The sequence below is a fragment of the Chionomys nivalis genome, chromosome 18 (assembly GCF_950005125.1).
Source record: "Chionomys nivalis chromosome 18, mChiNiv1.1, whole genome shotgun sequence".
NCBI classification, from domain to species: Eukaryota; Metazoa; Chordata; class Mammalia; order Rodentia; family Cricetidae; genus Chionomys; species Chionomys nivalis.
Window position 1 is genome coordinate 17,277,009 of NC_080103.1, and position 256,202 is coordinate 17,533,210.

Consider the following 256,202-nt stretch of genomic DNA (forward strand, 5'->3'; position numbering starts at 1 on the left):
GAGAGAGAGAGAGAGAGAGTTCAAGTGGCTGCATGGAGGTCAAAGAAAAATTCCTGGGTGTGGTTCTCTCCTACCACAAGATTCAAACTCACTTGTCTTATTTTTTTTTTATCATTTATTGATTTATAGGGGTTTTGGGACAGAGGACAACTTAGGAGTGTATCCTGGCGATAGAACTCAGGCAAGCACCTTTAAGTTAAGCTCTCTTGCTGGCTCCAAAACGTTTCATAAAAGAATAAAGTAAGCAAATAAACTTATCCAATGCAATTTTCCAATTTTTTTTTTGTTTTTTTTTTTTTTTGTTTTTCAAGACAGGGTTTCTCTGTGGTTTTGGAGCCTGTCCTGGAACTAGCTCTTGTACACCAGGCTGAACTTGAACTCACAGAGATTTGCCTGCCTCTGCCTCCCGAGTGCTGGGATTAAAGGAAAGCGCCACCAACGCCCAGCGAATTTTCCAATTTATTAAAAGTTAAAGTTGAATTTGTTCTTTTCATGGAAATTCTTGTTTATATTGGGTTTTGTTTGTTTTGTTGTTGTAGTTTTAAATTGTTGTTTTTCTTTTGAGATAAGGTTTCTCTGTGTAGCTTTGGCTATCCTGGAACTCTCTCAGTAAACCAGGCTGACCTCGAACTCACAGAGATCTGACTGCTTCTGCCTCCCGAGTGCTGGGATTAAATGTGTGCACCATCATCCCCCACCTGTCTGTTTATATTGTATACTGAATTAAAAATTTAGCGTATCTCTCTGACTTTGTCCCCACTTACTCCCACAAGTCCCCTGCCTTCTGCACTCATATTTATGGCCATCCCAAGACAAGAAAAACTAATAAAAGATGATCTGGAGTCCATATTGTTTTTTTCTTCTATCCACTAGAGAGTGTGTTCTTAGGTGTGTTCTACTAGATAAGGGAACTGCCACCTCAGCTGTGTGTCATTATATCCCTAGGTCTCACATTCCTGAGTCCAATGCCACCTGGGAAGTGTACTCTTCAGGAGTTTTGCATACAGTCTCAGAACTCTACAATAATAAATCTAATCTAATCCTACGGCACTTACAACATCCCAAAACATAGTGTGTGTGTGTGTATGTGTGTGCACGCGCCAAATCCTTGAAACAAGGCAAAGAGTTCAACAGGTACAACCAAATAGAAATATAGTGCCAAATACATAAGAAACAAATCAACTAGCCTATCCCCAAGTTTGATATTATCATACATTGCAGGTGGCATCAAGGAAAGACTCTTAGTCCTCACCTTCAGACCTATACTGTTGGCAAACTGAAAACCTGTCCCCAGATTTTAATCCCACAGATTTCTGTGCGTTCAAGGCCAGTCTGGTCTTCAGAGTGAGTTCCAGACAGGTTCTAAAGCTACAGAGAAACCCGGTCTCGAAAAGCCAAAAACCAAAACAACAACAACAAAAAAACACCTGAACCCATATCAGCCCTTTCAAATATCCTAAGCTATGCTTTTATGCCTTCATTAAGGTTTTTTAGGCTACTTGCATGACCCCAACTTCTCCAGAACCGAGGAGATCTTTATCCCTTAATATCCAGCTCACATGATCTAAGCCCTCATTCCATATGACTCTAAGGGAGCTGTCCACTCCTCAAATATTTCTAAGAACCCTGGGAAATGTTCCCTACAAAATATATACAAATATATCCTATTCTTTGTTGCAAACTTATTCGAGACTATCTTTAATCCCAGCGCTTGGGAGGCAGAGGCAGGCGGATCTCTGTGAGTTCGAGACCAGCCTGGTCTACAAGAGCTAGTTCCAGGACAGGCTCCAAAACCACAGAGAAACCCTGCCTCGAAAAACCAAAAGTCTTGCTTCTTAAAAGTTCTCTTCCTTCTGTATGAAAATTATTCATGAACTCATTTTCCCAGAGGCAACCTCTTCACACATTTTTATAAGTGTAAAAATTTTGCAATAGGCACCCTCCCAAATCTCAAAGTATAGCTAACATCACGTTTGCAAATTTCACTGCTGAATTCGAGATAACACTGGGGGGGTGGGCGGAGACAAAACATTACTATTCTATTTTCCTAGAATTTCGCTGAACTTTATCCAAGAATTCTCCACCAGCCACGGTGCTGCAGAAGGGCAGATTCTTTCCTCAAGCCAAGAGACTTCTCCGCACTGCATTAAACAACGCTTCCCATTTGTGTGCGCGTGTGAGAAACTGTGCCTATTAGAATACACGGTGCAGTTGTGTATGTGGAGGTCAGAGGACAACCTCGGGGCCCGTCCTCAGTCACTGTTCACCTTTTAACGGAAGGGGAAGCGGGGGAGGGAAGACGAGAGCAAAGCGGGGGAGGAGAGTAAGAAGGGAAAGGGCGATGGGAAGAGAAAGGACACAGAGGAAGGGAGGGAGGCGGAAGTGAGAGCTTCAGTGTATTTTATCACTTTGTTGGAGGTGTTCGTTTCAGCAACTTGTTGAAATCCCACGGCCAAACAACAAACCACATCAATCAAAACCAGAAGAAAAGGAGAACTGAGACCGGAACAACTGTAACATCGTGAAGAACCAGGATGTGGCACCGAACCGACCTCTGCTACTCCACCCAAGAGAGGCTGTCGCGAATCCACGACTGCGCAGGCGCCGACCGTGCTGCCGAGGCGCCTTTAAAGTGTGCCCGGAAGTGACGCGAGTCGTGCTGGTCGCAAGCTAGGGAAGGGTTGAGCGAATCGCTGAGGCTAGCGGGCCCGGCGGGCGTCCTCGGCCACTATGAGCTGCACGATCGAGAAGATCATGACAGACGCCAAGACGCTGCTGGAGCGTCTGCGCGAACACGATGCGGCGGCCGAGTCCCTGGTGGACCAGTCGGCCGCTTTGCACCGGCGGGTGGCGGCGATGCGGGAGGCGGGCGCCGTGCTACCCGAGCAGGTCGGGCCGGGCCGGGCCGGGCCGCGCCCTGGGGTGGGCGCGTCGAGGAGCGGGAGGGTGGGGTCGCCGTCTGATTTATCCTGGTCCGGAGGGCAGGGCGGGCGTGAGAGCTTCCTGTGCGATGGGTGGGACTGCTGCCGCCTTAGCAGCACCTGCCTGTGTTCGCAAAGGCTTAATCTGTCTGTCTGTCCAGTATCAAGAGGATGCACCCGACGTGAAGGACATGTCTAAATACAAACCTCACATTCTGCTGTCCCAAGAGAATACCCAGATTAGAGACTTACAACAGGAAAACAGAGGTTAGTCGGGCCTCTGTGTGTGCATTTGTGTAGGACTTTTTTTTCCCGTGTCTGGTAATACTTTGGACGTTCTTATACAAGGGCCTGAACAGTTCACAAGCGTGCCTATCTCATGTCTATCTAGGGTCCGCGCTAAAGAGGGTCATCTGGTAACAGTAAAATTTATTCGATTATTCTTTTTTAAGTCTTCTGATGACTTTGAAAGAGTTGTTTAGTACAGTTGAATTGTTAGATATCTGGGGGCGGGGTACATTCCAGATAAAGGCTCATATAACTAAAGTTCAGAGTCTTAAAATGTAAGATTTCAATATTAATTAGAGTGAACACTAAAGTTAAGATTGGGGTTTTGGGGGGATTGGTGTTTTGTTTTATGTTCCTGTGCTAGACAGAAGGCTAGAACTTTGTCTCCAAAATATCCATATCTTGGGATATCCAAAGTACCTTAGGCTTGGTAGTTGACAACAGTATGGCAGTTGTCTTACGGAGACCTTTTTACATCTTCCATCGCACTATATTCCCCTGGCATCATTTTGAAGTCGACAACCCGAGAGTATTTACACAACGCAGTTAAGAAACAGGTTCACAGGTGCCAGCAAGTCATGGTCCCAGCAGGTCATGGCCCCAGCCAGGAGGCCTGAAAAGCCAGGCGTGAGGATCCATGTGGTGTAAGGAGAGAATCGGCTCCTGGAGGTTGTTCTCTAACTTCACATCTACACTGTGGTGTTGGCACTCAAATCAACAAAGTGTAATCATTTTTATAATAGGCTTGTTTTGCTTCTGAATCTTAAGCAAGTAAATTAAAAAACTGAATTCAAATCCGTGTTTTGTGATTACATATCCCATGTTACTGCTACAAAACTCTACCACCCAGAGCGTTTTTCAGGTGACGTCACCACTTCTGGGGGCTTGCATACCGACCCCCAACTTTGGAGTCACAGGATCCCGCGGAGTCTCAGCAAGCCCCAGCTATTAAGAGGTTTGCCTTGAGATCTGCTACACACGTCATTGCCCAGATGTTTGCTTTTTTGTTAGAGCTATGGGTTTCCTTGGAGGAACACCAGGATGCTTTGGAACTCATCATGAGCAAGTACCGGAAACAGATGTTGCAGTTAATGGTGGCTAAAAAAGCAGTGGATACCGAACCGGTTCTGAGAGCTCACCAGTCTCACTCCGCAGTAAGAACACGCTGATAAATAAATTCCGAATAAAACAAACCGAAACCTCGAGGTTGTTGTTGTTTTGTTTGCAGAAAAGCATGTTCCTCTTTCGTGGGTTCCATAGTCACTCTGTCTGCCGGAGGCTTTGTGAAGATAGGAATGAAAGGGGATCAGGGGCCTCACATCCTTTTGAGCGCATCACCTCCCGCACCACGATCTTTTTCAGCCTGAGACAGAAAAGGTTAGAGCTCTAGGCCAGCCTAGGCTAGATAGCAAGCATGATGACAGCTAGCGTTGAAGGCATTCAGTGAATAGTTGGCTGGTTATTACCTGTATATTCTACTAAGCCCTAAGTTTATAGTTATGGGGACATGAGTTCAGTTTCATCCATATCTTCCACATAGCCAGCGCTCACTAACTTCATTAAATTACTCACGATACTTACTAGGAGTGTGGAGGATCTAGTTTGTTTTATGGCTGTTCCTATATTTTAATCACTTATTATTTAATTTGGAAACACAGTAGCTATTTTTCAGTTTGTAGGGTGCTTCCTTGTTACATATTTGCATTCTAATCTACAGTTCTGACATCGGAAGCTGCTGTTTACTACAGTGGAAGAGGCCGTGTGTCTCACCTTCCATTTAACATTTTTACTGACTTACAAGTCTTAGGAAACTGGGATGTTTTAAATAGTTGAATGTTTTTAATCTCTAAATATTTGGGTTATTGTCTGGTTTTTTGTTTTGTTTTTGTTTTTCTTGAGGCTAGGGCCCATTTAGTACAGGCTGGCATTTTAACTCCTAATCCTCCCTCCTCAGCCTCCCAAGGACTAGGATTACAGATGTGTGGATAGCAACTGCTCTTTGAAAGATGGAAATTATTTGAAATACCACAGACTAATATTATTATGACTCAAAGTATAGTGTAATTGAGGTGTAACTTCTGTAACGACTACTAAATGAACTCCTCCCAGTTTATTTCTGCAAGGTTTTTAATAGACCTAAAATTCATAGTGCACATGCTTTTTGTGGTCTTCATAACTAAAACCTATTTTTCTTTTCATCTTGTTTGCACAGGAAATTGAAAGTCAGATTGATCGAATCTGTGAAATGGGGGAAGTGATGAGGAAAGCAGCTCAGGTGGATGATAACCAGTTCTGTAAGATTCGGGAGAAACTAGCGCAACTGGAGGTAAGGTGGTTGCTGTGTTAAGTTCACCCTTCTTTTCCTCATTTATTTTGTTGATTTACAATTTTTTTTACACAGTTCTTATAGGTCTCACATATGTCATCACTATACTATCACTACAGTGTATTAATATTTTCCTATTTACAAGAATGTCTCAAACTAGGCAATGGTGGCTCACGCCTTTAATCCCAGCACTCAGGAGGCAGAGGCAGGCGGATCTTTGTGAGTTTGAGGCCAGCCTGATCTACAAGAGCTAGTTCCAGGACAGGCTCCAAAGCTAAACAGAGAAACCCTGTCTCAAAAAAACAAAACAAAACAAAAAGACTGTCTCAAAAAAGAGGAAGGGAGTTGTCTCAGAATGTGGCCTGGACTGGTCTAAAATGCAAAATTTTCCTTATCAATCTCCTGTGTTGCCTCAGTAGTATTATGCTGGCCATAATACTAACAGTCTTGATGTTCTCTGTGTCCTAATGATTTAAAATTACAATTTCTGCTTTATACCCTTTTCTGGAAAATAATAAAGTGGAGTCAACAGCAATCAATGGAAATGTCAGTTGTGGGGTTTGAGACAGAGGTTAGTCGGTAAAACCCTCAGGTTTGACTGCTTATTTCAAGTGCTGTTGTGGGACCTTTAAGAAATTTTTTTTTTTGGTTTTTCGAGACAGGGTTTCTCTGTGGTTTTGGAGCCTGTCCTGGAACTAGCTCTGTAGACCAGGCTGGTCTTGAACTCACAGAGATCCGCCTGCCTCTGCCTCCCAAGTGCTGAGATTAAAGGCGTGCGCCACCACCGCCCGGCACCTTTAAGAAATTTTAAACGGAAAAAGAGAAGGTCCCTGTCCAAACCTAGTGAAGGAAGGGCAGTAGGAATGGTATGTAAATGTTACAGGAAAGATTCAGAAGACCGAGGCTGAAGAGATAGCTCAGTAATCAAGAGCACTTACTGCTCTTGCAGAGGACCCAGTTCTCAGCAGCCATTGGTGGTTCACAACCATCCAAAGCTCCAGGTCCAGGGATCTGATGCCCTCTTCTGACACTCAGATGGCGCACATACATAGGTGCAAGCAAAACACACACACACACGTGAGTAACCTGACTCCGGAGTCCGGAGAGAAGCAGCTTATGTGATGGAGGCTTTGTTGATCATGCTCTTCAACCTTTTGGTGAAACTAGAAATGTTGTAGTTTATCAGTTTGTCCTGCAAAGAGCTGGACATGATGGCACACACTGTAATTCTAGCACTTAGGAGATAGAAACAGAAGGATCATCCAGGTCAGCCTCCATGACATCAGACCCTACCTCAAAATAGAAGAGAATTGTCTACAGAGGTGGTAAAGATGGAGTGTAAGGCGGCCTATCTAGATAGAAATTAAAGGAAGTGATAGGTGTCAAGTACCAAAAGTACTAGCTGAATTATGGAGCACTTGTTGCTCTTACAGAGGCCCTGGGTTCAATTCCGAGCACCCACGTGGTGACTCATAACTTATGTAACCCTAGACCCAGGGTATCCAGTGTCCTCTTCTGACTTTCTAGGGTATTCACATGGTACACAGACATACATGCAGGCAAACACACACACACACGTATGTATGTATGTATATGTATATATATATTTAAAAAGAAAAAAATGTTTTTGGTCTTTCAAGACAGGGTTTCTCAGTGAAGCCTTGGCTGTCCTGAAGCTCACTCTGTAGACCAGACTGGCCTCAAACTCCCAGAGATCCCCCTCCCGAGTACTGGGATTAAAGGCATGCACCACCACTGCAGGGTGGGGGTGGGGGGAGTTGTAATTGTTTAAAATCTAGGTGTGGTGTTGCATGCCTCTAATCTCAGTACTCAGAAGGCAGAGAGAAGCAGTTATCTGTGAGTTTAAGGCCAGCCCAATCTACATATCAAATTCTAGGCCAGCAAAGTCCATTTAGTAAGAATCTGTCTCAAAAATATTTTTTTAATCATTTAAAACTTTAAAAATATTTTTCTTCCTTTTGGCCCTAAATACAGTTTAGCATTTAAAATACAGAAACTATCCTTTTTTCCCAGCTTGAAAATAAGGAACTTCGAGAATTATTGTCCATCAGCAGTGAGTCTCTTCAGGTCGGAAAGGAAAGTTTTGTGGATCCTGCTTCTCAGCCCATCAAATAACTGAACTTCTGAACGCAGGCTGCAGATGGTCCGTCCAGGAGAGAAGTGACGACCTCTCCATACGCCGTGTCCCTTCAAGAGTCCTGCCACAGACTTGACTTAGTGTTGATTAGAGGTTTGAGGTGGCAGTCCAGAATTGCCACTTGCTATTCATTGTCCACAGAACAGTTTGGGGTGTATTAGTGAACACAGAGGCGTCTCCCATTCCTTTGTCAGAGACTACATTTAGTTTCTGCATTTATATAAACTGTTGTTTTCAGTTCATGTTTGTTTTCACATCTCTGAAATCTGAACGCTTTATTATAAGCCAGTGATTTTATTTTATATAGGATTATAAAATTGACTTCTAAGAATTTTTAAGAGATCGAACTTTTTAAAAGTACATGTTTGGCATAAACCTGATTTTATTTCCTTTTTCCACTTGCAAAAGTGACATGATTCCCAGAAGTGGACTGGCAGCCCCTCTGAGTTGAGCCACTCATCTGTGGAGTTTGGATTCTCTCTGGTGCTAGGAGCTGGCACCTCGTGGTCGGGTGTCTTTACTCTTAATTTGAGAGAATCTATTCCTTATCCCTGGGAAATATACTTGAAATCAAGTCATCTGGGTTTGGGTTGTTTCTCCTCCTCCCCCAGGATCACACAGTCATTCAGAGAGTGCTGAGGAACTTGGACCTGCCCCGTCTGGTGCGGTCCCACGTGAGCACTTGATTTAAATGCCAAAAGTAGATTTATTTATTTGATCAAGTAGTCAGTTTCCCATCTTGTTTGACTAAGGAATCTTCGGCTTAGGTAGTTTGCCGGCTATGAAGAACACATAGTTTGCAGGCACTGTGCCCACTGTTGAATTGATACGGCTATGCGGGAAGATCGGCTCTGCTTGGCTGGCTCACGCTGGCGGGAGTGGTCTGCTGTCTTAGATGTGTTTGGTTTTTACATGGAAGCACTTTTATCACCAACAGAAAGTTTCTACATTCCCCGTGCCACACAGGCAGTTGAGAACAGCACTAAGATCCGGCTGCATGGAGGCTCTGCTAGTTCCCCTGTCGGCCTTCCCCTGTCCTGGTTTGCTCTGCTTTATACATAATCTCTTCTATGCTATTTGTTTGCCCAGAGTGGCTGAAAAATCTTAACCCTGTCAGTATTTGTCACAACTCAGCCCCATACCACATGAGAAAGGTGGTATTAAAAAAGATCTAGTGTTGTATATGTCATAAAGCTTCTTTTGTATCCAGAATGTGTTGAGTCCATCGGATCCCATTAGCACCTACTGACATAGAGCTGTGGACAGCTCCAGCTGTTGGCCTTGCAGTGTCCCCTAAGTGCCCAAAGTGTACTCCACAAGCCCATCAGGAGCAGGTATCCTCTACACAGGACAGCTGTCAATCGGGTTCCATAGAAAAGGGTAGTGTTGGGGGCTGGAGAGATGGCTCAGAGGTTAAGAGCACTGCCTGTTCTTCCAAAGGTCCTGAGTTCAATTCCCAGCAACCACATGATGGCTCATAACCATCTGTAATGAGGTCTGGTGCCCTCTTCTGGCCTTCGGGCATACACGCAGACAGAATATTGTATACACAATAAATAAATAAATATAAAAAAAAAAAAAAGAAAGAAAAGGGTAGTGTTAGCAGAGCCTGCTTCAGCAGTGTATCTGCCTTATGTTTCCTCTGTGCACCTTAGCCACCAGAAGAATCTCTTCCTTTTTGCCCTGGGAATACACTGAGCTTTCAGGGCCCTACGTCATACACACGCTGCCTGGTGTTAATGCTGTGAAGGTAATATAGAGCTAGTGTACTGAATGGAGAAGGAACGCTCTTCACTGTGTGTGAAGATGTTAATGTCCCTTGCAGTGGATGGAAGAATTTAGTGTATGAAATTATCTTTGCTAATAAACAAGTCTTTTGGGAAGATTTGCTAATTTTACTGAGTAATGAGTCTTAAGAAGTGTAGAGGGCCAGGCAGTGATGGCACACGCCTTTAATCCCAGCACTTGGGAAGCAGAGGCAGGTGGATTTCTGTGAGTTCAACGCCAGCCTGGTTTACAAGGTCCAGGCTCCAGAGTCACAGAGAAACCCTGTCTTGAAAAACCAAAACAAAATCCCAGCACCCGGGAGGCAGGTGGATCTCTGAGTTTGAGGCCAGCCTGGTCTACAAGAGTTAGTTCCAAGACAGCCAGGGCTGTTACACAGAAAAAGCCTATCTTGGGGGAAAAAAAAAGAAAAAAGAAAAGACAAAACAAACAAAAAAGAAGTGTAGAGGGACAGGGCAGTTGTGTACACCTGTAACCCCAACACCTAGGAGGCAGAGCAGGAGGATCTCTGAGTTCAAGGCCAGCCAGATCTCTATACAGAGAAACACTGTCTTAAGGGGGAAAAAGTGGGGGCTGGAGAGATGGCTCAGAGGTTAAGAGCATTGCCTGCTCTTCCAAAGGTCCTGAGTTCAATTCCCAGCAACCACATGGTGGCTCACAACCATCTGTAATGAGGTCTGGTGCCCTCTTCTGGCCTTCAGGCATACATGCAGACAGAATATTGTATACATAATAAATAAATAAATATTTGAAAAAAAAAAGAAAAGGGGGGAAAAGTGTAGAGGGGTCTTTTTCACATATATAACAACCTTGTCATAGATTTCGTAAGCAATTTGCAGTTAGCACAATATATTCTCAGTATAACCCTGCAAATAACGTATTGGTAAGGTATTCACTGCGGAAGTACCATATGCGTAATTTATCACTGAAATCTAGTTCCATGTTCCTTAAAATGTTGTTCACTCACCTACTGAAACAGAAATTTATGGATAGTCTGGAATTTACATTTTAATAATCATCCCAGAAGATGACAGTACCAGTTGAAGGCTACGGCTGCTAGAGCCAGCGAGATGACTCAGCAGGGAAGGGCGCCTGACACGAGGCCTGATGGCCTGAGATCAATCCCCAGAACCCATTTGGTGGAAGGGGAAAACTGAGAGTTGGAGATGTCACAGGCTGGTGTGCCTGCCTGCCGTTCACAGAGCACTGGTCTTGACACTCAGCACCAGGGAAACTAGGCACATGCTTCCAATCCCAGAACTAGAGGCAAAGGCAGGAAAATCAGGAATCCACAGTCATTCTTTGCTACATAGCAAGTTCAAAACCAGCCTGGGCTACGAGAGACTCTCTCAAAATACAGAACAAAATGTTGTGCATATAGCTATGATAGATCTGATATAAGTATGTGTAGGACACAGGAAGGACTGTTTAAACTTGAGAATCGCAGCAGTTGACAGAGGGGTGGCTGGGAGGAGACCTAGAAAACAGCTGCAGAAGGGAAGTCTAGACAGTGCTGCAATGGTTATAACTGCTGAGAGCTTTCCTGCATCAGATCCTCACAGAATCTCCATTTCAACTCTACAGTTCCTCACACACTAGAAGGTTCTTATTTGTCCAAAGTAGAGCCAAGATTCACACCCAGGCACTCTGCCGTGCATTTCTTAAACGCCAAGTTAAGTTGCCTTTAAATGCCAAATATTTTGTGGAGCTCACGGGTTTTGATCTGTTCTTATTAAACAAGGGCAAGAGAAACACCATAGCCTGTGTACTGGGAAATACCATGAATTCAATTTAGTTGAATCAACAAATAGGAATGCCCGGGCGGTGGTGGCGCACACCTTTAATCCCAGCCCTCGGGAGGCAGAGGCAGGCGGATCTCTGTGAATTTGAGGCCAGCCTAGACTACAAGAGCTAGTTCCGGGATGGGCACCAAAGCGACAGAGAAACCCCGTCTCAAAAAACAAAAAACAAAACAAAACAAAAAAAGATACAAATTTAAGGTTATTATTGTTATACTGTATATATATATATATATATATACAAATTTGAGGTTATTTTTGTTATTCTACATATGTGTTTCTATTCTTGTTTAAGGTGTTGTACCTATGCAGTTCATTTAACAATGTAATGTAAATTTTTAGTACTTGGAAGTTATTATTACAAACTATTTAGGATGATAAAGTAATGCAGGTTACTAGTTAGTCTTCTATAACAATCAGACTTGTAGTCACATTAGGTGTGTCTTCAAGATCAAACAGATACATTTTAGATAAACAGGTAAGTCTTCAAACACTTCAGAGATCCACAGAATACAGTATTTAAAATGTTTTAATAGCCAGGCGGTGGTGGCGCACGCCTTTAATCCCAGCCCTCGGGAGGCAGAGGCAGGCGGATCTCTGTGAATTCGAGGCCAGCCTGGACTACAAGAGCTAGTTCTGGGATGGGCACCAAAGCTACAGAGAAACCCTGTCTCGAAAAACCAAAAAAGAAAAAAAAGGATGATGGGCATTGAAGAACCTCCACATGGAGTTTGCTTTCTTTATTACAAAAGCTAGCCATTTGGGCAAGAAACTGCCCTTGCCTCAACTGCTGACAGTATGCCGTCCAAACTGGACCAGCAGGACACACAAAAAAGTGACTGCTGGACTTTGCCAAGACAGGATGGTCCTTTAAAAATGTTTACTTCCCAGCTAAATCTGTCAGATATTCTAGGCCTATAGACCAAAGACGGATGCCCCAACTTTGCGAGGAAACTTGGCCAACTGTCCATGCAGCCCTCTGTTTCTGTTGTTTCTTTTAGTTTTGGAAGTTGCTTGTTCTCCACTTCTTTTTTACTAAGGTAATGTTACATCCTTCTGGGGTCTTTAATTGAGTTGAAAACTAGATAGTCATAGTTTTCATTAGTTATAATAGAAGATAAATTAGGTACAGAGCTTTGGAGTCATCCAGATAGAATACATAATGAGGTATTTTCACACCAAATACAAATGACAAATACAAATTACAAATGACTGTAAATGTAATTCTTACCTGATAATTATTCTTATTGTTTATTGTTTTACTATGTTAGAGTTAAAACCTTATCTTCTTATTTAGACAAAAAGGAAATGTGGAATAATCATTTTGTACTCTGTGAAGATGTGTCACTTTGGTTGGTTTAATAAAAAGCTGAATGGCCAATAGCTAGGAATGATTTTCAGGGCAGAAAGAATGCTGGGAAGAAGGTGGAGTTGCCAGCTACACAGAGGAGCAAAACATCCAGGAGAACAGATAAATGTCATGAGTCACATTGTAATACATAGATGAATAGAATTGGGTTAATTTAAATTATAAGAGCTAGTGGGACAAGCATAAGCTATTGGCCAAGCTTTCATAATTGATAAGAAGTCTCCATGTGGTTATTTGATTTTTTTTTTTTTTTTTTTTGTTTTTTGAGCAGGGTTTCTCTGTGGTTTTGGAGCCTGTCCTGGAACTAGCTCTTGTAGACCAGGCTGGTCTCGAACTCACAGAGATCCACCTGCCTCTGCCTCCCCAGTGCTGGGATTAAAGGCGTGCGCCACCACCTCCCGGCCCATGTGGTTATTTGAGAGCTGGCTGTTGGGACAGAAAAATCCAGCTACAGGGTATGGTGGCTGCATAGTGAGATCCTGTCTTAAAAAAAAAAATTCTTTTGAGTGTATGTGTACATGTGTGGAAGGGCTGGAGGCACTATGTGCCATGATGCACATGTGGAGGTCAGAGGACAGCCTCAGGTGCTTGTCTTCCACCTTGTTAGCTGCAGCGTCTCTTGTTTCCTTCTGTGTACACCAGGATAGCTGACTCCAAGGTTTCTCCTGTCTCCTCCTCCCAGCTCACCACAGAAGAGCTGGGGTTAGAGATGTGTCGGTACCTCTCTGTCTTTTTTATGTGGGTTCTGGGGCTTCGACATCAGGTCCTTGGACTTGTGTTGTAAGCACTTTACCCACTGCGTGCTCATCTCTAAGTGGCTTTCTGGGACTGGTGTGTGTGAGAGACCAGTTTGGAGGGACTCTCAGAAGCTGGGGCTTTTGCCAGAACTCTGATAACAACTTATTGTAGCTTCTCAATACAGTTGAGAGACAGGAAAAACAAGTATGAAGCTGCTGTTCATGCAACAGGGCATACTAGCTTACAGTAAGCTTTGTATAAATGTGAGTATGCTAGCGTTCAAAAGCACAGATTACTACATGACTGGTAACAGGCATTTCTTTTCTTTATCAGTTATGCACTTTTACATAATTGCATTGCTGTGCTCTTACAGGACCAGCACTGCAGGTTTGTCTACACCAGCATCACCATAAAGACAGGACTAATGCACCTCCCTACAACTTCACTACCTTGTGACATCACTAGGCAATGGGAATTGTTCAGCTCCTTTGTAACACAGTCACTTTCCCATGTGTGGCCTAACAGACCAACGGTCATGTGGGATAGAACTATCATATAGAAGGCTGGGCGGTGGTGGCGCACGCCTTTAATCCCAGCACTCAGGAGGCAGAGGCAGGCGGATCTCTGGGAGTTCGAGGTCTACAAGAGCTAGTTCCGGGACGGGCACCAAAGCTACAGAGAAACCCTGTCTCGAAAAAAAAAAAAAAGAAAAAAAGAACTATCATATAGAATCTCTGTCTCATCAAGAGGAACTATCAGACAAACCAAAATTGGGAGACATTGACAAAATAGATGACTGACATCTTCCAAAGAACTAGAGACAGAGGCCTAGAAAGATCACTCAGCTGTTAAGAGCACATGTTGCTTTTGAAAAGGACTCAAGTTTGATTCCCAACACACATATTAGGCAACTCACAATTAACTGTAATTCCAGCTCCAAGGGATCTGACACCTCTGGCTTCCATGAGCAGCCACACTCACATGCAGTGTGCATGTAAAGACCCACTCATACACAAACATATTTAGAAACAAAATACATCTAAAAAATAAAGACAAAGATAAGAATGGAAGAAACGGAGGAACTGCCATCACTGAGGGCTGTGAATGAAGGCAACGGATAGTCCTACACTGGATCCTGAGAAAGAAAGTGGGCATTAAAGAAAGACTGGTGAAACCAGGCTGGTTTCATTGTTGACTTATATTGTTATGTCAAGGTTAATTGCCCAACTTTGAAAAAAAACGTTCTTTTGTTATGTAAAGGGACATAGGAGTAGCTGGTTGAAGTGTTCCTGGGAGCTTCCTGTTCCCAAAACTGAGTCCTCTGCAAGTCTAAATCTACCTCAAAACAAATGCATTCCTGATTTCTGATTTGCATAGTTTCCTGTGTTTGCTTGCCTAAATTGTTTGCTTTTTAAAATAGACATTCAAGTATTTCCTCTATTTTTCCTTTGTTTGGCTTTTTCTTAGTGCATATTAACTGTTATATATTCATGTTTCTAATACATTGTTTTTTATATGTAGTTACTTTCCTAATCTGTTGGTCTTGAAAAAATAGACTTTTTTGGCTTAAATTTTTTTTCATTTCAGTTTATGTGCGTGTTTGCATACATATATGTCTGTTCACCATAAGTGACCAATACTCAGAGTGGTCAGAAGAGGGTGTCAGGTACCTTGGAATTGGAGTTACAGACAGTTGTGAGCCTCCATGTGGGTGCTAGGGATCAAACCACTAGGCCAGGACGGGAAAGAGGCAATGGGTGACAGAAAGTTTTGGTAGCCCATGAACATGAATGGAGACACCCTCTAGGAGACAGATTTCAGTGAATCTGCTCAGTTTGATTCTAGAGTATAAGAAATATATAGGATTGGGGAGCCTGGAGACAAAGCCTCATTTGCATTAAGTGGCATGCTCCTATCAGAAGGCTTAGTATGTGGCAGCAGGGTCCCATAGCAGAGTCCCCAGCAACAAGATCTTTACCAAGGGTCAAGCTAGAGATAAAACAGACTTCTGGTTTAGAAACAGTTTTCAGATAAGGGACATTCTCTGATCCAGATGAGGGCAGGAAGCTTTGTTGGAGGGAGGGAGTTCCATGCTGTGAAGATAAGCTGCTAGGCCTGGGGAGGCTGCAACCTCCAACCAGCCAGCAACATCTTCTAACATCTCCCCCATCATATTTCTTAATGGAGAGGTGTCAGTGTAAACCTTGAGGAACCCATCACCTGTGTCAGAAGGGTCCAGGGTAACTGTAGTGTTGGTGGTCTGTCACCAGAAGAAATGAATAAAGCAGGGGCAAGTATCAAAATAAAACATAGCATAATCTGATAAAGGGTAGGAGCCAAGAGAACAGGAGGTTATGGAACCAGCTAATTTGCTCCATGGGTTTCTCTGCCTGTTTTAGAACTCACTCTGGAGACTAGGCTGGCCTCGGAACTAACAGAGATCCACCTGCCTCTGCCTCCTGAGTGCTGGGATTAAGGGCATGCGCCATTACCACCACTACCAGGTGAAAACTGGCAACATACTTATTGATCGCCCATAAATAGTGTCACACCGTCGATACAACCTTAGATTCAGTACAACATGTTATCCATCCTGCTAACATTTACTATATATGAAAGTCACTGAGGAAAATGATCTATAAGGATATAGTGATGAATCACACAGAAAGCTGAGCTTTGTGCTATAGTTCATGAAGATGGACAATAAACAAGGTCTCAGATATATTCATTTTGGATAGTGGTATTCACTGAAGGCAATAACTACAGCTGCGCAGAGTGGAGGCTGTAAATAGCGAACAGGTGGCAAAACTGTGCTGCGTCCTGAATGATGAGAACAGGACAGGTGATGATGCAAGGAAGCTTCCCAGGCCGGGCAACAGCAAAGTCAAGGTTTCTGAAGCAGAAATGCACTTGCAGTGTTGGGAAGGTCAAACTGGTAGTAGAACCAAATCACAGTGAGCAAGGGGCCTCGAGACTTAGATGGGGTGTAGATCATGTAGAGCCTGTAGACAGTTTATCATAAGTACAGCTGGGTTTTGTCAGGATCTAAGATGAGCTTAGTTAAAAATACGTTAGAGTTGGCTGTGGGAGCGCACACCTTTAATCCCAGTTCTCTGGAGGCAGAAGCAGGAGGATCTCTGTGAATTCCAGGACAGCCTGGTCTATAGAGTGAGTTCCAGACATCTAGGACTATTCGAAGAGAGCCTATCTAAAAAACAACCCCAAAACTATATGTGTGTGTGTGTGTGTGTATATATATATATACACATATATGTATGTATATAAATGTATGTGTATATACACACTCATATATATGTGTGTGCACACACAAACATATTAATATACACATATATGCACGATAAATTATTATATTAATATATGATAATATATTTATAATAAATGTACTATATGGTAAAATAATATATAATAAATAAAATCTATAATATGTAGAAAAATGTTATATTAATATATGATACACTGATACTTTATATATGTGTGTGTGTATGTATATATAAAGGGCAGCTAGATGGCTCCACAGTTAAGAGCACCCCCTGCTCTCCCAGAGGACCCAGGTTCAGCACTCTGCACTTTTCAGTACCTGCACCTACTTTAGGTGACGCACAAATGCTCTAACGGTAGCTCTAGGATTTCAACATGAGTCTGGGTCCCCCAGCAGGAGCTTAGGTGCACACACAGACACTAAACAGATAAATGGAAACAAGGTTTTACCCCACCCTCCTTCAGGTTAATCGGCTCTCTGAGCTATAATCTCACAGGGACTAAAGGTGTTAATGGTTTGTGCATTCACATAAGCCTTCCTTTAAGTACAATGCTGAGGTTTTGTGTTCTTTCTCCCTCACTGTTACTTACATTATTACTTTTGTTCTTTTAGACAAAGCCTTGTTTTGTACCCTTGGGTAGCTTTGTCACTTAGGCTGACCTTGAATGCCAGATCTTCCCTCCGTAGCTCCCCAAGTGTTAGCATTACAGGTATACTGTCCCACATTTGGTTAATATTTTCATATTAGCGTCATTCTTTGTTCTTTTTGTTTTTCCAGAGTTTCTGTGTACCCATGGCTGTCCTGGAACTAACTTTGTAGACCAGGCTGGCCTCACACTCAGAGATCCGCCTGCCTCTGCTTCCTGAGCGCTGGAATTAAAGGCGTGCGCCACCACCGCCCGGCTCCTTTTTTTTAAATTTATAAACGAATTCGTCTATACATGTAAGCAATTGTGTTGTTGTTGTGTTTGGCTCTAATAAAGCAAATTCCTTTTGATTTTCAGATCCCAGAGCTAAGGTGCTTACTGATAACTGCAGGGACAAAGAGCAAGGGCCATAGCCAGTTTCCTTGTCTAAGTTTCTGAGAACATAAAAATAAGTCTGATAAATGAGCAAAAGCAATTAATTCATTTTTTTCTTGAGCATTGTTCCTTCCTTAGACAAAATATCTCCCCTAAATTCATGATTACTCCATTATACAAATGATTTTCCAAGTTTCATCTTCAATGTATATTGTTTAAGAAATAATAAAAAATTGTTATTTTTTTTCAGTTGACTTCAAAATTCACCTTTTAAAAAATCATTATCTCGCTGGGCGGTGGTGGCACACGCCTTTAATCCCAACACTTGGGAGGCAGAGGCAGGCGAATCTCTGTGAGTTCGAGACCAACCTGGTCTACAAGAGCTAGTTCCAGGACAGGCTCCAAAACCATTATCTCAAAATATAGTGATCTTCTGGCTAGGAAAGATACTTCCACTTATGTGTTATAACTGTAGAAAGAATAAATCATTAAAAATTTCAAATCATATTACTCTTTTTTCTTTTGTTTCTTTTTAATTTTTGCAATGTTTTTGCTTTTGAGACAGTCTTAGTCTGTAGCAGACCAGATTACCCTGAATTTAAATATATCTCAGGCTGTCCTTAGGCCTGCCTGAGCCTCTCTTGAAGAAAAAGTACCATGATCTTATGGCAAAGATACCCCACTATCATCCCTCTGAGAAAAGGTATTTTTCTGTAACTCACAATCCTTCTGCCTCAGAAGCTAAAACTTATAACCCTAGGTTTAGTACACCTTATACTTTGTGTTAAATACAAATTGATAAAGAAATTGGGGCATGGTCAGAGTAAGGTGAAGTGACCGTTTAAGGCATAAAGCCTCCTGTAACTCTAGAAATCACATAATTATCTTATTTTATCCACGTGAATTACACCGACAGAATACAGCGCCACTATTATGTTTAACGTTTCCCTTTGCTGTGATGTTTCTGAGTGTGTGCTTCCAGACCTAATTATTTTAGTCCAGTTTCACATGACCTTACTTCTAGCACAAGAGCACAAGTTGTTTCTTTTGTAAAGTTAGATGAGATTTCTAAACTGTGTAGCCAAGGAAAGGATAAAATATATGTATTTAAGAAATAGGCAATAAAACAAAACAGTTATTTTGAAATGCTTGCATTCTATACTTCTCTAGGAGGGCATTGGGTTTGATTTGTTTAGTGTGTGTGTGTGTGTGTGTGTGTGTGTGTGTGAAAGAGAAAGAGAGAGAGACAGACAGACAGACAGACAGACAGAGACAGAGAGAGAGTCTCACATACTCTTTGGCATGCTTGAAATTTGTTATGTAGCCTTGAACTCTGATCCTCCAGATCTGGAGTGCTGGGATTAGAAGCATGCACCACTGTACCCAGCTCCCAATTTCTTTTTTCTTTTTTGTTTTGTTTTTCGAGACAGGGTTTCTCTGTAACTTTGGAGCCTCTCCTGGAACTTGCTCTGTATACCAAACTGGCCTCGAACTCACAGAGATTTGCCTGTCTCTGTCTCCCAAGTGCTGGGGTTAAAGACCTGAACCACCACCACCTGGCCTTGAATCTTGGTTGAATAGAAGATAAACTATTTCTTTTTTTTCTCTTTTCTTTCTTTCTTTTTTTTTTTTTATGGTTTTTCGAGACAGGGTTTCTCTGTAGCTTTTGGAGCCTGTCCTGGAATTAGCTCTTGTAGATCACACTGGCCTTGAACCTCAAACTCACAGAGATCTGCCTGCCTCTGCCTCCAAGTGCTGGGATTAAAGGAATGCGCCACCACTGCCCAGCTCAGCTCCCAATTTCTAACACCTTCCCTGTTATCCAATGGACAGCTTCCCAGTACTATTCCTTTAAGCCTTTCAAAGATGTCTAGGTCAGGCACAGTCAGCAACCAGGGATGTAAAAGGACTGGCAGCAGTCCTGTCCTGAAGTACCTATCACTATGTGGTACGAACCAATAATTATAATAGGGTGAGTATCTGTGCTTAGAAAAGTAGAAAAGTACAGCACGACATCAAAGAGGGCACTGAGGTGGTGTTAATCCCGTAAGTCTCCAGAATAAGACTACCATAATTTAAAGCCAAATTTGAAGGAAGCTTTAATTAAATACTGGCCAGGTAGATGGACTCTGGCTAGGTCCATCTTTGGTTCCCCAGAAAAATGGCCCCAGTCAGGTTGTAGCTGCTTAGGTATTTCCCATCAGGTCCAATTAGGGACAAGCGTACCTTCTGACATACATTTCCTGCCTATGAACCTCTCACCCACATGTGACCAAGTGCATCCAGTGGAGATGGGTATTGGCAAAATTTTTTAGGGGAGTGAAAAACAGGTGGCTTGTTATCCCCCATAAACAACAGCCTCTAGCATTTCAGGAACTGTCTGCCCTTGGCCAAGAGGCTTGCAGATCAGAGGCATTTTTGTTTTATGGATCTCTTGGGCTTAGTAATTAAAACCTTTGTTTGTTTGTTTGTTTTTGAGACAGGGTTTCTCTGTAGCTTTTGAGCCTGTCCTGGAACTAGCTTTTGCAGACCAGGTTGGCCTCGAACTCACAGAGATCCACCTGCTTCTGCCTCCCGAGTGCTGGGATTAAAGGTGTGTGCTACCACTGCCCAGTTTAAATTATTTTTTATTTTATGTGCGTTGGTGTTTTGCTAGGCTATATGTCTGTGTAAAAGGGTTTGGATCCCCTGGAACTGAAGTTACAGACAGTTGTGAGCTTCCATGTAGATGCTGGGAATTGAATCTAGGTCCCCTGGAAGAGCAGCCAGTACTCTTAACCACTAAGCCATCTCTGGAGCTCAGTAATTTAAACTTTAAATGTAACTTTGGCTCTCACAGTGGAATGGGTGGAACTGCACCAACAGTAACAGAGATGAAGAAATTTTCCAACAGAAAAAGAATACTGCCTCCTCTTATATCTCCAGATGATTTGCTCATAACTGGAGGTTGTTTGAATACTGTGCATCTTTCCTTTACCACACTTACATTATCTAACCAAATTAAGCCGGAAGTTCTTTGTGAACAGGACCATAACCATTTTTCTTTTTCCTTTTTGTGTGAACTTAGAACCATTAAGGTACATCAACTTATTTCTTCTCTTGTTTTTATTTTTATAGAAAAATCGGAGTCAGTTTATTAAGAACAGATATGCTGATACGAGCAGAGAGGAGTTAGTAACTCAGTCTCTTATTCATTTTTAGGAATACATTGCCCTGGCTGTTCTTTTTTTCTTTTCTTTTTTGGTTTTTCGAGACAGGGTTTCTCTGTGTAGCCCTAACTGTCCTGGAACTCACTTTGTAGGCCTCTAATTTAGAGATCCGCCTGCCTCTGTTTGCCAAGTGCTGGGATTAAAGGAGGAGACATGTGCCACCACCGCCAGGCTGCTCTGGCTGTTCTGAAACTCACTATGTAGGTTCTTACTGAACTCACAGAGATCCACCTGCCTTTACCTAATGAGTGTTGGTATTAAAGGTGTGCACTGACTCTTATCCATCTCTCTCTCTCTCTCTCTCTCTCTCTCTCTCTCTCTATCTATCTATCTATCTATCTATCTATCTATCTTGAGGCAAGTTCTCACTACATTGTCCACCCTGGTCTCCCATTTTTCTCTTTCTTTCTTTTTTGTTTTTTGCTTTTTCTAGACAGGGTTTCTCTGTAGCTATGGATCCTTTCCTGGCACTTGCTCTGTAGACCAGGCTGGCCTTGAACTCACAGAGATCCTCCTGCCTCTGCCTCCCGAGTGCTGGGATTAAAGGCGTGTGCCAGTCACCACGGCCCAGCCTTGTCTCCCATTTTTCATACTGCTATTTCAGTCTCCTAGGTAGCTAGGATTACAAACACGTACCATAGAACCTAGCATTCCATTTTCCTTATTGCTGTATACATTCCAACAATCAAACAGACAAGATGTTGAATAAAACTGAAGGTTTGATAATTTTGCTCGAATAATAATTAATGGTAGATAAATAGAAAAATAGAAAAGCTACATTTACTATATGCATAGAATATGGTAGTCACATACAAAAAGATAGTTGTGCAGGGAAGTAATCTGAGCACTTGGAGGCAGAGGCAGGCAGATCTCTTTGAGTTCTAGGCCAGCATGGTTTACATAGTGAGTTCCAGGACGGCCAAGTCTATGTAGAGATTGTGTCTAAAAAAAAAAAAAAAAAAAGGCTGGGTGGGTGGTGTTGTACACCTTTAATCCAGGGAGACAGGCAGGTCATCTCTGACTTCCAAATAGGCCTGGTCTACAGATCAAATTCCAGGACAAGAGAAACCGTTTGTCAAAAAAACAAAAAACCACCAACCAATAAGCAAAAACCAATAGGATAGCCACTGGACCTGTATAAAGTATTTCTTTTACTAGAGGATTCTTTATTATCTGAAGCCTACTGATGTTTGCAGTGGTCAGATTTAACCATCACACTCCTCTACTTCAATCAAATGAACAATCCCTTTTACCAATTTCAGCCGGTTAAATATTTATTCAGACTGGCATACTACAAATATCTTCTAGTAATTGAAAAGGACAGTTACAGTAGCTTGGAGAGTTTTTTGAGTTTTTTTGGTTTTGTTTAGCTCTGGCTGTCCTGGAACTAGCTCTGTAACCCAGGCTGGACTTGAACTCAGAGATCTGCCTGCTTTGCTTCTTGAGGGTTGGAACTGAAAGCGTGCGCCACCACTGCCTGGCTAGCCTTGCTCATTTTTGTCTGTTGCAAGCAATGTAGTTTCTGTAAGACAAAAGGTCTCAGTTAAAATTTATAAATTACTTTGTTAAAAACTTGCCTCTAAACGAATGAAATCCATTCTAATGTAGGAGTTAGGAGACAGAATGTCCGGTTACTAAAGAGAAGCTGTGATTTGAGGACTCCCGGATTTTTGTTGAGGAAAATTGAAATCCTTTTTTCATGACATTTCCGGACATGCCCTCAGAACTGTTGCTGTTCAAGGTTTACTTGAGCCTTCCTGCCTAAAACATTCGGGCTCCCGAAGCCCAGAGACGCCTAAAGTCACTTGCCACTCCGCCCACAGCGTCCCAGCGGAGTCAGTAAACGCCGAGATTGCTCCTGGCAGTAGTCAGGAGTGAGACTATAAAAGAACAGTTACCATCTTGCTCGTGGATAAATGCTGGTCACTCGCTAGCGTCACTCAGCCCTTGCGCGCAAGCGTACTGAGAGCACGCCCCCTACCTTCCCGTGCACGCGCTCGGAGCCTGCAACTCTCGCGAGAGAAGCGAGATTTATTCCTACGTACCGGGCCGTGCTGCTTATGGCGGCGCTGGAGAGGGGGCGCTGAGCTGTTGGGGTGAGTACGACCTCAGTGTCCAACGGGGGTTAGCAAGAAGCCAGATTAAGGACAGGTGAGGAGACCCTGACTAAGGAGTGAGACTTCTGAGTCAAGGTGGGCACTCTTGGAATTCCGGGTATTGGAGCGCTCCGTGTGAGTTCCTATTCAGGCTTCCTCATTCGTCCCCGGTTCAACCGTCCGGGCCTCATGGCAGGCCCCGGAGGCTTGGTGAGGAGTTGAGGCCCGGAGACGCGCGTGGTTGTGGTGGTGGTAGTGGTTGTGACTGAAGGGGGGGGGAGCGAAAATGGAGGCTCCGGCCGCAGCCAAGATGGAGGCAGAGGGTGCGGGGCTTGAGCGCGGGGACTGCCGGGAGCTGTAGTCTGTCTTCTTCCCCCTCTGCGGCTTGGCTGGGAGAAAGGGAACTACAAGTCCCGGCGGGAGGGGCAAGGGGGTGGTGGCGCGGTCCTTTGTGTGCATTTGGAAGAGGCCGGGGAGAAGGGCCTACTTTCTTCAGGGTCTTGTCTTTCTTGGCCGTCACTTGCTTTGGGGATATGACTACGACTACCAGAGCGCAGTGCGGCAGTGGCGCCTTCTTTGTGTGTGGGTCGAGACCCCGTTCCTTCTAGGGAAAGTGCTTAGGGACACCGCTTTTTCCCCAGCCGTATCTGACCCTAGTGCTACGGAACTGACATCTTTACTCATAGTCACTCACTGCTGTGTCTCCACTCCTAACTTTGCCCCTTGACATTTGAAAGGGGAGCGGGGTCCCAGTTAGGCACGTGTCTCCTGCCGTTCTGTCTGGGGGCAAATGGCATGCGTTATGAGAGTTCCGTGATGCTCTCCCTACATGGTGCAAGCGCTGGCCCACGTTGTGCAATGAACGGCTTGGCTTTGTCGTGTTTGCAGTTTTAGAACCCTAGTCGGAGATAAAATGGGAGGGTTTTTATCATTGTTTGGGAGTACGAAATCTTAGTGCTACGGCTCCTTTGCTTTGAAAGAGTTTCTCTTAGAAACACCTGTGTGGCTGGTCGCTAACTGGACTCACAGGTGAGTGGAGAGTACTCCCTAAAACACACTCCCCACTCCAAAAAACAATTTGAACATTATTAGGACACTTACTTTGCAACTAAAATGTGCAAAAAGATAGCGCTAATTAAGCAGTTGAGGGGCAGGCAGAAAGGGACTAACGGTGGTAGTTGAATTTGGACAATTACATTCTGTTAGGCTACTGTGAACTTGAACTTGTAGTTCAGAGCTGCCAAGTTTGTTTTTCTTTCGTTTATTGAGACAGGTTATGCAGTTCAAACTGGCCTTGAACTATATAGAGTGCGTTGGCCTTGAACTGACTGTCCATCCTCCGTCTCTGGACTGCTTGCTCTAACCTACTTTTTTAAAAAGTTCCAAATTATAAGGCATTATTTCAAGCTACCAAAATACTCGGTATGCCCTCCCCCCTCCCTCCCTCCCTCCCTCCCTCCCTCCCTCCCTCCCTCCCTCTCTCTCCCTCCCCCCTCTGTCTGTCTTTTTTGAGATAGAGTCTCACTGTGTAGCCTTGGCTGGCCCTTATAATTCACTTTGTAGACCAGGCAGGCCTTGAAGTCAAAGATCTGCCTGTCTCTGCCTCCCAAGTGCTAGGATTAATGGCATGCACCACCATGCCTGGTGCTCATTTTTATTTTGAGGTACTAGAATGCAAACTCAGTACTAAATTGAGTGGCAGTATAGTTATTAATGTGGATAATATTAATGAGGATTAAGTATATAAACAGCCAAACACCCCTGTGTGTACGAGTCGTTAAGATTTAGGTGATGACACCTTTGATCCCAGCACTTGGGAGGCAGAGACAGGCAGATCTCTTAAATTCAAGGCCAGCCTGGTCTACAAAGCTATAGACAGCTGTTTCAAGACAGACAAGGCTACACAGACTGTGTCTAGAAAAAAACTGAAGAAACAAAAACAAAAAAATTTAGATATATTTATCTTTGTTTCTCTTTAGTTTTACAGCTGAAATAAAAAAAAGTGGTAGGTTGATTGGTGCAGCTGCTCTGGATGTTTACCATCAAGATGAGTATTTATAGCAGCTGAGTTGAAAAGCAAAGTATTTGAAGTACAGAAGATAGGTTTTCTTGTTTTATAAGTAAGTTTTGACTTAAGTGTAACCTTTAAAGGTGTGGTTGAGAATTGTGGTAAATTTCCAGCAAATGAAAATTGTGAAAACTGACTTTCTTTTACCCATTTTCTCTCCCCCGCCCCCACCTTCAAGTAGCCCCTCAGTCATCCCTTTTTTATCTAACATAAACCTTAGTTTTGACCTTTTTTGAAGTATAGTTCAGTGGCACTAAGTATATTCATATTGCTATGAGGGCTATACTTTTTACAATAAAGTAGATGGAAATTCCTTTTGGGTGAATTTGAGTAGTAAAATAATTAGGACTGTGTTGCAAAATCAAGTAGAAATGTTGATATTTTGTAAGACACAAAGAATTGCTGAGCCTTTGAAGATTTCTAAAAACATAAAGGAGAACCATTTTAAGATCTTTTGCTCAAACTTTGTTCCTGCACTTGGGAAGCTTAGAGAGGAGGATCTTGAGCCGGAAACCATCACAGGCTACATAGGGAGAGCTGTTCTCACAAAACAATAAATTCAGAACTTTCACAGTGGTTACAACTACAAGAACTTAGTTAATGGGAGTGATTTACATGGTGAAACTGCTGTGTTGGGAGTGACTTGTGTTTCTCTTGGTTTGTGTTTATTTATTTATTAGGTTTTTCCAGACAGGGTTTCTCTGTAGCTTTGGAGCCTGTTCTGCAACTAGTTCTTGTAGTCCAGGCTGGCCTCAAACTCACAGAAATTCGCCTGCCTCTGCTTCCCTAGTGCTGAGATTAAAGGTGTGTTTTTCTTCTTGAATCTTATCATTCTGAGACAGGGTCTCATTGTAAACAAGTCTGGCCTCAATTCAGAGAGATCCGCCTGCTTCTGTGAGTATTAACATCTTGAATATAATTAAGTTATATAAACCAAGATTTTTGTTTTTTTAAACTTTACTTTGAGAAAATTATAAATTAAAAATGTATCAGATACTGGAGATATAGTTTAGTGTTTGACTGGTATGCTCAAAGTCCTGGGTTCAGTCCCCAGCACAGAGTAAAACTGAGTGTAGAGGCATAAGCCTGTAATGCCAGCACTTGGGAAGGAAGGCAGGAAAGAGTATTATAAGTTCAAGGTAATCTTGGGCTATATGAGACACTGTCTCAAACATAAGATGTAGCTTTAAGTAAGTTTTTGTTGGATAATAATTTCTTCAGCTTCCCACCCTGACTGTTGAATTTAATAGCAGCTATATGCTAGAAAAATAATTTTAAGTGTCCTAGTATCCAGGTCATTAACAACTCAGCACAGTTGTTACTACTAAATATATACTAAAGGATAGTTGAATCAATATCAGGGTTTTTTTTTTTTTTTAGTTCCCCCTAATAGATGATGAGTTTTCAGTTTTGGGGGGGGGGGTTGTTTTTGGTTTAACCCTGTCTGTCCTGGAACTCTGTAGACCAGGTTGACCTCAAAGTCACAGAGATCATGCCGGGCGGTGGTGGCGCACGCCTTTAATCCCAGCACTCGGGAGGCAGAGGCAGGCGGATCTCTGTGAGTTCGAGACCAGCCTGGTCTACAAGAGCTAGTTCCAGGACAGGCTCCAAAACCACAGAGAAACCCTGTCTCGAAAAACCAAAAAAAAAAAAAAAAAAAAAAGTCACAGAGATCTGCTTGCCTCTGCTTCCTGAATACTGGGAATAAAGGCTTGCTCCACCATAAGACAGTTGGGCTTTTCAAGACAGGGTTTCTGTCTTGGAACCCACTCTGTAGACCAGGCTGGCCTTGATCTCAGATCCCTCTGCCTCTGTCCAAAAAGAGTCAGGTTCAAAGGCATGCAAAACCATGCCCAACGATTTAGATTATGTTGTTTGATCTAAGGTTTATCATTAATCTTAGTTCCAAAATTTAAGGGAGTAGAGGTATAACTCAAGAGCAGAGCTTTTGCTTAGCACGAGTAAGATTGCCAGTTCAGTTCTCAACACCACAAAACACATAGGAGGAAGAAAACAGGGTGAAAACAAATTAGAGCTTGTGTGCTTTATTTGTGTTATATGCGATGTATTTGAAGTTAAAAGCAGCTAATGCATCACAACTTTGAACTGTGAAGGCAAGGATTTTATTCATAATCACACCTAAGAAAAATGTTCTAAGTATGGTATTCAATGAAATGTCTGGCCTTGGAGATTGTAACCAATTTGGATCTTTGTTTTTTCCTCTTAAGAGGTGCTTCCTTCAGGAAGTGGGTTAGCAGATGCTCTACACACTGGTTTAGTCTTTTATTTTCATTTTCCCCAAGTATATACTGCCATATACTCATAGTAATTTGTCAAAATTATAAACTGAGTGGGCGCAGTGGCACAGGCTTTTAATCCCATCACTTGCGAGGCAGAGGGAGGCAGATCTCTGAGTTCTAGCTTCCTTTACCTAGTGAATTCCAGGCCAGCAAAGACTACATACTATTCTTGTCACCAAAAAAAAAGTCTTTTGATATGTTTATTTTAGATGGATTTATTACCATATAGGTAAATTCCTTCAGCCTAGCCGGGCAGTGGTGGTGCAGGCCTTTAATCCCAGCACTCAGGAGGCAGAGGTAGGCGGATCTCTGTGAATTTGAGGCCAGCCTGGTCTACAAGAGCAGAGAAACCCTGTCTTACAAAAAAAAAAAATCCTTCAGCCTATATTAATTTCTGCTAAACCTTTGAGATAATACAGCTGCGGGAAATAATAGGACAGGTGTTGATTATTCTAAGGCAGGTACCATTCAGAATAATTTAGTTCAAGTAAAAGAATTAGTTTTAGCCAAGCAGTGGTGGCACACGCCTTTAATCCCAGTACTTAGGAGGCAGAGGCAGGCGGATCTCTCTGAGTTCGAGGCCAGCCTGGTCTACAAGAGCTAGTTCTACTACAGTGAAACCCTGTCTCGAAAAACCAAAAAAAAAAAAAATTTAACTCCTAAAATAACATTGTATAATATCGATAAATAGTGCTACTGTTTTCCTGTGGAACAATGGGGGAAAGAGTTGAATATTTATCAACAAATAGACTCTTCATTTGAGTCCTGCTCTTAAGTGTCTAGCTTTGGAGGGATAAAGGGAGATGAATTTGTTTTCAGAGAGTTAATGGCGTCAACACCACTGATGAATGATATTATTTGTAGTAGCTAGCTAATTTTATATACATGCTTGACCAATAAACTATGAGTTCTTCAGACTTAATTCATTTACCTATAAATATTATAAACAAGAAGATAACTATTTTATCTACTCAATTCTTGTTGTAAGTTTGTGCTTAATATATACTACCTGGTCTTATTCAAGATGAGCTCTGCAGTGCCTCTGGGGTGTAGATTGTAGGAGTCTTTCATTATTAGTTATTGACATGATTTATCATCCTAGATTGAGTTAATTTAGTTCAAATTTAAAGACATTGTTTTTGAGACAGGGTTTCTCTGTATATCTGGCTGCCCTAGAACTCGATCTATAGACAAGGTTCTCTTTAAACTCAAGAGATTTCATCTGCCTCCCAGGTGCTGAGATTAAAGGTGTGTGCCACTACCTTTAATTTTCTTTTTTTCCAGTAAAACAAGTGATTTTGTTGAAGTTTGTTCGTTTTTGCTTTGGAGTTTTAGTTGCTGACAATCATAACTAGGTATCCCCAACCCCTGCTGTAGTTTTTTTGTTGTTGTTTTTTTGTTTTTTTTTTTGGTTTTTCGAGACAGGGTTTCTCTGTGGTTTTGGAGCCTGTCCTGGAACTAGCTCTTGTAGACCAGGCTGGTCTCGAACTCACAGAGATCCACCTGTCTCTGCCTCCCGAGTGCTGGGATTAAAGGCGTGCACCACCATCGCCCGGCCCTGCTGTAGTTTTTAAATTTGAAAAATTGTTTTATGAGGGTAGGCAGTGGTGACGCCTTTTTAATTCCAGCACCTGGGAGGCAGAGCCAGGTGGATCTCTGTGAATTTGAGGCCAGCCTGGTCTACAGAGTGAGTTCCAGGACACCCTGTCTCAAAAAAACCAGTGTGTGTGTGGGTGTATGGATGCTTTGTTTGAATGTATGTCTCTATACCATATGTGTGCCTCTTGCTCATAGAGTCTAGGAGAGAGTGTAATTCCCTGGAACTGAAGTTATAAGTTATAGGTCATTGTGAGTCACTGTGTGTATGCTGGGAATAAATAGAACATGGATCCTCTGCCCGGAAGAGCAGCCAGTGCTCCTAACAACTGCTGGTACCTGTCTCATTGCCTTCCTCAAAAGTATTCCTAATTTTCAGTTTTGGGGTTCTATAATATATAAATAATCTTTTTGGTTTTTCAAGACAGGGTTTCTCTATGTAGCTTTGGAGTCTGTCCTGGAACTCACTCTGTAGACCAAGCTGGCCTTGAACCCACAGAGATCTGTCTTCCTCTGCCTCCCGAGTGCTGGGATTAAAGGTGTGCGCCACAACCATCTGGCTCTATAAATAATTATAAGGTGTTAAGATAAATCTGTATGCCAAATTTGCTTTTCTTTTGAAGATGAGATAATTTTTGATTGCATAATTAAGGCCTAATATTGTTAGAACTATTTTTACTTGAATTTTGAGGTCATTTTGTCTGTTGTGGGTTAGCTATCTTTTTGCTATTTTAATTGTTGCTGTAGTTAAGCAGCAGTGGGTTAAGTGCCTCTCAGAAGTTTGAAATATAATTAGAACAGGATGCATAAACATTGACATAAGCTTCAGAAATGATTTGGTACCGAAAAGATTGAAGGTGGCCCTTGATTCCTCTGTCTGTTTTAGGGGAGATTAAGGCTAAGAGGCAATGAATGGAGCTGAGACATAGCTCAGTGGTAGAATGACTAATGTGCCTAAAGGGCTAGATTCAGTCAATCCCCAGTACCACTGGGAGAAAAAAGAGGAATGAAAGGCATAGATAGGTGTTGGCAGATGATGTGGGATGTCCTTCTGTATATGTGTTGCTTTTGTGGTTGATGAGTGAAGCTGTTTTGGCCAGTGGCTTGGCAGGGTACAGCCAGGCAGGAGATCCAAACAGTTGGAGAGAGAGAGAGTGGGCTGAGTCAGGGAAACATCATGTAGCTGTTTCCTAGGAGACAAAACACCGGAACCTTAGGCCACAGCCTCATGGTCATGCACAGATTAATAGAAATGGGTTAATTTAAGATATGAGAGTTAGTTAATAAGAAGCCTGAGCTAATAGGCCAAGTAGTATTTGAATTAATGTATTTTCTGTGATTATTCAGGTCTGGGCAGCTAGAAAACGAAACACAGTCTATGACTATATGTGGGGGTGAAAGCAGGAAAATAATGGCCATCTAGTGCTACATAGTGGGCTTCAGGCCAGACTTCATCCTTTCTCAGAGCAAAAGGTGAAACTCAGGAGATCATGTTTTGGGGGTTAAGGGGCACCTGCTGCTAAACATAACCTGAGTTTGATCATATAACTCACATGTTGGGAGGAGAGCTGGCTTCTGGTTGTCTGACCTATACTGCACGTACACACACACGCACACACACACCCCACACACAATGACAACCCCCTCCAGCAAATAAATGTAGTAATAATTTTTGTTTGTTTGTATGAGACAGGGTCTCTGTATAGTCCTGGCTGTCCTGGAATTGTGGGCATGTCCTACCATATCCAGGTCACCTTATAGTCATTCTTTTCTTAATTAGTGTATGTTGATTATGACTGTGCCAAGGTATAGGTATGGAGATCAGAAGACAACTTTGGGGTTTTTTTGTTCCATCACTTTTCTTTTTTGGAGGGGAGGTGTCGAACTAGTGTTTCTCTGTTGCTCTGACTGTCCTGGAACTTGCTCTGTAGACCAGGCTGACCTGGAACTCAGATATTCGCCTGCCTCTGCCTTCCAAGTTCTGGGATTAAAAGCATGTATCACCACTGCCTGGCTCCATTCTCCTTCGTTGGGGCCCAGGGATTGGACTCAGGTTATCAAACTTGAGCACCAAATAAACTCTTAGCACCATCCTGGCACCATTCTTTCTTGTGGTAGTTTTCAAATGAAAGTATTATTTTAAGCCAGACGGTGGTGGCACACGCCGTTAATCCTAGCACTCAGGAGGCAGAGATAGGTGGATCTCTGTGAGTTCTCAGCCAGCCTGGTCTACAGATTGGGTTCCAGAGAAATCTGTCTCGAAAAATCAAAAATAAATAAATAAATATAAAAATAAAAGATCTCATGATGACCAACCAGATGGTGTATTGGATAAAGGTACTGAGTTAAACGAAAACCTAAGGTGGAAGAATTGACTACCCCCAAAAAACATCTGATATCTACACCTGCATGATTGCCACTCATACACCTTACACACACAATAATAAGGTTCTCTCTCTCTCTCTCTCTTTTTTTTGGAAGACAAAGTTTCTCTGTAGTTTTGGAGCCTGTCCTGGAACTAGCTCTTGTAGACCAGGCTGGTCTCTAACTCACAGAGATCCACCTGCCTCTGCCTTCCGAGTGCTGAGATTAAAGGCAGGCGCCACCACTGCCCGGCTAATAAGGTTCTTGAAGAGAAGTCTTATAATACCGCAATGTTCCTGATTTCCAAGAACTTAGAATTTCGTGGCTATTTAGACTTTTCTTAGATCATATTTATGTATAGGATACTTAGTTGTTTATTTTAGCTTTCCAGATTCTGTTCAGATCCCCTATCTTAGTCTGTGCTCAGCATGCTGCTTTGCTGTTCCTCCAGTGGTGAAAGGAGTGTGTGATTTCTAGGATAGTATGTGGCATGCAGCACCCAGCTTAGCAGCTAAATTTTGTGTCCTGTGCTCTAGTTATCTCCAGTGTAAACTCCAATGGTGAGTTATGGTATCTTTTCCTAAAACCTAACATACTGCTGGGTTTCTGTAAGATGCTTGTCCTAACTGAATACTATGTTGTGTAATTTGCAGGTGGTCAGGGGTGGGAGTTAGCAGGACTTTGGAATAATTTGGAGTCTTGGCAGAGGATGTAGGCAGTCCTCACTTGAATTCTCCAAATTACCTGCATCATGAGATAGTGATTCTAAGCCGCCAACCGTCTTCCCCCGGTTCTCTACTAGCTGTACTTTGTCTTTGTTTCTGTCTCCAGTATGAAGTGTAACAGAACAGACTTTACCACCTGAAACTGCTGCTTCAAGTTCAGATCAGGCAAAGAACAGACCCGGAACAACCAGCAACACCAAAGAAGAGTACACAAGTTGAAGACACAACACTTGATCTGAAACAAGAAGTTTGTGCCTACTCAACAGCTTTGAAAGAGCACTTCCCAACGCTGCTAGTAGTCTTTGTTTTCTTCAGTGCTGTACTGTGAGATTGCCCGGTGCAGCAGCAGTTGTATTCTTTATTAGCTTGATAGATCATTTCCTCTCGCTCTTTTTTTTTTTTTTTTTTTTTTTGAAAAAAAATCTAGCAACTTTCAACCTTTGGAACTTGTGCTGCAAAAGAAAAGTCAGCAAATACTACTGAAAGTGCAATATTTGATTATCACTGCGAGGTAGGTTTGTATTTTCATTGGTTAAGAATATAAAAGCTCGACATGGTGGTTTATGGATGGTTTACATACTTAATGTATTGTTATGAATTGCTCATGCTGGAGTATGGTAGTGAATAAAGTGTTCATGGACTTGAATTAAAGCATTTTGTTGCAAAATATCACTGTTGAATGTAGACTAAAAGAAAAGGTACTAAGTGCTGAGACTATAAGGGGCAGTTCTCAGGGGGGGGTGTGGACAAAGCAGCACTTTGTCAAGAGAAAGGATTCTTCTGCTAGAGTACAGAAGTAACAGTTCTCAGATTGTGAGCACAAGACTGTGTTGAGCAGTCCAGTTACATACAGACTAGAGAGTACAGTTTTGTGGGGTGTCATAGAGTAACTGGACAGAGAAGCTTTTTGGATCCAGGTTGTGAAAGGTACAGTATAGTATATTGACTCTGATCTATATGAATGGGAGCTATTGGATGACTATTAACCGCTTTAATGAATTGCTTTTCAAAGGTAAGATAGCTTGATTCCTTTAGATTCGTTTGAGAGATAACTTGAAGATGAGAACATCTGCTGAGAGCAAATAGATATTTAAGACAGAGGCTGGTGTATAGATGGAGAAACAGGCAGACAGTAGGGTTCTAATGGTCAGTGAGTCTTGTAACAGGTTCAGTGTGAAGATAAATCTAGGGAGAACAGAGTTCTTGGTTTCTAGAGTTTCTAAATGCAAAGTCTTGGAATTGAGAAGGGACCATTAGTTTATAAGTGGTAAAGGAGAAATACTGTGAAGAAATCATTAAAGAAAAGCAGCACAGCCACATAGGAAGGAGCACAGAGGAAGATGATTTCAAAAAGTTGACAACCATATTTTAAAATGTTGCAAATGAAGTTGAATGGAAATAATTTGTCTTATTTCAAGAAGCACACAGGCCTATTGTTGAGCAGTTTCTTTTTATTGTGTGTATGTGTCTGTCTGTTGGTGTCTGAGTGTATGTTTATGCACTATGTACTTACAAGATTCTTCAGAGGCCAGAAGAGACATTGGATTCCCTGGAACTTGAGTTCCTACGTCCTTAGCAAGAGCAGCAAGTAAGTGCTCTTAGCTACCACCACCACCACAGATAGGTTTCTTTTCTTTATTTTTCTTTCCCCCAAGACAGGGTTTCTCAGTGTAGTTCTGGCTGCCCTAGAACTTGCTCTGTAGACCAGACTGGCCTCGAACTCAGAGCTCCATCTACTTCTGCCTCCTGAGTGCTGGGATTTAAGGCGTGACACACCACCCTGACTCCTGTATTACCTTTTCTTTTTGTTGTTGTTGTTTGTTTGTTTGTTTTTGGAGAAAGGGTTTCTCTGTAGCTTTGGAGCCTGTCCTGGAACTAGCTCTTGTAGACCAGGCTGGCCTCAAAGTCATATAGATCACCTGCTTCTGCCTCCCAAGTGCTGGGATTAAAGGTGTGCGCCACCATCGGCCAAGCTCTGTATTACTTAATTGATGACTGCTCTTAGTGATAAATTTATCTTCATGACCAGCTTTAAAGTATTTGTTGTAGCATGTCTTCTGTCTTTCTTCCTCGTCTGATTAATTTAAAGAGTAAGTTTAGGCTATTGTTTGTTCTGTTGGGCTACCACAAACTGAAGCTTCTTATAAGCTAAAGGAAGAGTCTGAGTAGGTTCAGTTTCTTGGCAGGCTAAGGAAGAACTGATCCCCAAAATTGAAGGCAACATGGGTAGCAGCAAGACTGTATCTTAAGGATGCAGGGTAATTTATGAAAGACTTTTTTTTTTCTTATTTTCCCATTTTATTTCACTGATCTGAATTACAGAGACGGAGGTAGATGTAGATTAAAATTTTCATTTCCTACAGCTTGATCTAATCTTTGTATTCTAAATATTGCTACATGAACATTTTCAGTACATAGATGGCTCACAACCATCTATAATGAGATCTGGTACCCTCTTCTAGCATGCATATATATATATCAGATGCTAGCAGAACATGTATACCATAATAAAAAAATTTTTTAAAGAATATGAGTAAGCCGGGCGGTGGTGGCGCACGTCTTTAATCCCAGCACTTGGGAGGCAGAGGCAGGCGGATCTCTGTGAGTTCGAGGCCAGCCTGGTCTACAAAGGGAGTTCCAGGACAGGCTCCAAAACTACAGAGAAACCCTGTCTCAAAAAAAAAAAAAAAAATAATATGAGTAAACATAGATAGCAAGAAACAAAAGGCTTGGGAAGAGATTTTGGGGGCAAGTGAAAATACACATGAATTAATTTGAATCATTTGATTAAAACAGTCTAAAGATGACAAAAGAAAAACAAATATAGAAAATCCTGTTTTGTTTGTTTTTTAAGATAATTTTCATATTCAAGATAATAGCAGTGCTGGGCTGTAGTGGCGCACGCTTTTAATTCCAACACTTGGGAGGCAGATGCAGATGGATCTCAGTGAATTCGAGGCCAGCCTGGTCTACAAAGTGAGTTCCAGAACAGCCAGGATTGTTATGTAGAGAAACCCTGTCTCAAAAAACAAAACAAAAAACCAAGACAATAGCCGTAATATCAAGAGAAAATTGAAGCTTTTAATGGCTGAGATGGTGACAGGATGACTTGTTAACTGCTAGGGGCATGACAATAAAATAAGTGGAGACTGTGACCTGAAACTAAAGGCACAGATTTCAAAGTCAGCACAACACGTGGCTTATTCTTCATTACTAGTGAAAACAAAGAACCAGTGGATAAAAATAAGGCATCAGCAAGGACATTTGAAAACTGATATCATATTAGTTATATGGGAAATGGAGTTCTGATAACAACTTCCATGGAATTTAACAGTCTGATTTTTAGGAAGGTAATCAGGTATGTGTCTCAGATTCTATTATGCCCTGTTTTTCTTAAAGACGCCTAATAATGAGCAATTATGCTAGCAAAATACTTAATCTAAACTTTTTATGTGAAGCAGCCCTTTGAACTGTCCCAACATCCTGAGATGGTCATGAATTTAGAACAATAAAAGAGTACAAACTTTAAATTTAAGCTTGACCTCTGTAAATTGAACAGGCTCATCAGCAAAGGGCACTGGAGGGTGATGAAATGATGCTTAGAGGTTAAGACTGTTTATAGCTGCTTCAGAGGACACTTTCCTCCCTAGCATCCACTTTAGGTGGTCGACTCATGGTGACCTAGTGCAAACATGTATGGCATATCCATACAGACACAAATAGATTTTTAAAAAATAATTTTTAAAAAGGTATTAATGTTTTATTTGGTTGGTTTTGTTGTTTTAAGACAGTCTCAAGTAGCCTAGGCTGGTCTCCAACTAGTGAGGATGACCTTAAGCTGATTGCCTCTCCTTCCCAAGTTCTTGATTACAGGCATATAGTGGTTACAGGGTTTTTGCTTGGTGTGTTGCTGTTGTTGTGGTTGGTTGGTTGATTTTGGTATAAATGCATTCTAGAGGAACTAAAAGGAAAAAACGGATTTCCCTGATGTGGTTTGTTGAGAAAGTGTATACATTGGTGTTTTGCCTGCATATATATGTCTGTGTGTGGATGTTAGATCCCCTGGAACTGGAGTTAACAGATAATTGTGAGCTGTAGTATGGATGCTAGGAATTGAACTCCAGTTTTAGAAAATCCTAAAACTCCTTGGGGCTCCCTCGGATACTAGCCACTCAAATGGTACACATATACATGCAGTAAGACACTCGTGCAAAAATAAAAATGTTTAAAAAGTATGAGCCATGGAGTCAGATTTGGATTTTGTTTTCATTTTTGCTAGTTTTTAGGCTCTTTTCATCTGTAGTGTCTTTATTTCATGTGCAAGAGGCTTGCCTGCATATATATGTGTGTCTGTGTACCACGTGTGCCTGGTGTCTGAGAAAGTCAGACGAGGATTTCAGATTCCCTGGAACTAGAGTTATAGATGGTTGCAAGCTGATATGTGGGTGCTATAAATTGAACCTGAGTCCTCAACAAAAGCAACAGCACTCTTAACCACTGGAACAACTTTCCAGTCCCAGTATAATTTTTTTTAACAGCATAAAATTTTTGTGCAATGTCTCATATAGCTCAGACTAATCACAAACTGAATATGTAGCTGAGGATGGCCTTAAATACCTGCATCCATCTCCCAAGTGCTAAGATTGCAGTCATGTATCATCACACCTAGCTCTGTGTATCCATCCATCCTCTCTCCCTCCCTTCTTCCTGCCTCCCTCCCTTTCTTCCTACTACAGGTGTTCCTGACTGACCTGGAACTTTGCTGTGTAGACCCAGCTGATCTCCAACTCATAAATCATCTACCTTTGCTTCTTAGTGCTGAGATTAAAGGTCTGTGCCACTACACCTGATTTACATATCTTTTCTGATACCTGCATGACCATTATTGAACTTGTGTCAGAGCTAAGTGTAGATCCTGTGTATGATAGTATGATAAGACTGTAACCCAACCCTATCTCCCTATTTTGATAAATGCTACCAAAGTGGGTATCAAAAAGCGTACACCAGTTTACTACCATGAAAGTATATGAGGGTTTTATTTATTTTTTTGAGGCAGAGTTTCTCTGTGTAACCCTGCTGTCCTGGAACTTGTGGACCAGGCTGGTCTCAAACTCAGCTGTCTGACTGCCTCTGCTTCCCAGGTGCTGGGATTAATGTCATGAGTCACCATAGTCTGACTGTCAGAGGGTTTTTTTTTTAATTGATATTTATTGAGCTCTACATTTTTCTCTGCTCCCCTCCCTCTCTCCCCTCCCCCCTTCAATGCTCCCAATTTACTCAGGAGATCTTGTCTTTTTCTACTTCCTACTTCCCATGTAGATTAGATCTATGTAAGTCTCTCTTAGTGTCCGCAAGTTCTCTGGGATTGTGGTTTGTAGGCTGGCTTCTTTGCTTTATGTTTTAAAACCACCTATGAGTGAGTACATGTGATAAAATTGTCTTTCTGTGTCTGGGTTACCTCACTCAAAATAATGTTTTCTAGCTCCATCCATTTTCCTGCAAAATTCAAGCTGTCATTATTTTTTTCTGCTGTGTAGTACTCCATTGTGTAAATGTACCACATTTTCCTTATCCATTCTTCGGTCGAGGGGCATTTAAGTTGTTTCCAGGTTCTGGCTATGACAAACAGAGCTGCTATGAACATAGTTGAGCACATGTCCTTGTGACACGATTGAACATCCTTTGGATATATACCAAAAGTGGTATTACTGGGTCTTGAGGAAGGCTGTTTCCTAATTTTCTGAGAAATCGCCACACTGACATCCAAAGGGGTTGTACCAGCTTGCATTCCCACCAGCAATGCAGGAGTGTTCCCTTTTCCCCACAACCTCTCCAGCATAAGTTGTCATCAGTGTTTTTGATCTTGGCCATTCTTACAGGTGTAAGATGGAATCTCAGAGTTGTTTTGATTTGCATTTCTCTGATGACTAAGGATGTCGAACATTTCCTTAAGTGTCTCTGTCAGAAGTATTTTAATCATTGACAAAGCTCAAATTTCAAAGTCTTCAAAATTCATTGATTTGTTCATTTGTTGTAGAACCTTTTAATAGTTCAAACAAGTGAGTATCTACACTTTGGGCATCTACTGTTTAGACCCCAGGGATTTAGTTGAACAAAAAGTCATAGTTCTCAAAGTCATGTTCTGGTAATTTAGTTCTACAGATTTACTTAAATTCTTTAATATCTCTATGAAATTAACTGCATATTTCCCTCAGATGAGTATAAAACTTTGCAAATACAAAAATTTTTAAAAATTGATTTCAAATTTAGAAATTGAGATGTCACCCCCCTTTTAGTTCTTTTTCATTCTTTCTGAGCACTTTGCATTACATAAGTATTGGCTTTTGTGGGTTTTTATATTGAATATTACATTCTGTTTACTTCATCCCCCTTCCCTCTCCAAGCTAGCTATGTGGACCAGATTGTCTTTGAACGCACAGATCCTCCTGTCTCCTTCCAAGTGCTGGAATAGGTTTTTGGCAATGTTGGTGAAGAAATAAGAGTAATTACATAAAAGTATATAATTTACTCAAATTATTAGGAGTTCTTTGAAAAAGATTAAAACATTTCCAAAATTGTATTTTCAGCACTCAAAAGATTAAGGCAGAAAGACTGCTATTTCAAGTCTAGCCTATGCTACATAATACAAGGCCTACTAGAACTATATTACGAGACTGGTTTAAAACATCAAAAACTAAATAAAATTGAGTATATGTTTTCTTACGAGGGATTAAACAGTCTCTAAAGTGGTTAAAGGCTACAGAAAAGAGCACAGGTCAGTGGAGATTTAGAGAGAAGATCAAAGAGCAGTATAGCCTGGATCCCAATATCTTGCTACTAAGTCTTTTTAAGGACCACGTGGTAAGATTAAGATCTAAATATAAAGAAATAGGACTTTGTAGTTCATGTTCTAAGTCGGTAGCCTGGAATAATGGTCCTCAAATTAATTTGATTGTATGTCAGTAAGAAGCCTATGAAAGTGTATTTGGGTTTTTTTTTTTGTTTTTTTTTTTTTTTTTGGTTTTTCGAGACAGGGTTTCTCTGTGGTTTTGGAGCCTGTCCTAGAAGAAAGTGTATTTATGGATTGTGTTATTATACTGTGATTGTCTTGGAAGAGTACATATAATAAACATGAGAAATGTTATGAAAATAGGTTACTGTTTATGCATATTCCTGTTATATTCACAGATAAATATGGTTTGTATACTCATTTGTTTTGTGGGCAGTGTTTTTTGTTTGTTTGTTTTTCAAGACAGGGTTTCTCTGTGGCTTTGGAGCCTGTCCTGGAACTAGCTCTGTAGTCCAGGCTGGTCTCGAACTTCCGGAGATCCGCCTGCCTCTGCCTCCCGAGTGCTGGGATTAAAGGCGTGTGCCACCATCGCCCAGCTGGGCAGTATTTCTTTTTTTTTTTTTTTTTTTTTTTTTTTGGTTTTTTGAGACAGGGTTTCTCTGTGGTTTTGGAGCCTGTCCTGGAACTAGCTCTTGTAGACCAGGCTGGTCTCGAACTCACAGAGATCCGCCTGTCTCTGCCTCCCGAGTGCTGGGATTAAAGGCGTGCGCCACCACCGCCCGGCTTTGGGCAGTATTTCTTTATTCTTTTTTGTTTCTAAATTTTTTGGTAACAAGTGTTTACTTACTATGTGCTGGGATTGGAATCATGTATTACCGTGCTTGGTTTAAGTATTTGCTTTGTTTGGGAACACTGGTTCTCTTCTGCAATCCTTTAATACAGTTCCTCGTGTTGTGGTGACCACAACCATAAAATTATTTTCTTTTTTTTTTTTTTTGAGACAGGGTTTCTCTGTGGTTTTGGAGCCTGTCCTGGAACTAGCTCTTGTAGACCAGGCTGGTCTCGAACTCACAGAGATCCGCCTGCCTCTGCCTCCCGAGTGCTGGGATTAAAGGCGTGCGCCACCATCGCCCGGCCATAAAATTATTTTCATTGCTATTTCATAACTGTTATGGTTTTAGGTGACACCCTCTCCCAAGGGTTGTGACCCACAGGTTGAAAACCACTGTTTTGGAGGATTGTTTTTGTTTGTGCTATTTTATCTTCTTTTGTCAAACAGGATTTCACTGTAGTTCGTGCAGGCCTTCAACTCAGTCTTCCTGCTTTATGCTGTCAAATGTTATGATTATACACATGAACCACCATGCTTGGCTTTTTTGTTTTGTTTTAAACAAAATTTGAATTGTTTTAAACAAAAGTTGAATTGATATCACAGGGATATTATATATGTAGTATCTTTTATTGCAGCTAATATAAGCCTGACATACTCATTAGATCTCATTAAGTAGTCATTTCTTTCATAATGAGGTTGAATAGCTAGTACTGGGAATAGAAATGTCAACTTCCATGTGCTTGTACTTACCTTCCACATAAGTTTCTGCAGAAAGTGCCTCTGCTGTGGAATTGGCTGGATAACAAAGTGTAGGATCATTCAGTTGGTATATTTAAACTGTAGTATGCTGAGAGCAAATGAATAAAGAAATAAGGACTTCACTGTCAGCCTAGTGAGTTGTAGTTTAATTTTCAGAACATTTGAGTTATCTGTGAAATTTAACTGATACATCAGCTTAATGGGGGCTGATCTGTTAATACAGAGAACTTACAGGAACTAATTTTTATCTCAGGCAGAAATGTAATTGCAGCATTTTTATTCTATTTCCCATTGAATTTTTTTTCAACGCAGGGTTTTTTGGTGTATCTCTAGCTGTCTTGGACCTCCCTCTGTAGGCCAGGTTGACTTTGATCTCGCAGATCCACCTTTTTTTTTTTTTGGTTTTTCGAGACAGGGTTTCTCTGTGGCTTTGGAGCCTGTCCTGGAACTAGCTCTGTAGACCAGGCTGGTCTCGAACTCACAGAGATCCGCCTGCCTCTGCCTCCCGAGTACTGGGATTAAAGGCGTGCGCCACCATCGCCCGGCAACCTTTTTTCTGATTAAAGAAGAAGCACTAGGATTAAAGGCATGGACCTCCACTGCCTGGCTACCACTAGAGTCTTATGACATTTTCAAAACTATGTAGAACATAGGATGATAATTGTTTAATGTATCTGAGAATACTTTTCAGTTTGACCTTTTTGTACAGATCATACTTGTTAACATTATGCTATGTTGCCACAGCTGTTTGTTATGGAGAACGTATTTACCTTGTCATCAGATCCTCAACCTACTCCTGCAACCCCTCCTTCACTTTCTTTACCCTTGTCTTCTACCTCATCTGGGACAAAAAAACAAAAGCGGAACCCCACTTACCAGAGATCTGTAAGTCAGGAAAGGAGTGATGCAGTTTGTCGTGCATCATGTTAAGCATGGCTTATAAGGGCTGCGTGGTCTTGTTGACATGCCTACAGACTCACTATAACTTTCTAATCATTTTGTTCACTTTGAATTTCAAAGTAACTTTAGTAGTTTAGGCTGCTGCTCAGAGAAAGTCTAGAGTCTGAAACATTCATATTGCTTGCTTAGAACTTGTTGGAAGTGGAGGATTTCAGAACCTATCTGCACTTAATCTGATTCTTGTGCTTTAATTGAATTGCCAAGTGGCTTTTGGAGAGAACTTAATCATCTACCAGAGGTTTTTTTTTTTTTAAAGATTTATTTATTATGTATACAACATTCTGTCTCGATGTGTGCCCGCACGCCAGAAGAGGGCGCCAGATCTCAGTACATATGGCTATGAGCCACCATGTGGTTGCTGGGAATTGAACTCAGGACCTCTGGAAGAGCAGCCAGTGCTCTTAACCTCTGAGCCACCTCTCCAGCCCCCTACCAGAGGATTTTTGGCAAGTGATTCTGTTTCCTCCTTGGTAAAATGGGCATAGTATATTACTTTTATGGACTTTTGTGAAAATTGAGTTGATACACTTCAGAACAATGGCTTGTGTAAATAGAACTTAATTACTAACAGGTGCGCTTTGATTTGCGTATTTTGAGTACCACATATTATTTTAACTGTTTGTCGTGTGTGTGTTTGAGTTTGAAACAGAATTTCTGTGTAGCCCTACCTGTCCTAGAACTCCGTAGACCAGGGTGGCCTGGAACTTAGATCACTTGTGTCTGCCTCCTGAGTGTTGGGATTAAAGGCATGTGCCAGCAAGACCCAGTTTAACTGTTTATCTTGCAAGAATTTTGGTCTTTGGTGGTGGAGTGACGGCTCAGTGGTTAAGAGTGCTGGCTGTTCTGAGTACCCAGGTTTGATTCCTAGTACCTCCATTGTCTGTTTCCAGGGGACCAGTGCTCGTCATGAACAGTAGGCAGTGTGTGGTTCATAGATATACTGCAGGCAAAATGCTCATCATGCACATAAAATAAAGAATTTTGCTCATTTGAAGATAAAGCCTTTTAATAATTGTTCAATGTTTTCATGTAAGTGAAAATGCTTGTGTCATAATTTCAGTGAAAGGGACTTTCTAAAACCGAATGTAGACTTGGAGATAGTGCTTCTGTGCTAAATTACTCAGCTAACCTTTACTAGATGCTTTTTTCCATTTTTATGCTTCTTTTAAATTTATAATTTACTTTTATGATTTATGAAATACCCAAGGTATTTGACCTAAACAGATTTCATTGTATTTTAGTTGCTCAGTTTTTCACTGAAGAATGTTTCTTTTGCTTTGTCAGATCGTAGAACTGATTATAGAAACAGATGACATTATTTAGAAATGTTGTTAGGATCTGGGTACTGCTTGGTTTCTTAGTAGGGAAAAGGTCTTGAGTGCTTAGGAATTAACATTGTTAGACAACTCTTGGCTGGGGATTTTTTTTATTAGAGTTTTTGACTCAGTTTTTTCAATTATATTTTTTCAAGGACTTGAGCATGCATTGTGCCCCCCCCCTTTTTTAGTTTGAATTAAGCATAGAATAGAAAGTTTATTTTATTGTGTTAATCTCTACTAACTATGAATTCAACCTGCATGGCTTACTAGTGTGAACATACCTACTTTAATATAAACATAGGTGTTAATAAATTTTAGTTTTTTTTATGTTGATTACTTTTGTTCTATAATTGTTTCAGAAATTGAAAGTTAATATTAAAGTTAATATCGTTGCTTTACCTTAGTATTAAGCTTCAGGAAATGTTTGATTTTTTTTTTTAATAAGTGAGAATTCTTTCATAAGTGACAGCAATTACTTAAAAGTTTCTTCTGAAATGTTAACTAAGTATTTCGGTAGTAAAAGTCTATAAGCTAACTTTTTTTAAAAAAAAATTTTAACTTCATTTTTTTTTTTTTTTACCTTTCCATAACAAAGAAAAATCTTTTAATCAGATTTAGAATGCTATGGATATTATGGACAGATCTGTATATATTGAGTGGTTTGTTTGTTTGTTTTTTTCGTTTTTGTTTTCTTTTTAAAACAGATGAGCTTTGATCCAAACCTTCTCCACAACAATGGACACAATGGGTACCCCAATGGTACTTCTGCAGCACTGCGCGAAACCGGGGTTGTTGAGAAACTGTTGACCTCTTACGGATTTATTCAGTGTTCAGAACGGCAAGCCAGACTTTTCTTCCACTGCTCACAATATAATGGCAACCTCCAGGATTTAAAAGTAGGAGGTAACCTGTTAGTTCATCTTTTAACGCACTGTTGCATGTATGCTAGTTCCTGAGGCAGCTTTCCAGTGTGTAATAAGTCATAGAAGATGGAACATTTTAGTTGTGCTTACTGAAATGTATACCCTAATTTTTATTGTGGTGGTGTCTTTTTGAGATCTGAAAGACTTTACTAGTAAAAAGATAATTGAGTATTTTTTTACTGTAGATACTTGGAAGATTTAAAGGGATGAAGTTACATGGTTTCTGTTTCAAAAAAAAAGTCAGGCTGGAAAGGCCACAGCAGTTACGACTACTTTCTGCTCTTACATAGGACCTGCATTTAGTTTCTAGCACCCACACCTCAGCTCATATTCCAGTTCCAGGAGATCTGATGCTTTCTTCTGGCCTCTGTGGGCACCAGACACAAAATTCAGTAGTCTACATGTGTACATGCAGGCAGAACTCTCATACACATTAAAAAAAATCTTTGTGAAAACTCTTTAAACAATGACTAGCATAAAGATTTGGTGTACTGGGTACTGGAGATTTGTGCTATATTGCATTATTTTCTTTAATTCTCTAATCGGTCTTGTGTGTTAGAAATTATTATTTTATAGATAAGGAAGCCAAGTATAGAGAAGTTAAAATAAGTTTCCAAATACTGTAATCTTGTATTATCTCATTTGTAATGTGTCCAAATGCCATGGAAACTAGGACTGATTCTCTCGGTCTAAGGCAGTGACCCTGAAATGCTCGGGTGTATGAGTCACTTGGAAGGAAGGTTGGCTAAAATACATATTGCTGTACTTGATCCCCAGAGTTTGTCTTTGCCTAGGTCTGAAGTGAGGCTCAAGAATTTGCATGTCTCCTAAGCGCCCAGGTAATGTTGATGCTTCTGGCCTAGGAACCACCCTTTGAGAACCAATGGTCTAAGGCAGCTCAAATACTTTAAAGTAGAATTCAGCAGCAGAATGCCATTTTTCAAGCATTAGTCCAACAAACATAACACATTCTTTATTTTAGATGATGTTGAATTTGAAGTATCATCTGACCGGCGGACTGGAAAACCTATTGCTATTAAATTGGTGAAGATAAAACCAGAAATACATCCTGAAGAACGAATGAATGGACAAGTTAGTGACTTTGATATTTTGTGTTTCCTTCGGGCCCCATATTTGCATATTTTTCACATTAGAAAGGAAGATTGTCCCCTGTCTCCTCAGTTTGCACGAAGAGAGCTAGTATATAAAGATAATTTAAAATTAGATCAGAAGCACAGGCGTTTCTTGACCTGAAATAAAAACATGGTCAAGACTCATTTGGGTTTTATACATAACCCTACGTCTTTACTTACAGTCGATTTGTATACTGTAAGTTTGAAACTTGGCAGCATGACATCCTCTTGTGGATCATATTAAAATGCATCCCTGTGTATAGTATAGAGGATATTAGAACTCATTTTATATTGCAGTGCTGCTCCTGAAATGATTAGCAATGGAAATTTTTTTTTTTTTGACTGGTAGGTTGTGTGCGCTGTTCCTCACAACTTAGAGAGTAAATCTCCAGCTGCCCCGGGTCAGAGTCCAACAGGGAGTGTATGCTACGAACGTAATGGGGTAAACTTGTGTATTTTTCTTAAACCTTTGCCTGATCCATCATGTGATCTATAAGCGTACTTTAAAATTCAAAGTAGAAAACGTAAGCTAGTTGCTAAAATCATTTTTAAAGTTGGTTTTAAGAGGCTTCAAGTGCAGCATAATAAAATTATTTTTAAAGAAAAAAATCCATAGGACTTCCAAGTGTGTTAGCTTGCCCAAGTGTGACCTTAGTTAGAACATTAAGGTAAAATGCTCCTTTAAATCACTTTTTGGTGGGTTGTGGGGCGTGGGGGTTTATACTGGTTCCTTTTAAGCACTAACTCCAGTTTTTTTATTTGGAATGCCTTATGTAAAAATTGTTTTTTTTTTTTGAAATGTAACTACAGTCTCTGGGCAAATGCTTCCACGTGTGTAAGCTTTTTGAACTTGGATTGCTGCTTAGCTGTGGACTCAGAAGTCATCAGCACCATGGAGGGGGAAGTGTGTTTATGAATAAGACAACTTGTCATACTGCATATAATTTTAAGAACTTTGGCTTTAAAATGCCAGTGTAAGAAGTATTTAAGTAAATCACATTGTGCAGTGAACATGCATCCTGCTGGGATAATAATAATAGCTTGTTGATTCACAGGAAGTGTTTTATCTGACTTACACCTCTGAAGACGTGGAAGGGAATGTTCAGCTGGAAACTGGAGATAAAATTAACTTTGTAATTGATAACAATAAACAGTAAGTTCTCTTTAATGTTTTCCTAACCTAAATGACTTTTTTACATTAAATTTGAAGTGAGAGCCAGGTGTGATGGTGTGCCCTCCTGATAGTCCTAACACTTGGGAGGTAGAGGCAGGCAGGATCAGGGGTTCTAGACCAGGCTGAACAATGTTAGATTCTATTTTAAATACCTAAATTTGGGGAGATAGGGGAAATCTAAAATGATTTAAGTGTCTAACTGCCAAACCTGGGTACTTTGAAGATTTTTATTTAGCAGCTGAAGCCTTAAAGGTCTTTATTCTGTAACCAAGCATTAGAATATAAAGGTAATTGAAACATTCTTTTTTTATTTACAGTTATGATTTATTCCTCAAATTGCCTTGTTTTCCTCCATCCTCAGATAACAATATTTTTACAAGTTGAATACTCCCAACTTTATGCGGTTTTTTTTGAGGCGGGTTTTCTCTGTAGCTTTGGAGCCTGTCCTGGAACTCACTCTATAGACCAGGCTGGCCTTGAACTTACAGAAATCTGTCTGTTTCTGCCTCCTGAGCACTGGGATTAAAAGCTACCTTCTGGCTCAAAACACTGTCATTTTCAGGGAACTACCTACTCAGTGAAGATTTTTGAAGACAGGCCAATACTTAAGATTAGTTTTGAAAGAACAATGAAAAGTCAGATAAGAAATGAGGAAAACTGTGATCAGAGGTATATCATGACATTTTGCTTGGCTAGAAGTTTAACTTAGCTTTGTTGGTTGGATTATAGGAGTATGAGATAAGCTTCAAGATCCTTGAACTGGAGGAAATAAGATTATTAGGGTTGTGTAAGTGCTAGAGATAGTAGGCTCTTGGATGCTCTAGACTAGTAGTGACTTTAATTAGAGAATGGAAGACAAAGATCAGCCAGGGATTTGGATATGAATGTCAAATTACATGGGGTCAGAATCTAGATACTATTTCTTTCTGATCTGGTTTAAGAGGCAGATGGTAGACTAAGGAGTAATTGAACACTATATGGATCATAGTTGTTAGAATGCTAAAAATGGAAACTGGGTTGTGGGTTTCTATTATTAATTTTAGACCAAGCATCTTAATTAAATAAGAAGTACAACACCGGAGAATGGATATGGCATGGGAGAGTTTCAGAAGAGCCACTGAAAATTTTATTTTATCTTAATAATTTATCTCTGTCAAAGACTTGTACTAAATAATTTTTTTGCCTAGTACTTTCTTATTTGAGAATGGGTCCTTTGTCTCTTGTGGAACTCACTATGTAGACTAGACTGGCCTCAAACTCACATCTTCCTGCCTCTGCTTCCTGAGTGCTAGGATTAAAGATGTCTGATATTTATTTAATGTGTATGTGTGTGTATTGCATGCATACAGTACCTCAGGAAGCCAGAAGAGGGCAACTCCTGGAACTGGAGTTTACAGGTGGTTGTGAGCCACATCCATGCCCTCTAAAAGAAGCAGCAAGCACTTTTAACTTCTGAGCAGTTTCTCCAGCCCCTTCATTTAATCCTCAAAAGAACATTACTTCAGTTACTTGTCTCAATTTGCTCTTCTATTACGACATTGACCCCCAGCGATACCATTGTGTCCTAAACAATTTATACTATCTTTGAAATTAACTTGAGTGTATATTGCTATTGTTTTGTTCAGAGATTTGGGCAGTGTAGCAACATATGGGGTATTTTAAATGTTTTCAGTTCTTTTTGGTTTTTCCGCGACAGGGTTTCTCTGTAGCTTTGAAGGACAGCCTGGAACTAGCTCTTGTAGGCCAGATTGGCCTCGTACTCACAGAGATCCGCCTGCCTCTGCCTCCCGAGTGCTGGGATTAAAGGCGTGCACCACCACTGGCTGGCGTGTTTTCAGTTCTCTAATAGGGTGAATATCGTTTTCAAAATATGGCAAAATCGTGTGTCTCTTGGAGGGCAGGAATAAGATGGTGGTACGTGCCTTTAATCCCAGCACTCAGGAGACAGAGAAAGGATGATCTCTTTGAGGCCAGCCTGGTCTACATAGTCAGTTCCAGGACAGCCAGGGAGGGCTACATGGAGAAACCCTGTCTCAAAAACAAAAAAGATAAAGGAATAGTTACTAAATTTATCACTTACTGATAATAGACCTTTTATTCTTACAACCAATACCTTACCGTGTAACTTGTCATGCTTACCTGACTATAAAACTAGAGTTTTTCACCTTTGATGGTATTCAAGTTTGTCTTTGTTTCATTTCTTCTGTTAGGATTGCCAAGTAGAGTAGCACATCACATACCCAAGTAAAAGTTGTATTTCTAAGTTTAAAAAATACTTCACAAATTCATGAAAAGAAATCCATGAATTTTGAGTTAGATAAGATGGAGAGTTTGAGCAGTTTTTTTCCATATAGAAGCGTCAGATATCACAAACCTTAAGTATGTTTTTAATAATAACAGAAATATATATATATATATATATATATATATATATATATATATATATATATATATATTTTTTAGACTACTAGTTTGTAACCAACTAAAATAATACAACCTTTTTGATTTCTCTCTTTTTCTTCTCCAGCACTGGTGCTGTAAGTGCTCGTAACATTATGCTTTTGAAAAAGAAACAAGCTCGCTGTCAAGGAGTAGTTTGTGCCATGAAGGTAAATGTTAATACAGTTGAAAGTTTTAGATTTGCTGTTTTGTTTTTGAACTGCTTTTAAGCTTTGTACTACAAACTCGAACCCACTTGGTATTCCTGTCTTCTGGTTTAAGATTTATTCCTCATTAACTTAAACTGAATTTCATAAACTCCTTGATTGCTAGTTCTCTAAGACCTAGTAAAGGTAGACTTTACAAGTTAATACTGTTTGGACTATACTATAATCTTATGATAAAGTTTACTGTTTTTTTTTTAAGTTGTTATCATGCATTTGTATATTGATTGGTAATTAATGTTCTTGTGTTTGGGGGCTGCTTTTTGCTTTAGGAGGCGTTTGGCTTTATTGAAAGAGGTGATGTGGTAAAAGAGATATTCTTTCACTATAGTGAATTTAAAGGTGACCTAGAAACCTTACAGCCTGGAGATGATGTGGAATTCACAATCAAGGACAGAAATGTAAGATGGTTCATTCACTAACTTGATCATGGGCCTTTTACTATTAATTAGGAAGCACTTAAAATTATGTGACCCCTTGCCCATTCCACCCTCTTAATTTAGGGTAAAGAAGTTGCAACAGATGTCAGACTATTGCCTCAAGGAACAGTCATTTTCGAAGATATTAGTATTGAACATTTTGAAGGAACTGTAACCAAAGTTATCCCAAAAGTACCCAGTAAAAACCAGGTGAGTTGTCTTTATTGGACTAGTCAGTAGTATAGTATTTACTATATATTTATAGTAATTTAGTATTACCCTAAAATTGTGATCTGCCTGGTAAATTTTGTGTAGGGAAGTATAAAAAAGTAAAAACCTGCCGGGCGGTGGTGGCGCACGCCTTTAATCCCAGCACTCTGGAGGCAGAGGCAGGTGGATCTCTGGGAATTCGAGGCCAGCCTGGTCTACAAGAGCTAGTTCCGGGATGGGCACCAAAGCTACAGAGAAACCCTGTCTCGAAAAACCAAAAAAAAAAAAAAAAAAAAGTAAAAACATAAATAGATTCTAAGGCTATCGCTCAATGGCAGAGGGCTGTCTTATCATGCACAGAGTCCCCAAGTGCAACAGAAAGAAAAGACAAACATACTGATGGGTGTGGTTTTTTTGAGTGATTAAGAAAGGTCCTTACTATACTGGACTGCATTTGCTTCTCCATTTCCCCCTCTTACCATTTGTTAATTTGTTGGGAGGTAGAGTGAGAGGTGTTACTGCTGGGCAAATGTGGGCTATAAAAGGCTAAGAAAATGTTTTACCCAAACATTCCATGGTAACGTAGTACAGTCTTAACTGCAGTGTTTAATTTTATGGTTGTTATGGGACCTTAGACCATGAAGCTTTCTTATTGGGCTTTATATTGTCAGCACATTTTTTTTTCCTTCAGGGTACTATATTACAAGCTATTTACCATGTGTTCTTCTTGTTTGACTTAGAGCTAAAAAGGATGAGAAATCTCCAGCTAAAATCGTTTTTCCTTCTCATCAGAATGACCCATTGCCAGGACGAATCAAAGTTGACTTTGTGATTCCTAAAGAACTTCCCTTTGGAGACAAAGACACAAAATCCAAAGTGACCCTGCTGGAAGGTGACCATGTTAGGTTTAATATTTCAACAGACCGACGTGACAAATTAGAACGAGCAACCAACATAGAGGTTCTATCAAATACATTTCAGTTCACTAATGAAGCCAGAGAAATGGTAAGTGTTTAGTGTTATTGGGTTGTGGTCTAACATTTAGGGTTTAGTGATGGATTTTGATTGACACTATTAGCTTGGGAACTTGCTGATGATATAGTGAATAAAGGTGCTTGCTTCCATGCGTGACAGCCTGCGTTCAAGCCCCAGTACGCATATGATTAAAGGAGAGAACCAGTTCCTATAAGTCGTTAGAGGAACAAGTGTGAGCTAATAACTACTTTATTGAGTAGCTAAGAACTGTACATGAATTAGTGTGGGCATTTTTCTTACTCTTTGTTATCTTAGAAATGCTTATAAATTAAGTTTCGATTGGAAATGTGAATGATTGCTTATATAATATGAATAAGACATCAAGAAGTATATTTTCTTAAGATTTCCTCTGTGATGTTTAGTAAGCACTAGGTTAAACAATACTAAATAGAGCTTGTTTCTCTTATGATAATGTTTTGCATATTCTTTTTAATGAGTATATGTCTAGGAATGGTGTGTACCTGACATGTTATCCAAGTATATCTTTAAAACATTCTGTGGACAGACTTTTCTCAGATACAGTTTGTAATTAGTATTGTTTGGGATCATAACATCAGTAGCATGTCTCAGTGTTGTCAGTAAAAACATAGTTTTTGTAAGTTCCTTGTTTGTTAAGACAGGATTTCTCTAGAGTCCTGAAGACCAGGTAGGCCTTGAACTTACATAGATCTACCTGCCTCTGCCTCCCTAGTACTGGGATTAAATATGTATGTCTCCACAGTTCTGGCCCTTGCCTTTTTTTTTTAAACTTGTTTAATGTGTATGGGAGTTTTACTTGTATGTATGTATGCACTGTGTGTGCCTGGTACATATAGAGGACAGAAGAGGGCATCAGATTTCCTGGATTAGAGTTACAGGTAGTTGTAAACTGCTGTTTAAATTCCTGGGATCAAACCTGAGTCCTACACATGAACATTAAGCCCTCTTTCCAAAATCAAGTTGCTCAGATGGAGTCTCTTTTATGCTTTATGCTATAAAGTATATATCCTGGTTACCATTAGGAGTTTGAAAAGGATTAAGCCGGGCGGTGGTGGTGCACGCCTTTAATCCCAGCACTTGGGAGGCAGAGGCAGACGGATCTCTGTGAGTTCGAGACCAGCTTGGTCTACAAGAGCTAGTTCCAGGACAGGCTCCAAAACCACAGAGAAACCCTGTCTCGAAAAAAAAACCAAAAAAAAAAAAGGAAGAAAGGAAGAAAGAAAGAAAAGGATTAAATATCAAAACTTTCATATCATATTCAAAACTAGTAGTTATCTGTTTCTGCATAAATAATCAATGTGCAATTAATTGACAGCTATTTTATTTTAGTAAGCATGAGTGCCTTGCATGTTCCAAGTTCTGTGGATACAGTGGTCCACAAAGCCTTTGTTTTCATATAGGATAAAAGAAAACATGAGGAAGAAACAAAATAATACATTTTGTTCTTTACATCTTAAGTTCTTTCTGTGTATAAATTTATACAAGATTTTAAAATAGTAAAGGATTGCTTTTGTCATTCATGAGGTATATCAGTAAATATTTGAAATTTTTACTTTACATTGTCATTTGGCTTTTTATGAAATGTATGTATGGTTATTTCATAATCTTATAATGTACATTTGCCACAGAGTGGCACCTGGAAATTCTTAAAATTATTAGGGTCAAAAAATTTCTTGAAGGTTGGTCAGGCTCCAGTGTGTAGATGGGTAACCCAAATTTGATGTGGGGTTTATAAAAAAAAAAATATTTTTAAGAAAAAAATACTATGCTGAAATTAGTTTATATATAAATGAAAAAATCCCAAACTGCTATAATACTCATAATGGTTTTTTGAAGGAATAAATTAAACTTGATGGTGATTCTGAACTTTTGTTTTTGGCAAACTGCATAACCAGTAAAATTGTTATTTGGGTTTCAGGGTGTGATTGCTGCCATGAGAGATGGTTTTGGTTTCATCAAGTGTGTGGATCGTGATGCTCGTATGTTCTTCCACTTCAGTGAGATTCTAGATGGGAATCAGCTCCACATTGCAGATGAAGTAGAATTTACTGTGGTTCCTGTGAGTAGTTGTTGGAGAAGGTGTTTAGGGTTGGTTTTCTGCTGTCTTTTTTGTAATTTTAAAGTTAGTTTTTCTTTTATTTGTAGGATATGCTCTCTGCCCAAAGAAATCATGCTATTAGGATCAAAAAACTTCCCAAGGGCACGGTTTCGTTTCATTCCCATTCAGATCATCGTTTTCTGGGCACTGTAGAAAAAGAAGCCACTTTCTCCAATCCTAAAACCACAAGCCCAAATAAATGCAAAGATAAGGTAAGTGTTATGTGATCCAGTTGGTTTATATGTCTTCTATCTTTGCTTACAAACAAATTCAATGCAGTCCACTTAATAATACATTGTCCCCTTTTTGGAGAGGGGGAAGAGGGGCATTCGAGACAGGGTTTCTCTGTGCCTTTGCTGGAACTAGCTCTTGTAGCTGAGGCTGGCCTCGATCTCATAGAGTCTGCCTCCCGAGTTCTGGTATTAAAGGTGTGTCCACTACCATCCGGTTTAGATTGTCTTCTTTTTAAAATTCTCTATACACAAGCCATGATGGTACTGGCCTAGGATTCTAAATTTGTCAGGTAGAGACTAGAATATCAGGAGTTCATTTTCAGCTATTTAGAGCATTCAGACAAGCTTGGTGTTTTTTTTTTTTTTTTTTTTTTTTTTTTTTTTTTTTTTTTTTTTTTTCGAGACAGGGTTTCTCTGTAGCTTTGGTGCCCGTCCCGGAACTAGCTCTTGTAGACCAGGCTGGCCTCGAACTCACAGAGATCCGCCTGCCTCTGCCTCCCGAGTGCTGGGATTAAAGGCGTGCGCCACCACCGCCCGGCAAGCTTGGTTTTTAAAATATCTGTAATACTAACGTTTCTTAGCTTCAGCATCAACATTTTGCAGGTGGGATGTTTTAGTAGTGTCCTAGTTTCTTCCCAGTGTACCAGATAAAATGTTTCCATGAATTGCTAAATGAACTGTGGGAGGCAAAACTGCATCATTTAAGAACCACTCATCAAAAGCCTTTACCTCTGCATTGATCAAAGTTTTCCAAACTGTGTATATCATATTCATGTGTTTGTATTCCCATTTTCATTTATTAATAAGTGTCTTGATTACGCAGAAGTCTAAATTCTGCTTTCACAAATATGTTGAGAGTTGTCCAGAATGATTCTTATGGAGTGTAAAAGTTTTCTATAGTCCCAACAGCCTCCCTCCTCCCATAAATACAAAAGCAAGTTCTTAAGAGAACTCTGAAAAAGTAAATAACTTAGAAGGTCTGGAATGGTTTTATTAAGATATTTGCATTTAATATGTGGAGATAGAATAAAGTGCATTTCTGGCAGAAAAAGGTGTAGATAAGAAAAAGGGGGTAGGGAGGTTTTCTTTAGAAAGCAGCAGATAACTCATTTGAAGAAGGTAGATTGTGTGTGGATTTGGTTGAGAGAGAGTTACCAGAAAACAAATCATTTTAAAATAATTACCAAGGGGGCATTGTGCTGGTTTGGTACTGCGATTTATTTTTAACCTTAAGACTTCCTGGTACCTGGAGATAGTTTCGATAATACAAATTGCTTACCTGGTAAATAGCTCATGTTTAAGAAATTAATGTATAAATAATTATAAAGAATGCGAATTGCAGAAGAACATAAGTGAACTGGTTTTGGTTATGGAATAGCAGTGAGGTGTGAAATTTAGGGTGTCCAGGCAGTCAGCGGTTTCTGTCATTTCTCACATTTTTTTGGAAGTTGCTTGCACTTCTGATTACTCAGTTAATATTTCTTTTTTGGGTCTCTGGTGTAATTGAAGTCTAAGATAGTTAAGAGTTTTCCTTCTTTATGAGAGCCAAAAATGAAATTCATTAAAGAAGTGTATAGTGTTTAATGTTGAAAGATACCAAAAGAATAGTTTTGGATGGTAATACAAGTTATGATAGAAAGTAAATTAGGTACAAGACTTTGGACTAACCAAGATAGGATAGATATGGAGTATTTTCTCTGAATTTGTCAAATGCAAATGAATTAGACATTGCTGATGTGCTTATTGCCTGTATATATTGCATAGAGTTATTATATTTATTATATATAGTTTTCTTATATTACTTACTGTCTTTTTTTTTATTGTAGACTAAAAGGGGAAATATGGTGATGTTTTATTTGTGTTTTAACAAATAAAGATCAGAGTGCACAGTTAGCCATACCAGGCAGCCATACAGTCCAGGCAATGGTGGCATACACCCAACAGCACACTAGTTAGCCATAGAGGCTGAGCGGTGGTGGTGCAAGCCTTTAATCCCAGCCCTAGAGAGGAATATAAGCAGAAACAGCTCAGGGTCTCAGTCTGCAGTCTGAGGTTTGGTGGAGAGCTTTGCAATTTACAGTCAGTCAAAGGACAGGGTCACCCCTTTGTTTGAGCCTTGATAGAAACTCCCTAGTGATTTGTCTGCTTTTTTTTTCTTTTCTTCAGCTTGCACCCAAACATCTGTCTCTGGGTTTTTATTAATTGTGCTACTGTAGGGAAGAAGACAAATTAATAATGTTGGCATTATTCTTATAGAAATAGTGTTAAACCACAAAAACGATAGTTTGTTTACAGGTTATATATAAAAATATATGTGTATAAAAATTGTTAGTGTTGAAATACTAATTTGTGCTAGTTTGTTGTGTTTGGTTTGGTTTTTCGAGACAGGGTTCCTCTGTAGCTTTGGAGCCTGTCCTGGAACTAGCTCTTGTAGACCAGACTGGCCTCAAACTCAGAGAAATCCACCTGCCTCTGCCTCCTAAGTGCTGGGATTAAAGGTGTGCGCCGCCACCACCCAGCTTCTGCTATTTCAGCTGCTACTTATGAATATTAAAGAGTCTTCTTTATGAGAAGCCTAAGTTTTATGCTGCAAAATTTTTCTCTTGGCTGGAAATGACCTATTCGACTTAATTTCTCATAAGAGTAAAAAGGCTCTGTGATATAAGTAGATTAAGGCAGCTGTAAGTAAAGGTGTTTTATTTTGAGAGTCCTGGAATAAGTTTCTATCACTCTGCCAATTCTTTGTGTTAAGGATTTCTAAGTTCTGTAGTTAGTTAGTTCTTCCTTTTTTGTTGTTGTTGTTGTTATAATTTGTTAGTGTTCTTAAGGATATTTATTTGTATTTTATATTTTTTAGGAGGCGGAAGATGGCATTATTGCTTATGATGACTGTGGGGTGAAACTGACTATTGCTTTTCAAGCCAAGGATGTGGAAGGATCTACTTCTCCTCAGATAGGAGATAAGGCAAGATAATTGATGTATAGTTCTTATTTGAGGAAAAGTTCATGGTTGATCATAAACCCTGATGGATGCTTTACATGTCGTTAAGTTTGCCTAAACATTTTTGTACTTGAAAGGTTAAATGTATAATTAAAACAGAGTCTTGTGAGCTTAAAACATACTGAATACTAGGTTTTTAAATGAGATATTTTTAGAGACAGGTGTGGTGCATACACCTGTAATTCTAGCACTCAGTAGACACGGTGGCAGCTGTTAGATACAGTTTAAATATGTCCACAAGAGAACAAAGTACTTACTGAGATAGACCCAGTTTAAATCATGCCAGAGATGGATGCTGCTTGCCTTTTCAGACAGCCTTCTTTTGGAGACATTAAGAGTATACATTGAGGAACAAAACTTAATGCTTTATGAAAAATGACTTGACAGCAAGTGTTTTTCTGGAAATTACTATATTAAAGTAATTATAAAAGAAATCTGGGGTAAAAAGCATGGTTGGGGGTTTAGATTTTGTTTTTAGAATTACAGAACTTGACGTGGACATGACAGTGATACTAATGACTCTCTCTCTCTTTTTTTTTAATGTAGGTTGAATTTAGTATTAGTGACAAACAGAGGCCTGGACAGCAAATTGCAACTTGTGTGAGACTTTTAGGTCGTAATTCTAACTCCAAAAGGCTCTTAGGTTATGTGGCAACTCTGAAAGATAATTTTGGATTTATTGAAACAGCTAATCATGATAAGGAAATATTTTTCCATTATAGGTAAGGAATGCCTTTTGGGCAGCATACTATTATATTCTTTTGCATTAGAGTTTCTAAAATTTAATCAATTGATACTTTTTTGTAATTGTAGTTTTTGAGACCCAGTTTTTCTGTTTGTAATTATGGCAAGATGTATACAGAAATACTTACCTGCCTTTTTTATAATTTCTTCAATAAAAGAATACTGTTTTGTTATTATTGGTATGAGAATGATGTGATTTGTTATACACAGTTATAGTATATAGTGTAAAATATAGTTGAACCAGAACTAGATAGTTTAGTTTCTATTCAGGTTCTACCACTTAAATATATGTTACTTCCATCAAATGAATTAACTTCTTTGTTTCTTTTCATTATCTTAAGCTAGAGATATAAGGTACCTCATTTAATAGATTGTTTTTGGTTTTGTCTGTTTAAGGATTTAACGAATCAATATCTTAAAACTGTGTCCAGTATAAGCAGAGTTATCATGGCTATTAGAGTAAAGGCTGTTGGGTTGTGGTGGTGTTTTTAATCCCAGCACACGGGAGACAGAGGCAGGTGAATCTCTGTGAGTTCGGGGCCAGCCTGGTCTACAGAGTGAGTCCCAGGACAGTCAAGGCTACACTGAGAAACCCTGTCTCAAAATAAAAAGAGTAAAGCTGTTTGCTGCTGTTGTTTTTAGTATTAATGGCTTCCTTTAATGTCACTTTATTTTCCTTTCTGTTTAGTGAATTCTCTGGTGATGTTGATAGCCTGGAACTGGGAGATATGGTTGAATACAGCTTGTCCAAAGGCAAAGGCAATAAAGTCAGTGCTGAGAAAGTAAACAAGACTCACTCAGGTAATGAATTGATTCCTATTCATCCTGTGCTTTCACTGAAAGATAGTAAATAGGGTGAGAAAGTAGAATAAGGCCTACAACTTTCGCTCTCAGGTGCTCAGTCCATCTCCTTGGCTGTTTGTCAGAGATCCATGTTCTTCTCCCTACCTTGGGTTTCTGAATGCTAGACATGACAGTTTATTTTCGCAAGTTTTTGTGATTTGGGTAACATTTAAGAGATGGCACTTTGAATTTGAAGGTTGCTGTAGCAGTTTAAAACAGGGTCTTTCACTCTGTAACCTTGGCTGACCTAGAACTGGCTGTGTTGATCAGACTGGCATCAGACTCAGAGAACTGCTGGCTTTACCTCATTAGTGCGTATGCTACCTACCTGGCTCAAATCTGATTTTGGAGTGGGATGGGGAATTATGCATTTCTGATAATTTTTAGGAATTTATTGGATATCTTTATTTTTTTTAAAGCACCCTCCTATTTTGTTTTTAAATCCCAGAAATATATATTCTCTATATCGATACATCTTTGCTGTTCGGAAAATAGGCATTCTCCTGATAGACTGCTTTGGAGCATCATAGGTTTAAATGTGTAAATGAAGACCATCTGAACTGTTTAGAGTCTTTGGTTTGGGAGAGTGACTTCTGTGTTAGGGATGAAACCCAGGGTGTAGCATTTGAGAAGGACAGCTCTGGCATCTCCTATTTTTACACAGCCTACAACTCCATTTTGACTTTATCTAAATTCCCCAAATAATACTTTACCTTGAAACCTAGAGATAAGACAGCTAAGACCATCCATTTTGATTCCACAGATACCTAAGTATGCAGTGTGTTTGATGCACTAGAGATATTGTTGTGAGGCAAAGCAGACAGGTCCTGGTCGTTTATGCTTATTTTTTTTGTGGGTAGAAAATAGAAGTGACAAGAACAAGAATATCTATCGGGTGGTTGGTTGATTTTTACAAGGCAGGGTTTCTCTGTGTAATTCTGACTGTCCTGGAACTTGAGATCCAGCTGCTTTTGCCTTCTCAGTGCTGGGTTTAAAGGTGTGTATCACTATGCCAGGCTCAGAAGACGTGTATAAATATGAGTATTTGCGATATCTGACAAATTGAGCTATTTGCCAAGCTTAGGCATTGTTAATGACATTTTAGAAGCATTTATGGTTAAGTCATTATTCAAGAAATAGAGCTGGCTTCAGATTCCCTGTTTCAGTTTAAGAATTTAGTCAGCTGGGGGCTGGAGAGATGGCTCAGAGGTTAAGAGCATTGCCTGGTCTTCCAAAGGTCCTGAGTTTAATTCCCAGCAACCACATGGTGGCTCACAACCATCTGTAATGGGGTCTGGTGCCCTTTTCTGGCCTGTGGGCATACACACAGACAGAATATACAATATATACAGAATACATAATAAATAAATATATATAAAAAATAATTTAGTCAGCTAACTAGTTGATGGTAATTCGCACCTATAATCTCAACTGGGTAAGATCTTGAGTTCTAAGTCAGCCTGAACTACATAATGAGATCATTGTGGAGGAGGGGAAAATGGGATAGAGAGATGATTCACTTGTTGGAAGCTTGCATGCATGCTAATGTATGTTCTTTCAAAGAACCTATATTCCCAGCTCCTATCCCGTGTAGCCCTCAGTTCTCTATAAACCAGCTTCAGGAGATCTGTTGCCCTCTGTTGCCCTTTTAGAGCATCAGGTACTACAGTCATTGCAGAGATACATAATATATAATCAGAAAAAAAATTAAAATCTTTGAAAATCTAAATAAAAACATTCACCTTGTATGCATATTGGGCTTGTGTTTTTTCCACTTTTCTTCCATCAGATAGAGTTTAAAATGGCTGAGTGAAAATTATGTGTGCATTTGTTTTGTAGTGAATGGCATTACTGAGGAAGCTAATCCCACCATCTACTCTGGTAAAGTCATTCGTCCTCTGAGAGGTGTTGATCCAACACAGATTGAGTACCAAGGAATGATTGAGATTGTGGAGGAAGGTAAGCACATCCATGATGACACAGTGAAATATCTTCCATGCCTTCTGATGAACACTTAAACAACCTTTTAATATTGGATAGGGTTCATTGCATTTGTTTTCTTTCTTTTTTTCTTTTCTTTTCGGAAGCTCAATTTAGAAAGGACTCCCTTTCCATGCTTAATTTTATTCTTATACTCCTTGAAAATGTGGTCAGCCTGGATTAAACTAGTCATTTAGCTTGGTACCCATTCATTTTTATGAATACTTCACTTCCTGAAGTGCTGTTTCTTAGCACCCAGGTATCCACCAGGTGTTGACTCTCTCCACTTTTTACTTCTGTAATATTCTTCCCCTCTTTAAGCAGTCAAAATTTTGGTCTTTATTTTTTCCTAATTGCCACCACACAGAAAGGCCAATTTTATTTGAAAAGTGTGCATCAACTAAGTCTAATAGAAGTAGTAGGGAATGGTGCATAATTAGGATAACAGGATCAAATAATGATGGAGTAGTTGAACATTTCACTCAAATGATGACTTTTCTCATAAAGAGAAGAAATCCTTGTATCATCTGTAAGTCAGAAAGAATGTAAAATAAAGGAGAACAGTTCATTTATAGAAAGAAAAGAACCTTGATAGCTGGTGCTTTATCACATGAGGTTCTTAGAAAGTCTGTTTTACATGAAACCGCCCTGTTGCATTTTCCCTCCCCCATCATAACCCTCCACATAGGAATTGACTTCGTGACCCCAATAATGTTCTGCCTGACAAAGGATATGTGGGCTACTAACTTTTAACATGCACCCTCTATTAGCTGTCTTTTTGTGGTGGGAGTTTGAGAAAGGATATCTCTGTGGGACAGTCCTAGCTTTCCTGGAACTCAGTTTGTAGACCAAGCTGGCCTGCCTCAGACTCACAGAGGTCTCCCCGCCTCTGCCTTTCAGGTGCTTGGATTAAGGCATGCACCATGACTGCCCAGCTTTTTTTTTTTTTTTTTTTTTTTTTTTTAAGCATGGTACTTTAACTTTTAGTTCAGTTTCTTCATCTTTAAAAAGGCAATGGTATCTTTAGCCTTAGGGGAGAGTATAAAAATTATGACCCATAGAAATGTTAATAAATGATTGTACTTCTTCACCAATTAGTCTGCTGGAATTATTTCAAATATTTGGGTCCTGTGTATTTTAGGTACTAAAAAAATTTTTTAAAGAAATCTTACTTTATAATTATCAATAGGTTTACTAGGCATTTCCAGCTCTGAAGTTTGCAAATTTCTGATGCTAACTCATTGACTTTGTTTAAATGCTGAGTTAATGAGTTAATCTCTTGCCTTGGTCTTTAGGTTACTTTTTATTGTTATTGTGCAGAACAGGGGTAGGGGGCTTGGAGCAGATGAGGAAAGAGCCTTTTTTTATAACCTCTAAGAGAAAGCCTGGATCATAACAAAGAATTCTGGATGTCAGATTTGTGCATTGCTTTACCTATGCCTTGCTAGTTTGCCACCTGGTCAGTATTTTTGGCTGGTTGGTTCATAATGCATTTTAGAAGTTAACCACTTGAGCTTTTAAGGTTTTTTTTGTTTTGTTTTGTTTTGTCATCTGCTTCCATGTTAATCTTTAACATTTAAGATTCCTGTTAAGTTTTAAGGCAAAATTTTCACGTTTAAAAAATTACAAGGTTCCAAAATGCATTTTTAGTGTGTATGTTTAGACTTTATGCCACTTTGCTTACAGGGGATATGAAAGGTGAAGTGTATCCATTTGGCATAGTTGGGATGGCCAACAAAGGAGATTGCCTACAGAAAGGGGAGAGTGTCAAGTTCCAGTTATGTGTCCTTGGCCAAAATGCACAAACTATGGCCTACAACATCACACCCCTTCGTAGGGCCACTGTGGAGTGTGTGAAAGATCAGGTAATTAAGTGCTATCTATGCCTCTGGATCTGCATCTATCCTTTGATACCCCTCCTTCCCTCATCTCATGGCACTCTTAAGTGCTGGAATGAAACTGTTGTGCCCGACTCATGTAGTTTTTATTTGGACTTTATTGTTTTGGGAGGAAGACAAGGAGAAAAAGTGACAGCATTAGCAAGGAGAAAATAAGGGTGATTGTTAATTGCTGTCACTCAGTGAGGACTATCTTAATAAGACGAATGACAATCATTTCAAAGTTGTAACTCTACTCATGAATTCTACAATACACCCAGCTGAATTTGGCTCATCAATATTAATGCCATGTTTTATAAGTCCTTTCTAATTAGAGTTAGCGTTACCTTTGAAAATGAAGTGTGTTTCCTTTCTCTAATATGTCTTCTCCATTGTAAATTTTGTGTCTCTGTGTTTTCTTTTTCTAGTTTGGCTTTATTAACTATGAAGTAGGAGATAGCAAGAAGCTCTTTTTTCACGTGAAAGAAGTTCAGGATGGCATTGAGCTACAGGCAGGAGATGAGGTGGAATTCTCAGTGATTCTAAATCAGCGTACTGGGAAATGCAGTGCCTGTAATGTTTGGCGAGTCTGGTGAGTTTATTTACTGTGGTTGGATTAGTAACTGCCCTGAGTTCATTCCCCTAATTTGTTTAGTAGTATGTGCTTTGCCAGATTTCTTACCTTTTCCAATCTGTCTGTTTGGGTTTATTAGGTATATTCCACTTTTACCTCTATCTAGTATTGTCTTTTTTTTTTTTTTTTTTTTTTTTTTGGTTTTTTTTTTTTTTTTTTGGTTTTTCGAGACAGGGTTTCTCTGTAGCTTTGGAGCCTGTCCTGGAACTAGCTCTTGTAGACCAGGCTGGCCTCGAACTCACAGAGATCCGCCTGCCTCTGCCTCCCGAGTGCTGGGATTAAAGGCGTGCGCCACCACCGCCCGGCTAGTATTGTCTTTTTTTTACCTCTAGTCATTAGCTTGAGACAGGTCTCAACTTTATATATTCATGACTAACTTTGAGCTTGCTTACACATGCCATCTGTCATGTCCATTTTTCTACCTTTAGTATTCATTGTATGACCTTGAGGTTTTTTTCCTTTTTTCTTTCTTTTTTTTTTTAAATGACCTTGAGTCTTATATACCTGACCTGAGAACACATTTGGGTACTGTGATATGTTAGCACTGAATGTGCTGGCCTTCAATATTAGAAGGTTACATAATTCTTGTTTTTAAGAAATTCAGCTTATTAACTCTTTTCTAGGCCTTGTGCTACTTAAATGTCTAATTTTTATACCTTAGTCATCATGATTCATGCTGTTAGGATTTTTAGTCTCGACATTGTTCCCTTTAACGGTAGGAATCTAGAACTGTTAATGTTAGACTTTTAAAGGTTTTCCATGTTACCTTGATTTATGTTATCTGTGGAATTAGTCTTTCTGCAGACAAATCTAGGGTCTCACTGAAACAATTCTTCACAGCATCTGTCTGGTTGCAGCTGAGCTGGGAAAAATATATAAAACCAAACTTGTCTGTCTTGTCTTGCTAGCTGTCTAAGTTGAGTCAAGAGTCCCCCTCATTAAAAGTGAGTCATTTGGGTAGGACACATACCAGATGATTGCCTTCTTCCCAGCAATTGTTGGTTTTTCTCACTTTCACACTTACAGTGAAGGCCCCAAAGCTGTTGCAGCTCCTCGACCTGATCGATTGGTCAATCGCTTGAAGAATATCACCCTGGATGATGCTAGTGCTCCTCGTCTAATGGTTCTTCGTCAGCCAAGGGGACCAGATAACTCAATGGTATGATTACTTTGGGGATTTGAGGGAGATCAACTTACTTCAGCTTAAAGAACTTAGTGAAGCAAGGATTAATTCATCCCTAATAGATACTTTGTGTAAGAACTTTTTTTTCCTTTCGTTTTTGAGACGGGCATATGCAGATAAGTGGCCTTAAACTCCCCACTCTACCTTTGCTTTACCCGTGGTAGGATTACAGGTGTATGGTATCACACCAGGAAGCACATTTCTTGCTTTCAGGCCTACTCAATAAGTTTCTTACTCTTAGGAGAGAATTTGTAGTAGATATAAAATTTTAAAGTAGTATTTTCATATTTTGTTAGGATTATGTCTTGTGATTGTTATACACTCAAATCATTAGCTGTTTTATTTCTTCACAGGGATTTGGTGCAGAAAGAAAGATCCGCCAAGCTGGTGTCATTGACTAACCACACCCACAAAGCACATCATTAATCCACTATGGTCAACTTGGGGGGATTCTGGTGAAGGGTTCTGAATATCTTTCTCTTCATCCCTCCTAAAATCTGGAATACTTATTCTATTGAGCTATTACACCAGTTTTAACACCTTCCTCGTGTTATGTTTAAAAAAATAAATAAATTTAAGAAACCATTTTAAAATTATGCACAGTTGCAGCCTGGGAAACTTAAGGTGGCGCCTTATAGTATCAATTTAGGAGCTTTATTTGGTGCATTTAACGCAACTGGTAATTGCAAATTCCACTTCGCCTGTGTAAATGAACAATACAGACTGTTACCTTGTTGGCCCTATGAAATTCTGCACTCTAGTCAGTATATACTCTACCTTCATTACTTAGCTCAGCCGCATTCTTTTCCTTTTCTTTCCTGTTCATTATGCTTTAATTCTGAGGACCATATGAAGGTAGACTATATTACCTTTAAAAATTGCAAAAATTTATATAGCAAACGATTTTCTTAAGTTGATGGCCAAATGTTAAAATGTTATTTTCATATCATTTATAATCTTGTCACAATCCACTTAACGAGTTTGATTACATTTCAGTGAAAATTATCTTCCAGAATAGTTTTTTTTCCTGGGATGGGGTGGGGGGTAAATAACTTTACTACAATTAGTATGTATGGTGCAGAATTTCATGCAAATGAAGTGTGCCAGCAGTGTGATAATTTAAACGTATTTAAACAAAAAGACGAATGCACAAAATTGCTGCTGCTTAGATCACTGCAGCTTCTAGGACCCAGTTTCTTTTACTGATTTCAAAACAAAAAAAAAAAAATAAAAAAGTTGTGCCTGAAATGAATCTTGTTTTTTTTATAAGTAGCCCCCTGGATCCAATGTCCTGTTGAATACAGGCACTTGATCCTTGGTGCAGCTTCTGTTCAACTTTGTATCACGGGAATGGATTGGCCTGATTTCTCGGCCCTCGTCTTGAATTGACCCCAAACAGGGTCTCTGGCTAGTGGAGTGAAGGCTTTTTGTCTAAAGGTGGCAAGAGTCAGCTCAGGGGTTGTGGGGAGGGCACTTTTCATCTTCCCCGTTGTCATTTGAGTATTTGATCTCTGGGTAAAGAGGCCATTTATCTTTGTAAACACAAAACATTTTTGCTTTCTCCGTTTTTCTGTTAATGGCGAAAGAATGGAAGCGAATAAAGTTTTACTGATTTTTGAGACACTAGCACCCAGTGCTTTCATTATTGAAACCGGGGTGGGAGGGACGGGACTGGGTGCGGCCAGCCACAAGACTCCTAGGTCGCAGGCCCACGTGGCCAGGGCGGGGACTTGGGCGCTCTGGGCGCTTACTGATTACGTAGCGGGTGGGGCCGGAAGTGCCGCTCCCGGGTGGGGGCTGTTCATGGCGGTTTCGGGGTCTCCAGCAGTTTTGCAGGTTGAGGTCCGAGAACCTCCTGAAGCGGGGTCAGCGGAGCTTGAGGTAAGGCTCCGGTCTGAGTAGCATCGGGCTCCGCAGCGTGCAGTTGGCTGGCGTGTGCAGGAAGAGCGGAGACTCTGCGAGCTGGAGACAAAGGCCTGGGTGGGGGACCCTGGCAGGCTGCTGCTGTCCGTGGGATGATCTTCGAAGCCGGAAAGGGGAGTTTCGGGAAGTGGTTGTGCCAGGCGGACCCCAGAGCTTAGATTTGCAAGAGAATAGGTAGGGGGTTTCCTTTCCTGTAGGTTGAGGGCGGGGCCGAGTACGATTGAAAAGTAGACACGGGTCTTAAAATCCTAGAAACTGGCGGCACTCACCTGCAAGTGTTTTTGTGTTTGGATCACTTTGAGAACTTAAGTGGAAGGCCATGCGTATTGAACGGATGCCTTTGAAACTGACTTTAGTAACTCATAGAAACCCTTTAAGTGCTGTAGGTTTGGCTTGCTAGTTTAATCGTAATTACTGCTTTCCTACAGGTTCTTGCTGGTGTGAAATGACTGAGTACAAACTGGTGGTGGTTGGAGCAGGTGGTGTTGGGAAAAGTGCTTTGACAATCCAGTTAATCCAGAACCATTTTGTGGATGAATATGATCCCACCATAGAGGTGAGGCCCAATCCACTGTCTGGCCCTGGCTCCCACTTTTGGCTTTCTCTTACACACACACACACACACACACACACACACACACACACACACACACACATCTATATATATCCTCTCTAATTCTTTGAAAGTAAAGTGGAGAGAAAGCAAGAAGGTGTTTGAGATACTGTATTCCAAAAATAAATATTAAAGAGTTTGTAGAAACGAGTTAATACTTACCAAAGGCTTACCTTTTTTAAGGTATACAGTTTTTTTTAGCAGTTTGTAAACTGGAAAAATCAGTATGGAGTTAATTCCATTTCTTCATGTATTTGCAACTGTTAAATAGGTCACAAGGGAAAAGATGTAGGATATCACACAGCAGAAATAGAGAACTCAGAGTTCTGGAGAGTCCAGTTTTCATTCTTGAGCTAGTCCAAACTGAGTTGGGGTAAAAAGTTGAGATTTTGAGTCATTGTGCCTAGGAATTATATCTCTGCAATTTAGTTATGGAATATTGAGAAAAATCACCTAAATCTCCATGAGTCTCATTTTTCTTCATGATGTTAAATTTCCATAACTCTACTGGACTCTGGTGTAGATGTCTGCAAAGCTTAGCTTTCAGAAGATTGAGGGAGGAGGTTCCAAGTTCAAGACTTGCCTGAACTGCAGTTGAGACCCTGTGTACAAAATACCAAAGAATTTTTTCATGTGTAAATTCTACCATACAGGGGGGTATCTACAGAGGCTACATTTTAATATATTCATGAGACCATATATAAGCATGGAACAATATATAAGCACACTTCCAGCACCACAGATAAGGCCTTTCAAATAATGGGAATATTATATAATAATATAAGTAAGATTATTACCATAAAACCATATCAGAAGTTTCTGGAGCTAGTTGTTTTTATTAATGATTTGTTTCTTTTTGTTCTTAACCTCATAGGCTAGCCAGGCTGGCTTTGGGTTTTGTTTTGTTTTTGAGACAGGTCTCACTGTGCTACCCTGGCTGGCCTGAGCTTACAGATACTCATTCACCTGCCTCTGTCTCCCCAGTGCACACACACTGTGGGGGGGGGGGGGGCGGTATGCTACCTGTTAGCACTTTGAGGGTAAGTCACATAGTCAGGCTTGTTTATCTTTGGTAATTGCATTCCTCTGGTTTTAATAAACATTGAGCTTCTCCATGCCCCACCTCCACACCCTTTCACATTCCCAGGATTCTTACCGAAAACAAGTGGTGATTGATGGTGAGACTTGCCTGTTGGACATACTGGACACAGCTGGACAAGAGGAGTACAGTGCCATGAGAGACCAGTACATGAGGACAGGCGAAGGATTCCTCTGCGTTTTTGCCATCAACAATAGCAAATCATTTGCAGATATTAACCTTTACAGGTACTGGGAATATTACTTTCTAAAAGTAAAATTTTATATGTGTTCTGAGTGAGGGAACACAACTTTTAAAATGTGTGGATATTTATGGAGGTGGGGACATTGTGCCATGGGGTCAGAGAACAGGTAATGAAAAGTTCTCTCCTTGGGTCCTGGGATTTTGGCTTAGCAGTAGGCACCTTTGCCCACTGACTGAGCTAGTTCACTGACACGTCGATACATACCTTTTTCTTACAGGGAAAATTACTGTTGGGTTGTGTGATAGTGAGGATTTGGGGCTAAGAAATGGAGCTAGAGCTCAGTGGTAAAGTGCTTGCTTCGCATGTGTGGGACCCCAGTTTCAATCCCCAGTATTAAAAGGAAAGAAAGAATCTGATTATCACCGACAGTAAAAGTTATGTGTATAACATACTGTTAGTATACTAGTCATATGTAAGAGAAGCATGCTCCTGAGGAGCAGAGGAGAGAGACATCTTTATTTATTCATTTTATATTTGTGAGACAGGATGTTACTATTTATCCCAAGCTTGCCTTGAATTTACAATCCTGCCTCAGCCTCTCGAGTGCTAGCATTCCAGGTAATAGATATGCCATCATGCTTAGCCAAGATTCTTACTTTACAGAGTCAGAGTTCAGAAGTACTTTGTTGGATTTTTGGAATTGTGGTTTTCTTTTGCTTTCGTAGCAGATCTAGACCCCCAAAAAACACCAAGCCTCTCTTAGATCAGTATTCTATCTTCAGGCCTTAACAAGGTTGAAACTTGATTCTGTTATTAATTGGATAAGTTTTATATAAAGATTCAAATAAAGATCTAACTTTAGAACAAATATCTTATTAAACTTTATTTTAAAGTCTTTAAAATAAAGATTTAACTTTAGGATGAAACACTAAATCTGCCGGGCGGTAGTGATGCACGCCTTTAATTCCAGCACTCGAGAGGCAGGCGGATCTCTGTGAGTTCGAGACCAGCCTGGTCTACAAAGGGAGTTCCAGGACAGGCTCCAAAGCTACAGAGAAACCCTGTCTCCAAAAAAAAAAGAAAAGAAAGAAATACTAAATCTGTTTCTCAGTTTCTAAATTTATTATGAGATAAGAATACTTCTTTCGGGGTTAGAGAAATAGCTCAAGAGAACCCAGGTTCATTTACCAGCACCCACATGGGACGCCCAAAAAGCGTCTGTTACTCTAGTTACAGGGCATCTGGTGTCCTGGCCTGGTCTGTCTGAGCACTAGGCACACATATGGTGCATTGACATACATGCTGCAGAAACTTACACACAAAACAAACTAAACCTTGAAAAAAATAATACCTCCTATAGAAAGTTGCCAAGAGTAAACAACACTCAGAAGAGTGCTTGGCCCATAGTACCCACTTTATAAGTCTGCCTACTCTCTTAAATCCAGACTTATTTCCTTGTTTCCTCAGTGTTTGATGTTCTTCGTGGAGGTAACAAAATCTTGAAACTAATTATCTTTGGTTCCCGAGGGATGACTTTATTGCTGACTGAGCACTTATTTGGAGTTAGGTAGATGGCCCAGTTGATAAGGGAACTTGCCACCAAGCCTGAATACTGAGTTCAGTCCCAGGACCCACATGGCCAAAGGAAAGACCCATCCTCTGACCTCCACATTTGCACTGTGGCATGTGTGTAGTATAGCAAAATAATGTTATTTTTGAAGTAGGCTTAAAAATAAATGAAGAGGAAATTCAGCGAGCTTATTCTGTAATAGCATGATACTCCAGTGATGTTCATCAGACACTGCAGACATGATAGCTGTCTAGTCAGTTTGTGTATGCTGAAAATAAGTCACTTGCTTAGAAGTCGTACACTGACATTGAGAAAAAATTGTGTCTGATCCTCACAGAAGGTTAAATAATATAGGGACAGCAGTGACCAATAGGGACATGCTCCTAGTGTTTAAGCTGATTTGCAATATCCTTAACCTAGCCAACTAACACCGGGCATGGTGGTACTTGGGAAGTCAAGGCAAGGGGATTGAGAGTTGAAGGTTACCCTGTTCTACGTGGTAAGTTTACTGCCAACCTGAGCTACAAAATTAAGATCCTGGTTTGTTGGTTTTTTCTTGGAGGGAGGGGGTGGTCTTTGTTTAAGGGTTTGTTTTTTTGTTTGTTTTGTTTTGGGTTTTTGTTTGTTGTTTTAAGATAAGGTTTCTCTGTCTAACAACCCTAGCTGGGACTTGGCTTGTTGTTCAGGTTGGCCTTGAACTCAGAGATCTGCCTGCTTCTGCCTCTTGCAGGCATGCTGGGATTAAAGGCGTGCACTTCCAGTGCCCATCTTAATTTCGGTTGAGTTTAGTTTGGGGATTGGGGCTGTGGGGTGGCAAAGGATTCTGACATTACACCAAATCAGTTCTGGCGATGACCAGTAGGATGAAGTTGGGGTATATGACTGGAATCCAAGGGTAGAGTCTAGAGTAGTACTGTGCAGTGTGGAGAGCCGTGACCAGCTGTGGTTATTTAACATTTACACAAAACTGGAGAATTACTTCTTGGCCACAGAAGCAACTGAGTAGTGGCTATCATGTTGGGTACCAGTTCCTATTACCACAAAAAGTTCTTTGTCAAGAGAATCTCAAACAATAACTTCTAGAATGCACCAGGTGCTATGTTGTATGTGACACCGAAAGGAAGGCTGTCTTTGCCAGGTGTGGTGGCACACAACTTTAACCCAGCGCTCAGGAGGCAGAGGTAGGCGGACCCCTGAGTTCAAGGCCAACCTGGTCTACACAGAAAAACCCTATCTTGAGAGGGGGAGCTATCTTTGATAGTTCCAGCTCTGTGCACATGCTTGCATGCAATACATTTATTAAGAGCAAATCTGGATTTCTTGGTGTTACATATCTTGGGCTTCCAGCTATAATTTTGTTTGAGGAAAGTAATTAGGGCACCAGCCGTCTTAAAGAATGACTTGGTTATCTTCCGTTAAATAGTGTAAAGGGAGCTTCAAAAGTTATTTAGGGGCCGGCAAGATGGCTCAGTGGGCAAAGGTACCTGCTGCCAAGCCTGACAACCTGAGTTTGATTCCCCAGGACCCATATGGTAAGAGGAGAAAACCAACTTCCCAGGGTTGTCCTGACCTCCCGTCCATGCCGTGACACATGCACACACATGAATTAAGGTATAAGTTAAAGATTTTAAGTCATTTAGAATCTATAAACTCTACTTTTTATACTTCTAAACTTAGATTGTTTGTGGTTTCCAATGTGATCCAGAGCCAAGCTCTTTGGAAGATGTAGGAGTCTATTCAGGACATGTGTCGGGATATAAGAGCCAGCCATTTCTAGGAAGTGAATTGGTAGACACAGTCTCGTTACAGATTCTACACCAAATCTAAACTGACATTCTTAGCTTATAGGTCTGTAGCTGCATCATAAGTGTTCAGAATTTGTAAGCTGAGTAATAAAAGCTAAAAGGACTTGCCACCTTTTCTTGCCCTACCAGGTTATTCCTCCCAGAAAGCTTTTTTTTTTTTTTTTTTTTGGTTTGGTTTTTGGTTTTTCGAGACAGGATTTCTCTGTGGTTTTGGAGCCTGTCCTGGAACTAGCTCTTGTAGACCAGGCTGGTCTCGAACTCACAGAGATCCGCCTGCCTCTGCCTCCCAAGTGCTGGGATTAAAGGCGTGCGCCACCACCACCCGGCTTTTTTTTTTTTTTTTTTTTTTTATGATCTACTACTATATTCTCTGTTCTAGGGAGCAGATTAAGCGAGTGAAAGACTCTGATGATGTTCCTATGGTGCTGGTAGGGAACAAGTGTGACTTGCCAACAAGGACAGTTGACACAAAGCAAGCCCATGAGCTGGCCAAGAGCTATGGAATTCCATTCATTGAAACCTCAGCCAAGACCCGACAGGTATGCTAGAGATTTGAGCTGTATGAGTGCTTGTTTAAGCAGAGAAGTTTGGTTGGTCAAGTGTGGTAGAGGTATATAGTCCATGTTCTTTCTAAGGGTTTTCTGTTGGGTTTTGCTTGATTGGTTTTGGGTTTTTGTTAATTTTCTGTGTCCGTCTGCCACCCCCCTTGTCCATTAACTATTCTGTAGCATTTTTATTCTGTGTTAATAGGCTCAACTCTTTCTAGTGAAGAATTTCAATTAAACATACTTTTAAGCATTTTCTATCAGCATTCCCCACTATTGAGGGTGAACCTTACTAAAGGGAATCCTCATATTTATTTGGTAATTATAGTCTATTCTTTTTTTTTTTTTTTTGGGGATTTTCGAGACAGGGTTTCTCTGTGGTTTTGGAGCCTGTCCTGGAACTAGCTCTTGTAGACCAGGCTGGCCTCGAACTCACAGAGATCCGCCTGCCTCTGCCTCCTGAGTGCTGGGCGCCACCACCTCCCGGCAATTATAGTCTATTCTGTGCCCCTGTATTGCCCTTTTCACTTGGCTGCACCATCTTTGTATTGTTTGTTTGCTTTGCAAACTTGCCATTTTTTTTTTTTATCAGCCTATCAGTGTGATCCCCTAGGAATGCTGGACTTAAGTGTCGTCTTGCTAGTTGTCTGATTTAGGGTTTCTGTTACTGTGAAGAGACACCATGACACAGCAACCCATAGAAAGGACAGCATTTAATATTGGGACTGATTTATAGTTCAGAAATTCAATCCATTATCATGACAGGACATGGAGACCAGGCAGGTTCCTAGAGAAGGATCTGCAGGCAGCAGAAGGAGACTGTGTGCATGTAAGATCTCAGAGCCCGCCTCCACAGTGACACAATTCCTCCAAGGCTACAGCTACTCCAGCAAGGCCACATCTCCTAATAGTGCCACTCCCTGTGGGCCCAGCATTCAAACACGAGTCTATGGGGGCCATTCCTATTCAGGTGACACCAAGTCACCCTAATTTATCGACTATTGATTTAGTATTTGAATCCACACAAAAAAATATGAGAGCTTACAGTTTGGACCGTGGCAGTTTTTTCTTTGTTTTCTTTTTTCTTTCAATAGGGTGTAGAAGATGCCTTTTACACACTAGTAAGGGAGATACGCCAGTACCGAATGAAAAAGCTCAATAGCAATGATGATGGCACTCAAGGTTGTATGGGGTTGCCCTGTGTGGTAATGTAGTAAGGTGAGTTTATGTTCTCTCCTCATAACTCTTTCTCATATTTAACAGTAGACTCTTCCAAACAGTGTGAGCACTACTGTCTTTGGCAAATTAAATGAGAATTTCCATGTATTTGTAGCTAGAAAATAACTTTCCTGGGAACTGGAGACATGGTTCAGTGGCTAGGAATACCTACTGCTTTTCCAGAGGCCCCAGTTCCTTTCCCAGCATCTATGTAAGGTAGCCGACAGCCTCCTGTGACTCTGGAATCCAGTTCCCTTTCTCTGGCCCATACAGGCACCAACATACATCACACACAAATATTTAAAAAATAATTTCCCTTTCAAAGAGTTCTAGGGTCTGATTTATTCTTTCAACATTTATTCTACAGACAGTTTCCTATTTATTAGGAATTTGAGACCTGTATATACCATGTTTGTGGAATGGAATTTGAAGATTCACAATGTAGAAAATAAATGTCACTGTGTTCTTTTCTAGACCCTTTGAAATTTCTGACATCAGAAAAGAGCCACGTTCAAGGTAAGACAAGTTTAAAATATTTTGATTCACAATTAGTTTCTTGCCCTTCTTGTTTCTCATACATCCCATCTCTTTCAGCTGCACTGATGCCCTGGTTCTGACATCCCTGGAGGAGACGTGTTTCTTCTGCTCTCTGCATCTCATTGAAGCTCTGCTTCTGCTCCCCTTACTCAGTAGATGAGCACAGCCATCTAACCTGAGACCTCCTCAGAGTAACTACCTCCTCACTCGGCTGTCCAACCAGAGAAATTTACCTGTTACTCCCCAGTAGTGTTCTGACCTGGCTTTTTCCTCCTTAGAAACACACACACCTCTGTCAACCGGGTTTGTCCTCTGAAAAGCAATTTACACTTCGATAAAGAGAACTAAACTATAGATATGCAATTCTGTTGACAAGAGTTTCTTAAGCTCTATGGTAGCAACTGCTGGTGATTTTTTTTTTCTTTTCCCCTAACTGTTGAACTTGGCCATGTTAGTTTGTGGGGGAAATGTCATAAATTACTGTTTCCCCGTGAATATAACTAATGTTGCTGATTGGATTTGTACTGTGATCAGCTATATTCTAAAATCTGGCATCTGCTCTGAGTTCCTAAATGCAAACATGTATACTGACGAGTCCATCCTCGTCTTCTCAGCTGCATGAAATTGAACCCAACCTTCACAACAAAGTGCCTTTTCCTAAAAGTGGTCTGTAGGCTTCCTTTGCCATTTGTAAGTGGAATGAATATTTCAAGAACCATTGTATAGGAAAGTGACTGAGCCATCTACCGTTGAGGGAAAGGTGTGTCCACCTGATGGCAGATGCCATGTCTGTGTCCATAAAGATAGTTTCCCTGTTTGGGATTCTCCCAAGATAAAGATGATACTGAAACAATTATGAATAATTTCACTTAATTTTTATCTAATATTTTTTGGTAGGTTACTACTTATAAATATTTGTAATTTCTTCTTGTTTACTGATATCCTAGCATTCAATGAACTTCCATTATAACCAAATTTGGGTCATACCAGGAAATGCTCCATCTGTAGTTAGTCAAATACTATAAAAACTGGTATGTTATTACTTTATAGCAATGATCAATGATTCTTCCAACCTCAAATATAGTTTATTAGCAGACAGATTATATCTTTGCTGCATCATTTCTTCTTGGCATATATAGATAGATAGTTAGATAGAGCTGCCCTTAGTCCCCTTCTCACTGCCCCCCTTCCCTCATCCTATAGCAGTTCAAGCATCCCACAAGATCTTGAATAATTCTTTCAGTTGAATAAATCATGGTGCTAATGGACCAGGGTCATGGTTTCAAAACTTGAACAAGCCAGTTAGCATCACAGAGAAAAAAATTCACCTATATTTGCTCCCTGCCCATTACTTCTGCTTATAGATTTTTGCCTGATGCCTGCTGTTAACGCTACAAGGATAAAAGTGTGGTCCTGTACAAGGACTGGAAATACTTAGTGTGCAGTGGAGTAAGCTTAGAAGTCTTTACATTTTCAGATCCTTATTTTTAGCCACATGGAAACTAAAGCCAGAGTTCATACCTCCATCCCTCTCTGCTGTCATATAACTGTTCTTTATATAGCTTTTTAAAAGTATTTATTTAAAACATGTCGATAAGTTAGTTTGCCAAATAACAAAAGCTGATGCGTTCATTGAAATCAAGAGATATCCTTTGCTGTTTGAGAAAAGAATGTAAAATACCATAAATGGTTGGTGTACAGGGGCTTGGTATTCCCATTTGCAGGTGATGCCCTGGTACTTCATTGGTGAGTTTTGTTTTTCATGGTAATACTTAAAACTCAGCCCAGTTATTCTAATGAAAAGTAAAATTGGATATCTTGATTGAAAAAAAATGAAATTAATTCCAAAGTGGCCATTTTCTTTTCTGTTCTTGTAATACCTTAAAACCTACTGAGAACCTTGGGGCTCTTTTGTTTGTGACAGGACCTTGCTGTATAGTTATGGCTGGCCTCAAACTCACAGCAGTCCAAGTGCTGGGATTACAGGCATGTTTCACCACACCTTCCTGATCCTTTACTTTCTAATATGAATTTTCATTGTTAAGCAAATTCCCCATCACCTTGGAACAAGAAACATACCCTGTCTCCTCAGTGCTAATGCTGGGACCAGTCACATGGGGTTTGTGCTCCTAAACGCTGCCTTTAAGAGCATTGCTCAGTCATCCTCCTGCAGCTGCTGAGCCCATTCACCTCCGCTTGTTTTGTTTTAATGTGTCTGCGTGACTGGTGATGTCTATCCAAAAGTCTGTTAAACTTAAGTGTCCGGTTAGGGAGAAAGTTACTCCTCTTTGCTTCTTTTGACCATATCCTTCATATGTATATGTCTATAGTTGGTCTCCAGTATGTCCTGAGCACAGAAGTATACAAATGGAGCCAATTAAGGCTTCAGATGCTCTTGGTAGCTTATGTTCCACGGGGTATGAATTTTGGCACAACAATGGCAAACTTAAAAGCTAAGTAAGTTGAGTTGGTGTGGTATCAAAAAGTGGATTTAGGATGTGTGATTTCTAAAGATAGTTCCGGTGTACCTCAACTGTAAAGCCCCTCCCTGGATTTAAGTGCCTGGCCAGCTGTCACAAATGAACATATTCCTTTAAGGCAGTTATTTTAAGCTTTGTTCACACATTGGAGAGTATGAAAATGAAGTGTTCTCAGAGCTCTGATACCTAATCTTGTAAACCTGTTAGATGCTCTCTGCTCCAGCATGGAAAGTATGTGAGTTGGTAACGCAGTACTGTGTTTACTGGTCTTCCCGTAAGAGTGCTGTGTATGGAGTGGTTGTGGGTTGGTTTTATTTAGCCAGCCACCTGTAGAATCAGCCTTTTAACTGCTGTGAACTTTTTCATGACTTGAATATGAAGATAGACACAAACTTTATAAAGAGAAATGTCTGTTTTCCCCATTTTAGAATGTGTGAGCCTAGTCTTGTCTTCCTTTGCGTTCAGTGGTAAACCTCAGCGGCAGCTCCCACCAAGGATCGGAGCTGTGCATCCCTCCTCATACCCCATCTCCGCTGGGCATGAGAAGCAGAGCTAACGATGGAAAACATTTGCCTGGGTGGTTTCTGAAATAGAGAGAGAGATAGATGATAATTCTTAAACAGTTTTTATTTTTGCTATTTCTTTAAGCTGTCTGATGTGCCACGAATTTATTTTAAGGTGGGTTTTTTTTTTTATAAGAATTGTTTTAAGAGTGTTCTCATGAGATTAGTTGTAGATATTTTTAAAAATACAGCTGGGTTTTAAAAGTCTAAGTACTGCTCTAATCAAGTATTTGAACTCTGGAGAGAAGGGGGTTGGTGGAAGTTGTATGACTTTTGTATTTCCGTGCTATCAAATAAAGGTCAGAACATCAACTGTGCACACCTGCTGTTCCAATGAGAACTGTTGGCCCCGTGGCCTAAGTGAAGGGGCTGATATTTTAAGTTGACTGTTCTATTGTAAATTAATCCATTCTAATTTTTAAAATCTTGATTGACTGTTTTCCTTGTTAAATAATTAAAAAATAAATAAAAAACTGGAAGTTCTTTGCTTACCTGTATTTTCCTCAAAGGGTCCTTAATAATAGAAAATGTATTTTAAGATATTCATGTGCCATTTGAACAGTGTTGGGGAGACTCAAGCTCATTTGATCTCAATACAATAAGTGATCTCCTCGGTTCTTCACTGAGACTTCTCTTCCTGTGGTTTTGTTACTCCAGGGCCCCATTGTGTTAAAGTAGCATGATGAAGTTTGACAGGGTCTTGCTCTGCCCTGCTAGAGATGAGTCTTCCTTTCACGCCATACAGCCACACTGTTCAGTATCTGTTCTGGGTCCTTGTCTCATTGTATGGATCAGTCACACAGTTTATCTAAAGGTTCAACGTGAGAGCAGTGTAGCAACACATTACTAGTTTATTGTGTGAGCTGGCAAGTTCTTAATGTGTCCACTCTATAAACTAAACGTACTTATGTATATCTGTCCAGGAAGAAACAGTATACACACAGGTGAAAGTTTGTGTGTTGCTCCCTGCAATTAATTGTATGCATCCGTGGGGAGACTTGGGTTGTAAACCACATATACAACCATATATTTGGTTGTATATAAGTCAAGGTTTGCTTTGCCTCAGGGGATTATTCAAAACTATTTGTCATACTCTCGTTCATGAATAAGAGGCACACATTAATAATGCTAGCACTGGGGCGGGAAAGGCAAGAGGAGAAAAGTTTAAGTGACAAAATACGGCTTAGGATCACTCAGGGTAAGGATGTTTTAGACTGACAGTGAAGGCCCACCTAAGGAAGCTAAGATTCAGCTCTGCAGCTCTGTCGTGTGGGTTTCACCTCATAACAGGCAGTACTCAAGGTCATCAAAAGGCCAGTGTAGCTGTGTGTGTTACTTGATACCCATAAATATATGAAAAGAGGCCCTGTGTGACCATTTTTGCAACTGCCTAAGAAGGCTTTGTAATGCTTTTAAAAGAACCAAGCAATAACACGTGGTCCTTTGCCTTACTAAATGAAAAACCAAAATGAATGTACCAAAATAGATAACAAGTGTGCTTTTCAGTGTCAAAATGAGCTGAAATGGCTGGGTCAGTGAGCTGGCCTACAGTACTGATGATTCTTACTTGGAGACTTACATCACACAGATTACTTCATACCTCATCATCATTTTAACCCATTTGGTAGTGGGAACTGGTTACTTAACCCAAACGGCAGAATCTAGTCTTTGCTTAGCAAGGATAAGTTCAGCTGCCACAGCTGTGTAAGAACCTTTGTGGGTGAAAGTGTTCTTAACGGTTCTAAAGATAGAGGCAGCTATGCCTGACGGGGGCAGATGTGGTTGGAAGCTAGCAGCTGTCAGAGCTTTTAAAGACAGGAGCCTGAGGTCTTGCCCAGTCTAGGAAAAGCATTCTTCCAGAATGGTTGCTGTGGATGTGACAAAATTGGTGGTATTAGCGTTTTCTGTAGGCCCTTGAGACATGTGGATTATGTATGGTAGTTTGAAAAAAAAAGCTTTACATGTTATTTTAAACAGTTTGGTATGCGTAAAATCAGTTCTTCACCTTTACAGCTCAGGCCAAGTGTGCCTGATCTACATGTTTTTTAAGTCCATGGGAGACAGAATTTAAAGACATCTTGAAAGATAGGTCAAGAGATCTTGAAAATGTATGCATGTTTTTGCTTGTAAAATTTGAGGAGTTTGACATTTAACATTAAAGTTCAAAAATGAAACCCTAGCATGGCATATGAACCAAGTTAGCAAAGCCTGTGTTCCTCCCTGACCGCAGCATTTGGGCCGTGCTGGGAAGCACAGGCAGAGTCCTAACCATGTGTTCCCGTTTCAGGAGAGCATGCTGCAGCTTTCTTTCTGTCATCGCCTGTCTTATGCCTAGGCTCTGCGCTGCTCTGGACACACTGCAGCGGGGGCCCCTATAGTCCACTGGGAACAGATACCCAAAACAAGTTTCTTCATTGTAATTTGTAAACTACTTCCAAAGGGCCCAACTTCCTTAGCCTCTGGTTGGAGGTCCTGTCTTCATGTAGTACCCTTAGCCTCCTCTGAGTTTTCTGAGGATACTGGGAACTGTCCACGATGCCCCAAATGCGCTCTAACCTCACTGCCATTGTTTTCCTTTTTTGACTTTTTGGAACGGCTGCTCTTCACGGCACACCCTTTAGTCCCCACAGTGATGAATGGCTCAGACCAGACATATTGGGCACTACCGTGAGGCCTAAAAAATGGTATGGTTTATAGCCCCAAGGCTTGGTTCCCAAGGTAACTGGTGTTGGGATGGTGGCCTCTCTTAAGAGGTAAAACCTAATAGGAGCTAACTGGGTTATAGGGCACCACCTCCAGCAGCAATTAATGCCCTTCTCAAGGGTGTGAGTGGGGTGTTGAGAAATTGGACTTGCTACTGACAGAACAGGTTGTTGGAAAGTAAGGTAGCTCCACCAGTTTGGCCTCTTTCTCATGCAATCCTGCAATGTTACGTTGCAGCAAAAGGCCCTTACCAAACTGTCTGATCATGAACTTCTCAGACTCCCAAACTGTATGCTCACACCTGCAGTGTCATCTGCTTCCAGAGCCTCACCTCACAAACAAGCACCTCTAAGTGAAAGACTGTTGAACAGTACGGTATTTTGTTGTATGTGTTTGTAGGAGGGCGTGTGACTGTGTGTGAGGGTCAGAAGACAAGTCACAGGAGGCTGCTGCTACCATGTCGGAGCCAGTGTTGACATCTAACAGCTGGGCCATCCATTTGTGTGGGATGTGGTGGCAATCACCTGTAATCCCAGCATGTCAGAGGTGAGGCAGGAGTATCCAAAGTTCAAGGAGATAAAAGGGGTGGGGAAAAAATACAGAAAAGGGAAGAAAAAAATGTGATTTTATTATTTGGACTTCAGTACGATGTTCTAAACAATCTGTAGTCCATGATATAGCTGAGGTATTTCACACCAACATTTTCTGTGTCTGTAGTATGTGTAGAACGTGTTTCTATGTGTTTGGGGCTGTAGTGTATGGACATGTTTATAGATGTGTGTGGCTTGCCATAAGTGTTTTTACTCACCAAACCATCTTGTCAGCGGCACCTCAAAAACCGGAAAATAATAATGTTATTCTAGAAACTAGTTAGAGACAGAAGGAAATAAAGACTACTTTACCTTTACACACTTCAGAACAGCAGGTTAAATAGAGCATATGGATGAGCAGACAAAGGCACCCTTTCACTAAGACGTTCTGGGAAAGTTCCTACAACTGGCAGATCGTATACTGCATATACATCTTTGTTAGGATTTTCCCTAATATAATGCCTTGACTATTTTCCATGTTAATACATAGTCATCCACACCAGTGCTTTAATGGCTCCTGATATTTGTTTTATAGTGTATAAGCAGATTCCTGAAATATGCCTTTGGATCCTTTTGTGTAAAAAGGAAAAGTATCTAAGCTGTTACAGAGTGAGACTCAGTCTTAAAAAATAAAAATAAACTGGGCAGTGGTGGTGCACGCCTTTAATCCCAGCACTTGGGAGGCAGAGGCAGGTGAATCTCTGTGAGTTCGAAGGCAGCTTGGTCTACAAGAGCTAGTTCCGGGACAGCCAGGATTGTTATACAGAGAAACCCTGCCTTGAAAAGAACAAGACAAAAAAAAATTTTTTAAAGTAAATAATAATAATAAAAAAACTTACAAAAGTGATAACAGTTTTAGAAACTCTTTATGGCATTGTTGGTCATAGATTATTTTTTGAGATAGTTTTTCTATACAACTCTGGGTATCTTGGAGCTCACAGTGTAGGCTAGGCTGACTTTAAACTTACAGAAATCCTCCTGCCCTTGTCTCCCAAATGCTGGGATTAAAGAGTCACAGATTTCTAACATAGCTGGATGCGTGCAATGACATACACCTGTAAATCCCATCATTTGGTAGGTGGAGGCAAGAGGATTGGGAGTTATTTGGCTACATATGGTGAGTTCAAGACCAACCTCTGGGTTACATGGTTTTTGTTTTTTTGAGACAGGGTTTCTCTGTGTAACAGCACTGGATGTCCTAGAACCCACTTTGTAGACCAGGCTGGCTTCGAACTCAGAGATCCGCCTGCCTCTGCCTTTTGAGTGCTGGGATCAAAGGCGTTCGCCACCACCATTGCCCAACTGTTTTGTCATCGTCGTCTTTTAAGCCAAGCATGGAAGGCAGATCTGTGAGTTTGAGGCCAACCTAGTTTACAGACCAAGTTCCAGGCCAGGCAGAGTAATAACAAGGAAGACAGCTCAGTAATTGAGAGCACTTGTTGCTTTGCAGAGGACCCAGGTTTAAGTCCCAGCACCCACATGGCAGCGCACACCCTCCTGTAACTCTGCTTCCGGGGGATCTGACAATGACGCCTTTTTCTGGCCTCCAAAGGCACCATACACCACCCATGGTGCACATATGTATATGCAGATAAAACACTCAATACTTCTCTTTTTTAAAAAAGATGTATTCTAACCTGCATCAGGTTGGTTTGCAAAAGGAGACATTCTCTTGAAATGCACCCATCTGTAGTTTGCTTTGATTTTACATTTTCTTACTCATTTTTAAGATTGATTTTATGTGTGTGTTTTGCCTGTTTGTATGTCTGCACACCATATGCATGCCTGATGCCAGAAGAGGCAGTCGGATCATCTGGGACAGGAGTTATAAACCATTGTGAGCCATCATGTGGTACTAGGAATTGAACCTGGGTCTTCTGAGAAAGCAGCCAGTGGTGGTTGTTTGTTTGTTTACTTTTGTCTTATTTTCCTGTTTAGAAACACTTGGATATACTGGGTGACTGGTCCTTTAGATAATCCATTTCCGTGCTCATTTCTCTTTTTTTTTTATGTCTAAAAGCCACTTATGAGTGAGTACATATTATATTTGTCTTTCTGGATCTGGATTACCTCACTCAATATGTTTTTTTCTAGATCTATCCTTTTGCCAGCAAATTTCAAGATGTCATTTTTTACTGCTGAGTAGTACTCCATTGTGTAAATGTACCACATTTTCTTTATCCATTCTTTAGTTGAGGAGCGTCCAGATTGTTTCCAGTTTCTGGCAGCCAGTGTTTTTTAACCACTGAGCTGTCTCTCCAGCCCCCAAGATGGTTATTTTGTGTGTGTGTGTTTGTGTTTGTGTGTGTGTGTATGAATATCACATGTGTTTGCCCACAAAAGCCAGCAAAAGGTAATAGATTCCTTGGAGTTGTTACTACAGGTGTTATGAGCCACCCGGTATAGGTGCTGGGAACCAAACTGATCCTCTGAAAGAGCAGCAAGTGCTCCTAAAGTACTTAGCCATCTCCTAAGCTGGTTTGGAGGAGCATAGCTGGCTGGCAGATTCTGGTTGCTTCATCTTTTCATCGACAGCTCTGAGACTATGTCTATCTCTGCCCTCTGTACCCCACAATCATTGCTCAACAGAATGTGTGCCAGCAGTAGGCCAAGTCCGCTTTCTGTAGGAGTTCTGTAATGGGAAAACTTTTTCTGGGGAGTTCCTCATGTGACCTGGTTGGAGTCAGGGGCTCTTCCTACCTACTCAGCCCTTCCGTCATTCTCTCCTGTGTCAGACCTGTACTGGGTGGCGATCTGAGGGGCCTCCCATCTTCTCTGACTCTTTCCCTTTTTATCTGTCACAGGCACTGCCCCCCAAAATCTCTTGGGAGTCTGATCTATCTGAGCATTTCACTAAGTTACCCAGACTTCCTTAGGACTAGTTCTGTGGTGCAGGCAGGCCTTGAGTTTATAATCTTCCTGCCTCGGTTCTTAAGTAGATTGAATTACAGACTCGAACACTAGAACACACTTCGTTTGTTCATTCCTTTTTATTTGTTTCTTCCTTTGAGATAGGATCTTACCATGTAGCCCTGACTGGTCTGATGCTCATCATAGCCCCAGTTAGCCTTAAATTTGTGGCTGTCTTCCTGGTTTAGCCTCTCAAGTGCTGGGATAACAAGCGTACCGACAAGCCTGACCTCCAAACACCCTGTCTTAAGAACTGTCTTCAGTCTGTTGGAGCAGAAGCTGTAAATATGGTGAGCAAGCTATTGCTCTTGTCATTCTGTTCTGAAAAACAGTGGAACCCAAACTGGTGGCACATAGCTCTGGAGGCTGAGGAAGGAGGAGAAAGAGTTGGAGGCTGTCCTGGACTTCATAGTGAGAACAAATCGAAATCAGTGCTGGGGCTCGGGTATAGTTGAGTGGTAGAACGCTTGCCGGCACTGAGACTCTGGGTACACACGAGTGTGTGCACCAAGGAGGCCATAGGAGGGTGTCAGGGATGGAGCTAGAGTTGCAGGAAGTTGTGAGCCATCTACTGTGGTGCTGGGGGTCAAACGTAGGTCCTCTGTGTGCACTGTCTAAACTCCGCAATAGTAACCGGTGAGAGGGCTCAACAAGCCGCCAACCTGAGTCCCATTCTTGGAACTCACACCACAGGAGAGAACTGTGTAGTGGCATTTGACTTGCATTTTCATAAATAAAACTTGCCTGAGGATCAGAAAAGTGCTCTGAACCTCAAAGCCAAATCTAGCCCCCATTTTTCTCTCAGCACCAAGGCGTGAGCTGCTTCTGCCCTTAGTCACAGAGTGAGCCATTTCACCATTAGAAATCCACGTTTTGTTTCCTTCATAGCACTCGCTAGACCCTGATGCTACTTAGAAACTTTGTTCTTGAGATGGTGTTTAGGTAAGGATGACCATGAACTTCGGATCCTCCTGCCTCTCCTTCCTGAGTGCACATGTATCCCCTCATGCCCAGTTCTAAATAGTGTCTTAGAATTTCAGTAGGAGGGGCTGCAGAGATGGCTCAGAGGTTAAGAGCATTGTCTGTTCTTCCAAAGGTCCTGAGTTCAATTCCCAGCAACCACATGATGGCTCACAACCATCTGTAATGGGGTCTGGTGCCCTCTTCTGTCCTGCAGGCATACACACAGACAGAATATTGTATACTAAATAAATAAATAAATATTTTAAAAAAGAATTTCAAGCCGGGCGGTGGTGGCGCACGCCTTTAATCCCAGCACTCGGGAGGCAGAGGCAGGCGGATCTCTGTGAGTTCGAGACCAGCCTGGTCTACAAGAGCTAGTTCCAGGACAGGCTCCAAAATCACAGAGAAACCCTGTCTCGAAAAACCAAAAAAAAAAAAAAAAAAAAAAAAAAAAAGAATTTCAATAGGAGCTTTCTTTATCTCTCTTGCTCGCTATTTGCTACTGTGCAGGTCAGTCCCAGGGAGCCTTTCAAATAATGAGTCCACATAGCTAGCAAAGGTGTGGGTGTGAGAGAGAGTGATGTGTGAGTTTGTGTGTGTGTGAGAGAGTGTGCTGAGGACTTGATGAACATACCAGGACATTCACCAAATGCAAAAAGCTCTCCTGATGTTATACACCTCTTTTCAGAAGCCCAGCAGGCTGATGTAAGTGGGGTCAAAAATAGATGCAGGGTCACATTGTGTACGAAAGCCCTAATGATGAGCCAGCATGTTGTCTGGTGGGTGTTGAGATTTGATTTGTAGCCACTGCAGCTACCTTTTCTAAAATCCCGAGATAAAGAACCGGAGGCTTCACCTGTTTGTCGCTGTCATGGCCTAAGGCTATAAATAGGTCTGAAGCTCATCTCTCCTTTTAGCAGGGAAGGGTCAGATTACAGGGGGCAAAACAAAATAATAAAATGAGTGTCTCAGTATTTCAAAGTGCCCGTCAGCTACCCCCACAGTCCCTCTCTCCTTCCTCTGCTGTGCTCGCCTAGAATCAAGGATCCCATCCACAATGCCTCTGTTCAAACTCACAGGTAGGTGTGCAGAAAGTATTTGGAGAGCTCGGGGATTTCTCCCCCGTGTGCAACCACTCCTTTAACCGCCGTGTCAGCTTCTTTATTTAGGGTCCATAATGCTTTAGGTGTACACATTACGGAGAGGCAAAGCATTTCCCAGTTCGCTTTCTTTCTGGTTGTGGGAGGAGGGTTATTTTCTCGAACTTTGAATCTCTTAGAAAGCGGAGCCATCGACTCGATTACTCTGAGCAAAAGCTGTGCTTTCACAGACCCTAGAAGGGTTGTCTAGAGCGTACGAAAGATCCTGAGCGCGGCAGAAACCTTAACCCAGAGTGTTCCAGTGCGCTGCAGTCCACCCACACTCAGAAGGATTTCTTTAAAAAGAACTCAGTTGTATGTTTCACTCTAAAAAGCCAGGCATGTGAAATAAAGAGAGTAATTACACCAAAAGTCAAAGTAATAAACACTCACTTAGGAAAATTAGAAAACAGTAGCTTTAAAAGTCACATAGTCTTATCAATGGTTCCACGATCCACTCAACATTTTGGGATTCAGCCTCTCAATCTGTCCTATGTAAAAGTAAAGATGCCTTTAAGAAAACAGACACATTTGTGTTATGCCAGTAAGTGTAGATAGCCTTTGGGCAGGAGAACGCTTTAGCCTACTGTTAAAATGTGACTTATTATATATTTATTCCAAACACTTTCTAAAAAGCTTTTGAAATTGCTGTGTGATATTCCAGCTTTCTTAACCTTGATTTGTTTAACTATATTTTATATGCATAAGTATCTTCTTGACCTTATGCATCTAAAACCTTCTGTGTGTAAAGAATATTTCCATGAAACTGGGTCTGAGAAATGGTAGTTCAGTGGGTGCTACCAGCCGGCTTACCGATGAGCTGGTTTCGTTGACCTACTTCCAGCACTGATGGAGCGCTCCTAACCCTCTTCATCAGGTTCCTTTATTTTGTTTTCTATTAAATTTCCACCTTACAACAAAATACCTTTAGGGGCTAGGAGTGTGGGTTAGTAGTGGAGTGTGAGTTTGACATCAGCATGCACAAGGCCCCAGGTTCAAACCCCAGCCCCACAGTCCCCCCAAAGAAGGACTTTTTTTTTTTTTTTTTTTTTTTTTTTTTTTGGTTTTTCAAGACAGGGTTTCTCTGTGGTTTTGGAGCCTGTCCTGGAACTAGCTCTTGTAGACCAGGCTGGTCTCGAACTCACAGAGATCCGCCTGCCTCTGCCTCCCGAGTGCTGGGATTAAAGGCGTGCGCCACCACCGCCCGGCCCAAAGAAGGACTTTTTAAGAGTGTTAATGTGTGCTTAAAGCCCTATGTCAGTAAGGAAGGGGATGAAAGTATAAAGCGACCTTTATGTATCCCCATGATACCCTTGGGCAGCACACAGTGAGAGACCAGAGGATGAGCTAGAAGAGTGCTTTGTCCCACCCCTCTCTGCAGCAGCCTACATGCTGTCTCCCAAAGCCTGGGTTCACCACCATACTGAGTGCTCAGAGATGTTCATGTGCTACGTCTTGTTTTGCTTTACTTCTCACAGGTCAAGGAAAACGTGAGTATCTTGGACTATTTTTCCTGCCATGTGCAAGTATCCATAGAAGAAATGACAGTGTTTCCTTAACTCACACTGGGGCTTATTTCTCAGCAGTGTTTGTAGATGGAGCCACCAAAGGCCAGTAGCGATTCATAATAGCTGTAGTTAGCAAGCAACCTTCATGGATTTCCAAAACACAAAGCCCACTATTTCCCCCCAAAGGAAACGAGCCTGACATGAAGATGGTGAACACCTGTAACCGCAGCACTAGGGAGGCTGAGGGTGGAAAGTTCAAGGCCATCCTGGCCTACATAGGGAGACCTTGTCTTAAAATACAACAAGACACAAACAAATAAAGACTACCCCCCAGTTGCTTGTTTGCTACCTCAAAATAAAGCATACAGAGGAGTCAACAGAGTCCACTAAACCTTGCCTTAGATGATTCTCAACTCTACTGCAAAAACAAAAAAAATTGTTGTGAATTTTTTGGCCAGATAAAACCTGATTTTAGATAAAACTAGCTTTTGTCGTGTGTCCCACCCTCTCTCAGATTCTGCTGTTCTTTTGCTGAAGGATGTAGTTCTGCCTCCAAGTTCCTCCGTAAGATGAGACGGGGGAGGCAGGAAACCTGCAAGCTGGCCTCCCCACACATGAATAAACTCTGCTGGAAAATAAGCCTGGGTTTCTGGATCTGTCGGGTGTAGAAGCAAGCATGGTGATCTTTTTGTCGAGCCGTGTACTTCCTGCATTAGTAATCCCAAATGTTGGGGAGAGCACCCTGCAGATTTTAAACATGTCATGTATGTCTGATCTTCAGAGCAGCGTTCTGGGGTTGACTTGTTATTAACTTGGTATCTCCCTTTCTGATGATGAACCATGAGGCTCCTGGGGACTATGTGGCTTGCCCAAAGCCACCCAGATGTCATGGACCCTTTCTCACCTTAATCCAGTGCCTTCCTTTGCCACTTTACCTATCTTCTTCCTATTTGTGCTATATAGATGTCCTGTCCCCCGGGTACCGCCCCTCAGGGGTCCCATGATCTCACACATGCTCAGAAGGAGTCAGCGATTATCTATAGACACCTGAGGAGACGTTTTCTCCTTCCTGATTTGGGTTGCCATCATATTTTACCTACTCACTTTTAAAATATTCCATTTTTTTTTCCTTCTCATGTAGTCACCACCATGCCCCAATGTAGTTGGAAAGGCAGAGCTCTTGAATTAGAGATCAAATTTCAGCTGTGCTTGCTTGGAGTCAAAACAGCTGTTCAATTCTGCGGAACCAAATATCAACCATATCATTTTTGGTCATCATGTACTTGAGATTATAATGTTTACTCTCAACTGTCGTAGTGGTTTAGAGAGATACAACCTTAGTAAAAGCTATACTCTAATAATATATATATATGTATGTATGTATATATATGAGACAAATGGATACGAACAGTTCCAGATAACAAACGCTGTTCTAGAAGAGCCAGGGCGTCACCAGATGGGATTTGATTTCTGTCATCAATTCCACACTGTCCTTCTTGAGGTCTTCAGAAGCACTGCCACAGACCCAGCATGACAAGCCATGGCGTCCTCACCCTCATCCTCATCATCGTAACCGACTGGTCTATTTCCATTGCTCTTCTGGTGCATGAAGCCTTTCTAACCTCTGCCTGCCACTCAGCTTTGAGTGATTATCTGGGAGGAATGGCGCTGTTTGTAGGGATCGGCTAGTGGTGGGCTGGGGCAGCATTCTCTGTCACCACATGTCTACTTGCTGTTTCGTTTGTCTCACCGGGCTGCTGTGCTTGCCAGAGGACCACTAATAGCATCCAAACATTCTCGGTTTCTGGACGTGTTTGTGTTTACCAAGGCAATCAGGCGCTCGAGGTTCAAGCCACACAGTCTGCCCTGTTAACTCTGCCTTGGCCAGCCAGGATTTGAAACTAGCTTACCTGACAGCGTTGGGGAAGTTATGAGTCACTCACTATCGTTGCTAATGCATGCTTCATCTCATACAGTCATAACTACATATCATCCTCAGTGGCCCAAAGCTGGCCGTGTGCTTGCCCGCCGCTGCCAAATTACCTCATTCAGTTTAATGTGCTGCTCTGTTTTCCGGGAAGGGTTTCCACACACATTATCTCACTAGTATGTCACAGCCGCCTTGCAAGTGAGGCTGGGTTGGTAGTGGTGCCCCCACTTAACACACGAGGAAACTGAAACGGGGGCAGGTGTGTGAAGGAGTTGATAAGCACAGGGCAGAAGCTTGGACTCATTATACCATGAAATCAGACTGAAAATAGTCACCTCTTTGGAAGCCTGCAGAGACACTGGCAACAGAGGGTCGTTCTCTCTGTGCAGTTTGCTCTGCCATCTCCATAGCAGGTTTCTGCGCCGGGACTGCTCCAGTGGCTAGCTGCTGGTCCTCTCGTCACTGCTCGTCAGAAGCCCCAAGGAGCTCTTACAGGTGTGCAGGTGCTGATGAGGTGTGAGCTGGGCATGTGGAGCAGACAGTGGGACTCAGCAAAAACAGAGCTTGACGGCCATCCCTGCCCCAATGATGAGACTGGGTGAAGGTCATCCTTGCTTCTTCACTTTAAGAATGGGAAAACTTTAGCTGGGCGGAGATGACACACGCCTTTAATCCCAGCACTTGGGAGGCAGAGGCAGGTAGCTCTCCATAAGTTTGAGGCCAGACTGGTCTACAGAGTGAGTGCCAGGACAGACTCCAAAGCTACAAAGAGAAACCCTGTCTCAGAAAATGAAAAAACAAAAAATAGGAAAACTTACACTGAGTTCAATTCCTGGAACATGGTGGAAGGAGAAAATTGACACCCAAAGCTCGTTCTCGCGCTCTCTCTCTCTCTCTCTCTCTCTCTCTCACACACACACACACACACACACACACACACACACACACACGGGGCACAGAGAATAGAATGGGGAAAGTTAGTGTGTAACAGTGGGTTGGCTTTCTAAGTCACCCGTTGTCAAAGGTCCTACCCACAAGAATGGACCCCACCACATAGGCCTAAGTTTGGCAGTTCCCTTTCTCCACATGACATATATCACAGTTGTCAGTCTTTTGAAAAATAGAGGTGGTTGTGTGAGACACTTCCCTCTGAAGAGCCCTAGAGGCCACATTCTTTTCCTATATCTGCTGATTTCTCAGCCATAAGCTCCGTGGGGATTGGCAGTCTTTAGAACGACCAGGAAGACCCGGACAACCCAATGGGAAGGACTGTGTTGTGGGATGGCTTTGAAATCAAACCTAGCTCTGCCAGGAACAAGTAATCTCATATTAAGAGTTTGTCCCATAAGAGGCTAGCTGCATCTTTAGGGCCCTCCAGGAGTGTGCTCCATACACAGATCTCCACTAAAGTGGGAGCAGGCCTGAGCTCTGGCTGGAGATCAGCAAAGGCCCACACAATTTATCCTTATCCTTGTGCCTGATATCCAGCAACTCCTGGATGGTTTTTGGATAAGAACGTCAACTAATATGTGAAAAAAAATATACCTCTTCTAGAAATTGATGATGCAATGCGTAGCTTTGCTGAAAAAGTCTTTGCCTCTGAAGTCAAAGACGAGGGAGGCCGGCATGAGATCTCCCCCTTCGACGTCGATGAGATCTGCCCGATTTCACTCCATGAGATGCAAGCCCACATCTTCCACATGGAGAACCTGACCCTGTCCACGGATGGCAGGAGGTAAGAGCTTAAAGCAATGGGGCAGCAGCTGGGAGAAACAGCAGGTCCTGAACGCAGGTCCGTCTGAACACAGGTCACAGAAAGAAAGGCCTCTGCTAGGCTTCCAAGTCCTTCCTCCTTCTCACTGCCTCGGTTAGGGCGAGATACCAAGGACACATGAAGAAAGCAGTGGGGTCCCCCACCCTCATCTACATCTCCTCAAGCTAAATAAAGCCTTTCTGTACCCCAGGAAGAGGGCAAAAGCCTCCCAAGTGGGCTGACAGCTGCGGCAAAGCCTCTCGACATAGATGTAGCTAGCAGGTGAACCGGAAGGCAAATGCCTTCATCTTCAGACGTGGCCCCTAGTCACTAGCAGTGTTCTCTGGTGTGACCCCCTCTCCAGCCAGTCTGAGGGCACCGTGCCCTTGGAGGGACACGTCATCCCTGCCCATGCTACACCTGTCATGCATGCTTCCCTTCCCCCAGGAGTTTCCAGAGAGCGTTCATGAAAAAGAATTATTTCCCTTTCTTTCTAGCACTCCCGAGAGCTAATTCCTTTTGTTTGTTCATTGCAAACCCAGAAAAAGGCGCTTCCAGGGGCGGAAGACGGTCAATTTGTCCATCCCACAAAGCGAAACATCTTCTACCAAACTGTCCCACATCGAAGAGTTTATTTCTTCGTCCCCGACCTACGAGAGTGTACCTGACTTCCAGAGGGTGCAGATCACTGGGGACTACGCCTCTGGGGTGAGTCGTGCTTGCGATGCCGAGGTCTGCAGAGCTGCTGCGTGCCATCCTCCTCCCTGTTAGGGCAGATGCAGCGTACCACCTTTGCACCTTCCCCTGCAGTCAGCACTAGTGCTGGATGTCATTGCCATGCTTCTGTGCCGCTCTATACAACGCTGTAGGTGACCCAGGCTGCAGTGGACAGGCTGGGCAAAAGGACCAAAGAGAGCAGCGACGTGCAACAGTTTGTTCCTGCAGACTGCATCATGAAGTAGGACAGAGACGAGGGGATGAGGGACAAGGGCACTGCAAGATAGCTGAGAGGTAAAGAAAGGTACTTGCCACCAGGGCTGAAAACCAGAGTTCAAACCTCAGGCCCCATATGGTGGAAGGAGACACCCGACTCCCGCAATTGTCCTCTGACTTCCACATGCACACTGTGGCGCATGCCCAAAACAAACAAATGAAGGAAAATCCAATGAAGGGGGTGCTGAAGAAATGGCTCTGCAGCTGAGAGCTCTTGTTACTCTGACCGAGGATCTGGGTTCAGTTTCCAGCACCCCCATGGTGGCTCATACCTGTCTGCTCAACCTTCCTTTCACCTCCATGGACACAATTGTGGCGCACACACATATGCATGCAAAACATTCACGCATAATAAAAATGTTAAAAAGAAAGGGAAATTCCAATGAGCTCATTGTCTTTAGGCCAAAGTCTCTGGGTTCATTCCAGTTGCCTACCCAGCAGATGGTGCTTGGAATGGATTCTGGTATGTCACAGGGCTACTGAACTCCAGTTACCAACACTCGGCCCCGCGGGTCGATTAATAAATCTCTGCCACACAGACTTGCAGTATCAGCATCCTATTGGTGAAGCTGCTATCAGGTCCTCAGTCTCTGCTCCAAATATAAATACTGGGCCCCCTTCTCATGTAACTGACCCAGGCAGGGTAAGGCCTAAGATGCTCACAAGGCTCAGGGTGCTGAAATGCAAGCTATTCTTGTCTATCTCCTTCGGTATGGTAACCAGGGTGTTGGGTAAATGGCAGGGGCAGGTGCAGACATTAAAGAACCAACGTGAAATGTTTAATTAAATGGTGCATACATGAGAATCACAATTTGGAAAACTCCAGACTTCCAAGGGCTTAAAAATCAGGGGACAAACTCGGCGCTTCTGCATTTGGTAGACATGAGAACAGACAGAAGGGAGAAGATGCAAGGAAGGAAGGCAAAAGAGACCCCATGTGGGAAACCTGGGCCACCAGTCTTGTTGCTTCACTTAGCGGCTGGATATAGCTGAGCTGCTGAGCAGTGTTCCACGGGTGCTCCGTAGCCAACGGGGCATCCTTGAAATGCAAACAGAGATGGGGAAGGTTGTCTCAGGGCTAAAGTCTCCAGCCTTTAGAATCAGATGAGCAATTGACTCGATTTAATTGGCCCTTATTGAGGCCAACTGCTAAGGCCTTGAATGCTGAAGTGCTGAGGGTTGGGGTCATGAGGGTGAGTGAGAGCCTTTGCCTGCCAGGAGCAGATAGGGCGCTGGTCTGTCACAGTGCTACATGGCTGTGGACAAGTGCCACTGAAAGCTGACCTCAGACTGAGCACTTACTTCAGGCACTCTGGCTAAAGTTAGCATCTACCCGTCCCCGCCCCTTTCATTTTCATTTTCAACTGAACTCACAGATTTGATTTGATTTGACTTTTTTTTTTTTAAAGATTTATTTATTATGTATACAACATTTTGCCTCGATGTATGCCCACACGCCAGAGGAGGGCGCCAGATCTCAGTACAGATGGTTGTGAGCCACCATGTGGTTGCTGGGAATTGAACTCAGGACCTCTAGAAGAGCAGCCCGAGCTCTTAACCTCTGAGCCATCTCTCCAGCCCTTGATTTGACTTTTAAAATAATCTTTTTTTATTTTACATACCAATCCCAGTTCTCTCTCCTTCCTCTCCTCCCACTCCCTTCCACCTTCCCCCTACCCCACTTTCCATCTATTCCTCAGAGAGGGTGAGACCTCCCACAGGGAGTCAACAAAGTCTGTCATATCACTTGAAGCAGGACCAAGGCCCTCCCCCCTGTATCTAGGCTAAGTAAGGTATCCCTCCATAGGGAATGGGCTCCAAAAAGCCAGTTCATACGTCAGGGATAAATACTGGCTCCATGGCCAATGACCCCAGAAACTGCTCAAGCCACACAGCTGTCACCACATTCAGAGACCCTTGGCTAAGAATCTAAGTAGCAAGCTGGGCGGTGGTGGTGCACACCTTTAATTCCAGCACTTGGGAGGCAGAGACGGGCAAATCTCTGTGAGTTTGAGGCCAGCCTGGTCTACACAGTGAGTGCCAGGACAGGCTCCAAAGCTACACGGAGAAACCCGGTCTCAAAAAACCAAGCCAAACCAAAAGAAAGAAACAAAAAAATCTAAGCAATAGTGGAGAGGGTTCCTTAGCTGCCTTTCCCCTGTAAGCAGATTGATGACCACCTTAATTGTCATCACAGAACCTTCAACCAGCAACTGATGGAAGCAGATGCAGAGATCCACAGCTAAGCACTGGGCTGAGCTCCTGGAGTCCAGTCATAGAGAGGGAGGAGCGATAATATTAGCAAAGGGGTCAAGACCATGATGGGGACACCCACAGAAACAGCTGACTCGAGCTAGTGGGAGCTCACTGATTCTGCATCTGTCTTTCAAAGCAGACTAACTGGCCGTGGGCTGTCTGGCTGTGACTTCTTCCACCCTGCCGATTGCCAGGGTTCATTGGCCAATCTGGCTGACTGGGTGGGTGCCTCCTTCCTCACCGGCTCCATATGTGTGTGTCATTCCCTAAGGTGCACATTCAGTGTAAGAGGACCTGCCATAGAGGAGGGCCCCTCTTCCGTCAAGGGTATACAGCAGCTGCACTCACCCGTAGAATTCCAAATGAGTTCTCAAATAGACTCACTGCTCAGAACCTGTCATCAGTACCTCCAGCCTTTGAGGTCATGCTTGTGCCATCTCAAAGAGAAGGTCTTCGGGGTCTGGTAATACAGTAAACTGCAGGTGGGTGAGGCAGGGAATTTCCAGCTGCTCAAGCCAAGTTTTATTCTAGAAGCTCTCTTTCTAGACAGATACAATTTTCTAAGACCATCTAAAGGAAGCTGGACATAAGGACACATGCCTATAATCCTAGGACTCGGAAAGATGAGACAGGAATTTGAGGCCAGCCTGGGCTACATAGAGAGACACCGTCTCAAAATATTTTTTAAAAAGATAGCCTTGTTGGCTAGGCAGTGGTGGCACATGCCATTAATCCCAGTACTAGGAGGCAGAGACAGGTGGACTTTTGTGAGTTCGAGGCCAGCCTGGTCTATAGATCAGGTTTCAGGACAGGCTCCAAAGCTACAGAGAAATCCCCACCCCCCAAAAAAAAGATAGGCATGTTGTCTCAGACCTATCATCACCCTAGCACTTGGGTGGTAGAGGTAGGGGGATAAGGAGAGTGGGGCTATCCTTAGCTACATAATAAGTCAGAGGCCTGCGGGGCGGTGGTGGCGCACGCCTTTAATCCCAGCACTTGGGAGGCAGAGGCAGGCGGATCTCTGTGAGTTCGAGACCAGCCTGGTCTACAAGAACTAGTTCCAGGACAGGCTCCAAAACCACAGAGAAACCCTGTCTCAAAAAAAAAAAAAAAAAGTCAGAGGCCTGCCTGGCTACAGGAGACCTTATCACTAAGGTAGGAAGATAAGGAGTTGGAGGTCAAGCCTCAGCTATCAAGTGAGACCCTGACTCAACAACTGCTAACCCTCATCAATATAGTTTGACAGTTTGAGATACGACACTCAGAAGTTTACATTAGATTTTATTTATTTATTTATTTATTTATTTATTTATTTTTTGAGACAGGGTTTTTCTGTAGCTTTGTAGCCTTTTCTGGAACTAGCTCTTGTAGACCAGGCTGGCCTCAAACTCACAAAGATCTGCCAGCCTCTGCCTCCCAAGTGCTGGGATTAAAGGTGTGCGCCACCACCACCTGGCTTTTTATTTTGTTTTGAGACAAGACCTTGGTATATAGTTCTGACTGTCCTGGAATGCCTATGTAGATCAGGCTGGCCTTGAAATTACAGTGACCCTCCAGCCTCAGTCTCTTAAATGCTGGAACTATAGGCTTGTGCCATCATTCCCAATTTCAGAGGTTTGCACTTCGAACGCACAAATATCACGTGAAAGGAAGAACACATATACAACGTTAGAATGGGTTCTCTTTAACAATGAAATCACAGGGTTTTGGGTATGACTCAGTAAGTCCACTTACAGTGAAAGAAGGAAGGAACTGAGTTCAAATCCCCGGCACTCATGGCCACACTTGCCTGTGACCCCAGTACTGGGGGAGCAGAGACAGTCTCTGGGTCCTACTGGCTGCCAGACCAGCTCCAGGTTCAGTGAGAGGCCCTCTCTCAAGGGAATAAGGCAGAGAGTGATGGAGCAGGATACCCTGTGTCCTCCTTGGACATGCACACCTGCAGCATACACACGCACACGCACATATACACACATACACACACACACAATCAACTGTAAAATCAGGACAGTTTTAGAATAGATGCAATTAGAAATCATTATGTTACATGCGATAAACCAGACCCAGAAAGACAGACATATCACATTTTCCTACATGCAGAACCTAGATTTAAAATTGTGTCTATGACAAAGCCAGAAATTGGAAAAGGGACCGTGAAATGGAGGAAAAGATCTTAAGAAAGGGGGAAACAGAGGACATGCAATAGGAAAGCGGGGGGTAGGGGGGGACAGGGGACTTGCTGGATGATAAAGGGGAACAACTGCAGGAAGAAGGGACATGGGAGAGGGCAGCAGGCAAAGAAATGGATAAGAATGAAGCATATTGACACATAGGAAGACGCCATGATGAACCCACGACTTTGTGTGGTAAGTTAAAAACAGACAAACAAAAACAGTGATAAAAAGCAATCAGTTCTTTTAATCACTTTTTAAAAAAAATTTTGATAATCACCACTATGTAGCAAAAAACAAAACAGGATGTCTGGAGACTCTGTGATAGGATATTTGGCCTTGGACTTGAGTCCTAGAACCAAAAACCTCAGAGACAAATGCAAAATTCAGAGGAAAGATTCCTATCACAGGTAAGGTATGGTAGAGAGAGAAAAGAGATAGAAAAGCTCCAGGAGTCGGTCCTGGAGAGAATCCTGAGGTCCCAGTTCAGAAAGAAAGCAGCCAGGCAGGCAGGAGAGGTTCAGTGCCCAGGAAAGCCAGAACTACGAGAGATCAGCCTGAGCACCTCCAGTTTCTCCCAGGCATAGCTCTGACACTTTCTTGGCAGGTAACAGTTGAAGACTTCGAGGTGGTTTGTAAAGGTCTCTACCGGGCGTTGTGTATACGGGAGAAATACATGCAGAAATCATTCCAGAGGTTCCCCAAGACCCCCTCCAAGTACCTGAGGAACATCGACGGTGAAGCCTTGGTAGCAAATGAGAGCTTCTATCCAGGTAACTTGTTCTCTCATGAATGTAAGGAATAGAGCGTTTGGCTTACCTACTAAATGTGAGTTTCAACAAATGTTTAGATTATCAGAGACCCAGCCTTAAGGTGTCATCGTTGCCATTGGCCCCGACCTGTGATTCATATGTCAATCACTGATTCTGTCCTTACAATACCTCTCAACCTGCTCTCTCTAGTGGGTTCCAATCCCACTTAGGCTTGCGTGTTTCCTTGTTTCAGTGTTTATAAAAGTGTCCTAATTACTGGCTACGGTCAGTCTCACCATCTCTTGCTTCGCCCTCACATCTATCCTGGTTATTAAAACACAGATCCAAGCATGTTATTTTCCTGATTAAAAAAAAACGAAAAAACAAAAAAACTTTCACTTCCCCCATTCCCCTACAGAGCCAGTCAGGATCACCTGCCTCCACCAAAGGGCATCTCAGCTCTTCAGGCTCCTACCTGCTCACAACCAAGTTTTCCTTAGTCTTTGTTATGGATGGGAGTGTTTGTTTGTGACAGGACCTCAGGTTTTCCCAGGTCGGCCTCAAACCACGCTCCACAGGGAGGACATCCTTGACTCTAATCCTGCTGTCCTCCCCTCTCAAGTTCAGGCTCTCTGGGTAGCACAGCACCTCCCTGAGTTGCTAGGCTGCTCTGCATCCCTGGCTGGCCTCTCTCCTTGCTCGCTCACTCTGAATCCACGTCTGGAGGCGGCCAAAGCTTTCAGGGTGCAGCCCACATTCCACCGTTTCTTACCTGCCTCTGCCTCTCTAAAAGGCGTCTACAGGGCTGGTGAGATGATCTGGAGGGTAAAGGAGGCCTTCTGCTGAGCCTAAAGGCCTGAGTGTGAGCCCCAGACCCACCAGGCGGGAAGAGAAGACCGACTCTCGCGAGTTGTCTTCCCATGTACTATGGCACACGCGCTCATATATTCATACATACAAATAAATGCAGAAGTAAGTAAAATTTTAAAAAAAATCGAATGTCCCGACTCTCCTAAAGACATCTGTTTTATATAATTACACAATTTAATAATCAGATTTTACCCATTTTGAGCATTCCTCTTGTATAATTGTATCACAATTGGTTTAATTAATTCCTATTTTTAGGCATTTAGATTTATAACTTTTTGTTTTACTTTGGGTTCATGTAGTCCAGATTGGCCTCAAACTTGTGATATAGCCAAGGATGACCTTAAACTGATCAATTTTGCCTTTACCTACCAAAGGCTAGGGTTACAGAAGGATAATGCCAACCCCAAACAGATGTTGACCTGCACATCTGTGCTGTGGCTGTGCACACTTGTTATGTGTGTGCATCTGTATGTGCATACTTAGCTACAGAACAAGTTGGAAACCAGCTTGGACTGTGAGAACCAGTCTCAAAAATCCAACCCCACCCCATCTGAACTAACTAACCAAACACATAGATGAACAAATAGAAATAAGAAGCTGTGGCTCATGCCTTTGATCCCAGCACTCAGGAGGCAGAGGCAGGCGGATCTCTATGAGTTCGAGGCCAGCCTGGGCTACATAACAAGTGCCAGGCCAACCAAGGCAACGTAATGAGGACTTGCCTCAAAAATAAATTTAAAAAATGTGTTTGTAAGTAGTATATTAATTACATTATCTAAATACTACTTCTAAATAACTTGAAAAACACTCTTATACTAGATAAAATATTATCATAGTTATTTTATACTTCCCATTGAGTCATTTTGAAAAATCATTGTGAAAATAAGCCTTATATAAAGAACAAGTTAGGCTAGGCATGGTGGCACATACCTTAAGTCCCAGCACTCAGGAGGCAGAGTCAAGAGGAAAAGTTGTATAATTATAACTGATGAAGTAAGAGATGACTAGCGAGATATTGCAGTATTTCTTATTTGGATTATGTTTACGTGGTCTCTCGTCCCATATGCTGATATATTGCCCTGTGTTTCATTGAAAAAGTCTTTACCCCTCCTCCGAAGAAGGGAGAAGACCCCTTTCGCACAGAGGACCTCCCTGCGAACCTGGGCTATCACCTCAAGATGAAGGATGGTGTGATTTACATCTACCCTGATGAAGCAGCAGCCAGCAGAGGGGAGCCTAAGCCCTACCCTTACCCAAATCTGGATGACTTCCTGGACGACATGAATTTTTTGCTTGCTCTAATTGCACAAGGGCCTGTGTAAGTGTTACTTGAGATCTAAATGTCAGCAATCGGTGTTATTGGTGGATGAAAAATGCCAACAGTATGTTAAAATACTGCGCTAAACTCCTTTATTCCTTGTAATGGCCATATGAGATGCATCTGTCTATCATCTATCTATCTATCTATCTATCTATCTATCTATCTATCTATCTATCTATCATCTATCCTAGCTATTACTGTTTATTTATTTGAAGTGTTTCAAGTGGCCCAGGCTAATATCAAACTTGCTCTGTAGTCATGACTGACCTTGAACTTCTATCCTGCCCTCACCTCCCAAGTGCGGGATTACAGGCTTGCACCACCATGCTCAATTTATGCACTGCTGGGGAGTGAACACAGGACTTCTTACAGGCAGGCATTCTATCAACTGAGCTACAGCCCTACTGATACACTTTTTTCCCCTTTAGATTTTATGATTTTATTACTATCATTATTATTTTGCTTTGTTTTCGGAGACAGTTTTTCTGTGTGGTTCTGGCTGTCCTGGAACTCATTCTTTCTATAAGGCTGGCCTATAATTCACAGGAATCCACCCACCTCTGCCTCCCGAGTGCTGGGATTAAAGGCATGCACCACCATTGCCCAACTTATTTTTATTTTTTCTTTCTTTTTTTAAAAAAGATTTATTATATATACGACATTCTACCTCAATGTATGCCTGCACGCCAAAAGAGGGTGCCAGATATCATTACAGATGGTTGTGAGTCACCATGTGGTTGCTGGGAATTGAACTCAGGTCCTCTGGAAGAGCAGCCAGTGCTCTTAACCACTGAGCCATATCTCCAGCCCCTATTATTTTTAATTACATGTACATGCAAGTGTCTGTGTGTGGGTGTGTGCACATGAGTGCAGGCTCCGTGGTGACCAGAAGCATCAGATCCCCTGGCCTGGTGGTGGCAGGTGGAGCTGAGATGAAGTTGTGAGGTGCCAGAGGTGGGTTCTGGGAAACAAATTCAGGTCTTTCTAACTAACCACTGAGCCATCTCCCCACCCCACCCTCCCCTGACATACTTCAATTACAGTTTAACAAGCTGAAGCATCTGAAAGTGGAGGAAGGCAAGTAAGTACCTCTGTGTCACACAGTGCTGAATCAGGACGGCGCCCAGGTCTACTGCCTCCACAGCTGGGGACCTCACCTTTGACTGACACAGTCCCCATAGATTTTTAAAAGCTTTCGCACGTCCTTCTTCAGTATTATGTCCAATTTTGATGAAAAGCTGGGTAATTGTAGAGGAACAGACAGTATGTCTTCCCACAACTGTTTCCTCCTGCGGGTGAGGCGAGTCCTGGAGACTTTGAGATTGTTATCAGTTTCCTTACCTGTCCAGAAAGACTGACGAGTCCCGTGTGTTGACTTTCCACAGTAAGACTTATGCCCACCGGCGTCTGAAGTTCCTCTCCTCCAAGTTCCAGGTCCATCAGATGCTGAACGAGATGGATGAGCTGAAGGAGCTGAAGAACAACCCTCACCGGGACTTTTATAACTGCAGGAAGGTGAGTGCACCGCACCCAGGGTGCCCTTAAGGACAAGAAGCTGTTTGCCGATGAACCCACTGCTGCTGCAGGTTGCGTGGACTTTAGTGAAGGCAGGTAGAGCATATCTAGAAGATTCCAAGTGCCCTTCTAATGTTTGCCCCAGAGGGGAAAAAGGCACTTTATTTAAAGTGTGTGAGTGCATACTTGGGCAAAGGAGAGGGGAGAGATGGGCACTTTGAGTGCAGATACTCTCAGGGTCCAGCAGTTATAGGCAGATGTGAGCTACAACGTGCTGGGAACTGAACTCAGGTCCTCTGCAAGAGGAATACGCCCTCTTAACTGCTGAGCCATTCTCTAGCCTTTCCTATTGATTTTTGAGACATGATGGCTGTGCAGCCCTGGCTGGCTGGAACTCGTTATGTATACCAGGCTGCCTTCCGACCCACAGCAGTCTTCCTGCCTAAGTGCTGGGGTTACAGCATGCACCATGTCTGGCTAATATTCATTTTATAAATTAGGTGTGATAAGCTAAGTGTGGTGGCCCATCTTTAATCTCAGTACTGGGGAGGCAGAGACAGTGGATCTCTGTGAGTTCAAGGCCAGCCTGATTTACAGAATAAAAGTCTGTCTATAGATGGATGGATAGGTAGATGATAGATAGATGATAGATAGATAGATGATAGATAGATAGATAGATAGATGATAGATAGATAGATAGATAGATAGATAGATAGATAGATAGATAGATAGACAGATGGATAAATGGACTACATGTCTGAAATCCCAGTCCTTGGGAGGTGAAGGTAGGAGGATCAGGAGTTTAAAGTCATTTTCAGCCGCATTTTAACTCAGGGCCAGTCTGGGCTGTGTGAAATTGCTTCAAACAGTCAAATAATATTGTACTTATAAATTTTATTTTTACCATATCATCAATGTACCAAGACAGTTTTCAGGAGTCAGCTCTCTGTGGACATCAAGTTTGGTGGCAAATGCTTTTACCTGCTGAGTCAGCTTCCTGCCATAATTTTGTTTGGTTTTGCTTTTTGAAGCAGGGTCTCATGTGGCTCAGTTTGGCTCAAACTGGATATATAGTTGAAGGCGACTTTAAACTCCTGATTTCCTGCCTCTTCCTCCCCAGGGCTGGGATGTGGCAGGGATTACTGGCGTGTGCCAGTGTAGCCAACAAGCTTCCTAACGTCTTCCTTAACTTCTCTGGGTACAAAAGCTACGATAGTTACATTGCTTCTAATTGTATTTGTGGCATAGAGAACAAGCTATAAGAATTTTGCTTCAATATGTCGGAAGCACATCGGGTGCGCTTATGCTCGGGAGGGGCAAGCATCATCCCTGCACCCAGCTAAACTGCTCACAGTCTTGCACAGGTGCAGAGAAGCTGCAAATGGGTCCTTACCACTGGGCCACCTCCATCAGCTGTCAGTCCACACCACCGTCTGTTCCTTGCTCCCTTCTCGGCGGAATCTGCAGGTGCTGTGGCCACTGACCGTGGAGGAAAGAAGGCTGACTGCTGGTTTTTCTCCCTCTGAATGTGCACATAGGTGGATACTCACATCCATGCAGCCGCCTGCATGAACCAGAAGCATCTGCTACGCTTTATTAAGAAATCCTATCACATCGATGCCGACAGAGTGGTCTACAGCACTAAAGAGAAGAATCTGACCCTGAAGGAACTTTTTGCTAAATTGAATATGCATCCCTACGACCTGACGGTTGACTCTCTGGATGTTCACGCTGTAGGTTGGGAAGATGCTTAGTTTTCTCACACGGAACCCCAGATGTCCCAGTCCCTCCCTCCCTTAGCACAGCCCTCTTCACTACCTTGGCTACTGTGATGACCGAAAGCACCTCTGATGAGTTTTGAGGTTCACCCACTATCGCTCAAACTGAGCTTTGTCCTTGGAGCCCATCCTCTTCCCCTGAGATCCACCCTGTTTCACTTGGTCATCCCCAGGGTTATGTGCCCAGGAAATTCTCGTAACCAAAACTTCTGCTCTTGTTTCCTGATTCAGGGACGCCAGACATTCCAACGTTTTGATAAATTTAATGACAAATACAACCCCGTGGGTGCGAGTGAGCTTCGGGACCTCTACCTAAAAACAGACAATTACATTAAAGGGGAATATTTTGCCACTATCATCAAGGTGAGTAAAAAAATACTTAGTAGCCGGGCGGTGGTGGCGCACGAGCCGGGCAGTGGTGGCGCACGCCTTTAATCCCAGCACTCGGGAGGCAGAGGCAGGCGGATCTCTGTGAGTTCGAGACCAGCCTGGTCTACAAGAGCTAGTTCCAGGACAGGCTCCAAAACCACAGAGAAACCCTGTCTCGAAAAACCAAAAAAAAAAAAAAAAAAAATACTTAGTATGGGTTCATGAATGGGGAGGAGAGAAGGGAAGACAGGAAAGAAGGAAGAAAGGAAGGCAGAGGGGGAGAGGAGGGAGGTGTCTGGGGAAATGTCTCTGTTTCTAGGGTAGAGAAGTTAAGGTGTGATTTAAGAGGTAAAGACCTGGTCTTCGAGGTTTGGGTAGATCTAAGAGCATTCCTTGTGATGCTGTGTTTTAAGAAGCAAGAGTAGCAGGGCTGGAGAGATGGCTCAGAGGTTAAGAGCACTGACTGCTCTTCCAGAGGTCTCTGTTTCTAGGGTAAAGAAGTTAAGGTGTGATTTAAGAGGTAAAGACCTGGTCTTCGAGGTTTGGGTAGATCTAAGAGCATTCCTTGTGATGCTGTGTTTTAAGAAGCAAGAGTAGCAGGGCTGGAGAGATGGCTCAGAGGTTAAGAGCACTGACTGCTCTTCCAGAGGTCCCGAGTTCAATTCGCAGCAACTACATGTTGGCTCACAACCATCTGTAATGAGCTCCGATGCCCTCTTCAGGCATGCAAGCATACATGCAGACAGAACATTATATACATAATAAATAAAATCTTAAAAAAAAAAACAAAAAACAAGAGAAGCATGTGGGGTAGGGGTTATGCCACCGAGGAATGGGGGTATATACAGCTGCTCTTGTCTTGCAGGCCCCATGGCTAGCTCTCTCTCATCATCCTTAGCCTGACCTTTCCCTGAGGTCTATGTCACATCTTACCAGTCTTTGTCCTTGATCAGTGTTGGATACTTCTCTTCTCACTCCCTTTCACAGTACCACGGCTCTTTGGAGGATATACTTCCCCTCCCTACATCCCATGGGTCTAGACCTTGTGGGAATTCCTGGCCTCAGACCCTTCTCTTGCCTTTACAGGAGGTGGGTGCAGACCTGGTGGAGGCCAAGTACCAGCATGCGGAGCCCCGCTTGTCCATCTATGGTCGCAGTCCAGATGAGTGGAGCAAACTCTCCTCCTGGTTTGTCTGCAACCGCATCTATTGCCCCAACATGACGTGGATGATCCAAGTCCCTAGGATCTAGTACGTATTTGGGCCTCCCTGAGGGGTGCGGGCTCTCAAGTCTGTCCTCTCACCTGCCTCTCCTCTCAACCTGAACCAGAATTTAATTTAAATAAATGTCAGCTATGCTGAAGGGGCTACACTGGGAACTAGCTCCAAAATTTGAATGCAGGAATTATATAGGTATGTACTACCACACCCAATTTAGTTTGGTATTTAAACTAAAAGTAAGGGCCTAGTATGTATTTTCCCCAGGGGCAAATGCTTAGTTCTTACTCTAAGAGCTAAGCTAGAAGAATCATGTACATAGTATCAGTCTCGTTTGCTAAAGTAATAACCATGTACATCACAAATTGGTCATGTCTGTTAGAGTAAGAAATGTGCACATCATACATTTGTCATGTCTGTTAGAGTAAGGACCGTGTACATCACAAATTGGTCTTCTCTGTGACCAGTTTATTCTTCAACAAGTTTGTCTGTACTGACATATAACTTTATTTTATTTTTGGAGTCAGACACACTACTGTTGCACCACAAGGCTGGCTTTATTTTATTTTTGATATGGAATCTCCCTATATATCCTGGGTGGCCTGGAACTTGCTATGTAGACCAGGGTGGCTTCCAGCTTATAAAGACCTACTGCCTCTGCCTCCTATGTGCACCACCACCCCGGTTCTTTATTTTCAGTTTTGAGACAGGGTCTCACTATATAACCCAGGCTAGACTTGAACTCCTCCTAATCCACCTGTTTCTGTCTCCTGTATGCGGGGATTATGGAATTGTGCCACCATGTCAGAATCCAATTATAGCTGTCTTGTATCCGAACCTTTGCTGCCACTTCTGGCTGGTTTTGTAGCCAGAGTGTTTGTCAGCAGTGGTACCGAGGACATCCACTCCCTCCCACGGTGTGTGCAGTCACTCCCTGCCTGCAGGAATGGTTTCTCTCCTGTGCGCAGCATCATTGATCTTTTATCTAACTTACGTGCTCTCTGCCAACTTGCTTGTGTGCCCTCTGGAAATGCCAGGTTTCGTTCACTGGGACTGGAGAGATGGCTCAGCTGGTAAAGTGTTTGCTCCACAACTATGAAGCTTAGATTATGAGTTCAGATCTCTCAAAATACCTAAAAATGGGAATGAGTTGTTATGAGGATTAATGTAACTAATATTTTTTGGCTATTTAGAAAAGTTTCTGGTGCTGGATGGTAGTGGCATAAGCCTTTAATTCTAGCAGAGGCAGGCACATCTCTGAGTTCAAGGCCAGCCATGTCTACAGAGTGAGTTCCAAGATGGCCAGGGCTATACAGAAAATTCCTGGGTTTTTTTTTTTTGTTTGTTTGTTTGTTTGTTTGTTTTTTTAAAAAAGAAAAAGAAAAAAGTTTCTGGCATATATAAAGTGGTATAATTTATTGTTACCACAGATGAAGTGTGTGTGTGTGTGTGAGAGAGAGAGAGAGAGAGAGAGAGAAAGAAAGAGAGAGAGAAAGAAAGAGAGAGAGAGAGAGAGAGAGAGAGAGAGAGAGAGAGAGACTCTCCAGACAGGAACTCTTGATAGCAGCTTCCCGTTTGCTGTCTTGTGACACACGCGTGTTTGATCGCTGAGCTCCCTATGGCAGAATTACTATATTCCTCATAGCTAGACTCGGTTGTAAAACTTGAGTTTTCTTGCCACAGGGAATTTATAGAAGAGCTGGGGTATGTGTTCCAATGCCCAGTCCAACCTAAACTCCTCTTCATGTGTATGCAAGGAGAATGTCTGGGAGGGGGTGCAGGATGAACACACTCCTCTTCATATGTGTGCAAGGAGAATGTCTGGGAATGGGTGTCAGATGAACACACTCCTCTTCATGTGTGTGCAAGGAGACTGTCTTGGAGTGGGTGTAGGATGAACACACCAGGCCCTTTACTGACATGTGACAGTTGGTTCTCTGTCTCCCACACCGTGGGAGCTATGCTTGCCCTCCTCCTAAGTTCCCTTTCCTTTCTCCTTTAGTGATGTGTTCCGATCCAAGAATTTCCTGCCACACTTTGGAAAGATGCTGGAGAATATCTTCCTTCCAGTGTTTGAGGCCACCATCAACCCCCAAGCTCACCCAGACCTCAGTGTCTTTCTCAAACATGTAAGTACGACCCTTCGGGCCCTTACTCCTCTCCTGAGCCTGTTGTCCTTTCTGGCCATGGCCGACTCTCCCTACTTATCTTTAAATCGACCTCCCCTTTGGAGCTGTCTGAGGAACTTCTCTGCGGACAGAGCCTCTGCCCTTGGACTGAACCCACAGTATGGCTCACTTTCCTGACAGATCACCGGCTTTGACAGCGTGGATGATGAGTCCAAACACAGTGGTCACATGTTTTCCTCCAAGAGTCCCAAGCCTGAGGAGTGGACAATGGAGAACAACCCATCTTACACTTACTATGCCTACTACATGTATGCAAACATCACAGTGCTCAACAGCCTGAGAAAGTAAGTACAGGAGAAGTGGGGTGGAAGAGCCGCCTTTTGATACATCTGTGCGTGAGTGTATTTATGTGTGTGTATCAGTGCTGGAGAGCACCTGCCGGGGAGGGGTCAGAGGGCAGATGTCGGTTCCCTTCCTCCAGGTTACTGAGGCAGGCCTCTCCTTTCTACCACTCTACATACTAGACCTGAGTGTCTGGCGGTTCTTGTCTCAGCTTTCCTTCTCACCTAGGGGTCCTGAGGTCACAGATGTGCACCACTGCCTTTTGCTTTTCTTTTTCTTTTTAAAATTCCTTTTAAAGATTTATCTATTTTTACTTTATGTGTACGAGTGTTTTGCCTGCATGTATGTCTGTGCACCATGTATGTGCCTGGTACCCAGGGAGGCTCACACTGGCACTGAAGTCGCTATAAATGTACTCATTCTCCGTTGCCTCCTTGTCCCACCATATCCTCTGCTGCCTCTTTTTTGAAAAACGATTGTATTTAGTAAGAATTACGATGAAGATTTGCAGTTTATGTTTTGATGCATCTGTTTGGTGGTTGTTCCCTTTCCAAGTGTTAACTCTGCCAATGGATTTTTCTGTAAATCTCTCCGCCCAGAACCTGGGGTTCCCACAGCCCATCTCTCTGCCCAGAATCTGGGGTTCCCACAGCCCATCTCTCTGCCCAGAACCTTGGGTTCCCATAGCCCATCTCTTTGCCCAGAACCTGGGGTTCCCTAGCCCATCTCTCTGCCCAGAACCTGGGGTTCCCACAGCCCATCTCTCTGCCCAGAACCTGGGGTTCCCACAGCCCATCTCTCTGCCCAGAACCTGGGGTTCCCACAGCCCATCTCTCTGCCCAGAACCTGGGGTTCCCACAGCCCATCTCTCTGCCCAGAACCTGGGGTTCCCACAGCCCATCTCTCTGCCCAGAACCTGGGGTTCCCATGGTCCTTTTGTTTTCACAGGGAACGAGGCATGAACACATTTCTGTTCCGCCCTCACTGTGGGGAGGCAGGAGCGCTCACTCACCTCATGACAGCTTTTATGATAGCAGACAATATTTCTCACGGCCTGAATTTAAAGAAGGTGAGTTCGAAGCTTTTTAAATTTAATTTAATTTTGAGACAGGGTCTTATGTAGCCCAGGCTGGACTTGAATTTGCTATGTAGCTAAAGATGATTTTGCCTGTGCTTCTGATTGCTGGGCTTTGGGATTACAGGTGAATACCACCACATCTGGCTTAGAGTCTTTTCTCCCCCACCCCCTTTGGTTTCTTTGAGCTAGGGTTTCTCTGTGTAGCTCTGGCTGTCCTGGAACTCACTCTGTAGACCAGGATGACCTCAAACCCACAGAGATCTCCTGCCTCTGCCTCCTGAGTGCTGGGATTATAGACGTGCGCCACCATGCCAGGCAAGTGTATATTCTTAATAGTAATAATAATTCTATATTAGAGTCCATAACAAATAAATCATTATGGTCCATTTTCAGTATGATCTGTATTTTGAGCTCATCAGTGAATCAAGGCTGAGCAGGAGGCACTCCGCCTCTGTCTTTCCTAGCTAGCAGCTGGCATCTGATAGCCTGAATGCTTTGTACTTTCTCTTCAAGGTTGAAAAGTCCAAGGTATCAGGAGAGGAGGGACAGGGCAGCTCTCAACCCCCAGGAGGATGGGGAACTTGGGATGAGGACTCTGCTAGTCTCGTGGGAAAGACTGTAACTCCTTGGAGAACCAGCCCACGACACAAAGGGAGCAGGACATTTTCATATCATGATCAGGGACTACGGAAACCACAACCATTGCTGTCTCTTCTCTAGGTTGTTATCCAACTTTGCAAGGTTGAAAAGGAACAACTTCAATTTCGCTACTCTGAGTCTTTAGTGCCCTTATTATGAAATGAGGGTCACCGAGCATGAATCATTTGGGAGGGTTACTTAGGTAGCTCATTCTAGGAGAGCTGCTAAGGGTTTCTCTCAAGGTTACCTTGCTACTCTCCCTCGGAGATGAATGAACACACATCTCCCGACTTCCATCTTAGAACTCTGGCAGGTAAAATCAGAGGTTGGCTTGGCTTCTCTGCAGCTACTTTTTGCCAGGTTTCTTGTTGTAGCTTGCTTTAAAATGTCTCTTGTGATAGTCATAACTTTCATGTAGCCAAAAAAAAAAAAAAAGTTGGTTTCGGGGAGACTCTTTTGAGCTGTAATTGTCTAGATCAGACTCTCTAACTTTGATAACTTAATACTCAAGTTTAAAGAACTGATTTTGTCCAATGTTTCTGGAAGCCATATCAGAACATTTAATTTTGAGTATTTACATTGAAACTACAATCAGCCTGGTCTAAGAGCAGTGGCTGCTCTTCCAGAGGACCTGGATTCAAGTCCCGGCACCCACATGGTAGCTCACAACTGTCTGTAACTTTGGTTCCAGGGGATCTGACACCTTCACACAGATACACGTGCAGGCAAAACAGCAATGCACATTAAGAAGAAAGAAAGGAAAGAAAGAGAGAGAGAGAGAGGGAGGGAGGGAGGGAGGGAGGGAGGGAGGGAGGGAGGGAGGGAGGGAAGGAAGGAAGGAAGGAAGGAAGGAAGGAAGGAAGGAAGGAAAGAAGGAAGGGAGGGAAGAAAGAAGGAAAAGACAAACTATAACCACTCTGTAGGATTTAAGACACCTTTGTGGAAAGCTAAACCATAGGGTTGATCAGGGACTTTTAAGATTTCTAGGGTCTATCCCTTTTCACCATCCTCATGGTCGCTTTTCCTTTCTTTCCAGAGTCCTGTGTTACAGTACTTGTTTTTCTTAGCCCAGATTCCCATCGCCATGTCACCATTAAGTAACAACAGCCTGTTTCTCGAATACGCAAAAAACCCTTTCTTGGATTTCCTCCAGAAAGGCCTGATGATCTCGCTGTCAACCGACGACCCGATGCAATTCCATTTCACCAAGGTACACGCCGAAGTGTGAGCAATGCAAGCGTGTTTTGCGGCGCCATCACTCCCCACCCAGAAACTGAAAGTCCAATCAAGGCACTTCTTCCTTCTCTTTACGTAGGATGTACATTGTTTCTTTAACTAAGGCACCCCTCTCCTTATTTGCATAAATAACTACAGGAGCCCCTGATGGAAGAATATGCCATTGCTGCGCAAGTCTTCAAGCTGAGCACCTGCGACATGTGTGAGGTGGCCAGGAACAGTGTCCTGCAGTGTGGAATTTCTCACGAGGTAGACTGGATTGTAGCTGACTGCCCTTCCGAGCATGGGGGTCTAGCGATCTAAACATTGAAAAATTAGTGGAATGCCGGGCGGTGGTGGTGCATGGCTTTAATCCCAGCACTCGGGAGGCAGAGGCAGGTGGATCTCTATGAGTTCGAGGCCAGCCTGGTCTACAGAGTGAGTTCCCGGACAGGCTCCAAAACCCTGTCTCAAAAAAAAAGTAATAAAGAAAAGAAAGAAAAAAGAGAGAAAAAAGAAAAATGATTGGAAATGAGGGCTGTGAGGAAATACATGGATACATGAGGAGAAGCTGATGCACAAGCCACACACAGTTGCTATGACAAGGACTAGGAAAGACCATCCTGGGCTGGGGATTTAGCTCAGGGAGTGGTAGTGCCTGGAAGGCTCTGATTTGAATCCCCGCACCTCCCCAGCTGAGTTCTGTCCTCCAGCCGTGTCTCTCAGGAGATAATACATTGATTTCTCAGGGAACATGCACACAGAGGCACCAAATGAACGGCTCGCTGTTTCTCCTTTGGTTTATGAGTAACATGAAGATTACGGTGGAGGATGTGTTCACCATCTATCCCAGTGGGAAAAGGAGACATTGAGCTTTCTCCTCCCGTTGTCTTTCAGGAAAAAGCAAAGTTTCTGGGCAACAATTACCTGGAGGAAGGCCCTGTTGGAAATGACATCCGGAGGACAAACGTCGCTCAAATTCGCATGGCCTATCGCTATGAAACTTGGTGTTATGAACTCAACTTAATTGCTGAGGGTCTCAAACCAACAGAATAAATAAACTGGATAACGCTGTGAGTGGGGTTTTCACTGAGTCTGAATCCTGTAGTACCAGTTATTGCGACCCTACTCTTAAAATAAGGCAAGCATTGTATTGTTTCACTGATAGTTCATTTACTCAGTTCCTTTCATGCTATATATTATATATCTATAAATTATATAGATATAATTTCTATTTTGGTGATAACGAGCAAATGTGAATTAGCTAAAGTCCTCAAGATAGCCTTTGTGAGGGACAGCGGTGGGGACGTAAGGTTGTGTGACTCCAGAGCCTGCACGACTTTTAGGCAGGAGAGTTATCAGAGGTAGCCAAGGACACGAGCCAATGACCCAATGCTGAGAGACGGTGGGCTTTAGGATTATAGAAGCAGAACACAGTTGAGGCACCTGGATCCATTTAAAAGTTCCTTGACAAAGCTTAAGTCCATCGGGGCTTTCTTCCACAAAGTCAGACCAGTTATGCGAAAGTTTAGAAAATGGGAATTTGTGAGCAGTACTGAGGGAAGATTTATCCTAGCTGGAGACTGTCAGCTTACTGAAGCAGGAGATGCCTGCGAGGTACAGTGGCGCATGCCTTCAGTCCCAACACTCTGAGGCAGAGGCAGGCATATCTCTGAGTTCAAACAATCCTGGTCTACACGGTGTGTGTCAGGACAGTCAAAGCACTACACAGTGAAGCTCTGTCTTGAGAGAGACAGAGAGACAAGGATAAAGATGCTGGGTACTTAAGGTCAGGAGATGCTCAGGTCCTCCGGATTCCATTTGTTCACACACAGCTGTGTTGCCATCTAGTGGTTAGGTTGATATTTCACTCAGTTTATTTAAAAAAGTGGTTAAAGACCAAACTATCAGATACCATCATAGAAACCAACAACGAAAAGACGGTTTTCATTCTCCTTCAAGCTGATCACCCTTGAGGCTACAGGATATGTGAAAAGGGAACTCCTCAAGACATCTCAGAATGTAGTGAAAGCAAATTCATGCAAGTTTTCTTTTTCTGCACAGGTAGCCGTGAGCTTAGGTGTGTCCCTTAGGACATGTTTGTACTAGCGGTGGTATAAGACTCCTCTTCCTGGTTTCTGAAGTTAAAAATTCAGTTTGGGGAGTGTTTATTTGCTAAGAACCTGATTTTATGTTGACTTCCTAGTCACCAAAATAATACAAATCACTTAATATTAGTCTCAGACTTACTATCAGAGCCAGCTCCATCCTACCCATGAGAGGGCAACAGAATACACACATGAATTCATTTATTCTGCTTGTCTTGGAATTCCAGGTTCCTTCATTCTGCCAAAGAACCTTCCTGGATGCAAAGTTCAAAACATGAATTTCTTTTTTTTTTTAAATATTTATTTATTTATTTGTTTATTATGTATACAATATTCTGTCTGTGTGTATGAATTTCAAAAACACTGCTTTAGTCCCAAATTTCATCGTGTACAACTTATCTGGGATACTTTCCAAATCGATTAGATTAAAAGTCAGTTGGGATGGCTCATGCCTGTGCTGGCACTCCGGAAGCAGGGGTGGGAAGAAGTTTGAGGCAGGCCAGCCTGGGCTACACTGTGAGACGCTATAAAAAAATAATCTATAAAAAATAATGAGACACACATCTATGTATAAAGACGGCATACTCTTTAGGTAAGGGAGTGATGAAGTTCAGAAGACCAGTGTCTATAACTTATTCCAAACAAGATTCACACTATTTCCTCACTAGAGGTGTTTTTTGTTTTTTTTTTTTTTAAAAAAAGGTACTGTCGTTACTTCTCCCTCACCAAAGAAAGTAATCCTTTTATTGTCCCTACCTCATGACTTCACAGCGGATTGGGACATGCTGCCTTTTTTGTCTTTGCTAAATTGGCTGGTGACAGTCATCCGTGATGTGTAATCAAACACCTCTCTGCGGCAGTCTTCTATTTTGGTACTTCTGTGTGAACAAGCGAGGGAAACTTGGTTACCAGACACAAGGTCTGCTGGGGTGGGGTGGGGTGGGTGGGGCGGTTAGATAGTGCTGGGAACTAGGTCCACTCATCCCAGTCTCGCAGAGTGAAACTGGGCTACTCTTGCAGCAGGCACCGAGCCATGTGCATACCTGAGCAAGATCGTGTTGCCGGCAGGAGCGCTTAAGCGTGAGTCTCAACCGGGTGTGGCAACCTGGTCGGCACGGGGAGTGGGCATCAAAAGCATCTGGCTCGGGAGTCCAAACCCGGGGCCAGGTGCGTTATTGGCATCTCTCTACTAACTAATGTTCCCAAGGAATGTTTGCTCACTGAGTTGCTTTATGGTTTTCTTAAAGGAGGTGCTGTTTGCTCCTGATACAACTAGGCTCTCCCTCGAGGTGCGAGTCCGTCGAGTGTGGTTGGTCCGACAGCAGATCCGGAAACAGAGTTTTGGCTCCACCAAGCTTGGGCCAAGGTCGCAGCAGGGAACACTCTGGCGCACCAGAGTCGGGGGGCGGAGAGACCGCCAGGCGTGGGTTTTGGGCAGGGTGCAGAGACCGGGGAAGGGCGGAGCCTGTGGGTGGGCGTGGGGCGTGTCCAGGCCGAGAAGGGGCGTGTCCGGGGGCGGGGACTGCGATCTGCGGGGGCGGGACGAAGAGGCCAGAGTTGGATCCCAGAGGCCACAGATGCGAGTATCGGATCCTTGCGGGAGTCGGTGTCGCGGCCCAGGCAGGTAGGCGATGGGATGCGGCCGGCCCGGGAGGGAGGCGGCGGGGCCTCGGTCTCTCAGCTGTTGGCGTTGCCCCTGGGGCGTCCCGTGTGCCAGTGGTCTCCAGGGAGCTGGGCACTTTGGGCCAAGGGAAGGCGGGTGGCAGCCTGCGTGCGAGCCGCAGGCGCGGTCGGGGGCGCGGGCGGAGGAGCCGGGGCGCTCGCCACCCGGAGGAAACGCGCCTCTCAGGCGGTCTTGAACTTGGACGTGCCCAGACGGTGCGCTTGAAACAGCAGTAAAGAGTGTATGCGTGCTCTTTGCCTCCAAACGGTCTGGCAGGCTCAATAGTGGAAGTCGTCAAGTAGTTTTTTTAAGTAAAAATTTCACCAGTGGGCCTGGAAGTACAACTGTGGAGTAGCCAGGAGAGAAGATGATGATTAGATTATGAGTCAGTAGGCTCCACTCTGGAGCTCCGGCCCACAAACAAAACGTCGCACCTCCGCCAGGGTAACTTTTCCCAGCTTGTTTCCCCTAAGTGTAAAACTGTGACGCCCATGGGTGTTCTCACGGTCAAAGGACAGGAGTGACCGCGTTCATCAGATGTCAGGCATTGTTTGATACACATGCACCCTGGAGCATGTCTAGTCTGTGAAACTACTAAGTGCTTAGCGCACAGTAGGCGCCCTGTAGACCTATATCTCAGAGCTGCTGATTCGCCTACAGTATGTTAGATAAGTTCTAACTTCTGCCTACTATGTAAATAAGCTATTTACGCTTCTTTTCCACACAATCACCATTGTTTGGAGAGCGGATCTATTCTTAACTGAGTCATGAACTTTTTAAAATAGCATACTACTATCTCTATAGTGTTGTGGAATCATTTGCCATGAAGTTTGTACCAATCAGAGAGACTCTTTTCCTCGGCCTTAGATAAAGTAGTCACAGTTGAAGATATCTGATCAAGTGAGCTGAGAGGATTGCTTCAAAGCAGGATTTAAATTTGTTTTTGTAAATTGAGGGGCTGCTGCTTATAGGAACATCTGAATCTTCTAAAGCAGTTAATACGTAGCTGTGGGTTTTGTACAGTTTTTATTATAGACGGCTGTGTCCTTTACTTGTACAAATTTAGGGGGAGATGGGAAATTAAAAAAAGGAGTAGCAGGCTATAACCAGGGGTACTTAAGGGTGCCTGGAGTCGTTTCAAAGGCAGAAACCAGGAGCTACAATTGTCTCATGGCCTTCCATTAGTCTGTCAAATGTGGCAATAGACTTTTTTTAGACTCAGAAATATCAGTGCGTTTGATGGAGAGCCGTAGGCAGCCTCTTTCCTTTTCTAATTTAAAATGCAAAATTAGGGATGTGCATGTAGCTATTGGTGATGTATGTACCTACCACGCACAAAGTCCTGGGTGCAGCCCCAGTACTTTGTAAACTGGGCATGGTGGTTCACACCTCCCACCCCAGCATAAGAGAGGTGCGCGCTGGGGTTCAAAAGCTCAGGCCATTGGTTGTATGGTGAGTTTGAGGCCAGCCTGGGTACTCATGTGACTCCACTACCATGCAGAACAAAACAAAATAAAAAATTCCTCCTATTATAAGGTTAGCGAGATGGCTTGGGGCGTAAGGGCACTTGCTGCCACGTCTGAAGACCTGAGTTCAGTCCCCAGGATGTGTAGAAGGAGAGAACCAGCTCCTGCAGATTGTCCTCTGACCTCCAAATGTATCCCACCACATTGCCTCCTCCCACAAACTAATAAATGTAATAAAAATTTATTTATTTTATGTGTGGGCACACAGGGCACACACACAGCGCACATGTTTAGAGGGCAAGAAACAATTCGTGAGACTAAATTTTCTTCTGTCCTGTGGGTTCTGGGATGTGAATTCAGGCTCCGTGGCAAGCACCCCTCCCTGCTGAGCTGTCTCATTGGCCTTTCTTTTCTCTTGCTTTGTAGGTTGAATCTAGGGTCTTGTGACTACTAGAACTCTACCACTGAGCCACACCCCTAGCCCCAGCTGGAAGTCATATAGTTATTACTATTTGGTTTTTCGAGACAGGGTTTCTCTGTAGCTTTGGAACCTGTCCTGGAACTAACTCTTATAGACCAGGTTGGCCTCGAACTCACAGAGATCCGCCTGCCTCTGCTTCCCTAGTGCTGGGATTAAAGGCGTGCGCCACCACCGCCCGGCCATTACTTTTAATGATCTGTACTGGTCCTTTTGCTATAGGTACTGTATACCATAGTGGAATTAAGTGGAGGACTAGAGGGGAAATTAATAGTAAATAATTTTGTGCTCTTTTAAGAGTTTTCTTTGTGAGCCTGGAGAGAAGACCCAGTGACTAAAAGCACTTGATGCTCTTCCAGAGGACCTGAGTTCAGTTTCCAGCACACATGTCTGGTAGTATACAACTGCCTGTAACTCCAGCTTCATGGGATCTGATATCCTCTTCTGCCTTCCAAAGACATATATGCAGTGTATGCTCATATTCATATATATATATATATATATATATATATATATATATGTTGAGAAATGAAATTTATGCCCTGGCAATACTGAAGCTTGTGTATGACTGCTCTGTTGAACTTGTACATGTTGGGTTTCATGGTCTAAGTTGATGAGAACAACTGACCAGGTCTCTTCCTCAAGAGAGCACCAGTTGCTGGGAATTGAACTCAGGACCTTTGGAAGAGCAGGCAGTGCTCTTAAGCCATCTTTCCAGCCATATATATATATATATATATATATATATATATATATATATATATATATATATATGCAGTATACACACACACACACACATGTAAATAAAAATAAATCTTTAGTCCAGTGTAATGGCTCATGCCTTTAATCCTAGCACATGGGAGGCAGAGGAAGTGTATCTCTATGAGTTCAAGGCCAACTTGGTCTACATAGTGAGTTTCAGGCTAGCCAAGCTACTATGGTGAGTTTTGTTTCAAATTAAAAAAAAAAAACTTATAGAAAAAGTTTCTTTTTTTTTTTTTTTTTTTTGGTTTTTTGAGACAGGGTTTCTCTGTGATTTTGGAGCCTGTCCTGGAACTAGCTCTTGTAGACCAGGCTGGTCTCGAACTCACAGAGATCCGCCTGCCTCTGCCTCCCGAGTGCTGGGATTAAAGGCGTGCGCCACCACCGCCCGGCTAGAAAAAGTTTTATTTAAATGTTTTCAACAATTTAGTGGGAAAATAGGTGTTTTGAAACTTTTGTTTTGTTTTGTTTTTGAGATAGGTTGGCCTTATGTAGCTCAGGCTGCCCTCAAACATGCAGTAAATTCTATCTAGATCTGAGTGTTAGGATTGTGGTGTTTACCACTATGATTGTCTAAAACTATTTTTCAAACCAGCTTTAAGCATGTTCTGCATAATGAGTTTACTGAAAATTTATTTGTTGATCTTACAGGTCTAACTAACACCTTGTATTTGTTTTACTTACTGAGCACCTGTCAAGGCATAGTTGAGAACCTACACTGTCGGCATGCATGGGGAGGAGGTTTCCTTCCTGGGAGCGTATGTGCTCCTTCTGCTGAGTGGGCTAAGAAAGTACTGGAAAGCCATTTGAAAAGCTCAGCACAGGCAGCGTCCTGTATTCATTTTGTGTATTAGCTTTTTAGTCCTCACAAAATGTACCACTGAGGGATGCTGTCATCATGAGAGGCACAGAGAAGATGAGTAACCGCCTGCCACCAGGTCAGGCAGCAGAGGTGTCAAGCTGCAATGATCCTGAGCTCAGCGCTCAATCGCTGCCATGTATTGAGTTCAAATTCTGTAAGACACAGTGAAATCCAACAGGTATTTAAAGGACTGAATTTTTATGAATCTCAAATCAGACAGGCAGAAAGAGAGAGAGAGAGAGAGAGAGAGAGAGAGGGTGGGAGGGAGAAGAGGAGGAGGGACAGACAGAAAAACTGGTATTACAAGATATAGAGGCATGTCCAAGCTACAGTTTAATTATACTTTGTATGTAAAACTTTTTTTTTCTTCTGGTGAATGACATGGGATTCTCCTTGTTTTTAAACTCCCAGCCACTTAGGGCATTATCTTAGCAATATAAGATGTGTCTGTTTTCAATAAGGAGTTTAAAATACTTGTTCTCAAACCATGACTTAAATGTTAGAAGCAGAAGAAATACCCCAGTCATGGTGGTTATACCTGTAGAGGCAGGAGCCAGGAAATTTTGTAGGCTGGCTTGGGCTAAGTAGGGAAATCTGTCCCCAAACAATAAATAAATAAATAAGGTCACTATAGTTTTAGTATGATAATAGAGCTATAAATATAATTGAACGGGAAACAATGTGGTAGGGAGGAGGGCTGTAGAAAAGGTTGAATCAAGTACCATATTTGAATTGATTTTGAGGGATGACTAGGAGTTTGCCCAGCTCGGGGAAGGTATGGATGAGGGCCAGGGCTTTTTGTGATGTACGGTAAGTTTGAGAAATGTGTTCTGGTTACTAAAGTCAGAGGTACAGAGATGGGTGGTTGGGCTAAAAATAATGTAGAAAAAGAAAATTGCAGAGCACGGTTGTTTATTACATTAGATCACTGCAATTGCTAGGTAAGTGTGGGGGGTTAGGCCCCCTGACTTGGAATAAAGAGTGATTAAATTCAGGTCGGCAAAATCTTTCACTGTAGTATATGGTATTGAAGTTTTTTTTTTTAATACTTTTTAAGTAACATGAATTTTTAACAAATACATAGTTTAAAGCTATGACTCGGCAGGGGCGGGGGGGGGGATGAGTCTGTTGACACCAGTTATTGGAGAGAATCTGTGTGTGAGGAGACAATGGGTCAGCGGTAATTAGACAAGATTACACACGGATGGTTCTGTGTGGTGGCTGGATTGAATGAAGCCAGGCAAAAGGCAGAGAGATAGGTTTGGAGGTTGATAAGATATATAGGCCAAGTTTGCTATGAAGTACTCCTGGCGGGGCAGATGAGGATCCGGAGGAAGAGGAGAGGGGCAGCCATGAAGACAAGGGGATGGGGAGTGTTCAAGAATCCGTTAGCGGAGGAGCGAAAAAGGCAATGACTTTGTTTCTTAGCTTGGAAAACTCAGTGACTACAGAGGCTGGCTTTATTATTTTTTATGGGATGGGATGATAATTGTCTCCGTTCTGAACCTGTTGAGTTTGAAGTGTCTGTAGAGCAACGAGATGCAGATGTCAGGCAGGATCCAGAGCCCAGGATGAGGGTAATGGGTGCTGCAGATCTCAGAGGTAACCAGCCGAGGTTGACACTGGTACCCAGACTCACTCAGGAAGAGAGCTTGCCGGTTGTCATAAAGCATTCAGATGAGCTTTAATGGAAAGTTAAACAACTTTCAGGCTGAGATACAGCCTGGGTGCTAGAGGGCCTGTGTCGCTTGGTTGAAGCCCTGCAACCAGCTTCCACCGTCTTGTAAGACTAGGTGTGGTCCTCACCTGGAATCTTAGCTCCAGAGAAGTAGAGGCCGGGGAATCAGAAATGTAAGGTCATCCTGGACTGCATAGGAGTTTGAAGCCAGCCTGAGCCTTACCCTAGCTGCCCCCCGCCCTTTTTTTTTTAAAAAAAAAAAAAGAAAAAAGAAAAAAAAACAAGCTCTTTCAAGTATTTTCAACGAGAGACTGGGTGTAGCTCAGTTGGTAGCGTGCCTGCCTAGCCTGCTAGAGGCTTTGAGTTTGATCCCAGATTCACAAAAGCTGGATGTGGTGGTAAAAATCAGTACCCCTAGAATGAGGTAGGTGAAGGTAGGAGGGTCAGGAGTTCTAGGTCGTCTTCAGCTCTACAGTGAGCTCACAGCCAACTGGGGCTAGCAAACAAACACTTGGGGGGCTGGAGAGATTGTTGAGCAGTTGAGAACACTCGTTGCTGCTGTGGAGGACCTGGCTTCCGTTCCCAGCACCCACATGACACAACCGTCCAGGGAGTGTGATGCCTTCTTCTGGCCTCCCACGGCACTGCACACATGTGGCACATTTATATACATACAGGCAAAACACTCATACACATAAAAATCAGCCCTTTAGCTGGGCAGGGTGGCGCCTACCTTTAACCTCATCAGAAGTGGATGTTTCTCTTTTTCAAGGATAGCCTAGTATACCGAGGGAGCTCCAGGCTAACCAGGGGTACACGGTGAGACCCTGTTGAAAAAGAAATGGTTCCTCACCTGTGGCATTGGCAGGTAATTTGAAGGTTTGTTCCAGAAGACATCAAATTCTTGAGATTGGTTCTTTATTTACTCTGAAGAGCGATCGTTTTGTATTGAGACTAAAAAACTTCCACTGTTGAGCGTGTTGCTATTTTTACCACTTTACGGCAGTTCATTGTTTCAGCCGGGATTTTCAACCCTCACCCAATTAAATGCAAAAGAATGAAACGGACTCCTAAGTGAAGCTGATAAGCACATAGCATTGTCCATGGGTTTTCCACACTGGAGGTAGGACAAGTTGCCTGTGTCATTACGGTGAATCTTTTCTGATTTTAGTTCTTACATGATTTATGTCGGAATTGAAAACAATGATAAGATAATATATGATTTAAACTATATGCCGTTCTTTATAAGGTGATGGAAGTTACTGTTTTGTGAACCTTGTGTGTGCGTGTATGTAAAACCACAGCGACATTCTCTTCTGCTGTTGCTGCCCTTACACAACTTGCCTTTGATTTTTCCCACCCCCACATCATGGCTGCCCTTTGTCATCTTCCCTTTTGCTGTTCAGTGCCTCCTTTCCTTGTGTTTGCCACTCAGTGCCTCCTTTCTTTGTGTTTGCCACTTTCCCAGAACTCACTTTCTCCACAAACATCCCTTGTCTTAGCCCCTTAACTGAGACTTCAGATTTGCTGTTTTGATGGCCTCCTGTAGCCCAGGATAGCCTTAACTTTTGAGGCATCCTCCTGCCTCAGCCTCCTCCAGAGCTCTGGGTTAGAGTGTGTGCCACCACCCTGAGCCCAGACTCAGCTCCTGCTGTTATCACATCCTTGTCTTCCTGGCTCCCCTGACGTTCTGTGCACACTCTTGAGAAGCAAGGCATTCCCACATTTAAGGGTGGTCAGTAATTTTCCTATCTTTGGTCCAAGTTTATTTTCTTTTTTACTGTGTCCAGGTTCTGAGAGAGTTTAAGAATTATATAGTTCATCCCTTCTGTGATTCATGTTCTCCAATGCCAGCTAAAGATCCGTCCGTCCCCTGTCTGTTCACCACAGCTCACCCCCAAGCAGCTCTTAAAGATCGGATCCTGAGGTTGAGACTGGGAGGCTCAGAAGTTTAAGGTTAACCTGGGATACTACAGTCAGATTTATCTCAAAGTAAACAAACAAGCAATTGAGCTATTCTCAGGTAGCCAGGCCTTTCGTTCTTATCACAGATACTCCCTTTTTACTATAGTAGGGCCATATGACGTGAACAGAATCAACCAACTTGGTCTCACGGGACACACATTTTCTCATCTTCCATTTCGGTAAGAACTGTCACCGTTCTTTCTTTCGCGAGCCCTTCTTTCTCCCCCTTTCCTGCATGTTCTTTCTGTTAGGAATATTGTTAAGACAAGCCTCTCTGCCGATGCAAATAATTCCAATCAGACCAAATTAGACCCAATAAAAGATGCCCACGTTTAATGCAGCGCCCCCAGGTGGCTGAGGAAACATGGCAAGGAAGAGACAGCAGGGGAGACCACATAAAACCCAGAGACCACGTGTTCATTCTCTGGGCCGCAGCCTAAATAGCCTGTGGGAGGGGTCCTGACCCTGCTTGGCAGGCTTTCTGGGAGGTGGAGTCCAGACCAAGGCAACTCCCACGGGGAGGGGGCTTCCAAAGATGGATCCCGGGTATTACATTTTCCCTTGTTCCTCTCCTTCCTCTTTCCCCTAAAGCAGCTGTTCTCAATCTGCGGGTTGTGACCCTTTCACAGGGTCAGTTGACCTGAGACCACTGGGAAACACAGATATTCTCATTATGATTCATAACAGTAGCAAAATTACAGTTACGAAGTATCAGCAAAAATAATTTTATGGTTGGGGTCACCACAATATGAGGAGCTATAGATTAAGGGGTTGCAGCATTAGGAAGGTTGAGAACCACTGTTCTAGAGTGGTTCATAAGATTTCCCCCAACTTTCACATGTTCTGCTTGAAGTCGTTCCCTTATTTTTGTTTTCATGGTATCTTTTACTGACTTTCAAATAAACGTCATATCCATACTTTGTCCGTTTTCCTCCTCGTTTGCTGTCACCAGCCTGGGTCATCTGTGTTAGTTGCTTTCTCGTTGCTGTGGCCAGAAGCATTTTAGCTCCCAGTCTTTGGGGATACAGTCCGCCGTGCTCTGGAAGACATGGCTGCCAGTATGTGAGGCACGTGTCACACAGGTTGCCCTCAGAAAGCAGAGGAGACAGGAAGTCGAGCCAGGCTTACCAAACCGTGAGGCCGGCCTCCTGTGACTCACTTCCTCCACTGGGCTCCACCTCCTAAAACTTCCATAGTCTTCGAAACTGCACCATGGTCTGGGAATGCTCAAAATTTGAGCATGGGGGACAGTTTACACTGAAATCACACCACCATCCTTTTGAAAACCTTTATTTTATTCCCTGTGGCCACGTGCATGGACCCTGCCTCAATCCTTAGCTGTATGACATGAGTCTTTAAGGACCTTTCCTCCTGTGACAGCTGTGACCGGGGCTCCCTGGCTTGCTTTCCCGTTAACTGGTGAATTCTAATCTGTGACAGATGTTCTCGGAGATCCCAGCTTTTACTAATGCCCTCTGTACGGCTGGGGCTGGAGCTCAGGTGGAGCACTGTGCAGGGCTGGGGCTGGAGCTCAGGGGTGGAGCACTGTGCAGGGCTGGGGCTGGAGCTCAGGGGTGGAGCACTGTGCAGGGCTGGGGCTGGAGCTCAGGTGGAGCACTGTGCAGGACTGGGGCTGGAGCTCAGGGGTGGAGCACTGTGTACGGCTGGGGCTGGAGCTCAGGGGTGGAGCACTGTGCAGGACTGGGGCTGGAGCTCAGGGGTGGAGCACTGTGCAGGGCTGGGGCTGGAGCTCAGGTGGAGCACTGTGCAGGACTGGGGCTGGAGCTCAGGGGTGGAGCACTGTGTACGGCTGGGGCTGGAGCTCAGGGGTGGAGCACTGTGCAGGGCTGGGGCTGGAGCTCAGGGGTGGAGCACTGTGCAGGGCTGGGGCTGGAGCTCAGGTGGAGCACTGTGCAGGACTGGGGCTGGAGCTCAGGGGTGGAGCACTGTGTACGGCTGGGGCTGGAGCTCAGGGGTGGAGCACTGTGCAGGACTGGGGCTGGAGCTCAGGGGTGGAGCACTGTGCAGGGCTGGGGCTGGAGCTCAGGTGGAGCACTGTGCAGGACTGGGGCTGGAGCTCAGGGGTGGAGCACTGTGTACGGCTGGGGCTGGAGCTCAGGGGTGGAGCACTGTGCAGGGCTGGGGCTGGAGCTCAGGGGTGGAGCACTGTGCAGGGCTGGGGCTGGAGCTCAGGTGGAGCACTGTGCAGGACTGGGGCTGGAGCTCAGGGGTGGAGCACTGTGTAGGGTTGGGGCTGGAGCTCAGGGGTGGAGCACTGTGCAGGACTGGGGCTGGAGCTCAGGGGTGGAGCACTGTGCAGGGCTGGGGCTGGAGCTCAGGTGGAGCACTGTGCAAGACTGGGGCTGGAGCTCAGGGGTGGAGCACTGTGTAAGGTTGGGGCTGGAGCTCAGGTGGAGCACTGTGTACGGCTGGGGCTGGCAGCTCAGGTGGAGCACTGTGCAGGGTTGGGGCTGGAGCTCAGGGGTGGAACACTGTGTACTGCTGGGGCTATAGCTCAGGGGTGAACACTTCTGTAGCATGTGTGAAGCCCTGGCTTCAAACCCTTTTACTTCCCCCCAAAAAAACCCCTGTGCCAGTGGAACCACATGCTCTTGTTTTGTGTTTTCACAAAGCCTAATTGAGATACTTCTACCTCTCCAAGCCTTTGCTTCTCCATCTCTCCCCTCTTGGCAGATAATCATGCTTATTATTTCAAAGCAGGGAAGCTGTAAAAGCCCTCCGCTAGAAGTTCCTCATCGTGTACCCCTTAAGCCTGCAAATCTGCCTGCGTCCCTCATCCTTCGCTTGTCTATACCCCTGCTCCAGTGGAAGAGCAGCCCGCTCCTGGTGACTGCGCACCTCTCCAGGTCCCACTGGAGGTCCCTGCCTTCTCTCCCTTCCGGGATTCTGCTCTCTATCCTTGTTTCTTCCCCCTTCCTTCCTGACGCCTTCCCACCCGGGTTTAAATATAACTTCTTTCCTGTGCTAACGAGAAAAGCTCTCCTGTACCCAGTGTTCCTTCCCAGCCCTCACTGTGTCGTCCCCTTGCTGCCGGGTTGGGTTAACTCCTTGAAGGATTGTCTACAGTTGCTGCTCCTGAGCTTCATGGCCCCATCCACCCCTACTTCACTGCCATCTCCCCGGCAGCATCCTCCTTACCGCTCGCCCGGGTCCTGATGACCAACAGACACACAAGTCTCCGTCTTCCTGTCTTCTTGGCTTTCATAATTCTGAACACTCCTGTGATCTCTCTGGGCTTTTGTCTACTTTTGTGATTGAGTTACCATCTATGGTACATATACACTGAGTCAGAATGCCTGAGAACTGGCCTGTTCTGAATTGGCAGTGTTTCTGGAATTTATGAGATACTAATTTCAACAGAGAGTGATGACTTATAAAAGCAATTAAAAACAATCGTATTTGTATAGCAATGAAGAGTCATATGGTACAGAATGAATGAGTTTGAGCCAGATGTGCTGGCATGCACATGTAATACCAACTACTTCAGAGACTGAGGTCGGAAGATTGCAAGTTCTAGCCCAGCCAGGGCTGTGTACTGGGGTTGAGAAGTTCACACAGAAACCATGAGATACCTTTATTACCAGAGGGGCTAGAGCTCAAAGGCAGCAGATCTAAGTGGTGGGGAGATCAGGAGGAGGGACTAGATTCCTATTTACTGCTGAGAGTGTAACTTAGTCCAGCTGCTTTGGAAAAGCACTTGGCAGTGTGTTGTAGTAATAGACCCACCCCACAACATAGCAATTCTAGATAATACCAAAAAAAGATTATGTCTATCAAAGATATATATAAACTGTTGATAACAGCTTTTTATTGTCTGATGCCAGGAATCCAGTGTGTGTCTGGCACGTGCTAGACAAGTAAGTGAGCTCTACCCCAGCCCTGCTTGTCAGCAGGGGCCAGGTCTACAGACAGTCCGTATACACATCAGCGGGACAGGAGACGTTAAAAAGTAAATGCTGGCATTTTTTCCATTAAATAGAATTCTATACAGCAACGACAACAAAAAAGAAAAACCCTCCTATATACAACAAATTAACCATACAGATATTATTTTGTACAAAAGAAACTCTGCAAAGAAGATACATACCAGAGCTGGAGAGACGGCTCAGTGGTTGGGAGCATGCTCTGCTCTTCCAAACCATCAGAGTTCGATTCCCAGCGGCCACATCAGGTGGCTCACAATTACCTGTGACTCCAGCTCCATGGCAGCCTGACACCTCTAGCTCCTGTGAGCACCGGCGCGCATGTGCATACCCACACACACACACACACACACACACACACACAGAATTAAAAATAAATCCTAAAAAAAGAAAGATGTACTGTAGTTTTTAATGAAATATAGGAAGAGTAAACTCTAAGCCGTGGATAGAAGCAGAATGTTGGTTCTCTCTGAGCCTTGGTTACTTGCCAGAGTCCGGCTCCAGTGGGGTTCAGGTCTCAAAGAGAAAGTGTGGAGTTGGCGGTGAGGAGGGATAGAGACAAGATCTGAGGGTGAATACACCTTCCTTTCTTTCTTTCCTCCCTCCCTCCCTCCCTCCCTCCCTCCCTCCCTCCCTCCCTCCCTCCCTCCCTTCTTTCTGTCTTTCTTTTTTTTCAAGACAAAGTTTCTCTGTAGCTTTGGAACCTGTCCAGGAACTCATTCTGTAGATCAGGTTAGCCTCAGACTCACAGAGATCCACCTGTCTCTGCCTCCTGGGTGCTGGAGTTAACGTTGTGTGCAGCCCCCACTGCCACCACCCAGCTAAGGCTTCACCTTTTATACTCTATAATTGCACAAAGGATTAAATGGGAGAAAGGGAGAAATGAACTGGGGTGTGTCTTGTGATCGGGAATTGAGAAAGCCAGCGTTGACCTTGACAAATTAGTAGGCACCAGTCATGTGTTAATGGAGGGCCAAAAGTTCCTCTTGCCAGAGCTTTGGCTCCCTTTTTAGCAAGCAGGAACTTTCTTCAAGCCCCTGAGAGAATAGGGGGTTATCTAAATATCTGGCCTTGGGAAAAGGACTTTCTTGGACACACACACACACAAGATCAGGAGATCAGGCACTCCATTACAGAATATTGTAGGGTTTTTGGTTTTTTTGTTTTTTGTTTTTTTTTGGTTTAGTTTATCCAAATAGCTTAAGTTTAAAGTAAGCAAAGACAAGGCGAGACAAATTTTTCTGTGAGCCCAAGTAGACCTTAGGAGTGTATAAACCTTGACTATCAAATGTACCTTACTATCAAGGCTGTGTCACTTATCTAAATCTAGCAGCTTGGTGTTCACTTCTGTGGGAACAGGCAGAGTTGTCATACTGTATGGTTCCACGGTGACAGATTTTTTTCCAAAGAACTCTTTTGTTTAAAGAGGCTGCAATTTTATACATTTTCATCCTTCAAGGCCTGCACAAAATTTAAAAGGCATAAGGAACGCCTATAACATATAGCGAGAACCGTTACAAATGGAAGTGAAGGGGACCTGGAAAACTAGTTCTGCTAAGTCAAATGCTGGGACTTCGTCAAGCAACAAGCAAGCCGTTTGGTCCACATCAGCTACTGGCGCCCCAGCAGTTAGAGCACTCCCGCGTTTGCTTAGGACCTGGGTTTGGTTCCCAGCACCTAGGGTAACAGGCAACCGTTTGTGTGGATGTCCTAACCCTCAGTTCTGGCCTCCATAGGCACTGCCTGCACATGGGACACACACATCCATGCAGGCAAACGCTCATTCACATGAAATAAAAAGAAGTAAACCTAAGAAACGGCTAGGCGTGTGAAAAGTGCTAACACGAAGGTAATAAAACTAAGTCACAGCTGACTGTACTGAGCTGCAAAAGCCACGTGACCGCAGTGGGGTCACCCAGTCATCATTCTCTGCAGAAGCCACGTGACCGCAGTGGGGTCACCTAGACATCATTCTCTGCAGAAGCCACGTGACCTCAGTGGGGTCACCCAGTCATCATTCTCTGCAGAAGCCACGTGACCGCAGTGGGGTCACCCAGTCATCATTCTCTGCAGAAGCCACGTGACCACAGTGGGGTCACCCAGTCATCCTGCTCTTCTCACTCTGAGGGAAACGAGAGCTTTACCCCTCACCACCACCATTTGAGAAGAGGAGACTGGACAAAGGACAGGTGTTAGCTGTATGGCATCCTAGTTCCTATTGGTGGGGGTTAAGTACATAGATGCATGTGTGTACTTTAAAACAGTCTCTAGAAAAGGATTCCGACTAGAGAAATGGCTTTCCCCTCTTGTATTTGTGTCTCCTTCCATATTGGCACACAGATCTCTAACTCGTCCTTCTTACTGGTTGTGTAATACCCAGTCAGGGTGCTGCCGGTTGCTAACTTCGTGTGTTAACGCATAGAAAACTGGGTGAGAGGCTGAGATGCACTTGATAGTGCTCTGCCGTGCACTGGCCCTGGCAGCTCACACAGCACTTCTATCAGCCCGCATGGAACATCCCCTCTCACTCTGTTCTAGCTCCAACAGCCCGTGCTGGAGCATCTTTTCTGGGAGTACCACTACGTCTGCTCAGGTGAGCATCTCTTCACACAGAGGCTTTCCTCGCCCTTCCCTGGCATGCTGGGGATAGAGATCTACCTTCTCCACTCCATCTGCTGGATTTAGGGCCCCACTGATCAGGGAGAGAAGTGCTTTTAGTAACAGCAATAACTGTGATTGTTTCTAAATGGTGTTGTGAGCCTGAAGGTGTCGGATGTATTGCAGACATAGCAGTATGGTTCCCAGACGAAGTAGGGTTTCTAGTGTTCTAAATGGTGAGTTGAGGGAGTTGAGACATTTGTCTGATAACCAATTGTTCCTCGTGGGGCTTTGATTTCCCAACCATTTCTGTCGCTGTGACATAAACACCGTGGCCAAAAGCAAGCTAGGGAGGAGAGGGTTTATTTGGGGTCATAGTCCATCATCTATAAAATTCAGGACATGGATTCAAGTAGAGGCGAGAGCCATGGGGAATGCTGCTTAATGGCTTGTTCGGGCCCTTCCTTCATCCCTCCCTCCCCTTCCTCCCTCTCTCCCTCCCTCCCTCTTTCCCACTCTCCCTATCTTCCCTCCTTCCCTCCTTCCCTCCCTTCCTTTCTTTTCACCCAGTACCTCCTGCCCAGGAAGGCTGGGTCCTCCCACATCAATCATTAATTAAGAAAATGACCTACAGACATGCCCACAAGCCAGTTTGGTAGACAAAATTCCTCAATTGAAAGCCAGCCCCTCTTCCAAGATATATTTAGGTCCATGGAAGTTGACAGAAAAACCCAAGCCAGCATACCAAACGAGATGAAATATACAAAGAACATATAATTTGGGAACGTGAGTTGAAAACTGTGAACTCTGTCTTCCAGCTTTTAGCTTAGAGCAAGACAGGAAGTTACATGTTATAATGGATATAGATTCATGTTTTGGGGTGAACTCCTTATGTCTATAGTTCAAAAATCTTGAAAATTGTCATCCTTTTATGTAGCTTTAAAATGAAAAATAAGGATACAATTATAAATACATCCTAATTACAGCTACATAAAAATAGTCTCATAAAAAAAGACCAGGAGGAAACACCAAAATATACCAGTGATTATGTAGGCGGCTACAAGTACAGCTGTCTCCGGGCCATCAGTACTCTCGACATTTCTAAAAATAATATTAGTGTGACTTTATGACTTTAAAAAGCGTTGCACGTTATTTACTTATTTATTTGTGTGGGCACCCATGGTATGCGTGCGGTCTGAGGATAACCTATGGGAATCCGTTTCTTCCTCCTACTGCGGGGCCAGGGGCTCTGACGCAGGTGGTCAGGCGTGGTAGCAGCACCTCTACCTGCTGATCCATCTCTCCAGTCCTGCCCTGTGACTTTTCAAACTTTCTAAATTGTGTCTCTGGAGTGTCTGGCGGAAATTGCAGTCTTCCAACACAGTGGAAGTGAGGGTTTTGGTGACTTTCTAGTGCTGTGTTAAGTGGCCATGTTCCAGTTCAGGGCAGCTGGTGCTGGCTTCAGAGAAAGCTTCTTAAGGGTAATTAGATAAAAAGATTAAGATTTGTTTAATTATCTTTTCTAATATTGAGTTAATGTAATGAAATTCTAAAAGCCTTATGGTATTAAAGTTACATTGTATATAATTTCCCACCTTGTAGTTTATAAAACTTCCTGTCTGATGAAACTTCATTTGGTTGTTTTACCTGAGACAAGTTTTGTTTATTTACTTGCTCTATTTATTTATTTATTTATTTATTTATTTATTTATTTATTTATCTTTTTGTTTTTGTTTTTGTTTGAGACAGGGTTTCTCTGTAGCTTTGGAGCCTCTCCTGGAACTAGCTCTTGCAGGCCAGGCTGGTCTCGAACTCACAGAGATCCGCTTGTCTCTGCCTCCCTGGTGCGCAGATTAAAGGCATATGCCACCACCGCCCTGCTCGCTCGCTCGTTTTATTTTTGTCTTTAAGATTGTCTTGCTGGCCGGGCGGTGGTGGCGCACGCCTTTAATCCCAGCACTCGGGAGGCAGAGGCAGGCGGATCTCTGTGAGTTCGAGACCAGCCTGGTCTACAAGAGCTAGTTCCAGGACAGACTCCAAAAGTTGCAGCGAAACCCTGTCTCCAAAAACAAAAACAAAACAAAACAAAAAGATTGTTTTGCTATGTAACCATGGGTCACCTTAGAATTTAAACCCTCCTGCCTCGGACAGTTTTGTGCTGAGGTTACATGGATATGCCACCGTGCCTAACTTTCCTAAGCCATTCTTAAGATTTTATTTTTATTTATGTGTGCATGTGTGTGAGAGTGCCACAGAGACGGAGAGGTCATTGGATCCCTACAGCTGCAGTGACAGCCGGTTGTGAGCCTCTCGATGCAGCCGCTAGGAACCAGACTCTGGAAGAGCAAAATGCTCTTAACCACAGAACTGCCTCTAGCCCACCATTTTTATTTCTTTTATTGCATTCTATCTATCTATCTATCTATCTATCTATCTATCCATCCATCCATCCATCCATCCATCCATCCATCCATCCATGTATCTGTCTATCTGTCCTGGAACTCACTCTGTAGACCAAGCTGGTCTTGAACTCGTGGAGATCCACTTGTCTCTGCTTCCCAAGTGCTGGGATTAAAGCCATGCACCTCCACTGCCTAGCTAGCCCCTACCATTTTTCATTTAAAAAAAAACTAGCTTGAGCCGGCTGTTTTTATCTGCTGGGAAGGTGCCAGATATCAGGTCCTCCTACTTACATATCTCTGGAACCCTACTTAAGTACAGAGTGGCTATTGTGAGATTCTCTTCCCTTGCTCCCCAGGGTTCTGGGCTAGCACAGACCCCTACCCCACCCCCTTGTACCTTTAAAGGCTTTGCCATTGTCCCTTGAGATGATGACAGTTAGTTGATGCCCACCCCTGAGAAGGGTCACGAGTGATGTCTGCAGAGTCAGCTGTGTCCTGTTCTCAGATATGGGGACGTTTGCCTCCTGTTGTTTGGGTTTCGACCTGGGAGAACCCTGCTGAGAAGACAGGAAAGCTGCACATAACATCCTGTTCAGTCCTGGTGTTGTTGTGTCTGCCACCAGCATTACATAGGTAGTGGTTCAGCACAGGAGCCGGGCTTTTTCAACCAGTTTACCCAGCCTTTGCTTTCTTGGCTAAAAAGAGAACCAACACCGATTCAGAAATAAGATGCACCCTAGAGCAGAAGGCTGTGTGCTGGGGAAAATCACCGCCGTCAGATTCCTACGTCAGAAGAAAAGGCGTTCCCTAATTCTCTTTCCCCTGTGGATTGTAGAAATAGCAAAACATCCTAATTTACAATGTGAGACACCCTAGTTACACAGTGTGCTCTAATAGCGAAGATACCATACATAACTAGCTTATCTACAAGATGGTATAACTCTTTATTCATTCATTCCTTCATTCCTTCATTCATTCATTCATTCACTCATTCATTGGTTTTTCAAGACAAGGTTTCTCTGTGTAACTTTGGAACCTGTTTTGGAACTCACTTTGTAGACCAGGCTGGCCTCAAACTAACAAGTTCTGCCTGCCTCTGTCTCTTGGGTGCTGAGATTGTGCCACCACTGCCTGGCTCTTTTTTTGTAACTCTTTAAAGACTCATGTATTTATGTATTTGAGTGCTCTGTCTGCATATAGGTCTGCACACCAGAAAAGGGCTTAGATCCCATTACAGATGGTGTGAGCCACCACGTGGGTGCTGAGGATCAAACCCAGGTCCTCTACAAGAACAGTTAGTGCTCTTAACCGCTGAGTCATCTTTCCAGCCCCTCAATCTTGGGTTTTCTCTGTTTACATTTCCTGAGAATTATGGGACAGTGGTAATTTGTTTTTATTGCTGATCAGAAATGTATGAGCGGAGTTAGTCTGAGCGCTTGCCACAAGAGGACACCACTTTTTATAGCTCTCTCTGTGAGTGAGGAACCAATAATGTGAGTAATACATTGTATCGCTCTATTAGCAGGAAATGATTTAAAGTTTGGGAGAGTTCTTCTGGTGACTTGAGCCCTGGCTTGGATCATCAGACTGGGCCTGGTGGGAGGCAGAGGCAGAGGATCCTGAGCTCGGAACATGATCATTCTTGGCCACTGAGTGATTGGAGGTTAGCCTAAGACCTTGTGGCAGCAAAACAAACAAACAAACACCCTCCCCCAACATGACAACAACACAAACAACCTTGGGAGAATTTTTTTTAAGCATCTTTTTTGGTATACTTAGTTGAATGTCTTTAAAACACTGGTATTTGGTAAAACTTGACTTTATAGGCTTATTTATTGTGTGCATCTTTTTATCCAGTGTAATTACTATTTATTCCAGGGAGATGATTTGATCAGTGAATTAGCTTGTGTTATTAGTATATATAGGGCATCTGCCTTAGACACTTAGTTTGAATTTCTTTTAACTTTTTGTTAAAAGATGGGTCTTACAGTGTAGGCTGTCTGTGTTGGAATTTGCAGCGATCCCCTGCCTCTGCCTGCTGGGACTAAAGGTGTGCACCACCAAACTGTGTCCTTTGCATTTCTTTTACTCTCACCAGCAGGAAGAGGCACCTTAGAAGATAACTCAATGGCTTGAAAAACCAGTGGAATATTCGATTTGAATAATAGCCAGTCATCCTGGGAACTATTTATATCTTGACCATTAGAGTGTGCACTGTGTAAATTAAGCGGTCTCATGCTGTGTGTTGCTATTTCTAAGTCTCTCATTTTCCATGAATGAGAGTTTTTTGTATCTTTTTGCATCACAAATGGAATATATAGTGTAACTCAAAAAATCCCTTCATTTGTGGGAGACCAAGGATGGTAAGAATGTTTGGAGCATCTTCTCCAGCTGTGGTGCTTTCCCTACACACAAAGCCCTCTGGCTTCCCGTGAATCTAATTTCTGAAGTCTGTGCTGGGCTCTAGGTTCCAGCACAACTTTAGTAACCAGAATTATCTCCCAGCGGCAGTGAAGAGCCAGCTCACATTCCCGGAGGTTTTGAAGGGTTTCCCTTTGGTTTCTATCTTACAAATGCTAGAGGTTGTGCCCACCGTATCACGCATGTGCTGCTGAGCTCTGTCACCATCTTAGAACTCTGGTTACTCATCAAGCATGACCGTTCCTGTGCTTTCTGGCTTCCATGATATGTGGACTGAGAGGAATGTCTTTCTGAATACCATTAATGGGCAGGAGAGATGGCTCAGCAGTTAAGAGCACTGGCTGCTCTTCCAGAGGACCCAGGTACATTTCCCTGAACTCACGTGGAAGCTCACAACTATCTGTAACTCCAGTCCCAGGGGATCTAATGCTCTCTTCTGACCTCCACAGGTACTTAATACACATGGTGCACAGACATGCATGCAGGCAAAACACCTGTACACAATGTAATGATTTATCCTGTCCCTTTAAGACACAAGCCACACCCACTCCCTGCCCCCATCCCCCCAGTCAAGCTGATCTTCATCTTCCAGTCTGAGCCCTCCTTTTTCTGTCCCTCTCCCAGAGAGGTAGCTGCTGCTTTGGTTCCTCTCCTCCCTGTTTCTCTCTGTCTCTTTCTCTATCTGCCTCTCTCTCTCTGCTCTTCTCCCCTTTTTCTCTTTGCCCTCCATAACCCACTAAATAAATATCCAACCTCACTCTGCATGGTGTGCCTATCCATCTGTCTCTCGCCTACCACCTCACTCTGCATGGTGTGCCTATCCATCTGTCTCTCACCTACCACGTGGTTCCCTGCCTGCGACCAGCAGCATGATCTTGTGGCATACCCACCCGCCTGTCTCTCCTCGTGGATCTGGCTGCCCCTTTGAGGTCTCTCACCCACCACGCAGCTCCCTGCCTGGGACTCACTGCCTCTTGTGGTCCACTGCAGCCACTTGGGGAACTGCACCATCCCTGCCTGGGACTGGCTGCTCTTGGGACTCGAAGCCCACTGCCTGCTGCCACTTTGGGACCTGCGGTGTGGTCGCGGGACCCGCTGCCTGCTGCAGCCACTTGGGGACCTGCAGCATTTTAATTAATTCATTACATTTTATTTTAACCATTACACACATAACAAAGGTTAAAAAAGCCACTTTTCTTCCTCTAAACCTGTGGTAATTATCTCTTTTATTTTAAAACTTGTTGTTACCCTACAAACTAGTGGGTTTCCTTGTAACGTGTTTATACTTACATGTCATTACACCTTTTAAAGATTGTGTGTGTGGCTGGGTGGCAGTGGCACACGCCTTTAATCCCAGCACTCGGGAGGCAGAGGCAGGCGGATCTCTGTGAGTTCGAGGCCAGCCTGGTCTACTAGAGCTAGTTCCAGGACAGGAACCAAAAAGCTACGGAGAAACCCTGTCTCGAAAAAAAAAAAGATTGTGTGTGTGGACACATGAACTCACAGGTACACATACATGTGGGCCAGAAGAAGGTATCAGGTCTCCTGGAGCCAGAGCTCTGGTGATTGTTTTGGTGCAGGGAACAAAGCCAGCTCTACTGACAGAGCAGCAAGTACTCAAGCTCTGAGCCCTCTCTGGATCCGTTTCCCTTGGAACTGGGAGCCTTGAGTGAAACTGTGCATCTGCTCCGTGGCAGACAGTGAATATAGACAATTGGTTCTTATTATTTCTGTGCTAATTATTTAAATGAGTAATGTTGGTATTCATTATACTAAAATATTCTAAGATGTATTCTCATTACTATTAGTTACTTTTTTTATTGCTGTGATAAAACACCACAATCAAGGCGACTTATAGAAGAGAGAGTTTATTTGGGGCTTACAGTTCTAGAGGGTTAGAGTCCAAGGTTCATAGCAGAGGTAGCAGGTGACTAGAGCATTTCATAGCTGATGTCACCAGTCTTTTTTTTTTTAGATATATTATGTATAGTGTTCTGCCTGCATGTATGCTAGCATGCCAGAAGAGGGCACCAGATCTTATTATAGATGGTTGTGAGCCACCATGTGGTTGCTGGGAATTGAACTCAGGACCTTTGGAAGAGCAACCAGTGCTCTTAACTGTCTCTGCTCCCTCTTTGCCCCCTCCCTGCCTCTTCCCTCTCCTCTTCCAATAAACCTCCTATGTGAGCTCTGTTGCATGGTGCGACTCCTTCTGCTATTTCTTTTGTAAATTATAACAGCTCTCTTCCCCTGACTCTGGTATCTCCAACATCTTGGTGTTTCCAGGCAATCCTGGCTTCACCGTCACAGCTTCATGCAAAGACCTCTCTAGGCCTCCATGTAGGGACACCCCTGACACATGCCTGACCTCAGTGGCTTTCCTTAGTCATGGGGAATATTCCATAGGCCCTTTCTTGTATCCTTGACTCTAAAGCCAGAACCCTGAGTCCGAAGCTGCTTGCTCTGCTGCAAGTTCTGCTGCTTGTTGGGGCTGGAACATGACCCGATGGTTCGTGTACGTCTTCACCAGCTTTCTTTTTTTCTTTTACTGTCTAAGCTTGACTGTCCTGAAATTCGATCTATAGGCCTGACTGGCCTAGAATTTAGAGATCTGCCTGTCTCTGTCTCCTGAGTGCTGGGATTAGGGGTGTGCACCACCACACCTGGCTCTAAATTTTTCTTTAATTCCTTTTCACAAATTGGAAGTTTAGCTGGGTGGGATTTTGCCCTGAGATCACCACTCCCTTTGTTCCATTTAACATCAGGATTTTTAAAGGTTTGCTTATCTTTTTTTTTTTTTCTTCTTTTGAGACAGGATTTCTCTGTAGTTTTGGAGCCTGTCCTGGAATTCGCTCTGGAGAGCAGGCTGGCCTCAAACTCACCAAAGTCTGCCTGTCTCTGCCTCCCGAGTGCTAGGATTAACAGTGTGCACCTCCAACGCCCAGTTTTGCTTGTCTTCTTGAACACAGGATTTCTCTCCATTCCATTTCCTGGTGCCCCTTTTCTCAAATTGTACATTTTGTGACTTTCTTTGCTCAATCTGCTCCTTTTCCTTACAGATTACAATAGAGTCAACACTAATCGTGATCATATGACAGAGTCGATACTAGGCTGGTTTGAAATCTTCTCTGCCAACCCAATTAATCCAAACCTCTTCACTTTAGCCTCAGGCAGATTCTTTGGAAAGGGTGGAAAGCAACCACACCCTTCACCAAAATTCCACTAGAGTAGTCTCTAGGCCACGTACTAATGTTGCCCTCTTCAACTTCTTGACCAGCCAGGCCTCGGAGTTCTAGCCCCCTCAGCACCACTAGGATGGTCCATTAAGCTCCATTAAAAGCATTCAACTGCTTTTCTAATGCAAAGTCTCAGGGTCCACATTCCTCCATACAAAAGCGTGTCAGGCTTACCACAGCAGTACTCCAGTGTCTGCCGCCATCTTGTCTCTTGGTTAGGGTCTTATTGCTGTGAAGAGGCACCGTGGCCGTGGCAGTTCTTATAAAGGAAGACATTTCATTGGGGCTGGCTTCCATTGTCATCATGGAGGGAACACAGTGGCACACAGGCAGACGTGGTGCTGGAAAGGGAGCCGAGAGTTCTATATCTGGATCTCCAAGCAGCAGGAATTGACAGCCACACTGGGTGTGACTTGAGCCCACCCCTTAGTGATGTACATCCTCCAGCAAGCCACACCTCCTAGGAATGCCACTCCCTATGGTCCTATGGGAGCCATTTTTATTTAGGCCACTACTGCTGAACCATCTTGCTAATCACAAACTTTAATTTTTTTATAGATTTATTTATTCTGTATATATGAATGTTTTCCCTGCATGCACATATACATGCCTGGTGCCCAAGGAGGCCAGAAGAGGATGTAGAATCCCCCAGAATTGGAGCCAGGATCCTTTAGAACTGAAGCCACAGATGGCTGTAAGGCATTCAGGTCCTAGCAAGATCAGTAAGTACTCTACACCACTGAGCCGTTTCGCCAGCCCCCTCAAACTTCTTTTTCATCGTATCTGAGACTGAGCCATTCATTCTGTAGATCTTCACTGAGGAATTACTGCTTGGTGCATTCTCTCCTAAGTGCTGGGGACGTAGTAGTGCAGGAGTTTATATTCCAACAGAGACCAACAGTATGTAAACAGATGCAGCATTTGAGTGAAGATGCTGCCCTGAGATGCCCACCCCCTCTATGGTATACTTCCTCCCTCTACCTGGAGAGATGGCTCAAGAGCTAAGGGCACTTGCTCTTACAGCAGACCTGGCTTCTGTTCCCAGCTCTCACATGGGGCAGCTCATAGTCACTAACTATAACTCCAATTCCAGGGAATCAGATGCCTCCTGTTGTCCACCTTAGGCACCAGATCCACCCACATATGGCAGACCACACACACACACACACACACACACCTTAAGGCTTTCTTAAAACACAAATAAGATCCATGTTTATTTATAAGTAAATATGAAATGGAGTGAGAAGTGATGGTGGCCTAGGTCAGTATGCAGATAGTGAAGATGATAGGTGGTCAGCATTAGAGATGTGTTTTGAAGGTGGAGTCACCAGGAATGACCACTGTATTGTAACGGAATTAATCAGGTCCATAGCACGTAGACTCTCCCCTGGTACCCGCTAAAATAGATGAACAGTGAAGGGGAATTGGAGTCACTTGGCAGGGCTATATGAATGACGTGGGTCACCAGCTCTATCAGACGCACAGCGTTGTTTAGACTCCTTATGTGTCAGCCCCTAAATAGAATTTTCATTTATCAACTAGCATTTTAAAATTCTTTCATTTAACAAAAACCTCAAAACAGTCCCATGATAAGTGCCAGAGACCTGACTGACCCAGGCAAGCATTAAGTTTACACTTCGAAGCAGTCTTCATTTTTCTTACTCTGCAGTCATGTACAGTAACTGCGAATTTTATGTTATGTATTACAAGCACTTATTAACATTTTTTTGAAGTTTCTTTGCTATATTGGGAGCCATTTCAGTTATTTACATGGCATTTCCCTCCGACGGGAGAGAGATAAAAGGCTGAAATCCCGCTGTGCTTCTTTGAAGATTTATTATTCAAGTAATAATCAGGGAGATGGAAAAAGCATGAGAAGTTTAAGCCAATTTGACTCTGCTTTTGTTTGTTTGTTTTTTTCCTCCAGTGATTTGGTTGTTTTTCATTTGCTAGAAAACATTTTTAGCTAAATGTAGTGAAGAGGCTGCGGGCTGCATTCCTGCTGCCCGGCTCCCGATGACCCTCCTCCATCTGCTAAATCCAATGAGGAATTTTCTTCAAGACATATTTCTGTATACTTTATCAAAAATGGTGGCACAGGCCTATAATCCCAGGACTTGGCAGAAGCAGGTGGATCTGTGTGAGTTCAAGCCCAGTCTGGTCTACATAGTAGGTGCCAGGGTACCTGGGGATGCATAGCGACACCTTGACTCAAAGTTATCCAGGGGCTTTACAGGTTAGATAATATATACCGACATTTCTAATTAAATATGCTTAATAGAAAATTTTTAAAAAGAAAGGAAGTGAAACTGTGACCCTATTTTATGTATGAACTATAAAAGCAGGGGTGTTTTGAAGGCTTTGAAATTGTGTACAGTTGGCTTTTCTTTTTTTTTTTTGTTTTTTTTTTTTGTTTTTTTTTTGTTGTTGTTTTTTGTTTTTCGAGACAGGGTTTCTCTGTGGTTTTGGAGCCTGTCCTGGAACTAGCTCTTGTAGACCAGGCTGGTCTCGAACTCACAGAGATCCGCCTGCCTCTGCCTCCCGAGTGCTGGGATTAAAGGCGTGGGCCACCACCGCCCGGCTCCATTTTTTTTTTTTTTTAGTTTAGATTTACTTACTTTATTTTTAAATGTGTGTGAGCGAGAAAGAGACAGACAGACGGACAGATGGACGGATGGACTAACTAGAAATATGTGCATGTAAGTGCAGTGTGCAGAGGCCAGGAGACGGTGTTAGTCCCTGGTGCTGGACTCACAGGTGGTGTGAGTCACCTGATGTGGGTGCTGGCAATGGAACCTGGGTTCCCTGCAAGAGTCGTTCATGGTCTGAACTGCTGTGCCTTCTCTCCAGCCCTGCTTTTGCCAATTTAAAAATATTTGTTAGGTATGTTTCCAATGTTGTTATTATTATGTTGGTGTTGCCTCGTATCTTGAGTCATAGGAAGGCTCAAACAATTAGATTTGTTTAGGAATACGTTAATAGAGTCGTCCCTTAGCATCTTGGGGTTGTTTCAGGACCACTTCATGGATACCAAGATTTGTGGATGCTCAATATCCTTATATAAAATGGTGCAGTGCAGCCTGTGGTCATCTCTTGTGGCAAGTCCTCTCTGGGTGGCCAGAGCAGCTGATAGAAGGAGAGTGCAGTTCAGATCTCTTTTATACTGTGCCAGGTTGGGGGTAATGACAAAAGACGTCTCTAATATTTAATACAGACACATTTCCCCTCCAAGGGTTTTCAGTCCACAGTTGGTTAAGTCCAGAGATGTAAAACTCACGGTACAGAAAGGCAGCTCAAAAATCAAATGAGTTAGAAGAACTGTGCCTGTCTCATATTAATTGAGAGAATGAAGTCCATCTCATATACCGGAGATGATTGGAAGGTATTAATTCAGTTTTGATAGCAGAACCTTGGTTTGCTTCTTTAAAAAATGTGCTGCTCATTGGAAGTGTTGTAGACAGTGGAACCCCTAGTCCAGTGGTTCTCAGCCTTCCTAATGCTGTGACCCTTTAGTACAGTTCTTCGTGTTGTAGGGACCCCAACCATAAAATTGCTTTGATGCTACTTCATAACTGTAATTTTGCTAATGTTTTGAAAATAATGTAAATATCTGATATGCAAATAATCTTAGGTAATCCCTGTGAAAAGATTGTTCGACCTAGGGGTCACGACCCATAAGTTCAGAGCAGCTGCCTTGAATCTGTGGCTTGTTTAGGAATAGCAGCCTAACTACACTGAGTGGCATTGGGACAGAGGACAAGTAGGCCATTAGGGTTGGAGAGATAGGATAAGGGCACACATTAATGTCGTCATTATTAGAGGGAAAGAGTGAGACGTTCGTCAGCATGTGTGCTGGCTCAGCCCCATAGACCCTGTAGGTAACTTTCTGTAACAGTGTGACAGCTACCATTTTCTATAATAATGCGATAGCCATCTCACATACTTGTACACGCTTGACATACTATTCACTCTGTCTGTCCTCCGTGTACTGACCCGACAAGTCTTACTCCCTGTAGAAGTGAGACAGTTAAGACTCTTGAGAGGTTAGAAGAGTCTGTGTGCTGGGTGGATTAGAGGGGACTTCAGTGCAGACGTCCAGCTCGGAAGCCTGTGCTCTGGGCTATGAGCCATGACACGGCCCCCACACACGAAATACGGAGCTCCTTGAGTGGTATAGTTTCCTTTCTTCTGTGGTTTCTCTCCTTCATTGCCAAACTGAACGATTTATTCTACTCCCTGAGAAACAGGTCACATTCAGAGAATCATCTTGTCTCTTCAGTCCTAAAAGGAAAAATATATATGTGTTTTTTCCTGAGACAGGGTTTCTCTGCCTAACACCCTGGCAGTCCTAGAATTAGCTCCATAGACCAGGCTGGCCTTGAACTCACAGAGATTCACCTGTCTCTGCCTCCCGAAGGCTGGGATTAAAAGTGCCAACATGCCCAGTGTATTTATTATTTTTTAATGTTTCTTTAAAAATACATTTATTTTTACTTTGTGTGTTTTCCTGTCTGCATGTATGTGTAACATGTACAAGCAGTGTCTACAGAAATTAGAAGAGAGTGCAGATCCCTGAAACTGCCACCATGTGGTTGCTGGGAACTGAACTCCAAGAGAAACAAGTGGTTTTAACTTCTGAGCCATCTCATGACCTTAAAAAGAGATCTTAAAGATTTTTATGGGCCATCAAAATGGCCAGAGGTCAGGGTACCTACTGCAAGCCTATGGTCTACACACACACACACACACACACACACACACACACACACGCACACACGACACGGGGTGGGGGAAGAAAATATGAATGTAAGGAATGATCATCTTAAAAACGAAGGAGGGAGCCAGGCAGTGGTGGCGCACGCCTTTCATCCTAGCACTTAGGAGGCAGAGGCAGGCAGATCTCTGTGTGTTTGAGGGCAGACTAGTCTACAGAGCGAGTTCCAGGACAGTGAGGTCTACACAGAGAAACCCTGTCTCGAAAAACAAACAAAAAACAAAAATACAAACAAAAATAAAAACAACAACAACAAAGCTAAGGAGGGGCTGGAGATGTGGCTCAGTGATTAAGAGCACTGACTGGCCTTCCGTGGACCCAGGTTCGATCCCTAGCACTCATATGGTTCCAGGGGATCTGGCATCCTCTTCTGACCTCTGTGGGAAGTAGACATACAGACAAAATGCTCATACACACAAAAAATTAAAGGAAAATATTATCAATTCATAATTGTATATCCAGCAAAGTTATTCCCTTCTTCAGGTTCCTACATTCATATTTGAACCCGGTGCCACCAGCTCCAGGTCCTTTGCTCTTCATTCTGGGAACGTCATTTATCTATCTCCATCACAGTGAAAAGCGCGGCAGGGACAGATTAAGATGCGCCTCTGACCAGGTGCCGCACAGGGGAGACACGGGATGCATGTTATCCCTGCACTGTGCCACGCTGCTTCTTACAAGTGACGAATGGAGGGCTGCTGCTTTTTTCTCCCCCAGAGATTTTTGTCTCTTATCTTTTTCCTGAAATGCCATCCTCAGGCGCCAACAACAATTCTCTTTCCATTTGGCCGCTTTCCTTTTAGTAGCTAAGTAGCTGGCAGATGTTTTCTTCAGATAAACAGTTACTTTGGCTCTAAACATAAAACAAGTGTTATTATAATAGCCATCTACACCCAATTCCCCACTTTTCCCATGACCCAAGAAGAACAAGAGCTTAGGTAACTGGCGTCATGAATGTGCGTGTTCTTCTGGAGGTGGAGCCCTGAGCTAGAATTTACAGTTACGCCCGAGGCCGTGGGTTCAACCCCAGCTGTGTAGAGGGGGAATCAACCAAGTATCTCTGTTCCTTGAAAGATAATGCTGGCTATGCAGAATTTAGAGTTTAAAGAGTGACTGTTGTTTTGTTTTGTTTTTAAATATTTATTTATTTATTACATACACAATATTCTGTCTGCGTGTATGCCTGCAGGCCAGAAGAGGGCACCAAACCTCATAACAGATGGTTGTGAGCCACCATGTGGTTGCTGGGAATTGAACTCAGGATCTTTGGGAAAGCAGGCAATGCTCTTAATTGCTGAGCCATCTCTCCAGCCCCGTGACTGTTGTTTAGAATAATTAACACACCTTGTCTAGCACAGTTACTTCTTTCCGAGGGCCTGAATTCATTACAGATGTGAAGCCTTCTTCTATCTCTGATTTTCTTTGCTCTCCAAACTAAGAGACTGAAAATTGAGGTTATGACGGTTTTACCAGAAGTCATCAGGTGGTCTCCAGGGTAGTCAGGTGGTCCCACGGTAGTCAGGTGGTCTCCAGGGTAGTCAGGTGGTCTCCAGGGTAGTCAGGTGGTCCCACGGTAGTCAGGTGTGCAAGAGATGTGTGTATGTGTTTGTGTGTGTGTGTGTGTGAGAGAGAGAGAGAGAGAGAGAGAGAGAGAGAGAGAGAGAGAATGTGTATGTGTTGCTTTGTGTGTTTGTGTTACAAGTCTGTGGTTTGCCAGTTTATTTTTCAAGCCAACATCTTTAGATGAGCTAAGGGTTTTAAGTTTTATAAAGTCTAATTTGAAGTTGTTGTTTTTTTTAAGTTCATGCATTAAAACAAACAAACAAAAAAAAGCATGCTGGGCATTGATGGCGCACACCTTTAGTCCCAGCCATCAGAGGCAGAGGCAGGCGGATTTCTGAGTTTTGAGGCCAGCCTGGTCTACAGAACAAATTCCAGGACAGCCAGGGTTACACAGAGAAACTCAGTTTTGAAATACCAAAAAATTAAAAAATTAAATGTAAGAAATCTTTTTCAACTTTTAGTGCAGAAGATTGGCTGCAATAAAGTACTTTGAATTAAAAGGGGGAATTTTTTTCTTCTTCAAATTTTTTTTTCTGTTCCTTTATTTCTAAAGTGTATGGCTTAATTCTTAATGCTTAGGTTTATGATGTACTTCAAGTTAATTTCTGGAATGCTGTGTGTAACCGTGTGTTTGCTGTGTGAATTCAAGTGTTTTGAATTTGTCCAATGCTGCTTTAAGGTTTTTCTCTCCCTCTTTGTGAAAAGCCATGCAGCAGACTCAGTGACTGGTAGTTCTCCGGCCACCAGTACGCATTGTCAGGATGGCTGTAGCTTTTTTATTGTAAATCTTATTTTAACTTGAATTTGTATGGATGTTTTGCCAATGTGTATATCTGCACTGTGTGTGTGTGGTACCTTCTGAGTGTGTGAGTGTGTGTGTGTGTGTGTTACGTGCTGAGGTCAGACACATGGTTGTGAGCAGACATGTGGGTGCTTGGAATCGAACCTGGATCCTTTGGAAGAGCAGCCAGTGCTCTTGACCACTCAGTCCTCTCTCTAGTCCGTTACTGTATCTTTGCAATGATGTCCCATCCATTACTGTATCTTTGCAATGTCCCATTCATTACTGTATCTTTGCAATGATGTCCCATCCATTACTGTAGTTTTGCAATGATGTCCCTGAGTTTTGTCCCCTGAGCTTGTTCTTGTGTTTCTGACAATCATTTAGGCCATTATATCTCCTTCACATTTTTAAACTGTTTAAATAACCGTGTTGATTTCTGCAACAAAATCTGCTTCTTTCAGATTGGGATGGTTTTAACTCTAGGAAATCAATTTTGAGAGTATTTGATGACTTATCATGATTGAATCTTCTAGTCCAGTAGTGTACAACATCTAATTTTTATTTTTTCTTAGCATTATCTTGTCATCTTCATTCTCCATGTTTTATCACTTTCTCTTTTGTTCTCTTCTTTCCTTCTACCTTCCCTCTCCCCTACATCTAGTCTCCATTTTTTTTGCTCTCTTATGCATCCCAGGCTGGCGTTAAACTATTTCAGCCTTCTGAGTGGCTTCAGCTGATGTTAAAGGCATGTGCCACCACATCTTTCCTAGGTCATTTTTTTGTTTGTTTGTTTGTTTGGTTTTGAGACAGGGTTTCTCTGTAGCTTTGGAGCCTGTCCTGGAACTAGCTTTTGTGGACCAGGCTGGCCTCAAACTCACAGAGATCCACCTGCCTCTGCCTCCCGAGTGCTGGGATTAAAGGTGCGCGCCACCACCGCCCGGCTTTCCTAGGTCATTCTTTAAATCTAGTCATGAGCTGGCTGCTCTCCTCCAAGAAGGAACTAGGCACTAGTCCCTGCGGTTCTCCACTTCCTTCTAAACACTCTGAGTGCTTAGCTGGTTTTATGTTTTTCTGCCTTTAATACTAATGCAATAAGTACTCTGTGTGGTGTGTGCGCATGTGTGCATGTGCATGCCAAAGGTCAGCGTTGTGCAGCTTTCTCTATTGCTTTCTGTTTTATTTTTATTTATTTTTTTTTTCAAGACAGGGTTTTTCTGTAGCTCTGGATGTCATGGAACTTTGTTTACCAGCTGACTTCAAACTCAGAGATCTTCCTGCCTCTGTCTGCTGGGATTAAAGGCATATGCTACCACCAGCTGACCCTCTGTTTTATTTCTTAAATTATTTCTATTTTGTATGTGTATGGGTGTTTTGTCTACATGTATGTTTGTGTACTATGTGCATGCTTGTTATCCCTCAAGGTCAGAAGAGGGCATCAGATCTCCTGGAACTGGAGTTATAGATGATTGTGAACCACCTTCTGGGTACTGGGAATCGAATCCAAGTCCCCTAGAAGAGCAACCAGTGCTTTTAACTACTGAGCCTTTTCTCCAGCCCCACAATCTTATTATTTGAAACAGGGCCTGTCACTGAATCTGGAGCTCACTGATATACCTATGCTGGCTACCAGCCAGCCAACCATCCCCAGGGATTCTCCTGTGTCTGCCTGCCCAGTGCTAGGATTACATGTATGCACTGCCGTGCTCACTGCCCAGTGCTGGGATTACATATATGTACTGTCGTGCTCAGCCTGCCCAGTGCTGGGATTACATGTATGTACTGTCGTGCTCACTGCCCAGTGCTGGGATTACATGTATGTACTGCCGTGCTCAGCTTTCATTTCTAAGTCATGAGTGCTGGGGACTGGGCTCATGTCCTCACGCTTGTGTGACAGGTGTTTTACTGTCTGAGGCCCCAGGCCCTTAGTTTCTTCTGTTCTTCTATTTTCAGTTATATCACTTTTTTCTTTAAATAATTAATAGATTTATGATAACTGACTTGAAGTCTGTCCGCTAACTCTGCCGTGTTTGTTGCTTTTTTTTAATTTTATGCGTGAATATGATCAACATTAATACTACAAATTTGACTTAACGTGCCTTTGTTTTGGTTTGGTTTTGGTTTTGGTTTGTTTTTTCAAGACAGGGTTTTTCTGTGTAGCTTTGGAACCTGTCCTGGAGCTCTCTCTGTAGACCAGGCTGACCTCGAACTCACAGAGATCCACCTGCCTCTGCCTCCTGAAGACATGCACCACCACTGCCCGGCTCTTCAACTTGCCATTTTTAAAAGATTTATTTTGAAATGTGAGAATGTGTATGGTTAGTGTCCATGAAGTTCCCAGGGAAGCCAGAGACATTGGATTCCCCCAGAGCTAAAGTTACAGGTACTTTTTAATACCCACGTGGGTGCCGGAAACTGAGCGTTAGTCCTCTGCGAGAAGAGTGTTTGCTCTTACCCACTGAGCCATCTCTCCAGCCCTGTATGATAGTGAAACTTGAATACTTCCTGGGCCTGTGTGAACTTGGCGCTGGTCAGTTTTACAGTGCCCTCCTGGCTGGTCCTTGTTCGTTGGCTGTTGCTGTCCAGCCACATAGGTTCCCTCGCATTTGCAGCTCGGTTCTTAGCCAAGGCTTCATGTAAACTGTGTAAATTGTTGGTGCTTCCCCCACCCCTCCTTCTTTTTGGGTAACTTTGCCTGGAAAGTTCTGTTTACTAATTTCGCCCTTTCAGACTCCAGTCTCTTTATCTTCAATTTAGCAAGGTTGCCACACCCTGGTTGGGGTTCCCCACTCAGTGCTGTGTAATAGAACGTCGCCAGGGAAAAAGCAAGACCCAGCTTCCTTCAGGTGCCACAGTCCTGCGTGCCTGATACATAATATAGAAAGCATCCATTCTCTTCTGTACGGGTTTGGAACTGTGTAAGGAAGGCGGGTCCAGTCTATCATGGCTGCAAGTGAGTTTTCCTGCTTGTTTTCAGTAGTTTCTCTCTCTCTCTCTCTCTCTCTCTCTCTCTCTCTCTCTCTCTCTCTCTCCTCTTTCTCTCCTCTTTCTTTTTCTTTTCCTAGGTTTTTCTTTTTTTTTTTTCTTTTCTTTTCTTTTTTTTTTTTTGGTTTTTCGAGACAGGGTTTCTCTGTGGCTTTGGAGCCTGTCCTGGAACTAGCTCTTGTAGACCAGGCTGGTCTCGAACTCACAGAGATCCGCCTGCCTCTGCCTCCCGAGTGCTGGGATTAAAGGCGTGCGCCACTATCGCCCGGCTTCCTAGGTTTTTCAAGACAGGGTTTCTCTGTGTAACAGCCCTGGCTGTCCTGAAACTCTCTCTGTAGATCAGGCTGGCCTCGAGCTCACAGAGATCCACCTGCCTCTGTCCGAGTGCTGGGATTAAAGGCGTGCGCCACCACTTCCTGGCTCTTAGTTTCTTTTTAATTGAGGTGAAATTTATATATCATAAAATTGTCCATTTTGCCTCTTTATCACTTATTCAACTTTTAGGATGGTCTAAATTGGAGTTTAAAAGATGACTCCAGGATAAAATGCTTGTCCCCAGTGCCCATGTAAATGCTAGGCAGGTGTGGCATCCAGTACTTGGGAAGCGGAGACGGGATCCCTGCAACAAGTGACCATGCTAGACTAGTTGAACCGGTAGACTAGCTGAGTGGGTAGACTAGCTGAGTGGGTGGGTAGACTAGCTGAGTGGGTGGGTAGACTAGCTGAGTGGGTGGGTAGACTAGCTGAGTGGGTGGGTAGACTAGCTGAACGGGTAGACTAGCTGAGTGGGTGGGTAGACTAGCTGAACGGGTAGACTAGCTGAGTGGGTAGACTAGCTGAGTGGGTAGACTAGCTGAGTGGGTAGACTAGCTGAGCGGGTAGACTAGTTGAACCGGTAGACTAGCTGAGTGGGTAGACTAGCTGGGTGGGTAGACTAGCTGAGGGAAGACTAGCTGAGTGGGTAGACTAGCTGAGCGGGTAGACTAGCTGAGTGGGTAGACTAGCTGAGTGGGTGGACTAGCTGAGTGGGTAGACTAGCTGAACGGGTAGACTAGCTGAGTGGGTAGACTAGCTGAGTGGGTGGGTAGACTAGCTAGCTGAGTGGAGTGAGCCCCGAGCTGTGAGAAACCCTGCGTCAGTAAATTCTGAAGTGGGGAGCAGTTGGGGAAGACTGCAGGTGTCACCCACCGGCCTCTACTCTGTGGATGTGCACATGCAAAAAAATAAGAAAAGAAGAAAGGCCTAAATTATTATGGCAAATTCATCCATTTAATTCTATTGTCATAAAGGATCTGAAGAAACTCACTCTGTGTGAGATGTTGGTTAAACTGAGCATCCGTTCTCTCCTGTCCAAAGAGAATTTGTTACCTGTCTGGAGTCACGTTGGTTCCTGTCATATGGTGAACACACATGACGTGTTCAGCTGATAACTGCATTTGATGAACTGTATTTGATGAATGCAAATACACTGGAGAACAACAGAAAATAAAAGCAAAGAAGCCTGGTTTAGAATCCCCTGCATGCATTCTGTGTCATATTTTAACCTGAGTGCTGAATCTGTGTATTTCTGCTGGCCACTGCTGTGTCTCCCACTGCGATCACCCACTGGGACCGTCCATGTTCCTGCCTTCTCCTTTGAGTCTGACCTGACTTCAGAGGTCTTTCATAGCACAGAAAGCCTTGGCTCTTGTGGTTTTAAGAGAAGACACCTTGTCTAAACTGTGAGATGTGCTTCTGCAAGAACTCTCTGAGCAGCTTGCAAAAACAATCTGTGGGCCCGGGCGGTGGTGGCGCACGCCTTTAATCCCAGCACTTGGGAGGCAGAGGCAGGCGGATCTCTGTGAGTTCGAGACCAGCCTGGTCTACAAGAGCTAGTTCCAGGTTAGGCTCCAAAACCACAGAGAAACCCTGTCTCGAAAAACAAAAACAAAACAAAACAAACAAACAAAAAAAAATCTGTGGTAAATGTGAATACGGTGGCCTCACTCAGGGAGCTTTTAAAAAGATGAAGGTTGGCAGAAACCTTGAAAACTGACAGGCATTTATGGGGTGGAGGTCAGGACAGAAGGCTGGAGGATCAGGAGTGGGGTTTGAAGGTCAGGGAGACGTGGGACATGGGGAGGAGGAACTAGGGGATAGATTTCTGAGGTAAGTTTTGTTTGACAAGTTATGTGGTTTTTTTGTTGTTCTTTTTTTTCCTTTTTCTTTTTTTTTATGAGACCATATTAGGCAAGACATTTTACAAAGGAATGAACTCATTTGGAAACCAGGTGGCTTGCACCTGCAGGCCCAGTCTAGGCCAGCCTGGGCTATACAATGAGACCCTGTCTCAAAAAGAAAAATACAGCACCTTCAGTTTGCAAAATGAAATATACGAAGTGTGAAGTCTGCTCTAAAGGTGTTGTTGTTGTTGTGTTACTGGACAGTCACAACTGTGGTTGAAAGGTGTTGTATTACCTTGCAGTGGTAAATGCGTTATTTATTACCATACAGTTGTAAATGTGGTTAAAAGTCATCAAAACTTGCGGGTTTTGAGACAGGATCTCTTTCTGTACATAAGAGATTGGCCTCAAATTCACAATCCTCCTGCCTCCTCCCGAGCGCTGGGACTGTAGGCGTGTATCACTACAACCTCGCTAAGCTTGGTTCACCTTTTGACAGCATGCAGTGAGAACAAACAGGATTTCTCTCCCGTAGCTAAGCTGCCTGCTGCCGCCTGAACACCATCGTATACTTCGTTTATGTTTGTCTGTGGATTGAGCCATTTGTTGCCAGTTAGATTTTCAGGTTTAAGTGATTTTCGTAGCTCTGAAAGTTTTTCCTTTCTCCCCCTCAGTTTTACCCGCGTGGGCCAGGGGAATGTCAGGGAAAGCTTCATTAACAAATGGAGACTTTCAGAAGCCAAATCCATCTTGTCCATATTGAAGAAAACCCTAGTGTCAAAGACACTCGCAAGTGTCAGTGTAAGCAAAAGGTGTCTGGAGTCTCGCTCGGCAGCAGCTGGACGCACTGTCACGCCGCAGTGCTCGTCAGGCGCTCTTGCTGGGTGCTGTCAGCCAGCGCTCTGCAGGCTGAGATGGGAGGGTTGCGACTAGTTTGAGGCCAGTCTGGGCTGCAGAGTGAGATTTGGCCTCAGGAAAAGAGGAAGACAAGCATAAGTGCATGTACACAAACACACACAATATGCACACATGCGCGCACACACAACTTCTGTGAGCTTTTTATGATTTTTCTCACCCATATGTGTTTAATTTCTTAATTAAAAAAATTAATTTTGGCATTAGGCCAGAGTTTCTTTTCTGGCAAAGCTAAATTTCCTACAAACTTGTAAGAATGCACACAAATCAGAATGAGCACAAAGACAAACGTCACATGACTTCCTTAATGTGGATGCTAGAGGGGGAAAGGAGGGCATGAAACTAAAATAGAGGAGGTGGGAGTCGAATAACAAAGAGTGGTAGAGGGAGGGAGGTGATGCAGGTACCTTATAAGCATGTATGTGGACGCCACAAGAACTCCCAAGTACACATACAGCAGGAAAAGTGATTTTGAAACCCGTGGACATGGTTTAAATGAAAGCTGTGGAAGTTCTGAAGAGCAGTTTCTATGGCAAGAGTAAAGTGTGTGTGGGGGTGGGGTGGGGGGGCACAGGGGACAGGGCAGGGGGGCAGTGTACACCAGTCCAGTTTAGTCAGCTGTACGGCAGAGCCAGGCTAAGATAGTTCCCTGCTTGTTAATCAAGGCCACGCAGATGAAGCAGGAGGAAGGATGACCCTACCTCAGGAAGTTCTGAATGGATGCTATTTATAACCACTGTGGAGCGGAACTTGAGAGCAGGTCTCTGCTTAGTGGCAGGAAAAGTTTCGGCCAGCCTTCCTTCACTTTTGAGGAAGCGGTTTGTGGGGCTGGAGGGGGGTGCCGCCTCTGGGAAAGGAAGAATGGGAACAGTGACTGCTGAGCTGAGTCCAGGGCTTGGCAGCCAAGACATGGGAAATGCAGCCAGAGACAAGATAATGGATGCCTTTGGGTTGTGACTCTTCAGCAGTCTGTGTGAAATCCTGTGTTGCTAACAGTTCAGCTGAAGTAAGGGTGGGTGATGGGCTAATACTACGCAGTAACAGAAGACAGGAGGGGGAAATTAGCTGCCCATGTGTTTGCGAGTCGGTTCCTGTCTAGACGTGTAAATACACTTTTTAATTACTAGGTGCAGTTCTGCTTCTGTGTGGTTTTTTGTTTGTTTGTTTGTTTGTTTGTTTGTTTGTTTGTTTGTTTTGAGACAGGGTCTCACTATGTGGCCCTGGCTGTCCTAGAACTCACTATGTAGACCAGGCTGGCCTCAAGCTCACAGAGGTCCTCTGCCTCTGCATGTACCTCCTGAATGCTGGAATTAAAGACTGCACCACCATACCCAACCTTATGTGTGATTTTTGCAATATTGCACTGGTCCCTGTTTCATTAAGAGAGTGTTCCATAGACAACAGATCTATGAGCTGACAGTGTGTGTTGCTCAGTGAGAGTGCTTTGCCTAGCACGCACAAGGCCCTAGTGTTAGCATTTAGGTCCTATGCCGGCCTGTCACCTGGCAGGATGCATTTCCCAGTACTCTGTGCTCATGTCTGCCTCTGTCCCTGCCCCTGTCCCCCTGCTGGTCTCCCCCCTCCCATCTCTCCTTTCCCATTCCCTTCCCCTAATAATAAAACCCTCTGTTGCATGATGGTGTCTCTCCCCATTTTTTAAGTTATAACATCTAGTACCACAAAAAAAAAAGAATTGACTCATTACAGAATAATGTATGTATTTTGCAAAGTATTAAATATAGCAGAATATTAAAGCTGACAGCTTAAGAAATAGTATTAGGAATATTTTCTTAGTAGCATTAGCCTTTTTTTTTTTTTTTTTTTTTTTTTGGTTTTTCGAGACAGGGTTTTTCTGTGGTTTTGGAGCCTGTCCTGGAACTAGCTCTTGTAGCCGGTCTCGAACTCACAGAAATCCGCCTGCCTCTGCCTCCCGAGTGCTGGGATTAAAGGCGTGCACCACTACCGCCCAGCTTAGTAGCATTAGCTTTATGGAGTTGAATTGCAGGCCCATGTTTTATTCTTACAAATTCAATGTAAATTAACTGTTTAATGCTAGGTGGGCAGGGCTGAGTGGAGTCTAAAGTCATGAGGCTGTGCTGATATTCCTGTCTCGTTTTAATAGGATCGTTCACGGTACAGTTGTAACTGTCTCAACAAAGACCAGTGATGAAAATTGTTGTTTTTAACAAGATACCTCCAAGTTAAACATGAGAGGAAATGACTGGGATCCCTTCTGTTCTGACAAGATAAGGAATACAGCATTCTCCAGCTAACGTGTAATGGCACCTCTCTGAGATCCGTCACTTGTCATGCACCCCACCGGGAACATGGATGCTGGCTTTACCCGGTCCGCTCTTCAGACCCTGTCCCGAAGCCACTGCAGAAACATCAAACAGAAGATCTCCCAGTGGGAAGGAAGGGCTAACGGTGTGACTAAGCCAGCTCGGTCTCACCCGAAGGACTTTGGAGTGAGGTATAATAACTGCCACGCAGTGCTTCCTCCTCACAAGCATCCTTCCGGTGATGGAAGGAGTGACTGTCAGAATGGGGCTTTACCACCCAGGGGTGCCGATGCCAAAAGCCACGGTCACAGTGAGCATGAAGGCAAGCAGCGAGAGTGTAAAGACACCCACCCCTCAGAAACTGGACCAGACTCCAACTGGGTGTGTGCTCGGGTCAAGCAGATTGAAAGCCGCAATGATGTCACTGTGGATCCAGAGGCTTCGTTACCTCCGGGAAACTTCTATACCTCACAGATACTGTGGAAAAGAATAGAAGCGCTTCCCTCGGATAAAGTCTTAAATTTGGCTTTAGCACCTTGTGACTCTACAGAAAAAGAACCGAGTTTCAGAGTTCTGGATAGTTCTTATGGAATAACCAAGAGCTTGGAAAATATTTATTGTGAACCTGAGGGGCAAGAATACGAACCCTCTATAAATCCTTTGCCCAAACCCCGTAGGACATTCAGGTATTTGTCTGAATCTGGCGGTGTGCCTTATAAAGAAAGAAACTGTGACCAAAAGCACTGTGAGAAGAGTTCCTGTGCGGAGGCTTCTTTGGCCTCTTCTCAGGATCCCGAGCCAAAGAAATACGGTGGGAAGATCAGAGGGAGATCCAAGAGGTACGCCTTCACGTTACAGGCCATGATTTGTAATCTGTGGTTCTTGAGCTGCTCCCCCCGCCCCCCCACCAACTCAATCCAGACCTTCCATTGAGCAAAGGGTTGCTGATAGCATGAAGGGGCAGTAGGAGGGGCAGCAGAAGTGTGGAGATTACAGGTGACATTCGACCATCTAGGAGCACCAAGTGCCATCTTCAAGAATTCCGAAGGCTGGGTAGGGTGGAGCAAATTGTATTTCCATTATCAGGAAGGCTGCTGAGGCAGGAGGATCACCATATTTTGAGGCTAGCCTGAGCTACATAGTGACTTAGAAACCTGCGTGGATTCCATAGCAAGACATTGTCCTATCCCCGCCTTGCCCAACCTCCAAAAGAGCTTTTAGATAAGCAGGTTGGTTACTGACTTCATTTAGGACATGATGGTCTCAGCCTTCTTTTAATTAGGGAGTAATTAGGGCTGGAGAGCTGACTCAGCAGGTAAGAGCACTGACTGCTCTTCCAGGGGACCCGGGTTTTATTCCCAGCACCCACATGGCATCTCACAATTGTCTACAACTCCAATTCCAGGAGACCTGACACCCTGTTCTGGTGTCTATAGGCACCAGGCACACAAGTGTTGTTTAGACATGTATGTAGGCAGAATACATACATATAAAGTAAAAACTAGTTAGTTAGGTAGTTAGTTAGTTAGTTAGTTAGTTAGTTAGTTAGTTAGTTATGGTTCTTCAAGACAGGTTTCTCTGTAGACCAGTCTGGCCTTGAACTCATAGAGATTCACCTGCTTCTTTCTGCCTCCTTATTGCTCGGACTAAAGGCATGCACCACCACACCTGACCATTTTTGTAATTTTACACGCAAGTCTTTTCCATTTCTGCCTTCTCTTATCGTTTAGAGATCACAGTTTTTGAAGGTGTAACCTTAAAATGTGTCTCCTTTCTTAAGGAAATCCTTTGAATTTGAAGATATTCAGCACTTTCGGAACTCACGGAAGATTGATGAAGAACTCGGAAGGAATGCTGGCTCCGCACTCTATTACACACAGTCTGAGGACAACATCTACGAGGATATCATATGTAGGTGTCCGTGCTTCGCACTCACGAGTACTGTGCGTGTGGTGACGCCCCTCATTGTACGGTGGCCTTTTCTTTACAATCAAACATATCTTGTTTTAACTTAACTTTGGTTTTCTAATCTAGAAACATTCAACATATAAAGTTTTTCATCATTAATGAGTTTTACAGCTAGCGTAACGGATGGCTCAGTTGAGAAGAAGATATTTGCAGATATTGTTTTTACAGTTCTTCAGTGTGGTCGGACATTGCAGATGTATACACTTAAAATGCCATTGCTCTTAGCAACCTTACACCCCGACAAAAATGTAAAGAAAATCATTTGGCTCTTTAGCGATAGCCACTGTTTCCACTTAATTTTGCTCCTCTAAGCAGTGTTCATTTGGTTTTTAAAGATCCAGCCAAGGAAAATCCCTACGAAGATATTCCAGTGCAGCCATTCCCCATTTGGAGATCACCGTCAGCATGGAGGCTGCCGCCTGCTAAGAGTGCCTTCAGAACACCCAAGGTACGAGAGGGGCTTCACCGCAGAGCACTCCAGACTCCGGTGTGTGGCCCTGTGGAAGGTTGTGCTGGTTTAACTGGAGGCCCAAATTACTAGGCTCTGAAATGTTGATTTTATTGTCAGTGGGAATGTTTTGTTTCATTTTAAAGATTAGGTATGCAAGCTTCTTTTTAAAATTTCTTTGCTTTTGCTATTGGTTGGTTAAACTTAGTGTTTCAAAAAATAATTTGATATAAATAAGTTTAGACTAGAGCTCCTTAAGCTTTTCTATTGGCAACCCCTTTTCACTCAAGGAAAAATGTATTTTGAGATAGGGTCTCACTATGTAACCCCAGCTGGTCTGGAGCTCACTATGTAGACCAGGCTAGCCGTGAACTCACAGAGATCGCCTGCCTTGTCCTTCAGAGTGCTGGGGTTAAAGTTCTGGGCCACCACACCCATCCACTCAGGAAATTTCACATGACCACAGATAATATGGGTATGTAATCGGTGTACAGATGAAACCTTTGCTGACAGTAAATCATAAAGAGATTTATTTTACAACAATTTTATACATAGCATATAATTTTACCATTATTAAAGACAAAAGCAAATATGCATAGTAATGAGATGGGTGTGTTTATTTTTACATAAGAATTGAATCCTGGCCAGGTGTGTGGTAAGTGTATACCTGTTATTTTGAGGTCAGCCTGGGTTACTTAGGGAGCTCCAGGCTAGCCAAGGCTACACGGGGAGACTCCATCTCAACCCTGCCTCTACCTAGGCCCCCCAAAAAGGATCGAATCTTTGCAGCATATTTGATGTGTAGTATAGAATGACAGAGTTACGGTTGTTTCGGAAATTGCAAATTCTGTCCTAATCCAAAGCCAGAGTTCATTTTATGATGCTTACTTTTTTATTATGTATATGGGTGTGCACCATCTGCCTGTGGGTCTGTGCACGTGAACGCAGGTGCTCCTGATTGCCTGGAGCCGTGTTACAGACTGTTGAGAGCTGCCCAGCTCAGGTCCTCATAGAGCAGTAACAATCTTAGTCATTGAGGCGTTTCTCCAGTCCCATCCTTTAATGAATTTTTTTATTTTTTCTTTCTTTCTTTTTTTTTCTTGTTTTGTTTTTTGGTTTTTTTTTTTTTTTGTGATAGAGGTGACAGGGTTTCTCTGTGTAGCCCTGACTGTCCTGGAACTTGCTCTGTAGCTCGAGCTGGCCTCAAACTCCGAGATCCACCTACTTCTACCTCCCAAGTGTTGGTATTAAAGACATGCAACACCACTGCCCAGCTTCATTTAATGCCTTTTATTAAACTCAAGTTATCGACTCAAATAGCAATTCTGAAATCAAACATTCTAACAATAAAATCCACTAGCTTGACCCGTGCTGAGGCACAGAACAGGGAAATATGAAATCTTTACTTTCTATAATTAAACCATCATGTTTGCACAGACAGAACCCTGAGCGTGTGAGATGAAACCACCGCCGTCTCTAACACGCAGGAGTCTCTCACATCTGAACCAGGTGTAGTGGTGTCGTATGCCATGACAGTATAGAGGACATGTGCTGTGTGTTGAAAGCAGGCTGCAGTGAGCTCACGCCACGCAGCACTCGTGAGCTCTGCCGAAAACCACCTCAGATTCTGCGTGGACTGGATTTAAATTAATTGTTGGGCCTGGCGGTGGTGGCGCACGCCTTTAATCCCAGCACTCGGGAGGCAGAGGCAGGCGGATCTCTGAGAGTTCGAGACCAGCCTGGTCTACAAGAGCTAGTTCCAGGACAGGCTCCAAAGCCACAGAGAAACCCTGTCTCGAAAAACCAAAAAAAAAAAAAAAAAAATTAATTAATTAATTAATTAATTGTTGGTTGCTGCTACTCAGAAACCTTTTCCTGTTGCGAGTTTTTTTATGATTCCCCTCATTCAGTTACATTATCAGGCCAAAAACCCACGGTTTAAGCAGCTGTGCTTTAGACAGGCCATGAGCTTTTCAGTGCTCGGTCGGTCCCAGGGCTCTGTATTAAGTTCACCTCAGCCTGTGGCCTCAGGTGCCCACCCATTTTCTGAAAGCGCTGGGACTCTTGAATTGGTGGAGATGGGGCACTGTTGTCCCTTGGGAAGTGGATTGGATCACGGGTAGAGGTTTGGGTTAGGAAACGGAGAAGCGACTCACAAGATGAGAAGGAACTGCAGAATCCACATTTGGGATGTCTTGAAAAGAAAGATAAGCATATGAAGACAGACATTACCAGAGACAGTCTTATTTTACCAGTGTGTCTCCTGTCTTAGCTTCCTCCCAAACCCCAGTTCCTTCAGCGGAAGACTATGGACCTGAAGAACTCTCAAGCTTACTTGCGGTCCAAGCTCACAAAGGACACCACCTTGCCTGTCACCTTAACCGAGTGGAAGCTTTTCCGAGCTGGAGAAGTGGCTAACAGGAAGGCGAGGAATCTCCCAAGGGTGAGGAGTCCCGTACATTCATTCTTGAAACTTTACCCCAGCATCTTAGTAGAGGAGAACAGATAAACGTCACAACGAGCGGAATAATAGGCTACACCTTCCCTGCTTTCAGTAGGTCTGGAAAGCAGTCTGGAGTTTTGAGGTTTTCCTCATTCACGAAATCGCACACATGGCTCTTTTGACATTCTCTGTGGATTAGAAACTTCAGCTGGAGAGCCTCACTTCGGTTATCCTGGCTCTTATTGAAAATCGGCTGCCTATCTCAAGGAAATGCCAGACTCAAACAAAAGGGGGTCTGTTTATTCCCATTCGTTTCTTGTGCCAGAGTTTACAGATTTTCAGTAATGATGAAGAATATGCCATTTATTAGGATTAAAATGTCCATTCAGAGGTGGGAAAAAGAAAACCAGACTATAGCTTGGTACGAGACATTATCAAAAAACATATGAAATAAACGACCTTGCCCTCAAGGGAGGGGAAAGCAGTAAGTGCCGTTTTGACCAGACCATTTACAAGCAGGGTATTTTAAAAAGATAACTTGTAGCCATGTCATCTTTTGGGAGAGACATTTATGAGGTTACATGAGAATATTTTTAAACTATGTTTAATTCAGATGGTTTCGGGATTGACACATACATTAGCAGACAATAAACATAGTGGAGAAATCGGATCATCAAAATATTTTTCCTTCCATAATGCAAGGTGAATTAGCTCAGATATTCATTTAGTGCATGCGTTTTGTACCTGAACAAAAGTCACAGCTGTTTCTTGGTTAGGGGCTGCCGATTGATTCCGTGGAAAATCTTGTATTCCAGAATTAATTTAATTCTTCTGGTGTGTTTCCTGCCCTTGCCTTTGGGCAGGCATCCTGCAGGAGCTCTCTCCTCAGGAAGATGGCTCTGGCACCTTGAAGCCTCCGTGTGATTCCAGAGCAGCAAAGTTGTGTTTATGGAGCAAGGATGTAGCCTGAGGGATTCTGCCTGAGATCGCTAGCCTCACCTGAGCAGTGGGCTAGGAACTGCAGGGTTACAGGAGTGTTAAAGCAGTTGTCCTACACATGTGAGGCCCTGGATTCTGTCCTCTGCATCACAAAAGAACAAGCAAGAGAGAGCTGAGGAGAGCCTGTGGTGTTTCCTGCTTCCTTCCCATCCCCTTCAGGTTTGGGCTGTTTTATGCACCGCCAAGTCTGATACACTTTCTAATAACAGATGACAGGACCAACTCTTCCTTTTCTTTAAAAAAAAAAAAGTTGAGACAAGGTCTTGTGTATCTCAGGCTGGTCTTGAAATCAGGTCTGTAGTTGAAGATGACCTTGGACTTTTTGTGGGTGGAATTTCGTGTTTTTATGACAGGGTTTCTCTGTGTAGCCCTGGCTGTCCTGGAACTCGCCTTCTAGACCAGGCTGTCCTCGAACTCACAGAGATCCACTTGCCTCTGTCTCGAGTGCTGGGATTAAAGGCGTGCACTACCACCACTCGGCTATATCCCCAGATCTGTGTTACAGAATTTTCCCCAAAGGTTTTTGGGAAGTGAAGAAAAAGAAAATGGTGTTGACTTTGTTTTGCATTGTTTTGAAGACCCTCACTTGTGTAGCCCAGACTAGCTGTGAACTGCCATTCTCCTGCTTTGGCCTCCTTAACTCACTGATGAGATTGTAGGTCGGTGTCTGACACCGTTCCCCAAACTGGTGGTGTACTTCTGAGTGCTGGGCAGAAACAAGCCCTTAGCACTGCCCATGACTCTCTAGAGGGTTTGGAGGGATGCTCAGCAGCTGGGAGCCATTTTCAGAGGACCCAAGTTCACGTCCCAGCCCCCACATTGGGCTGTTCACAACCACCTGTAATTCTGCAGAGGATTTAACAGCTCTGGGCTCCTCAGGCAGCTGCACTCACGTGTGCAAACCTATAAGTGCTTGCACACATACATTTAAAAATAATAAATATGACAAAAAGTTCTAAGTCCTTTTAGGGTGCCCCAGATTCAATAGATTTTTTTTTAGTATCTTCAGGGACTTTTCATTTATGTCCTCTTTGATGACTGCAGCTTTCCCTAGAAGGGAAATTGCCTTCTGATCTAGTGCACATGCCTGGTCCCCACCCTTCCTTCCTTCCCTGCTGTGGAAGCCTGTGTGTGGGATTGGGGTTGCTAGTGCCTTCCCTGGTGCTTTGGTGCTGTGGCTGGCCAGTAAGCAGCTGCTGTCATTTCTGTCGCTCTGCAGTGTTTGCCGCCACAGCAAAGTTGGTGTAGGCTCCTCGTCCTAGCGCATAGCCAGAATTTTAGGTTGCCACTTAATCTGATGTTCCCAGAAGAGTCGTTTCCTTCAAATATGTGGGCACACTTTTGATTCTGCTTTGTAAGTCCACATTAATATTTACCCTGTCTTAGGTGTTACTGCACCTAAAACTTGCTTGCTCGCATAAATCTTTTCTGTAGTCCGTAGCAATACCTTTCTCTTTCGGATTCTCCTGCTTGCTTTTTCGTAAAGGCAACGCTGAAGAACACTGGCGATTTTTCACTTGAACGGCAGCTACAGAAATCTTCAAAGAGAGCGATTTCGTCCAGAGAGTAAAGACCTGCACGTGTTTCTTGTGTGCTTTTGCTTGTAGTGGATTGGTTCATCTTGTCACCCGCGGGATTGCTAAGTCTACAAGGACAGATGAGAACATGAGTGCCTCCTCAGCGGTCTGGACTCTCGTCTCACAGTGTCTGTTAACAGGTCTATTTAGGCAGTGTGATAAAGCAAGACTTAAGCTTGGAATCTTAAGAAAAGAGAAAATTAGGCATGGAAAAGCTAATCAGCTTCTTGGTTTAAAATATCTATATGTCTCTCTGACTCTTCCACACACTCGCCTTCCCCAATATTAGGAAAAAATTCTTAGTAATGCTTACTAAATAGAAACAGCTATAGAACGATTTAGAAATAAACGATCTGATTGCAGTTGCTTGAGGTATAGAACGATGAGTGGGGCGGGAGGAAAGCAGCTTGGTGAGGAGTAATTTGAGAGTCTCCCATTTTCATGACATCTCTAAAATAAGTTGCGCCCACAGTGGCGAAGCGTGTACTCCTTTTGGCAAAATCTCCATCAGCGTGATTGTCTCCTCTTGGGAGAAACTCCTGGGAGCAGAAATAACGAAGCCGCACCCTGCAGTGGGTGACTGTTCCCCTTCCTGCTCTGAGCGAGTGAAGACTTGACAAAGTCTTAATCACCGTAGGGAGTGCAGTACACATTCCCTGCGTGTTGTGACACGGAGTGACACAGAATCTCTGGGTTCTTCTGGAAGGACAGGGTCCTGTAGTTTCCTTCCCTGCTTTGTAGACAGTCTGAGAACACACTTCATCTAATGATACAGTTTAGTGCAAAAGTGAAAAATGTTAAGGTTTTTATTATTCAAAGAGAATTTTACATTAAAAAAAAAACCACTTACTGTATTAATGCCAGTCATACAGAGAACTGTGGTGGTGGCCTTGGCCACCATCTTTGTAATTTTGTAATTATACCAGCTTTGTCATTTTCTTGTCTTTTTTTTTTCCAGCTTGTTTTGAAAATAAATGATACTTTTGAATCTAAGAGAGGGAAGAAGAGGGTAAAGTTACAGCCTTACACTGGAAAAGAAACAGCCTCCTCCAAAGGTAGGAACCATATTTGCTCATCTGTTTGTAGTGTTCGTGTGTGAGTCTCCTGCTGATGTGACCAGCTGCAGGCACAAGTTAAGGATGGGGAGATTTGTTTGGCCCACAGTTTCAGAGGACTCTGTCCGTCATGTCGGTTCATGGTGGCGGAGCACGCAGCAGACTAGGAGACAGCGAGGAAGAAGGCAGGGGTGGTGTCACATCTGCTTCTGCCAATCGGACCTCACCTCCTCGAGTTTCCACAGCTGCCCTGAATAGTGCCAGCTGGGGGCAAGCATTCAAAACACGAGCTTCTAGGGCCATTTTGTGTTCAAACCATAACAGCATCTGAAGGGAGCATTGTTCTGTAACGTAGTGTCGCTCCAGTTGGCCTGGAACTCACTGTGTATCCCAGACTGGCCATGTACTTGTGATGAGTCTTCTGCGTCAGCCTTCCAGCCCGTGGGAGTACAGACATGAGCCAGCTCATTCACACTCGGCTCTTAAGGGCCAGCTCCCAGCTCCCTCTGATTTAATTCAAAGTAAAATATATTGTGTGAATAAATAACAGTTGAAAGCCAATGAGACTAAATTTCTTAAAGTCTGAGTAGTTATTTTGTAATTCCACTTTACCCTCTGGTTTGTCCTTTTTTTATTTATTTATTATGTATACAATATTCTGTCTGTGTGTATGCCTGCATGCCAGTGGAGGGCATCAGACCCCGTCACAGATGGTTGTGAGCCACCATGTGGTTGCTGGGAATTGAACTCAGAACCTTTGGAAGAGCAGGCAATGCTCTTAACCTCTGAGCCATCTCTCCAGCCCCAGGTTTGTCCTTTTTTGAGATAGAGTTTTGCTCTTGGAGTCCCCTGCCTCAACCTCCCAGGTCCCAGGGTACAAATATTCACCACCGTGGCCACAGACATGTGGTACCCAACTTGTACCATATCTCTGGACCTCCGTAATTTATCATGCAGATGGCTAGATAAAATTTACTTTAGCCTAGGTAAGAAAATTGGAATAGTCACAACAAATTATAAGTATTTTTGTAAAAACTCCTGTGAAAAGGGCTGGATGTGGTGGTGCACACTTGTAACCCTGCCCTAGGGAGACAGAGGCAGGAAGATTGAAGTTCCAGGCCAGCCCGGGCTCTCGGGGGAGATGTTATTTCTTACAACCCCCCAGGGTAGATGAAGAGTTCCCGCCTGCCTCACTGTGTGACCTGGTCCAGCTCCAGTCTGCGTCTACAGAACAGCCTCGTGAGCGCTTAGCTCGGCTGTCTAAGAGACAGAAAGTTCCTAAGGGAGCAGCCCTGCCGGAGGACACTGTTTCTTATCTTTACAGATTCACAAAGAAAAATGTCTTAATTTCCTTTACAAGTCGATTCTTATGTTAAAACAACTTAAGCTGTAAAAATAAAATCATCTGGGTTCCAAAGACTCTGTTCTTACTGTGAAGACTGGTTTTGATCCAGTCTTGCATACACACAATGAGCTGGTTGCCATGTTTAATGTGTTTTCCAAGTTTCTTTTCTTTTTCCTCTTTTCTATGTGATGTGTATGTGTCCGTGTGTGCCCATGTGTGTGGGTATACGTGTGAACGCTCCAGTGAAGGCCCGAGATTGATGATTTTCTGCTATCGTTCTTCCACCTTATTCGTTTGAGGCAGGACCTCTTAATCAAACCCAGGGCTCTCCGATGCAGATAGTCTCACTTACTAGGTGAGGGATACACACACACACACACATGGCTCTATGTCCCTGTCTCCACTCTGAGGCTAGAGTCACCCGTGGTCTGTCACAACCACCTGGTGTTTACATGGGTTCTGGGGACCCAAACTCCTGTCCTCTTGCTTGTATGATGAGTGCTTTAACAACTGGGCCAGCCCCAGCCCCAGCCCCAGCCCATGTTATCCTATTTGCAAAGGAAATACTTAGACACATTTCATTTTCCTCTGGGAGTGAAATGCCTTTGGCTGTTATTATCAATAACACCTGATATTTATTGAATAAAATAATTGTTTGAAGATTTCATCTCATTTGTAATGCCACATCAAGGGTAAGGGGCTGTCCTTTCTCACAGCTGGAGAAGCTGAGCCAGAGGAGGAAGTGTGGATTTGAGTCCAGAGCCATGACCGTAGATCTTACTCTCCTCTCTCACAGTCTCTCTCAAATGTTCCTGTTAACATTGAATTTAGGGGCCGGGCGGTGGTGGCGCATGCCTTTAATCCCAGCACTCGGGAGGCAGAGGTAGGGCGGATCTCTGGGAGTTCGAGTCCAGCCTGGTCTACAAGAGCTGGTTCCAGGACAGGAACCAAAAGCTACGGAGAAACCCTGTCTCGAAAATAAAAAAAAAAAAAAAAAAAAAAAAAAAAAAAAACATTGAATTTAGACATCTGTCTCCTCTGTGTTTCCTTATCTCCAGCAAAGGCACCCCCAGAGGGTTTCACCTTAGAATGAGGTGCAGAAAATGAAAACTGGTACCAGACACATTGTGTTAGAGTCTTTCTAATACATTGCTACTGACTTTTTTTTTTTTTTTTGGTTTTTCGAGGCAGGGTTTCTCTGTAGCTTTGGTGCCTGTCCCGGAACTAGCTCTTGTAGACCAGGCTGGCCTCGAACTCAGAGATCCGCCTGCCTCTGCCTCCCAAGTGCTGGGATTAAAGGCGTGCGCCACCACCGCCCGGCTCTGACTTTTTTTTTTTAAGATTTATGTATTTAAAAGTATTTTATTTATTTATTTTAAAGCATTCTGTCTGCATGTATGCCTGCACACCAGGAGCAGGTACTAGATCTCATTATAGATGGTTGTGAGCCACCATATGGTTGCTGGAATTCGAACCCAGGACTTCGGGAAGAACAGCTAGTGCTCTTAGCCATCTCTCCAGCTCCTGTGCATTACTATGAACTTTCTAAATCCTGTGTGGCAGATACTGTTGATTTATAGATAAGGAAGTAAACTTTAAGCCGCAAATTATTTAAAATGCCAAGATGCTGGGGCTAGAATGAGTGCTTGCAAAATATCGGCATTGCCCTGGCCCAAGGAAATGTCTTAGCAGGCAAAAGTGCTAGCCACACATGCCTGATGGCCTGAGTGTGACCCCCGAGCCCACAGAAAAAGCTGGGTGCTAGAAACTGACTAGACATATAGTAAAGAAAAGGTCTCTACATAGTCCCGGCTGCCCTGGAACTCACAGTTTGGACAAGACTGGCTGCCTCTGCCACACACAAGATGAAGGCTTTTAAGTATAAAAAAGCATAAAATAGTTGCTATTCTGATTAACAACAGCCTAAAATGGTAACTACTTTCTGCGTACAACACTCTGAGTAGGGTTGGATCCTGTCTGCGGAGCTGACTCAGCACAGTGCTCAGGTTTCCTTCCTCTGCTTTGTCCGTACGTCAGCAATGCCTGATGGACCTGGATGCTTACCTGCACCCGCTCTGCGCTCGATTCCTCCAACCTGAGTGTTTCTTAACTTCCAGTCTCAGTTACAGAATAACACTGCCTTTCTTCAACTTTGTCATTACAGTTCCCTGTGTTGAACTCAGAGAGAGACAACCAGGGCAGAGTCTCAACAGATTTTATTTTTAAATTGGGTGACATAACACACACCTTTAATCCCAGCACTCTAGAGGCAGAGGTAGGTGAATCTGTGAGTGTGAGGGCAGCCTGGTCTACAGAGCGAGTTCTAGAACAGCCAAGTCTGCATAGTGAGACCCTGTCTCAAAAAACAACAACAAGAAATTATTTTTAATTATGCGTATGTGTGCTACATATATTCAGGTGCCTAAGGAGGCCAAAGTGGGTGTAAGCTCCTTGGAGCTAGAGTTATAGGTGGTTCTGAGTCACCTGACATGGGTACTTGGAATCAAATCAAACTCGGAGCCTTTGAAAGAGCAGAAAGTGCTCTTAACCATTGACCTATCTCTCCAGCCCCTAATGGCTTTTCTTGTATAAGTAGTTTTACGTTATTCAGACTTTATCCCGTGTTTTCCTTTTAAAAAGACAATTAATGTAGCTCAAAGCTCTTTCAGGATCAACACGTAGAGCCCAGCAAGCCCTGCTGAACTTTGTGCTCTAGAAATGAAAGTCTCAGTTGTGGGTGGTTGTGCCGATCAATGAGACTCATTCTATCCGGAGCACCTCAAGTTTTTAAAATGTAGTTGGTAGACATTTTGGTTGTTTCTAACACACTCAACCTCTGGAGACAAACTGTCTATAGAAATACACGCATACAAACTCAACACTGCGGCGCTCTGCCTTTACGTATTTTCGTGTCTTGTACTTATAAACCAAGTTCCTTGTAGTAGACTCCCTGGGCCAAAGACTATATGGACTTAAAACAATTCTAGTACTTGAGAGTTGAGGTAAGAGGATTGTGTGAATTCAAGGCCACCCTGGGTTACGTAGTGAGTTTCAGAACAGCCTGAGCTACAGAGCGAGACCCCATCTCAAAAAACTAATATTAAATGTTTTTATAGCTATTGCCAAATTGTCTGAGACAGCTGGTAATAGCCTGTTTCTACAAACAACATTTGAACATACTTTCCCGTAATCCTCATCATGTAGATTAATAATTTTTTGTTAATGGTTAAAATGTATTTTTTTTTTTTTTTGAGACAGGGTTTCTCTGTGTAGCCCTAGCAGTCCTGGAACTCACTCTGTAGACCAGGCTGGCCTTGAACTCACAGAGATCTGCCTGACTTTGCCTCCCAAGTGCTGGGATTAAAAACATGCACCACCACTGCCCAACCTAAAATGTATTATCTTATTTATTTTTTTAACTTATTTTTTTTCATTATGAACTTGGGAAAGTTTTCATATTTATCAGCAATTTATATATCTTTTCTGTGTATTGCCTTTTCCTGAGTATTTATCCTTTTCTTCTGCCTTGTGCTCTTTTTTCTTCTGTGTATGTGTGTACCAGGCCTTCTTTTCTTTTGGGCCACCAACCAGCTCCAGATCATGATGTGGAGACTTAGTATTAGCTTTGAATGCTTGGCCTAGCTTAGGCTCTTTTCTGACTAGCTCTTTTAACATGTTTTTCTCTATCTACTTTTTGTCTCGAGACTTTTTACTTTTCTTTCTTTCTCTCCCTTCCTTCCTTCCTTCCTTCCTTCCTTCCTTCCTTCCTTCCTTCCTTCCTTCCTTCCTTCCTTCCTTCCTTCCTCCTCCCCCTCCCTCTCTCCCTCCCTTCCCCCCCCCCTTTCCTTCAATCTTACTTTTATTGCTGCTCGTGTCTGTTGGTTGGCAGCTCCCTGACTTGCCCTGGGCATCTTCCTCGTTCTCTCTTCTCATCTCTCTTTCTTCCTGAGCCTAGATTTCTCCTCCTGTCTGTTGTCTCTGCTCACCAGCCCCACCTGTCCTTTCTCTGCCTAGCTAATAGCTTGTTCGCCTTTTATTAAAACAATCAGGTGCCTTAGGCAGGCAAGGTGAAACAAATGCAACATATGTTTACATAATTAAACACACATCCTTACATCATTAAATAAATGCAGAGAAGCAAATGGAACACAGCTTCACACAGTTAAAGCAATACTCTGTGGCACGTCTTTGCCTAGTTAAAGTGATATTCCACAACATGTGTATGTACATATGTGCATGCTTCTGTGTGTGTGAACATTTGTGCACATAGATGTGGAAACCAGATGGTCCAGTCTATCTTGTTTTTTGGCCTAGACCTCCCCAAGTAGGCTGTGCTGACTGGCTTAGTAAGTCCCAGGGTGGGGTTATGAGCTCTTACCACTGTAGCTGACCTTTTTATTTTTGCTTTTTTGAGACAGGGTTTCTCTGTGTAACAGCCCTAGCTGTCCTGGAACTAGCTCTTGTAGACCAGGCTGGCCTCGAAATCACAGAGATCCACCTGCCTCTGCTTCCCGAGTGCTGGGATTAAAGGTGTGCACCACCACGGCCCAACTGTAGTTGACTTTTTAACGTAGATTCTGGGGATCAAACTCAGCTCCCCTCATGTTTGTGCTGCGTGAACTTTATGAGCTGAGCTATTTTCCTAGCCCATGTGTTCTTTTCCATTTGATTTGTAATAGCTAGTCAAATATTAAGAAACATGGTTTTGATCCAAACAGAGTGGTGTACACTTTTAATCCCAGCACTCAGAAGGCTGAAGCAGCAGGAGGGTTACTCCAAGCTGAGTACAACACTCTGTTGGTAGCCAGCCTGTGCTACACAGTGAAGTTCTGTGCTAGTCTGGGCTACAGAAAGAGACCCTGTCTTAAAAAACACAATAAAGAAGAAAAAAGGTCCTGTGTCTTCAGTACACTTACAAATATTTTCCCTATTTATTTTTCAGTTTTTGAGTTTGCTCAGTTTTTATCAGATAGAAAAATTCAGGGTTTTCTTTCTGCTCTTTGAAGCAGGAGGCCGTGTAGCTCAGGCTGGCCTGGACTTGCCATGTGTAGCTCAGGCTGGCCTGGACTTGCCATGTGTAGCTCAGGCTGGCCTGGACTCACCATGTGTAGCTGATGCTCTTACTAAACCTGATCCTCTTGTGCCAGCCTCCAAGTTCTGGGGTACAGGTGTGGTCAGCAGACCCAGCTACATTTCAGAATGGTACATTGTCAAATTCACAAATATTTTTGATCCATGAATGTTAGGCTCTGATTTTCCTAACACATTTAAAGATTTTTCTCTTGTTTTGCAGTTTTTAGTTGGCTTTAATTTTTTTAGACCTAATCTAGAAAGTTCCTTTTAAAAAAACCTATTTATTATATTTTATTTGTTGTTTTGTGTGGGGAGGTTGAAATGCCATGGTATTAATTTAGAAGTCAGAGGACAGTTTTTGAGAGTTGGTTATCCATATGGTTCTAGGATTAGACTCACCAGCCTCTGTCTCTGTCTCTCTCTCTCTCTCTCTCTCTCTTTCTGAGAAACCTCACTATGTAGCCCCCTGCCTGGCCTGGAACTCTTTATGTAGACCAGGCTGGCCTCAAATTCACAGACATCTACTGTCTTTGCCTCTCAGGTGCCAGGACTAAGGGCAGGAGCCATCGTGCTCAATGGAGTGTTTAATTTGCTTATTTCAAAGCCATTTTTAAGGAGCTGCACACACTGTGTAAGAGTAGTGTTCTACCTCTGAGACCCTCACCTTTTTAAAACTTCTTTTTCACTTTTGGTATGTTTTCAGAATTTGGTACAGAACACTCTGTCGGTAGCCAGGGTGCACAGCCCCTACATTCAATCCCTTTAAAAGACACACAGACACATATACACCTAACACTCCCATGTGAGAAGAGCGTAGCCCCTATCCACAAAGTCCTAAAATGTGCGTGGGGAAAATATGAACAGTTCAAAGCAGTGCTGTTGCTGTAGCCTGGAGGGCAGAGAGCAGGCAGTGTGGGCGCAGTGTTTGGTGGAGCCGTGGCAAAGGCGGTGTGCGTGTCGCTCCCAGACTCTCGGTCGTGTCTCAGTGGCCACATCTCATGCTCTGAGTTCACGGTATCCAGGGTTTGTTCTTCATCCTAGTGTACTTTGTTAAAGCTGGGCAGACAGTTATTTGAATAAAAAGTAGACCTCACTCCCAACTAGACTTAGAATTATCCGGAAAGCCGGCTGATCCCAGAGCTGAGGCTAAGAGTCCCCGCAGCATGGACAGACGTAGAGAGAGGTGAGTTCTTCCTCTGCTTCCAGGGACACCTTCTGTAGCTGCAGCTCTCTGTGGTCAGCTGAGGTGTGCAAGTATCGAATGGAAAATTCCAGAAACAGTCTGAAAACCTTGAGGCCGGGCAGTGTTCTGAGCAGCGTGGTGGAGCTTCCATCTGCCCTTCTCCTTTGCCCGGGATGTGAATCAGCCTGTGTCCTGTGTGCCTGCTAGACTGTGCCGCCCACCTGCCGGCAGCCATGCAGCCTTCAGCTGAGCTTCACTGAGTCACAGACCTTGTGTCTAAGCCTCCCATACGTAATAGCCTAGTGCGGTCATAGTGCCTTCATCGTCCCCTTCCTTCCAGCACACAGGCTGCAGTTCCAATGTCGTCCCCAAACTAGGCTGGGTACAATATTAAAGTATTGGGAGAGCCATATTCACACAACTTTTACTTATGTATTATTATAATTCTGTATTTTGACATTAGTTATTAATCTTTTACTGTGATTAATTTATAAAAATGCTCTTACAGACTCAATAATACAAAATCCCCGTAGTAATGTAAGATTCCATACTGCCTGTTTCAGATCCTCTGCAGACAAGGGGGACCTCCTGGGCCTTGCCTCTCTTTCAACAGCTGTGCTAATTTGACCTTTTCTAACCTGACCCCCATCCCTCACTCGAGGCCCCGGAGTGTGGCAGTTTTCCATTGTTCTCGTTCTGGTGGACAATACAAACGGAAACTCTCGCGCTCTTCCTTTCTTCCAGGTGAAACGAGTGGGAACGAGAGTGATGCTGAGAACCTGCCAAAGAGTGAGTCAGCCGGCTGCTCCGTCCGTGATCCTGGCTTCTGGCTGCGGGTGGAGCAAGGCCTGCCCTTGTGATTAAGCGTGTTTTTCCCCATGTGGAATTCACTTTGTAGACCATTGCTTCATTCCCAGCCCCTGCCGAGATCTTCGGAGCTAAGTAGTACATTCAGCTGTTTGACAGCAGACAAACCTCTCCTGAGGAGTGAGGTAAACCAGGATGGTTCTGAGGGGGCAGGGCAGCTCCGCATGCCCAGACACGTGCGGTTTGTAGCAGCCAAAAGAGCGTGTGTCATCCTCACAACAAACACTTAGCCCCAAAATGCTGGCTTTTCTCTAGTAACCCGTGTGACCATTAAGTGCATTTCCTATCTCTGCCATTAAGAAAGGAGATGATGTTTACATGTAGGTCCTTCTAGTCCAGAGCAGGACGTGGTTCACGTCAGGGCTCAGAAGCCGTGCGTTTCTGGCTTTTCCTGTACAAGCCCCTAATGAGCTCCGAGTCCTCATCACACGATTGTCACAGCAGGCTTTGTTTTATTTTGTGTTTAACTGGCTGACACACAGCAACACAAAGAGCAGGAGTCACAAGTTATGAAAGCTGAGCAGAGGCAGCCCGGGCACTAATCGCATGAGTAATAGCCGTGTGCTTCTTCACTGACCTAAATTGCTCCAGGTTTTGGATTCTGTAGCCTGACTAAAGATGAAACTTGAGAGCGTCATGGGGTTCAACACTGGTGTGTAAGGGTGACTAATTTACTGCCGTTGCTAATGAGAACAAGACCCGCATGAGTCTTGACTTGAACTCAACCCTTTGGAGGATCAGCACACCCTTTCCCAGCACATCCGCGAAACTGGGCATTTCTAGGGAACCATTCCTGGTTGTGTTTTTAGAGTTCTTAGCATTTTGATCCACAGTGTAACTTGTTTAGTGGCAGACGTCATCATGTGTGGGGAGGGGATAGCACTCTCAGTGTGGTTGCGATTTGCCTTTTTCTGATGGCCAAGGGTGTAGAGCATTCTTTTGTGAACTTTTTGGCCGCACCTATCTCTTGGTTTGAAAAGCGTCTGTTCGGTCTGTTGCCTGCCATTATCTATTTTGTTGTTTTTATGTGCTCTAGGTATCCGTCTTCTGTCGGGTGAAATTCAGCAGAGCTTTTCTCTTCTGTGACTGTCTCTTCACTTTTTCTTTTGCTGCTCAGACACTTTTAACTTCCTGCAGTCCCCTTTATCCATCCTGCTCTTACTTCCTAACTATCCGTGTCCTATTCAAAAGTCGTCTGCGCCTGTATCTGGAAGTGTTTCCCTTGTGACTTCACCAGCAGGTTCAGATTCTGTCTTACATTAAGGTCTTTGATCCATTCGAATTGGTTTTTATGGAGTGACAGGGGTCCCGCTTCGGCCTTTCTTAGGTGGTGGATATCCTGGTTTCCCAGCATCGTCTAAAGAGGCTGGTCTCCCCCCACCCACCCACTGTGTATTTTAGTTCTTTTGTTAAGAATCGGGTGGATGTAGCGTCTTGGCTTTATTGTTAGATCTTCTGTTCAGAGATCTACATGTTTAGTTTTCAAAAATTATTTCAAATATTTTATTTTTAGTTATGTGTTATCAGCGTGGGAGTCTGTGCGTGTGAGTGCAGGTTCCTGCAGAGGCCAAAGGGGTCAGGCATCCCTGGAGCTGCAGTTACTGGCAGGGATGAGGCACCTGGTGTGTTGGGAAACAAACTCAGGTCCTCTGGACGAACAGTACATGCTCTTAACCGCTGAGCCATCTCTTATTAGTAAGACATGGCCAGGAGAAGGAAAAGGATGGGTTCTTTGATGTGAGGTTGACTTTGGTTTTGATTTGCCCTGCCTGTACTTAATCTCTGTGTAGGACTCCATTCTTCCATTAAATCTTCCCCTCTTCTATGCCTTTACAATTACCAGAAAAAAACGGTCAGTCTAGAATTCTTTCCTAGACATTCTGTCTGTGTCCTGGTACACTGCATGAAGAATACATGTAGCACATGCATAGAGCGTGTTGTAAATATGCAGAACATCAGTTAGGACACAGATGTCCGTCCCCGTGCTTGCTAGAGGTGGCATAGGACCCTGAGCTCTGCCCTCTCACATGCCGTAGCCCAGGCAGGAGTATTTGTGCACTTGGCCGCATTCATCCAGCACACGACCACAAAGGGTTCTCCCTTTGAGAACCGTGACTCGTAGGCCTAGAGGGAAGGGCACGGGGAACCTGAAATGCGACCTCCTTGCAGATCGCCACAAGCGCTTGGCACAGCTGCAGCAGCCCTGCAAGAGGAACCCCCACTACCAGACCCTGGAGCGGGATCTCATCGAACTGCAGGAGCAGCAGCTCTTTGAGCTCTTCGTAGTAGTTTCTCTGCAGAAGAAGGCGTCAGGGACAAACTACGTCCCCCAGGTCATACAACAGTTCCCCAGCAAGGTAGGTGGCCAACACGCACCCAGAAGGTTTCTGTTCGCTCCTCACGGTGACTGTTGTCGCTCCCCAGTTTCACCAACATTGAACAGGCTCCTTGAGTGGGCAGTCCTCCTGCTTCAGCTTCCCAGGGGCCGGGGGCCACCAAGCCCAGCCTGCCTGTCTCACAGAAGCGCTGTCTGTGGCTCTGCACTCGACCCCCTTGAACTCTGGGCAGCGTGACATTAAATAGCAAATAAAACCCATTGCAGGTTCACAGGGCACACGTGAAAGGGAAAAGGTTTACATTTTAATTCGTTACATTTGGTATTCTTTGTTCGTCTGTTTGGTTTTGTTGGTTTCTTGTTTGTTTGCCTAGTTTGAGAAGACTTTTTATTGTCCCTTTGCTTTTGAGATGAGAGTTAGTTCTCTACCATGTGGTTTCCAGTCATCGGGCTTGGCGGTAAATACTTTTACCTGCTGAGCCATCTCCCTGGCCCCATGAATTTATTTATTTTATACTTGAGTTTCCTCACTTATTGCATAAAGAGCCCTGTTCTCTGAGTTACACATTCAGCATGGCTACGATGGGCCCTTGGGGCGAACACTCACTCTCTGTTCTGTTGCCTGCACCGTATCACTTCTTCAGGTTTTTAGAGATGAAATTTTGTTGTGTAGCCTAGGCTGGCCTGGAACTCACTATGTAGCTTAGGCTGCCTCATGCCTCATGGTGCCCATGTGCCACCATGGCCAGGTAATACCTCTTATTCCTCGGAAGCACGTGGTCACTCCCTGAACTGCGCGTTTCTCCAGAGTCACTGAAGCACCACTGTCCCGGGACCTAAGAGATGTTTCCTGCCTGTGTTCCCATTTTTAAATGGCCTCAACTCAGCTAGTGTGGGGATATGCCTGTAACCCCAGCACTTAGGAGGTAGAGGCCAGCCTGGGTTATGTAGGAAGAGTGTGTTTCAAAGAAGATCCAGGGGCAGGGAAGAGGAGAGCCTTAGAAACATCCCAACAATGAGTAACTGTATAAATCAAATTTCTCGTGAAAATTTTCAGTGTCCCCTAGGAGCGCTTTCAGAATTCGTGCTGAAATGATGTCATCATATTCATCATGTTCTAAATAGAGAGCCTTGAGTCATCTCTGGAGCCTGTCCTGGAAAACTCCCTCTTGTAGACCAGGCTGGCCTCGAACTCACAGAGATCCACCTGCCTCTGCCTCCCGAGTGCTGGGGTTAAAGGCGTGCATCACCATTGCCTGGCACTTTTAAACATTCTTACACTGTAGTCTAGGTGAGCCTTCAACTCGATAGGTAGCTCAGGTGGGCTCTAACCTCATGACCTGATTACAGACATGTGCTACCATGTCTAGTTTAGGAAGACCCACACACACGAGAGAGAGAGAGAGAGAGAGAGAGAGAGAGAGAGAGAGAGAGAGAGAGATTGAGATTGACTTAGTTAATTTTACAGCTAAGCTAAGCTTGAATTAATAGGTATAGTACCAGAGGAGGGCGCATTTACCCTAGCAGATGAATCAAGAATGGGGCTGGAAATATGGCTCAATGGTTAAAAGCAACTACTGCTCTTGCAGAGACCAGAGGTCAGCTCCCAGCACCGGTGTCAGATGGCAGTCCAGTGCCCTCTTCTGGCCTCCACAGACAACTGCAGTCATATTCACATACCCTCACAGGATACACAGGCACACACATAGTTAAAAGTAAAACAAACGAAAAAGAATGCCCCAGGTAAATTGCTTGCTGTGTTAGTGCCTCGGATACCCATCAATTAGGGGTGAAGCGAGTCCTATGGAGCTCTGTCTGGATTGGTGTGGAACCCTTGGCTGAAAATGATTGTGAACATACCATGTTACAACTAACAAAATGTGTTAGGTGCTTTTTTTCACATCCAGTGCGGGATCAAGGCCACCTGCAGGTGCTTGGGGAGCTAAACTCCTTGTCCTGATGCTGTCCTGCTGAGTGGGACATCCCAGTGACACAGAATAGGTGCATTTTGTTGTTTCGTTTTGTTTTTCCAGATAGGGTCTCACGGAGTAACTCTGGCTGTCCTAGAACTCACACTGTAGACCAGGCTGGCCTCCAACTCACAGGGATCCACCTGCCTCTGCCTTTTGGGTGCTGGGATTAAAGGCATAGTTTAGATGCAAATTTTATATATATATGGTTGTTAGCCTAGCCTTTAATGGCTGAGCCATCTCTCCAGCCTTGGTGTATATTTTTAAAAGAAATAAATGTACAGAGAACTTTGGTTAATTCTCTGAAAAGCAAAATACTAATGATGCTTTTGTGCTGGTTTTAAAAGATAGTCCCACCTACTCAATATCTGAATGTCTTTTCAATTGAACTAAATTTAGACTACATTTTGAAATACAATGCCACTTTTTTTGTTTGTTGTTATTTTGAGGCAGGGTCTTATGTAACCAAGGTTGGCTTTGAATTCCTAACTCTCCTGCCCCCATCTTCCAAGAACTAGGGTTATAGGTGGACAGCACCATGCCTGGCTTACACCACACTTTTGTAAGAGTCTTCCATGCTAAAATTTTACAGGAAGTGGCAAGCCTATAATTAGGTAGCAAAAGCGAAGGGAATAATTATATACAGGGTAACACTTAAAAATAGTATCTTTGGGGCTGGAGAGATGGCTCAGTGGTTAAGAGCATTGCCTGCTCTTCCAAAGGTCCTGAGTTCAATTCCCAGCAACCACATGGTGGCTCACAACCATCTGTAATGAGGTTTGGTGCCCTCTTCTGACCTTCAGACATATACACAGACAGAACATTGTATACATAATAAATAAATATTTAAAAAAAATAGTATCTTTTCTAAAAAACATTCATCTGCCTTTTTAAAGCATCCTTGATTATTAATCAGAAAATGTTTTGAGCAGCTAGGTTTTTGCTATATAGTAGAAGGGATTTTTATTTATCTTCATTTCCGTGATTTATAAAACACTGGACTCCCACCAGTTTGAGAATCCCGAGTCTAGATCCTCCTCCGGGTTAGAAGCTCTTCAGCATTGCCTCCCTTCCTGTGGATCACAGGGGCTTCACCCTTCCATTCTGTGTCAGATGGGATTCTTTGTACCCAGCGTCTGTCCACAGTGCACAGGCGTGGATTCTCCATTTTTCTCCTTCCGCACTGTCCTGCAGTACTGAGCCTCACTGAGGGAACCCCTTCATGACCCGTCCAGCTTCCCCAAGACCAGACTGAGCTTTGGTTTGGTTTTGGTTTTGACTTCTCTTCCCTGTTTTTTCATAGGTTGATGTTCTGTGCTGTTGTTTTTCAGGGTGATCACAGCTACAAGCAATCCAAAGACACCGAAGAGAGGCTCAAAGTCATCCCCAAATTTTGTTTTCCTGATTCAAAGAACTGGGTGCCCACCTCAGAACTGAAGAGGTAAATCGGCTTCTCTGATTTCAGTCTGCTGGACCTGTGCCTAGAATCGTAGTTTGTGGTGGGTGGGTAGAGTCAGGAGTGGGGCTCTATGAGTGGACATGAGCACCTCGAGCCGCAGTGGCTCAGTGGGTTGGGGCAGAATTATAACGTTTCCCATGAGCACTCAGGAAACAGATATTTTAGTGTCAAAGAGAACACAAGTTTGTGCGTCTCCTCAGTTTACGAGTTCTGCAGAGCAAAATGGCCCAAAGCAGACAGGGCACGGGAACGAGACAACAATCACTACACTTAGCCGGGCGGTGGTGGCACACGCCTTTAATCCCAGCACTCGGGAGGCAGAGGTAGGTTGATCTCTGGGAGTTCGAGGCCAGCCTGGTCTACAAGAGCTAGTTCCAGGACAGGCACCAAAGCTACAGAGAAACCCTGTCTCGAAAAACCAAAAAAAAAAAAAAAAAAACCAAACAAACAAAAAAAACAATCACTACACTTGTACCTGGGGGTTAAACCTAGAAACAAAACAGAACAACTATCATCATCTTATTTCTCCTGCAAGTTGATAGAAGAAGCCCCAGCCTGGATTCTGTTCTCCCTTGTGGGCCTTGTACAGAGGAAGACTCCAGCTTGATAACTGTGGGTACCTGAAGCATTGGAGAGTTTCGTGGGGCTAGAGGGATGGCTCAGTGGTGAAGAGCAAGTAGAGGACCTGAGTGTAGTTCCCAGAACCTATGGTCTGGTGCCTCACAGCTGCCTGTAATCCCAGCTCCCTAAGGACCCTACACCTCAGTTCTCCATGGGCATATATTCTCTCTCTCTCTCTCTCTCTCTCTCTCTCTCTGTGTGTGTGTGTGCGCACATGTGCGTGTGCGCACACACACTTAAAAATAATAAAAACAAATCTTTAAAAAGGAATTAAGGTATCTAGAGGAAAATACCAATTTTAACTTCTAAAAGCATTATCACTTCCAAATCCTGCTTTTGTTTTTTGGGTTTTGTTGTTTGTTTGTTTTTTGCTTTTTGTTTGTTTTTGTTTGAGACTGAAAATGTATCCCTGTCTGTCTCAGAACTTGATATGAAGACCAGGGTGGCTTCAAACTCAGAGATCCACTGCCTGTGCCTCCTGAACACTGGGATTAGAGGTATGCACCACCAAGCTTGCCTCAAATCCTGCTTTTGTAAATAGGTATCTTCGTTATTCACACCTAATCTGGGTATATTAAAATAAGTCTGTGCTCTTAGTTACTCAGGGGTCCTAAGACAGGAGGTTCACTTGGCCCAAGAGTTGAAGGCCAGGCTGGAAAACGGTGAGTCTTTGTGTGAAAAACAGACAGACAAGGGGCAGAAGAGATGGCTCAGTGGTTAAGAGCACTGGCTGCCCTTCCAGAGGACACAGGTTGGATTCTCAGCACCCACACTCAGCTGTAACAGCCAGCTGTAACTCTAGGCCCTCTTCTGGCCTCTCTGGGCACTATATAGATGTGGGGTGCAGACACTCATTGGGGCAAAACATGTATACACATTTAAAAAAGCATGGAAAACTAAATTGTAATTATTAGTTATGCCTTTTAGGTGAGAAAAGCTTGTGTAGCTGAACCACGTCATATGTTGATTACCTATTAGATGATAGTCTCAGCTGTTGTCCCGTGGTCCCGCCTCACCCTCGACCTAACTGCTCCCTCCCATAACCAGTTGAGATCTCTTAGCGTCAGCTGTCAACATCGCTGTCCTGTACCAGCACTTGCACTGTTAGCTCTGGGTGCAGTCTCTCCTTTTGGCCTGCTCCATGGTTGACTTCTTCCTCTGGCATTGCATATGTTCTAGAATATTTAGGAAATGCAGAATAGTAAATAAAAAGCAAAGGCGGTGTGGCTGCTCAGAGTCAGCACTGCAAATCCTCCTTCTGGTTAACTTCTGGCTGTATTTGAATGCAGATTCATCAGTGCTGCACGGATGGCCTAGGGGTAAAGAGCACTGGCTGCTCTTCCACAGCACTGGTTTGACTCCAGCGCTGGTATAGCAGCTCACAACCAGCTAACACTCCACTCTCAGGCTCTAAAGCTCCTTTTGGTTTCTGTGGGTGCTCTACATAGCGCTGCACAGATATGTATGCAAGCAGAACACTCATACATGGAGAATACAGATACATCCAAATACTGATTCATTGTTCATATTTGAGGTTCTTTGGTTATTAAGTGAGTTTCTTTTGGGATCCTCTTTGGGTATTTTGTAAGTGACTTTTTATTTTGGTTTTTGTTGTTGTTTGATTGATTTTTGTTTTGTTGAGATAGGGTTTCTCTGTGTAGCCGTGGCTGTCCCAGAACTCACTCTGTAGACCAGGCTGGCCTTGAACTCACAGAAATCCACTTGCCTTTGCCTCCCAAGTTCTGGGTTTAAAGGTGTGTGTCACCACATCCAGCTATGATGTTCATTTTTGGCCCCTATTATAATGGGGAGTTTATATTTTTATTTTTCCTATTGATTTGTATATGTTCAGGATATAGTCTAGCTGGGCAATGGTGGTGAGTCTAGTCTACAGAGTGAGTTTCAGGACAGCCAGGGCTACACAGAGAAACCCTGTCTCCAACAACAACAACAATGAAAAGGGTATAAGTTTTTTTTCTTATCTCTGTGTATGTATGAGGAAGAGAATTGACATGCGTGTTCACGTGAGGACATTAAAGGACAACATGGTTCAATCCTTGCTCTGCCTTGTTGGAAGACAGGATCTCTCTCTTATTATCTGCAGTTTACGTCAAGCTAGCTGCCCTAGAACTCCTGGGGTCCTCCTGTCTCTGCCTGCCATCTCACTGTAGGAATGCTAAGATTGCAGGTGCATGCTGTTGCATCCAGCTCTGTGCAGACCTGTTGGACTGTGTCCAGGCCGTGTTTGTGCAGCCAGCACTTTCTCCAGTGAGCCATCTCTCCAGCCCAGGGTGTGGTCTTTCTTCTATCACTGTTCGATACGGCCTCTCAGAACTAAACACAAGAATTTGCAAGGAAGAAATGACATTGCCGAAATCCTTTCTAGCTTGATTGCCTGTGTGTTTGGCTAAATTAGATGTCCAACGAAAGGAGACAGCAGTACCACAGCTTACATCGTATCCACTCACTCCAGGACAAGGCCTGGGTACTCTGTGGGAATGTGACGTGAAATAAATGAATAAATCGTTCTACTTCCTCTTGGATCGCAAAGTGACTCCTCTTGTTCTCTGAGTAATGTCTTGAGCAGCTGTTTTTTGTGTTCTTTTGTTTTCAGTGAAACATTCTCCTTCGTATTGACTGGTGAGGATGGAAGTCGGTGGTTTGGTTACTGTAAGAAGCTTTTGGTGAGTGACAGATTAGTGCCAGAGTCGCTAAGGAACCAGAAAGGCCAACTAGGAACTGGAGAAGCACTATCTCTACATGGCTTTGAGGGCTACTTAATTATGTTTTATTTATTTATTTATTTATTTATTTATTTATTTATTTATTTATTTATTTGGTTTTTCAAGACAGGGTTTTTCTGTGGTTTTGGAGCCTGTCCTGGAACTAGCTCTTGTAGACCAGCCTGGTCTCGAACTCACAGAGATCCGCCTGCCTCTGCCTCCCGAGTGCTGGGATTAAAGGCATGCGCCACCACCGCCCAACATTTTTTATTTATTTTTATTTATTTATTTATTTTTGGGCTACTTAATTATGTACACATCCAAGAAGCTGCATTAGGCCCAGCATGGCTTAGTGGTTAAGAACACTGGTTGGTCTTCCAGAGGACCCAGGTTTGACTCCCAGCATCCACAGGAAATATGACTTACAGCTGTCTGTGGTTCCAGTCCCAGGGGATCTGGTGCCCTCTTCTGATACTTCATGGGCACTGCACACACGTACTGCACAAACATACATACAGGCAAAACACCTATACACATAAAACAAAAATAAAGTCTTTTAAAAAGAAGCCGTGTTAGTTTGCATAGCAAGAATGAGGTGATAGTCATACTAGAAAGGCCATGGGTTTCACTGAGTTGTTTCTGTGAAGTAGAGAAAGGAACATCTGACACAGAAATTGAGTGTCTGTGTGGCACAGTGGAAGAAGCCAGCTCGTCACCTCCTGCTTGAGGTGTCCTTCTTGTTTAGGCAAGAAGCCTGTGCACACCTGTAATCCATCAACTTTGGTGTCTAAAGTACATGCTTCAGCCTAGAAGTTTGGGGCGAGCATCTGCCACATAGGAGGGACCTGTTAAATAAATAGTAGTTAAAATGAGTAAATCCTTGCTCTGCTTGGTTTGTTTTTCCAGCCAGAAGGCAAAGGAAAGCGGCTCCCTGAGGTGTACTGCATGGTCAGTCGCTTAGGCTGCTTCAATCTTTTCTCAAAGGTGAGTGAGTGTGGGCTCTGGGGGACCTTCTAGGGCTGAGGTGACTGTCACTGCTGGGGGGACCTTCTAGGGATGAGGTGACTGTCACTGCTGCAGGGACCTTCTAGGGTCGAGGTGACTGTCACTGCTGGGGGTACCTTCTAGGGCCAAGGTAACTGTCACTGCTGGGGGTACCTTCTAGGGCCAAGGTGACTATCACTGCTGGGGGGACCTTCTAGGGCTGAGGTGACTGTCACTGCTAGTGGGGACCTTCTAGGGCCAAGGTGACTATCGCTGCTGGTGATTTCACTGGAGAATATTGAGTGGCGTACACTTGAACATACTTTTTGAAAAAACAACCCCACAAGTAGGTTAAGAACTGCAGACTCAGACTCTCAAAATGGCTCAGCAGGTAAAGGCACACTCCATCCAGGCTGGTGACCTGAATGTGATTCTTGATACCCACATGGTAGAAGGAGAGAAGTGTGCCCCACACGTTGTCCTCCTTTGGCCTGCGTATCTGTGCTGTGACAGTTGCGTGCCCCTCCCCCTTTTTATTGATTCTTAGGGAATTTCACATCATACACCTCAATCCTGCTTATCTCCTAGTCCTTCCATATCCGCCCTCACCCTGCAGCAACCCCCCAAAAGGACCTCCTCCCAAAATTTAATGAAAAGCAAAACAAACAACCAGAACAACCTTACCCTCACTTTCCAAGTCCTCTTCATTCATCCTAGTGGTAGTGGGAGCTGTGGTGTGACATACAGTAGACCCTTTGTCCAGTCAGCCCCACCCGCAAAATGTTCATTGCAATGAGTTATTGGTCGGGTTCAAGGCCTCTGGCACACAGTCATCTTCCCAATGAATTTAAAAATGAAAAAAACAACACATAGGCTTGAATACTTATTTATTTATTTATTTATTTATTTATTTATTTATTTATTTATTTATTGGTTTTTCAAGACAGGGTTTCTCTGTGGTTTTGGAGCTTGTCCTGGAACTAGCTCTTGTAGACCAGGCTGGTCTCGAACTCACAGAGATCCGCCTGCCTCTGCCTCCCAAGTGCTGGGATTAAAGGCATGCGCCACCACCGCCCGGCTGAATAGACCCCCGATCAGATTGTCATTGATGCTGTATTAAAAACCCATAGGCTTGAGGGCTTAAACATAGATCCCCGATCAAGTTGCCACTGATGCTCTGTGATGGTTTTGGTTTGCTAAAATTCCCAGGTTTGAGATTTTCCTTTTAAAGATTTATTTATATTTATTTTGTGTGTATGGTGTTTTGCATGCATATGTGTCTGTGTACAACATGTATGCCTGCTGCCCATGAGGGCCAGAAGAAGGCATCAGATCCCCTGGTAGTGTAGTTACAACTGGTTGTGAGCTGCCACATAGGTGCTGGGAATTGAACCCAGGCTTCTATAAGTAATAAGTGCTCTTAACCACCGAGTCAGCTCTCCAGCCCCAAAACTCAGCAGTTTTAAAAGAACATATCTGAAACATATCTTGCCTCTAGACACAACTTGCAGGATATCATTGTCAGTGTGTGTATATGTGTGTGTGTGTGTGTGTGTGTGTGTGTGTGTGTGTGTATTTTTTACCCTTTTGTGAAATGAAAATGGTCTTTACGGGTTGGTGAGATGGCACAGTGGTAAAGGCACTGAAAAAGGTGGCACTGGTGAAGTCTGAAAACCAGAGTTCAACCCCCAGGACCCACATAGTGGAAGTAGAGAACGGACAGCTCCCACAGGGTTTCTGACTTCCACACTTGAGCCATGGCATGCCCACACCTACACACACACACAAACATGGAAGAAAAACTGCTTTTTGGTTTGTTTTTTTTTTTTTTAAGTAGTTTCTAAACATAAGTTGACTCCTATAACTTCTGGGTGTAAAGATAGCCTCGGGGTGTGCTTTGAGCTTTTGTCAGTCGCACAGCTTGTTGGTCTTGAATCTATTTGAGAGCCTGTCCTGGAACTAGCTCTTGTAGACCAGGCTGGTCTCGAACTCACAGAGATCCGCCTGCCTCTGCCTCCCGAGTGCTGGGATTAAAGGTGTGCGCCACCACCGCCCGGCTGATAGTAGGATTTCTTTATGTTTCTGAACTGAAGCCTTAATAAATTACTATGGGATTTGTTTGTTTGTGTTTGTGTCTGTGTCCCCGTTCAGATCCTGGATGAAGTAGAGAAGAGAAGAGAAATGTCTCCAGCCCTTGTTTACCCGTTCATGCGAAGTGTCATGGAAGCCCCGTTCCCAGCTCCCGGGCGCACCATCACAGTTAAAAGCTACCTCCCTGGGGCTGGAGATGGGGTAAGTTAATTTATCTCACTGAGGTTTAGCAAGCAAGCCTTGTGCTACTTGGGGACTGTACACAGATTTTTCTTCGGGACACAAGCTCACAAATAAGGACACAGAGACCATTAATTATGAAACTCAGCCTATAGTTTAGACTTGTTCTTTTTTTTTTTTTTTTTTTTTTTTTTTTTTTTTTTTTTTCGAGACAGGGTTTCTCCGTAGCTTTGGTGCCTGTCCCAGAACTAGCTCTTGTAGACCAGGCTGGCCTCGAACTCACAAAGATCCACCTGCCTCTGCCTCCTGAGTGCTGGGATTAAAGGTGTGCGCCACCTTTGTGGGAGCTTAGCCTGTTTGGATGCTCACCTTCCTGGACCTAGATAGAAGTGGGAGGACCTTGGTCTTCCTGTAGGGCAGGGAATTTGGACTGCTCTTCAGTATCGAGAGAGAGGGGGAATGGACTGGGGGGAGGAGAAGAGGAGTGGGGATAGGGGGAGGGGAGCGGGGGGAGTGGGCAATATGTGGGAGGATGGGGAGGGAAATGGGAAACGGGGAGCAGGTGGAAATTATAATTAAAAAAGAATAAAAAAAAAAAAAAAAAAAAAAAGGTGTGCGCCCCACCGCCCGGCTTAGACTTGTTCTTAACTAGCTCTTAAAACTTCAATTAATCCATTCTATCAAGTGGTGTTGTCTCTCTTCCATCTTGCACCTCCTATTTCCTCTTCGTGTCTCCTGGCTCCTCCGCACACCTCAGTTCATCTACTTCCTCTCTCTCTGCCCGGAAGTCCTGCCTGTGCCTCCTGTCTAGCTATTGGCCTTTAGCTCTTTATTAAACCAACCACGGCAGTGTTTCTTTACACAGTGTACAAACACCCCACAGCAAGGTACTTTTCAGAAACCCTTATGTGGGGAGGAATACTTTTACCTTTTCAAGGTAATGTGTTTTATTTCCTTGAAACTCTGAAGAAACACTGAATGAATATGTGAGGTAATTGATCCTCAGCCCCAGGTTTCCTATCTGGCATAGACTGGGTCCCTCTGTAGTAGCAGCCTCAACGTGATAAATGACAGACGTGTGTGTGTATGTGTGTGTGTGTGTATTTGTGTGTGTGTGTGTGTACATATGTATGTATGTGTGTATGTATTTATCAAATGGAACGATTTTACCCGAACTTTACAGACTTCATAAACTCCTTGTAGCAGACAAACACCCCCCCCTCCCGACCCCAAGACAGGGTATCACTGTGTTGCTCTGGCCGGCCTGGATCTCTGTGTAGGCCAGGCTGGCCTTGAACCCATGGAGACGCACCGGCTTCTATTTCCTGAGTACTAGGACCACTACACCTGACCCAAGTAGCAGTAGCAGACCTTTTTCAGACTCGAAGGAGCAAGAAGTTCTGTTACTGCCGCCATTAGGGGTGCTGTCCAACATCAGATCTCTGATTTTCTCTTGCGTTTCAGTCTGTTGAACTCTGCCGACCACTCGATTCGCGGCTGGAACACGTGGATTTTGAGTGTCTCTTCAAGTGCTTGAGTGTGTGTCATCTCATCCGGGTCTGTGCCTCTCTCCTTTTAGAGCGGAGGGTAATCTTTGTTGCCAACAGCCTAAGGTAAGAAATACGTGGTGGAATAGGTTACTTCACGGTGGTGTTTAGCTTGTGTTTTTGTTTTGTTTTGTCTTTTACAATGGGACTCTATTTAAAATATCTAGAACTGGAGCCAGAGAGCTGCCTCAGTAATCAGAGCACTTGTTACTCTTACAAAGAACCCAGGTTCAGTCCCCAGCATCCAGATGGAGCAGTCAGAAGTTGTAAAGACTTGTGCGGAAGATTACAAAGATTGTCGTGGTATACACCTTTAATCCCAGTGCCCAGGAGGCAGAGCCATCCATGGCTGCAGAGACCCTGTCTCCAAACAAACAAACAAACAACAAAATAAAAAGAAATTTAAAAATATTGGTATAGCTCACAGGGCTGAATGGGTCACACTTGGGTCCCATCTACTCAGGAGGCCTGAGGCAGAAGAATCACTTGAGCCCAGGAGTTCAAGAACAGCCTGGGCAACATAGTGAGATCCCCACATCTTCTAAAAATGTCAGTATTGCTTTTCTGTGTGAACATTGGTTTTTTTTGGTTTTGTTGTTGTTTTTGGTTTTTTGAGACAGGGTTTCTCTGTGTTGCCTTGTCTGTCTTGGAACTTACTCTGTAGACCAGGCTGACCTCACAGAGGTCTGCCTGCCTTTGCCTTCTGAGTGCTGGGATTAAAGGTTTGAACCACCATCTCCTGGCAAACATTGGTTTTGTTTGTTTGGTTTTTTTTTTTTTTTTAGCATGATAAATTGTGGTGAAACAGATCGAGATGAATGAATCTGCTAGCATTTAATACATATTCACAAGGTTGTTGATTTGTGAAGACCAGTGAGGTTACTGTGTAATTCTTTAGCGTAATATTGGTTCCGTGTTCTTTTTACTCGTCCAGCACCCTGTCAAAGTGTGGCCATGCTGTGGTAGCTACGCTGTACCCATTCACCTGGCAGCACACCTACATCCCCGTGTTACCAGCCTCCATGATTGACATAGTGTGCTCCCCTACTCCCTTTCTTATTGGAATCTTGTCTTGTTCCTTACCCCACCTCCAGGACCTTCCCATTGAAGAGGTAAGAGGGAATACATTGTACCTTCGGGCGGCACTAGAACACTGGGAAAGAAAACCAAATGGTATTTTAAGAGGGGTAGAATTGTTATTAATATAATGTTATCATGTAGGCTTCAGAAATGCTTAGGGGTTAAGAGCTTTGGTTCTTGCAAAAGATCAGTTCGATTCCCAGTTCCCTCTGGGTGATTCACAACTCCCCATAGCTCCAGTTCCAGGGTGCACATGATACAGACAGATGTGTGAGCAAAACACTCATATGGATGAAATAAAAATGAGTAAATCTAAACGTTTTAATAACACAATAATTGACAATTTATTGCACTGTCATATTCTATATCTTTCTGAAAGTGGAAGCAATTCCATGGTGCGTTTGCATCTGATGCTCTCTTTGCAGTAGTGAGTGGTGGACCCATCTATGTATAAAAAGGAGATTTTATTTTATTTTATTTTTTTATTGATATTTATTGAGCTCTACATTTTCTTTGCTCCCCTCCCTGCCTCTCCCCTCTCCTCCCCTTCAGTCCTCCCCCAAGGTCCCCATGCTCCCAATTTACTCAGGAGATCTTGTCTTTTTATACTTTCTACTTCCCATGTAGATTAGATCTATATAAGTCTCTCTTAGTGTCCATATTGTTGTCTAAATTCCCTGGGATTGTGGTTTGTAGGCTGGCTTTCTTTGCTATAAACCAACTATGAGTGAGTACCTGTGATAATTGTCTTTCTGTGTCTGGGCTCCCTCACTCTAATGTTTTTCTAGCTCCATCCATTTTCCTGCAAAATTCAAGCTGTCGTTATTTTTTTCTGCTGTGTAGTACTCCATTGTGTAAATGTACCAGATTTTTCTTAGCCATTCTTCAGTCAAGGGGCATTTAGGCTGTTTCCGGGTTCTGGCTATGACAAACAAAGCTGCTATGAACATAGTTGAGCACATGTCCTTGTGGCATGATTGAGCATTCTTTGGATATATACCCAAAAGTGGTATTACTGGGTCTTGAGGAAGGTTGTTTCCTAATTTTCTGAGAAATCACCACTCTGACATCCAAAGGGCTTGTACCAGCTTGCATTCCCACCAGTAATATAGAAGCATTCCCTTTAACCCACAACCTCTCCAGCATAAGTTGTCATAGGTATTTTTGATCTTGGCCATTCTTACAGGTGTAAGATGGAATCTCAAAGTTGTTTTGATTTGCATTTCTCTGATGACTAAGGATGTTGAACATTTCCTTAAGTGTCTTTCAGCCATTTTAGATTCCTCTGTTGAGAGTTCTCTGTTTAGGTCTGTACAACATTTTTTTTTATTAGATTATGTGATCTTTTGGTGTCCAATTTCTTGAGTTCTTTGTATATTTTGGAGATCAGACCTCTGTCTGATGTGGGGTTAGTGAAGATCTTTTCCCATTCTTCAGGCTGTTGTTTTGTCTTGTTGACCATGTCCTTTGCTTTACAGAAGCTTTTCAGTTTCATTTATTAATTTTTTCTCTCAGTGTCTGTGCTGCTGGGGTTCTATTTAGGAAGTGGTTCCCTGTGCCAATGTGTTCAAGTGTACTTCCACTTTCTCTTCTATGAGGTTCAGTGTGGCTGGCTTTATGTTGAGGTCTTTGATCCATTTGGACTTGAGTTTTGTGCATGAAGATAGATATGGATCTATTTTCATTCCTTTTTTTTTTTTTTTGGTTTTTCGAGACAGGGTTTCTCTGTGGCTTTGGAGCCTGTCCTGGAACTAGCTCTGTAGACCAGGCTGGTCTCGAACTCACAGAGATCCGCCTGCCTCTGCCTCCCGAGTGCTGGGATTAAAGGCGTGCGCCACCATCGCCCGGCTCTATTTTCATTCTTCTACATGTTGATATCCAGTTATGCCAGCACCACTTGTTAAATATGCTTTCTATTCTCCATTTGATATTTTTTGCTTCTTTATCAAAGATCAGGTGTTTGAAGATGTGTGGATTGATATCCGGGTCTTCTATTTGGTTCCATTGGTCCTCCTGTGTGTTCTTATGCCAATACCTTATTTTATTTTTTGAGACAGGTTTCTCTATGTAACCCTGGCTGTCCTGGAACTTGCTCTGTAGACCAGACTGGCCTTGAACTCAGAGTTCTACCTGCCTCTACCTTGCTGTCTCCAACTTGAGGTTTTTATCAGTAATCCTGCTTTACATATTTTTATCCATCACACTCGATCCCTGCAGCTTGAGTTCTGGGAGTATACGCTTCCAGATCGAGTTCTGAGTGCAGGGACGAGCACACCTTGCACTTCAGAAAATCAAATCCAGCTTCTTCAGGGAACGCTAGTTTCGGCTTCTCCCAGCAGCATGGGGGAACAGCTGCTGCCCTGCACGGCACCAGCGCCTTCGTCAGCTCGTGTGGTTTAGCCGCCGAGACTGGTGGCTGTGGAGCTGTGTGTATCCCACTGTAGTTGAGTTTGTGCTTCCTGGTTGCTTTTGAGGTGTGTTTATTGGCCGTTGGATATCATCTATTATAAATCATATTCTATCCAGCGTGCCTACCTTGGTGAATGCTCTAACCCTGAACTACAGCCCAACCCAAAAGCCTCTTTTTTTTTTTTTTTCCTTATTCTATTTTTTTTGGAGGGAGAGGCTCTCAGGAAGCCCAGACTGGCCTCAGACTCACTTCGTAGCCCTGGATGAGTTTGAACTTCTCGCTGTCCACCTGCTGTTCCCCAGTCCTGGAGCTCCAGGCGTGTGCAGCACACCTGACTTGTCCAGTGCCGACTGGGCTACATCACCATCCCCGAGGCTTGGCCTTTCATTTTTCAAAACCATGTTCTGAACTTGTTTTCTGGGGGGAAGGGGTGTTGTTGGGTTTCAGGGTAAAGGTCACGTGTTTGGTTTTAATACAGGGTCTCAGTCTCCAGGTTGGGCTGGGGCTTGGCAGCCATCCTGTCACTGGTATTGTATCTTGCATCACCACACCCAGCCTAAAACGACACTTTTTAATGCAGGAGAGTTGCTCATTGTGGTGTGGTTGGGCTGCCAATCTCCTTTGCGACTGGCGTTTTCATGAGCCGCTTATATTTTCACATTAGTTTAGTGAAGAGGAAGACTTCCCCCTGCTAGCTCACTTCCGGCTCCACCTAGAACTTCATTTGTTTGCAAACAGTATGGTGTAGAGATCGCTTGGGGATTTTCCCTCTGTAGCTGCCCACTTCTTCAGTATCGCTTGTTGAAAGGCTATTTCCCCACTGCTCCACCACATGGACCGGGAGAGCTGTGTAATATATAATTGTGCATTTCTTTTTCTTTTTCCAACTCATTTGTTGTTTTCATGCGACTTTGAGTTGATTTTGTTGGAAACTATTCCCATGGCCTGAAAGAATCAAAGCTCCCATCCTGGTGCAGCAGCGCCTGGTGTGTCTGTGGATGTCTCTGGTTGAACCTGCCCGTCTCCTTTATTTCTCAGGTGCTGATCGTCGATCTCTGTGCGGACAAGTTCCTGCAGGAGGTGAGTGACAAAGGAGATGCTTACACAATGCTTGGGAGGATAGGTGTCTCTGTAGGCAATTAGACAGAAAAGAGGCGAAAGTGCTTAGAGAAATGACTCAGAAAGGATTTCTGGTTCATACCCATCTCTGAGTTGACACTGTAGCTAGCTATACAAGATTGGCCTGAAAACTTTGGCTTGAGCTTATAGGTGTCCACCCCAAAGGAGGAAGGAGGAAACAGCATAAATGTTATTCCCAAAAGAAGTAACCATCCCTTTGACTCCAGAAGGGTTGACATATGAGCCTCTAGGTTAATTAAGTTTATTGGGCTGAGGATGCAGCTCAGTGGAAGAGTACCCATCTGATCACAAGCTGCCGTGTCCAAGTCAGCGCCACGGAAGGAAGAGAAGAGCAGTTAGCCCGGGTTGTTAGTAGGTGCTCTGTTTGGCCATTAGGATCTAAAGAGGAGCAAGGCAGAGTCTCGGAGACTGAGGGCAGTGGGCGTTTATGCAGTGCTTTAGAGAAGGTTTACAGCAGTCCTAACAAGGCATCCTGGGGCGGGAAGACATGGTCCTTTCTGGTGGATGCTCAGGGGAGAGGAGAGACAGCAATGAGTCTCAGAGCAGCTCTCTGGGTGTAAACTAAGCATGGAAACCAGATTTTTCTCTTCTAGATCAGTTGACTTCTCACATTTGAACTGCCGTTTATTGGGGATGGCGTTGGAGACAAAGAATGAAGCTTGTAGATGAGAGATTTTGTAAAAAAGAAAAAAGTCCCTGAGAGTTTGATAAGGTGTCACGTAATCTTTAAAAGTAAATGGTACGCTGTGAACACATGAGTTCTGAGTCTGTGTAGGTGACAGAATCTCAAATGACTGTCCAGGCAGAGTTTCCACAGAGCCACCTGGGAGCTGGGGGCTGCTTGTCTGTGTTTGCCGAAGGCTCACGCAGTGTGCTTCCCCCAAGGTATCCGACGAAGATGAAATCCTGCCGCCTAAACTTCAAGCTGCCCTGGTCCAGATTCTGGAAGACCGAGATGAAGTCTTGGCCCAGGAGCAGCAGTTTTCACAAGGTGTGAGACTGGGGCTGAGGCTGGGAGGGGAAGGCAGAGCACACACGGCAGATCCGGCGCTGGCTCGCGGCGTGCCGGAGGAACCCTCGCGGGCGTGCCGGAGGAGCGCGTCTCGAGACTCTCACGCCTTTCCTTACTGATCCCCAGTCTGCCCGCTTCTGCCACAGGACCACTGGAAAGTTACATTTGTAGACTGATTTCTCCCCATAGGTCTGTCTCTTTGAGTTAAGTTCTTCATCCTATCTTTAAAAAAAAAATGTCGCCGGGCGGTGGTGGCGCAAGCCTTTAATCCCAGCACTCGGGAGGCAGAGGCAGGCGGATCTCTGTGAGTTCGAGGCCAGCCTGGTCTACAAGAGCTAGTTCCAGGACAGGCACCAAAGCTACAGAGAAACCCTGTCTCGAAAAACCAAAAAAAAAAAAAAAAAAAGTCGCCTTCTTACCAGCATTTTCTGACTTTTCCCCTTCCCTTCCCATGACTCTATATAAAGTAGGTGTCAGTGGTCACGGTGACATTTGCCTTTATTCTTGGCACTTAGAAGGCAGAGCCTTTGAGTTCTTATGAGTTCAAGGCCAACCTGGTCTACACAGCCAGGCCAGCAAAGACTACATAATGAGATTCTGTCTCAAAAACCAAAGCAACTAAAAGCAGTGTCATCATCAACATTTTAGAAGAGAAACCAAAGCTGTTTCCTGGTGGGAACATGATGGAAGGAAGAGACCTAAAGGGGCCGTAAAGCACTGGTTTGAGGCAGGGTGTGTAACATGGCCTTTAATTCCAGCATTCTGAGGTGGTCTACATAGTGAGTTCTAGGCCAGCCCGGAGAGACCGCGTCTTTTTTTATTTTAAACAAAACAAAACAAAACACAAACTCAAGTATTATTTCCCCAGGCACAGTAATTCATTCTTGTAGTCTCAGCACCAGGAGGTAGTAAGAGAACCTAAAGCGAGAGGTGTGTGTACTGGAGTCGAAATGGATGGATGGACGGACAGGCAGACAGAGAGCAGTGGAAGCATGTCTGATTATTTGTTGTCTTTGTAAGAGTGCTTGGTGTAGTGCCTGACATGCACTTAATACTCAATAGATTATTTTTATTAGAATTAAATCTTAGTGCAGTAGAAGGTGAGAAAATTGAAGCTGCAAGTGATTTGTAGAAGAATATAGTGCGTTTGTGTTTTGATAGATCTTATTTTAATTGGTTGATAGCCTACTGAGTTTTGTAAAGGATCTGGATATGGTAACTTCTAGACAAATGGAATTTCTACACTTTATAAATTAGGCAATGAATAATGGGACAGTCAAATAATGATCTCCATAGACAGCCTGAGAGCGGAAAGGGTGAAATACTGGTCTGGAGATGAAGATTGGAATTGCATAGCCAGCTCTGACTCTGTGCCAGCTGGCTTTGTTTGTTGGCTGCTGCTGCTGCTGTTTGAGACAGGATCTCATGCAGCCCAAACTGGCCTCAAAGCTCACTGTATAGCTCTATAGTGGATAGCTACATAGGATGATCTTGAACTCCTGATCCTCATGACTGCATCTCCCAAGTGCGAGGATTACAGACGTAAGCCACCAGATCCGGCTGCCAATCAGCTTTTTAAGGCATAGACTGGTGAAGAGAAGTGGTCCGGGGACCGCACTCAGGGGAAGGGGGAGGGCAAGAGAAAATCAAATTGTCGGTGACACAGGCAAGGCAGGAATCAGGAGGCGAGGGGAGGGCAGAGGGCTCAGAGGCAGCACAGAAGGGAGAGGAGCGGACAAGTAAGAAGCCAGGCTGCGTTTGCCTGAGTCGTGAGACCATAGTGTGGAAGCCAGGCTGCGAGGTGCAGTAAGAGCACCACGGGAGGAAAGCACAGGGCAAGGCAGCAGCCACTTGCTGTGCGGCAAGCTATAGATGCACGCTCCTACGTTTATCCTCGGTGTCCATGGCTCTTTAGACATGGCTTCCATAACTACTGTCAGAGTTCACAAAACAAATTCTTCTCTCTATTTCTTTCCTTTTGAAACAGATGTGACACTCAATTCTCTGGTATCTGAAGCATTTGTGAGGTTTTTTGTGGAGCTCGTAGGACATTATTCTCTGAATATGACTGTCACAGAGCGCGGGGAGCGTGTTTTCCTGAGGGAGCCATTCCGAAAGTCCCACACTTCTCGGAGTGTTCGCCACTTTCTAGATCTCTTCATGGAGACACAGATGTTTGCAGGATTTGTCCAGGACCGGGAGCTTCGGCAAAGCGGAGTTAAAGGTGGGTTCTACCATAAACCAGTATCTTCTTAGTTGGTGAATACTTATAAGGATTGACTAATAGACAAGGGCTGGAGAGATGGCTCAGAAGTTAAGAGCACCGACTGCTCTTCAGAGGTCCTGAGTTCAATTCCCAGCAATCACATGGTGGCTCACAGCCATCTGTAATGAGATCTGGTGCCCTTTTCTGGAATGAGGGCATACATGGAGGCAGAATGTTGTATACATAATAAATAAATAAATAAATCTTAAAAAAAGAATATGTGTAAACTTACAAGGGCACATTTGAGTTACTACAGGAATTATCTGTAATACTGTTTAACTACACTGATACATCATTGGTAGTAAGAACAAGATTAGTGCTAGGGAGATGGGTCATCTGGTAAAGGCAACCTGAGTTCCATCCCTGGCTCAATGTGTTGGAAGAAGAGAACAGACTCCCTGACCTCTGACCTCTACATGTGTGCTGTGGCATGCATATGCCAACCCCATACACATACATAAAGGCATGAACATATGCAAATTAAGTAAATAAGCAAGTAAAAAGGGGTATAGCTCAGGAGTAGAACATGCCTAGCATGTGCAAAGGCCAGAGTCTGCCCGCAGCACTGCCAAAAAGCAAAAGAAAAGAAAGGTTTTATTTCAGGATGGAGTGTTGGATAGTCTCACCACTATGTCTTCTTCATAGGTTTATTTGAAGTCCGGGCTCTCCAGTATTTGGAAACAATTCCTGAGTCGGAACCCAGCGGGGTGAATAGAATTTTGCGGAGTCTTGGTGAGTTGCTTTGTTCTCCTGTTAGATAAACGACTGTAAAAGACCTTTGCAGTAAACAAACCTCATCCCGAAGACTCATAATCAATCGGCAATGCAACCTCTAGCTGACTGACTGGACACTGTGACCCTGGGTCCTAATGTTTCAGAAAGCTGGTCACCTCAAATGCTGGGGATTCCCCAGCAGGGTGGGCTGTCTCCCTTAGTGAAGCCTCTAACTAACCTTATGGTAAAACTTTCCATTTCATGATCACAAAGCTTTTCTAGGTTACATCCTTTGGGCATGATTTTTAAAAGTGGCCCTATTTAGCAGAAAAATTCTTTTTTTTTTTTTTTTTTTGGTTTTTCGAGACAGGGTTTCTCTGTGGTTTTGGAGCCTGTCCTGGAACTAGCTCTTGTAGACCAGGCTGGTCTCGAAGTCACAGAGATCTGCCTGCCTCTGCCTCCCGAGTGCTGGGATTGAAGGCGTGTGTCACCACCGCCCGGCTATATGTAAAATTTATCTGTAAGAATTTTTCTGCTGCCGGGCGGTGGTGGCGCACGCCTTTAATCCCAGCACTCGGGAGGCAGAGGCAGGCGGATCTCTGTGAGTTCGAGACCAGCCTGGTCTACAAGAGCTAGTTCCAGGACAGGCTCCAAAACCACAGAGAAACCCTGTCTCGAAAAACCAAAAAAAATAAAGTAAAAATAAATTTTACATATAATTTTAGGGTGTCCATTGACCCCTGACTTATAAAATACCTGATCTGGGGGACTGGGAAGCAGAGAAAATGCCTTACTGTGATTTTGCATTTTCTTATGATGTTTAAATTCCAGTACGACATGAGAACAGCGGTGTGTCCATCCAAACAATGGCATTGCACTCCTCAGCTTCGAGCTTCAGCATGTGTGCCTCTGGTTAGACCCTGTCCCTAACTAGCTGAGAGACCACAGGCAAATGTCGCAGGTTATGATTTCATCTGTACCTTCGGGCTAGATTTGATCAGATGATAATCTTTAGGGACTTTAAAAAAGTTTCCCTTGAACTCTGAGAAATCTCCAGAGAGCAGGCCAGGTAATTTGAAACTACAGTTCGAGGTGAAAACCACTTGTATTAGATTATGTCTTGAGTTCTTTTCCACCTCTGCAATTAGACACTCACGGGTTTTTTAGTGGCTAAACACATCAACTGATAGCTCTCCATTAGTGCAACAGAACACCAAAGGTGGTTAAGAACGAGGCCTTAGCCTCTGGAGGCTTATTTGGGTCCTAGTTAGGGGAGTTTCAGCCCATAGCTGATTGACCCTGATGCTTTTGGGCCTGTGGCATGGTAATACATTATGGCGAGACGTGGGTAGAAGAAGGCAGAAGAAGCTGTTTGTGTCATGGCTGCCAGGAAGCAGTGATGGGAAGGGCACACTCATGACCAGCTGTCCCCCCTCTGGGTCGCACCTCCTTAAGGTTCCATTTCCAAGCTTTTACATGTAGAATTTGGGGGACACTTCTCCCCACCACAGTGCTTGACAAGGCCACTGAGCTCGTGAGTGGTTCCAAGTGGACAGCTTGTTAGTCTCTTGCCTCAGATGTACAATGAGTGAAGATCAAACGAGGTACTCACGCTCTTCTCCTCCTTCCAGGAAGCAAAATGAGATTTCTCCACAAGAAGTGAATGTGTCTTCATTCTAAACATGATGGAAAGTGCCAAAGACAGCGTGTCTCCAAGGGTCTGGACGCGCTGAAGAGTCTGCAGAGTCCTTGAGACTGTGGAGGGAGACAGGCTGTCAGGGGAGGGCTCTCCTGTTGCTGCAGACCAACCTGAGAGCCAGTGCGCTCTCTTCTTCTTCTAACTTGGGGACTTTTCGGTTGGCTGGTTGGTTGGTTGGTTTTGTTTTCTGAGACAGGGTCTCTCTATGTAGCCCTGGGTGTCCTGGAACTCACTCTGTAGACCAGACTGGCCTCAAACTCACAGAGATCTGCCTTTCTCTGACTCCCAAGTGCTGGGATTAAAGGCAAGTATCACCATGCCTAGCCAAATTATTTTTACTGTGGTGTTTCTCTTTAGTTATTGGTGGCTACAAGAAGCTCATTTTGTGCTTAGTCTATGAAAGCAGTCGTTCCATACAAGAAAAAGACTTGGAAATACTTGGTGTTGCAGTTTTTGAGAACAGTGCAAAGATGAAAAATGCCGAGTTCCAGGCGCTAGAGAGACTCGGTGGAAAGGGAGAGCACTGGGCACACCTTACGCGGTTCTTGTCAGGAGATCATCGAGCTGCTTTAACCAGGGGCTGCTTGGGCTTTCAGATTCCAGTGTTCCCATCGTTCATAACCCCCCTTTTGTCCCATGGCCTATCTTAGAGAATTTCACTCATGTTAGTACCTTAAAAAGGCAGACACCATGCTGGTCCTCATCACCATGTGTCCTACAGAGTAGCTCGCCTCTCGCCTGTCAGCGTGCTTACGCTGTGTGGAATAGAGCCAATGTGAAGATGTCCCTTCGAGGACGTAAGCTACCTGTTTATTGGCTTTTGGTGTTCACAATTTGCTGCACTGTGGTACATTTTCATATGTCATTTTATTCAAGTCTTCCATCAGCTTCGTGGTATTTTGCAAGAAACTGGAGTTCCGAAAAGTTAAGTGATTTGTCCAGTTATGCGCTTCAGACAGAGCTAAGCAAAAACACTTGACTGACGAACACAGAGAAAGCTAGTGAGTCCTACAGATGGAAGCTGGGGCTCTTTTTTTTTTTTTTTTTTTTTTTTGGTTTTTCGAGACAGGGTTTCTCTGTGGTTTTGGAGCCTGTCCTGGAACTAGCTCTGTAGACCAGGCTGGTCTCGAACTCACAGAGATCCGCCTGCCTCTGCCTCCCAAGTGCTGGGATTAAAGGCGTGCGCCACCACCGCCCGGCCAAAGCTGGGGCTCTTTAGTGTTATAGCAATGTTTAACATTCTCCATGGAGTATCCCAGAGCCGCCTCTAAGCTTCGTTGAGACTTCAAGCTCTGGGTGTTTTCATGAGACAGTTCTTTGTCTGTCTTTGGTGCTGGGAATAGAACCCAGGGCTTGCTGTGTGTTCTACCACACTGATTATTCGTAGGTCGTTGTAAGTTTTTGTTCTAATTAGACTCAGTATTTCCTAAGCCTATACCTCTTCATCATCTGGATGCTGAAAATCTAAAGCGTGACTAGTGCCTGGGAAAAAGGAGTTTGTCAATGAAGGCGCGATTTTCATTGATAGATGATAATTGTTGTGGCAAATGTCAGTTGTTTTCCTTGGGCTTTGCTAACGGCGTTCCCTAGAATGGAAAAGATTCACTCAGACTTAAGTGCTGTACATTGTGCTAGGCTAGGACTGACTGACTACTGTCCCTACTACCCATCCCCGCGTGTCTGAATGAATGCAGGCAGGCTGGTGCCATGCAGTATGGTTCCTAAGTGTGGGTCCAGGGAAAGAACTGGGCCTGTGTCTTTAAATGTTGGTGTCTCTTCTCACACTCCAGTCCTGAAGGAACCATTGGTTGTTTATGAGATGGGAATAGGAGTGTTTGCTGTGGTTGGTCTTGACTGTGCCTTGGGGAAGAGAATCTTACCTTCTTACAATCTAAAGCTGCTTCCTTTCCTTGAGTTTGTTGTGTTTTGTTTTTGTAAAATGTTGTGAATACTGGACATGTTTGTAAAAAGAATTGTTCAAGATTTCTATCAAATGTTTACAGATCTTTTAATGAATAAAGACATTTAAAAAGTCCCACCGATCTCCTGGAGAATTTAAAATAAATCCACTTAGGACGTGTATTAGTTACGTTCCTGCTACAGTGATAAAACAAGCAACTTGAAGAAAGCCTGTTTGGCTGACAGGTCCGCAGGAGAAGAGCCCATCGTGGTGAGGAAGCATGGCACCAAGCCAAAGGCATGGAGGCAGGGGTGGGGAGCTGAGAACTCAAGTCTTCAAACAGCGACTTGGAAGCAGGGTGCAAAAGCAGTGTGAGGCTTTAAACTTTCCCACCCCTAGTGGCTGACTGGCCTCTGCCAGGCTGCGCCTCCTAAACCACCGCAACAGCGCCACCAACTGGGGAGGAGAGGCAGTTCGCATCAAACCACAAGTTGGGAAGAGCTTTCACTTAAACCTATAGGCCGCACATTCACATCCTATATCCATCTTAGCCTAACCTGGCTTATAGCTGAAAGCAACTTTCTCAAAGCCCTTAACAAACGAGCCTTGGTTGAATGCACATTAGGCAGGACATATAGCCCCACATTATTTTTTTGCATTATCTCTTAGTCTGGGAGATACTTAACAGAGAATGTATACCAGCTATAGCCCAAGGGCTTGGGAGCCAAAGGATCATTATTACCACAAATTCTAAAGGCAAATGATTGGGTTTTACGTAGGCCTAAAGACAAAAAACAACAGCTTTTCAAACGAGGCATCCTGTAGATGTAATTCCAGTCCTGGAAGGGAAGAGGCGTTTGCAGCGCTGGGGATTGAAATGGGGCTTTACCACTGAATCGCACCCCCAGCTTCTTAAAGAAGGTGGTTAGATCTGAAGACTATTTTCATTGGAAACAGGCTCCCATTTCTAGTGTCTACAAAAGAACATTCTTAAAGGGCCTGCGAAATGAGGATAAAGCAAAGAAGCTCAATATTATGTCAGTTTAGAAGGTTGGAGTTTAAATGGTGTGGGAAATATATTTCTCTTTTAGTCAAGTCCAGCAACCGCTTCTTGCGAAGTCCCCACGCCCCGAATGTTTCTTGCTTTCTCGCTCTTAAATCCCTCTCTCTTCTCCTATGCGGCTGCTATCTCTCCTGCACTGCTAACCTCCATGCCTAACTCGGAAGACTTAGCTTCCTCTCCCTCTCCCCCATGTCTTGCCTCATGCCTACCCTGTTGTTTTTCTCTTAAACTCTAATAAAATTGCCGTCGGAGCTTCAGAAACACACACACCCGCGGTACCCACGGAAAGACAGGCAAGGTGCCAGGCCTGCAGGAACGTCAGTGGGTGACAGCTCTCCCACCACACAGTCCTAAAGGCCCGGCGGCTACAGAATTTGCAAATGTGCACGCGCCCGCACAGAAGAGTCAGCGACGTGTATGACGTCAGCTCCAGGCGCGCAGGCGCCGTGGAACGGAACTGAGCCTGCGCAAACTCAGGCGGCGCTCGTGGAGCCGAGTGCCGCGCAATGGCGGGCACGGGCTTGGTAGCCGGGGAGGTGGTGGTGGATGCGCTGCCGTACTTTGACCAAGGCTACGAAGCGCCCGGCGTGCGGGAAGCGGTGAGTGCGGGGTGCGTGCGGCGGGGCCGCCCGAGGCACGCTGCCGTTTCCCGCCGCGACCCCGGCCTCTTCTCGTTCTTAGGCTGCGGCCCTGGTGGAGGAGGAAACGCGCAGGTACCGGCCGACCAAGAACTACCTGAGCTACCTGACAGCCCCGGATTACTCCGCCTTTGAAGTAAGTGCGGTGCCCTGAGCCCCGCGCCCCGACCAGGCTTCCTGCCGACGTAGATTTCGGATTGAGGGCTTTAGCTGTGTAAAATGGACATCTTCCAGGTTTACGGCTGCTTGATGCTCGTATTGCATGTCGTGTAGGGATCAGTTGGTTCAAAATAGCCAGATGAGCTTTCCGCAGGGTTCATATTACATTAACCCGAGAAATGTTTTATTGGTTTCTCCCTACAGACTTGTTTAAAAAAAATATTTTGGGTTTTTTATTTTTAGTAGAGCCCCTAGTAAATTTCACAAAAGCGTCCTTTACCCTTTATTGTCTAAGGTTCACTCCAAACAGGTAGGAATCACGGGATTTTAATATTTATAATCTTAACTACTTGTACTCTTTGCAGCCATTGGAGGGAGATTTTTGTACCAAAACTCAGGTAGTTAGCGGGTGTGTGAATCCCGAACATGTCGAACTGCATACCATTTTAAATGCGACAGGTGCAACCAAAATACCACTTGGCTCCTAATCACATATCAGTTACAAACTTTCTACCCTTTTCAAATGCAACGTGATTCCTGCCTTTATAATTAGTGTTCTGGTTAATTTAATCCTTTTTTTGTTGTTGTTTGTTTGTTTGTTTTTTTCGAGACAGGGTTTCTCTGTGGTTTTGGAGCCTGTCCTGGAACTAGCTCTTGTAGACCAGGCTGGTCTCGAACTCACAGAGATCCGCCTGCCTCTGCCTCCCGAGTGCTAGGATTAAAGGCGTGCGCCACCACCGCCCGACAATTTAATCCTTTCTTAATAGTTGCTAATGGTGTATTGGACTGTCTTCCCTAGCTCAGAAAACAGTCCTATGAATTACATAACTGTTCATTTTTATTCTTCTGTCAGTTAACTTTGGTGTTTTCAAGGCTGTAGCTCAAGCTCCTGGAATTCACTAGGACAGGTCAGCTTTGAACTTGAAATAATCTTTCTGCTTCAGGTTTGTGGGTGTTGGAATTACAGGCACCACATCCAGCTCTTAATGTAGAAGTGTGTGTGTGTGTGTGTGTGTGTGTGTGTGTGTTTAGACACAGTCTCAAGTAGCTCAAAGTGGCATTGACCTCAGTTTGTACCCTGGGATAAGCAAGTACTGCCAATCTCTTATCCGCATCTCCAACTGCTGGGATTAAAGGCATGACTGCCACTCCCAGATTTGATGTAGTTTTTATTTGCATTTTCTGATAACTGTTTGGCTGATTTGCCTGTCTGCTTACTATGGTACTTGTCCTTTGATGTTTAGGTTTTTCCTAGTCTCTATAGATTGTGGATATTAATCCCCTGTGAGATAAATAGCTGGCAAAAGACTTTCATTCAGTTAAGGTCTCTTCACTCTGGTAATTGGGGTTTTTTTGGAACACAAACATACATACATGCTGCACACATGGTTTCTTTGTGATAACCTGGCTGTCCTGGAACTCCCTTTATAAACCAGGCTGGCCTCAAACTCACAGAGATCCGCCTGCCCCTACCTACTACGTATTGGGATTAAAGGTGTGCATCTGTCGTAAAAAAAAAAAAAAAAAACCTTTAATTTGTTGTAATTGTATGTATGAATTCTTTTTCTTTCTGTGTGTGTGTGTTTCAACATAGGGTTTCTCTGTGTAACAGCCCTAGCCATCCTGGAACTAGCTCTGTAGACCAGGCTGGCCTCGAACACACAGCTCCACCTACCTCTCTGCCTCCCTAGTGCTGGGATTAAAGGCGTGCACCACTTGCCCGGCTTACACACATGGATTCTTGTTGCTCCCTAGACTACTGGACTCCTATCAGAGAGTGCTTACCTGTGTCTGTATTTTGAAGCATCTGCTCTTCATAGAAATGCTGTCTGTGCACCCTGCACAGAATGTATTGCACACTTTTAATCCCAGCACTCAAGAAACAGAGGCAGGCAGATCTCGAAGCTGCTGTTTTAAACTGGAGCATGTGGGATTTACACTGTGTCAGATCCCATGGCACCAGAGGCTTCCTGAAACATTTGGCAGATTCAGTAGGATTAAGAACAGGGGGAGAAGAGGAGTTATGAAGGGTGGCACCCAGATCTTTACTGCACTGTCAGTGACTCTGGCCAGAGGCAGCAAACTGTTCCTTATGTGTTTGAAGGTCTGTCTGAAGTTGTTGTATTTTATCCTTTACCATCTATACTTGATTGGTTAACATAGAAGCCACATTCTTCCCCAAGAGAAAGACAAAGACCCCCCTCTCTCTGCTATTAGTAAATCTAACCTCTCCGATTTTATAGTGCTGCAGTGGCCAGCGAGTCTTATCTAACCCTGAAGGGTGAGGATGGTCTGAGCTACCTGTTGGAAATCCTGGGTGAATTGCGAGAAAAGCCGATGGTAAATAGGGAAGTAGTTAGTCCATGGCTTCTCCTGCACTTATGCCTAGTGCTGACAGAAGGGCTGTAATCTGCTATGAATTCAGTGGTGGGAACTGGCAAGGGTTCTTCAGGTACCACCCCTAATGTAGGAAAAAGGAATGCCAGGGCACAAGTCCCAGACCACCTAGCAGGTAGGCAGTGGTATACTTGTGTGCAAATGTTGCTATTCTTTAAAAACGGGTAGGGAGGCCGAACAGTGGTGGCGCACACCTTTAATCCCAGCACTAGGGAGGCAGAGACAGGCAGATCTTTGTGAGTTCGAGGCCAGCCTGGTCTACAGAGTGAGTTCCAGGATAGCCAGGGCAATACAGAGAAACTCTGTCTCAAAAAAACTTAGTTAAAAGAAAGGGGGTGGGGCTAGTAATTGAGAGAAGCAAAAAGATCCATTATAATGTAAAGTATCAAGTCTCAGTAAACATTATCTTCAGCATGATCCTGGCACTAATTCTTTGTTGTTTGTGCACCAGACGGACATAATGAGAAATGAATTTGAAAGACTGGCTGCCCGACAACCAATCGAATTACTCAGCATGAAACGGTGAGTGAGAGAGGTGGCTGAGGTTGGGAGGAGTCCAGCTGAGTAGGCAGTGCTGTGTGCTATAAACATGACTACCACCTTTTTTTTTAAACCAAATGTTAGCAAATATAATATTTTTAGCAACTTTTTAAAAAGCTGATAAGACAGACTTTACCCAAGATGGGTCATGGTGACAAGCAGGGATGAGAGACATCACAGTCTCCAAGACATTATAGGTTATTTAACTAGTTCATATTTATGGAAATCTTTTTGTTACAATATGCAGCTGTGTTTTATTTGTAAATTAGTTTCTAGGGTAATGGGGTTCTTTACTGCTTTAGTCACTTTTGTCCATGTGTGGGTAGGGCTGGTAATCGGTCTCTTTGTCTTTACGCAGCAGGTGTATATTCATGGGGAGCCTAGTGGAAGGGATGATTAATGGCTTGGCAAGATTTGTTGGTTTATTTGTTGTATAATTTCAGATATGAACTTCCAGCCCCTTCCTCGGGTCAAAAAAATGACATCACTGCCTGGCAAGAGTGTGTAAACAATTCCATGGCCCAGTTAGAGCACCAGGCAGTTCGAATCGAGAATCTGGAGCTGATGTCACAGCACGGGTGTAACGCCTGGAAGGTGTACAATGAGTAAGACGCGTTGATTCTCCTGAGTTTTCAGTGTCTTTTCTTTTTTTGTTTTTTGTTTTTTGTTTTTTGAGACAAGGTTTCTCTGTGGTTTTTGGAGCCTGTCCTGGAACTAGCTCTTGTAGACCAGGCTGGTCTCGAACTCACAGAGATCCGCCTGCCTCTGCCTCCCAAGTGCTGGGATTAAAGGCGTGCGCCACCACCGCCCGGCTTCAGTGTCTTTTCATAAGTGTGCTATGCACACACATTCTTTTTTTTTTTTTTTTTTTTTAAAGATTTATTTATTTGTTTATTATATGCACAGTATTCAGCCTCCATGCCTGCAGGCCAGAAGAGGGCACCAGATCTCATTACAGATGGTTGTGAGCCACCATGTGGTTGGTGGAATTGAACTCAGGACCTCTGGGAGAGCAGTCCGTGCTCTTAACCTCTGAGCCATCTCTCCAGCCCCTATGCACACACATTCTAAGTACTTCCCAGCACTTGGAAAGCTGAGGCGGGGGGCTACCACAAAGTCGGGGCCTGTCTGGTTTATATATTGAGTTTGAGGCTATCATAGGCTTATATAGCAAAACCCTGGATCCAGAATAACAACAACAACAAGTAAGCCAGATTTGACTTGGGATGTGTCGAACTACACCAGTGAGGTGCTGGAGTCCTATCTCAGTTTACTAGTGCTAAGCTAGCCTCCTCGTTCACATAACTAACCCTGATCACTGATGGTATAAGAAAATGAGCTCGGAGGGTGATTGATAGTACCATACAATGCGGTCTGATTTTCATATTTATGTGTCGTGTTCTTTAAAGTCCTGGTCAGGATGGTCCCTTACCTGTAGTCCAGCAATGCTCAGGAGGCTGAGATAGGGGGATCACCATGAGTTCCCAGCCAGCTTGGGCTATAAAGTCTTGCCTTAAAAAAAAAAAAAAAAAAGCCAGATGGTAGTGGTGCACACCTTTAATCCCAGAACTTGGGAGACAGGCAGGAAGATCTTAGAGTTTGAGGCCAGTCTGGAACAGAGGCTGAGGCAAGAGGGTTTCCCTAAATGCAGGAGTTCAGGGCCATCCTTATCCGCATAGTGGGACACCCCCTCCAAAACACAAATCCTGAGAATTTAAGAAGAATCACCGTGGGTGGTGGTGGCACACTCCTTTAATATCAACACAGAGAGACAGAGGCAGGCGTACCTCTGAGTTCAAGGCCAGCCTGTTCTATAGAGTGAGTTCCAGGACAGCCAGGGCTACACAGAGAAACCCTGACTTTTGTTACTAACATCAGTATCCAGAATCAAGCTGTCAGTGATGTGTTGCGTTAAACAAGCTTTATTTATGAATTATCTAACATACTAGACACGGAGATCCCAGGATGTAGTATTTTTAGCAGAAAACCTGACTTTGTATAATAAAAATAGGTAGTTTAGTTTTCATTGGTATTACCAGATTTCAGAGTGTATATACTCTTCCTTCCTTAGAAACCTCGTTCATATGATTGAACACGCACAGAAAGAGCTTCAGAAGCTAAGGTAAGTTTTTTTATATTTGAGTAAGATTTAGATGAGCCCTGATAGAGGGGGGAGGAAAACCACTAAGACTATATATAGTCCTGTAAAAGTAAATAGCTAATCCACTTTGGTTAAGCAGTTAATTTTTAATTGTGTATTGCTGTCAGTGTGTGTAGAATAATTACCTTTAAGAAGTAGGAATTCATAAATTCTAAATGGTAGATAGCTAGCTAGCAAGGAGTAACAAAAGTCAAAGTTTATATGTCATGTGTATTGAAGGGAAACTTGGGTTAGACTTTCTTGAATGTTTGCTGTTTTATGAGCAGTGGGTTGGGAAGCCCCTGAACAGTTCATAGATTGAGCCAGAAATGTGGAAGACAGCTGTAGCCCCAGTGTTGTCTAAAGGGGTTTGTACCTGAGGGTACCTGGTCAGCGGGTCGCGTGGAACAGTTGGCAGGGAAGCCTGGGAAATTGGCCTGGCCTCCAACCAGAGCTGCCGAGCTCCTTCATAGTTGGAAAGAAGAGTTAGGAAGAGCCAGACGTGCCGCACCAGAGAGCCTGCTCTTTGGTCAGAGGGCTGGTAGACTGTGGATTGGCGGGACCAAATGGCTGGGTAGCATAGAGCTTCACATACACCGTGATATATATTACAAGTGCATGTGTGTGCAGAGTGTGTTACCCTGCACTGTCCTAATTCCCAAGGTGTTCTAAGTTTGCAGATTTATGAGTTGTAGAACACAAACACGCGGGGCTGGAGAGATGGCTCAGTGGTTAAGAGCACTGACTGCTTCTTTCAGAGGACCCAGGTTCAATTCCCAGCACCCACATGGCAGCTCACAACTGTCTGTAATTCCAGTTCCAGGGGATCTGACACCTTCATACCAATGCACATAAAATAAAGTTAAATAAATAATATATGTTTAAAAAAAAAAACACAAACACGCTTTCAGGTTTCAAGCTTATTCTTACCTCCACTTAGGTACAGCAAACTCCACAAACACGCTTTCAGGTTTCAAGCTTATTCTTACCTCCACTTAGGTACAGCAAACTCAGTGCCAGATGCTGGCCCCAGTAGATCAGTTAGGACATATTAAATGGCTATTTGTTAAATGATCTATTGTCGAAAACCAAAATCAACTTAAAAATATAAATCCAAATGAAGACAATTTCTTGCACTGAAACTCCCACAGCCATTGCCAGGGAAAGTGCGTGGAATTTGTAATCTGCATACATGTTTGTGAGTTAGTTGGTATTGTTTTCTCCCACAATGACCATATTTTCTAAAATTTGTAATTGAAAAATAATTAACAGAAAGTTTCTAGGATTAGCTTATAATTGTGTATGTGAACCCTAAAGAGTTTAAAGATACTTTCTGTATTATTTTGTTCTGTTGGTTTTTAGCGTATGTTATGTCATTGGGTTGTATAAAATATTTTTACAGGAAACATATTCAAGATTTAAACTGGCAGCGAAAAAACATGCAGCTCACAGCAGGATCTAAATTGAGAGAAATGGAGTCAAAGTGAGTGTATAATTCATCGTGTCTTAAGTTGTTTAGTTCTAAGAGCAAGAGCTAAGATTACAGTAATATTCACGTGGGCGCTGCGCTGCGGGAATTAAAGAAAGGCTGTTTGTGTGCCTGCTGGTTGCTGAGGAAGGCCGCCGTACAGAGTAGCCGGGACTGCGGTCAGGGCTGAGCTACTGCTGAGTGGAGCGGTCACAGCCCCCAACCTGAGGCCAGTATTCTTGTAGGAAGGGGAATCCCATACTTTGCCTAACTTGTTTGTGCTTTAATTTGTTTATCCCTGCTAATGCATGTTATTTTTAAAATATTCTACATATGCATACATATATCATTTATAGAAAGGCCTAAGTTGTGTGTGGCCATGAGCATGTGAGAAATTAAGGAAGAAGGATTTGAGCTTAAGGCCAGCCTTGGCTACAGAGTGAGAGAGACCCAAAAAAGAGAAATTAAATACCCTACACCTAGGGTATTATATGTCATTCTGTTTTTCTCCGTTCCCCTTCCTCACCCACACTATCCCCTTGTCCCTCTTCCCGTCTTTAGTGCCATCAGTGTGGGGGGCGTCCACATTTTTCTTCAGCCTAGCACTTTTACATTTGCCCTTGAGATTATTGACAGGAAATCGTGACCTCCTTGAGTCTGTGAGTTTTGTTTGTTTTGTTTTTTCTTCAGCTCTGGAATCCTGTCCTCCGTACTCTGAGACGGCCTGTTTCTGTTGGTCTTACACTGTCCTCCATTGCCCTTCCTGTCTCTTCTGTCTTCTTTCTTATTTTGCCATTTCCTAAGGGAAAATTGTCCTGAGACAATTGTAGATTCACTTATGATAATAAAAAATAATGCAGAGACATCCTGTGTACCTTTTGCTGCTTTCCCATAAGTAGGCTTCACTTTTTTTAAACAGAAAGTTAAAAATGTTAGTGCCCTGAGTGAAATTCTATGTTTAAGATAAATGGAAAGAAATTTTGCATCAAGTCGTTTTTCCTTTTTTCTTCTCCTTTTTGGTTTTTTTTTCCCTCTCCTAGTTGGGTATCCCTGGTAAGTAAGAACTATGAGATTGAGCGGACTATCGTGCAGCTGGAGAACGAGATCTATCAAATCAAGCAGCAGCATGGGGAGGCAAACAAGGAGAACATCCGCCAAGACTTCTGACCTTGGGCGAAAGGGAAGAGAGGAGGCCCCTGCAAACCTGAGGCCTGTGGACTTCCTCAAAGCCACTGTTGTGCTTAGGGCTGTGTGTGCTGTTGTGTTGCTTCATATGTGTGTCTTAGCAAAATAAAGGTTTGCCACACGTTGCTATTTTTTTAGCTATAGAAATCTGAGTTTTCAAAGTGAGTATGACTTTAGAGAAAGAGGGTCCCTCCAGAGTAATCCAGCCGCTGGTGTTCTGTGATGCGCTAACCATCAGGAAAGAGGGTCACTCCAGAGTGTAATCCAGGCTCTGGCAGCAGAGAGGAAGCCGGCCTCTGATGGACTGAACCTCCAGCCCCTTCAAAAGTGTACTTATTGATTGTAAGACAAGTTCCTCATACCGAAGCCCTTTTGATCTGTATGTTCTCTAAAGAAAAACATCACACTCCTGCAACTTCCATCCTTACGGTGTAGTGTTCGCCGTGCCCAACATGCAAGATTCTCCAGGTGTGCCAGGATGCAATGAATGGAAAACATCAGAAAAACCACTCTGAATCATAGAAAACAGCCCCTGTTCTCTGCTATGATTTCTTCAAGGTCTAAGTAAACAAAACAACTATTGGGCAGAGGCAGGTGCCTCTCTTTGAGTCAGAGGCCAGCCTGATCTAGAAAGGGAGTTCCAGGACAACCAGAGCTGCACAGAGAAACCCTGTCTCAAGCAAAACAAAAAAGGCGTGTAAGGTGGGCATCGCTGTTAGAGGTGCGTGCGACAGGCAGCCTGCTCCTCAGCGTGACCCTGGATGCCCTTGTCATGTTTCACCACCTTGTCGTCATGGTAACTTCAGGTGCTGTGTCAGATCCACAGTGGACACATGGGTAGGAATACGGAAGGCGATACTAATGAGTTTCCCAGTTAGGTCTGGGATGACCATGCCCACAGCCATAGTGTCAGTGAGTGCAAGGACGTTTCAGGCAGCCCTGTGTTTCCCAGAGAGGCCATCTGCAGTACTCTGGGTGGTGGTGATGGCATGAACTGTAGTCGTGAGTCCCTTCTCGGTGCTAAAATTGTTAGAGATGACCTTCGTGGGGCAGGAGAGGGGAGCTAAGCAGTTAGTGGTACAAGAGACCTTGCTAGTGGTCCTACTTCCAGTTCACACCCATTACAAACATGAGGGGCATCAGCAAAAGGGGCAGAGGTGCCACTTGAAGCTCCACCCTTCAAGTGGGCCTTGTTCTCCATGGTGGTACAGATGCCAGGAAACCCCACAACATACTCAGCATTTGGTGGCATCACTGCTGGAAGATGGAGCTGGCCTTCCCGTCGATGTCAGGCTTCCCATTCTGAACTGGACTGCTATGGGATTTGCCGTGGGGAGAATTGTACTGGAATGTGTACACCATGTATTTGTAGTCAGTGAAGGGGTCATTGATGGCAACAATTCCACTTTGCCTTGAGTCGAAAGCAACCCTGATAACTAGGTGTGCTCAGTACAGCCAAATCCAGTCACCCCGACCACACCATCGTGTGTTAGGAACTAGGCTGGACTGCACAAGAAAATGCTGTCTGGAATGGGGAAGAGCAGAGGATCTAAGCGTTTTCTTTTTTTTTTTTTTTTTTTTTTGGTTTTTCGAGACAGGGTTTCTCTGTGGCTTTGGAGCCTGTCCTGGAACTAGCTCTTGTAGACCAGGCTGGTCTCGAACTCACAGAGATCCACCTGCCTCTGCCTCCCAAGTGCTGAGATTAAAGGCGTGCGCCACCATCGCCCGGCCTTCTAAGCGTTTTCTTTATCTGCAGATGTTTTAGTCTGTTTTTGATGTTGGCCTGACTTGTCTGTGTGGCACCTAGAAAGCTGTGGCTGAGGTGGCAGTGGCTCCTTGACATGGACTGTTCAGGCCCTGGAGTTGATTTGTGATGGTGTCAGGGCCAGAGGAAACTGATTCCCCAAACTCCACAGGTCAGTGTGTATGTTCGGAAGACAGCCTTGACTTAGCTCAAGCTGGACTGTAGAAGGATTTCTGGCAGTTAGGTAAAAGCCAGCGTTCCTCAGTAATTTGTGAAACAGGTTTAGCCAAAAAAAAAAACAATAGTTTCTGCTGGACTGTGGTGGCACACGCCTTCAACCCCAGCACTTGGAAGCAAAGGCAGGTGGATCTTTGTGAGTCCCAGGACAGCAAGAGATACACAGAGAAACCCTTCCGGGGGAGGAGAAAAAGTCATGTCCCTTACCTCTGGCAGAAGGGACATCAGGCTCTTCATGACATATACCTGAGGTTGCCCATGCTGGCCCCCAGGTACCCTCAGTCCCCTAGTGATGCATACTTGTTACACACACATCAAATCCCGTCCTGGCCCTCTCACCACCTCCTCTACCCTAAACTCCCTCCAGCTTCCCTCCCCCAGCCACTCACCTTCCTGATTTTTCCATACCCCGCTTTCCTGGCCCTGGCCACCTCTAGTCTCTGCTCTGGACTCTTTCAGATGCCTCTCTTATCCACAATAAAAACCTACCCTGATCGTGGAGTGACCATTCTGATGGTTTCTTTACTGCACCACTCAAACGCAGTAGGAACCGGGGACTATTTGGAAAAGCAATCAAGAGGGGATCAGAACACTGGAAGCCGAGCTCCAGGAGCAGTCCAGATGAGGGTTTACAACAGCCCGTAGTGTAACGATCATTACGGAGTTTCAGGTGGGGATAAGGACTCTTAGAAACCGGACCAAAGGCCACCGCTGCAGTTTTGTGGAGGTGTAAAGGTAACGGACTAAAGTAGGCAAAAGTCAAGGCAACCGTGTTACAGGTGTTTCCAACTCCTTGAAGCATTTTTGTTGTTTGTTTGTTTTTTACAATAAGAATCAAGAACAAGCCGGGCGGTGGTGGCGCACGCCTTTAATCCCAGCACTCGGGAGGCAGAGGCAGGCGGATCTCTGTGAGTTCGAGACCAGCCTGGTCTACAGAGCTAGTTCCAGGACAGGCTCCAAAGCCACAGAGAAACCCTGTCTCGAAAAACCAAAAAAAAAAAAAAAAAAAAGAATCAAGAACAACACGCTGGAGCAGAAATACTGGGAAACCCTGTAGTTTGGCCAGAAAGCATGATGAAAGATACTGCCGCGGAGTGGACAAATACTAGAGATCAGCGATAGTCAGGAAGAGTAAAAAAAATAAAAGTTTAGGTGTGGTTGCTCAGTGTGAGGTTCTTGGTGTGAGTTTGAGACCGGCCTAGATTACAGAGTGAGACCCTGTCTCAAAGAAAGTGCTTAGAAAAGGACAGTAGAAAACATAGTTGGAAGCGATTTCCCATTATTAGCAAGACCATCGTGGGCTCAATGGAAACACAGTATATTAGTTTAGAAGACTTTGGGAAGGGTCCTTGGGCACTGGTTGCACTGAGTCATCTAGGAAGTTGTTTCTCTGGGGTTTTCCTCCGTATTCAGTCATCAAGGCCTTCAGAGACTGTCGAGGTTGCCATGGGCCCCAGTCCACCAGCCCTACCCCCCAACCCCGAGTGCCGCTGCCACTTGCTCTTGTCCTCGTCCTGCCAGTTCTGCTGAAGAATGCTAGAGTTAGGGGTTGTTGAGATTTCAAAGAAAAGGCTGAGGCCCTCCGCTGTCACTGGGTCTCGAGACCCTTAGCAGCCCCTGGTGGTGAAGCATGAAGCTGGGAGCCAGGCCAGAATTGCAGTGCCTGCCGCGTAGAGATAGAGACAGCAGCAGCAGAATCAGAGACTGGCTGTGTGGCCTGCTACCAGCAAAGCCAGAGGGCGCAACTATCCAAGTCCTCAGGAATTCACATCACACCAAGGGAAGCCCCATTAAGAGTCACCGAGCAGTGAGTTAATGTTAGCGCTACTGAGTTTCTGTTTCTGAGGATTCTAGTCAAATCCTCCCTTTCTGGCTCCTATTGCGGTTGGGAATGGGAATGTTTGACCTGTGTGGCTGTGTCTTGGAAGTAGGTAACTGTTTAACTGTTGATTTTCAGTGTCTCAGAACTGGGAGCGCTGACTACCGGAGGGACTTTGGAGCAAGGGAACTCAAGACTCTGGGGACTCTTGGAGATGAACTGAATGCACTTTGCATTATGAAGTAGACATCTGGAGCCAGACGCAAACGCGTCTGAATGCGCATGAATCTTAAATGCTCCCTCCAGAAGTCCACGGGTCAGAGGTTCATTCCCCTGGCTCTCAAGGGTTAGTGGAACCTTTAGTGGGCGGGGCTTAGTATATAAACATTAGGTCATTAGGGGCTCGTGCTTGATGGAGATACTAGGGCCTTGACCCCTTCCCTTTCTTGTTTTGCTTCCTGGCATCTGTGAGGTGAACAGCCTCCTATACCTTCCTTATCTCCACCGACATCATGGGCACTCACCATAGGCTCAGAGCAACTGAGCCAGCTGTGGACTGAAGTCTTGAAAACTATGAGCCAAAATAAACACACTCCTTCTTACGAGCTGTTTGTCTCAGGTACTTATGGGGCAGCAGGAAGCCGACTGACAAACCAAACAAGATGGGAAAGCTAGTGATTCTGTTGTATACCATTGTTACTGTCACGAGTAGCGCACCAAAGTGAACCAGCATCGAGCCTTAACCCCAACCCGCTTCATGTTTCTTTATGTTCAGGGAAGATCACTTTAAGTTGCCTAGGCTGGCCCTGAATTCACCTCCTGATTATTTATATAGGCATTTATCTAGTGAAGAGGCCTGCCAATCAATGGGACACAACTTACAAGCATCCTTAATCAAAGACACAATCAGGCCAGTGAGAAGACTCTGTGGGTAAAGGCCCACATCCACGTTCACAGGGCGGCCAGCCTCTTTTGGGTCCCCCTTTAAAGTGTTAATGGAAAACTGAAGATTGCCAGACAGCTGCCACAAGCCTTCATCTTGAAAGAAGAAACAAATCAAACAGGAAATATGGAGAGAAAACCATTTATTATGACTACAGCCATAAGCTGTTCTCTCTTTTTTTTTTTAAATAGGAAAGGGGGGGCATTTTATTTTTTTCAAATATTTATTTATTATGTATACAAAATTCTGCCTGTGTGTATGCCTGCAGGCCAGAAGAGGGCACCAGACCCCGTTCCAGATGGTTGTGAGCCACCCTGTGGTTGTTGGGAATTGAACTCAGGACCTTTGGAAGAACGGCCAGTGCTATTAACCACTGAGCCATCTCTCCAGCCCTCGCTGTTCTCTCTTAAGACCACTAAGAAACATCTGGGGGTGGGGAGGGAGAGAATTCTTGATGGGCAATGGATGGTGGTGGCAGACGTCTTTAATCCTAGTGCTCAGGAGGCAGAGACTGCAGGATGTCTGGGAGTTTGAGGTCAGTCTGGTCTACAGAGTGAGCTCCAGTACAACCAGGGCTACACAAAGAAACCCTGGCCTAGGAAAACTGAGGCAGGAGGATCACAATTTTGAGGCCAGCTTGAGTTATATAGCAAGACCCTGTTTCGATGGCAGAACTTTACATCAGAGTGGAAATTAAACTTAACTGAACGAAGTGTGGCGGCAAACGCCTGTGGTCACACCTACCCCAGAGGCTGAGGAGGGAGCACCACAGGTTAGAGGCCAGTGTCAGCAACTGAACAAGACGTCACAAGGGAAACTGTAAAGGACTTGTGGAGGTTGTGGGTGCAGTTGTTGGTAGAGCATTTGCTTAACATATGCAAAATAATCATAAATAAGAAAGCAGATAACCAGGCTGAGACAGGTGGATTACTCGAACTCAGGATTTTAAGGCCAGCAGCAGCAATCATAACAGAACTCGATGGGAACCTCCAGATTCTTCTGCCCAGAATGAGGAACTGGATGAGATACATGGATAATAGCCAGGAAACAAGGATATTTGTTGTAATACGAGCGGCGGGGCTGCGTCCCCGGCACCCGGCCGCCTGCATGGCTTATGCCCCAAAATAATTACACGGAAACTATATTCTTTTGAACACTGCCTAGCCCATTAGTTCCAGCCTCTTATTGGCTAGCTCTTACATATTGATCTAACCCATTTTTAATATTCTGTGTAGTACCACGAGCTGGCTTACCAGGAAAGATCTTAACCTGCGTCTGTCTGGAGTGAGAGAATCATGGTGACTCTTGACTCGGATTCTTTCTCCCAGCATTCTCTTCTGTTTACTCCACCCACCTAAGGGTTGGCCTATCAAATGGGCCTAGGCAGTTTCTTTATTAATTAACCAATGAAAGCAACAGATTATAAAGAAATCACTCCCACATCAGATATTTATTAAGGGGCTACAGAGATGGCTCAGTAGATAAGAGCCCTGGCTGCTCGTTCAGAGGACCAGGGATCAATCCCTAGCATCCACAGGGCTCACAACTGCCTGTAACTGCAGTCCCAGGTGATCTGATGGCCCCTTCTGACCTCCACTGCCTCTGTACCCATGTGGTACACAGAGATACCTGCAGGCAAACATTCATACACGTAAAATGTAAGTAAAGTTTTTTCTTTTTAAATACCTATTAAGAAAGAATGCTTTTCTAAAGAAGGAGGTGGGCCTGAGATTTAGGTCAGCACTCACTTTGTACAAAGGGCTGGGACTTTTATGTCAGGTTTCTATGGCTTTTGGGGTCATGTCTATTCTTTTGTTATGTGTAGTTGGTACACACAACCTCATGAATTATGTCTCATTAGCATATTAAATCACCAATCAAGAGGATTTTTTTTATTACAGTGAGCCACAGGCCACCGCCAGACACAGACTCTAATGACTCTGCGCCTATGTTAGGAGTTTCCAGGCTTTTCTAGGCAGCGTCAACTGTTTCTCTCATGTGCTAATTTTGGGGTTTTTTTTTTTTTTGTAGAAATTTATGTTTTAGCTACATGGTGGTGGCACATGCCTTCAATCCTAGCACTAGGGAGACAGAGGCAGATCTGTGAGTTTGAAGCCAGCCTGGTCTATGGGACAAGTTCTACAATAGCCAGAGTTACACAGAGAAACCCTAAACCCTGTCTCCAAACCCAGTATACATGTTTTAATTTTTATGATGCTGAAATATAAATCATATTTAATCTATCCCAGAAAACGTTCCATCCAGCTGCTTGTGACAAAGTTACCTGTTAGTCATATTTCCAAAGAGCAACTTACAAGGTACTTGATGTGCACGGAGCATCACCTCCCAGGCTAACTTTGCAGTCTTCCTGTCAGGCCTTCGGGACTTCACTCTCTGCGCTATTCTATGTCAGCAAGACTATCTAAAAGGAACACAGATGAAAGGGCTTGCCGATCATCCCAACACGCTAACACCTTGTCTCAACCATACAACAACAAAAATCTTAGCAGACTTCCAAAAGATCAAACCAAAATGAAAAATGGGAAAGAGAGCAAAGATAAGAAAATAGAATCAAATCGAGAATGTCAGTATCCAAAAGACTCTGGGTTCCAGGAAAGAGGAAGCAGAGGAGAGGAACTCATGAACAAGACAACTTCAAAAATTTCAGGACCTCCTGATGTAAAACACAGGTCTAACTTCAAAGGTAATAAGTGGGCACTCGGGAGGCAGAGGCAGGCAGATCTCTGTGAGTTCAAGACCAGCCTGGTCTACAAGAGCTAGTTCCAGGACAGGCTCCAAAAACCACAGAGAAACCCTGTCTCAAAAAACCAAAAAAAAAAAAATAAAAAAATAAAGGTAATAAGTGAGTGTTTTTCTGAGTCATGCGTGAGTGAGAGCGGACCAGAAACACGGGTTCAAGTTGCCTTGAATGTCCCAATGAGGAAGTGGCAACATGAGCTTCTGATGGAGCAAAGAGAAAGACATTAATCAGGGAATTTACTGCCTGCTTGGCAGGGACATCACATAACTGAGTTTCCATGGAGTGGGGAAAGCCTGAGAGGTGTTAGTAGTGACCTAACCCGATGACACTCTTGACTTTGGGTTGCTGGAAGCATGAGGCCTGGTAATGCGCTTCAAAGTTCTGCCCAATAGTTGACAGAATGTCAGGTCAGACATGGAGGTGGGCAGTGAGTTGCTATAAGGGGAACCCAGAGCAGCCCAAGGTGATCTGACCCAGGATCCACTACATTCACACTCTCCATGCTCTAGTGAGTCATTTAGCCTTGGAGATCTTGAACATGGGTGTGGCCTTTTCTGGGAGTTTTATAAACTCTCCATCATGAATCTCCAGATTCGAAGGTCAAAAGCCCAGTAGATGAAAGTAGACAGACTCTGAAACATAGTTGCTTGAGCAAACAACTTCTAAAACTATAGAAATGGCAGAGAGGGGCTGGAGAGATGGCTCAGAAGTTAAGAGCATTGCCTGCTCTTCCAAAGGTCCTGAGTTCAATTCCCAGCAACCACATGGTGGCTTACAACCATCTGTAATGGGGTCTGGTGCCCTCTTCTGGCCTGCAGGTATACACACAGACAGAATATTATATACATAATAAACAAACAAATAAATAAATAAAAATAATAGAAATGGCAGAGACAGCTGGCTGCCTGGACAGTTACCCAAGTTTCCTCTGAAATTCTGGAGCATCCATCTTCAGTGTACAGGCCTAGAATATCTGATAGACTTTTCTGTGCAGCAGGAATTTTGAAGGACTGGCCTACTTTGTCTTGGTAAAGTTTGACAGTCACCTTCTTTTGTGTTCTACTCATCCAGTTTGGGCAGCATACTGTAAGCAGACAAGGCAAGGGCATTTTCATGCCCAGGGGCTAACTTAGCCACAATTAAAGCTTCCTATGAAGATTCTTTGATACCCATCACCCGTTTTTGATTAGAGGAACAGACGTGTTGCAGTCATAAAAAAGCCTTATGTTTTTTTAAAATATTAATTAATTAATTAATTTATTTATTTATTATGTATACAATATTCTGTCTCTGTGTATGTCTGCAGGTCAGAAGAGGGCACCAGACCTCATTACAGATGGCTGTGAGCCACCATGTGGTTGCCGGGAATTGAACTCAGGACCTTTGGAAGAGCAGGCAATGCTCTTAACCACTGAGCCATCTCTCCAGCCCAAAAAGCCTTATGTTATGAAAACATCTTTAATGCCACATTCTGTAGGTCTCTGAAATAGTTAAAGACTATCTAAAATATATCTCTGTATGACCTTAAAAACATACCTAATATAACTACAAGTTTGATTATTATAGATGGCTAATTACTAACCTGCACTTCTTAATTATCCTAAATGGTTTATAATGATAACTTTCAAGGACTAACTTTACATTACATTTAAAATGAGTACAGTACCTTAAACAAGAGTAGAAACATACATACAGTATGTTGTAACAAAAATAACCTTAAATTTGTATCAATGTCCAGAAATACCTTAAACAAGGGTAGAAACATACATAAAAAAATAACCTTAAATTTGTATCAATATATAAAAATCCATACCAATGTAAAATATTTTAGATTAATAGCTGCTTTATAATGTAAAAGTGGATTCAATAATTTACCCTCTTATCATTTCCATTTCCCGTCTTTTTCTTTTCAGAACGAGCTCTTTGAATCTAAACTCCCTTGCTTAGTTTCCTCCCTTACCCTGAACAGTAACAATTTGCAACCAAACCCCTAAGTGATGACAAACATCCATAAACCATTGAATAATTTTTTTTTTTATTTTTTTTATTTATTTTTTTTTTTGGTTTTTCGAGACAGGGTTTCTCTGTGGTTTTGGAGCCTGTCCTGGAACTAGCTCCTGTAGACCAGGCTGGTCTCGAACTCACAGAGATCCGCCTGCCTCTGCCTCCCGAGTGCTGGGATTAACCATTGAATAATTAGAACTACCCACTCAACCTCTTGGGACTGTGAATGTCATGTTCTTTTTTTTTCTAATAATTTATTTTTATTTTATAGCGTTTTTCCTGCATGTATGTCTGTCTGTGCAAGGGTGTTGGATCTTGGAGTTACAGATAGTTATGAGCTGCCATGTGGGTACTGAGAATTGAATCTGAGTCCTCCGGAAGAACAGTCAGTGCTCTTAACTGCTAAGCCATTTCTCCAGCCCCAAATGTCATGTTCTTAAAGTACTTCCTGTTGTCTGGGGGCTATAGCATCTTTTGGGGGCCCTGAGAAGACTGAGATAATGGGTAAGTCCTGAAAGATATAGCTGTGTTGTTTGTTGTCCAGTCTCTGTAATGGAAAAGTAAAGGATTATCTGAAGTCCTGGTTTTTTTTTTAATATTTATTTATTTATTATGTATACAATATTCTGTCTGTGTGTATGCCTGCAGGCCAGAAGAGGGCACCAAACCCCATTCCAGATGGTTGTGAGCCACCATGTGGTTGCTGGGAATTGAACTCAGGACCTTTGGAAGAGCAGGCAATGCTCTTAACCTCTGAGCCATCTCTCCAGCCCCTGAAGTCCTGGTTAGAGTAGTCTGAGAGGCTGGACCATCTTAGCTCACAGCTTTGAAGTTGCCCTGGACATAGAATTTTGAGGAAACTGCAACAGAGGCATTCAGAGAGGCTGAATGGTGTCTTGTTTTTTGTTTATTTATTTATTTTTTTTTTCTGAAAACACAGAATTTTTTGAGCTAGAAGGCATTGTTTTTTTTTTTTCCTTCTTTTGTCTAAATAAAAAGGAAAAAAATTAGCTACGATACTGAAAACAGCCTGGTACTGGCATAAGAACAGACAGGAGGACCAATGGAACTGAATAGAAGACCCAGATAACAATCCATACATCTTCGAACACCTGATCTTTGATAAAGAAGCAAAAAATATCAGATGGAAAAAAGAAAGCATATTTAACAAGTTGTGCTGGCATGTTCTCAACATGTAGAAAAATGAAAATAGACCCATATCTATCACTATAACCAAAAATCAAGTCCAAATGGATCAACATAAAGCCAGCCACACTGAACCTTATAGAAGAGAAAGTGGGAAGTATACTTGAATGCATTGGCACAGGGAACCACTTCCTAAATAGAGCCCCAGCAGCACAGACACTAAGAGAAACAATTAACAAATGGGATCTCCTGAAACTGAAAAGCTTCTGTAAAGCAAAGGACACAGTCAACAAGACAAAACAAAAGCCTGCAGAATTGGAAAAGATCTTCACTAACCCCACATCAGACAGAGGTCTGATCTCCAAAATATACAAAGAACTCAAGAAATTGGACACCAAAAGATCACATAATCCAATAAAAAAAAATGTTGTACAGACCTAAACAGAGAACTCTCAACAGAGGAATCTAAAATGGCTGAAAGACACTTAAGGAAATGTTCGACATCCTTAGTCATCAGAAAATGCAAATCAAAACAACTCTGAGATTCCATCTTACACCTGAAAGAATGAGCAAGATCAAAAACACTGATGACAACTTATTCTGGAGAGGTTGTGGGGAAAAGGGAACACTTCTGCATTGCTGGTGGGAATGCAAGTTGGTATGACCCCTTTGGATGTCAATATGGCAATTTCTCAGAAAATTAGGACACAACCTTCCTCAAGACCCAATAATACCACTTTTGGGTATATATTCAAAGGATGCTCAATGGTGCCACAAGGACATGTGCTCAACTATGTTTGTAGCAGCTTTGTTTGTTATAGCCAGAACCTGGAAACAACCTAAATGCCCCTCAGTCAAAGAATGGATAAGGAAAATGTGGTACATTTACACAATGGAGTACTACACAGCAGAAAAGAATACCAACATCTTGAATTTTGCAGGAAAATGGATGGAGCTAGAAAACATTATTTTGAGTGAGGTAACATAGACACAGAAAGACAATATGTACTCACTCATAGGTGGTTTTTAAACATAAAGCAAAGAAAGCCAGCCGACAAACCACAATCCCAGAGAACTTAGACAACAATGAGGAGACTAAGAGAGACTTACATAGATCTAATCTACATGGGAAGTAGAAAGTAGAAAAAGACAAGATCTCCTGAGTAAATGGGAGCATGGGGACATTGGGGGAGGATTGAAGGGGAGAGGGGAGAGGCAGGGAGGGGAGTAAAGAAAAATGTAGAGCTCAATAAAAATCAACAAAATAGAAAATGAAAAAATGTAACTCTAACTTAGTATAACTATATACAATAAGAACAATTATCAGATAAAAATTATATTTACAATGTCCACCACCTCCATGCAAGGTTGCCCTGCTTTAGTAGCATAATCTCCTTCTCCAAGAAGTTGATCTTGGGAGATTTCCATACCTCTAGCTTTACTCTGTTTTCACTCAATGGTCGGCCTCTTTTCTGAACCAGGTTCTCCACTGTCATTGCAGACCAGGCTCTAAAATAGCTCTAACCAAGTCTTTAGGGATAATTCTATTACAAACTGGCACGAGTTTAACATTTACTTTGCAAATGTGAATGCATGCTGTATGAGACTATTGCTTCCTTGACTCTCCTTACATCTAACATTGGCACAGGAGTCCAATCAGCTCTTTCAGAGTCTCTATCATCTGGCAATTTCTGTAAGGTTACTGGATATATTAAGGTTGATTGTTCGAATACTTTAGGCTGTTCCTCTCTAACCTCATAATACAATGCTGAAATTGGTTTCATCTTTAATTTCCTATGTCTGGATTTGGATATATCTAATGGTCTGTTTTATTAAGTTTTCCTAAGGCATGTATCTTGGCAATAAACCAAATAACTTTTTTTTTTTTTTTGAATTTTCGAGACAGGGTTTCTCTGTAGTTTTTGGTGCCTGTCCTGGAACTAGCTTTGTAGACCAGGCTGGCCTTGAACTCACAAAGATCCTCCTGCCTCTGCCTCCCAAGTGCTGGGATTAAAGGTGTGCACCACCACCGCCCTGCCCCAAATAACTTTTGATACATAAACCGAGGATTGTCCAAACAAAAACAAGGATTATCAAAATGACAATTAATAGTACATCAATCCCAGTTAAGTTGATTATCATACATTGTATAATCATACAGAGACCTAACTTTCTCTATTGTAATTGTGTTTCCCATTTTTTTACTTTGGGAAAAACTTTCCCTTTGAACTAATTCCTTCCATAAATAATTCCCAATTTTCTCACCCAATCGCTGAAGTTGTTGATGAATGTGGGATTTATTGCTGCTGCATAGAACAGTAAAACCTGGTTGGATCTCAAGGCAGATACCTGGTTTGGGAACAACCCAAGAAGGGGGTTCAGGGAAAGCCCACCAGGAGAGAAGAAAGGAAAACCTAAGCAATACAGTGGTGACTCCAGTTGTGAGGTGACTTCCATTCCAGTGGTGACTTCAGCCTTTGCTGGTGGCAGCAAAGCCACAGGCAAATGGCTTTTTTTTTTCGTAAATTTGTACCCCGAAAGTTGGGTACCAGATGTTGCATGAATAATAATAAAAACTCAGAGACAGATATTGGGGTTCAAGTTAAAGATCAGAAAAGCAAAGCAGTCAACCACTAGAGAGTTCTTACCTCTACCAAGGCTGGGAGATCCAGTCCTTAGCATGGCTGCCAACTGACTGCAGACTGAGACCCTGGGCTCCTGTCTCCTCTCGCCATATATTCCTTTCCAGTGCTGGGATTAAAGGAGTGCACTACCACCATCTGGCTTCTATGGCTATCTAGTATGGCTGCTAGGATTAAAGGTGTGTGCTACCACTGCCTGCCTGAATGACTGACTAGTGTGGATAGCTTTGCATTCTGATCTTTAGACAAAGTTTATTTATAAAACAAAAGTAAAACATCAGTATATGTACATGTCTGCATATGGGTATGTGCATATGTGAGTGTAGTTACCTATTGTATCCAGAAGAGGGCACTGAATTTCTCAAGAGCTAGAATTATGGGCAGTTATGAGCCCATAGGCAGCCAAACTTCCACCTTCTTTAAGAGCGCTATGCACGCTTAGCCACTGGGCCATCTCTCCATCTGCATGTTAGAGCTTACTTGCGGCATACAAGTGTAGTACAATGAGAGCATCTTTTTATGTTAATGTAGCTAATCAATTATAATTAGTATAATCATTCTACAGGACACAACAAAAAGTGACTAAACTGTCTTTAAAATTTCCTGCTTGATAAAAATGTCTGCTGGATACTATGGGCCTGTAGGCTAAAGATGGATGCCCCAACGGTACAGAGAAACTTTGAGTGACTGTCCAGGCAGCAAAATGTCTCTGTCATTTCTAGAGTTTTGGATTTCTTGTTTACTTAGGTAATATTATATCCTTCTGGAGTCTTTGATGGAGTTAAAAAATGGATAGATAGTTATAGTTTTCCTTAGTTATAATAAAAAATAAAATAAATATAAATATTATAACTGTAATTCTTACTTGATAACTGTTTTGTTATATGTAATTTTACTATGTTAAAGTTAAAGTCTTTCTTTTTTGTTTAAACAGAAAAAGGGGAAATGATGGAGATGGGTCTTGTATTAATCTGTTGCTTTCATTGGTTAATTAATAAAGAAACTGCCTAGGTCCATTTGATAGGCCAACCCTTAGGTGGGTGGAGTAAACAGAACAGAATGCTGGGAGAAAGAAGCCGAGTCAGGGAGTCGCCATGATTCTCCCACTCCAGACAGACGCAGGTTAAGATCTTTCCTGGTAAGCCAGCTCGTGGTACTACGCAAAATATTAAAAATGGGTTAGATCAATATGTAAGAGCTAGCCAATAAGAGGCTAAAACTAATGGGCCAGGCAGTGATCAAAAGAATACAGTTTCCGTGTAATTATTTCGGGGCATAAGCTAGCCATGCGGGCGGCCGGGTGCCAGAGACGCAGCCCCGCCGCTCCTGTTACAACATTCATGGAGTTTTCTTTGTAGCCCAGGCTGGCTCCACGCCTGTCGTCCTCATGCCTTAGCGGCTGGGGTGACAGGTGTGTACCTGTCAGCTTTCACAGGATGGAAGAGCGTTGAGTCCTAAGGTGAGTGCTGTCTGCTACTGCTGTACTGAGTGGTTTACCATGAGGAGTGCCAAGCGCAAAGTGTGTATAACCGAGACATTTGGGGGCTGGGAACATGCCTCAATAGAATGCTTGCCTGGCTTGCATAAAGTCTGGGTTCCACACCCACCGCTAACGAGGCATGGTGGTGCTGCCTGTAATTCTAGGCCTCAGAAGGTAGAGGCCAAGGGATCAGAGAAGTTCAAGGTCATCTTTAGTCACAGAGCCAATTTCTTTCAGGACAGCCTAGGCTACGTGAGACCCTGTCTCAAAACCAAAACTAGGTACAAGAATAAAAAGCAAATGATGTCCCAATTCATTTTTTGACCCTAAACAAGACTATGTGAAGTGCCCTTGCTTTGAGTTCAGTTGCAGACTTCCTCTCAGTGTCCTGTGGCCTCACGTGACAGCTACACAGATATGGAGCATTGTGCTCTGCTAACCGAGGGTATCGCCTCCCAAACTGTAGTTACCTGTTCATCATTTTCTCTTGATTGGCCTCAATATGAATGCCGGACTGATTGCGGCTGCTCCTCTACACGCATCTAACCTGATGTGTCTTGCCAAAAGGCGTATATGCGATCTTAGATATGGGGATCTTTTGGGGATGAGGCTACTGTTAATCCCACTGGACGTTGATCCCACTGGTTGAGATTCAGACCACTACCGCAATTTAAAGTCAAAAACTGAAGTAAGGTTTAATTAAACACAGGAGGGGCTCTGGCCAGATCCATACCCACGTTCCTTGGAAATGGCCCAGAATCACAGTTTATAGCATCCTAAGAAGAAAAGCCCAATAGTCATTGCATTTCCCATTATTCATTGCGTTTCCCATCGGGTCCAATTAGGAGTAAGCAGACATCCTGCCATATTTCCAGCCTACATCCAGTCAGGGCAAGTGTATATATCCTGACATTACATCCTGACATATTTCCTGCCTGTGAACCTCCTGCCCACATGTGATCAAGCACATCTGGTACAGATGTGTCAAATGAACTTGTTTAGGAGCGTGAAAAACATGTGGCTTTTTATCCCCCATAAATAACAGCCTCCAGCATTTCAGGAACTGTTTTTCCTTGGGCAAGGGGCTTGCAGATCAGAGGCATTTTTGTTTCGTAGATCTCTTAGGCGTAGTAATTAAAACTTAAAATGCAGCTTTGGCTCTCACAGAGGCTGTGAGGCAGCTGGAGGGAAGCAAGGTGACTTTCCTCCGCTGAGGACTAGTCTCGGTCAGGAAAACTGGTGCGTGGATGCCTCAGATCTGGGGGCAACCCCACAACAGCCAGTAGTGGGGAACCTGGAAGCAACAGCCAGGACAGCAGTAGTAAGACATTGGCGCGTTAAAAATAGCTGGGGAAAGTGGGGACTGGAGAGATGGCTCAGCAGTTAGGAGCTCTGGCTGCTCTTTCAGAGGACCTGGGTTCAGTTTCCAGACTTCCATGGTAGCTTACAGCCATGTGTAAGTCCAGTCCCAGGAGATCCCACACCCTCTTCTGACCTCTGTGGACACCAGGCACACATGTGTTACACATAAAAAAGATGTAGGCAGAATATTCATTCACATAAAATAAAATCAATATATTTAAATTAAAAAAAAAAAAAAAAGCTGGGTTGAGGTTTAGTTAAAGGGTGAGGGTGTTGTCACCAAGCGTGGAAACCTGAATCCAATCTCTGGAATTCACAGGTGAAAAAAGAGACCCTGCTCCCACAAGTTATCTTCTGACCTCTACTTGGGTCAGCATGACTTAGCCGGTGCTGGGCCAAAAACGTCTGGACGTCTGGAGTCTGACCAGGCAGCTGTTCTTCTTACACATTTAAACTTGGAAAGAGGCTTCCCTGTAACAACTATCACAACAAAGCTTTAGGTGCGGCCTCGTGGAACTCCTTTGTGAAGTTCAAAGTACGGCTCTCTAAGGAAGCACCTCTGCCCTTAAACATAAGAATAAATTCATCCTTAACACTGAGAAACAGTGTTAAGATAAGGCCTAGTGAGGAAGGATTTGCGAATTGCCTAAAGATAGGTTCTATTGAATCCTGAGAGGATTGCTCAGGATTTGGGGGATTCAGGTGAAGGCTGCTTCCACAGAATAGCAAAAGCTCACCAGGTATTCATTAACACTTCCTTCCATTCAAAGCCTTCTGGATGGAAAACAGGCGTACGCATCCCTTCCGCTGAAGAGGAAAGCCTGTGTGGTTAAAATTCTGATTTCCTGCCTTGAGATAAGGGGGGGTGGGGGTGGTAGAAGTGGTGGTGACATGCCTTTAATCCCAGCACTTGGAAGCCAGAGGCAGGCAGATTTCTGAAAATTCGAGGCCAGCCTGGTCTACAGAGCAAAATCCAGGACAGACTCCAAAACTACAGAGAAACCCTGTCACGGAAAAAAAAAACAAAACAAAACAGAAGACAACAACAACAATAACATCAAAAACAATTCTTATTTCTGAGTGTTTTCTGTAAATGGTGTCTTCTACAGGGCTTAGAGGCAGACATCTTTAACAATCCTAGCACTTGGGAGCAGAGGTAGGCCAAGCCCTGTAAATTCAAGGCCAATGAAAGACTCAGTGCTGGGGAGACTCTCACTCAAGTCTCGGAGTAACACGACCCCCCCAGTAACTCACGAGAGACCGTCCTTGCTGCAATCACACGAGGCTTTAATGATGAGATGAGACGGGAACCAGTGCACTGGGGCCGAGACTCATAACCACACAGGGGGAGAGTTGGACACCTAGTGACCGGGAGAAGCGATTTTAAAGGGAAGAAACCACAGCTCAGTGATCCGGAATTGGCAGGGAGTGTGTCACAGAAAATTCCGAAAATACCAGTGAAGATTACAAGGGGGGGGGGCTGGAGAGATGGCTCAGAGATTAAGAGCATTGCCTGCTCTTCCAAAGGTCCTGAGTTCAATTCCCAGCAACCACATGGTGGCTCACAACCATCTGTATGAGGTCTGGTGCCCTCTTCTGGCCTGCAGGCATACACACAGACAGAATATTGTATACATAATAAATAAATAATAAAAAAAAAAAGATTACAAGGGGGCAACCCCCCCCCAGGACCACTCCCAAGGTCATAATCAGCTAGTTCTTAAAACACATTACAATGACAATCACAAGGGGGAAACTACCTGTTTCTCAAGATTGTTCTCAAGATTACAATCTAACTTTATCTTCAGCTAGTTCCTGAAACACAGTCACTAACCAGCTAATCCTAGATTTCTGATTCTTCTCTTCCTGCTTGGATTTTTGGCTATTTTCTTCCTGCTGGGGAGGTCGGGATTTATCCAGGTCTTTCACCAGCCTATTCTACCTAGTGAGCTCCAGGATGTACAGGATTATGTAGAAAGACCCTGTCTCAAAAGCAAAACAAAACAAAAACAAAAACACCAAAAACCAAACCACCAACAAAAGGTGGTAGTTGGGGGTCCTCAACCTAATACTTGAGAAGTAAAGCCAAGGAGAGCAAGAGTTCAAGGCCAGCCCAGGCTACACGAGACCCTGTTGGGCTTAAAAAAAAAAAAGCAAAACCAAAACAAAACAAAATCTTTAACAGCTGTGTAGCTAGGCAGTGGAGCACTGCCTGGCATACACAAGGTCCTGGATTCAGCTACCAACAGTAAAATAGCAATAGCCAGGAACTGGGGCACTTAACTGTAATCCCAGCACTGGGGAAGTGGAGTCAAAAGGATCACAAGTCAGGGCCAGCCTGGGCTACAGAGCGAGATTTTGTCTCAACATCTTCATCCAATACTAATAAAATTGAAATAGCTATATTCCGGAGCTGAGCTATTACTCAATGGCAGACAATGTGGTCAGCATGTGAAAGACCCATCCCTAGGGCCAATAAACAAAACTGTGCCCTGTGCTCTAATAATAGAATCCAGCCAAAGAGTCTTCAGTAGTTCTTCATATGTATTAATCCTGAAAAAGAACAGGAAAGGAAAGGACATGGCTGCCCCTAGGTATGGTGGAGGAGAAGGTTTATTGTAGAAGAAAGGGGGAGCATAGCAGAGGCAGAAACAGAGGAGAGTCCAGAGTGGACATGACCAGACTGAGCTGGGCCATGTGGGAGAAGGAGAGGGAAATGGTGTGGTGATATTTTGTTTGTAATCTAATAATAAAAGCTTGCCTGAAGATCAGAGTTCAGAGCTAAATCATTAGTTAGCCATAGAAGCCAGGAAGCGATGGCACACACATTTAATTCCCACACTAGGGAGACAGAGGCAGGTGGATCTCTGTGAATTCAAGGCCACCCTGGGCTACACAAGCTTGATCTAGTCTAAAAGAAAAACCACTGGGCAGTGGTGGCTCACACCTTTAATCCCAGTATTTGAGAGTCACAGGCCTTTAATCCCAGCACTGGGCAAGGGGAGACAGGAAAGGATATGACTTGGTGGAGAGACAATATAAGGAGACAGGATATTATTTATGTTTTAATAAATAAAGCTTGTCTAAAGATAAGAAGGACAAACCTAAGCCACTGGAGGTCAGGCAGTGGTGGCACACACCTTTAATCCCAGTACTAGGGAGTAATACCTTTAATCCCAGCATTAGAAAGAATATAAAATGAGAGGCGAGAGAGGTTTAAGTTCTTATTCCTAAAATAATGTGGGGGAGTCCCCCGGGGGGCTCACGGAGCAGCAAGCTCCAGCGGGTCCCCAGCGGTGCCGGGTGCCGGCTCCAGGGTCCGGCACCCGAGCGGCAGCAGAGGGAAGCCATGCGGCAGAATTCCCAATGCGTGGTGGTTGTGAGCAGACCCATGGACACAGAAAGTAGCCATAAAAGCATTTATTAAAAGGGGAAAAAAGGGGGGAAGGGGGGAAGGAGGGAGGGAGAGAGAGAGATAGAGAGAGAGAGAGAGAGAGAGAGAGAGAGAGAGAGAGAGAGAGAGAGAGAGAGAGAACCAGAGAGAGCGCGGCCACGCTGAAAAAACGGAAGGAGGAGAGCCAAGATGGCGCGGGCAGGTCAGAGGTCAGATGGCGTGGGCAGGTCAGAGTGGGCGTGGCTTGTCCCTTAAAGGGAAAGGAAAGCACAACATAAGTGGCTTGGTCTGCTTAGTCTGTGGTTGCCCAACCTTGGTAGAGGTAAGACTTCTCTAGTTGCTTGGCTGCTTTGCTTTTCAGGTTGAACCCCAATATCTGTCTCTGAGTTTTTATTATTTGTACTACAGGAGCTTAGTGGCAGTCTGAGGTTTTGTAGTGACAGCAGTTAGTCTGAGGATTCGGTAGAGGTTAAAGGTCTTTCTAGTGGCTGCCTGCACTGCTTCTCTGATCTCTGAGCTTTCACCCCCAATGTCTGACTCCAGGTTTTTATTATTAAGAAAAATTAGAATTCGTGCCATAGAAGGGAGAGAGGAGAATCAGGTGCAGCAGCCAGGAGGCCAAAGGTGAAAGGGGCAGGTAATCAAAATGGCTGGATTACTTAGGGAAAAGACTCTGGGGAAAGGGCAGCCCAGCTCCGGGCTGCAGAGTTCAGGGCGGAAGGCAGAAGCCATACCCTGTAACAAGTAGCCTATCTAAAACCCAACTTCTCATGAATTCTCAACTAAGACCTTCAGGTTTAGTTAGTAAGTAAACACTGAGAACCTCTGCTCTTCTCTCTCACCTCAGCCTATGTCCAGTCTCTCCTTCAAGGAGCATGTACGTTCAGTACTTGGCCTTCTCCTCTGGATTTACTGCCCACAGATTGTGTCCCCAAATTCATCCCTTTGTCATAAATTATCTCCATCTCCAGCAGGGTGTGTGTGTGTAGACAGAAGTTTCTGTCCCACCCAGTCCTGCAGCTGTTCAGTCCCAAAGAAACACACAGAGGCTTCTATTAATTATAAACTGTTTGGTCTATTAGCTCAGGCTTATTATTACCTAATTCTTTTTTTTTTTTGTTTTTTTTTTTTTTTTGGTTTTATCGAGACAGGGTTTCTCTGTAGCTCTGGAGCCTGTCCTGGAACTAGTTCTTGTAGACCAGGCTGGCCTCGAACTCACAAAGATCCGCCTGTCTCTGCCTCTCTGCCTCCCGAGTGCTGGGATTAAAGGCGTGCGCCACCACCGCCCGGCTATTACCTAATTCTTACAACTTAAATTAACCCATGATTCCTGTCTATGTTTAACCACGCATCTTGGTACCTTTTCTCAGTAAGGCATTCTCATCTTGCTTCCTCTGTCTCTGGCTTGTGACTGCATCTCTGTCTTCCTCTTCCCAGAATTCTCCTAGCATGGTTGTCCCACCTCTACTTCCTGCCTGGCTACTGGCCAATCAGTGTTTTATTAAACCAATATGAGTAACAAATCTTTACAGTGTACAAGAGCATTATCCCATAGCACATATGTGTGCTTGTGTGTGTATGTGTTTGTGTATGTGTGTGTGTGGCAGTGTAGGCTTCTTAGAGAAGAGGTTGTCCCTTGTGTCCTATGAGATGTCATATTAATGAGTACAGGTCAAACTCAATAGAACAAGAGGTTTTGAGACAAAGGACTTCAGAGATCATTGAGTTCAGCCAAATTTTACAGATGAGTTAACCGAGACTCAGAACTCTGAAGTGGAACTCTCCCTCTGAACTCCCACGTAACTTTGTACTTCTGCATTTATTGTGTTAATTGCTTTCTACTCTGCATGTTAATGATCTTCTTAGCTGTTTTACCGGTCTAAGAATTTTTATAGGCCACTCTTCATTTACTGCTGAGCTGTCCACTCCCACGGCTCTCAGTGACTCACTCTCTGCATCTTTTGTCCAATGGGAGGTGACCCTTCCACCTGAAGGCCCTGAAGATTCTCTGAGTCAGTAATTTCTCCCATCCAGGTCACCAGGTCAGATTCACTTACTTTTCAAATGCCACCGGATCCCGTTTCCGTACCCCAGTCTTGTCATGAGTTTAGAACTCATCTCCCAATGACAGACAGACCCTCTTGCCCTCTTCTCTCAGCTCTCTTCTCTCGAGAAACCAAAAAAAAAAAAAGAGATAAGAAATCAGAGGTGGAAACAGAGCCACCTCTCAGCATCTCTGGACTATGCTGCAACAGCACCAAGGACAAGAACCTAGTCCCTAGCCCACCTGAGCACCATCTATATCTCATCACACACACTTGGTATTTCCTTTGCCTCCAAATTACAATAGCGACCACCTCAAATTTTTTTTTTTTTTTTTTTTGAGACAGGGTTTCTCTGTGGTTTTGGAACCTGTCCTGGAACTAGCTCTTGTAGACCAGGCTGGTCTCGAACTCACAGAGATCCGCCTGCCTCTGCCTCCTGAGTGCTGGGATTAAAGGCGTGCGCCACCACCGCCCGGCCCGACCACCTCAAATTTTATTCAAAATCAAATGCCACCCAACAAGTTTCCTGACAATCTCAGCCCTCTGATTCTTTCTTAATCCACAGTGATGGGACCAAATGGTAACTCAAGCTTCAGACATTTGGCAGGGGGAGGGGAGGTTTGAACAGCTGTGCATCTCTTATCATCCCAGTCCTACATTTTTTTTTTGTTTGTTTGTTTTGTTTTTTCAAGACAGAGCTTCTCTGTGGTTTTGGAGCCTGTCCTGGAACTAGCTCTTGTAGACCAGGCTGGTCTCGAACTCACAGAGATCTGCCTGCCTCTGCCTCCCAAGTGCTGGGATTAAAGGCGTGCGCCACCACTGCCCGGCTGGAAATAACTTGGGATTCCACCCAGGGAATGGTTTGTCTACAGAGTGTTTGATCTAGAGCCTGAGTCTAGGGCATGAGCGATGAATGTAGCCTGTGACTACATTTACCTACATTTGTATGTTAGTGCAGTCTTTTGTTTCACTCCTACGTTTTGGGATCAGGGGTGTGTTAACTAGTTGGAAATTAAACACGGGTGAATTTTAAGTACTCAGTGAAAAATTCCCTCCCCATATTATCCTACATGTTTCTGTGTTTTATTATTTTTGTTCGTGTCTTCGTATTCTTTACTATATTTCTAAATTCCCACGCTTCCACTCTGGAAGAGGGTATTTTTGTCAAGGCTGGCCCCCAACAGATATTGTCTAAATAAAAAGTAAAGGTTTTAATTCTAATATGGTAAAAGTATACATAATAGGAATAATTATCAAGTAAGAATTACATTTACAATGTCCAGTCCATTTGTATTTGGCAAATTCAGAGAAAATACTCTATTATCCATCCCATGTTGGTAAGTTCAAAGTTTTATACCTAAACCACTTGCTATCATAACTTGCATTACTACCTAAAATACCTTCTTAGACCTTAAGCATTTTCTTAGATAAACAACTTGAGCTTTTATGTCTCTCAACCTTATGCACTTTACATCTCTTTTGTAAGTTTCTTTTTTGAATTTGGTAAGAAAGAAAATGGTATAACTATCTAGTCTTCAACCCCTATCAGACTCAAGAAGAATAAAATATTACCTTAATAAACAGGAAGTGCAGGGCAAGCAACTTCCAAAACTATAAAAATGACAGAAACAGCTGGCTGCCTGGGTTGTCATTCAAGCTTCCTCTGCCACGTTGGGGTATCTACCTTCATTGTACAGGTCTAGAATATTTAACAGACTTCAATAAGGCAGGAATTTTGAAGACTGACCTACCTTGTCTTGGCAAAGTTCTGTAGTCACCTTCTTTTGTGTCTTGCTTGTCCAGTTTGGACAGCATAGTGTTGGCAGTCAGATTTTTGCCAAGTGACTAACTTTACCACAATGAAAGCAAACTCCATATGGAGGTTCTTGGTGCCCATCATCCTTTTTTGAAGTAGATTGGTGCTGCTAGGAGAAGACATGTCTCACTGTCATGAAAAGCCTTATGTTATTAAAACATCTTAAATGTCATATTTTATAGCTCTCTGATTGGAAGACCACCTATCTATCTAAAATACAAGAAGCTAAATAAAGCTTATTTCTGTTTACATCTAAGCACTTACAAGTTTGATTGTTATCTTATTCTAAACAGTTTGTAATAGTGGCTTTTTAGGACTAGAACTGTACACAATTTTAAATGTGTTGCATGGGTGCAATACCTTACAGTGTGTTGTAATAAAAATAGCCTTAAATTTGTATCAATATGCAAAAATCCATACCAATGTAAAATATTTGTGACTATAGTTGTTCTTTAATCTAAAAGTCTATTTAATAATCTACTCTTTTATCCTATCAATCTTACATCCCCCTTTTTTCTTTACAGAAAGAAATCCCTGAATCTAACCTCCTCTGGTTAATTTTCTCCCTGACCATGACCAATAACAACTTGCAACTAACCCCCCTAAACAATGACAAACATTCATAGCCCATCAATGACCAAAACTACCTACTCTACCTCTCAGGAATGTGGGTGTCATGTTCTTAAATTTACTTCCTGTTGTCTGTGGGTGATGATATCTTTAAGAGACTGAGAAAATCCAGATAATGATCAAGTCCTGGGAGAGCCAGCTGTATCATTTGTTGCCCAGTCTTGGTGTGATGGGAACTTGCAGGATTTATCTGACGTTCTGGCTGGAGTAGTCTGTGAGATCGGATTACTGTGGATACTAATTTAAGATGTGATACATTTGTTTATGATGTGGAATGTTTGTTTAATAATGAAATGACATGTTACATTTGTTTGATTAAATAACCTGGGGTCAGGAGGCTGAGTCTGCTGCTAGCTGACAGGAAGTGGTAGGGAGGACCCCATCTGTTAAGAGGTAGGGTTCTTAAGTGGGGGCTGAGCAGAAGGACACCCTGCTTTTTGTGAGATGTGAGTTAGGAGAGAAGGCGAGCTACTTGCTCTTCAGCTTCTCTGAGCAAGCAGAATTTCACCCCAGCCTTTGAATCTTAGATTCTATAGAGGGATAGAGATCTAGATAAAGTTTCCTTTAGTTGCAGAGATGGAGCTGGTGCCTGAGGGAACAGAATTTCCACCTCGCTAAAGCCAGAGTAGCTGAACTGCTGCTGCTGGTAGTTGTGGGATTGCAATTGCTGATTAGCAGCTGCTTAAGGGGCAGCCACTGAATTAATGAAAAATGATACTGAACCGTCTTAGCACCTGCTTTGAAGCTGCACTGAGCACTTTGTAGTCCAAAGGTGAGCTTTGGGTGGTGTCTCTCAGCTTAATGGTATTACTACAGTCCAGGTAGATTTGTTGTATGGGGCCCCATCATCTTTTTGAAGACCTCAAAAGTCACTGCCAGGAATGGTCACAATTCACTGCAGAAAAGTCAAACATTTTAAATCTCATATGCAGCAGATTTCCAAGAGGTCAAAGGACCACAATCTGTTAAATACACCTGGGGTACACAAACTTAATTCATAGCTACTTGCTTCAGACTCAAACCTGAAAACATGTACAGGAAGCTAGATGAAGCCTATTTCTAGAATTAAATAGTACTCTATATGATCATTAATATCACAACAGAAAGTATATATATATACTTTATAAATATATATAAGATATATATAATCTTATAGATTTTGAGATATTTATATCTTAAGAAAAATTTTAAAGAATGAAAATAAAACCAGAGGATTATGAGATTAGTAGCAATAGAATAGTCTCTTCATTTTTTTTTTTCTGTTCCATACCGTGTGACTCTTCTGACATGAGACAGAGATTTTGGATTTTCCTTTAACAAGCATGCTTGAGTTTAGAGAAGGAGAGAGCCATGTTCCAACTCCAAAGCCAGCTTTGAATTTTATTTGAATTGTGACCACAAAAAAGGTCATTTGCCCTTTATGTTGGTGGAGAGAAATAGAAACAAGCATTTGGAAGCCGGGTGGTGGTGGCGCACGCCTTTAATCCCAGCACTCGGGAGGCAGAGGCAGGTGGATCTCTGTGAGCTCGAAGCCAGCCTGGTCTACAAGAGCTAGTTCCAGGACAGGAACCAAAAGCTACGGAGAAACCCTGTTTCGAAAAATCCAAAAAAAAAAAAAAAAAAAAAAGAAAAGAAACAAGCATTTGGGAAGATTTGTGAAATTCTATTCTGTTGGAGGTGTGGGATGCTGTACCATTTAGGCCAGTTTACTTTTTTTCTTGGAACATTTTCTCTTCATGATTTGTCTTTCTTCTTCAGAGGTCTCATTTAAACACTGGTCTTTAGAGTCTTTAGTTGGATGCTTTTATTCTCCCAAAAAGACAAAACCAAAACCCTGCCCCAACCTTAACTTTGGAGAGCTCCTTTTCTGGCAGGTTATATCTTTGTTAAAGCAAAATGTCTTTTTAACAACAAAAAAAAATTATCTTTTAATAATTTTTTTTCATACCTGATCAAATGAAAGGCATTTGTTACTCTTATAAGTTAGTTTGGATTGGATGACCAAGCTGTTTGATAAACTCCTGCCTCTCCTAATCAAGAGGTCTCTACTGTTCAAATCTAATCCTTATCAATCTTGGTGGTATTCATAGTTTATCTTCTCCTGTGTAAACAAAAGCAAAACCTCTTTCCCAGTGTAACACATATTCTGGTTTCCATTCTAGAGTCAACACATCTTTAAACTATACAGGTTGATTTAATTCAGTAGTTCTTTTTTCTGTTATTCAAGGTCTCCCTGCAGCTGTCTTTCCTTTCTCATTAGTGATTAAAAATTTTAATGAAGTTATTAAAACACTGTGTAATCTATCACTAGGGGTCTTTGTTATTTCTTTCTGTTTACTAAGCATATCTTTTAGAGTGAGATTAGACCTTTATGTAACTGCTAGTCCTGTAGGATTATGTGGTATACCTGTAATATGCTTTATGTTGTAATATACAAAAAACTGTTTCATTTTACTAGAGATATATGCTGGAGCATTGTCAGTCTTAATTTGTACAGGTATTACCATAACAGCCATAACTTTTAATTACAGAATCAGCCTTTTCAGAACTCAAAACAGTTGCCCATTGAAATCCTGAATCTGTATTTATGGTATTGTGTACATACTTTAATTTCCCAAACTCTGCAAAATGAAACATACCCATTTGCCAAGTTTCATTTCTTTGAATAACTTTTTTTTTTTTTTTTTTTTTTGGTTTTTTCGAGACAGGGTTTCTCTGTGGCTTTGGAGCCTGTCCTGGAACTAGCTCTGCAGACCAGGCTGGTCTCGAACTCACAGAGATCTGCCTGCCTCTGCCTCCCGAGTGCTGGGATTAAAGGCGTGCGCCACCATCGCCCGGCCCTTGAATAACTTTTTGTTGCAAGGAGGGTGCTTGTTTGTCCCGGCTGCCCAGAACTTAAATAACCACATAGATACTGTATTAATTAAATCACTACTTGGCCTATTAGCTCTAACTTCTTACTGGCTAACTCTTACATCTTAATTTAACCCATTTCTAATAACCTGTATATTACCATGATGTCATGGCCTACTAGCAAAGACATGGCATGTCTATCTCCCACGGTGATGGCTCCATGACATCTCCTGACTCTGCCTTCTTCCTCCCAGAATTCAGTTCAATCTTCCCTGCCTACCTACCTAAGTTCTGCCCTATCAACAGGCCAAGGCAGGTTTTTTTTTTATTCATTAACCAAGAAAAGCAGCACACAGACAGAAGGACTTCCCACACCACCTTTTGGGTTACTTACTGCAGGTAATAGAATTTGTTTATACAAGGAATAAATAGAACATTTCCTTGGCTTGTTGCCAAGTGATGAAAAAAATCTTTCTTCAAACCTTTGCTATGATCATGGTGATTTTGTGGAACTTGGAGGCTTTTAGCAGATTTTTTACCAGTGGTTGATCAATGTCATCATTGCCTTGTGCTAGAGGACCTGGTAAACATATATGTTATATACAAGGGATGATTTCTATTTCTGATTATTTGTTGTAATTGAATAAATTACAAAGTCAATTCTGAATCATCTGGAATAAACTCAGCAGCTCCAATATGTAAAATAATTTTTTCTGCATATTGAGAGTCAGTAACTATATTAAAAAGTTCTGAAAAATATAATAATACCATGAGAATAGCCTAGAATTCTGAATTTTTTTTTTTTTTTTTTTTTTGGTTTTTCGAGACAGGGTTTCTCTGTGGCTTTGGAGCCTGTCCTGGAACTAGCTCTTGTAGACCAGGCTGGTCTCGAACTCACATAGATTCACCTGCCTCTGCCTCCCAAGTGCTGGGATTAAAGGCGTGCGCCACCACCGCCCGGCTAGAATTCTGAATTTTGAATGGAATCTTAAGGGCTTTGAGGCACTTATTTTTTTCTGACTTATAACCTGCATTTCCTGATTTATTTGCATCAGTATAGAATGTAGGAGCTCCAGAAATTGGTGTTCCTTTTACTATGTGAGAGAGAATTCAATTAGTTATTTTTATAAGCTAGAGTCTCTTTCTTTGGGGATATTTGTTGCTAATCTAACCCAAGAAATTATTGCAAGCTCTTTGCCAATGTTCACTTTCTGGCCATAATGAGGAAATGTCAGCACTGGTAAAAGATACCACAATTTCTGCTGGGTCTATTCCTGCTAATTGATGAAATCTCAATTTTCCTTTCAGAATCAATTCAGAAAACTTTTCTACATAGGTCTTTCACTTTTTACTCTATTTATGTGTTAAAAAATATCCATTTTAAGATGTTCTCTCTACATAAGAATTCCTGTAGGAGAAGGCATAGAAGGTAAAATAATCAGAATACAATCAAGCTCTGAATCCAAGTGATCCACATAAATCTTTTTTTTTTTTTTTTTTTTTTTTTTTGGTTTTTTTGAGACAGGTGCTTTGGTGCCCGTTCCGGAACTAGCTCTTGTCTTGTAGACCAGGCTGGTCTCGAACTCCCAGAGATCCGCCTGCCTCTGCCTCCCGAGTGCTGGGATTAAAGGCGTGCGCCACCACCGCCCGGCTGATCCACATAAATCTTGTGATTTCTTTTCTACCAGAGCCAAGTCCCTCTCAGTCTCAGCTGATAATTTTCTTTCTCTCTTTGGCTATGAGAATACTGAAGCAGTGGAGCTCAGGGCCAGTGTGGTGTGCCAACGGACAGAAGTGCTCGCTACACAAGCCTGACTGCACACATTTCATCCCAGAACCTCCTACAAATGGAGAAAAACAACTCCTATAAATTGTCCTTTGGCCTGCCACACATGTTCACACACACACACACACACACACACACACACACACACACACACACACACACACACTATAATTTCCTCAGAAGGTTCATCCTGGGAGAAGGAATGCCTGGGGCTCTGGTGCTAGCCAGATGGGAGATTTGTTTTCTACAAATAAAATTTAAACAGTTCCATAAACTTATCAGATCACCAGACACGATGATAATGGGCAGGGCTGCATCCTGGAACAGAGATGGTGCGAATGGGCAGGACTACAGCCTGGACCAGAGATGGTGAGAATGGGCAGGGCTGCATCCTGGACCAGAGATGGTGAGAATGGGCAGGATTGCATTCTGGACCAGAGATGGTGAGAATGGGCAGGACTACAACAGCCTCAACCAGAGATGGTGAGAATGGGCAGGGCTGCATCCTGGACCAGAGATGGTGATGATGGGCAGGACTACAGCCTGGACCAGAGATGGTGAGAATGGGCAGGGCTGCATCCTGGACCAGAGATGGTGATGATGGGCAGGACTACAGCCTGGACCAGAGATGGTGAGAATGGGCAGGATTGCATTCTGGACCAGAGATGGTGAGAATGGGCAGGGCTGCATCCTAGACCAGAGATGGTAAGAATGGGCAGGACTACAACAGCCTCAACCAGAGATGGTGAGAATGGGCAGGGCTGCATCCTGGACCAGGACTGCTCAGCTATGCACATCCCTGACCTCTGCATAAATCTAGGTCACATGTCAGGACCCCCAAGATGGACTTCTGGGTGTTCGTAGGCACAGGAAAGCACTGGGACTCTTAGTTTCTATCTTCCCCTCATAGCCACATTGACTCCATCTCCTTTTCCTGCTTTGCACCGTTACTTGTTTTTTGTTTGTTTGTTTGTTTGTTTTGTTTTGTTTGTTTTTTTCAAGACAGGGTTTCTCTGTAGCTTTGGAGCCTGTCCTGGAACTCGCTCTTGTAGACCAGGCTGGCCTCGAACTCCCAGAGATCTGCCTGCCTCTGCCTCCCAAGTGCTGCGATTAAAAGTGTGTGTCACTACCGCCTGGCAGCAGCAGTGTTCCTTGTTTAATTAGCCTGTTGAGGACTGGTTCTCACAAAAAAAGAACACGCACATTTTATGTTTTTTTCCTTCCTTCCTTCCTTCCTTCCTTCCTTCCTTCCTTCCTTCCTTCCTTCCTTCCTTCCTTCCTTCCTTCTCTCTCTCTCTCTCTTTTTGTTTTTGTTTTTTGTTTTTTGAGACAGGGTTTCTCTGTGTATCCCTGACTGTCTTGGAACTCGCTCTGTAGACCAGGCTGCCCTCAAACTCTCAGAGATCTGCCCGCCTCTGTTATATGTCTTTTCTTTTGGTCACAAAACACCAAAATAACAATAGGAATTGTTTAGATCATACCGAAGGCTCAGCACCCCTAACAAGCCAGGCTTGGCCACAGGTCCTTTCATTATAGGAGTGCTGGGATTGGAGATGCTCAAAACCACAATGAGCCTTCTGTGCAGCCCAGCGACTGTACTCAGTTCTTCAGCCTGTGAAACAAGTCCTTTATCTGCTGGCCCATCTTGCCAGGTGGTTTTGTGCATTTGTTTGGTTTGTTTTGCATTACATCCTTACTTATTAACTATTGTATGCATGTGCGTGTGTGTGTGTGTGTGTGTGCGCACCACGGTGTGCATGTGGGTGTCGAGATGGCTCATAGGAGTCTATCCTCTCCTTTTATTATGTGGGTCTTGGGGATCAAATTTGGATCAATGTTAGGTTTGGGGTGACTGTTCGTAGAATCATTAAACTCAAAATTTATGTTTGTAATAAAATACTCTTATAATATGTGCAGTATAATGCTATGTACCTTTGGCACATACAACAGGAGGAAGATGTTATCTGAAATTCTGTTCCTTTTTAAAAAACTGTATTAAATAATATGTAAGTGTGTACCTGTATGGGTCAAAGTGTACCACATATGTCTGCAGGCAGCAGGGGATGTTGGCTCCCCAAGAACTGAAGTTATGGGTTGTAACTGGAGGCTTTTCTGTCCCAACTGGTCCCGCAGTTGTTTCTAAATAATCACTCAGAGATTTAGTATTAATTATAAATGTGGAGTTGGGGGTCTGGAGAGATGGCTCAGTGGTTAAGAGCACTGGCTGCTCTTCTCAAAGTCCTGAGTTCAATTCCCAGTACCCACATGGCAGCTCACAACTGTCTGATGCTTTCTTCTGGCGTGGAGCTGTGCATGCAGAGACAGTACTCACATACACAAAATGTAAAAACACACCGAGCTTCCTCGGCAGCTGGCTGGCATCTCCCGAACTCCCCTCTTCTTCACCTGTATCTCTGCTTAGATTTCCAGCCTGGCTCTATCCTGCCTTGCTATGGGCCAAGGCAGCTTTATTTATCAGCCGATGAGAACAAGACATCCCACATCAATGGGTGGTTGTGAGCTCTCCGCTGTAAGTGCCCGATGAGACAGCAAGAGAGTGCAGAGGTTCCTCCATCTTGTATTCTTGCTGACGTCACTTGGGGTTTAACTAGAATTTGATCTCCTTGATGGAGAATCCCTTGGAAAATTACCCAACTCTGTCAGAGAAACCCGACATCAAGATGCCCCAACTAACTTCCCTTAGCTTCTGTTAAACTGCTTGTGTAGAGCTCTTCCTGCAGATGCCAATCAAGGTACCAGGATGTGGGTTTTGCCTTTAAAAACCCCTTACCTTAAACTCTCTGGGCTACACTTGGGTCCCAAATACCTGAGTGTGGTCCCTGTCAACTAGAAGAAAGACTTTGAATTGGCTGTTAACTGTGTCTGAATGGCCATCTCTGGTGGGCTTTCTGTAACACTGGGAACTAAGCCAGAGCCCCGTGCAAGGTCGGTCAGTGCCCTGAGTCACTGTGCCATACCTGGAACCCCTGAGATTATTTTTATGGTAAACTGAGTTTGAGTCTCAGGAGTCAAATGGTGGAAGGGGAAGCAACTCTCAAAAGCTGTCCTCTGACCTCTGCACGTGAGCTGTGGGGTGCATTCAAATGCCCTACTACACAAATAATCACATTCATGTAAAAGTTAAGATCAAAAGAAATTAGGAAACAAAATTGGCAAAGGAAATAGATTTATTCTAGTTTGGCTAAGTCATGGAGCCAACACACACAAAGAAAAAAAGAAAGAGAGAGAGAGAGAGAGAGAGAGAGAGAGAGAGAGAGAGAGAGAGAGAGAGAGAGAGAAAGAGGGAGGGAGGAAGAAAGGAAGATAGGAAGGAAAATAATCTAAGTATTTAAATAATCTAAGTATTTCCCCATGGTGCTTGTGGCAATCTTGCTGCTTAGAGAAAATCATGAAATAAAGGCTAACACATGTGAAAATCTATTTATTTATTTATTTTTTTTTTTTTTAAGATTTATTTATTATGTATACAACATTCTGCCTTGATGTATGCCCGCACGCCAGAAGAGGGCGCCAGATCTCATTACAGATGAGGGCGCCAGATCTCATTACAGATGGTTGTGAGCCACCATGTGGTTGCTGGGAATTGAACTCAGGACCTCTGGAAGAGCAGCCAGTGCTCTTAACCTCTGAGCCATCTCTCCAGCCCCCGTGAAAATCTAACTAGAAGACAAACTGATTGGTTTTTTTCTGGGCAAAGAAGATCTTGTCTCCAGGTTGTCTTTATCTGTTACAAAAGCAGATTTAACTTTTTTAATTAAATTCATTTATTTAGTGCATGTGTGTGTGCGCACATGAGCATACTTGTACACATGCATGTCATGGCACATGTGATGGACCAGAGGATAACTTTTTTTAATATTTATTTTTATGTGCATTGGTGTTTTTCCTGCATGTATAAATAACAGTGTGAGGGTACCAGATTGCCTGGGCCTGGAGTTACCATGAGCTGCCATGTGGGTGCTGGGAGTTGAACCTGCGTCCTCTGGAAGAGCAGGCAGTGCTCGTAACTGTAGAGCCATTTTCCCAGCCCACAGAGGATAACTTTTAGTTGCGTGTATGTGTGTGTGTGTGTCTTTTTGTGGGTGTGTCTTGTGAGTCGAGGTGCCAGCCAAGGCCAGAGGCATCTGCACTCCCTGGAGCTACATACAGCTTTGAGCAGCCTGGTACTGTGTTGGAAACTGAGCTCGGGTTCTCTGGAAGAGCAGCACGTGTTCTTAGCCACTGAGCCATCTCTCCAGTCCCTTTCCCAACTTTTGAAAGAGAAACTAATCTTGGTCAGTGTGGTATACAACACCCTCATCCACCCCAGGCCTGGCAGGGTTCCTGGGCTGAGAGAGCTCTTTGTCCTAAGTGGGTTCCTTTGATGGGTAGAAAGTGGAAGCCGTTAATATCTTTTCTTCGGATGTCACCTTCAGCTACTGATGCCTTTGGTAATCAGATTATCTTTATTTTTTCGCTTTCCAAATTACTGTGTTTAACAGGACACCAGGCATGAACTAGAGTTCTGGATGGCAGCTGGAAATGGAATCAGAGCCGTTACAAGAGCAACAAGGGCTCCTTTTTCTGTGCTGCGCTCTCTCTCCAGCCCCCAGTGGCCCTCTACACTCCCCTCTCTCGCTGGGGCTGCAGGGCTTCACCACAGGGCTGCAGTTACATTTTCCTGGATCTTTCCTCATAGCTCCATCTGGAGGAGTTTTGAGGGATCCATTAGACTTGTTAGAAACCAGAGCCCCTCCCATTCCGCAAAGGAGCTGGCACAGTCCCCCTGGTCACGGGGCAGGCGGCGGGGCAGCAGTGGGGATGACTGGACCTGGAGGTGGGAGAGCATAATAAAGGACAGTACCTGTCGGAGGCAGTGTAGTGAGGCCTTCAAAGAGAAATGGCATCCCTTTAAAACCTAGAGCTGGGGCAAAAGAGATGGCTCAATGGTTAAAATCGCTTGCTGCTCTTGCAGAAGACCCGGATTTGGTGCCCAGCATCCATATGGGGGGACTCACATCCACTAGTTCCACACCTCCAGTTCCAGGGAATCGGGCACCTTTCTCTGGCCTCCTTGAGCACTAGACACACATGGGGTGCACACACACATGTAGACAAGCAGTGATACATATAAAACAAAATAAATCTAAAACAATAACCTAGATAGGAACTTTATTAACAGTGTCAGCTTAGGGAGCTGGAGAGAGAACTCAGCAGTTAAGAGCACCGGCTCCCCTTCCAGAGGACCTGAGTTCAGCTCCCACAACGCACATCAGGAGACTCACAGCCAGCTGTACCTCCAGCTCCAAGGGATTCATTGCCCCCATCCGGCCTCCATGGGCACCTATGTGTATGTGGTACACACACACACACATACACACACACACACACCTTTTTAAAAAGAGTGTTGCCGGGCGGTGGTGGCGCACGCCTTTAATCCCAGCACTCGGGAGGCAGAGGCAGGCGGATCTCTGGAAGTTCGAGGCCAGCCTGGTCTACAAGAGCTAGTTCTGGGACAGGCACCAAAGCTACAGAGAAACCCTCTCTCGAAAAACAAAATAAACAAACAAATAAATAAATAAATAAAAAAGAGTGTTAACTTAAAGTAAAAGAGGTTATTGTGGATAACATACATGGTGGGGATGGTTGGGAGGACACAGACCTGAAAGAGAGCAAGCTAGCCAAAGAGGGGAAAGCCCTTCTCCAGCTCTCCTCAAGGGGTGTGGAACCTGGCCATACCCAAAGGCAGTTTTGGGGCAAGCATTATCAGATCTATGGGTCTGAAGAGAGAGAGATAAGTGAGCAGGTCTGTTTATGAATTCCAGCAGCCTCTGGAGGAGATAGGGATCAGGCAGCAGGGGAGGAGTAGCCTGGCTTTCCAGGCTGCAGATCTTATCTGCTAGTGTGACCAGTGTCTTAAAGTGGCAGGTCCAAGGTCTAACACTTGTGAAAATTCCTGGAATGTGCTGTGTCTGAAAATCACATACCCACAAGAAACAAGAGATGCAGGCGTCAGGGTAACCATGCACCAGTAAGCTTTTTTCGAGACAGGATTTCTCTGAAAGCTTTGGTGCCTGTCCTGGAACTAGCTCTTGTAGACCAGGCTGGTCTCGAACTCACAAAGATCCACCTGCCTCTGCCTCCCAAGTGCTGGGATTAAAGGTGTGAGCCACCACCGCCCGGTCGTTTTTTTTTTTTTTTTTCCAATCTTTTTTAAGATTATTTTTATTTTCTGTCATGGGCGTGTTGCCTATATATGTATGTCTGTGCATTATATACATGTAGTGACTGAAGACACCAGAAGAGGGCTCTGATCCTGGAACGGGGGTTGCACACTGTAAATATGACTGAGCTGCCATGTGGGTGTTGGGAATGGAGCTGCATTCTCAGGAAGAACAACAAATGCCCTTAAACGCTGAGCATTCTCCCCAGCCCCAAATATTTTATTTGTTTGTTTTTATTTTTTGAGACGGGATTTCTGTGTGTCTTGGAACTCGCTTTGTAGACCAGGCTAGTCTCAAACTCAGAGATCCCCCTGTTTCTGCCTCCTGAGTGCTGAGATTAAAGGCCTGCGTCACAACTGCCCAACTCAAATATATTAATAAATTCCTTAGATTGCTATATAAAATGATGTTATCTCAGAAATCAGAATCCAAATACATGATAGCGGATTTTTAAAAAGTCAACTGGTTTGCCGGGCGGTGGTGGCACACACCTTTAATCCCAGCACTCGGGAGGCAGAGGTAGACGGATCTCTGTGAGTTCGAGACCAGCCTGGTCTACAAAAGCTAGTTCCAGGACAGGCTCCAAAACCACAGAGAAACCCTGTCTCAAAAAAAAACAAAAACAAAAAAACAAAAAAAAAACCAAAAAAACAATTGGTTTTTCTTTTAAAACTCTTGGCTTAAAATGAGAAAAAGAAAGATTAAATCAATTTAGATCTTTTGAGCTTAAAAATTCTGACATGTGCCGGGCGGTGGTGGCGCACGCCTTTAATCCCAGCACTCGGGAGGCAGAGGCAGGCGGATCTCAGTGAGTTCGAGACCAGCCTAGTCTACAAGAGCTAGTTCCAGGACAGGCTCCAAAACCACAGAGAAACCCTGTCTCGAAAAACCAAAAAAAAAAAAAAAAAAAAAAAAAAAAAATTCTGACATGTTAAAAAAAATTCTGACATGTTTTAAGTAACATTTTTTTTTTTTTGCTTGTTATTGATTTTTCCAGGCAGGGTGTCTTAGTTAGGGTTTCTATTGCTGATATACTGAGCGGTGGTTAGCAAAAGAGACCTCAAAGCCCGCCCCCACAATGACACACTTCCTTCAACAAGGCCACACCTCCTAATAGTGCCACTCCATCTGGGTGTATGGGGACAATTACATTCAAACAATCGCACAGGGTTTCTCTGTGGGGTTCTGTTATCCTGAAAGTCATGTTGTAGACCAGAGATCTGCCTGCCTCTGCTGCCATTGTGCTGGGATGGAAGGCATCCTTCTTATAGTTCCAAATACCTCCACAATCCTCCAACAAAACAGCCCAAAGACCTGAAAAGTCACGTGGTCAGGTCTGTCACAACAACAGCCCACTTTAGAATCAATTTATGAGCCTGGTGGTGATGCACTCCTTTAATCCCTGCACGCGGGAGGCAGAGGCAGGCGGATCTCTGTGAGTTCGAGGCTTGGTCTACAAAGGGAGTTCCAGGACAGGCTCCAAAGCTACAGAGAAACCCTGTCTTGAAAAACCAAAAACCAAAAAAAAAAAAAAAAAAAAAAAAAAGAATCAATTTATGATCCAGTTTCCTTTCTGTTGCTGTGCTAAAATACCCTGACCCAAGCATCGTAGGGGAGGAAAGGGTTTATTTGGCTTACACTTCCTGGTCACTGTCAATCACTGAGGGGGGCAGGGTCACGGAGGATGCTGGTTGCTGGCTCATTCTCAGAGCGTGCTTATATAGCCTCAGACACCTGTCCAGGGAATGGTGCTGCCTACAGAGGGTCCTCCATATACACACTCACAGGCCAGTCTGATCTTGGCAGTCTCTCAGTTGAGACTCCCTTGCTTGGGTTACCTTAGGCTGTGTTGAGTCGACAGTTACAGCAAAATCGGACAGATGCAAACGGGTATTGAGAAACATAGGCCTAGGGAACAAGTAGGTGTCACTGTCTTAATGTCTAACAAAGTAGACTTAAACCCAAACTAGTGACTAAGGGAACAGTCCATCAAGAGGACGTGAAGATTGCAAACATACGTGCCCTGAGCACAAGTGTACACAATCTCATAACATAATATTGCTAGATATAAACTAACAGATTAACCCCCATGCAATAGTAGTGGGTGACTCCTATACCCCTCTCTCACCAAAAATAAACACAAATATTTGAATTAAATGACATCATAGTCAAAGCATTTTGAAACTTAAACATTAATAGTCCAGACTCAAGATTTGTTTTTAATCAATATACAATGCTTACATATAAATGACATCCATAGTTTGCTTAAAGTGTAAAATATATGAAGTATATAAACTTATATGAAGGGCCGGGCAGTGGTGGCGCACGCCTTTAATCCCAGCACTTGGGAGGCAGAGGCAGGTGGGTATCTGTGAGTTCGAGACCAGCCTGGTCTACAAGAGCTAGTTCCAGGACAGGCTCCAAAGCCACAGAGAAACCCTGTCTCGAAAAACCAAAAATAAAAAACCAAAAAAAAAAAACTTATATGAAGCTATACATTAAGACATGAACAAAAATTCCAAAGAGTTTTATGATTAAATGTTACATAAAGCCAGGTGGTGGTGACGCACACCTTTAATTCTAGCACTTAGGAAACAGAGGCAGGAGGATCCCTATGAGTTCCAGGCCAGTTTGGTCTACAGAGTAAGTTCCAGGACAGCCAGGATTGTGCAGAGAGACACTCTCTCAAAACTAAATGTTTAAACGTAGGCGAATCTCTGAGTTCGAGGCCAGCCTTGTCTACAAATCAAGCTCTGGGACAGCCAGAGCTGTAGCCCAGAGAAAGCCTGTCTCAAAAAAACCAAAACCAGCCAACAAAGAAACCAAGCAAACAAAAGCTTTAAATGCTGTGAGAAGAGCCGATCACCTCGAAACCTCTCATTAGCCAAGGACCCTGAATTCCAGCACGATTGACATTTGCTGTTAAGGTTCATTACACAGAGAAAATAGTTCCTTTATATAAGAGATAATTTCAAATAAGCATGTTAAAATAGCAACAAACCATGCTTAGGGCTTAATTATGTGAGTGACATTAAAGTATGAGTTTGTTCCTTTTCCAGATAAAAATCGGGAATTGTCAGAGAATCTCACAAACATGACTATAAAATTTTGTTTAGGATAAAATGCATCTTAACTGTCCCTACAACCGTGGTGTGTGTTGAGATTAGCCTGTGCCACACCCCAAGTTACTCTGTGTTCTATCAAGCTGTGGTTTCCTGGAATTTGCCTTGCTCTGAGAGACTCCATTTTACAAGTAGCTTTTGACTCCATGTTGAGGGTGGAGGGTGAGTGTTTATCTAGGAGGATACGTAGACAGCGCAATCTGCCTGGAACCAGCCATGCAGCCTAGACTGATAGTAACATATTCCTGGGAACAGAGTGACACTCTGTGAATTTATCAGCAGGCATTGAAAGTTGGGGACATATGGGCATGTTAAAATCATATTAGAGAAGCTGGGCTCCAAGAATGTATCAGACACACCTGGGTCTCATAAAGAGGCAGCTACCCAGCCCTGCAATGGAGATGTCCCTCAGTCTGCACTACCTGTCATCTGACTATTTGGTCTGTGCACTCAGGACCTACAGGCAGAGATTTCTTGACTGTCGCCAGGGCTTCAGCTCAACTTTGTACCCACAGTTGATGGAGTCTCCCCAAATGCTGTCTTCTTGTTGCCTGCTCACCCGTCTGGACCAGCTGTCTATTTGTCTGTTTGTCCATCTGTCTGGCCCTGCTCTCGCCCTTCCACTGCAGTTCAGTTCTCAAACCTGTCACACTCAGCAGATACCTGTACTTTTCCATTTTCTTCCTCGCAGCTCAGATTGGTTATCTTATCAACCCAGACTCTATTTGCATTTCTATCAGCCAACTTAAAATTATTTTTAGATTACTCTATTTTATGAGTACTTTGCATGCATGAATGTCTGTGCACCACGTCTATGTCTGGTGCCCGCGGAGGGTGGAAGAAGGTATCAGATCCCCTGAACTGGAGTTAGAGATGGTTGTGAGCCTCCATGTGGTACAGGGACTTGAACCTGGGTCCTTTGGAAGAGCAACCAGTATTTTAAACCACTGAGCCATCTCTCTTGCCCTTCATCAGCCAATTTTGACATCTCTTGTTTTAATCCTTGGTGATGATCCTGTGACCTACATATTTACATACGTAGATGTACTTACTGTGTGTTCCATGACCCAAGAGCTAACACTAGGAGAGTAGAGCCTGTGTTCACCTTGCTGGGCTTCCCAAGGTAACATGGGAACATTATCTAGCAAATTGTTCCTACTGAAACCCCCATGCTTATAAACTGATTGTTATTCAAAGAATTCTGACATTGTGAAAAGACACAAAAATGTGGGTCTGTGTTTTGGGAATAGCACAGGGGGATTGTCTTTTGGGGTTCTACCCACCTTACCTGAGGAGCAACCCGAGATTTTATCTAACTTCCCTAGCATTCCACTGAGATTTAACTTCAGAACCCACCAGAATTGTTTCTTTCTTTCTTTTTTTTTTTGTTTGTTTTTGTTTTGTTTAGGAGGGTCTGGGTTTGTTTTTTTTTTTTTTTATATTTATTGAGCTTTACATAGTCCCTCCAAACCAGGGACTTCTGCAGGAGGGAATCCAGACAAGGATTTACAGATACAGGTCAAAGTAACCTAGGCCAAAGTTGCCCTGAGGCGAGGAACTCCACCTTGGGCAACAAATTCCACAGGAGTGGAACTGAACTAGACGCCTAGGACAGAAAGAGCTGGAAGAAACAAGCTCCAGTGGGAGCAGAAGCCAGGAGCAAATCCAGCCCTGGGAGAAAATCCAGTCCTGGGACACTGGCAGACCAGGATGGAGCCAACTGCCTGACTCAGAATCTGTGACCTCCGCCAGAACTGGAGTGGGACTGAACCAGTTACCTAAGACACAGCGAGAACAAGCACCACCAGGAGCAGAAGCCAGGAGCAAATCCAGTCCTGGGACATGGGCAGAACAGGACTGAGCCAGCGACCAGATCCAGAGTCAGCGATCTCCACCACAAAAGGTCCAACTCCAAGCCAGGGACTTCTGTAGGAGGAGATCCAGACCAAGATTTACAGAAACAGATCAAAACCAGAAGCCTAGTCCAAAGTAGGTCTGAGACAGCAAACTCCAAGGGAGCAGACCATAGCACAGGAGCACTGAGCTACTTCCAGGAACAGGAATAACCAATGGGGTAACTAGAACTGTGATACTGACTGTACCACGAGGAACAGCCATCTGAGCTTTGGATTCACTGGCACCTAGAAGATTATTCAACAGAATCTCAGACAGCCCCAACCACACCTATTAGAGGAAAAGATGAGTACACCACAAAGAGCAACACAATACCAGTAAAACCTAAAGACCCTACAACACCAAGACTTGTATGACAAAAACTTTAAACCTTTGAAGAAAGAAATTGAAGAAGACACCAGAAAGTGGAAAAACCTCCCATGCTCTTGGGTAGGCAGAATTAATATAGTAAAATGGCAATCTTACAAAAAGCAATCTACAGATTCAACGCAATACCCAGCAAAATCCCAGCAAAATTCTTCAAAGACCTCGAAAGAACAGTACTCAACTTCATTTGGAAAAGCCAGCCTACAAACCACAATCCCAGAGAATTTAGATAACAATGTGGACACTAAGAGAGACTTACATAGATCTAATCTACATGGGAAGTAGAAAATAGAAAAAGACAAGATCTCCTGAGTGAATTGGGAGCATGGGGACCTTGGGGGAGGATTGAAAGAGAAAGGGAGGGGAGCAGAGAAAAATGTAGAGCTCAATAAATATCAATAAAAATAAATAAAATAAAATAAAATAAAAACCCACTTATGAGTGAGTACATGTGATAATTGTCTTTCTGTGTCTGGGTTACCTCACTCAAAATGTTTTCTTGCTCCATCCACTTTCCTGCAAAATTCAAGCTGTTGTTATTCTTTTCTGCTGTGTAGTACCCCATTGTATAAACGTACCACATTTTCCTTATCTATTCTTTGATCAAGGGCATTTAGGCTGTTTCCAGGTTCTGGCTGTGACAAACAAAGCTGCTATAAACATAGCTGAGCACATGTCCTTGTGGCAAGATTAAGCGTCCTTTGGATATATACCCAAAAGTGGTATTATTGGGTCTTGAAGAAGGTTGTTTCCTAATTTTCTGAGAAATTGCCACACTGACATCCAAAGGGCTTGTACCAGCTTGCATTCCCACCAGCAATGCAGAAGTGTTCCCTTTTCCCCACAACCTCTCCAGCATAAGTTGTCATGGAACTAGCTCTTCTAGACCAGGCTGGCCTCGAACTCACAGAGATCCGCCTGTCTCTGCCTCCCAAGTGCTGGGATTAAAGGCGTGTGCCACCACCACCGCCTGGCTATAGTGTTTTTGATCTTGGTCATTCTTTCAGGTGTAAGATGGAATCTCAGAGTTGTTTGGATTTGCATTTCTCTGATGACTAAGGATGTCAAACATTTCCTTAAGTGTCTTTCAGCCACTTTAGATTCCTCTGTTGAGAGTTCTCTATGTAGGCCTGTACTCCATTTTTTTTTATTGGATTTTGTGATCTTTTGGTGTCCAATTTCTTAAGTTCTTTTTTTGATTTTTCGAGACAGCGTTTCTCTGTGGCTTTGGAGCCTGTCCTGGAACTAGCTCTTGTAGACCAGGCTAGCCTCGAACTCACAGAGATCCGCCTGCCTCTGCCTCCCGAGTGCTGGGATTAAAGGCGTGCGCCACCACCGCTCAGCCTTAAGTTCTTTGTATATTTTGGAGATCAGACCTCTGTCTGATGTGGGGTTAGTGAAGATCTTTTCCCATTCTGTAGGCTGTTGTTTTGTCTTGTTGACCATGTCCTTTGCTTTACAGAAGCTTTTCAGTTTCAGGAGGTTCCATTTATTAATTGTTTCTCTCAGTGTCTGTGCTGCTGGGGTTCTATTTAGAAAGTGGTTCCCTGTGCCAATGCGTTCAAGTGTACTTCCCACTTTCTCTTCTATAAGGTTCAGTGTGGCTGGCTTTATGTTGAGGTCTTTAATCCATTTGGACTTGAGTGGTGATAGATATGGACTTGAGTGGTGATAGATATGGATTTGGACTTGCATGGTGATAGATATGGATCTATTTTCATTCTTCTACATGTTGATATCCAATTATGCCAGCACCACTTGTTAAATATGCTTTCTTTTTTCCATTTGATATTTTTGTTTCTTTATCAAAGATCAGGTGTTTGAAGATGTGTGGATTGATATCTGGGTCTTCTATTCAGTTCCATTGGTCCTCCTGTCTGTTTTTATGCCACAGAATTCTTTGTTTCTTGTAAAGACACTTAAGTATGAATCTCTTGAAAATCCCACACTCATACTTGGGGTTTGGTTGAAGCCTCTGACTTATCCACGAATGGTCCAGAAAGCCCCATTAACACTCTCGCTCCAAACCCTGAACACTCAAGGAGTATCCAAACAAAGGAAAGGCACCAAGAAGCCTGTTCTGAATTCTTGGTGGTGACTGCAGTTTCTCACCCTGAAGCTGCCACCTAAGCACTTGGCTTTTGATCATACTTGGGTACAACCCCAGTTTATGATAGACATGTCATCACCACTTACCTACAATCTATAAAATCTCCCTGCTTTAATTTGGGGGTGTGACTCCTCTGGCCTCAATCTCAGGGACTGGAGAACCTACCCGGAAGTTGCATTGCTCAGTATACTTGTTGTTATACTTTTTCAACTAGACTTGATATGACTTACTGTGTCAACAGAGAAACTTATTATGCGGGGGGGGGGCTCTTACTTGGGTGTCCTACCCTTTCCTTGATCACTTCTCATTCTCATAACCCCCACACTTAAATCATTGTCAAAAAGTCTTCTAAATAAACTCCAACTCAGCCAGGCAGTGGAGGCACACACCTTTAATTCCAGCACTTGGGAGGCAGAGGCAGGTGGATCTCTGTGAGCTTGAGGCTAGCCTGGTCTACAAGAGCTAGTTCCAGGACAGGCTTCAAAGCTACAGAGAAACCTTGTCTTGAAAAAAAAAAAAAACACAAAAAATAATAAATAAATAAACTCCAACTCTGCTTCAAACCTGCTGATTCTGAAATTCTTTCTGTGGTAGAGAGCATTCCATTTTTATCTGAGTAGAGGTCTCTAAAAGCAATTGTTCTGGTTGGGTGACGGTAGTACATGCCTTTAATCCTAGCACTTAACCTTTCTCTGCCTTCCGAATACTGGGATCAAGGGTGTGTGCCACCCACCACACAGCTTGGTGTCTTGTCTATTACCCTCTGCCTTACTGTCTTGAGACAGCGTCTCTTACTGAAGGAGTCCGGCTGGTTGGAGAGCCAACTCTCAGGATCCATCTGTCACCCGCCTCTGTATCTCCCTCCGCTGTGCTGGGATTGTAGGTGGGCACAGCCATGTCTGGATTTTTACTTGGATTCTGGAGATTTGAACTCACGTACTCGTGCTTGTAGAGTAGGCTCTCTAACCTCTGAGCCTTCTCCCCAGCCCATTGTTCCTTTCCTGTAAACTTGTTCCTTTGATAAGTGGAGAATTATCTTGCCTTTGGAGGTCACCTACAGTTCCTGAGGCCTACATTCTTGTTAAACTAATTTTGCAAAGAAAAATGGTGGTCACTAGCTAAAGGGAGAGGCACTAAGTCTCTCTCTTACCTGTTGCCTGAGAGGAAGGAAATGTGTCAATTAGTAGCTGAGTATCTGGTTCAAGGGTAAACAGCTGCCTAAGAAGCCTCCTCCACCCAGCCAGCCCACTTTTCTTAAGTCGGAAAAGGTGACTTTTCCTTTCCCTTCTCTTCAGTCCTTTTTCAAATACCAGCCCAAAGCCTAATCATCCTTTCTGTGAAGGCCCAGGCTTTGCAGCATTTGTCTGACCTCCATGCCTTCTCCTTGGGTTTTCAGGTGGCCTGCCCTGTTTTGTTTTGCTTTGTTTTCCAAATTATAATGAAATGGTCCTTAAAGCTTTTTTTTAAAAAAAAAAAAAAAAGTTTAAGGAAGTATATAAGCATTTGTTGCACTATTGAAACTTTCCTTTTTTAAAAAAAAAATTTATTTATTTATTTATTTATTTATTTATTTATTTATTATGTATACAATATTATGTTTGCAGGCCAGAAGAGGGCACCAGACCCCATTACAGATGGTTATGAGCCACCATGTGGTTGCTGGGAATTGAACTCAGGACCTTTGGAAGAGCAGGCAGTGCTCTTAACCTCTGAGCCATCTCTCCAGCCCCTTGAAACTTTCCTATAAAATTATTTTTCCAATATTAAATGTGCAGAAGGGTGGCAAATACTTATAATCTACCAGAAATAAGCAGTAGATGCAGGTTTTTCAATATGTGTCTACAGTCCAAGCTATTTGAGGAGTTGAACTGGGAGGAATCAAGACCAGCTTGGGAAGCTTATGAATCCGTAGTATATCGATTTCCTCTGGGTGTGATCTGATGTCTCCATCTTTAATAAAGGGAACTGTTGTAATAACCTACAGAAGTCATTGGCCTGTAGTTCTAGCTAAGAAACAAACCAACACAATATGGCCAATAGCTTAGTCTAAGGTTGTGGTTAAGAAGCTCAGTTCCTTTTTAAGACCCTCACCTGAGATTCCAGTGCCCTCCCTCCAGCCCCCCCCCCCCCCCCCGCCTCCTTCCTGGCTCAGGTAATCCTGTGGCATAAGGAATATCTTGGGGGTGCTATGGCATATGGAAGTGAAGGATGGCTGGGAATGGAATTTCTTGGCAGTGCAGCTGCCTGTGAGTCACCCACGCTCCCGTAAGTAAGTAATCCCAGTCAATTGATTGGCTCACCAGTCTGGGCATGGCTGGAACCCTTTCCTTTGCCCCCGTGTGCTCTCCCTTTCTGGGGTGAGGAGATATTTGCTGTTCCATGAAAGTTACAGTTTTGGGGGAATCAGGATTTCCTTTTGTGGGCTCTCAGTCTCATAATGAAAGAACTTGAAAGAGGACTCAGGAGGACGGTGAGATGGTTCGATGACATTTGCCATTGAGTCTAGTGACCTGAGTTCAGTCCTGGGACCCATGTGGTAGGAGAGGACCACAAATTGTCCTCTGACTTCCACATGGCACCGTGCCATGCAGGAGCCTCTCCCACCAAAAAAACCAAAACAACCCCCCTCCCCGAAAACAGGTAGACTTAGCAGTCAAGTTATATAAATGACTGCATCAGGGGAGGGACTTCAGGGAGATAAGCATATTATCCCAGTAAGAAGATAATAATTATTGCTACTATCTCCTTAGCCTGTTTTCAGGTGAATCAGTTTTCTGGAGGGGCCGTTTCCTGGCCAGGTGATTGACAGGGCTGGCTGGATTAACTCTGAAAGAAGAAGACAGTAGCCAGCAGTAGATTTTAGGTTCTATTGATCCCGAGAAAGCCACTTTCACTTACTGGGCCCGAACAAAGCCCAGACGCCTTCATCTTTCCATACTTCAAATACATTTTTTAAAGTGTGTTACGTATGCACTTGTTCACGTGGGTGTGCCAGGAGGTAGCAAGAAGCCAGAAGCTGTTGGATCCCCTGGAGCCAGACTTGAAGGTGTTTGTGAGAATTTGACACGGATGCTGGGAATCAAATCCATGTCCTCTGCAAGAGCAGCAAGAGTTCTTAATTGCTGAGTCATCTTACCGGGTCCTATTTTATTAATTATTTGTTTATTTAGTTTTTGAGACAGGGTCTAATTGATCTGTCTGCCTCTGCCTCCAAGTGTTGGGACTAAAGGCATGCACCGCCACCTACTTATTACTGGCTGCTTATTTATTTTTGAGATAAAGTGTCCTTCTGTAGACCTGGCAGTCCTGGAACTCACTGCCATCCACTTGCCCACGCCTCCGGAGTCTGGGATTAAAGGTGTGTGTCACCACGCCCAGTCAGGTGCTAGAGGTAAAGTTGATCCTTCCTTTCTGGTTTTATTAGTCAGGGCTCTCTAAAGGAACAGGAGTGACTGACTATATGTGTTTAAAGGGGACTTATTTGTAGGGATATAGCCCCACCCATTGGGGGCGTGTTCGCCTTGGGCTAATGTTTACTGATAAATCTGCCAGGCGTGATCCCAGCAGCCCTTTTGCTCCGCTTTTCCTGTTCTCCGCGGGAACCTGTGGTTCTGTAAGTCTATTTCCTTATTAAAGCTGTATATATCTTTATAATCTGTCTGCATTCATTTACGCCGCCACACTTATTAAAACGGCTTACAGGTTGTGGTCCAAGTAGTTCAACAGCGACTATCTGCTGTAAGGAGGGGCAAGAATCCAGCAGCTTCTCAGTCCTTCAGCCATCCTAATCTGGTGCTGGGGTCCCTGGGAAGTCCTAGAGAGCGCCTGGTGTTCAGGCTCCATTGGAATTCTGAAGCTGGTTCTAATGCCAGCGAAAGGATGCTTCAGCACTTCCTTCTTCCATGTCCTCTTACGTAGGTTGCCACCAGAAGGTGTGGTCCAGATTTAGGGTGGGTCTTCTGACCTCAGAAGATCTGGAAATAAGGTGGGTCTTCCACTTCGAATAATTCAACCGAGAAAAATGCCTTGCAGATGTGCCCCGCTGCTTGAGTTTTAGTCGATCCAGATGTAGTCAAGGTGACATCCGAGACTAGCTGTCACACTAGTGCTGACAGCGAAAGAGGCGGTGAGTCTCAAAGCTGACCACGGGGGAAGGGGCTGTCTTTAACGGCATCCAGAACTGCTAATGCCCACTAGTTGCCTAACAACGCAAAAGAGACTCTTGTCTCTGAAATCAAAAACAAAAGTATTAGTAATAGGGCTGGGGATGTCTCCTGGGTTGTTGTTGTTGTTGTTGTTTTTTGATTTTTTTGAGACAGGGTTTCTCCGTAGCTTTTGGTTCCTGTCCTGGAACTAGCTCTTCTAGACCATGCTGGCCTCGAACTCCCAGAGATCCGCCTGTCTCTGCCTCCCGAGTGCTGGGATTAAAGGCGTGCGCCACCACCGCCTGGCGGGATGTCTCTTGTTATCAGAACACTTGCTTAGTCTTTTGCTAAACAGTCTAACCAATTTGTGCTCTGATGGGTTTTTTCCAAATGACTGATTTTATGGGGCACTCCAGTTTTCATTTCGGTTCTACCTCGAAGCATTTAAAGCATTGGAGATTTCATTTGATTGATTGTTATTTTGAGATGAAGTCTCTGTCCCAGGCCAGGTCCAAATTCTCTAGGCCTTGAACTGTTGGTCCTCGGCTTCTCCTCCCAAGTGCTGGGATTACAGGCCTGTGCCAGCACAGCTCTGGTACTGTTCGCGTGCCCACTAGGCTACATCCCCAGCCCATCACTGGAGACATTAGTAATATATATGACCAGTCACACCAGAAGGCAGGGCACTGAGGCAGAGTGATCACATACTCGAGAACAATCTGATCTACACATTGAGGCTATTTCTAAAACTAAGACAAAAAGTATGGCTGGGCGGTGGTGGTGCAGACCTTTAATCCCAGCGCTCTGGAGGCAGAGGCAGGTGGACATCTGTGAGTTCGAGGTCAGCCTGGTCTACAAGAGCTAGTTCCAGGACAGGCAACAAAGCTTGAACCCCCCCCCCCAAAAAAAGCAATAGATATGTGATCTTTACATAAAGACATTAAAAAAATAGTTTTTACTAGGTAATTTTCATCCAAAGCTTTTTTATTTGTTTGTCTGTTTCTTTTCTAAGACAGAGTTTCTCTGTGTAACCCTGGCTGTCCTAGAAGTTGCTTTGTAGACCAGGCTGGCCTTGAATTAATGTAGATCCGCCTAGGCCCCTGCCTCACCAGTGCTGAGACTAAAGGCATGCACCACCATGCCCAGCGCACCCAAAGCTTTTTAAAATGTCATTCTCTTTGGCTTAAGGTCCAGTAATTTTTTTTAAAAAATATTTATTTATTATGTATACAGCATTCCTTCCATGTGTGCCCGCAAACCAGAAGGGGGCGCCAGGTCTCATTATAGATGACTGTGAGCCACCATGTGGTTGCTGGGAATTGAACTCAGGACCTCTGGAAGAGCAGTCAGTGCTCTTAACCACTGAGCCATCTCTCCAGCCCCAGGTCCAGTAATTTATATTACCTGGAATCTCTATAATTTCTGCATATAAATTAGCTGATTCTTCTATGAATTCATTTTAGTCTTGTAATATTTTTTTAAGATCTTATATTCAGGACTGGAGAGATGGCTCAGCTGTTAAGAGCCTTGCCTGCTCTTCCAAAGGTCCTGAGTTCAAATCCCAGCAACCACATGGTAGGTCACAACCATCTGTAATGAGGTCTGGTGCCCTCTTCTGGCCTGCAGACAAAATACACACAGACAGAATATTGCATACATAATAAATAAATAAATATTAAAAAAAAAACTTCTATTCACCCACGGGAAGTGGAGCACGCTTTTAATCCCAGCAATTGAGAGTCAAAGGCAGGTAAATCCTTGTGAGTTTGAGGCCATCCTGGTCTACAGAACAAATTCCAGGCCAGACAGAATTACGTGGGGTCCTGTTTTACTATGAAGAAGGGTTTGCAGAGATGGCTCCGCTGTTAGCACTGGCCAGAGGACCGGGGTTGAATTCCTAAGACTACGGGGCTGCTCACAAACACCCGTAACTCCAGTTTCAGGGGAGCTGATATCCTGACACACTCTTCTGCTCTCTCTAGGCACCAAGAACACATGTAATGAACAGACATACATCCAGACAAAACATCCACACGTATACAATAGGTTTGGAGGATTTAGAGATCCGTATTCAGCTTCTTCCCCTAGAGTTGTACATGAAATGGCCTCAACAAATCTTTAGTCACTGGCTGACACAGGCTGTGATATCACTACTAGCCAAGCTGTTAGGCTCAGAATGCGTGCCCCGGCTGGCCTCATGAGCCTCTGTCTCCTGTCTGCAATGGGACAGTTAAAGAGACACGTGAGTATGAAAATCAAAGGAAGGAGGCTAATTCAATGTGGCCCCATTGGGAAGAAAAATAAAGAAAGAGGTCCTGTGTAGTTTGAATTTTTCTTGGGCCGCCAACCTGCTCCCAAATAAAAACAGGGAGACTTATTATTAATTATGAATGCTCGGTCTTCGCTTAGGCTTGTCCCATTAGCTCTTTTAACTTAGTTTAACATGCTTCTATTCATCTACATTTTGCCTCTGGGCTTTTTACCTTTCTTTTATTCTGTGTGTACTACTTTCCCACTTCCTCTGTGACTGCCCCTGGTGCCTCCCTGGCGTCTCTCTCTTTTTCTTTTTTTATTTTATTTATTTATTTTTGGTTTTTCGAGACAGGGTTTCTCTGTGGTTTTGGAGCCTGTCCTGGAACTAGCTCTTGTAGAGCAGGCTGGTCTCGAACTCACAGAGATCCGCCTGCCTCTGCCTCCCGAGTGCTGGGATTAAAGGTGTGTGCCACCACCGCCCGGCTCTTTTTCTTTCTTTTTTTTTTTTAAAAAAAAACCAACAACAACAAAGTATCACCACACAGGGGTTCTTAAGATTTATTTATTTTGTATACAGTGTTTTTTCTTCCTGCAGGCCAAAAGAGGTCACCATACCTCATTATAAATGGTTGTAAACCATCATGTGGCTGCTGAGAATTGAACTCTGGACCTCCGGAAGAGCAGCCAGTGCTCTTAACTGCTGAGCCATCTCTCCAGCCCTCTTTTTCTTTCTTATTGAGCGTAAATTCATTCTTCTGTTTACTCTCCCTGCCCAGAAGTCCAACCTATATCTCCTCTCTCCCTATTGACCATTCATCTTTTTTATTAGACCAATTGGGAGCTTTAGTCATGCAAGGTAAAACAGCAACACATGTTTACATAATCAAACAAATAATGCAACATATCTTTGCAGACTTAAATATTCCTCAAAATCTCCTGTGCACCTGTAGCGCTCTCTAACCATAAACTTAAACTGCTAAGTGGCACCTAGATCCTCCACTGTCTGGCGTTGGCAGTTGGCTCTGCCCCCTCCTCGGGTCCATCAGAGCCGAGCCTTAATCCCCGGGCTGAAAACGGTGTTTAACTGGGAGCTGTATTTAAGCACCCAGCTCTAGGAAGCTGGTGCCTGCCCCGTGGCAGGTGTTTTCACTTAGCTTGCTGTTTCTACTTAGCCTGCCCACTGCTCAAAGGCTCCCTGCGCAGCGGGGCCTCTTAAAGGAGCTGTATCCGGTTTTTGTTGTTGTTGTCTGACCCCTCCCCTTCTGTGCTCGTGTCCCCCTCCACCCCACCCCTGCTTCCTGCTTTCTCAGGGGCCCCACATTGGGCACCAGTCCAGTTATTCGCCCAGTCCATTTTTAGGATCCTGACCTCAGGTTTGTTTTAAAACACGGGGAAGAACTATGTATAATGAAGCAGGCTGGTCACGGGATAGCTGGTCACGGGGTAGGCCTACCCACCACAGATTGTCGGAACTGTGAGAAATCTCTTCCTGGGAGTCCTTTCCTCCAGTGGCCAGCACCAGGCTTCATCCTTTTCCTCCCCTTACAGTTTCCATGGAAATTTCTTGGGGTCCATTGTTTGAATAGTCTGGCAGCTACCAGGAGGGCACAGGGGTTTCCCTGGAGTCCTGCCAATATAGTTACATCACCAGCTTTAGTTCCCGTCACTATTTTCCGATCCCAGAAGAAATACCAGTATTTCAGGGTTTGTGAGGACATTTTATTATTAATGCTTGTTGCCAAGAGATTTTACAACATGTTATGAAAGCAAGCCACAAAATACACAATATTTTCTCTTAAAAATTAAGCAATTTGGGCCAGGCGGTGGTGGTGCACGCCCTTAAACCCAGCACTCGGGAGGCAGAGGCAGGCAGATCTTTGTGAGTTTGAAGTCGGCCTGGTCTACAGAGTGAGTTCCAGGACTGGTTCCATAGCTACTGAGAAACTCTGTCTCAAAATCTCCCCCAAATAATAAATAAATTAAATTAAATTAAACAATTTGGAATTAAAGTATACACAAACTTCTCAAATTCACCCAAATCGGCAGGTGGTGGTGGCGCATGCCTTTAATCCCAGCATTCGGGAGGCAGAGGCAGGTGGATCTCTGAATTCGAGGTCAGCCTGGTCTACACAGAGAGTTTCAGGGCAGGCTCCAAGGCTAAAGAGAAACCCTGTCTTGAAAAACAAAAACAAAAACAAAAAAATTACCCAAGGGGTTGGAGAGATGGCTCAGTGGTTAAGAGCATTGCCTGCTCTTCAAAAGGTCCTGAGTTCAATTCCTGGCAACCACATGGTGGCTCACAACCATCTGTAATGAGGTCTGGTGCCCTCTTCTGGCCTGCAGACATACAGACAGAATATTGTATACATAATAAACAAACAAACAAACAAATTTAAAAATTTTTTTTAATTACCCAAATAAAATTCTGGATATTTATACAGTTTCCACAGAAACATACAATGTTTCCAAATCTGCATAAAATGAATTTATAAAATGTGTAGGAATGCATAATTACTTTCTCAATTTACGAAGTGAAGATATGGGACTCGCTTGGAAAGCAGCCAGTTGTAGAAAACCTTCATTATGGCATCAGCTTACCCTGGTTTTCATGTCTGGTAAGTGTTGTAGCAGGCATGATGAGCCCAAGGAGTGGAATTAAAGAGAGATATAAGTTCTCTTTTCTTCCAAGATACATAAAAAGCTTTATTTGCATGGGAGCAGGAATTTAATCAAACAAACCAAATCCCAAGTCATCATCTGATTCCTGACTTCTCTGCTGCAGCGGAGGAGGGGGGCAGACCCAGCCTGGGGAGCTGCAGCGCCAGGGGCAGCAGAATCAGCCACGGCCCTGCCAGCAGGCCTACTGGCGAGCTGGCCGACACCCTAGGCCGTGACATCCTCAATGTCTTTTCCATTCAGCTCTCTGATGACCTTGTTAAGCAGTCCCCATCCGTCTCCATGCCCACGCTGTGATGTCTATGGTGCTGGGAGAGGAGCTGTCCCCTAGGGCAGCTTGCAGAGATCAGCAGACAGGCCTCATGCATGAGAGAGATATATAAGTTTTAATAAAAATATATGCAGTGCACAGAAAGACAGTGGGAGAGCGCCCAGAGAAAGAGAGTCACTCCCTGAGAGGGAGAGGGGGCTTTTATGTCAGTTGAGAGAAGTGGCTGTGTCTTATCTCCTGGACCACTTGTGAGGTCATTCATCTTTAAGTACAAAAGAGGAGGACAGCTTATTATCTTGTTAGGTCAAAACCTTCCTTCCTCCCTCCCTCCCTCCCTCCCTCCTCCTTTCTCCCTTCCTCCCTCCATTCTTCCATCCCTTTCTTCTTCCTCCTCCTCCTCCTCCTCCTCCTCCTCCTCCTCCTCCTCCTCCTCCTCCTCCTTCTTCCTCTTTCTCTCTCTCTCTCTCCTCTCTTTTTTTCCTCTGTGTAGCCCTGGATGTCCTGGAACTTGTTCTGTAGACCAGGCTGTCCTGGATCTCAGAAATCTGCCTACTTCTGCCTCCAGAGTACTGGGATTAAGGGCGTGCACCACCACCACCTGGCAGTCAAAATTTTCCTAACACTCCTTGTGCTTCATGACACTGGCCACTTGGAGTAAGGTGCTATCGTGGTTTGAGTGAAAAATTTCCCCCATAGTCTTAAGGCTTTGAAGACTTGGTCCCCAGTTGGTAACATCGTTTAGGGGAGGTTTAGGTGATGCACAGCCTTGCTAGAGGAAGTATATCATCGAGGCCAAGCTTTGAGATGAATTGCCTTGTGCCGTTTCCAGCTCACTCTCTGGGTATGTGAGCTCTCAGCTTCCAGATCTTTCCACCATGCCTGCCACCTGCCTCCAGTCTGTCCCTGCTATTATGGGCTGTAGCCCTCTGAAACTGTAAGAATAAACTCCCTTCTATAAATTGTGCTTGTGGCTCTCTATCACAGCAAGAGAAGGAATTAATGCAGGAGGCCGCTGTGAGTTAGGCTCTCACAGGAGGAGGAGGTGGCCGCTGAGTTAGGCCCTAGCTGTGAGCATTGCAAGTCACCGAACCAAGCTCTGAGCTGTCAGGGTTTGGCTGTTGAAGAGTGGCCATTTTGCTTTTGCTTTCTGGGTGTTTTGTCTCTATAGTCAGGTTTCCGTTTTCCATTTAGGGGGGAGGGGGGTCTTTTCGAGATAAGGTTTCCTCTGTGTAACAATTCTGCCTGTCCTAGAGCTTGCCTTGCAGACCAGGCTGACCCTAAACTCAGAGATCCAAATGCCTCTGCCTCCGAGTGTGCCACCACTGCCTGGCATTTTTTCTTTTTTTAAATAATTTATTCTTTATTTTATGTTCATTGGTGTTTTGCCTACATGTATCTCTGTGTAAGGGTTGTCACATTCCCTGAAACTGGAGTTACAGACCGTTGTGAACTGCCATGTGAGTGAGGGGAATTGAACCCTGGTCCTCTGGAAGAGCAGCCAGTGTTCTTAACTGTTTCTGTTTTCGATAAACAGACTGGTGTACATGGAGTACATTATTTTATTTCATGATGTATTATATCTTTAATAAGTGTGTGAGTGTGTGTTTGTGTGTGTGTGCACACGTGTACCATACCATCAAGGGCATGTGGAAGTCAGAGGAACCAGTCCTTTCTTTCTGTCTTGTGGGTCTCTAAGACTGAACTCTGGTTTTCAGGTGGCAGCAAACATCTTCATGCACTAAGTCATAGCCTTATCCCTGCCACACACACACCATATACACACACATATGGGAGCTGGTTAAGACACAGGATGTTTACAGGAAGTGAAACAGCAGGATGTTCTAAGGCAGTAGTTCTTAATCTGTGGGTCATGACCCCTTGGGGGAGGTCAGCAACCCTTTCACAGGGTCACCTAAGACCACTGGAAAGCACAGGTAATCATATCATGACTCACAACAGCAGCAAGATTATAGCTCTGAAGTAGCAATGAGAATAATTTCATGGTTGGGGGTCACCACATTGTCAGGAGCCATGTCCCCCCAAAATTTACAGGAATCACCGCCGTGAGGAGTTTTGCAGAGGGCTTCACTTCCCAATTGTATTGAGAATAGTCTTATTGACAAAGCCTATCCCACACCCAAATTAACTGTTAATAGAGAGCTATCTGTTAACGGAACCCACCTCACATTCCAAACTATCTAGACAACTAGGTGTGTCAACTTGTGACTTCCTGACCAAGGAATCGTGACCTGACCGATCGTAACCTCTTGGCCTACGTGACAGGCATGGACCACGTGGCAAGATCCCATGCTCCAGCCCCCCAAGCTCCTCATCCAGGGGCTATATAAGCTGTAACCATGACTCTAATAAACGGAGGCTTTGACAAATATGCTTAGCCTCATTCCTCTTATCAGCCCATGTCTTTCAGGTGGTATCTCCGTGACCCTGGAATAACTGACCAGCCAGGCAGGTTACAGACCCTAGACAGAGTAACCCGTCAAGGCGGTCGACACAACATAAGGAACTGTATTAAAGGGCTGCAGTATTAGGAAGGTTGAGAATCTATGTTCTAAGGGGGTGAGGGGTAAAACATTCCATCCTGCAGGGAAGCAGGAAGCCCAGGAAGCAGACAACTCCATAACTTCAGGAAGTCCCTGAAATTTACCAGATTCACTAGACCTCCTCTCTTCCCAAGCACTTATAAACAGTAAGGCCTACTGAGAGACAGACTCAGGCAAGCTGAGTTGTTTAAAAGAGACTCAGTGGCCTGGAGAGATGGCTCAGCAGATAAGAACACTGACTGTCCTTCCAGAGGACCCAGGTTCAATTCCCAGCACCCAAAGGGCAGCTCACACCTGTCTGTAACTCATTTCCAGGGAAGGGAATCTGACACCCTTACACTAATACACTTAAAATAAAATGAAGTACATTATTAAAACAAACAAATAAATAAAAGAGGCTCAGACCAGTAGAACGGGCTGGGAGAGGCTCAGACCAACTGAGCTGCCTAGAAAGGACTCTCTCCAACCTGATGAGCAGGCTGGGTTGTGAGCGCCAGGCTCCCAGCTTTCATTAGCTGTTGTCCATGTTAGGGTGGGCTTTGGCCATGTGCCTGTCTGTGAGTCACTTCCGCTCCTGTAATTACCCCTCCCCCATACTCCTGTAGAAACTCATTAGTTCACCAAGTTGGACTTTGGTGGTGTCCTTACCTCTTGTGAGTTCCT

The 256,202-nt window shown here is 43.7% G+C and overlaps 6 protein-coding genes and 1 pseudogene across 11 annotated transcripts; 6 read left to right on the plus strand and 1 right to left on the minus strand.

Annotated features, from left to right (window-relative positions):
• Positions 1 to 2,470: 2,470 nt before the first annotated feature.
• Positions 2,471 to 9,552, plus strand: Sike1 (suppressor of IKBKE 1). The gene is made up of 5 exons (XM_057794181.1): positions 2,471 to 2,889; positions 3,083 to 3,188; positions 4,221 to 4,363; positions 5,422 to 5,535; positions 7,570 to 9,552. The coding sequence occupies exons 1-5, from the start codon at positions 2,731 to 2,733 to the stop codon at positions 7,669 to 7,671; spliced, it is 624 nt and encodes a 207-aa protein (XP_057650164.1). The 5' UTR covers positions 2,471 to 2,730; the 3' UTR covers positions 7,672 to 9,552.
• A 13,333-nt stretch (positions 9,553 to 22,885) lies between these two features.
• Positions 22,886 to 64,459, plus strand: Csde1 (cold shock domain containing E1). 5 transcript variants are annotated; one of them, XM_057793510.1, is made up of 22 exons: positions 22,886 to 22,991; positions 32,151 to 32,555; positions 36,781 to 36,874; positions 41,170 to 41,310; positions 43,409 to 43,607; positions 44,610 to 44,719; positions 45,110 to 45,202; positions 45,816 to 45,913; positions 48,462 to 48,543; positions 48,870 to 48,998; positions 49,101 to 49,226; positions 50,019 to 50,231; positions 52,159 to 52,299; positions 52,386 to 52,550; positions 55,429 to 55,536; positions 56,119 to 56,294; positions 57,005 to 57,117; positions 58,999 to 59,118; positions 60,826 to 61,004; positions 61,445 to 61,608; positions 62,677 to 62,809; positions 63,187 to 64,459. In XM_057793510.1, exons 4-22 carry the CDS (start codon positions 41,179 to 41,181, stop codon positions 63,232 to 63,234), a joined length of 2,529 nt encoding a protein of 842 aa, XP_057649493.1. In that variant the 5' UTR covers positions 22,886 to 22,991; positions 32,151 to 32,555; positions 36,781 to 36,874; positions 41,170 to 41,178; the 3' UTR covers positions 63,235 to 64,459. The 5 variants fall into 5 exon arrangements, with proteins under 5 accessions (XP_057649493.1, XP_057649495.1, XP_057649497.1 ...); XM_057793512.1 differs by lacking the exon at positions 45,110 to 45,202; XM_057793514.1 differs by lacking the exon at positions 41,170 to 41,310.
• A 151-nt stretch (positions 64,460 to 64,610) lies between these two features.
• Nras (NRAS proto-oncogene, GTPase) lies at positions 64,611 to 75,851 on the plus strand. Its single transcript, XM_057793726.1, has 7 exons — positions 64,611 to 64,714; positions 65,185 to 65,312; positions 66,517 to 66,695; positions 70,407 to 70,566; positions 71,667 to 71,790; positions 72,265 to 72,306; positions 72,385 to 75,851. Exons 2-5 carry the CDS (start codon positions 65,202 to 65,204, stop codon positions 71,784 to 71,786), a joined length of 570 nt encoding a protein of 189 aa, XP_057649709.1. The 5' UTR covers positions 64,611 to 64,714; positions 65,185 to 65,201; the 3' UTR covers positions 71,787 to 71,790; positions 72,265 to 72,306; positions 72,385 to 75,851.
• A 7,649-nt stretch (positions 75,852 to 83,500) lies between these two features.
• On the plus strand, positions 83,501 to 108,588 carry Ampd1 (adenosine monophosphate deaminase 1). Of its 2 annotated transcripts, XM_057793327.1 has the most exons (16): positions 83,501 to 83,615; positions 85,154 to 85,165; positions 88,668 to 88,848; positions 89,409 to 89,574; positions 94,894 to 95,059; positions 97,007 to 97,226; positions 98,615 to 98,744; positions 100,283 to 100,477; positions 100,754 to 100,885; positions 101,978 to 102,141; positions 104,111 to 104,237; positions 104,418 to 104,581; positions 105,528 to 105,648; positions 107,333 to 107,506; positions 107,671 to 107,781; positions 108,409 to 108,588. In XM_057793327.1, the coding sequence occupies exons 1-16, from the start codon at positions 83,594 to 83,596 to the stop codon at positions 108,565 to 108,567; spliced, it is 2,244 nt and encodes a 747-aa protein (XP_057649310.1). In that variant the 5' UTR covers positions 83,501 to 83,593; the 3' UTR covers positions 108,568 to 108,588. The 2 variants fall into 2 exon arrangements, with proteins under 2 accessions (XP_057649310.1, XP_057649309.1); XM_057793326.1 differs by lacking the exon at positions 85,154 to 85,165 and having other exon boundaries at positions 83,526 to 83,615.
• Positions 108,589 to 111,175: 2,587 nt separating this feature from the next.
• Positions 111,176 to 190,756, plus strand: Dennd2c (DENN domain containing 2C). Its single transcript, XM_057793391.1, has 19 exons — positions 111,176 to 111,243; positions 148,397 to 149,395; positions 150,337 to 150,467; positions 150,860 to 150,972; positions 153,245 to 153,415; positions 156,950 to 157,046; positions 165,392 to 165,436; positions 167,684 to 167,871; positions 171,151 to 171,260; positions 174,514 to 174,583; positions 175,529 to 175,606; positions 177,758 to 177,898; positions 179,342 to 179,490; positions 180,359 to 180,536; positions 183,953 to 183,994; positions 184,940 to 185,045; positions 187,054 to 187,290; positions 187,978 to 188,064; positions 189,678 to 190,756. The coding sequence occupies exons 2-19, from the start codon at positions 148,584 to 148,586 to the stop codon at positions 189,707 to 189,709; spliced, it is 2,787 nt and encodes a 928-aa protein (XP_057649374.1). The 5' UTR covers positions 111,176 to 111,243; positions 148,397 to 148,583; the 3' UTR covers positions 189,710 to 190,756.
• Positions 190,757 to 193,165: 2,409 nt separating this feature from the next.
• Bcas2 (BCAS2 pre-mRNA processing factor) lies at positions 193,166 to 202,793 on the plus strand. Its single transcript, XM_057794238.1, has 7 exons — positions 193,166 to 193,307; positions 193,390 to 193,482; positions 196,354 to 196,424; positions 196,886 to 197,047; positions 198,514 to 198,564; positions 199,985 to 200,065; positions 201,091 to 202,793. The coding sequence occupies exons 1-7, from the start codon at positions 193,215 to 193,217 to the stop codon at positions 201,215 to 201,217; spliced, it is 678 nt and encodes a 225-aa protein (XP_057650221.1). The 5' UTR covers positions 193,166 to 193,214; the 3' UTR covers positions 201,218 to 202,793.
• A 49,963-nt stretch (positions 202,794 to 252,756) lies between these two features.
• LOC130890188 (60S acidic ribosomal protein P2-like) lies at positions 252,757 to 253,071 on the minus strand (annotated as a pseudogene).
• Positions 253,072 to 256,202: the final 3,131 nt, after the last annotated feature.

Excerpts from the sequence above, each read along its gene's own strand:
- Sike1 (XM_057794181.1), top strand. The coding sequence starts at position 2,731 with ATGAGCTGCACGATCGAGAAGATCATGACAGACGCCAAGACGCTGCTG. Across the intron at positions 2,890-3,082 it reads GCGCCGTGCTACCCGAGCAG|TATCAAGAGGATGCACCCGA; the intron begins GTCGGGCCGGGC and ends CTGTCTGTCCAG. Across the intron at positions 5,536-7,569 it reads AGAAACTAGCGCAACTGGAG|CTTGAAAATAAGGAACTTCG; the intron begins GTAAGGTGGTTG and ends CTTTTTTCCCAG.
- Dennd2c (XM_057793391.1), top strand. The coding sequence starts at position 148,584 with ATGCACCCCACCGGGAACATGGATGCTGGCTTTACCCGGTCCGCTCTT. Across the intron at positions 150,973-153,244 it reads GTGCCTTCAGAACACCCAAG|CTTCCTCCCAAACCCCAGTT; the intron begins GTACGAGAGGGG and ends CTCCTGTCTTAG. Across the intron at positions 180,537-183,952 it reads AGGACCTTCCCATTGAAGAG|GTGCTGATCGTCGATCTCTG; the intron begins GTAAGAGGGAAT and ends TTTATTTCTCAG.
- Bcas2 (XM_057794238.1), top strand. The coding sequence starts at position 193,215 with ATGGCGGGCACGGGCTTGGTAGCCGGGGAGGTGGTGGTGGATGCGCTG. Across the intron at positions 196,425-196,885 it reads GAATTACTCAGCATGAAACG|ATATGAACTTCCAGCCCCTT; the intron begins GTGAGTGAGAGA and ends GTATAATTTCAG. Across the intron at positions 197,048-198,513 it reads GCCTGGAAGGTGTACAATGA|AAACCTCGTTCATATGATTG; the intron begins GTAAGACGCGTT and ends TTCCTTCCTTAG.
- Ampd1 (XM_057793327.1), top strand. The coding sequence starts at position 83,594 with ATGCCTCTGTTCAAACTCACAG. Across the intron at positions 104,582-105,527 it reads GTGCTCAACAGCCTGAGAAA|GGAACGAGGCATGAACACAT; the intron begins GTAAGTACAGGA and ends TTGTTTTCACAG. Across the intron at positions 107,507-107,670 it reads TGCAATTCCATTTCACCAAG|GAGCCCCTGATGGAAGAATA; the intron begins GTACACGCCGAA and ends AAATAACTACAG.
- Nras (XM_057793726.1), top strand. The coding sequence starts at position 65,202 with ATGACTGAGTACAAACTGGTGGTGGTTGGAGCAGGTGGTGTTGGGAAA. Across the intron at positions 65,313-66,516 it reads AATATGATCCCACCATAGAG|GATTCTTACCGAAAACAAGT; the intron begins GTGAGGCCCAAT and ends TCACATTCCCAG. Across the intron at positions 66,696-70,406 it reads GCAGATATTAACCTTTACAG|GGAGCAGATTAAGCGAGTGA; the intron begins GTACTGGGAATA and ends TCTCTGTTCTAG.
- Csde1 (XM_057793510.1), top strand. The coding sequence starts at position 41,179 with ATGGAGAACGTATTTACCTTGTCATCAGATCCTCAACCTACTCCTGCA. Across the intron at positions 48,544-48,869 it reads GAGTAGTTTGTGCCATGAAG|GAGGCGTTTGGCTTTATTGA; the intron begins GTAAATGTTAAT and ends TTTTTGCTTTAG. Across the intron at positions 55,537-56,118 it reads CTCCTCAGATAGGAGATAAG|GTTGAATTTAGTATTAGTGA; the intron begins GCAAGATAATTG and ends TTTTTAATGTAG.